Below are 288,358 nucleotides of genomic sequence, written 5' to 3' on the forward strand. Positions count from 1 at the left end.
TTCACAATTCTGCTAATCTTTCGTTCGCAATTCTGCTATGCTAAGATACACTCTCAGAGGGCGGCGACCTAGCATGTGCAATGCTACTAAAATCTGCTAGCAAGCGAACAACTCGGAATGAGGGCCAATATACTGTAACTAGAAGTTGCCAAGCAACCAAGAGGCAGTGCACTAGTTATCAATACAACATGTTACTAAGCAGGGTTGGATTTGGACTAAGCGCCTAATTCAAGGTTGATTGCAAAACATTTTCCTCTAATGGGCAAAACCATGTGCACTGCAGGGGGGGGGCAGATATAACATGTGCAGAGAGAGTAAGATTTGTGTGGGGTGTGTTCAAACTGAAATCTAAATTGAGGTGTAAAAATAAAGCAGCCAGTATTTACCCTGCACAAAAACAATATAACCCACCCAAATCAAACTCTCTCTGTACATGTTATATCTGCCACACCTGCAGTGCACATGGTTTTGCCCATTAGAGGAAAATATTGTTTGCAATCAACCTTGAATTAGGCCCTAAAAACAGTCCCTACCATATAAGGCACACAGGCCTGCCTTGAGTCAGCATCTGGCTCCTGGCATACACTCCTCCCTTTCTATTCATAACTCCTCCTACTTCTTACAAATATAAGTTAATATTAGAACATACAAGTGTGCATCATTCTCTGTATTAAAATACACACAACAAAGCTCATCCTGCAGGGGTACAAACGTGTCATAGTCAGACATTTGGTATTTGGTTGGATCTGTTAGGTAACGATGGCACTTCATTAGTGTAGGTCACCCACAAAGAAAAGGTAAGTAATTTTCCCAAATTACCAGCACTACAAATGTAATGCTGATTTAGAATACTTGGTGTGTGGTGTATATATATACAACAATAATATCCGGCACTCAGTATTGCAGAAATTCAATTGCTTGCCCCGTTGCACTCCACTGAGAACTGCATAGCTGTAACTGTATAAATATAGGTTTCTTCACCACATCAACGTTTCAATGCCTCAGTCCTGATGAAAATGCGAAGGCATTGAAACGTTGATGTGGTGAAGAAACCTGTCTTTGCTGCTTTATTTCCTGAGTGCCGCTGAATGGAATATTTATATATATGCAATCCTTCAACACAATGTGGATACAATCCTTTAAAAATGGTTAGCAATGAGGCATTAAGGCAGTAGAATTATTATGATATACAACAGCGACCTACATTTTTATATCTAGGGGTCACCTCAGTATCTCAGTGGGAATACATATGAAATCCCGGCAGACAGGATGCCGGCTGTCACTATACCGTCAACGGCATCCCGTCTGACGGAATTCTGTCAGCGAGTCCCCTAATGGGCTTGCTGTGCTCATGCTCACCACACATCGAGCTCAGTGGCACGCTTCGCTCACTACACGTTCTATTCCCACTTGGTTGTTGGCATGGACAACCGAGCCTTTGTCGGGATATATCACCGGCTGTCGGGATCTTGGCATCAGTCTACTGAATGCCGGGATCCCGGTGCCGGTATATTGAATGCATTCTACTCAGTGCTATCCAGTGTGGTTAAAGTAGTCTATAGTATCAGGTATGTACTGTATATATAGATGTAGCTATGCTCATTGTTAGCAACCGCGTGTGGAGACGTGCATGTCTAATACGCGCAAATGCCTTAGATGCACACTCACCCCATTTGCATAAATGGGGCAGCAACAGATGCAGCTTGGTGCGGACAGGCATGCCTAGCGACGTAGGGAGTGCCCGTTTTCTGCAGATGTAGCCACGATGAGCATGGCTACATCTGTATCTACGTACAGCTATCACATACATTTACTGCTATGTCTACTTTACAACATATAGCATTTTTCACTTACAAGTTTATAACATTAACATGATACATCTTCCGTTAATAGAGATCATATCCTTTGTAGGAGGAATTATCCTAAATTTCTATCAGGCCTGGATACATCAGTGGTAACATTAATTACCACGAGCCAAGCTCATTTTTAATTTGTAAGTTACTTATGTTTGGATTAGTTATTATCATACAGAATGAGTTTGGTTCTCAGATATGAACTTAGTAGATAATATATATGCATATACATTATTTGAATATTTAATGAGCACTCCACTCCCTTTCCTGACTGAAGTACAGTAGGTTCCGCCTTAGATGAACTGTAGTCATATTTCTCCTGATGTACAGTATTCCCAAGGGTTTGTCTTTGGAAATGAGATGTATCTAACCAAGTTGCTGTGCTGTCACGGTATATTGGAGAAACTTATTTAGCTCTATATAGAATCTTTGCTTCACTTCAGATGATAACTAGATCAGCTGTTTCTCCTTTATCATATTACTGTAAGGTGCAGCTCTGTCTCTGCCTAAATTTGCAGAGAATTTGGGGGTAAATGGGAATTGATCACAGCAGCAAATTTGTTAGCAGTTGGGCAAAACAATGTGCACTGCTGGGGAGCAGATATAACAAGTGCAGAGAGAGTTAGATTTGGGTGGGGTGTGATCAAACTGAAATCTAAATTTCAGTGTAAAATAAAGCAGACAGTATTTACTAGGGATGTGTGGCTGACAATTTTTTGTGTTTTGGTTCTAATTCCACTTTCGTGTTTTGGTTTTGGCTTGGTCTTGCCAAAACCACCCTTTTGTGTTTTGGTTTTGGATCTGGACGATTTTTGAAAAAACATAAAAACAGCTAAAATCACAGAATTTGGGCATAATTTTGCTCCTATGGTATTATTAACCTCAATAACTTTCATTTCCAATCATTTCCAGTCTATTCGGAACACCTCACACCTCACAATATTGTTTTTAGGACTTAAAGTTGCACCAAGGTTGCTGGATGACTAAGCTAAGCGACACAAGTGGACAGCACAAACACCTGGCCCATCTAGACATGGCACTGCAGTGTCAGACAGGAGGGCAGATATAAAAAAAAGCCCCAAACAGCACATCATGCAAAGAAGAAAAAGAATTGCAATGAGGTAGTTGTATGACTAAGCCAAGTGACACAAACAATTGGCCCATCTAGGCATGGCACTGCAGTGGCAGACAGGAGAGCAGATATAAAAAAAAGCCCCCAAACAGCACATCATGCAAAGAAGAAAAAGAATTGCAATGAGGTAGTTGTATGACTAAGCCAAGTGACACAAACACCTGGCCCATCTAGTAGTGTCACGCAGTGGCTGAATCTTGAAAGTGGGCTGCAATTGTTCGGTCCACTGACAGCATCTCCAGCATGCTCCAGTCACTTTTAAAAAATCTGCAATTGGTGGACTTATACGGCAGTACCCCAGGACTAATACAGCAGTACCCCTGGACTCATACGGCAGTGTCACACAGGATGGCACGTTTCAAAAACTAGGCCCCAAACAGCACCTCATGCAAAGATGTCGAAGAGGTGACTAAGCCAAGCGACACAAACAAATTCCATCTGGAATTATACGTCCAAATCACTGGAGTTATATGTCCAAATCACTGGAATTAAATGGCAATATCACTGGAATTATACGTCCAAATCACTGGAATTAATTGGCAAGATCACTGTAATTATACGTTCATATCACTGGAATTTATTGGCAAGATCATTGTAATTAATAATTATACATCCAAATCACTGGAATTAATTGGCAAGATCACCTGTAATTAATAATTATAAGTCCAAATCACTGGAATTAATTGACAAAATCACTGTAATTATACATCCAATTCACTGGAATTAATTGGCAAGATCACTGTAATTAATAATTATACAGTATGTCCAAATCACTTAAATTATTTGGCAAGATCACTGTAATTAATAATTATACGTCCAAATCACTGGAATTAATTGGCAAAATCACTGTAATTATACGTCCAAATTACTGGAATTAAATGGCAAGATCACTGTAATTAATAATTACACGTCCAAATCACTGGAATTAATTGGCAAGATCACTGTAATTAATAATTATACATCCAAATCACTGGAACTAATAATTATACGTCCAAATCACTGGAATTAATAGGCAAAATCACTGTAATTAAACATCCAAATCACTGGAATTAATTGGCAAAATCACTGGAATGAATAATTATACGTCCAAATCACTGGAATTAAATGGCAAAATCTCGGTATTGCCTGCCTAGTGAAGTGGAATCTAGAAGGGATTTGTTACCGGGGATACAATACCTCCGTCAATTGTCTAAATCCCACTGCAATAATGGCGGATACCGGACGCATGTCTAACACCAACATAAGTGTCAAGGCCTCAGTTAGGAGGGCTTCCATCGTCATGTGAAGCTGAACCACTAGTCATGAACATAGGCCAGGGCCTCAGCCGTTCCTTGCCACTCCGTGTCATAAATGGCATATTGGCAAGTTTACGTTTCTCCTCAGACCATTTAAATTTATTTTTTGGGGCCTTTTTACTGAACTTTGGCTTTTTGGATTTTACATGCCCTCTACTATCACAATGGGCATCGGCCTTGGCAGACGACGTTGATGGCATTTAATCGTCTATGTCATGGCTAGTGGCAGCAGCTTCAGCACTAGGAGGAAGTGGTTCTTGATCATTCCCTATTAACTCCTCCAAATGTTTGTTCTACATTATTTTTCTGGAGTTATATAACACAATATGCGGCACAAGAGAGCGTACCCCTACACCTCACAGGGCAAACCCTGTAAAAATTATTTGGATTAAATATTAATAACCCCTTTATTTGGAGTAAATAATATACAGCACCACTGAATTTATATGGCAGCACCACTGGACTGGATTTATACGGAATTATATGGATTTATATGGAATTATACGGCATGATAACTGGAATTATACACCAGTATCACGGGAATTATATGGCAGTATCACAGGAATTAAATGCCAGTATTCTGAGTTTTATACAGCAATGTCACAGGAATTATACGCCAGTATTCTGAGAATTATATGGCAATGTCACAGGAATTATACGACAGTATTCCGAGAATTATACGGCAATATCACAGGAATTATACGGCATTATCATAGGAATTATACGCCAGTATTCTGAGAATTATACGGCAATGTCATAGGAATTATACGCCAGTATTCCGAGAATTATACGGTAATGTCACAGGAATTATACGGCAGTATTCCGAGAATTATACGGCAATGTCACAGGAATTATACGCCAGTATTCTGAAAATTATATGGCAATGTCACAGTAATTATACGGCAATATCATAGGAATTATACGCAGGTAATCCGAGAATTATATGGCAATGTCACAGGAATTATATGCCAGAATTCCGAGAATTATACGGCAATATCATAGGAATTATACACCAGTATTCCGAGAATTATACGGCAATGTCACAGGAATTATAGGCCAGTATTCAGAGAATTATACGGCAATGTCACAGGAATTATACGACAGTATCACTGGAATTATATGGCAGTATCACGGGAATTATACGCCAATATCACGGGAATTATATGGCAGTAACACTGGATATATGGCAGCAGAGGAAACCACCACTGTAAAAAATAAAGAGTGGAGACTCCTATCACAAATGGCGCCTACAAGCTGCCCTGAACTGCGTCCCCCCTTAGAGTATCACCACACTCCCACACAAACGGTAAGTACAAGAAAGTAGAAGGGATGCAATCCTTAGCGCTATATTATAATACTTTAAATGTACATAGATCAACAAATGCACAATACGTCCCTTTTAGTAGATCCTCCAAATTTTTCTTCTTTTCTATTCTTCTTATAGTCATCCGATATTGTATTCCAGTGATGTGAATAATATATAAAAGACAAAAATGGTATATGTGTAGAACAGTCTATATTTCCATACACCACACTGTATAACAAGTCCTTTAAATGGATGATCAAAGACGTAGTCTAGGCGTACCCCAACTCACACTATGCAGCGTAAAATTGTATATATAAAGGTATCTTTATCTTTCATTCCTTCACCAAATCACCAATTTAACTGTGTTTCTGAATTAGCGTACCCCACTCACTAGGTTAATAGAATGAGGAAAGCACATAAAGGTATCTTTGTCTTCAGATGCGTACCCTACTTACAGGGTTTAAAGATGACCACAAGCGTATCAAGGTTTCTTTTCCCCTTTTGGTTTTCCACTGGTAGTAGCCTTATGCTTCTCCACAGTCTCTCTCGGTGTCAGGTATATGGGAGAAAAATTAAAAAGGACCAATGTGTAGACTGAACCAGTGAATTAGTGCAAAAAATATGTGCAAAAGGTTTTGATTAACAGATACCTGTATATAAAGGTATCTATATATAAATATATGTGTCTTAAAATATGATGATCCTTATACAAAAAGTACTCATTGCAGTGTATTTAGTTTTTTTTTTATTATAAAATACACCCTGGTGATATAAAGTGATGTAAATTTATAGTGAACGTACCCCACTTACACAAAGTGGGGGAAGTGATATATATATAACGGTTTCTTTGTATAGAAGAAGAAAAGAGGTTCTAGCGGGCGTACCCCACTCACAGTCTAGCTGATTCTTGTCATACACATCAGGGTTTCTTTTATATCCTCTCTCATACAGCTCTTCTGGAAATCTTCCAGCCAAATGCATGCAATTCCATAAATTTAAGAATCCACGTGAAGATAAAAAAAATTCTTATATTTTATTCCACACCACTCGCCACATGCAGGTCTTGATAAAGGTCCAAACACAGACCGAAACGCGTCGACAGGAGGAGTGTGGACAGCCATTTTTCCAGTTTTACCTTTAAAGACTCAGTAAGGTAAAGAATTGTTTTTAATTTTTAAATTTTTTCATGGTTTTCGATGTAGAAGAAAATTTCCACCTTTTTTCTGCCTCCATACCTTTGTATGTACTGTATTGTTCTGGACATTGTTGTTTTTACCTACCCGCATGTGGCGAGTGGTGTGGAATAAAATATAAGAATTTTTTTTATCTTCACGTGGATTCTTAAATTTATGGAATTGCATGCATTTGGCTGGAAGATTTCCAGAAGAGCTGTATGAGAGAGGATATAAAAGAAACCCTGATGTGTATGACAAGAATCAGCTAGACTGTGAGTGGGGTACGCCCGCTAGAACCTCTTTTCTTCTTCTATACAAAGAAACCGTTATATATATATCACTTCCCCCACTTTGTGTAAGTGGGGTACGTTCACTATAAATTTACATCACTTTATATCACCAGGGTGTATTTTATAATAAAAAAAAAAAAACTAAATACACTGGAATGAGGACTTTTTGTATAAGGATCATCATATTTTAAGACACATATTTATATATAGATACCTTTATATACAGGTATCTTTTAATCAAAACCTTTTGCACATATTTTTTGCACTAATTCACTGGTTCAGTCTACACATTGGTCCTTTTTAATTTTTCTCCCATATACCTGACACCGAGAGAGACTGTGGAGAAGCATAAGGCTACTACCAGTGGAAAACCAAAAGGGGAAAAGAAACCTTGATACGCTTGTGGTCATCTTTAAACCCTGCAAGTAGGGTACGCATCTGAAGACAAAGATACCTTTATGTGCTTTCCTCATTCTATTAACCTAGTGAGTGGGGTACGCTAATTCAGAAACACAGTTAAATTAGAGATGAGCGCCTGAAATTTTTCGGGTTTTGTGTTTTGGTTTTGGGTTCGGTTCCGCGGCCGTGTTTTGGGTTCGACCGCGTTTTGGCAAAACCTCACCGAATTTTTTTTGTCGGATTCGGGTGTGTTTTGGATTCGGGTGTTTTTTTCAAAAAACCCTAAAAAACAGCTTAAATCATAGAATTTGGGGGTAATTTTGATCCCAAAGTATTATTAACCTCAAAAAACATAATTTACACTCATTTTCAGCCTATTCTGAACACATCACACCTCACAATATTATTTTTAGTCCTAAAATTTGCACCGAGGTCGCTGTGTGAGTAAGATAAGCGACCCTAGTGGCCGACACAAACACCGGGCCCATCTAGGAGTGGCACTGCAGTGTCACGCAGGATGTCCCTTCCAAAAAACCCTCCCCAAACAGCACATGACGCAAAGAAAAAAAGAGGCGCAATGAGGTAGCTGACTGTGTGAGAAAGATAAGCGACCCTAGTGGCCGACACAAACACTGGGCCCATCTAGGAGTGGCACTGCAGTGTCACGCAGGATGTCCCTTCCAAAAAACCCTCCCCAATCAGCACATGATGCAAAGAAAAAGAAAAGAAAAAAGAGGTGCAAGATGGAATTATCCTTGGGCCCTCCCACCCACCCTTATGTTGTATAAACAAAACAGGACATGCACACTTTAACCAACCCATCATTTCAGTGACAGGGTCTGCCACACGACTGTGACTGATATGACGGGTTGGTTTGGACCCCCCCCAAAAAAGAAGCAATTAATCTCTCCTTGCACAAACTGGCTCTACAGAGGCAAGATGTCCACCTCATCTTCACCCTCCGATATATCACCGTGTACATCCCCCTCCTCACAGATTATCAATTCGTCCCCACTGGAATCCACCATCTCAGCTCCCTGTGTACTTTGTGGAGGCAATTGCTGCTGGTCAATGTCTCCGCGGAGGAATTGATTATAATTCATTTTAATGAACATCATCTTCTCCACATTTTCTGGATGTAACCTCGTACGCCGATTGCTGACAAGGTGAGCGGCGGCACTAAACACTCTTTCGGAGTACACACTTGTGGGAGGGCAACTTAGGTAGAATAAAGCCAGTTTGTGCAAGGGCCTCCAAATTGCCTCTTTTTCCTGCCAGTATAAGTACGGACTGTGTGACGTGCCTACTTGGATGCGGTCACTCATATAATCCTCCACCATTCTATCAATGTTGAGAGAATCATATGCAGTGACAGTAGACGACATGTCCGTAATCGTTGTCAGGTCCTTCAGTCCGGACCAGATGTCAGCATCAGCAGTCGCTCCAGACTGCCCTGCATCACCGCCAGCGGGTGGGCTCGGAATTCTGAGCCTTTTCCTCGCACCCCCAGTTGCGGGAGAATGTGAAGGAGGAGATGTTGACAGGTCGCGTTCCGCTTGACTTGACAATTTTGTCACCAGCAGGTCTTTCAACCCCAGCAGACCTGTGTCTGCCGGAAAGAGAGATCCAAGGTAGGCTTTAAATCTAGGATCGAGCACGGTGGCCAAAATGTAGTGCTCTGATTTCAACAGATTGACCACCCGTGAATCCTTGTTAAGCGAATTAAGGGCTGCATCCACAAGTCCCACATGCCTAGCGGAATCGCTCCGTGTTAGCTCCTTCTTCAATGCCTCCAGCTTCTTCTGCAAAAGCCTGATGAGGGGAATGACCTGACTCAGGCTGGCAGTGTCTGAACTGACTTCACGTGTGGCAAGTTCAAAGGGCATCAGAACCTTGCACAACGTTGAAATCATTCTCCACTGCACTTGAGACAGGTGCATTCCATCTCCTATATCGTGCTCAATTGTATAGGCTTGAATGGCCTTTTGCTGCTCCTCCAACCTCTGAAGCATATAGAGGGTTGAATTCCACCTCGTTACCACTTCTTGCTTCAGATGATGGCAGGGCAGGTTCAGTAGTTTTTGGTGGTGCTCCAGTCTTCTGTACGTGGTGCCTGTACGCCGAAAGTGTCCCGCAATTTTTCTGGCCACCGACAGCATCTCTTGCACGCCCCTGTCGTTTTTTAAAAAATTCTGCACCACCAAATTCAAGGTATGTGCAAAACATGGGACGTGCTGGAATTTGCCCATATTTAATGCACACACAATATTGCTGGCGTTGTCCGATGCCACAAATCCACAGGAGAGTCCAATTGGGGTAAGCCATTCCGCGATGATCTTCCTCAGTTGCCGTAAGAGGTTTTCAGCTGTGTGCGTATTCTGGAAAGCGGTGATACAAAGCGTAGCCTGCCTAGGAAAGAGTTGGCGTTTGCGAGATGCTGCTACTGGTGCCGCCGCTGCTGTTCTTGCGGCGGGAGTCCATACATCTACCCAGTGGGCTGTCACAGTCATATAGTCCTGACCCTGCCCTGCTCCACTTGTCCACATGTCCGTGGTTAAGTGGACATTGGGTACAACTGCATTTTTTAGGACACTGGTGAGTCTTTTTCTGACGTCCGTGTACATTCTCGGTATCGCCTGCCTAGAGAAGTGGAACCTAGATGGTATTTGGTAACGGGGGCACACTGCCTCAATAAATTGTCTAGTTCCCTGTGAACTAACGGCGGATACCGGACGCACGTCTAACACCAACATAGTTGTCAAGGACTCAGTTATCCGCTTTGCAGTAGGATGACTGCTGTGATATTTCATCTTCCTCGCAAAGGACTGTTGAACAGTCAATTGCTTACTGGAAGTAGTACAAGTGGGCTTACGACTTCCCCTCTGGGATGACCATCGACTCCCAGCGGCAACAACAGCAGCGCCAGCAGCAGTAGGCGTTACACGCAAGGATGCATCGGAGGAATCACAGGCAGGAGAGGACTCGTCAGACTTGCCAGTGACATGGCCTGCAGGACTATTAGCATTCCTGGGGAAGGAGGAAATTGACACTGAGGGAGTTGGTGGGGTGGTTTGCGTGAGCTTGGTTACAAGAGGAAGGGATTTACTGGTCAGTGGACTGCTTCCGCTGTCACCCAAAGTTTTTGAACTTGTCACTGACTTATTATGAATGCGCTGCAGGTGACGTATAAGGGAGGATGTTCCGAGGTGGTTAACGTCCTTACCCCTACTTATTACAGCTTGACAAAGGGAACACACGGCTTGACACCTGTTGTCCGCATTTCTGGTGAAATACCTCCACACCGAAGAGCTGATTTTTTTGGTATTTTCACCTGGCATGTCAACGGCCATATTCCTCCCACGGACAACAGGTGTCTCCCCGGGTGCCTGACTTAAACAAACCACCTCACCATCAGAATCCTCCTGGTCAATTTCCTCCCCAGCGCCAGCAACACCCATATCCTCCTCATCCTGGTGTACTTCAACACTGACATCTTCAATCTGACTATCAGGAACTGGACTGCGGGTGCTCCTTCCAGCACTTGCAGGGGGCATGAAAATAGTGGAAGGCGCATGCTCTTCACGTCCAGTGTTGGGAAGGTCAGGCATCGCAAACGACACAATTGGACTCTCCTTGTGGATTTGGGATTTCAAAGAACGCACAGTTCTTTGCGGTGCTTTTGCCAGCTTGAGTCTTTTCAGTTTTCTAGCGAGAGGCTGAGTGCTTCCATCCTCATGTGAAGCTGAACCACTAGCCATGAACATAGGCCAGGGCCTCAGCCGTTCCTTGCCACTCCGTGTGGTAAATGGCATATTGGCAAGTTTACGCTTCTCCTCCGACAATTTTATTTTAGGTTTTGGAGTCCTTTTTTTTCTGATATTTGGTGTTTTGGATTTGACATGCTCTGTACTATGACATTGGGCATCGGCCTTGGCAGACGACGTTGCTGGCATTTCATCGTCTCGGCCATGACTAGTGGCAGCAGCTTCAGCACGAGGTGGAAGTGGATCTTGATCTTTCCCTAATTTTGGAACCTCAACTTTTTTGTTCTCCATATTTTATAGGCAGAACTAAAAGGCACCTCAGGTAAACAATGGAGATGGATGGATTGGATACTAGTATACAATTATGGACGGACTGCCACGGTTAGGTGGTATAAAAAAACCACGGTTAGGTGGTATATATTATAATAATAATACAATTATGGATGGACGGACTGCCTGCCGACTGCCGACACAGAGGTAGCCACAGCCGTGAACTACCGCACTGTACACTGGTTGATAAAGAGATAGTAGTATACTCGTAACAACTAGTATGACACTATGACGACGGTATAAAGAATGAAAAAAAAACCACGGTTAGGTGGTATATATTATAATAATAATACAATTATGGATGGACGGACTGCCTGCCGAGTGCCGACACAGAGGTAGCCACAGCCGTGAACTACCGCACTGTACACTGGTTGATAAAGAGATAGTAGTATACTCGTAACAACTAGTATGACACTATGACGGTATAAAGAATGAAAAAAAAACCACGGTTAGGTGGTATATATTATAATAATAATACAATTATGGATGGACGGACTGCCTGCCGACTGCCGACACAGAGGTAGCCACAGCCGTGAACTACCGCACTGTACACTGGTTGATAAAGAGATAGTAGTATACTCGTAACAACTAGTATGACACTATGACGACGGTATAAAGAAAGAAAAAAAAATACCACAGTTAGGTGGTATATATTATAATAATAATACAATTATGGATGGACGGACTGCCTGCCGACTGCCGACACAGAGGTAGCCACAGCCGTGAACTACCGCACTGTACACTGGTTGATAAAGAGATAGTAGTATACTCGTAACAACTAGTATGACACTATGACGGTATAAAGAATGAAAAAAAAACCACGGTTAGGTGGTATATATTATAATAATAATACAATTATGGATGGACGGACTGCCTGCCGACTGCCGACACAGAGGTAGCCACAGCCGTGAACTACCGCACTGTACACTGGTTGATAAAGAGATAGTAGTATACTCGTAACAACTAGTATGACACTATGACGACGGTATAAAGAATGAAAAAAAAACCACGGTTAGGTGGTATATATTATAATAATAATACAATTATGGATGGACGGACTGCCTGCCGACTGCCGACACAGAGGTAGCCACAGCCGTGAACTACCGCACTGTACACTGGTTGATAAAGAGATAGTAGTATACTCGTAACAACTAGTATGACACTATGACGACGGTATAAAGAAAGAAAAAAAAATACCACAGTTAGGTGGTATATATTATAATAATAATACAATTATGGATGGACGGACTGCCTGCCGACTGCCGACACAGAGGTAGCCACAGCCGTGAACTACCGCACTGTACACTGGTTGATAAAGAGATAGTAGTATACTCGTAACAACTAGTATGACACTATGACGACGGTATAAAGAATGAAAAAAAAACCACGGTTAGGTGGTATATATTATAATAATAATACAATTATGGATGGACGGACTGCCTGCCGACTGCCGACACAGAGGTAGCCACAGCCGTGAACTACCGCACTGTACACTGGTTGATAAAGAGATAGTAGTATACTCGTAACAACTAGTATGACACTATGACGACGGTATAAAGAATGAAAAAAAAACCACGGTTAGGTGGTATATATTATAATAATAATACAATTATGGATGGACGGACTGCCTGCCGACTGCCGACACAGAGGTAGCCACAGCCGTGAACTACCGCACTGTACACTGGTTGATAAAGAGATAGTAGTATACTCGTAACAACTAGTATGACACTATGACGGTATAAAGAATGAAAAAAAAACCACGGTTAGGTGGTATATATTATAATAATAATACAATTATGGATGGACGGACTGCCTGCCGACTGCCGACACAGAGGTAGCCACAGCCGTGAACTACCGCACTGTACACTGGTTGATAAAGAGATAGTAGTATACTCGTAACAACTAGTATGACACTATGACGACGGTATAAAGAAAGAAAAAAAAATACCACGGTTAGGTGGTATATATTGTAATACAATTATGGATGGACGGACTGCCTGCCGAGTTCCGACTGCCGACACAGAGGTAGCCACAGCCGTGAACTACCGCACTGTACTGTGTCTGCTGCTAATATAGACTGGTTGATAAAGAGATAGTATACAATACATACAACAATATACTACTATACTGGTGGTCAGGCACTGGTCACCACTAGTCACACTGGCAGTGGCACTCCTGCAGCAAAAGTGTGCACTGTTTAATTTTAAATTAATATAATATTATGTACTCCTGGGGGCTCCTGCTATAACAACCTGCAGTGCTCCCCAGTCTCCCCCACAATTATTATAAGCTTTGCCTTTTATACATTGATGTGCAGCACACTGGGCTGAGCTGAGTGCACACAGACTGAGTCACACTGTGTGACTGGCTGCTGCTGTGTATCGTTTTTTTTCAGGCAGAGAACGGATATAGCAGAGAACGGATATATTATATTAAAATAAATAAAAGTTAACTAACAACAACTGCACTGGTCACTGTGGTAAACTCTGTCTGACTCTGCACAATCTCTCTCTCTCTTCTAATCTAATTTCTAATGGAGAGGACGCCAGCCACGTCCTCTCCCTATCAATCTCAATGCACGTGTGAAAATGGCGGCGACGCGCGGCTCCTTATATAGAATCCGAGTCTCGCGAGAATCCGACAGCGTCATGATGACGTTCGGGCGCGCTCGGGTTAACCGAGCAAGGCGGGAGGATCCGAGTCTGCTCGGACCCGTAAAAAAAACCATGAAGTTCGTGCGGGTTCGGTTTCAGAGAAACCGAACCCGCTCATCTCTACTAAATACTGTACATCCATAGCACTAGAGAGTAAAATACAGTCAGTACAGTTCTACAAGAGTTACATATGTTGCTATAAATCATGTATAGCACATGATAACATATTTCAGTGGGACAAAGAGACCAATGCACTTGTGCACACTTGCAGGATACTCTGCACTGCAGTCCTTTCCATTCCACATGTGGAGTGCAACTCTGTAATAATGACCTAACATGACTTTGCTTTGAGCTGTGAGTCTCAACTCCCATTTAGCATCCAGATCAACGCCAGCTTTTTCTATATGAGCTAGAAATGTGATTTCAATTTGAGTTTGGCCCTACATCTGACACAAAATGTGGGGAAGCCCAGAAGTATGTGGCTGAAGCATTTAATTCCAAAGATGTTTCCAGGCCAGCAATGGAAAGTTACCTGCAAATGTTTCTGGAAATAATGTAGATAAATAAGATTTATAACCCGTTGCTATTTAAACACTACAGTACCTCTGACATGCACTATTTCATAAAATGATGTTTGTAAATGAATACAATGTGAAAGTAGTGTATTTCATGAAGTAATTTACCAGTATATACTGTACATATGTTTGTGACACTTCAATTAGATGAGTATGTGAGGGTGATTCATTTCGGATAGACAGTAAGGGGTAAATTTATTAAAGCTTCTAAAATTAGAAAGTGGTGACGTTGCCCCTAGCAACCAATCAGAATCTGTCTATAATTTCTCTACTACATGCTAGAAAATAATAGCATCTATGCTATGGGCAACATCACCACTTTTCCATTTTAGAAGCTTTAGTAAATTTACCCCAAAGGGTGTAAGTCAGTGGGTTTCCCCGTGGCTGCCACTAGATGGCACCCAAAGGAGCAATTCAATTGTTGCTCCATTCAGGCTTGTATAGCCACAGAGGGACACATTTCAGCTTGCAGCATTCTGAGGTGGCAAGCTGGAATGTTCAATAAGTCGGCACTTTGGGCACCCATGTTAGGAAGTTGCCTAAAGCAACTGACTAACTTTTGGCTAGCAATTATATAGTACATTCTATGAAATAATAGGTAAAAGCTGATTGGTTGCTATGGGCAACTTGTCCACTTCAATGGATATAGTGACTAGCACATTGGGTAGAACAATTGTTCACCCTACCTGTGCTGTTTTAATGCAAAGAAGAAATGCTATAAAGAGTGGGTCTGATACTAAGGGGGACATGTAATAAGCAGTGATAAAAGTGGAGAAGTGAGTCAGTGGAGAAGTTGCCCATAGCAACCAATCAGCTGCTCTGTATAGTTTTATAGTATGCAAATTATAAATGTTACGTCAATGCTGATTGGTTGCCATGGGCAACTTCTCCACTGGCTCACTTCTCCACTTTTATCACTGCTTAGTACATCTCCCCCTTAGTCACATGTATGTCCAAATGTGGCTGCCTCTAGCTGTATTTTGCAAACTGGGCATGCAAATAGCTAACATGCACATCTTACAGCAGCTATAAGTGATTCTGAATTGAACGCATCCCAGTCGCTTCTCATTGATGACTGAATGGGTATTACTGGGTGGCAGCTGGGCAGCAACTGGACATTTGCAAGTATGAGAAGCGTCCCAGGTCATGGGTCCTGCATATAGATTGTGCACACAGGGGTGTACAGTCATCGTGGGCCCCCTCCCCTCCGGCAGCAGTTGACTCTGGCACAGGCGCAGGTCTCCGGGAACATGGTGCCCGCACCTTGTTTCCAGGGCCACCTTCATTGCACATATGCAAATCACACAGAAATGGCCCTGACAACCATTTTCCGAATGATTTGTGCCCGCACAGCAGGGCTGCCGTTGCGGGACTCCGAATCGGTAAGTATAATGTATGGGTGCAGTGTGTATGGTGTGGGCCCCCCTGGACCCAGGGGCCTGTGTGCACCGCACCCATTATAGAAACACCCATGTGTACACACCATTATCAAATGTATCTTCTGCACCTAGTATGGGGTAGGTGTAAGTGCTTTACTAAGTGTAACTGGAGCAATGGAGGTGATATGACAGATCATCACATAGGATGATCGCAGTAAGTGTCCACAATTGCATCTGCATTATATACAAGTCAGGCCTAGAGTTTTGAGATTTGTTGTCTTTTCTTTTAGCAATTACAGTGTGCATTGATCAAGTCTGTAGTAACAGTGCAAAATGCCTTAATATATGAGTCACGATGCTGCTCTTTTACCTATGAACCTATTCATGAGTTATAACTCGCATAAGTACATGTGAGTATCGTCACTGGGACCCAGTTGCTGAAGCTGCCACCCATACTGGTTAAGATCTCTTCAGTCTCCTCTCAGCACTACTATGCAACTCAGTGGTGACTAGTATGTTGTCCATGGCCAGCAGGGAGCTTGATCCCTGTTGAATGGCTTCTAACCCTGAAAAGTCTTAGGAGCACCAGAATGCCACACAAGCCTGTATTTTAGGGCTCCAAAATTAATTCTGCTCAGAGATCAAGTTTGATGACCCCTCCTGTTCTGAGCAGGAATTGCATAGTAGGAATTGCAGAGCATAGTAGCAGCAAGTAGGAGAAAGCCGACAGTCTGCCACTACTGTAAGTAAAAGTGCGAAGAGAGAAGGAGATGATGGGGAAATATAATGATATCAAAGACTGATGTGGGCATGGTGATATGGAGGATTCATGCTAGCCATAGTGGGTCGATGGGGACATGATATATAGAGATTAAAGGAAGAGAGGATATGAGGATTTATAAGGACATGATGATATAGGGGGTTGATAAAATAGACCATGATAATATACTTATGGTAACATTTTATATAGCAAATTGATACAGCCTTGATAAATAGGGAGTTTATGTAGATATATATAGAACATTTATAGGGGACATGGGCATATGAAATATTAATGCGGGACAAAATGATGTGTAACTGATGGAAAACATCTTTTGGGGGAATTATTAATGATAATGGGGGATTAATGATTATATAGGATTTAGATGAATAAGAATTATGAAGGACACTAGACAAATCCCTTTGTGGCCCTGCCTGGAAACATTGAAAAGCATTTGTCTATTTGTATCCCAAAATTTCTAGTTACTGTACACCCAATTAAATATTACATTTTTGAATAGGGTCTTATAATGATATTTATTCATATTGTAATTAATATATTATTTTTATGTAGTTTAAAAATAGTTAATAAAGTTAAAAAGTTAGAGCATTCAGGAAACCAGAAACTGATAGTTACGATTGTCCAACCCCAGCCCCCAAACAAAACCATTCACACTCCCTTTTCTACTCAAACATTCCTCATCCCCCTTATACTGTAGTTTGAGTACTGCCAACCATGTCCACATGACTGCTATTATCCTTCCTCCTTTTATTTGCACTATGTAGTGAGAGCTCTGTTTGTTACAAACTCACACCCATCCAGGACCTGTTCATTTTAACATCCCTCAACTTCTTCGCAAATACAAGATTCTGGCTTTCCTGGAGAAATTCTGGGTGGTAGAGTAAGCATCCTAACTTTTGTACACTGCACCTCCCAAGTCATACACCTTGAATACTCTATAGTCCATAACATCAGACTCCCATACTATGCTCTCATATTATATCAAACTGATCTCCCTTCATGATGTTGTCATTTATTGCCCTTTTTCAGGTACAGTACCTTAAATCCTTGATGATTTCGGTACCTAGATATTACCAAAAGCCTTTTTTTACTTCCTTCTCCTCTTTTGATCTTTCCCAACCACTCCAGATCAAAGCAGGAACTGAAGAAAACTACTTTTACCTAATTTCCTGTCTTGATCAGGTTGCCTCTTTCTAAAAATAACACTTAAGCCCCAGTGGCAAATTTCCAATTAGGCACATGAGGCATGTGCCTAGTGGCGGCACATCTTGGGGGGTGGCACTTTGGCTCACGTTTCATTACGGTTGTCAGGAATCGTCGTTCAGCAGCGTCTCACTTACCAGCGCACTGGTGTGCAGGCCTCCGGAGGTCATGTCCTCAGTCGCGGCTGCATGGATGCGCTGACCGCGAGCGCCACCTTCAGTGTCGCTAAGTACCCCTGAGTCAAGTTCCGTGTGTGCCTTGCTGTATGCCGGCGTCCGGCCTACATGGGCGCCGCCATGACACCTGCACTCAGCTGACCCAGGCATCCAATCCAGCACTGTGCTTACCCTCAGAGTTCAGTAACCAATCTCCGCAGAGCAAGGGGTATAATTTCCAGTCCGTGGCTCAGTCACATCGCCTCGGACAACGAGTCACATTGGTATGTCAAGTTCTCCTGGTTCCCGTGTTCCTGTCTCCAGTGGTTCCCTGTGATTCCTCTCATCGTTTCATTCATCGCTTTGCATTTCTCCCATTTTGCTACAGACTCCAGCCACAGCCTGCTGCAGCTCATCAACAGTAAAAGACTCTCCTCAGGTGTTTGTTTCATTGCTTAACCTGTGCACCTCGTTAAGAGTATACCAACTTGTGCAAGCTTGCTGTATTGGGACTGTCTCCTGCCTGGGCCTTGTGTGGTTATAAGAACTTGAGTTACAGTATACAGAGACTGTGTGCTTTTCAAGTAATACCGGAGTTCTGTTTACAAATCCATTTGCATCCAGTTACCAAGTTATTTCACGTTTGTGTTATCAGAGACTTTATTTTGCTTTAGACCATCTGCATTCAACCATCAAGTTATCTTCAATATTTATTTGTGTTGCCAGAGACTTTTTGATTATTACCTTGGATTCAGTTATCGTTTATTATTTCTTTTCTGCCACTACCGATGCTAAGAACTATCTGTTGCTATATCATTGCTCTGTGACCTCTGTGTATAATAAACATCAGTGCCTATGCGCAGGACTTTTATTCAGCCTCCACGTTTTATACATCGTACCAACACTGACCCACTAGTGCCCCCTCCGGGGACAGACATAATCAGAAACCTGACAACGGTCAGTCTCCCACCTCCTAGTAAGTTTCCTGTCTCTTCTTCTTCGCAGCTATTCTCTGGTCTAGCACACTGATTGAGCACTCAGATCCACACATACTGCAAACTTTGGGGGTAATTCAGAGTTGATCATAGATGTGCTAAATTTAGCACATCTATGGTCACTTTCACAGACATGCGGGGTGGACACCCATCACAGGGCTAGTCCGCCTTGCATGTCTGGCTCTGCCCCTCCGCACAGGTACAAAAGCATCACACGGCGGTGATGCTTTTGTACCTGATGAGTAGCTTCTCGCCGCATCCTGGGTCGCAGCGGCTGCATGTGATGTCACGCAGCTGCCGCGGCTCACCCCCCAACAGTCCGGACATGCCTGCGTTGTCCGGACCATTCCCCGCAAATGGCGTTCTAATGCTGTTTAGAAGAAAATGGAGTGACAATTCCTAGCGCTCTTTACAAACAAAAATATGGTGACAGCCTTCAAATGACAATAAAAAGAATACCACCGTTCTTTCAAATACAAACTTCCAAAGACATAATATGTCAATTTGAAAATGGCGCTCCTTTCTGTTCGTTTTGTTCCTCAAAAAGAAAGAAAGAAATACATCATAGTGTAGTATATTCTAGATAGACAATTCCACCTTTTATGGCAGAAAAATAAATTTTATATCGTGGTTTATATAAAACTTTTCCTCAAGCTAATTGACATCAGGGCACCTTCCAATCTCCAATAAATCCCTAAAACGGGGTTCGTGTAATATTGCCCAAAGTGATAAATAGATGGTAACAAATCCGTCACACCCGTGTTGGTCACCTTATGGTAATGTGATTACCTCTATATACCCCTCAAACAAATGAGGTCTATACATGTGGATATTTCACCCAGCAAAAACAGAACATGGGAATTGTCCGAAATAATGGATAGATAGTAACAAATCCGTCACACCCGCGTGGATCACCTTATGGTAATGTAATTACCTCTATATACCCCTCAAACCAATGAGGTCTATGCGTGTGGATATTTCACCCGGCAGAAACGGAACACGGGAATTCCTTAAAAGCAGATTCTTTTATTTCACTCCTCCAAATAAACTTGTAAAAAAAGAGGATACTCACATAGCATAATACTGTTTTTTTGGGAGTATCCACATACAAGACAGACAATTAAAATTACATTTAAAAAGGAGATCTCTAATGAGTCAAAACGCCTACCAGATGGCAAACACACAGTGCAGGGAAGCAAAAACTGAAAGTCCTCTTAGAGTCCCGGTTACTCCTTGTGGAAATCCAGTCCTGCTCACCGGATGGTAGGTTCACCTGAGTCTCAAAAGATGATCCCTGCCGTCAGCAACGCGTTTCGGTCTCCCTTCTTCAGGCTTCCGGTGTCTGTCCCATTTCAAGACTGTCCTTTTATAGGGCTCAATGATTGAAAGAAATCCAGCTGATCCAATGCAGGCGGCCGTGGAACGCACACTGCGCCCCACGGATTTCCGGAAAGATCTCGCTTACGTCATATCTGCAATGGTCCGTGGAATGCACCGCGCGCTCCACACGCTCGCCAGCGCCGTCTATTCCCTGTACCTCCTAATTAGCTCGAAATACAGTAAATAATCTTAACCCGCAAAGAGAACAAGATATGTCAAATACATATACATATAAGGAAACTATATAGGGTACTTAACTTACAGCTATAGAACATTATTATATCCGTCATTTCACTCAGAAACAAGAATTATGCTAATCTTCCAAAAAGCATTTTAATTCAAAGTCCGCATTCAATCCTTTTGGGAGTAGAGTTCCCAGATTGAATACCCACTTCATTTCTGTTTTTGATAGAACATTTTCTAAATCCCTGGACCTCCAATTATGGGTGATTTGTTCTATTGCCCAGAATGATAGAATATTTTGTTCATCACATCCATGTTTCTCCTTGAAGTGACTCGATAGAGAATGAGTTGCAAGACCCTTTCTTATATTGTAAATATGTTCTGATATACGTTTTTTTCAAAGGTCTTGAGGTCTTTCCTACGTATAAGAGACCACAGATACATTTGATAACATAAATGACGTTTTTTGAGTCACACGTCAGAAATTGTTTTATTTTATATTTCTTTTCATTGTGCTCAAAATCAGTCAATTTTCTATTGTTTTTATTTTTATAGGTCACTCTACAGGGCAAACAGTTTCCACATCTATGGAAACCCATATTTCTGGAACGGCCCATTTTGTCTTCATATATGGCACTTTTGACTACTTTGTCCCTCATTGAGGGTGCCTTTCTATAGATAAAGGATGGACGATCGGGGAGATGTTTCCCTAAGAATTTATCTTCTTTTAGAAGATGCCAATTTTTCTTAAATGCCTTTTCTATTTTACCATGGAAATGTCCATACCGAGTTATAAAGGCCCATTTATATCTGTCGTCCAGATTTGACCTCCTCCATTTCTCTTTTAAAAGATCCTCCTTATCTGTGTTCTTAATCTTATCTATAGCTGTATCAATAGGAATTTCCTTATACCCCTTTCTTTTAAACCTCTTTTTCATTTCGCATATTTGAGTTTCTAAAACTTCTGGTTGTGAGCAATTTCGTTTTAATCGCTTAAATTGTCCTAAAGGCACGTTGTTAAGCCAATTTTGTGATGCTCACTTTGTATCTCTATATACGAATTTGAATCAGTGTTTTTTCGATAGGTTTTTGTTTCTAGTTTCCCATTTTCCTTATATATACATAGATCTAGGAAATTGATTTCTTCCTGACTGATGGAAAAAACTAACTTGATGTTTAGATCATTTGCGTTTAACCTCTTACAAAAAGAGTCCAGACTATCCTGATTTCCCTTCCAAAGAAATATAATGTCGTCGATAAAGCGATACCAGCAGACCAGGTCCGCCCCCAGCTCACCATATTGAGGTGTGGCAAAATGGTGAGCTGGGGGCGGACCTGGTCTGCTGGTATCACTTTATCGACGACATTATATTTCTTTGGAAGGGAAATCAGGATAGTCTGGACTCTTTTTGTAAGAGGTTAAACGCTAATGATCTAAACATCAAGTAATATATATTATTGCTATTGTGGTCATAATTTGAGCCGCTGGCCAAGAGGAGGGGGTATTCCGAGCAATTTAAACACTCCACCCCCACCCCACGGTTTCTTATGTCTTGTACTCACTGATGGAAGCCTGAATTGCATCTTACAAATCAAAGACAACAATAATTCTTCATTATGCAGTGCCAACTGTAGCCAACATGTTATGCAGGGTTGGGTATCAAATCCTGGCATTCAGAATCCCAGTGGTCATGATGCTCACAGCGGCATTCTGACAATCAATAATCCCGATGGAGCACAGTAAGTATTTTAGCACTACCCTTATCCCTAACCCACCCCTCCTGCAGCTTAACCTTAACCATCGTCTCCCACAGCTTAACCCTAAATGCCCTTCCCACAGCCTAACCCTCCCCTAGTGCCAAACCCTAACTCCAACCTCCTGTACTTACCATTGGGAATGCCGGGATTCTGGCCACATCCTGCTAGCAGCAATTTACAGAGTATCAGTCCCTACTCCAGTAAATCTTAAAGCCTAGATTTCCTATCACACAAACAGACTAGAATCAATTTGTTGTTGTCTGGCTCAGAATGGAACTCGTGGTGCCACTTCTGCAAAACAGCAATGCCATCCACTCTGCCACAATGTCTGTAGTATTAATAATACAGAGCAGCATAAGACCTGAACACAAAATAGCTGACAATTATATGGGGAGGCACTCTATGTCCCAGCTGTCGGGATCCCAGCGCTCTGCATTCCGGCACCGGGATACCGACAACTATTCTCCCTATTGGGGTGTCCACGACACCCCTGGAGGGAGAATAAATAGCATGGCGCATGTAGCGTGCCACTGTGCCCGCAGCGTGGTGAGCGCATCGAGCCCTCAAGGGGCTCTTGAGCGTTTGGCCCGCTGCTAGCATTCCGGCGGTCAGGATCCCGGTGCCAGTACGCTGGGCGCTGGGATCCCAAGCGCTGGTATGTCGTAGTACACCCAGAAATATGTTTTGCTACAGACAGTGAATGAAACAGTTTGCAAGTTTTTATTTTGAAAAAAAGCTTATTTTTTAACTTCAACATGCCTGGACAATGCTCTGAATTATCTGCTGCTAACAGTTCATTAACTTGTTATAGAGAAATAAAGTCAATGAATTAACACTAACAAGAAATCTGAAATTGGAAACAGTTTGCAAAGCTATCCAATAATAACAGAAGTCAGGGGTAAACAAACCTTAGTAACAGGCTGGCTGGGAAACTGCTACATTTTTAGTAGTTACACTAATGTAAATAGAAAGTCTTTGTGAAATAAAATAAAATAAATATCCAATCTAGTCTGCAGGTAATGCAACTCATCAGCCAAGACAGTTTGACATAGTACTATTTGAAAAACGTTTTAGGTGGTCAGAATCTGGTGTCAGATCTACATGATCTTGCCAGCTGGAGATTCCAAATTGACTTTTTATAGCGGCAATCATTTACAAGGCAACATCACGCCTTGTAAATGTTTGCCCCTTTAAAAAAAAAATCCCTGTTCGGCCGGCATCCCACACCTCTGGAAAACTCCGACGACATTACATCCCGCCGATGTTAACTGCAAAACATGTAATTTAGGTAATATTTCTTATTCTGAATATGCTACAGTATCTCATAAGGTCAATAAGGATATTTTACTATTACTATATTAAGCAGGTAAAAGTGTAAGCTTTTAATGGTTGCAATTTTTGCTTTGAGCTGTGGTAACCACGTTGTCCTGTAGATTAGGCTGTCTAACTATATTAGTAAAGTAACACATTGGGACCATTTCATACAATACAAATGCAATCAAACAACTGTAAATATGACACAGCAACTGTAGAATAGCAATGAGGTAAAAAAATAATAATGTGCCTATGAATAGTATATTGTATACTGTATATTGGTAAAAAAAGAAACAAAGCAATCCCAGTCTAGTGAAAGCATAAATGTATTTCTGGACAATGAGGCCACCGTCAATCACATTCTCATCTCTTGTGCTTGAAGGTAAAAGGTATCATCAAATCTGAAATAGCTCAATCTCTTACCCAGTATAACTTCTATGCAGTCAAGAATAAAGACAAAATAGATGAATGAGAGTGTTGGATAAATGACAGCAAAAAAAAACAAAAAAAAAAACATTTTTTCACAAAGCTTTTCTTCTACATGGGGGATGGATGGATTACATTTTTATTGGTCCAATGTGTAAATGTATCAGGTTTCTAAAATCATTCAAGCATTCTACTACAATTTGTGGCAATAAAAGTCTCCAAAGTAGAATAATAGTTGGAGTGTTGCACCAGAACCCTAACGCTCTAACTAGACTCTTGCTTATATTAGGCAACAGGCAGGGCCGTCTTTTCGTATGGGCTCAATGGGCTCTTGCCCAAGGGCCCCAGGAGTTTAAGGGCCCTAGGCTGATAGATGAGGGTCCCCTCTTTCCAGGGGTACCAGATTTTTTAAAATCGGCCCTGGGGAACCGGAGATATCAGACTTGAAACCAGTGGTCCCTATCCAAGCCTGTTAATTGCTCTTCCCAGACAGATATCTCAGGTTTTGTCTGACTTACAGTTTTTCTGAGGGTATAATCCAAAAGCTGTGACTCTCCCCTTTCAGTGAACTCTAGCAGCTTGTCTCTACTATGCCCATAACTAGAGATATCAGCCTTCAAGCAGCTGGTCCCTGCTGCAGCTCCACACGCCTAATATGCAGTTTTAGATTTGCGTTGGTGAATTGCTCTGGCTCCTGAACTCTGAACCCCAAGTCCCCAGAACCATCTGAAAGGTGGGACTCTCTAGTTTTTTAATCCATTTAAAGCTAAGAAATATATTTTCAGGAACTTGAGATATCTGCAGTCAAGCAAGCTGCCCTCCCACCAAAAAATAATAAATATGAAGCCCACTCCACTATCCACCCCTTCCCTACATATTAAACACCCCATACCATCCTGGAAGTCATGTACCAGAGCCCCTTCACTCAGCCCAATGCCCCCTTCTACAGTTTAGCCCCATCTGTGCAGTAAAGGCGATATTAGCAGAAATTACTGATCCAGGTCCTACATGCTGAGCAGAAGATAGAGCACCCCCTACCTCCCGTGGGACATCAAAGCTGCCACTGATAGCACCCCCAACACCTACCTCTGAAGGATGGGTAGGGGGCCCAGCGCATTGCTGTGCCCAGGGGCCTACACTACTGTTAAGACGGCCCTGGCAACAGGTATAGGATACTGCAAGTGCGTGGGGTGTAAAGCAGGACCATAACTCTAGGACAAGAAAGAAGACTGATACCTCACTTGGTCTCATCTTTAATAAAAATTAACCTAACCTACAATATTGATTGTACCACCCCCTTCCGCTCTTCTCTCTTCAGCTTGTTCTTTGGTTGTTCCCCCTTTTGCACATCTTTAGTTAAGCCTTTGGTTTTCAGTATTAAAATCTGCAGTATCCTTCTCTGTTCTACCTTGCATTAGTAAATCTTGCACAATAGGGGAGATAATTCTTTGTCCATAATTAATAGAGCAGCATATACAGAATATACACATAAAATGAACCAGGTAAAATAAATGGTAGATTTTATAAATCAGAGGTAGCATCCTCTTAATCTTTCAAATTCAATAGAACTCTCTAAATATAATCAATGAGACTGTGATTCTTGTCCTCAGAAAAATACAGTAGGGTCTGTCAGATATGTATTTCTAAGAAACCACACTATATAAATCTTATCCACTGTAATTCAACAAAAAAATTTCAGAGCATGTGTTTAAAGGAAAATAAAAATCACAAAACAGCCTTATGTATTTTAAACTGATTTGCAGCATGTATAGCTTGAGATAATGTATCAGCCAATCTAATGTGTCTGTGGAGAGTTTAGGATACAAAATAACACTTGGTCATGATAAATGAATTGTGGCTGCTGACAGGAGTGTCTGCTTTTTGTTCAGGAAATTAATTAAAAATCTGATTTTTAAATACAGAGTAGGACTTTAGACTAATACGGGTTATATTGATCAAATCTTGTTGTGAGATAATGTGTAGAGAGATAAAGTACTAACCAATCAATCAGTTTTTAACTCATGCTACAGGATGTGTTTAAAAAATTTCACTTAAGAGCTGATTGATTGGTTGGTACTATATACATATATATTTTTACTTTATCTCTCTCCAAGCTTTGATACATATCTCCTTAAGTATGTGTCCCGAATGAGAGCACTATTAGTGGAAGGATGAGAATGTACCTGTAGATAATCAGCTGATTCATGTCTGGCCATGGATGAGAGGCCTACATGAGTCACATGATGCACTTTTTACCTGATCTTGGTCACATAGGAATTCACTGAAGTGCTTGAGATCTGGACATCTTATGTCATACAATGATCAATAGAAATGGAGGGTCCATTGATTGGCATGTGTTTTGTCCTGTAGACCTTTTGGGTCAGCCAGTCAGAGGAATAGTATATGAATGATAGATTCACTGACTAGTATCTCCCATCTGTTGTATAGTATGGGGGGCAGGTTGTCACTTTCAATGACTTTCCAGACTGATAGGTAGTAACCATCCCTGTGATTTTTAAGTCCTGTAAATAATCTGATCCTCTATATTTTTGTATGCGACCAAATCAATTGCAGCGTGTAACCCTGATTAAGGGTTTAAACAACACTTCTACTGAGGTAGTTAAAATAGGTTAATAAAATGGAGTATAAGTATATTTACATGGGGACAGGAACTTCCTTTTTTTCACTTGGAGGGCACCGGCAGTTATATATATACGATGAAGTGGTGTGGCGCCTGACATGCTGTGTATATATATATATATATATATATATATATATATATATATAAAAAAAAAATATATATATATATATATATTTATAAAAAATTAATGGATGTTTTTATAATCATGTTTTGAGGTAAATAATATAGTTTACATATGTCAATGTAGTGGTAAATACAATTAAGGCTTATTTTATGGTTCCACAGTGCATCTAAAGGGTTAATGTCCTTGTGCTCCTGTCAATCACCTAGTGGGGTGATTGCCAGTGGGGCAGGGCATCATCTCAGAGTGGGTCATGTGACTACTAGAGAGAGGTTGAGAGGTACGGTCAGTATAGCTTAGGGATAGCCATCGGTTAGTTGTCCATCGATGGTTGCCATTGACAATAATCATCAATGGTACACAAACCATCTATGGTGAATCATCGATGGTTTGCACCACTCGATGGCCACCAATGAAAGGTGCTGGCTGGTATGCGAACAAATGAAAAACCAGGGGCGGGCTTAGTGACTGTTGGGGGGTGGAGCTATGCTCCATGTCCCGGCACCACATAAAAAAATTAAAAAAAGTATTTGGTTATAACTTTCCACCGATGGAGGGAAACCATCTGGTTCTCCCCCATTGATGGCAAAAGTATTCTACATTGGCCATAAACCATCGATGATTTTGAATCATCGATGGTCGATGGCCAAACCTAGTATAGCTGACAGAGACTGGATATCCCTTGGTCAGAGCACATACCTCTTTGCTGCTCTGGCCGTCGCCCGCATTAGAGCTGAGCTTTATACATTGCGACAGCCAGAAGGGGCTTAGTGTGTGAAGCCAGAGCAGAGCTTCCTGACTGTAAAGGTGGTGACAGCGGCATTGAGACTCAGCATCAGGGATGGATTGGGGGCTTAAGCCGCAGGACGTTTCCTGGGAGGATGTCCAGTCTGAGGCCGCATGCCGCATTTGGCCCCGCCCCCAGTCACTCACCATTCTTGAGTGACAGGCACTGGCAGCCCTCCACCGCATGTAGGCAGCCTGCAGCATGAGGGACTCTGAGCTTATGAACTCAGGACAGCCTACTCTTGCGAGCCAAACTGACCCAAGGAAGCACAACTTAGCACAACTGCGGGACCAGAGAGCCTTGACATCATGCGGTCTGTCTCATTCCCATGGAGCGCAAGAGCAGATTCGAGCGGACCCATGCAAACACATGACCAGCAAAGATGCCTCCTGGAGTGACATCCAGTGAACAGCAGTGTGAAGCAAAGAGAAGCAGCCTGGATCTGCGAGGGTGACACCCGGAGCCAACAGAGTGAGTTTGTCAGGGAGGAGGGGGGGAGGGGCTATGGTATTATTAACCTCAATAACATTCACTTCCAGTCTATTCTGAACACTTCACAATATTGTTTTTAGGCCAAAAGATTGCACCGAGGTGGCTGTATGACTAAGCTAAGCAACACAAGTGTGAGGCACAAACCCGGGCCCATCTAGGAGTGGCACTGCGGCTACAGACAGGATGGCACTTAAAAAAAAACTAGTCCCCAAACAGCACATGATGCAAAGAAGAAAAAGAGGTGCAAGATAGAATTGTCCTTGGGCCCTCCCACCCACCCTTATGTTGTTTAAACAGGACATGCACACTTTAACAAACCCATCATTTCAGCGACAGGGTCTGCCACATGACTGTGGCTGAAATGACTGGTTTGTTTGGGCCCCCATCAAAAAAGAAGCAATCAATCTCTCCTTGCACAAACTGGCTCTACAGAGGCAAGATGTCGACCCCATCCTCATCCTCCGATTCCTCACCCCTTTCATTGTGTACATCCTCCTACTCACAGAGTATTAATTCGTCCCCATTGGAATCCACCATCACAGGTCCCTGTGTACTTTCTGGAGGCAATTGCTGGTAAAGGTCTTCCCAGAGAAATTTATCATTCATTTTGATGAACATCATCTTCTCCACATTTAGTGGAAGTAGCCTCCTACGCCGATCGCTGACAAGGTTACCGGATGCACTAAACACTCTTTCGGAGTGCGCATTGGAGGGGGGGGCAACTTAGGTAAAATAAAGCCAGTTTGTGCAAGGGCATCCAAATTGCCTCTTTTTCCTGCCAGTATACATACCTGCTGACATGCCTGCTTGGATGCTGTCACTCATATAATCCTCCACCATATTTGCAATGGTGACAGAATCATATGCAGTGATAGTAGACATGTCAGTAATAATTGGCAGGTCCTTCAGTCCGGACCAGATGTCAGCTTTCGCTGCTTACTGCCCTGCATCACCGCCAGCGGTGGGTTAGGAAATCTTATCCTTTTTCTTGCAGCCCCAATGGCAGGAGAGATTGAAGGAGGAGCTGTTGACGGGTCACGTTCCGCTTGAGTTGACAATTTACTCATCAGAAGGTCTTTGAACCTCGCAGATTTGTGTCTGCTGGAAATAGAGATACAACGTAGGCTTTAAACCTAGGATCGAGCACGGTGGCCAAAATGTAGTGCTCTGAGTTCAACAGAATGATCACCCTTGAATCCTTGCAAAGTGAATGAAGGGCTCCATCCACAAGTCTCACATACTTTGCGGAATCGCTCCATCTTACCTCCTCTAATTTCTCCAGCTGCTTCTGCAAAAACCTGATGAGGGGAATGACCTGACTCAAGCTGGCAGTTTCTGAACTGCCTTCATGTGTGGCAAGTTCGAAGGATTGGAGAACCTTGCACAAGACAGAAATCATTCTTCACTGTGCTTGAGTCAGGTGTAATCCCCCTCCTTTGCCTATATCGTAGGTGGATGTATAGGCTTGAATGGCCTTTTGCTGCTGCTCCATCCTCTGAAGCACGTAGAGCGTTAAATTCCACCTCGTTACCACCTTTTGCTTCAGTTGATGGCAGGGCAGGTTCAGGCATGTTTGCTGGCGCTCCAATCTTCGACACACGGTGGCTGAATGTCGAAAGTGGCCCGCAATTTTTCGGGTCACCGACAGCATCTCCTGCACACCCCTGTCATTTTTCAAAGAATTCTGCACCACCAAATTAATTGTATGTGCAAAACATAGGACATGCTGGAATATGCCCAGATGTAATGCACGCACAATATTGGTGGCGTTGTCAGATATCACAAATCCCCAGGAGAGTCTAATTGGGGTAAGCCATTCTGCAATGATGTTCCTCAGTTTCCGTAAGAGGTTGTCAGCTGTGTGTCTCTTACAGAAAGCGGTGATACATAACGTAGCCTGCCTAGGAATGAGTAGGCGTTTGCGAGATGCTGCTACTGGTGAGGCTGAGGTTGTTGCTGCGGGAGGCCATACAGCTACCCAGTGGGCTGTTACAGTCATATAGTCCTTAGTCTGCCCTGTTCCACTTGTCCACATGTCCGTTTTTAAGTGGACACTGGATACAACCGCATTTTGTAGGACACTGGTGACTCTTTTTCTGACGTCTGTGTACATTCGAAGTGGAACCTAGATGGGATTTGATACCGGGGACACAGTACCTCAAACAATTCTCTAAGTCCCACTGAACTAATGGCGGATACCGGACGCACGTCTAACACCAACATAGCTGTCAAGGCCTCAGTTATCCGCTTTGCAAAAGGATGACTGCTGTCATATTTCATCTTCCTCACAAAGGTCTGTTGAACAGTCAATTGTTTGCTGGAAGTAGTACAAGTGGTCTCCCGACTTCCCCTCTGAGATGACGAACGACTCCCAGCAGCAACAACAGCAGCGGCAGCAACAGCAGGCATACCACTCAAGGATCCTTTGGAGGAATCCCGGTTAGGAGAGGACTCCTCAGTCTTGCCAGTGACATGGCCTGCAGGACTACTGATGTTCCTGACTGAGGAGGAAGTTGACGTTGAGGGAGTTAGTGGTGTGGCTTGCAGGAGCTTGGGTACAAGAGGAAGAAGGGATTTAGGCGTCAGTGGACTGCTTACGCTCTTACCCAAAGTTTCACAACTTGACACTGACTTTGGATGAATGCGCTGCAGGTGACGTATAAGGGAGGATGTTTCTAGGTGGTTAACGTCCTTACCCCTACTTATTACAGATTGACAGATGCAACACACGGCTTGACACCTGTTGTCCGGATATGTGGAGAAATAATTCCACACCATAGAGGTGGCTTTTTTGGTAGTTTGTCCAGGCATTACAGTGGGCTTCTTCATTCCACGGCCAACAGGTGTCTCCCCAGGTGCCTCATTTAAACTTACCACATCACCATCAGAATCCTCATCGTCAACTTCCTCCTCAGCACCAGCAACACCCATATCCTCATCCTGGTGTACTTCAACAGTGACATCTTCAATTTCAATATCAGGAACTGGACTGTGGGTGCTCCTTCCAGCACTTGTAGGGGATGTGTAAATGTTGGAAGGAGCCACCTCTTCCCATCCAGTGTTGGGAAGGTCAGGCATCGCAACCGCCGACACACTTGGACTCTCCTTGGGGATTTGTGATACCATCTCAGAATGCACAGTTCTTTTCTGTGCTCTTTCCAACTTAACTCTTTTAATTTTTCTAGCGGGAGGATGAGGACTTCCTTCGTCATGTGAAGCTGAACCACTATTCATGAACATAGGCCAGGGCCTCTGCCGTTCCTTGCCACTCCGTGTCAACATCAAAGTAGCGGTCGCTCTCCTCCAGATATTGGTCTGGCTGGAAAAAGTAACAGTAGGCGGCAATACCAATGAGGGTTTGAAGCTTGTACAGGGGTCCAAAAGTGCTGCTTCTGACGCGTTTCGCTCCTCTCACGGGGGCTTTATCAAAGAACTGCTACTTTGATGTTTGCAAGCGGCACTTAGAGGTGTGGTCTCACAGAGCCTGGAAGTTGGGTGATATTCAACATAGCAGGTGCCGACGCAGGTGCCGGTTCCTGCAGCCAGAGACTGCCTCAATTGGTACTGATACTCCCCCGTGCTATCAGTGCTGGTAGGAGCTGCAGGTAAAGCTCCAGTGTGGAGTGGCCTTCATACAATAATTTGTTCCCTTGCTGAGTGGCAACATATTGAGGAACTAATACAAAGTAACTTTCAAGGATAAACATTTGCTTTGTGGGTTTGTACTACAGCTGGTATTTGCAATTTTTTTTTAAATTTAATATATGGACTGATTTTTATCCGTTTATGATATTATACTTATCTGTGCACAGAATACGCTTTGATCCACCTACTTAGGAATCTTATAATAGTGTATACGAATATTGATTATTAAGTATTTATTGACCGGTCAAGTTTCTTATTTTGAAATTTATTTATTTATTATTAAAACAAATAAAACTTATAAACAAGTTTTGATTTATTGGACTTTCAGCCATATCATATATATATATATATATATATATATATATATATTTTTTTTTTTTTTTTTATTGCGCAAGAGGTTATCTGTAAGAGTTTTGTGGTTACTGACACTGGTTTTTACAGTGCTGTTTTTTTTGACCTGATAATCCCAAGTCAAGCACTCTCCTGCAGCATATTGAATTTGTTATAGATTATTGTACACGATCACCAGAATATGGTGGTGATTGATTAGCGCATGGTTTTGGTTTGTTTTTACTGTTCTAGTAATACAACAATACAAGAGAAAAGCTACAACCAATGGATACATACGTTTGTTCGCCTGCGCCACCCGGATCCGGTCCTCAGTCAATCTTGAAAGATGACCTTCAGAGAATAGATTGAGGCCGGCCAGGAGGCTTGGTTTTTATACAATAGTCCAAAGCATGAAACAAAGGAAACTGTAATCTCTTCTTTCATAGGTCAAAGGGCTGGTCATTTACAGTACATGAGGGGTCATAGGTCGGTTTGAATAGGTGGGCAATGCCTGGTCCAGGTGCACTTGCAGGTGTCCTCCACGGGGTTCCTGCCGAATATCAGGAGTACAGTAAATACAGTGTGATATTAATATTGTATTTGCGCAGGAGCCTGCTACATTCTGCAAACTGCCATCGGAATATTGCCCTTGAAATACCGTACAGCTGGATACCAAACACCACCTCCTAACCTAATTCTGTCCCCTCATATCCTGTAAAGTTGAATCCCTCTGTTGCTATACTTCCAAAGTAAATGTAACTTGCTGGTGTGGTGCGTGTAGGCTATGTGTAAATTATGCACTATGTGGATTAAATATCAGATATGTCTTTGTGGCTTTGCCATACGAATGCGTATGCTACAGTATTTACTCATATCACACGTTAATACGCAGAACTTCGTGAGCCAATATACGCAACGTGCGGGTATGCGCATGCACAGCAGAACAAGTACACGCACGGAGGCCACTCTGTGTGGTGTTTGCACGTGATGCATGTAGGTATAATATTTTCGACTTCAACAGTCCACCCTTTGGCAGTAAACAATAACTGCCACACATAACTAATAATACTGAAAATATTACATATACATTATATGCAAAATTTTTGGGTTACAGGGGAAGAGTTGTAGGTGGGAAATATATAGCCTAGTGGGATAGGAAAAGGCATGTATGTATGAATTAATGTCTGAGGGACATGTATCATCGTGCCGTACATGTTCTAAGTAAGCTTCAAGGTACTGCGAAGTATACATTAAATCCTCATCCCGAATTAAGGGTCTGTACATGGACAAACAGACACTACCGAGCTCTTTTCAGGCAAGGGCCATTAGCCCTCACCTTTCTGGCTTCTTATACCAACATATGTGGAGCACATTTATCTGATGATACATGTGGGGGAGATGTATGTGTATGCTATTATGTGTGGATAACATTTAAAGACTGTGTGTGTTATTAACTGAAGATTGCAGAGATGAGGGTAAGACATTTAGAAAAAAATAAATTTAAATAAATTTGGATATACTGAAGTCTTTTCCGGTTGGATGTCTCTGGGTAGAGGGGAAAACAGAAAATAAATGGTGCAAGAAACAGGCTATGAAATTCATTTACAATCCTTATCACAACACTGTTTCTACGGATGGGTCATAAATCAAATCTGCCGCTCTTACAACGCCCTCGCTCCTTAGACTAATCAAATTTGTCCGATGTTTGCGCCGCGTTAAAATTCGAACACATCTGAATATCAGGCCAATAATTATGATGACACCCAGGATCAGAGGAGAAACTTTCCCACACTTGCAATTACATTTTGGGCCCACTCTCCTAACCCAGAGAACCATTTGAGTGGGTTCAACCATGAGGCCCAGCCAGTCAATTCATTACCCACAGCCGTAAGGTTGTACTTCCTTCTGAACTCCCACTTCAACTGCAAGATCTCGTCCATCTTTTGTTCGATGATCTCCGTTGGTCTTTGGTAATGTTCATAATATACGTACAGCACTTCACACCATATTGAGTTGCCAGAGTAACACAGTACCCACTTGTTACAGCCGTGACGTAATTCAAGATCATCCTATGCTGAACCAGCTCCTTCTTGTAGGCCTGTAACTCCCTACCCGCATACCTGAAGGTGTCATCATACATCTCAGTGATGTTATCTATCAAGTTTGCCAGCGCATGGATGTACCTATAATTTATAATTCCTCTGGCAGTATGGGTGATATCTAATGCGAGAAGAATTTGAATCCCGGTAGATTCATGGATCAAATCAGAGGCTGTGGGCTCTGTCCTATCTATGAGGTGTATCTTGACAATGTGTTCATAATGTGTATGAGTATAAGGAGTCTGAGCGTTGCGGTGAATATCTTTCATTCTGTCGTGTGCAATGGTCATAACCTCTGGTAATACTCTGACAATATAACACAACCCTTCAGAACTCGGAGTAAGCCACTTGTACATTTACCTTCCACATATGAAGTAGGCATCATCTGGAAGAACATAGGGGACAAAATGCAACAAAACCATATCACAGATTTTTCTTATAAAGATACCGGTCCCCAGTACTCCCATTTGCTCAGTACAAGTATCGGGCTGGATGATGTGGGCACAATACCCCTGTGATACTTTTCCAGCCCACATGGTTTTGATCCAACATGTATACCTATATCAAAAATACCTCCCACTTGTGGCTGTCTTACGTACAAGTTCGGAGTTGATGGGTACTTTATCAGCTCTATGTGAGAAGGTCATTGTCTGGTTATTCCATGTCACTTCCCAATTTCCTGGTTTCCGGAAATTGGACACGTTAAAGCACAACAGTGACCTATCTACGTGGTACTGGTGGAGCTTCAAGCTATGGGGCCTAGATATATTGAATTTCTTGTCCACCGGTCTCCCCCCCCCCCCGTAATTCGAGTACCTCATTTATCTCATTTATTGTTAAAGGGTATGGCACTAATCCCGACTTACTCTGTCCTTGAGGTACTTGTGAGCACACCCAGTATTCTGTTTGGTTTAAGATCATACCCACTAATGAGTGGTAATCACTCAAAGGATGCCCACTCGATATTATCATTTGACTGACATCTCTGGATGCACCCATCTTCAGCTAGGTTTTCGCAATACCTGCATATGCAGTATTCATCAGACAATGGGGGTCATTCCGAGTTGATCGCTAGCTGCTTTTGTTCACAGCACAGCGATCAAGCTAAAAATGCGGCATTTCTGCGCATGCGTATGGGCCACTGTGTACTTTCACACAAAACTATGCAGTTTTACACATGGTCGAGCGACTCATTTCAGTCGCACGGCTGATCGGGGAGTGATTGACAGGAAAGGGGCGTTTCAGGGAGGTAACTGACCGTTTTCCGGGAGTGTGCTAAAAAACGCAGGTGTGTCAGGTAAAAACGTAGGCGTGCCTGGGGAAATGGGGGAGTGGCTGGCCGAATGCAAGGCATGTATGTGACGTCAAAACAAGAACTAAACTGTCTGCAGTGATCGCAAGGTAGGAGTAGGTTTGGAGCTACCCAGAAACGGCATGAAAATTTTTTCGAGCAGTTCTGCTAATCTTTCGTTCGCACTTCTGCTAAGCTAAGATACACTTCCAGAGGGTGGTGGCCTAGCGTTTGATCTGCTGCTAAAAGCAGCTAGCAAGCAATCAACTCGGAATGAGGGCCAATAACCCGTAAACATTGCCTCCGAGCTCCGTGACTACCAGATCTCTTACTGATACCAGCTTTGACCAAAGTGATGCGCTGATCCTGGGGTCCTACGAATCCGTACTCTCCATCAGAACCCATACCAGATCCTTGCTTGACGTCTCGGGGGCCCTCACAAAAACAAACTGTCCTGATCAAAAACAGAGTCACAAGAAAAAGCCAGAACACAGTCTCTTGGTGTGGATCCATTTCATTAAGGAGAAAAATAGGAAGGGGAAAAAAAGAAAAATGCAGTGGGGGGTGAAAGAGAAAAATGTTACGACAACCATCCTTGATTTTGTTGTTCTCCACGCTCATGTGCCGTCCAACAGTCCTGCCTCTCAGCTTTCCCGGAATAGATTCTCTAGTGATACGAGGTTCTCTTCACCTTTCTCTTTGTCACAAGTTTTCTCCGGGTCAGCGACCTTCTTGCAGTGGGACAAGTGGACCCAAGTCTCTCTCTCAGCAACCTTTAGTGCTGTCGTGCTGGTCAACAAAACTTGATACGGTCCTTCCCACCTGTCAATGAGGCAACCTGAGCGTAGAAAATTTCGAAACATCACATAATCCACAGGTTCAATGTCATGACAATTACTGTTTGGTAGGTCAGGAATCACCAGTTTCAGATTCCTTGCTGGTTTCTCAGTTGATGGCTCACCCTAACCAAATATTGCACAGTCATCTCATTATTGCACTTCAAATCATCCTGGGGGTCTATCATTACATAGGGTTGTCGTCCAAAAAGAACTTCGAAGGGTGATAAGTTAAGCGGCGACCTGGGAGTGGTTCTGATGCTGTACAACACTAGTGGCAGTGCTTCTGGCCACAACAGTCCAGTTTCAGCCATCACTTTGCTCAGCTTGTTCTTAATAGTGCTATTCATTCTCTACACCTTTGCACTGGCCTGTGGCCTGTATGGAGTATGCAGCTTACTATTAATACCCATCAGATTGCACATGACTTGAAAGACTTCACCTGTAAAATGGGTACCCCTATCACTTTCAATCATTTTAGGGATACCATATCTACACGCAAATTCCTGCACAATTTTCTTTACAGTGAACACGGCAGTATTTGTGGCAGCGGGGAATGCTTCTACCCAGTTCGAAAAGACATCAGTACATACTAAAACATACTTTACATTTCTACAGGGTGGTAACTATATGAAGTCGATTTGTATTACCTGGAAAGGTCCGTCTGTAGGAGGGATATGGGATGGCTCCATTGGTATTGTCTTACCAATATTCTTCCTCAAGCAAGTAAGACATGTCATTGCTTTCTTACCTGCATGAGAAGAGAATCCAGGTGCACTCCAGTAGGCTCTTACCAACTTGCACATACCTTCCTTGCCCAGATGAGTCAGACCGTGTGCTGCCTCAGCTAGGCTTGGGAGATATGCCCTGGGGCCACTGGCTTACCGTGTCCATCTCTCCAAAGTCCTGAGGACTCCTGACCATATCCCTTCGCCTTCCATACTGCCTTCTCCTATAGGGAACACAAATTCTGCATTTCGATTAATTGTTGCATGTTTACTGTGTTGAATGTCATCAGTTGTGTTATGTTAGCTTGTATGATGGTGTTTGCTGCTGATTTTGCAGCTTCGTCCGCCCGGCTGTTACCAAGTGAAATTGGGTCTTGGTTGTAAGTGTGTGCTTTACACTTGATAACAGCCACTCTGTCCGGTTCCTGTATGGCGTTAGAAGCCTCTTGATGTATGACGCATGCGCTACAGGTGTGCCAACTGCCGTCATAAAATTTCTGAGGCGCCACAGGGCCCCAAAATCATGCACTACTCCAAAGGCGTACCTAGAGTCCGTGTATATATTAGCTGACTTACCCTTTGCCAACTCACATGCTCTGGTCAGTGCTACCAGCTCAGCGACTTGTGCTGAGTGAGGTGGGCCGAGGGGTTCAGCTTCTATAATACCTTCGTCATCTACAACTGTGTATCCGGTGCACAGGTCTCCCGAGTCTGTCTGTCTGTGGCAACTACCGTCAGTGCAGAACGTAAAGTCTACACCTTCCAGTGGATTGTCACTGATGTCAGGTCTCGCAGTGAAAGTCTGGTTCAGGTATTCCATACAATCATGCATATCAGTGCCTGCACTAAATCCTCGTTCACCATCATTCTCATCCTCCACCCTTTGTGCATGACCAGGCACACTTGGCAAGTAAGTTGCAGGATTAAGTGTGCTGCACCTCTTTATGGTGATGTTTACAAGGGCCATCAGTGATAGTTCCCTCTTTGTAAACCGAGTGGATGAGACATGTCTGGTTTGGGCGGAGTTTAGCAATGCTGATACGGCATGTGGTGTATGAATGGTCAGGTCGTGTCCTAACACTACGTCTTCGCTTTTACTTACCAACAAAGCTATGGATGCAACACTTCGTAGGCAAGTGGGGAGAGACCGTGCTACAGTGTCCAACTGTGCACTGTAGTAGGCTACCAGTCTGCTGGCATCATTATGTTTTTGTGTTAAGACCCCTGCCACGCACCCAGCACTTTCGGTACCGTACAATTCAAAGGACCTCTCGTAATCTGGCATCCCCAATGCTGGTGCTGGTGACTAACACTGTTTTAGTCTCTCGAACACCAGTTCGGACTCTTCTGTATGAGAGACCCATTCTGGTTTGTTTGAAGAGACCATTTCTTGCAAAGGTAGTGCCAGAATAGAGAACCCCGGAATTCCAATTCCGACAGTACCCACACATTCCTAGGAAAGTGCAGATCTGTTGCTGAGTTTGCGGAAGAGTCATGTCGTGGATGGCCTGTATTCTGTCAGTGGTCAGGTGTCTGAGTCCTTGTGTCAAGCAGTGTCCCAAGTATTTAACCTTAGTCCGGCACAACTGCAACTAATCCTTTGAAACCTTGTGTCCTGTCTGGGAGAGATGAAACAGGAGCTGTTTAGTGTCTGCCAGGGATGACTCGAATGAGTCAGAGCCCAACAACAAGTCATCAACATATTGTATTAGCACCGACCCACTCTCAAAAGAAAAGATTGCAAACATTCATGTAGGGCCTGGGAGAAAATACTTGGGCTGTCAATGAAACCTTGGGGGAGACAGGTCCAGGTGTACTGTACTCCCCTGTAGGTGAAAGCAAAGAGGTATTGGCTGTCAGGGTGAAAAGGGACAGAAAATAATGCAGAACAGAGGTCGATGACAGTGAAGTACTTGGAGGTGGAGGGAATCTGCATGAGGATGACCGCTGGATTGGGCACTACGGGGAATTGACTCTCAACTATCTTGTTTATCCCCCTTAGATCCTGCACTAGCCTGTAACCCCTCTCCCCACTCTTTTTCACAGGGAAGATGGGACTGTTGGCTGTGCTGAACATCCTGACTAGGATGCCCTGTTGTAGCAGCCGTTCTATGATGGGGTATACTCCTAATTCCACCTCTGGTTTCAGAGGGTACTGGGGGATTTTTGGAGCTATCCTGCCATCTTTTATTTGAACTACTACTGGGGCTACATTCGCCATCAATCCAATGTCCTGTCCATCTTTGGTCCAAAGGGAACCCGGTATTTGCGAGATCACTTCCTCTACCTGCGATAGACATGTGTCTATTATGGTTGAGTGTAACATTAGCCTTTGAGGGGTGTCTAATATATCTTGTACTTCCTCTGCATGGTTCTCAGGGATATCTAAGAACACACCCTCAGGGGTACAGTATATGACACACCGCATTTTACACAACAGATCTCTGCCAAGCAGATTAGTCGGAGCCGATGCAGCCAACAGGAAAGAATGTTTGGTATGCAAGGGCCCTATCGTAATCTCTGCAGGTCTACTCAAAGGGTACTGCTGCACCTTTCCGTTACTCCCATTGCCAAAATCATTTTACCCGTGGTCATTACACCTGTGGTGGAGTTTAGCACTGATATGGCCGCCCCTGTATCTACAAGAAAAGGTTGTGGTATGCCAGCTACATTGACCACGACCTCAGGTTCACTTCCAAGGCCAGCAATCAATTTCACTGGCTGCAGACTACAGGTATGACCTGACCTCTATTGTGCTGTGGGACCCTCCCGCAGAGCATTGGCAGCTACAATATGTGCTGGGGATAGCTGTGGGTTTTTGGGGTCTGCCAGTCCCTTCTCAGTGGGTACCTCCTTGCTTCCCCTCTATGCGGCTCATAATCTCTCCTATGTGTTCCCTGATCCCATCTATGTGTTTGGTACCGTGGTTCGTATTCTGGTCTAGGGGGTCTATATTTAGTATGTGTCCCATTACTCCTACAATCCTGAGCAAAGTGTCCTTCCTTTCTACAAATGTAACACAGTTTTGGTCTTACTAAACATCAGGGGTCTGGTGTTTAGGTTGGTTGGACATCCGTTCCAGCGCCTGTATACTTACCAGCATCAACCTATCCCCTTGCGACTCCCTGTGCTTAGTGATACTTCGGTCATGCTCTATTGCGGACTCTCTCAGTGCAGCTACCGTGATACCTCTCCAATTTGGCAGAGAGCTCTACACTCTGGTCCTCAGTGCCTCCTTTACTCCGTCCATTAGTACAGAGACAGCTACCTCCCTGTTGTTTGCACTTTCCTTTATATCCTCTATCCCAGTGTATCTAGCCATTTCCTGTAGTGCTCTATGGAAATATTCGGATGCCGTTTCACTTTCCTTCTCTCTTATGGAGAAAATTTTGTTCCACTTAACAACAGTAGGGAAATACAATCCTAATTGTATATTAATTTACCTTACATTCTCCTGGCTGTACTCATCAGTGAGAGGCACTTCTACATCTACTGTAGTTTGCAGTCAGCTATGAATTTTGTGATGTCAATATTAGAGGGTAGACTCGCTCTTAACACTATCCGCCAATATTTGTTTGTGGGCTCATGGGCATTGCCCAATTCTTTAATGAATTTCTGGCATCCAAATAGATCTTTTCTGGGTTCGGGGAATTCTGACATAATTGACCTCATTTCTGTTCGGGACCAAGGACAAATCATTGCAATGTTCCTGATAGGGGTTACTCCCTGATTATCAGTCTTCCCATTGAGGACTGCGATCACCCTGACTGGGTATAACTCAACCACTTAATTTCTGTTTGTCTCTATAATACGGGGAGCTATTGTCTCTGCATAATGGACGGTTCCATACTTACCAGTGGACATGACCTCACTCGCCACTCTACTGGGGGGCATCGCCACTGTTCTCACCGGTTGGGCCGTGCCCACCTGAGTGTCCTGCATGGTAGCTGCTAGAGTGCTGATATCATGCTAGGCTCGTTGTCTTCCTCACAACCTTGGGGCTACAATTTGCAGGGATTAGGGTTAATACACTGATTATGCATTTTGCTATAATTTCCCGATGTACCATTGGTTGTAGCCGGTTTCTCTCCATTGACATATGGCGGTGGTGGTGCGCTCGCAACCACATTCCTGTCAGGTTTGGAACTTGCTGTGCGAGCCAGCTCCCTTTGCACATCTCCCTCTTGTTGCCACATATTTAAACAGTAGTTATGTCTGATACTTTGTTTCCTAGACTTGATCAGACATATTCTATTCCTTACATTCTGCAGTAACTCTGGTTTAAAACTACCCATCCTAGGAAATGATGCCTTGTCCCCAGCAGTCATACATACCCATTCATCACAAAAAGCCTGTGCGTGTGGACCATACTTACCACACATTACTTACCTTGCAGACCCTCTTGGCCCTTCCTCTCCAGCCTGTACCCTGGCTGCCGAACGCCTCTTGCTTGTGCACTTGGCTCCCATTGTGTGCTTTTTTATACACAATCCCCAAATGCACAAAGAAAAATGGTGAAAGTTCTTAACGAGTGCTTTCACTCACTCCTGCCCCCGCTGGCCTGTACTACGACCCACTGTAAATAGTGGGATCGCGATGTACCCAACCTTGAACTCCTATCAGACCCAAAAACCACTAATTACAGGGAGGAGAACTCCCTTGTAATAAAAAAGAAGCGCTGCCCGCACCAATTAAAGGAGACAATTAATTGAATTTTTCAAAATATACTATAAAAGATTTATTATCACATGTGCTGCAGCATAAATTACACTCAATTAATACATGATAAACATAATACAATTCATACCATTATTCTAAAAGTCCATATGAGACTATCTAAAAACCCTACTAAGACTTCAGAGGCTGATCTTTATTTGGACTGTTGTTCACAGTGTCCACTGGACTGGATGTGGAATGGCATAAGACCACTTTTCAAACATTCATTATGTTCAGAAGTCCAGACTTATTACTGTTCTTATAGAAAATGTGTGCACACACTTGTTAGAAATAAGTGGGTAATTACCATGCATTTTTAGCCATTACGTCACCTCCAAAAAGATATGTTGTTTAAATAAATCCCATATCCTATCAGACCCTTCAGCACCGTAATTTCTTTCAGTGGAGGTTCTGTTGGAATATTTTCCTGGGAGAGTCAGCGAAAAATTCCTTTTCGGTATCTTTCCACTGGAATTTTTGTATGATGAGATTGATCACCCTTTCCAGTGAATGTCCACCAAGGAGATTTCCTGAAGAGCAAAAAACCCCTTTGTTTACACAATCACGTCTGCGTATGCTCTACAAAGCGCATATGACACACCTGCGCAAAATAACGTGCCGCGTATAACACACGGACGTCCGGTCCAATCGCACAGCCTATAGATACTTGTTAACTATAAGCCCTACGATCACTGGAGTCGAATTCAAGCTGCGCTCCTCAGCCGGAGCGTAACACAAAAACCTTAATCTTACTGATCACGCTCCTTTGTTTTAATCCACTTAAGACACCTAGACCACTTAGACCACCTAATCAATACGTAAGGTTGCGAACCTTTCACGTCGCGAGCCTCTGCTGACTCAGCATCTCTCACGGGATCCCGATTTTCCCGGTGTTCAATACGTCCACTCCTACTTTCAGCTCACACAAATACACAATGTTTTTCTGTACAGAAAAATATCACTCCCTTTGATTGATAGCCTATCCTAGAGGTAGTACAGTTTAGACAAAGTATTATAATAATCTGCTTATAAAATCGGATAGTTATTTGCTATTGTATGACTACAAATCCTTTACCCCGCCATAAACTTGAGCTACTATCGTGTGGTAAAAATGTGTGCTCACTGCTTCACATAACTGCGTATGCACGCAACGTGCGGTCACGCACCATGTGCGCGTTCCCGTACGCTAACCGCACACAGCATGTCACGTGTTCACTGTGCATTCACACTTAAATATACCACACTATATCACGATAAATGTGAGCAACAAAATACTACTGCTCACTAACACAACACACAATTGTTCCTTACACTCGCCGGAAGTCACCCACAAAGGTGATCCTCTTTTGAGTATACCTAAACGTTTAGGCCGGAACTGCGTTTCATGTTTTTATAATTACTCCCTTAACACACTAACTCATATATATAGCAAATAAATGTATCCAATTTTACACAGATCTATAATGACTATTATAACATATGACAACAATATGTGAGAATGTATGCAAAGTATTGGTAAGCTTTGTGTACGCTTTCGCGCCAAAAGTTATACACAAATAAACAGCTTTTTTCTGTTTGTCCCTCGGGTTACACCAGCACCTCTAAGACTATACAGAACAGACGTAGTCTAACAACACAAGATGGTTTTAAACACAATACAAAATTACTTAAGACGCGTTTCCACCCTTTGTTGATAGACTAAAGTCTGTTATGGCCTGCAAGTCCGTAAGTAAGTGGTGAACCAGGCGAGTCCCCAATTGTTAAGTTTGTTTAACTTACAGGAAGAAAAAGCAATAACTTAATACACAAGTGTTCAGGCCGCTGCGACCGCTAAGCGTGAGTATGATAAACCTCTATGAAATGCATACACGTTGCGTAAGCACGCCATCACGCTGTAAGCACAAAGTAGCTACACGTGCGGTGGAATACACTTTAAAACCCCTAACAGGAAAGGAATGCGACACCAGTTGTATATGTTATGTTGGGGTCCAACGCAGCAACAAATATTTACTTAAAAGGGGGTACAACAGTAATACAACAATACAAGAGAAAAGCTACATCCAATGGATACATACGTTTGTTCACCTGCGCCACCCGGATCCGTTCCTCAGTCAATCTGGAAAGGGGACCTGCAGAGAATAGACTGAGGTCGGCCAGGAGGCTTGGTATTTATACAATAGTCCAAAGCATGAAACAAAGGAAACTGTAATCTCTTCTTTCATAGGTCAAAGGGCTGGACATTTACAGTACATGAGGGGTCATAGGTCGGTTTGAATAGGTGGGCGATGCCTGGTCCAGGTGCACTTGCAGGTGTCCTCCACTGGGTTCCCGCCGAATATCAGGAGTACAGCAAATACAGTGTGATATTAATATTGTATTCCTGCGCATATCTATGCGCAGGAGCGTGCTACATTCTGCAAACTGCCATCGGAATATTGTCCTTGAAATACCATACAGCTGGATACCAAACACCACCTCCTAACCTAATTCTGTCCCATCACATCCTGTAAAGTTAAATCCCTCTGTTGCTATACTTCCAAAGTAAATGTAACTTGCTGGTGTGGTGCGTGTAGGCTATGTGTAAATTATGCACTATGTGGATTAAATATCAGCTATGTCTTTGTGGCTTTTCCATGCGAATGCATATGCTACCGTAATTACTCATACCACGCGTTAATACGCAGAACTTCGTGAGCCAATATACGCAACATGCGGGTATGCGCACGCACGGCAGAACAAGCACATGCACGGAGGCCACTCTGTGTGGTGTTTGCACGTGATGCATGTGGGTATAATATTTTTAACTTCAACACCATGAGCACCAGCGGTGCGGAGGAAAAGGCCCGGGTGGCAACGTTGCGAAGACCATGCGTGGCGGCGCTGTGGAGAGGAGTCCTTCGATGCGGCTCTGATGAGGTCCCTATAACCGCCGTGTGGCCGTTCCTGACTGGCTGCCGGTTCCAGAGCAGCAATGGGCGCTTGAACAGCGAGGAATTTGAAAGGCGGCGGCAGGGGTCTCCAGTGCTTGAAGTGCTGGTATGCCATACCGGTGCACACTGGGCCACTTTGCGGTCTGTATAAATATATATATATATATATATATATATATATATCCATTAAGTCCACACTCACTGCTGCAGTCCACAACATAGGCGGTGCTCCATAAAGGGTTCCCAAGAAGTCCAAAATATATCCAGAAAAAGTACAGGCACTCACCACTTCCTTGAAAATAGAGAAATTTATTGCCACTCACAGGTATGTCTCACATAGAGACGGTCAGCTGACATGCTGACCGTCTCTATGTGAGACATACCTGTGAGTGGCAATAAATTTCTCTATTTTCAAGGAAGTGGTGAGTGCCTGTACTTTTTCTGGATATATATATATATATAAAACAAATTTGGCAGTACTCGAAGACTTTTGAATGAAGTTTTATTAGTATTTATAAGCTCCACTGTATGCCCGGCGCTCCTGCAGCAGATTCTTTGTGTCCCTGGTGCCCTGATCCAAGTGTATGCATGTGTATAATTATATATATATATATATGGGTGTAGTATGGCCGACGCCGGGATCCCGGCGGGGAGGGGCGAGTGCAGCTCGCCACGCTGCGGGCTCGGTGGCGACCTGCGGTTGCCACGGGTTCTATTCCCACTCTATGGGTGTCGTGGACATCCACGAGTGGAAATAGTCCCTGTTGGTCGGCATGCCAATGTTAGGGTAATAAGCTTACACCTCTACTATCAACGCCTTAGTAGCCCTTCTGTCTTGGAGATTCAAAGTACTGGATACAGCCGGCCGGAGAGCAAGAAGTCACACTACACAGTTGTATATATAACACTGCTCTGTCCTGTGACAGAGAGAGCTTTTATTTATACCAAAAGAGAAGTGGGCTTTTACATGCCCTCCAATCACAGTGAAGTATAAAGTTAGCTAATCATATATATATTACAAGTTTCAGTGACATAGAAGGTAATATTCAGAAGGCACAGTCCCAAACTATTCCTGGAGTCTGTCTTGTCAAAGAATGAGGCTATTGCTGAAGATCTCTATTTCTGTCATTCTCTATCTCCTGGCTTTGCATTCTTATCTTGTAAAGTATTTTAAGGAAACCACCTGTTGTCTCACACATACAATACAAGCAACAATGACCTTATAATATATGTAAAGGGACATATATACAGTCTTTAGAATATAGTGAAACATTAATACAGCAAAAGCATATTAATCAATATTACTCTTACAAACCCCTCTTTTGATTAAAATCTTACTCTGATCCTGCCTTACACATATTGTAATCGTAATAACCTGAGCACTTATGATACCTTATATCACCTCATATGTTATCATAAGAACCACATATGGATGGATGTCAACCGATCATTCGGAACCCATACTCCGATTAAACTATGACAATACTATTCCTTCTTAAACCATTAGGGGATGTGAGCAATACATACATGTACTTCTATTTCCCATGTTAGGTCTTTTGCATTTGCTAAATGTTTCTTCCTTTGTGCTCACAACAAGCGCTTTTTACTGGGGTCATACTTCTAGTAATCATTTTTCTGAAACTATAGGATAGATAACAGTTCCAAAGGATTAAGCAGAATCAATACTACTATTATCCATATCACTGGATGTATCAGAATGTTATATGCTTTAGAGAATGATGGAAATTTACCTGTAAATATATCCCACCAATGATGCTGTACGTTTCCCTTTAATTTTGCTGCTATTTCTGCTAATTTTTCTGGTTCTATAATTGTTTACATCTGAACGTAACAAGCTGAACAGTTTACTCTCTCTAGATGTAGTACACATATTATTGTCTTGTTAATGGCATTGATAATACCTTGAACCTCTTTTGAGAACATCATTTACCCCCTGGTGTCACCTGTTCTGTAATATCTCTAAACTAAGTATTGTTATTAACATGTAAAAAGGATTCATGGTGAGTCGATCTTCACAGCCAGCTTTACGAGGTGTATTCAGGTCTCTTTTAGCTCAAGCTTGACTGCTGTAGGAGTAGTTAGCAGACCCTGGAATGGACCATCAAAGCATGGTTCTAGTGCTTTCTTGACATGCCGCTTAGTATAGACCCAATCTCCTGGTTGTAATGAACATCCTCCTACAATGGAGACAAGATCTGGAAGAGATGGAAACACTGTATTGTGTACATTAGTCATTTGTTTGCTTAATGAGGTAACATAAGTAGTCATATCTCCATGATTACAGCACATCTGCTGGGGGAAAACAACATCCTGTCGTAGGTGCTTTCTTGCATAACACTTCATATGGTGTCAGTTTGTGTTTCTTATTGGGTGTGTTCTGGGTATAGGGCTATAGGTGGACACTCTAACCATGTTTTCTTTGTTTCTGCCATTATTTCCTGTATCTTTTTTAATTGGTGGTTTCACTGGGGCTGCTATTCAGGTGTTCTACCCTGCCACTCGCTTCTGACCTGTGGAGGAGGTGTGTGAAATGCCTAACTGATACCCAAGGCCTACATTATGTGTTGCATTATTTCTCCTACAAAATGAGTTCCTCTGTCTGATCAATTGTTTCTGGAACCCCATATCTGCAGACCACATCTTCCATTAGTTTCTTAGCTGTTTGGTTTTCCACTATTATACATGCTGTTTAAAGTGCATTTAGTTCAGCTTCTTGCGCAGAAAAGTGTGGTTGGAGTTCTTGGACCAGGACTTCATCCATTGTTGTTACTGCATAAACTGTACATGGTGACCATTCATGATAATACCTGGATTCATCCATAAACAGGGGAAGATCTGCCATTGTCCAATACCAGTTCGATAACATTATCAAGAGGAGACATCTCTGATCTCATAAGTTCAAAACAAACATGATGAAAATGTTTTTTTTTTTGTGTATTTCCAGAGTTTGCTGTATCTTCTTCTGTCATCATATAGTTAATCAGATAATGTGTACTTTCTCCCCTCTTTTGAATCCTCTACTGGTAACAATGTAGCAGGATTCAATACCGTACAACGTGAATGGTGACATTCGTAGGACTCAACAGCACTACTTCGTATTTGGTTAATCTAGCTGCAGACAGATGCTTGGTTCTTGCTTGATTCAGAATTTCTGTAACTGCATGCGGTACCTGTATTGTTAAGGGTGGTTAAGCACAATGTCTGAAGTCTTGTCTTTAAGTTTCAGGTGGACAGGTTGTACTGTCAATAATCCAACATGTGTCTTTCCTTTGGACCAGAGTTTATGGTACCTGGTCTAGCCATTCTGGAAATTGATCACCTTGTGGCTTCTGTTCTTCCATCAACATTATAGCAGCTAGTTCAGCTTGTTGAAGCTTGTCGCTTGTTCTTGTGGATAATGTTATTTCTTCATTTGTATGCTGTACTGTGGCTTGAATGGCTGATAACACATTGGTTCCAAATAAATTGACTTGACAGTCTTCAGAGATGAGGAACTGCACAGGTACTGAAATGACTTCTTGTCCCACACTGATTTTGCAGGATTGCTTTTCTTTAGAGGGACTGTTGTACTTGCCATTCCTGTTCCCAATATAGTTTATTTTGCTTGCAGTTTTGTTGATACCTCCTGTTATCTTAATATAGTTCATCTTGCTCTGGTATCTATAATACAGTCCAATTGTTCCCCTCCCGGTAGGGTAAGTGTGGTTGTTACTTTGGGTCCAGGAGAGTCAATTACTTGGACCGAAAGGTACAGTTCTGGAGCGCCTGTTTCCTATGGGCTGGCTTCAGAGGCCGCCCTGTTCTGAGCCCATGTCTTGTATTTGGAACATTCCTTCCTCATAAGTCCTTGTTCATTGCTGAAGAAACACAAACCCTTCATCTTAGCTTCTTCTAAAGAGACTTTCCTTTGGGGCTTCTTTCCTGTGTTTCTGGACATCTGTTACTTGGATCTTGTTCCTGTTTCTTGCATTACATGGACAGTTATTCTGGGTACAGAGCTCTTTTCTTTCTGTTTTCTTTTCTTCTCTTCTTGTCTTTCTTCTATGGCCTCTAAAACTTGTAGGAGTGATTCCATGTTTAAGGTAGAGGCTTCTGGTCTAACCTGGAACAATTCTCCTCTCAGGGCTTCTGTGAGATCATTTAAGAAATGTGTTTTCAAAAGCCTTTCATGTTGGGCATTGGCCACATCAAATCCTCCATCTATATGTCCTTTATGCACCATATCATGGTTAGAGATGAGCGGGTTCGGTTCCTCGGAATCCGAACCCCCCCGAACTTCACGCTTTTTACACGGGTCCGAGGCAGACTCGTATCTTCCCGCCTTGCTCGGCTAACCCGAGCGCGCCCGAACGTCATCATCCCGCTGTCGGATTCTCGCGAGGCTCGTATTCTATCGCGAGACTCGGATTCTATATAAGGAGCAACGCGTCGCCGCCATTTTCACACGTGCATTGAGATTGATAGGGAGAGGACGTGGCTGGCGTCCTCTCCGTTTAGATAGAGAGTGAGACACTTGATTTACTGGAGCATTAGGAGTACTCAGAGAGTGCAGAGTTTTGCTGATAGTTATACTAGTGGTGACCAACAGTTTTATTTATTATTTAATATAATCCGTTCTCTGCCTGAAAAAAACCGATACACAGTCACATACCATATCTGTGCTCAGCCTCAGTGTGCTGCATAATAATATCATCTATGTATATCTGACTGTGCTGAGTAGTGCTCACTGCTCACACAGCTTAATTGTGGGGGAGACTGGGGAGCAGTTATAGCAGGAGTACATATTTAACAGTGCACACTTTTGCTGCCAGAGTGCCAGTGTGACTGACCAGCAGTGACCACCAGTATATTGTCTGCCTGAAAAAGTTAAACACTCGTGTGGTGTTTTTTTTTTTTATTCTATAAATGCATTCTGCTGATAGTGTCCAGCAGGTCCGTCATTCATTATATTTCTATCTTCTTCATACTAGTAGTTTAGGAGTCTGCAGTGCTGACAGTGTCCAGCAGGTCCGTCATTATACAATATATACCTGTCCTGCAGTAGTGATATATATATATTTTGTATATCATTATCATCCAGTCTATACTAGCAGACGCAGTACGGTAGTCCACGGCTGTAGCTACCTCTGTGTCGGCAGTCGCTCGTCCATAATTGTATACCTACCTGTGGTGGTTTTTTTTTTCTATCTTCTTCATACTAGTAGTTTAGGAGTCTGCAGTGCTGACAGTGTCCAGCAGGTCCATCATTATACAATATATACCTGTCCTGCAGTCAGGGCCGGCGACAGGGGGGGTCAAAGGGGACACCTGTACCGGCCCCAAGGATTAGAGGGGCCCCAAGTACATGCCACTTAGTGTCCAGCAGGGAATCATCATGGAGTTATTGGGGAGAGACAGACCGTGGTGTGTGTGGGGGAGGAAGGAGAGATATACATATTTATATCTCTGTATGCTGTAGATAAATAAAAATAGATATATTTATTTAATAACAGTTTATTATATAGCGCAGCAAATTCCGTTGCTCTGAGGGGGCCCCAGAGATATCACTGTACCGGACCCCAAGATGTCTGTTTCCGGCCCTGCCTTCAGTAGTGATATATATATATTTTTTATATCATTATCATCCAGTCTATACTAGCAGACGCAGTACGGTAGTCCACGGCTGTAGCTACCTCTGTGTCGGCAGTCGCTCATCCATAATTGTATACCTACCTGTGGTGGGTTTTTTTTTCTATCTTCTTCATACTAGTTGTTTAGGAGTCTGCAGTGCTGACAGTGTCCAGCAGGTCCGTCATTATACAATATATACCTGTCCTGCAGTAGTGATATATATATATTTTTTATATCATTATCATCCAGTCTATACTAGCAGACGCAGTACAGTAGTCCACGGCTGTAGCTACCTCTGTGTCGGCAGTCGCTCGTCCATAATTGTATACCTACCTGTGGTGGTTTTTTTTTTTTCTATCTTCTTCATACTAGTAGTTTAGGAGTCTGCAGTGCTGACAGTGTCCAGCAGGTCCGTCATTATATAATATATACCTGTCCTGCAGTAGTGATATATATATATTTTTTATATCATTATCATCCAGTCTATACTAGCAGACGCAGTACGGTAGTCCACGGCTGTAGCTACCTCTGTGTCGGCAGTCGCTCGTCCATAATTGTATACCTACCTGTGGTGGTTTTTTTTTTTTCTATCTTCTTCATACTAGTAGTTTAGGAGTCTGCAGTGCTGACAGTGTCCAGCAGGTCCGTCATTATATAATATATACCTGTCCTGCAGTAGTGATATATATATATTTTTTATATCATTATCATCCAGTCTATACTAGCAGACGCAGTACGGTAGTCCACGGCTGTAGCTACCTCTGTGTCGGCAGTCGCTCATCCATAATTGTATACCTACCTGTGGTGGTTTTTTTTTTCTATCTTCTTCATACTAGTTGTTTAGGAGTCTGCAGTGCTGACAGTGTCCAGCAGGTCCGTCATTATACAATATATACCTGTCCTGCAGTAGTGATATATATATATTTTTTATATCATTATCATCCAGTCTATACTAGCAGACGCAGTACAGTAGTCCACGGCTGTAGCTACCTCTGTGTCGGCAGTCGCTCGTCCATAATTGTATACCTACCTGTGGTGGGTTTTTTTTTTTCTATCTTCTTCATACTAGTAGTTTAGGAGTCTGCAGTGCTGACAGTGTCCAGCAGGTCCGTCATTATATAATATATACCTGTCCTGCAGTAGTGATATATATATATTTTTTATATCATTATCATCCAGTCTATACTAGCAGACGCAGTACGGTAGTCCACGGCTGTAGCTACCTCTGTGTCGGCAGTCGCTCGTCCATAATTGTATACCTACCTGTGGTGGGTTTTTTTTTTCTATCTTCTTCATACTAGTAGTTTAGGAGTCTGCAGTGCTGACAGTGTCCAGCAGGTCCGTCATTATACAATATATACCTGTCATGCAGTAGTGATATATATATATTTTTTATATCATTATCATCCAGTCTATACTAGCAGACGCAGTACGGTAGTCCACGGCTGTAGCTACCTCTGTGTCGGCAGTCGCTCTTCCATAATTGTATACCTACCTGTGGTGGGTTTTTTTTTTCTATCTTCTTCATACTAATAGTTTAGGAGTCTGCAGTGCTGACAGTGTCCAGCAGGTCCGTCATTATACAATATATACCCGTCCTGCAGTAGTGATATATATATATATTTTTTATATCATTATCATCCAGTCTATACTAGCAGACGCAGTACAGTAGTCCACGGCTGTAGCTACCTCTGTGTCGGCAGTCGCTCGTCATCCATAAGTATACTAGTATCCATCCATCTCCATTGTTTACCTGAGGTGCCTTTTAGTTGTGCCTATTAAAATATGGAGAACAAAAATGTTGAGGTTCCAAAAATAGGGAAAGATCAAGATCCACTTCCACCTCGTGCTGAAGCTGCTGCCACTAGTCATGGCCGAGACGATGAAATGCCATCAACGTCGTCTGCCAAGGCCTATGCCCAATGTCATAGTACAGAGCATGTAAAATCCAAAACACCAAATATCAGTAAAAAAAGGACTCAAAAAAATCTAAAATAAAATCGTCGGAGGAGAAGCGTAAACTTGCCAATATGCCATTTACCACACGGAGTGGCAAGGAACGGCTGAGGCCCTGGCCTATGTTCATGGCTAGTGGTTCAGCTTCACATGAGGATGGAAGCACTCAGCCTCTCGCTAGAAAAATGAAAAGACTTAAGCTGGCAAAAGCACAGCAAAGAACTGTGCGTTCTTCGAAATCACAAATCCACAAGGAGAGTCCAATTGTGTCGGTTGCGATGCCTGACCTTCCCAACACTGGACGTGAAGAGCATGCGCCTTCCACCATTTGCACGCCCCCTGCAAGTGCTGGAAGGAGCACCCGCAGTCCAGTTCCTGATAGTCAGATTGAAGATGTCAGTGTTGAAGTACACCAGGATGAGGAGGATATGGGTGTTGCTGGCGCTGGGGAGGAAATTGACCAGGAGGATTCTGATGGTGAGGTGGTTTGTTTAAGTCAGGCACCCGGGGAGACACCTGTTGTCCGTGGGAGGAATATGGCCATTGACATGCCTGGTGAAAATACCAAAAAAATCAGCTCTTCAGTGTGGAAGTATTTCAACAGAAATGCGGACAACATTTGTCAAGCCGTGTGTTGCCTTTGTCAAGCTGTAATAAGTAGGGGTAAGGACGTTAACCACCTCGGAACATCCTCCCTTATACGTCACCTGCAGCGCATTCATCATAAGTCAGTGACAAGTTCAAAAACTTTGGGCGACAGCGGAAGCAGTCCACTGACCAGTAAATCCCTTCCTTTTGTAACCAAGCTCACGCAAACCACCCCACCAACTCCCTCAGTGTCAATTTCCTCCTTCCCCAGGAATGCCAATAGTCCTGCAGGCCATGTCACTGGCAATTCTGACGAGTCCTCTCCTGCCTGGGATTGCTCCGATGCATCCTTGCGTGTAACGCCTACTGCTGCTGGCGCTGCTGTTGTTGCTGCTGGGAGTCGATGGTCATCCCAGAGGGGAAGTCGTAAGACCACTTTTACTACTTCCACCAAGCAATTGACTGTCCAACAGTCCTTTGCGAGGAAGATGAAATATCACAGCAGTCATCCTGCTGCAAAGTGGATAACTGAGGCCTTGGCATCCTGGGCGGTGAGAAAAGTGGTTCCGGTATCCATCATTACTGCAGAGCCAACTAGAGACTTGTTGGAGGTACTGTGTCCCCGGTACCAAATACCATCTAGGTTCCATTTCTCTAGGCAGGCGATACCGAAAATGTACACAGACCTCAGAAAAAGACTCACCAGTGTCCTAAAAAATGCAGTTGTACCCAATGTCCACTTAACCACGGACATGTGGACAAGTGGAGCAGGGCAGACTCAGGACTATATGACTGTGACAGCCCACTGGGTAGATGTATGGACTCCCGCCGCAAGAACAGCAGCGGCGGCACCAGTAGCAGCATCTCGCAAACGCCAACTCTTTCCTAGGCAGGCTACGCTTTGTATCACCGCTTTCCAGAATACGCACACAGCTAAAAACCTCTTACGGCAACTGAGGAAGATCATCGCAGAATGGCTTACCCCAATTGGACTCTCCTGTAGATTTGTGGCATCGGACAACGCCAGCAATATTGTGTGTGCATTAAATATGGGCAAATTCCAGCACGTCCCATGTTTTGCACATACCTTGAATTTGGTGGTGCAGAATTATTTAAAAAACGAGAGGGGCGTGCAAGAGATGCTGTCGGTGGCCAGAAGAATTGCGGGCCATTCAAGCCTATAAAACTGAGCACGATATAGGAGGTGGAATGCACCTGTCTCAAGCGCAGTGGAAAATGATTTCAACGTTGTGCAAGGTTCTGCAACCTTTTGAACTTGCCACACGTGAAGTCAGTTCAGACACTGCCAGCCTGAGTCAGGTCATTCCCTCATCAGGCTTTTGCAGAAGAAGCTGGAGACATTGAAGGAGGAGCTAAAACAGAGCGATTCCGCTAGGCATGTGGGACTTGTGGATGGAGCCCTTAATTCGCTTAACAAGGATTCACGGGTGGTCAATCTGTTGAAATCAGAGCACTACATTTTGGCCACCGTGCTCGATCCTAGATTTAAAACCTACCTTGGATCTCTCTTTCCGGCAGACACAAGTCTGCAGGGGTTCAAAGAACTGCTGGTGAGAAAATTGTCAAGTCAAGCGGAACGCGACCTGTCAACATCTCCTTCACATTCTCCCGCAACTGGGGGTGCGAGGAAAAGGCTCAGAATTCCGAGCCCACCCACTGGCGGCGATGCAGGGCAGTCTGGAGCGACTGCTGATGCTGACATCTGGTCCGGACTGAAGGACCTGCCAACGATTACGGACATGTCGTCTACTGTCACTGCATATGATTCTCTCCCCATTGAAAGAATGGTGGAGGATTATATGAGTGACCGCATCCAAGTAGGCACGTCAGACAGTCCGTACTTATACTGGCAGGAAAAAGAGGCAATTTGGAGGCCCTTGCACAAACTGGCTTTATTCTACCTAAGGTGCCCTCCCAACAAGTGTGTACTCCGAAAGAGTGTTTAGTGCCGCCGCTCACCTTGTCAGCAATCGGCGTACGAGGTTACTTCCAGAAAATGTGGAGAAGATGATGTTCATTAAAATTAATTATAATCAATTCCTCCATGGAGACATTCACCAGCAGCAATTGCCTCCACAAAGTACACAGGGAGCTGTGATGGTGGATTCTAGTGGGGACGAATTGATAATCTGTGAGGAGGGGGATGTACACGGTGATGAATCGGAAGATGATGATGAGGTGGACATCTTGCCTCTGTAGAGCCAGTTTGTGCAAGGAGAGATTAATTGCTTCTTTTTTGGTGGGGGTCCAAACCAACCCGTCATTTCAGTCACAGTCGTGTGGCAGACCCTGTCACTGAAATAATGGGTTGGTTAAAGTGTGCATGTCCTGTTTATACAACATAAGGGTGGGTGGGAGGGCCCAAGGACAATTCCATCTTGCACCTCTTTTTTCTTTCATTTTTCTTTGCGTCATGTGCTGTTTGGGGAGTGTTTTTTGGAAGGGCCAGCCTGCCTGACACTGCAGTGCCACTCCTAGATGGGCCAGGTGTTTGTGTTGGCCACTAGGGTCGCTGAGCTTACTCACACAGCTACCTCATTGCGCCTCTTTTTTTCTTTGCGTCATGTGCTGTTTGGGGAGTGTTTTTTGGAAGGGCCATCCTGCCTGACACTGCAGTGCCACTCCTAGATGGGCCAGGTGTTTGTGTCGGCCACTAGGGTCGCTGAGCTTAGTCACACAGCTACCTCATTGCGCCTCTTTTTTTCTTTGCGTCATGTGCTGTTTGGGGAGTGTTTTTTGGAAGGGCCATCCTGCCTGACACTGCAGTGCCACTCCTAGATGGGCCAGGTGTTTGTGTTGGCCACTTGGGTTGCTGAGCTTAGTCACACAGCTACCTCATTGCGCCTCTTTTTTTCTTTGCGTCATGTGCTGTTTGGGGAGTATTTTTTGGAAGGGCCATCCTGCCTGACACTGCAGTGCCACTCCTAGATGGGCCAGGTGTTTGTGTCGGCCACTTGGGTCGCTGAGCTTAGTCACACAGCTACCTCATTGCGCCTCTTTATTTCTTTGCGTCATGTGCTGTTTGGGGAGTGTTTTTTGGAAGGGCCATCCTGCGTGACACTGCAGTGCCACTCCTAGATGGGCCAGGTGTTTGTGTCGGCCACTTGGGTCGCTGAGCTTAGTCACACAGCTACCTCATTGCGCCTCTTTTTTTCTTTGCGTCATGTGCTGTTTGGGGAGTGTTTTTTGGAAGGGCCATCCTGCGTGACACTGCAGTGCCACTCCTAGATGGGCCAGGTGTTTGTGTCGGCCACTTGGGTCGCTGAGCTTAGTCATCCAGCGACCTCGGTGCAAATTTTAGGACTAAAAATAATATTGTGAGGTGTTCAGAATAGACTGAAAATGAGTGGAAATTATGGTTATTAAGGTTAATAATACTTTGGGATCAAAATGACCCCCAAATTCTATGATTTAAGCTGTTTTTCAGGGTTTTTTGAAAAAAAACACCTGAATCCAAAACACACCCGAATCCGACAAAAAAAATTCGGTGAGGTTTTGCCAAAACGCGTTCGAACCCAAAACACGGCCGCGGAACCGAACCCAAAACCAAAACACAAAACCCGAAAAATTTCCGGTGCACATCTCTAATCATGGTACTGTCTGACAGTCTGACCACTCTTCTGTTTAACATCTGGAAATGCAGGTACTCTGTCTCTTTGCTGGTTACACCAGTGTTCTAATCTGTGCATGTACTGTTCCCCGCTTATCTTTGTCCTCTGTGCATCTTCTGCTAGTGGAGCTACTATGTTTGCAGCTGCTCCTGCTGGATATCCTCTTACTTCAGCTTCAGCTGATGAACCCAATAACACTGAGTTTAGTTCTTGAAGATCTATCCAAGATCCTGTCCAAACAAGATTTATTCTCTTCATATAATTCAAATATGCAATTGGACACTTGCGTGGGTCTGGAGCTCTAGAAATTATGTCTCATGTCTGATGCAGCCCATGGTCTGTGGTGTTCCTGTTGTCTAACAAAATTTCCTGCTAGTCCCGCGGCATTAAGGTCTCTAGTGATTTGTACAGATACTGGGTATGCCGTGATAGTTTCTTCAGGATATGGTGGTGGCTGCATCTGATAAAACATCTGGACATGTGGTGCACAGGTATTACATGGACATGGTGTACTAAAGTCCCCTGATTGCATTTTCTTACACTGTTCTTTTCTATGTATTATCCTTGTCCCAATAGTCTTGGGACTATTTGCCAGAAACGGGTTGTTTTTAGAGATTATGGGTGTGTTCTGGCTATTGTCACAGTGTGGTTCATTGGGGGTACCCAATTGTCACAAAATGGGCAATGTTCATATCCTTCAGGTATACATTGGTGACATTGTGGACACTTTCTCTGTCTCAATTCCTTTTGCAGATCTGGATATATTGGATTGTATGGTTCTGAAGAAACTGTATACCACTTGCCATCTCTTTTCTTTAGTACCACATTAGGTTCTCTTCTCGTGAGTGTAAGGGTGCTGCAGGTGTAGTCAGGGTTGGTGCTGTGTTAGGTACTAATGGTGGTGGTACCTGAATCAATGGTGTCACTTGTGGTGGTGGTGGTGGTGGTGGTGGGTTTACTACTGGTGTTGGTACTGGTATCTGTATGTCCCATGCTATATCTTCTAAAAATTCAGGTTCCTCTTTGGGCAGATATTCTGTAGCTACTTTCTTCCACATTTCTACTTGATGTTTCTTTTCTTTCTTTTCTATCCAAACATTCTGTTCCCTTAAAAATATTTCCCATCTCTTGAAATCTAGAGTTCCCTGAGGGGGAAATCCTGCCCTTTTGAATACTTTTTGTATTCCCTTAATGGCTTCAGGACCTTCCTTTTGTCTATCTCAATGGGAGTCTTGGGCGCTAGGTCCGCCATACCCTTGCTCCCCTGTGCCCCCATATGGGTTACTGGTCACAGTTACCGTAGTGCCCCAGTATGAGTTCCCGGTCACAGATACTTTATGTATAGTCTGACCCTTTCAAGGTCCTTATATTCCCCTCTCTCTAGATTCAATTATCTTATATATATTGCAACTCCTATTACCTTCTGTATTATTTTGTAAAGACAAAAATATTTGCCCTGCTTTTGGTCCTGTACCTCTTTTATTCATGGGCAAATTTAACACCAGTGATACCCAAATAATGCCTTATTATTTCTTTAGATAATTGTGGTCTGATGCGTGTGTTCTCTGACTAATATGGTCAGTGCATGTTGTGACTTTTTTATGTGGTTCTCTAATGTACACCCCTGGAGTTGTTCCTAGAAGCAGGATCCCCCGTAAGTGTGGGTATGGGATCTCCCTCTGTTTGGAATACTAAAACTCCTGTACAATACACACAACTAAGATCACTAGACCCTTATTCCACCATTCAGTATTTTCCTAACACCTTGTACCCCCTGCCTAAGTTATCAAAGACAGTATAATATGACTAACAGCGCTTAGAGACACACTAAAGTAATTATCCCAATTTCTGTACCCTCATCCATCTAGAATCATTAAAAAAAAATGGGGAAATTGGAAACACTCTGCACCAGCTAACAATTCCTTTTATCATATCTATGAAAAGACCCTTGACTAATATCCATCAATAAGTTATGAATCTACTACTGGATATTCGGGGGTGCATACAAAGACAAAATTAGTTGAACAGTAGAAGAGAAAATAATGTCTCTTTGTTGGTGCACGTATAATAATTAAAAATTAACTTTTAATAAATTCATTAAAAAATGTCCGATAACGAAATAAAAAATAATATAACAAGAATATATTTATCATACATACTTTTCAGTGAATAAAGTGCTTAATAAAGTGAAATTTTAAAAAATCAAGGCTCGCTACCTATATCATGTATTTATTCATCAAATAGTTTGAATATATTACTGTAGATCAGAGTCCAAATATCAATCTCTGATTGAACCGTTATGTGTGGAGAAAGAGGGTATTAACAACCATCACCTAAGTGTTCCATAATCACACCAAGAAAAATTATTCAATGTTCACATATAATGTGTCAATATATATTGTAGTCTGCCTGGTGATTATTTACCTCCATTATACTGAGCTCATACATATATATAGATTGTTCATACTATATAGATCACATTCATGTTATCTCTAAGTGAGAGCCTGCTATGACAGTTATATCTTTATAGACTTCTTAAAGTACCATCTATTCAATAGTGTTTACAGTTGTCACAAATTAATACAAGTGTAATTATGCCATCTGTTCAGTAATAGCTGAAGTTGTTACAGATTGATACAAATACGACTATTTATCAGAATCACTGAGTACTCCCTCCAGTTACATTTTCATAAGCTCGCTAAGTTACTTATAAATTGAGTTTTGTATTCATTATCCAAACTTATATAATGCAAAAGAAAATTAAATTGTCACTGGTGGTTGAACCTTTATATGCTCCTTAATGTGTCATCCATTCAGTAGTGGTTATAACCTATGGATATAAATGTGATGTTGGAAGAGACATCTGAGTGTATTCACTACAGCTATATTACAATATATTCACTAAGCTGTTTATGAATTGTAATAAATTCCCATAACTTCAGTATATAATACCCCAGTAGATCTCATAATATGTCTGATAGTTTTATTATAAGGTATTCGACATCTTCCCTCATTAATATAGTGAGGAAACCTTTCAATAGTGCAGCCTTATAAGTTCTCTACTGAATTCATACACATAAGTCTTTCATGTTCAAAGAGTCTGTGCGTCTACTATTTCTGATACTCTGAACTTCAGGGTATCCTCTTAAAAAATAATGATTCCTACATACAGATGTATGTATATCTGATGTAACAGGTATATAGGGCTGGACCATAGGACACATACTATGTATCTATACAGAAATAAAACTTACTGGATAGTATGTGATCACCTTACACCAATCTTATCCTACAACTTGTGACAGATATTTTCTACTGAGATGTGTTCCTACAATGACCACTGTTTCCCCCATCACCCTGTTTTCCACCCAAATACAACCAACAGACCTATCTGCAATTCCTACAATTTTTGATGCTGCAAAGACTGAACATTTAAGCAAAAACAAACAAATGCAGTTCTAACATAAATCTGGCAATCTAGACATATAACACAAATGTCATACAAGACACCCTCCAAACGTGAAGGACCCTGACCTGGAATCGCGGGTACGTATCCGGACACCTTACATAAGAATGTCCACGTATCACTTCTTTCTCATGAGAGCCAAGGTCTATATGCAGAAAAGATCTTTGGACCCAGGGGCACCTATTCCCAAGAATGACAGGACAAGCCTTTAGGTTGCATTCAGGAAGGGGTAGTCTTTGGTCCTCTGATCAATTTCGCCAGCCTTTTATATACATCTCATGTATCACTCATACAACACACTCATATCATGCAGTCATACACTGATAACGAGACAACTTATACTTTAAAGACAGAAGGTTACTGGATTCTTGGATCCCGCTAACCCGTCCCCACTGAGCCCCACCATACCTCAGGAAGAGCTGAAAGAGAGTAAGAAGGTGCCAAAGCACTTGTCTTTGCTTACCCCACTGTACAGATTTATTTCAGCTGGTTCCTGGGCATCAGCGGTTGGTCTGGTCAGTGACGGCAGGAATGTAGGGGAATCCTGGACAAGACCCCCAGGAAATGTTAGGGTAATAAGCTTACACCTCTACTGTCAACGCCTCAGTAGCCCTTCTGTCTTGGAGATTCAAAGTACTGGATACAGCCGGCTGGAGAGCAAGAAGTCACACTACACAGTTGTATGTATAACACTGCTCTGTCCTGTGATAGAGAGAGCTTTTATTTATACCAAAAGAGAAGTGGGCTTATACATGCCCTCCAATCACAGTGAAGTATAAAGTTAGCTAATCATATATATATTACAAGTTTCAGTGACATAGAAGGTAATATTCAGAAGGCACAGTCCCAAACTATTCCTGGAGTCTGTCTTGTCAAAGAATGAGGCGATTGCTGAAGATCTCTATTTCTGTCATTCTCTATCTCCTGGCTTTGCATTCTTATCTTGTAAAGTATTTTAAGGAAACCACCTGTTGTCTCACACATACAATACAAGCAACGATGACCTTATAATATATGTAAAGGGACATATATACAGTCTTTAGAATATAGTGAAACATTAATACAGCAAAAGCATTTTAATCAATATTACTCTTACACCAACCATCGGGATACTGAGCCGGCGGGATGGTGGAGGAGGCCATGTGACTGTCGGTCAGCAGACAGGCGGTCACATGAATACCACCCATATATATAGGTCTTGATAAAGGGGCTAAATCCCCCAAAGCGTTGAAGCTACTTGCTGCTATTTGTATTGTGTTATCTGTCCCTGAGTGCCAGATACTATTTTGGGATATATATATATATATATATATAAAACACCAGATGCGACCGGCACTCCTACAGCAGATAATGAATACCAGGGTGCCTTCCCGTGGCACTACAAGGCCCAGTAAACAGAAACAATGTAAAGGGCGGCACTCCAATGGATTTTGAAAAATAAACAGCTCACCAAGCCAGCTTCGTTTCTTTCAACGTTTCAGGTGTCTTTATTTACACCTTTCGTCAGGATACAAAAATACAAAAGCACATACCTTATATAGCACCAGCGTGTACAGCACGCCACGCTCCCCCTGCTTCCGGCACCCGGTGCCGACGTCACAAACGCCGTCCGTTACTGTGACGTAGGGTATGGGCGGGATGGTAATCATGGCAACGGACCGGAGTTTAGACGCGTCGCGTCATGTTCCCGTAGGCCATGCTGACCACGCCTAATAGGCGCGGCTGTTACCATAGCGACTTGCTAAACAACCCGCCAGTGCGCCGGGCTATCAGAATAGGGAGCCCGTGGCAACCCCGTGTGAAAATACCGCTACATACAGCGGATCTCTCCCCGTACAGAGCAAGAAGGGCTGAGAGACATTACACTCAGTCCAAAAAGCTCTAATGAGGATATCAACGTGACAAACATAAACCCCCACCTAATGCCAGCACCAGAAGGGACAAACAAATATAAAGATAGCCTGTTTAGAGCAGAATTTTGTGTGGCTGTGTAGATAGTAATAAGACCATACCACATCATACAGATTATAGCATACATAGATGATTGCCTTAAGGATATAAATATAAAGATAGAAACTATAAAACTAAAATCAATACCATAAGAATAGAGCCAAAATATTATAGACTAATTAATGGCCCACAACAGGTCGTGTGTACATAGTCTCTAAAGACCATGGACCTGATCATGCAGGAAAAGGTACAACGACAATGAATACTTCAAATATCTAATCCAGAAGGCAAACTCCAGTAGCGGAAGGGTACACTGAGACAAAAAGATTGTAAAGAGACAAACGATGCAGGTCAGAATAAGCAAAAATGTCATAAGAAGCAAAGGAGGGAAAGATTTTCATTTAGTCCCAAAGGGGCAACAGTGTTGAGCTCGAAGATCCAGCGTGCCTCCAACTGTAATAATTTCCTGTTCCGATCACCTCCTCTAGACATCGGAGGGACATGATCGATGAGCTTGTATCGGAGTGCAGCCATCGTATGTCGTGCCTCCCTAAAATGTCTAGCGACAGGCTGCTCCATCTCCTTCCCTTCCAAAGCCTGCCTTATGGCTGATCTATGTTGCGCTGCCCGTTCTCTGAAAGTACAGGTGGTTTTGCCAATATAAGCAAGGCCGCAGGGACATTTGATGATGTAGATCACGAATTTGGACGTGCAGGTCAAAACATGCTTAATGGGAATTTTCTTCCCTGAGTGTGGGTGTAGTACTACTGGACCCACTTCTAAGTACCTGCAAGTAGTACAACCTAAACACCTGTATGAGCCAGGTTTCTTCGTTAAAAAGTGAGAGCGTAACTCCATTTTCTCAGCCGTAGTGTCATTGTGAACCAACCAGTCTTTCAAATTACGTCCCCTCCGATGACAGTTCAGCACCCTGTATTGATTAAGGGATGGTAAAGATTTATCAGTCTTAATGATTGGCCACAATTCTCTGACCTTTCTCCTCACTACTGTGCTTGCAGTATTGTAGGTGGTAATTAACGGTATTACCTTTTCTGGGGTTTTTTCTCTCCGCTGTAGACATTGTGTACGTGGAAGTGCCAAAGCTTTTCTTTTGGCACCCTCAAGGTCCTTCAACGGGTACCCTCTCTCTAGGTATTTCCCAATCATTCCATCCAATTCTAACTCACAATCATCCTGATTACTGATGATACGTCTGGCACGAAGAAATTGTGAGAAGGGTAAACCCTTTTTCATAGCCATGGGATGGAAACTTTTGGCATGTAATAACGTATTTTTGTCAGTAGGCTTATGATACACTGATGTCTGTAGATGGTTCTCATGCCTCGTAATCTGCACATCCAGATAATGAATAACGTCAGTGCTACATTCGAACGTGAATTTAATGTTGGCATCCAGATGGTTAATTGTCTGCATCCGGTCCTTGAATTCTTCTGGAGTGCCTGCCCAAATGAGTAGCAGATCATCAATGTAGCGTGTAAAGAGTGTGTCTCTCAGCCCTTCTTGCTCTGTACAGGGAGAGATCCGCTGTATGTAGCGGTATTTTCACACGGGGTTGCCACGGGCTCCCTATTCTGATAGCCCGGCGCACTGGCGGGTTGTTTAGCAAGTCGCTATGGTAACAGCCACGCCTATTAGGCGTGGTCAGCACGGCCTGCGGGAACATGACGCGCCGCGTCTAAACTCCGGTCCGTTGCCATGATTACCATCCCGCCCATACCCTACGTCACAGTAGGGGACGGCGTTTGTGACGTCGGCGCCGGGTGCCGGAAGCAGGGGGAGCGTGGCGTGCTGTACACGCTGGTGCTATATAAGGTATGTGCTTTTGTATTTTTGTATCCTGACGAAAGGTGTAAATAAAGACACCTGAAACGTTGAAAGAAATGAAGCTGGCTTGGTGAGCTGTTTATTTTTCAAAATCCATTGGAGTGCCGCCCTTTACATTGTTTCTGTTTACTGGGCCTTGTAGTGCCACGGGAAGGCACCCTGGTATTCATTATCTGCTGTAGGAGTGCCGGTCGCATCTGATGTTGTTTGAAGAGGACTTGGACATGCAAGTATCTTTCTGACATGGCAACCACGCTACATTGTATATGAATAACGTCAGTGCTGGGATTTGTGTGAGTGTGTTTCACTTTTAAATAGGTGTTTGTTCACCAGTTGGGACCTATTGAATGCACAGTTGTGCATAGGTTTATTTAATATGGAAGCAGGAGCTGGCATATCTAAAACCCTGGGTTTTCATGCTGGGAATTTACCCACAGGGGATTTGTTAAGTTTTTCAGAGTCAGAGGCCGAGGCACTGTTGGTAAAGGATACCTTCCAATCTACAGCAGGAGGCGATTCTGCAGAAGATATTTATTTTGCTTTACTGAAGTTACGTAAAAGGGAGATTGACTACCATTTACATGGTGTCACCATCTCTGATTATTACAGGGAACGTAAAATCCCTAGGGGATTTAGAATAAAAAATATTCCCACAATTGGAAGGACGAACCCTGAATTCTGCAGACGGTGGGCAGCGGTGTTGAATAAGTGCTCGCTGGACCTGATGATCTTGGTCGTGGAGGAATCCACTAGAATTCTGAATGAAACCACATCAAAAATTAATAAGATAGAACGTACCTCTAGACATCTTCTAGTAAATGATACCAGGGAAGATTGGTTGCAAAAATTACAGGCCAAACTTGACTCCCATAGGCAGGAGTTAATTAAATACAAGAAAACCAAGTTGGCAGCTGTCAACAAAGATTATGAGGAACAGACTGTATACCCATGGGCCACAGGGAAATTTCCAGCAAGAAATAAGAAATTTTTCCCTAGACGCAATACCAGAAGGTTCTTGACGGACACTGAGGGGTCAGCTGTGGACAGCTCGGCTACCGACTCTGATCAGGCGCCAACCTCCAACCCAGGTAAACCCCCTTTAGGGGCTACGACACGGGCAAAGGTTGCCCCAAGAAAAGATGCCGCGGCAAAACAAGGCGGAGCAGGCAGGGGGAGAGGCAGAGAAAAACGCTAAGGCCTGAAAGTGACCTCATTATTAACCTTTCATCCCATGTCTTAACTGCAGATGAATCTTCATTACTCAACAAGGGGTTAACCTTTGTCACAGTAACCAGGTTCAACCGATTTGATTGGAAAGTGGATTCCTGGAAGCACCAGAGGAATATTAAATTAAAAGAATTTTATGGGAAAAATACTGCCGTGGAAGAGGTTGTATCCAGCAAACACCCTATACGGCCTAAATCCATCTTTGAGCCGCAGACTCACAACGCAGCCATCAAGAGCTACGCTCGCATGTTGGAAGACGGTGTTGATCATGAAGCAGGCAAACTATCCGGAGTTTCTTCTAACTTATCAAAAGGGGAGTTTCAAGCATTGCAAGATCTAAGCAAAAATAGATGTGTAGTCATAAGGGCTGCCGACAAGGGTGGAGCAATAGTGTTACAAGATCTACCAGCATACAATGCAGAGATTTACCGTCAATTAAACGATCAGGCTGTATATTGCAAGTTGGGCGCAATTCCAACGGTCAGGTTCAAACAAGAGATCAATATGATCCTGATGCAAGCCCATCAAAATGCCATCATAGACAAGCAAACATTGAAGGCTTTGACGGTTGACTATCCTGTAACACCACTCTTGTACACGCTGCCAAAAGTCCATAAAAATCGGGACGCCCCCCCAGGACGCCCTATAATCTCGGCCCGGGGATCCCTTTACAGCAACATCTCTAAGTATTTGGATAGTTTTCTTCAGCCTGTTATTCAAGCAGAACCGACGGTTCTTTTGGACACCACCCAGCTACTTCTACTATTACAGAATCTCGCGCAGCTTCCGGAAATATGTACACTTGCAAGCGTTGACGTAGTGAGTTTATATACGAACTAGTGATGAGCGGGTTCGGTTTTACTCGGTTTTACTCGGTTTTACTCGGTTCTCAAAACGGCATCTTATTGGCTCACGGATGTCACGTGTTTTGGATAGCCAATAAGATGCCGTTTTGAGAACCGAGTAAAACCGAGTAAAACCGAACCTCGCTCATCACTAATACGAACATCCCTCATCAGGAGGGTATTGAGGCTGTGAGAACTCTATTGTCGGGCAATTCCATCTATAAAGGGCCAGACGTGGAATTTTTTCTTGCTTTACTGGAGAAGACACTCACACGTAACTTTTTTTACTTTGATGGACATTTTTACCTACAGCGGCTCGGTTGCGCCATGGGGAGCAATGTAGCTCCGGTTTTTGCAAATGCCTACATGCTGAATGTAGAGAAGCGTTTATTTCTACAAAATCCATCCTTAGCTGAGAGACTTATCCTCTTTACACGCTACATTGATGATCTGCTACTCATTTGGGCAGGCACTCCAGAAGAATTCAAGGACCGGATGCAGACAATTAACCATCTGGATGCCAACATTAAATTCACGTTCGAATGTAGCACTGACGTTATTCATTATCTGGATGTGCAGATTACGAGGCATGAGAACCATCTACAGACATCAATGTATCATAAACCTACTGACAAAAATACGTTATTACATGCCAAAAGTTTCCATCCCATGGCTATGAAAAAGGGTTTACCCTTCTCACAATTTCTTCGTGCCAGACGTATCATCAGTAATCAGGATGATTGTGAGTTAGAATTGGATGGAATGATTGGGAAATACCTAGAGAGAGGGTACCCGTTGAAGGACCTTGAGGGTGCCAAAAGAAAAGCTTTGGCACTTCCACGTACACAATGTCTACAGCGGAGAGAAAAAACCCCAGAAAAGGTAATACCGTTAATTACCACCTACAATACTGCAAGCACAGTAGTGAGGAGAAAGGTCAGAGAATTGTGGCCAATCATTAAGACTGATAAATCTTTACCATCCCTTAATCAATACAGGGTGCTGAACTGTCATCGGAGGGGACGTAATTTGAAAGACTGGTTGGTTCACAATGACACTACGGCTGAGAAAATGGAGTTACGCTCTCACTTTTTAACGAAGAAACCTGGCTCATACAGGTGTTTAGGTTGTACTACTTGCAGGTACTTAGAAGTGGGTCCAGTAGTACTACACCCACACTCAGGGAAGAAAATTCCCATTAAGCATGTTTTGACCTGCACGTCCAAATTCGTGATCTACATCATCAAATGTCCCTGCGGCCTTGCTTATATTGGCAAAACCACCTGTACTTTCAGAGAACGGGCAGCGCAACATAGATCAGCCATAAGGCAGGCTTTGGAAGGGAAGGAGATGGAGCAGCCTGTCGCTAGACATTTTAGGGAGGCACGACATACGATGGCTGCACTCCGATGCAAGCTCATCGATCATGTCCCTCCGATGTCTAGAGGAGGTGATCGGAACAGGAAATTATTACAGTTGGAGGCACGCTGGATCTTCGAGCTCAACACTGTTGCCCCTTTGGGACTAAATGAAAATCTTTCCCTCCTTTGCTTCTTATGACATTTTTGCTTATTCTGACCTGCATCGTTTGTCTCTTTACAATCTTTTTGTCTCAGTGTACCCTTCCGCTACTGGAGTTTGCCTTCTGGATTAGATATTTGAAGTATTCATTGTCGTTGTACCTTTTCCTGCATGATCAGGTCCATGGTCTTTAGAGACTATGTACACACGACCTGTTGTGGGCCATTAATTAGTCTATAATATTTTGGCTCTATTCTTATGGTATTGATTTTAGTTTTATAGTTTCTATCTTTATATTTATATCCTTAAGGCAATCATCTATGTATGCTATAATCTGTATGATGTGGTATGGTCTTATTACTATCTACACAGCCACACAAAATTCTGCTCTAAACAGGCTATCTTTATATTTGTTTGTCCCTTCTGGTGCTGGCATTAGGTGGGGGTTTATGTTTATCACATTGATATCCTCATTAGAGCTTTTTGGACTGAGTGTAATGTCTCTCAGCCCTTCTTGCTCTGTACGGGGAGAGATCCGCTGTATGTAGCGGTATTTTCACAAGGGGTTGCCACGGGCTCCCTATTCTGATAGCCCGGCGCACTGGCGGGTTGTTTAGCAAGTCGCTATGGTAACAGCCGCGCCTATTAGGCGTGGTCAGCACGGCCTGCGGGAACATGACGCGACGCGTCTAAACTCCGGTCCGTTGCCATGATTACCATCCCGCCCATACCCTACGTCACAGTAGGGGACGGCGTTTGTGACGTCGGCGCCGGGTGCCGGAAGCAGGGGGAGCGTGGCGTGCTGTACACGCTGGTGCTATATAAGGTATGTGCTTTTGTATTTTTGTATCCTGACGAAAGGTGTAAATAAAGACACCTGAAACGTTGAAAGAAATGAAGCTGGCTTGGTGAGCTGTTTATTTTTCAAAATCCATTGGAGTGCCGCCCTTTACATTGTTTCTATATATATATATATATATATATATATTTACACACACACACACACACACACACACACACACACACACACACACACACATATATATATACATTTATATATATATATATATATATATATAAATATATATATATACATACACACACACTGTATGTATATATATATATAGTTTTATTTTATGGGAGGGCATAGCACTCCCTCACCCCCCTTTCATCACAGTGGCATGCAGCATCTCTCCCCATTCCCCATATCAGACACAATGGCATTTCTCTATCATTTACCCTTCACCCATGTCTGTGCTACACAGAACACAGCACACCACCTCCCTGCACACACAGTAGTACCCTCGTGTACACTGCACACGGCATCCCCATCACTCTCCCACCTTGCAGCAAACACTGCACACTCAGCAATCAGTACCCCCTCTCACGGAGCAGCAGCCATCTTCTTCCCACCTCCAGAGCAGCGCAGCGGACAGACACCCACCATCGCTCCCGCCCTCTCTTCATCCCACCCAGCAGTGGCCAGTATTACACATGAACAGCCGGCGAGCAGCTGGTGCCGGTGGCCATCACCTCCCCACTAGCCAGCCGAGAAGGGAAATCAGCAGTGCTGCTCAGGCAGCACATGCACACATACCCGCGGCCAGCTGTCAGCACTCCCTCATGCAGCTGTCATCAGTACTCTCTCCCCCTCCATCCCCGCTGCACCCTACTACCCACACGTTTAAATATCCCCCCAAGTCTGGGGGGAGGAGCTGAGAGTAGAGGGAAGAACAGCTCCACCCCCCTCACGTCACTCAACACAGCAGCATCACTAATAGGCTGGGGGGGAAGGAGGCGCTCGAGAGGAGAAGGGAGAGCAGCTCCTCCTCACGCTTCCGTCGCAAGTCCGGGACTTGAATGTACACTTGTACATACAGGGGCACTGTGTGGCTGCAGGCGCTGTGCTTGTGGCGGCATATAATGAGTCAGTGTGAGTCATTGTAATGCCGACGTTTATGGGCCCCTTGACTGTGGCGGTCTGTGGGCCTATTACAAGGAGACACAACGATACATAGTGCTAATCCTTCACTGGAACTAATAGAATACTTAAAGATTTGTCACAGCTTACTAAACTTAGAATCTTCCTTAAAGGGCCCCAACGTAAGTGCACTGACGTTACTGCAGTACACAGTGAGACAAATTTGAATGCGGATTTCTATTTATGATTTTTGTTTTGTATTCCCCACATTTGTGTATTGCATGCATTGGATATTTGTATTTAGTAGGGCATATCTGTGTGTTCTAGAACTACATATGATGCAACTATTAGATAAATGTTAATGTTGGCAAATTATAATAACTATGTGCTTACATTAAAACCTATGTACTTGCTTGTTGAATAACATTCCAGTGTAATCCTCTTTGTGAAAGCAGAGAAAGAAGACAGGTATTCTTACCGTATATAGCAAAAATTGCAGGTGTAAATGTCATGGTATTGTTTAAAATAGTACAATTGCAATCTCACACGCCTACACGTAGGACACAGATTGCCTACCTATCAGGCTTACCCAAGCAAGCCAAATATAATATAGCTTGGGTGGAGGCACGTATGTATTAATTACCCCTGGGTGGTGAGAGAGGGGTTACAAGCGTATTAGGTGAGAGAGTAAATAACTCACTCCATTTCAAACTGAAAATACTGTATTGACTAGCATTGAGAAGTCAAAATTATATCCAGTGGTAAACATTCAAAATTGTATTACATAAGTCAAAGACACTTGGATAATTAAAATGTGGGAGGTGATGTTGTGTGAGAGGGTGGGAAGATGATCAGCTCAGTCTTCGACAGGTTAAGTTTAAAAAAGCACTGGGACATCCAAGAAGTGACAGCAGAGAGAGACAGTTGGAGGTACAAGTGAGGAGAGCAGGAGACAGGTCCGGGGAGGAAAGGTAGATTTGCGTATCATCAGCATAGAGATGATATTGGAAGTCAAAAGAACCAATGAGTTCACCTAAAGAGGACATATAGAGATTGAAAAGGAGAGGACCAAGAACAGAACCTTGGGGTTCTGAAGGCAGAAGGAACAGTCAGAGAGGTAGGAAGACAACCAAGAGAGGGCAGTATCACTCAGAACAATGGAGTGAAGGATTTGCAGAAGGAGAGGGTGGTCCACAGAGTCAAAAGCAGCAGAGAGGTCAAGAAGAATAAGCAGAGAGTAGTGGGTCTTAGATTTGACAGCATGGAGGTCATTGCATACTTTTGTGAGGGCAGTTTCAGTGGAGTGGAGAGGACGGAGGCCAGACTGGAATGGGTCAAGCAGTGAGTGAGGAAAGAAAGGAAGTAAAGCGGTTGTAGAAAAAACGCTCAAGGAGGTTGGAGGCGAAAGTATGCAAAGAAGCAGCGAAGCAAGGTGGCCAAAACAGTTAATGCATAGAGCAAATTGGATCCATATGCAAATATTCAGTACTGAATGAGTAACACCATGCCTTACTGAAATACTTTTGGATTACTACAGGACAAAACAAATCCTCTGAATTTAGGAGTGAAATAAAATGGGATTTGGTTGACTATTTGTGAGGGAGGGGACAGGCTAGCACATAGGAGAGACCCGCACTCCTGGTTTCCTCATTATTGTGTGGCCAGCCTGGCATAACCTGATGCTGCAGTAATTGCTGCTCCTGTGGCATGGAACCCCATGGGAACTGCCCATGGCACAGGTACTGTCATATTCAGTATGAAAAAAAAAATGTTTTCCAAAATCAGCTCAAATAAATACAAAATAAATAACAATTTAAGCAACTGAAAAATCGCTCTTGATTACCAGAAATTGTTGAAAAACCAACAACCTCCAATTATGTCGAATGGATGTGTAAAAGTTAACTATGTTAATACATGCCAACCAACAATCTGGTATACATGGCTCCAGCGTATACCAACATTGTGATGTTCATGGTAGAACAAGCATTATTTTTCTCAGATACTTCCATCACTTCTCATATTCACAGTGTTTTGTGGTTCATAGACAACTTATTTGTGATTTGGCAGGGTGACAAATCTTCTATCTAAATTGATTTAATCTCATAATAACTCAGATAATCCGATAAAGTTTATTTATACATTTAATAAGAATCCTACAAGTTTGCTAGATCTGATGATCTGATGATTCCAATTAAGAACCAATCTATCCAAACGTGTGTACACTAAACCGACAGATCGAAACACCCTGCTACAAAATCAGACTTGCCATCCCAAATCTTTAAAAAATGACCTCCTTTATTCCTAGATGTTAAGAATTACCTTATCAAAAGTGATGACTAACAGCGATAACGCAGATAGATTTGGTAATAGAGACATTTTTTTGCAGTGTGGTTACAACAGAAAAATGTTGGATATATGTAAGAGGAAGGTATTAACTATGGATAGGCCCTCCATTTTACAGGGATCTAAATGCATTGACAGTATAACCAAAAAAACTCCTGTGGGTTAACAAATTTAATATATTCTCGCCAATAGTTAATCAGTCGGCTAAAAATACTTTGGCTCATTATCAAGAGTGAAACTAGTCTAAATCTGGAAGATCATGAGTTAATGCCTTGTTACTCTCATGAACGTAATCTGAACGACATGCTTGTCAAAACAGTATCTAATCCAAATAAAACTGCCACCACTTTATTGAGTCACACTAAAGTGGGTCGTTTTAAACGTACCTGTGTGACTTGTCAGTTTTTGTTAACTAGTGACACATTTTTTCATCCGAATATGTGTAAACCATTTAAAATTAGACATTATCTAACATGTAACTCGTCTTTTGTCATATATCAGATACTTTGCCCTTGTGACAAATGTTACATAGGGAAAACTAAAAGTATATTTAAAGAACCAACCATCGGGTATCCATACGAGCAGCCACTTGGCTATAAACATCCCCTCACTAGTCTGAGGTATAGGATGATAGATACAATATTACCCAAAATAAGGTGTGGGATCGCTCAGTTGATTCATTAAGGTGGGAAGCCCAGTGATTCATAGTCTTAACACACTGCAGCCTAATGGTCTAAATGAGGGTATATCTTATGCAATTTTCGTTAAACACCTTGATAGGATTGACAAGCCTCACCTATTATATATTCATGTGAAATGTTTTTACCAGAGTTTATAACAATTTGACAGTATATCCAAGACATTGATATTTTGTACAGTAGAAGTGAGATCTAACTGCACTACAGTAGTGCCGCTGTTAGTTTTATACACCGAGTGACTGAGCCACATTAATTTAGGTTCTTGCAGAAATGTTTTTAACGTGAAACAGTTCACAATTAAAGTATTTTTGTACAATTTAGGTGTTTTAGCTTTATGAATCAGCTGTTAACCTTGGATTGATTACGTCAGCTGGCAGTGTGGCTAGAGGACAGGTGTTCAGTCCTGGACCGGACGCCGACATTTACTAAGGGGTGTTTACTTATAAATAAGGTATGTGTTTGTAAGTGTTTGTATCCTGATGACAATGTTAAAGTAAAGACATTGAAACGTTGACCGCAGCTCTGCCTCATTGTGATCATAGGATAAGCCTGAGTCAGCACCATTATACACTTACTATCTATTGCTGTGAACGCACTTGCGGGGAGTGCCAGACCCAAGACAACACACACACATATATATATATATATATATATATATATATTATTATGAACAAATTAGAGAGACACAGCACTCAATGTCATAGAGAGAGAGCAGTGCAGGGTCCATACTGAATAATATATCCCACTTACTTTTACCAAAAAGTAAAAAAAGACCAGCACTCACGTTTCAGTAGCAGAGATAATTAATTGAAATAAAATCCATACAGTCAGATAGAAATGACAGCAACAGTTGGTTTTCTTCTTTACTCATGGTGTAAAATGAACATCACTAAACCTTAGAGAATGTGCCATGAAAGCAGATATTGGATATACATCCAAACAGCAAGAATATGGTTACAGGAAAACATTAAAGTTAATTTTGCATGGGTGTGGTCCATGTCAAGTCTGAAAATCCATGAGGTTTGCAGTTGTAGCATATTTTCCCCTTGGTCACCTCCTCGCCCATCATCAGGAACTTTGTCGATGATGATGTGTCGTAGTGATGAAAGGTTCTGTCTGGCCAAGACAAAATGCCTGGCTACTGGCTGGTCAATATCTTTGTTTGCTAGAGCCCCTTTAATGGCAGACTGATGTAACACCATCCTGTCTTTAAAGCGTCTGAATGCCTTTCCTATATAATAAAGGCTGCAAGGGCATTTAATTATGTAAACAACGTAGGCGGTGAAACAGGTAAGGGGATAGAGTATACCATAACAAATGTCCCAAGTGTGGGTGATATAAATATTTAACTTGTATCATGGAGTGGCAGGTGGTGCATCCAAGGCACTTATAGCAACCTCCTGGTTTGCTTTGAGTAGTCGGAGGAATCAGTCAGGAGATATCAGTCTTGATGATCCAGTCCCTGATATTTTTGCACTATATATAACATGGCATGATGTTAGTACATTTATGATTTTTGAGTTCCTTATCATGTTGGATGATGGGCCATGAGGATTTAATGGACTTCAAGGTGGTAGCATGTGCAGTGTTATATTGATGGACCCAAGGGATCCATTTTATGTTCGTAGGGTGTGTATCTATCTTCTTTAAGGTTGAGCTGCATGGAATGTAATCTACTTATCTTCTCACAGCAGATAGAACATCTGCGCTATAGCCTCTCTGTTTGAATTTATGGATCATAGGGCGGTATTCAATTGATATATCACGCCCAATCTCCTTTCTAAAATGATCCCCGTTATCACGCATATCACTCCCATAATAATCAGGTTTACCTATGTAAAGGGTTGGGTACCTTGCTACCCCAGGGGTATCAAGCTGAAATGATTATACCACTCCCCCAAAGGAAGAAACAGAACAGATGAACAGATGTGGAAGGGGGTGAAAAGAATTGAATACCGCCCATAAAGTCAAGATGAACTTAAGCTTCCAATGCACAACTAGTGATCTGTTCAACTCTAAGTATTGAGAATACGGAAGACCATGGATGAGAGATAATGACTTTGTGCTAACAATAAGGTATTCCAAACAGTTTCCTTGCTATTATCAGAGGGGTTCAGATGATTATCCTGTTCAGAGATGGTAACATACAAAAAGTGTAACTCATTAAATGTAAAATTTTATAGGGCAATCTAGAGCAGGGTTGGCCAAACTGGTCCTCGAGATCTACCAATAGTTCATGTTTTCCAGGCCTCCTGGAGATCTGTAGAATTGTCAGTTAGGAATGAATGCAGCACATCTTAATTAGTAATGACTACACCTGTGCAACAGCTAGGTGGTCTGGAAAATCAGAAATGTTGGTAGATCTCGAGGACTGGTTTGGCCAGCACTTATCTAGAGCATTAATAGCATTAATATAATCAACGTGTTTAAAGAAGTCTTCAGAGCCTGTCCATAATAAAAATATATTGTCAATATACTGTGTGTAAAAAAGAACATATGGCTGCATCAGTAGAAAATAAGAGTTGGTCCTCACTCCAAACCATATGCATTACAAAACACCCGAATCCAAAACGCATCCGAATCCAACAAAAATTTGAAATGGTGGATTTGCCAAAACGCGTCCGAATCCAAAACCAAAACACAAAACCCGAAAAAGTGTCCGGTGCACATCTCTAGTGTCTCGGGAGATTAGTATACACCTATGTGAAAGTTGGGAATAGACTTCTAATTTGTAGTCTTCCAGATTAAGAATCAGGATTCCCCCCAGAGGCAGAACTCTGGGAGGCAATGGAGTCACCTGCCGCCGGGCTCCTGCTTTGAAGGGGGGCACCTCTCCTCCTGTTCCGTGTGTTCAGCGACATTAATCAATTAAGTTAATTGACAGCAGCCTTACACCATACAAATCACACCCTCTTTATTATAGATACACTGGAAGCAGACACCTTACTGATGAAGCTATTTGCTCCTAAAAAGGAAACAGGAGAATTCTAACTATATGAAGTTATTTCTCTGACAATTACAAGTAACTTCATATAGTTAGAATTCTCATGCTTCCTATGCAAGAGCAGATATCTCCATCAGTAAGGTGCATGCTACCAGTGTAAAAGGTTGTGGGTTCTAATCCTGGATATGACACTTGCAAATTAATTGTCGGAGAAATAATCAGCATTGTGAGTGACTGAGCAGATCTATGTAGTGTGTGGTTGGACCACTACATAGATCTGCATGGTTGCAACGGGTTTTGTAGTACCTTCATATAGTTAGAATTAGAGATGAGCGAATTAGATTAGTTAGAATTAGAGATGGTTTTACTCGGATCTCAAAATGGCATTTTATTGGTTTAAGGATGATATATGGGGGGTGGGGGGGCACCAATATTTTTCTTGCCTCCGGCCAACTGGGACAAACTTACGCCACTGATTCCCCCGCCTATGTCCGCAGGTAGAAAAACAGTATCCTGGTATAAAATTGTTTGAGATCCACCCACTCATTTTTGAAGAGATTAGAGAAAGGTTTCAATTTATTTGCTTCAGAGTTCTTCACTTGTATTTCAAGGGCTTTTCTATAGCTCAAGATAAATGTATTGCTTGAAGCAGGGTTGAAGTTTGATTTTTGTTTAAATTTAGCATACTTGGAATCTGAGGTTTTGCATGCAAAGTTCTCCTTAAAAAAAATCCCAAAGATGGAGTTGCCGATTAAGTCAGGTAATGTCAACCTGTCATCCTACCTCTTTAAAGCCAGTGGTGGGAACAAAAGAAAGTCCTTTATTAAGGATATTAATTTCATTGGGTGTGAGGTTTTTGTCATATATAAATTAAAAACGAAGTTTCCTTCTTGCATCCTCGTTTTGGGGCCATGCCGGCAATAGCCTACTTTTCTTGCGGGTTGCTTTCGCTGCTGTGTCCAACTTGGGTACAAACCCCTAAAAGGGGCTTGGAAGTGTGCGCACCTGTCTGATTGGTTGTATCTTTAGACTCATTGGCAGAAGAGAAGGAATTGCTGGTAGAATCATAATCCGTATCACGTCCTCTCTGGATTCTTGTATTAATATTGATTTATATCCAGATAGCCACAGGTAAAACGTTGTTCCATGTAATTTGTTTACTTGTTCCAATTTCTTCTTTTTGAATGCACTACTGTAGGTCATTTTTATAGTTGACCGTATTCAGTTCAAATTTCTTCATCCAATGGTTGAGTTTGTAGTCAGAGATTCATTATGCAGATTCTCAAATTGTTGTATTTGCAATTTCATTACTGCCAACTCACAGACAGATTCTTCAATAACTAAATTCATTAAATCAAAAGAACAGTTATTTAAAACATCCACCCATCTATGGCAAACTTCATGATTGAAGTGACCAATGTTGGGACTGTTTCTGACCCGGAAGTCTCTCAGAATTCCCTGTAGTATTCGGAGAGGGTGATGCCATGCATCAGAAAATTGGTTTCCTTTCTTTTTAATTTATAGAGTTGATTATAGAGGTCTTTCCTGGATGCTTGGACTGTTTCAACCAAGCATTCCTTGAAGATAAATTGTTTCTGTTTCACTTTCCGAGAAATGCAGGCATTCACCCATCAGGAACATAATTCTATTGCAGGCTCCCATATCAGAGATGGAGCTTGTAGGGTCAGTCATGGACCATGGTATAAAGTGCACAATGTGTTAAAATTCTACTGACACACCAAATGTCCCCTAAGCAGAGTAAGTGTCAATGGTATCAAACTTGTAGTATTGTTCCGCAGTGATGCAGATGTAAGTATATATAAAGAAATGAGGGTGCTCAAAATATACAGTCTCTCTCTCTCTCTCTCTCTCTCTCTCTCTCAATACATACATACATTAAATATTTTTATAACATCTATTAATCTTAATAATACATTACTTAAGGGGTGGCTAAATTGATAATGTGTTCTCTGGGACAGTCAGAGCAGGAACTACACAGTACAAGCCCATACTACTGCTGGTGAACAGACTTGTCAGGATGTTTGTACCATATACATCTGTAACACTTGCTCTACCAAACTAATCTTTCCATTTTCTTTTACCAACAAAAGAAACATTTTAGCATTGCAGGGAGGGTCTGTTGGAGATGTCAGGACATCCAGACACTAATTATAATTATCCAATAGCTTCCTTTGTTATCAGCAGATGGAGAGTAATGACAGTATTTAGGAGCCTGGACAGATTACAGCATTTAGCTTGTCTGCCTGAACAAGTCTCTATCAGCACAAAACTTAGTGCATTGTTAATTTGTCACCACAACTAAGCTGGAAAGGCACAGACCTGCTGACCACATGAAAGCACTTTTTTGATGCATGATAATGTATTGTCATATGAGAAATTATATATATATATATATATATATATCTATCCCAACGGACCAAGCACTCACTGTGGGGAAGTCTGATATATATCTGTGGTGCCCTCCATAGGCCACACAAGTGACCTAAATACAAACAGCAGACAAATGGCGGCACTCCACAGACTTACGAAGATAAAAACAGCTTTTTCTTTATTTGGTCCTACGATGCTTCGGGTATCAACCAGTCGTCAGGGACAAGCTTTTAATGACATAAAACATTGAAACACAATATATACCCCTCAGACAAACAATCATTACATAAACTCAGCTCACCTGTCCTGCGGCGCTGCTCACACCCAGCCAATGCTCCCACATCATAGATGGCGGGAATGAACGGTGTAGGACCAAATAAAGAAAAAGCTGTTTCTATCTTCGTAAGTCTGTGGAGTGCCGCCATTTGTCCGCTGTTTATATATATATATATATATATATATATATGCATACACGTGATAGTGGCACTCACTGTCCATTTAGCGACCACCGGGGTGCCCTCCTTCCAAGGTATAGCCAATTCAGGTTCTCTGGGGCGGATTGCTGCTCCACTCCTCCATGCAAAAAGAACCAGGCGGCACTCCACGGATTTTTATACCAGTAAAAATGTATTCAAATTGATTCAAGGTATTACATGCATAGTGGACATGCATGGTCCGCCCCAGAGAACCTGAATTGGCTATATATATATGCATATATATAATTTTTTTTTCTTCATTCATTGATATTTACTTTCAGAAACAGTGTATTAGAATTTATCTCAATGGAGTTACCCAGAAAGTCTTTATAAATCATACATACTCTTACTAGGGTATTCAATTATCCGCAAATTCGCGGCAATTTTTCACCCGAAAAGTTTTCACGGCAATCGGGCGAAAATTGCCGCGAAAATGCTCCGTTTTTCGACCTATTTAATTCCAAACAGGTTTCACGTGAAAATTCTTGCAGTGAAAAGTGCAGGTGAAAATGGGGAAATCAGCCTGTACCCCAAAAAATGCTAAACTAACATAGGAAAACCGAAGAGAAGTGTGTTAGAGATCACATTAGAGCGTTTTTGGGGACTTAAATTGTGTGAAATGGCTGTTATATGCATTTTTTTAAAAAAATGCAAAAAAATGATAGAAAGCAAGTTTTTTTGAGCAAAATAAATGCTCTCATTAAATTTGGGGCACATGAAAATGGGTATAAGTATATATTTGGGTCATTTTAGGGTACTTTAAAAAAAAGTGGAAACAGACCGATTACCCCTATCTGCAAGCCTAAAAACACCTGTCCCACTCATAAAGCACCCCAATATACCTGTCCCATACCTTGAACCCCAATTTCCATCACTTTGTACTTTTTCACCCCAAAAATGACGTCATTATTGGCCAATTAAAAATAATTAAAAACCTCAACGTGCCTAATTAGTCATTAAGGGGGGTGTCCCAGGAGTTCTGTACCATATCCAAAAAAATTTACGTTAAAATAGTGACTTTTCCCAACTTTTCACCTGCTTCAGAGTAGGTGAAGTGAAATTAGTGAAAAAATGATCACCGATAAATTTTCCAGGAAAATTGAATAGGCTGTAATTGCGTTTCACGGGAAAAGTCCGTTTTTTTGCGCGAAAACCGGACTTTTCATTTTCACGCGAAAAGTCCGTTATCGCTGCTATTTAAATATACCCCTTAAGGCCCGTACAAACTGGTCAATATATCGGCAGTTCTCTTGAACGGCCGATATATCGCGGGATCGTCGGCCAGTGTGTACCGGCGATACGTCTGTGAACTCCGTCGTTCACAGACGTATCGCGTCGGCTGCGCAGCACAGCCGACGGCCAATATATCTAACGATATATTGGCGCGTCGCTGTGTGTGTACGGGGCGGTCGTCCGACTGCCTGTACACATGCTGCGGCGGCCGGCGGTGAGTGACAGGTGAACTGGGCGGACGCCCGCCCACCCAGTTCATGACGCCAGTCCCCCGACGGATCGGTCAGTGTGTATGCACAGCACACTGCCCGATCTGTACATAGATATATCTGCAGATCAATTGATCTGCAGATATATCTACTGGTGTGTACCCACCTTTAGCCTTTGTCAGTGGTAAAGTAAAAAAGACAGAATATTGGGGTGGGGAGCTGGACTGCACACCCTAACTCTAAACATAATGAGAGGTGCTACAATGCTGAGACCTGTAGTGCCATATAGAAGAAAGGGAAAATGTAGGTACACACTAAGCATTAAGAACAATTATAATAAACTCTGCAATTTAGCATGGAGTAAAACTGAGGTTCTCAGCATACTTTCTGGCCAAGAGTATGGGCCCACCTGGTGACTTGGCTGTGGTAAGTGGGCTTATTTTTGCCCAATTCATGACAATTACCCACGATAAAACATTAAGTGCGAAAAACGTGCATTTTTTCCAATAATTTACAGGCTTTCCAATTATATCACCAGTAAAAAACAAACACATTTTCTTACGAAAAACACAGGTTCAGTGGCACCTGTATGCTTTTGCCGGGTGCAGCCCTGTTTTGCATGGAAACATGGCTGCTTTCATGGATTTGGTTCTGTCTGCCTGAAGCAAGTGAAACAAAATCCCTTATAAGCAGTGGCTCACGTCAGTTTATCGGGGCTAATCGGATAGCCCCAAGGAAAGCAATAACCCATGGTCAATGACAGTGGGTAATTGAATACCCCTCTTAATGGGCTGAAACTAACTGAATTCATTGGATCTTCACTGGATGAAAGCATACATAACTTACAATCCTAGAATGTATAGGAGATCACTGAATTTAGAAGAGTTCTCCTGTACTCCTGGGAGAGCAGTGCACCCAACTAGATCCTGGCCACTTACCTATTGAAGTGGTTAAAGCAGGGGTTTTATGGTGTCATTAGCAGTCCATCATGTCATTATTATAGATCCACCATGACATTAATCACCACATCGCCATGCACCCTACACTTGCAACTTGATCCTCACACTCTAGGATCTCCAGGAGGGTATTTCTAAAAAGTCAGGATGAACAAATGGATGATAGTGAAGGGACCTAGGGGGTTATTCGGAGTTGGTGGCAGATTTAGCTATTTTAGCAAAATCTGCAACAACTAAAATCACATGCTGGGGCCGCCCAGCACAGGGCTAGGCTGCCCAGCATGTGTGGCTCCGCCCTGTGATGCAATTGCAATTCAATGGTGATTACATTGCGTAAACCCCAAATAGAGGTTGACTCCTGCCTACGCAGCATGGCTGCATAGACAGTGGCATCGCTGTCATGTTCCCAATCACAGGAACTGCAGATGTTATTGGCTGGCCGCAAAAACAGCCATGACACACCTGTGTTTCCCGCATCACTCCCCCACAGTGTGTCTCCAGCCACTGATGTCCATCTTTGTCAATCACTATGAAATCACATCCTTATGGGAAGTGATCGCATAGTAAAGGGTCACACATGCCCATTCCAGCTGCAGCGCGTGTGTAGTTAACCGAAAATCGCCTACTAACAAGACATTATAAATCACTACTAATCCCCAACAAGAGAAAAAAAGAAAAAAAAACACCCCTGTAATTTTACAGCATACAAGTGTACATTTATTTTCACTGCACCCTAGAATAATTACTGCATACAGGACCAGTCTAGTTTTATTTTAACAGCACCCCTGTATTTCAAGCATACAGAACCAGTGTACTTTTATTTTAACAGCACCCCAGAATTTTTACAGTATACAAGACAGGGCCAGTGCACATTTATTTCTGCAGCGGGGTACACTGTTCCACAGGAAAACATTGGGGTGTAGAGTGGATCTTGATTCAGAGGCACGAACAGGCTAAATCAGGCTTGTCCAACCTGCGTCTCTCCAGCTGTTGTGAAACTACAATTCCCAGCATGCCCTGCCACAGTTTTGCCATCAGGAAATGCTAAAACTGTGGCAGGGCACGCTGGGTTGTGTAGTTTCACAACTGCTGGAGGGCCGCAGGTTGGACAGGCCTGGGCTAAAGCTTTAGGCTGTCCTAGGATACATTGGGGCCTCCTCGGTAACCCCGCCTCCAGGCACTGTGAGCTCAGTTTCGAGTAGGTGTCTGTAGCAGGTCACTTAACAGGAGGGCTGCACTGGGTAGCCCTGAAAAAGCTTTTTTCTGACAGAAAATTTCTTCAAAACTGGGCTCTCAGCGCTGTATGTCATGGTGACACTTCAGTCCTACAGCTCCAACACCTCCCATGCTGCATCGCATACTCCCGTGGCTCAGATCCCGGGTACTTGTGGCGGAGACGCTGCAGATTTAGGCACATGGACGCAGACCCTCTCCTGGTTCACGTGGCTGATGCGGGAAGGAGGTAAGGCGGTCCCCCAGGCGAGACCTGCTACTAAATTGCATTCCTGATCGAATTCTAGGGAGACAGACTGCGACGCTGGTGTGGACACCGTCACCGAGCAGGGACCCCACTATATCCACCAGCGCAGATGAGCACAGGTCAGGTGTCCTATTGATAAGGCTCCGTAGTACAGTCAGTGAGGCCCAGCATAGGGGAGTTGGCGCTTGACCTGTAGCCCCTTTTCGGCCCAGGGCGACATCTACTGCAGATTTTCCTACCCTTGAGCTGCCTCACACTCTCTCGCACTCCCTGACTGAGGCGCTGAGTGCCATCTTAGTTATAGCTGTGCCTACTGTAGTCTTTGGGACTGCAGAGCAAGGTCTCCCTTGTAAAGCCGCCTGTATACAGCGGTGTGACTTTACAAATACGAGTATTCTACAGGTCTCTATACAGACAGTGTTAGTTAAGAAAAAGTGTACCAAATACAGAACATATTGTATGAGTATTCTGATATTTACCTCCGGTCTAGGACCGCGCTGTGTTTATAATTAATAAAATATATATATATATATATATATATATATTGTTTATTGCAGTTTTATGGTCATGTTAATAATTATCTGCATTGCTAATGTGACTGTGTGTGCGCGCCTGTATCTGCTGTGAGGTTTTACTTTCAGTGCTTCCCAGAGATCTATCACTACATTCTGTACCCTAAGGGACTAGGTGCGTCAGGGTCATTTATATAGTGCGTCACAGTATTTACCTATTCAGTTTATTTTACTGTGTATTCCGTCACATAATACCGGATTTATTTGCAGGTGTTGTGTACTGGGGACTCAGTCACATACTATCAGATTTATTTGCAGGTATTATACTCAGTCTGGCTTCATCGTACTAAACTGCTCTATGTTGCATTTGTGTACAATATCTAACAGGAAGGGCATTAAATCTGTGGACGTTCCTGCATGATGCAGAGTATGCATAAAAGATTTACCACAGGGGGTAAATCTTTGGCGCATACTCTGGTGTGTACCATGTGTTATACACCCTCCAGTCAGTCCGCAACTCCTGTACCCAATCAGGAGCCACCCTGGGCCGCATTCTTAAGCCCACTGGGTACTCTAGTGGAAAGCCTAACACCCCCTGTGGGACCACCTGTACCATTACAGTCTCTAATAGTCCCTTTTGTTAATCCGCCCTGGGTGGAAAATTTGTCTAACTAGTTGCAGCAGTTGACTCATTCCTTGAGTCAGACAATAATCTACCTCTTGTCACTCTCGTATCGCTGGGTTATATAAGCATACTGCTTCTTCCTCACAATCCACAATTTTCCCAGTTTCATCTGAAGAGGGGGAGCATACTGTCCTGTCAGACACTGAATCAGTAGTTTCTGATGAGGATTCTACACTGCAAATTGACGTCCCTGCTCTAGTGGTTGCTATTAAGCAAATCCTACAAATTACTGATGAGGAAACCACTACTGTCACCAAGAAAACTGACATGTTTAAATGGCAGAAAGTGGCTAAAAATCTATTACCCCATTCTGACCATTTGGTTGACATCAGGCAGGAACCCTCGTCTAATCCAGGGAAGAAATTCCCACTCTAAACGGGCCTTAGCTCGATACCTCTCCCTGCAGAGTTATGTAACAAGTGGGAAAATTCACCACCGGTGGATTCTCATGTCACCCGCCTAGTGGTGTCATCAACTCTGCCTGTCACCACTGTCACTTCACTGAAAGACCTGACAGATATGCGTGTGGTGGGATGCCTGAAATCTATTTACTCCCTGACAGCTGCTGTACATAGACCCACTATTGCTGCCTCCTGGGCTGCTAAAGGTATTGCATCCATGGGTTGAGGCATTAGAGGAAGAGCTGCCCGAAGATATATCTGACAATGCCAGACAATACCTGTCTCACATCACCACCAATTATATTCAAGAGGTGTACCCTGAGGCGGGTGTGTTGGCGTCCAGGGCAACGACCACGTTTGTCCTGGTTCGCCGTATTCCGTGGTTGAGGTCATGGAAGGTGGACCTGGACTCCTTGGAGATACTCCCTTTTAAAAAAGGGAGGAGACATCTTGTTTGGGGAAGAAGTAAACACAATTGTGTTTGGATTGGCTGCTGCCTTTCTCCCAAATACTAATCTTTCTGCACAGAAGTCAAAAGGTACCACTTTTCGTTACTTTCTAGCTCAAGGGAAAGCAAAAGGTCAGGCATACCCAAGACATTCTCGTGCTTCCAAAACTAGTGATGTGCACCGGACATTTTTCGGGTTTTGTGTTTTGGTTTTGGATTCGGTTCCGCGGCCGTGTTTTGGATTCGGACGCGTTTTGGCAAAACCTCACCAAAAATTTTTTGTCGGATTTGGGTGTGTTTTGGATTCGGGTGTTTTTTTCAAAAAACCCTAAAAAACAGCTTAAATCATAGAATTTGGGGGTCATTTTGATCCCATAGTATTATTAACCTCAATAACCATAATTTCCACTCATTTCCAGTCTATTCTGAACACCTCACACCTCACAATATTATTTTTAGTCCTAAAATTTGCACCGAGGTCGCTGGATGGCTAAGCTAAGTGACACAAGTGGCCGACACAAACACCTGGCCCATCTAGGAGTGGCACTGCAGTGTCAGGCAGGATGGCACTTCAAAAAACTTGTCCCCAAACAGCACACGATGCAAAGAAAAAAAGAGGCGCACCAAGGTCGCTGTGTGACTAAGCTAAGCGACACAAGTGGCCGACACAAACACCTGGCCCATCTAGGAGTGGCACTGCAGTGTCAGGCAGGATGGCACTTCAAAAAAATTGTCCCCAAACAGGACATGATGCAAAGAAAAAAAGAGGCGCACCAAGGTCGCTGTGTGACTAAGCTAAGCGACACAAGTGGCCGACACAAACACCTGGCCCATCTAGGAGTGGCACTGCAGTGTCAGACAGGATGGCACTTCAAAAAAATTGTCCCCAAACAGCACGTGACATGATGCAAAGAAAAATTAAAGAAAAAAGAGGTGCAAGATGGAATTGTCCTTGGGCCCTCCCACCCACCCTTTTGTTGTATAAACAGGACATGCACACTTAAACGAACCCATCATTTCAGCGACAGGGTCTGCCACACGACTGTGACTGAAATGACTGGTTGGTTTGGGCCCCCACCAAAAAAAGAAGCAATCAATCTCTCCTTGCACAAACTGGCTCTACAGAGGCAAGATGTCCACCTCATCATCATCCTCCGATTCCTCACCCCTTTCACTGTGTACATCCCCCTCCTCACAGATTATTAATTCGTCCCCACTGGAATCCACCATCTCAGGTCCCTGTGTACTTTGTGAAGGCAATTGCTGCTGGTGAATGTCTCCACGGAGGAATTGATTATAATTCATTTTGATGAACATCATCTTCTCCACATTTTCTGGAAGTAACCTCGTTCGCCGATTGCTGACAAGGTGAGCGGCTGCACTAAACACTCTTTCGGAGTACACACTGGAGGGAGGGCAACTTAGGTAGAATAAAGCCAGTTTGTGCAAGGGCCTCCAAATTGCCTCTTTTTCCTGCCAGTATATGTACGGACTGTCTGACGTGCCTACTTGGATGCGGTCACTCATATAATCCTCCACCATTCTTTCAATGGTGAGAGAATCATATGAAGTGACAGTAGACGACATATCAGTAATCGTTGGCAGGTCCTTCAGTCCGGACCAGATGTCAGCACTCGCTCCAGACTGCCCTGCATCACCGCCAGCGGGTGGGCTCGGAATTCTTAGCCTTTTCCTCGCACCCCCAGTTGCGGGAGAATGTGAAGGAGGAGATGTTGACGGGTCACGTTCCGCTTGACTTGACAATTTTCTCACCAGCAGGTCTTTGAACCTCTGTAGACTTGTGTCTGCCGGAAAGAGAGATACAACGTAGGTTTTAAATATAGGATCGAGCACGGTGGCCAAAATGTAGTGCTCTGATTTCAACAGATTGACCACCCGTGAATCCTGGTTAAGCGAATTAGGGCTCCATCCACAAGTCCCACATGCCTAGCGGAATCGCTCTGTTTTAGCTCCTCCTTCAATGTCTCCAGCTTCTTCTGCAAAAGCCTGATGAGGGGAATGACCTGACTCAGGCTGGCAGTGTCTGAACTGACTTCACGTGTGGCAAGTTCAAAGAGTTGCAGAACCTTGCACAACGTTGAAATCATTCTCCACTGCGCTTGAGTCAGGTGCATTCCCCCTCCTTTGCCTATATCATGGCCAGATGTATAGGCTTGAATGGCCTTTTGCTGCTCCTCCATCCTCTGAAGCATAGAGGGTTGAATTCCACCTCGTTACCACCTCTTGCTTCAGATGATGGCAGGGCAGGTTCAGGAATGTTTGGTGGTGCTCCAGTCTTCTGTACGCGGTGGCTGAATGCTGAAAGTGGCCCGCAATTCTTCGGGCCACCGACAGCATCTCTTGCACGCCCCTGTCGTTTTTTAAATAATTCTGCACCACCAAATTCAATGTATGTGCAAAACATGGGACGTGCTGGAATTTGCCCAGATGTAATGCACGCACAATATTGCTGGCGTTGTCCGATGTCACAAATCCCAAGGAGAGTCCAATTGGGGTAAGCCATTCTGGGATGATCTTCCTCAGTTTCCGTAAGAGGTTGTCAGCTGTGTGCCTCTTCTGGAAAGCGGTGATACAAAGCGTAGCCTGCCTAGGAACGAGTTGGCGTTTGCAAGATGCTGCTACTGGTGCTGTGCTTGCTGCGGGAGGCAATACATCTACCCAGTGGGCTGTCACAGTCATATAGTCCTGAGTCTGCCCTGCTCCACTTGTCCACATGTCCGTGGTTAAGTGGACACTGGGTACAACTGCATTTTTTAGGACACTGGTGAGTCTTTTTCTGAGGTCTGTGTACATTTTCGGTATCGCCTGCCTAGAGAAATGGAACCTAGATGGTATTTGGTACCAGGGACACAGTACTTCAATCAAGTCTCTAGTTGCCTCTGAATTAACGGTGGATACTGGAACCACGTTTCTCACCGCCCAGGCTGCCAAGGCTTGAGTTATCGGCTATGCAGCAGGATGACTGCTGTGATATTTCATCTTCCTCGCAAAGGACTGTTGAACAGTCAATTGCTTACTGGAAGTAGTACAAGTGGTCTTCCGACTTCCCCTCTGGGATGACGATCGACTCCCAGCAGCTACAACAGCAGCGCCAGCAGCAGTAGGCCTTACACTCAAGGATGCATCGGAGGAATCCCAGGCAGGAGACGACTCGTCAGACTTGCCAGTGACATGGCCTGCAGGACTATTGGCTTTCCTGGGTAAGGAGGAAATGAGGGAGTTGGTGGTGTGGTTTGCAGGAGCTTGGTTACAAGAGGAAGGGATTTAGTTGTCAGTGGACTGCTTCCGCTGTCACCCAAAGTTTTTGAACTTGTCACTGACTTATGATGAATGCGCTGCAGGTGACGTATAAGGGAGGATGTTCCGAGGTGGTTAACGTCCTTACCCCTACTTATTACAGCTTGACAAAGGCAACACACGGCTTGACACCTGTTGTCCGCATTTGTGTTGAAATAATTCCACACCGAAGAGCTTATTGTTTTTGTATTTTGACCAGGCATGCCAATGGCCATATTCGTCCCACGGACAACTGGTGTCTCCCCGGGTGCCTGACTTAAACAAACCACCTCACCATCAGAATCCTTCTTGTCAATTTCCTCCCCAGCGCCAGCAACACCCATATCCTCATCCTGGTGTACTTCAACAGTGACATCTTCAATTTGATTATCAGGAACTAGACTGCGGGTGCTCCTTCCAGCACTTGCAGGGGGCGTGCAAATGGTGGAAGGCGCAAGCTCTTCCCGTCCAGTGTTGGGAAGGTCAGGCATCGCAACCGACACAATTGGACTCTTCTTGGGTATTTGTGATTTAGAAGAATGCACAGTTCTTTGCTGTGCTTTTGCCAGCTTAAGTCTTTTCATTTTTCTAGCGAGAGGATGAGTGCTTCCATCCTCATGTGAAGCTGAACCACTAGCCATGAACATAGGCCAGGGCCTCAGCCGTTCCTTGCCACTCCGTGTCGTAAATGGCATATTGGCTAGTTTACGCTTCTCCTCAGACGCTTTTGATTTTGATTTTTGGGTCATTTTACTGAACTTTTGTTTTTTTGATTTTACATGCACTCTACTATGACATTGGGCATCGGCCTTGGCAGACGACATTGATGGCATTTCATCGTCTCGGCCATGACTAGTGGCAGCAGCTTCAGCACGAGGTGGAAGTGGATCTTGATCTTTCCCTATTTTAACTTCCACATTTTTGTTCTCCATTTTTTAATGTGTGGAAATATATGCCAGTATCAATAGCAATGGCCTACTACTATATATACTGCGCACAACTAAAATGCACCACAGGTATAGAATGTAGATCGATAGTATACTTAATGACGACACAGAGGTAGGTACAGCATTGGCCTTCCGTACCGTACTGCTATATATAGTATACTGGTGGTCACTGTGTCAGCACACTGCAAAACTAAAATGCACCACAGGTATAGAATGTAGATGGATAGTATACTTAATGACGACACAGAGGTAGGTACAGCAGTGGCCTTCCGTACCGTACTGCTATATATAGTATACTGGTGGTCACTGTGTCAGCAAACTGCAAAACTAAAATGCACCACAGGTATAGAATGTAGATGGATAGTACACTTAATGACGACACAGAGGTAGGTATAGCAGTGGCCTTCCGTACCGTACTGCTATATATAGTATACTGGTGGTCACTGTGTCAGCAAACTGCAAAACTAAAATGCACCACAGGTATAGAATGTAGATGGATAGTACACTTAATGACGACACAGAGGTAGGTACAGCAGTGGCCTTCCATACCGTACTGCTATATATAGTATACTGGTGGTCACTGTGTCAGCAAACTGCAAAACTAAAATGCACCACAGGTATAGAATGTAGATGATAGTACACTTAATGACGACACAGAGGTAGGTACAGCAGTGGCCTTTCGTACCGTACTGCTATATATAGTATACTGGTGGTCACTGTGTCAGCAAACTGCAAAACTAAAATGCACCACAGGTATAGAATGTAGATGGATAGTACACTTAATGAAGACACAGAGGTAGGTACAGCAGTGGCCTTCTGTACCGTACTGCTATATATTATATACTGGTGGTCACTGGTCAGCAACACGCTGCACTGTACTCCTCCTATATAATATTAATTATACTGGTGGTCCCCAGTCCCCACAATAAAGCAGCACACTGAGCACAGATATGGAGTGTTTTTCAGGCACACAACGTATACTGGTGGTCACTGTCAGCAAAACTCTGCACTGTACTCCTGCTATATAATATACAGCTGCTCCCCAGTCCCCACAATTAAGCAGTGTGAGCACAGATATATATGCAGCACACTGAGCACAGATATGGAGCGTTATTTTTCAGGCAGACAACGTATACTGGTGGTCACTGTCAGCAAAACTCTGCACTGTACTCTTGCTATATAATACAGCTGCTCCCCAGTCCCCACAATTAAGCAGTGTGAGCACAGATATATGCAGCACACTGAGCACAGATATGGAGCGTTATTTTTCAGGCAGAGAACGGATAATTGGTGGTTACTGATCAGCAAAACTCTGCACTGTACTCCTCCTATATTATACAGCTGCTCCCCAGTCCTCCCCACAATTGAGCAATAATGCACAATCAAGTTCAACATAAACGGAGAGGACGCCAGCCACGTCCTCTCCCTAACATTTCCAATGCACGAGTGAAAATGGCGGCGACGCGCGGCTGCTTATATAGAATCTGAATCTCGCGAGAATCCGACAGCGGGATGACGACGTTCGGGCGCGCTCGGGTTACCCGAGCCATACGGGAGAATCAGAGTATGGCTCGGACCCGTGTAAAAAGGGTGAAGTACGGGGGGGTTCGGTTTCCGAGAAACCGAACCCGCTCATCACTATCCAAAACCACTAAGCCCAAGATGAAGCAGTCCTGGGTGGTCCGTGAACCTGCTTCTAAACAAGACAAGCCTGCCGCATGATGGGCAGGCCTCCCCCTGGGGGACCCCAGGGTGGGAGGCCAACTTCTGCAGTTGACCTAGGTCTGGTTGAAGACCACTTCAGACACATGGGTGCAAGAATTTGTCTCTCACGGGTACGCAGTCTCTTTCAGGAGACGTCTCCCTCACCAGTTTTGCACCACAGTCATCCCTTCGGATCCACTAAAGGCGCAAGCTCTGCAGCAGGTTCTCTCCTGGATACAGGAGTGGTAGTGCCGGTACCTCTATCCCAAAGGGGCAGTGGTTACTACTCAACCCCGTTTCTAGCCCCGAAACCCAATGGGTCCTTCCGGCCTATACTCAACCTCAAATCACTAAACAAGTTTGTGAGAGTGTCCAAGTTCCATATGGAGATGCTGCGCTCAATTGTACTGGCGATGGAACCCGGAGACTATATGGTATCCCTGGATATTCAGGATGTGTACGTGCATATACCTATTGCCAAGTCACATCAGCAGTATCTGCGGTTTGTTATTGGCAACCTACTCTATCAGTTCCAGGCTCTGCCATTTGGACTGGCTACGGCTCCTAGGATCTTCACCAAGGTCATGGCCGTAATGATGGAAGATCTCCTTCGCCAGGGAATCAGGATACTGCTGTATCTGGACAACTTGCTGATCTTGGAAAACTCCCACGATGTCCTCCTCAGTCATCTACAACTGACGGTAAGCTTGCTCAAAGCCCAAAAGTGGCTCAAGTTGAAAGAAATCCTCGCTGGTCCCAGCTCAGAGCATGATGCACCTGGCGGCGCTCCTGGACACACACAGTCAACGTCTGTTCCTGTCTCTGTAGAAAGTCCTGAAACTTCAGGATAGGATAAGATGCTTCCTTTGTCGCCCCAGAGTGTCGATACACTTGTCGATGTAAATACTTGGCCTGATGGATTCCCGCCCTCTGCAGAGGTTAATTAGTTCCAAGTGGAACGGCCTACCTCATTGGATCAAAGCTCACATGATTACTTTGACTCCAGAGGTTTGTCAGTCACTGACCTGGAGGCTACACAGGACCAGCCATTGAGCATAGGCCATCCCTTCTGGATCCCCGACTGGGTCCTGCTGACGGAGGCCAGTCTGCGAGGATAGGGTGCGGTGTTGGAGCAACACTCTATCCAGGGTCATTGGAACAAGGAGGAGTATTTCCTCCCAATAAACACTCTGGAGCTGCGGGCTATGTTCAATGTGTTTACTGCCTCTGTTACAGGACAGGCCTGTTCAAGTATGGTTTGACAACGCCACCACAGTGGCATACATCAATCATCAAGGCGGCACTCAAAGCCGCATGACAAGGTTGGAAGTGTCAAAAATCCTTAGAAAAGGGGAGGGGGGGACGCTATCTGTCAGCAATATCAGCAGTGTTAATTCCTGGTGTCCTAAACTGGGAAGCGGACTTCCTCAGTAGTCAGGACATACACGCTGGAGAGTCGAGTCTTCATCCAGAAGTCTTTCAACTCCTAGCGGACAAGTGGGGCCTACCAGATGTAGATCTGATGGCTTCTCGACACAGTCACAAAGTTCTGGTCTTCGGATCAAGGACCAGGGATCCTCAAGCAGCATTCGTGGATGCACTAGCCATTCCATGGAACTTTTGTCTGCCTTACGTGTTCCCTCCAGTGTCACTCCTGCCCAGGGTCCTGTGGAAGTTCAAGAAAGAAGGAGGAATACTACTGCTAGTCGCTCTGGCGTGGCCCAGTCGGCATTGGTTCTCAGACCTGCAGGGTCTATCGACAGAGCGTCCTCTTCTACTTCCTCAGTGACCCAACCTCCTTGTACAGGGCCCTTGTCTATATCCAGACCTGGCCAGATTGGCTTTGACGGCGTGGCTCTTGAAGCATCACTCCTGAGGGCCAAAGGATTCTCTGAGGTGGTCATTCAAACTATGTTGAAAGCCCAAAACCGGCATCTGCCCGAATCTATTACAGGGTTTGGAATTCTTACTTCACCTGGTGTGCTGATAAGAACTATGATGTTTACAGATTCAAAACATCCAGTATCCTGGCTTTCCTGCAACAAGGCCTGTACTTAGGCCTTCGTCTGGCCTCCCTCAAGGTTCACATATCTGCCATGTCAGCGTGGTTTCAGAGAAATATTGCGTCTCTACCCGACGTTCAAACATTCACTCAGGGTGTGTTAAGGATTCAGCCTCCCTATGTCCCTCCGGTGGCTCCATGGGATCTGTCCTAAATGCCCTGCAAGAGTCTTCATTTGAACCTCAGTGGACCTTAAATGGCTCCCAGCCAAGGTCTGTTTCTGTTGGCTATTGCTTCTGCTAGAAGGGTCTGGACTTAGGCGCTTTGTCCTGTCATCCCCTCTAATATTACATCATGACCGGGCCGTTCTTAGAACTTGCCGGATTATTTTCCTAAGGTGGTGTCATCATTTCACCTTAACCAAGAGATTGTGGTCTCGGCCTTTATCTCTTCGGATTTGTCCTCCAAAGAGCGGTCTTTGGATGTCGTAAGGGCTCTCCGTATATATGTGGAGAGGACTGCCTCTATCAGGAGGTCAGATACTCTTTTTGTACTGTTTGGGTTCTACAAATGTGACTGGCCTGTGATTAAGCAAACCTTGGCCAGATGGATTAGAATGGTGATTGCACAAGCTTATGCACAGGCTGGACTCCCAGCTCCTGCTGCTGTTAAAGCCCATTCTACTCTGTCTGTTGGACCTTCTTAGGCGGCCCACCGTGGCGCGTCCACAGAACTATTGTGTAAGGCGCCTATGTGGTCCTCAGTGAACACGTTTATTAGGTTCTATACCTTTGATACTTCCGTCTCCCAGGATGCTTCCTTTGGACACTGGGTTCTCATACCCGTTAAGGCGCATCCCCTCCCTTGGGGAACTGCTTTAGGACATCCCCGATGTTTTCCTGTGGAACACAGTATACCTTGCTGCAGAAAAGGAGAGTTATGGTAGACCTATCATTGTTAACGCTCTTTCTGCGAGGTACACTGGGTTCCACAGGGTGCCCACCCTGACGCAACTAGCTTCTATGGGTTTGCATGGCATTAGCTGCTTGTCCCTTCTCCTGATGTGAGAATGTGGTTCATTGTGACTAACATCTGTCTTCTCTCTTAGCTGCTCCTACAGTACATTGGACTGGTTAACGAAACGGAGCTCGCAGTGCCTGGAGGTGGGGTTACAGAGGAAGCCCCAATGCATCCTGGGACAGCCTAAAGCTTTAGCCTGTTGGTGCCTTTGGATCAAGATCCACTCTACACCCCAATGTTCTCCCTGTGGAAGCCAGTGTACCTCACAGAAAGAGTTATTATTAACAGTTTATGGTAGACTTACCATTGCTGGTAAGTCTACCATAACTCTCCTTTTTCACTGCACCTCAGAATTTTTACAGCCAGCACCCCAGTATTTTCACAGCATACAGGAGGGCAGTGCCCCTGTTTCCTGTGTAACACAGTGGCAGCAACTCCCATGCACATGAAACACAAGTGACAGCACCCCTACAGAGCACTCACTGACCCCACCTGATGCCACCACCCACAGAGAGACAGAGGTCTGTCTCCCTCACTCTCCCAGTCCAGAGTGAAAATGGCGGCGATGTGCGGTTGTTTATACGGAATCCACCCCGCAGTCGGATGCCCGCGTGCTTTGCTGATGTTATGCCTTGTTCTTGTTTCAGAATCTGGCGGGAAGTCCCGAGCCAGACTCGGATTCTGTCTCGGAACGTGATGTTCATTTTGAGAACCAATCCCGCTCATCTCTACTTAAAGCTATAGCATAATAAATTTTATATATATATATATATTTAAAATATAGCAAGATGACAGCACTCTATGTCCTATATCATAAATTGTTGATGCAAGGTCCTGATAATTAGTATATACACTCACTTTTTCCACAGCTGAAAAAAGAATTAGACCAGCACTCACGTTTTAGTTGGTGAAAGAAAAAAGGGGTTTTATTCCTGATAAGCCATCTAGGATGCACCCCACTGTTACAGTTCGCCCGACAGCCGTTTCAACACTTAATGGTCTTCATCAGGGGCAGCTGCCCCTGATGAAGACCATTAAGTGTTGAAACGGCTGTCGGGCGAACTGTAACAGTGGGGTGCATCCTAGATGGCTTATCAGGAATAAAACCCCTTTTTTCTTTCACCAACTAAAACGTGAGTGCTGGTCTAATTCTTTTTTCAGCTGTGGAAAAAGTGAGTGTATATATATATATTTATATATACTAGGTGATTCATCGCGCCCTACGGGCGCTCTTCACACCGTCGTTAGGGGCTACGCCCCGTTAACCTCTGCACGCCTTTTAACATACGCAGGGCGGTAGATAACAGAATCAGAAACGCAGGGCAGTATAGAGGGCATATAGAAATGGGTTCCGGTTGAGATAAGATAGAGAGGCGTAGGGGGAGAGAAAGGGAATGTACAGAAACGCTGTAAAGGATAGGGAGAGGCAGGGTGGTAGGGAGAGGATAAAGAGAGGGAAGGTGTTAGACAGAAAATACCGTTGCAAGGGGCTACGATCCATTATCCCCTGCACGGGCTTCAGCTGTGCTATAATTGTTATTATATGGAGTATTACCTGTTTTTTTTTTTATGGCAGTGGGTAAATATTGTGGGGGGGAGGGCGTGCGATTGTCAAGGGGGTGTAGGCCTTTGTGAGGGCGTGCAGAGTGGCCGCAGGGCACAATGAATAACATAGTGTAGAGTGTAGTATATATTGCTAGTGTCTGCATTATGAAGTACCAGATGAGTAACAGCAATGCACTGTAGATAAGATACGAAGGTGCTGTGGCCACAGGTAGCAGAGCCGCTTATACACACAATGGCCACAGGTAGCAGAGCCGTTTATACACTCAATACCCACAGGTAGCAGAACCGCTTATACACACAATGGCCACAGGTAGCAGAGCCGCTTATACACACAGTGGCCACAGGTAGCAGAGCCGCTTATACACACAATACCCACAGGGGGCAGAGGCGCTTATACACACAGTGCCCACAGATAGCAGAGCCGCTTATACACACAATACCCACAGGTAGCAGAACCGCTTATACACACAATACCCACAGGTAGCAGAACCGCTTATACACACACAATACCCACAGGGGCAGAGGCACTTATACACACAGTGCCCACAGGTAGCAGAGGGGCTTATACACACAATGGGCACAGGTAGCAGAGCCACATGTACACACATTACCCACAGGTAGCAGAACCGCTTATACACACAATACCCACAGGGGGCAGAGACGCTTATACACACAGTGCCCACAGCTAGCTGAGCCGCTTATACACACAATACCCCCAGGTAGCAGAGGCGCTTATACACAGTGCCCACAGGTAGCAGAGGTGCTTATACACACAATGGGCACAGGTAGCAGAGCCACGTGTACACACAATACCCACAGGTAGCAGAGCGGCGTATACACACAATACCCACAGGTAGCAAAGCCGCTTATACACACAGTGACCACAGGTAGCAGAGCCGCTTATACACACAGTGTGCACAGGTAGCAGCGCCACTTATACACAATGGGCACAGGTAGCAGTGTTGCTTATACACATAATTGTCACAGTTTTAGTGTTTCTAATTAATCCAATGTCCATTGGTAGCAACTATACTCACAAAAGTTTGGGGGGTTTGGAAAGGGGGTGGGTTCAGTGAGGTTCCTATCCGTGGGAATCACTTGTAGCGGCTGTGGATGGTGATTTGAGGTGCTACGTGTGGTGGAGGGTTGGTGTGGGAGGGGGTCCAGAGGTGTTGTGGGTGGCGGAGGGGTGGGTGCAGGGGCATGGATGGCGTAAAGGGTGCAGAGGTCCTGTGGGTGGGGGAGGTGTAGAGGGGGCGCGGATGGGGAGTGTAGTTGCTGTTGGTGGGGGAGGGGTGGGTGCGGGGGACTGTGGATGAAGGAGGGGGTATGGAGGTGATGTGTGTGTGGGAGGGGCGAAGTAGGGGTGTGCGTTTGGAGGTGCAGGGGGGGTGAGCTTAGGTGATGGGTTTCAGAAGTGCTGTGGGTGGGGGAGGTGTGGGATGGCACGGATGGGGGATGTGGATGGGGGAGGGGTGGATGCGGGGGAGCTGTGGATGGGGGAGGGAGTCCGGAGGTGGTTCGGGTGGTGGTCCAGAGGTGTTGCGGGTGGGGGAGGGGCAGGTGTGGGAGGTCCGCAGATGTGGAGGGTGCCTGTAGATAATGCGGGCGGGTAGGTGCTGTGGTTGTGGGAGTGGTGGGGGTGTTGCGGGTGGGGTACGTGATCTGGATGGGGTAGGTGATGTGGATGTGAGGTAGCTAGGGGAGGGGCGGGTGCGGGGATGGCACGGATGGGGGAGGGGGTCCGTGGGCGCTGTGGATGAGTGAGTGGTGGGTGTGGGGTTACGGCGGTTGTGGTGGGCCAGGTGTGCTGCTGCAGTGGGTGGGGGAGGGCGCCGGTGCAGGGATACCGCAGTTGGGGTAGGGCGGTTGGTGCAGCGGGTAGGGGAGGGGCAGGGGAGGGGGTGCGGCGGTGGGGAAGGGGCCGGTGTGAGGATGCTGCGGGTGGGAGGGGGGCGGGGGGGGTGTGTGGATGGGGTCTGTAGATGCTGGTGGTGGAGGGGCAGGTGCAGGAGGCTGTGGATGAAGGAGGGGGTCTGAAAGTGCTGTGTGTGGGGGAGGGGCGATGTAGGGTGAGGTGGGGTTGCAGAGGGGGAGGTTGGGTGATGGTTTGTAGAAGTGCTGGGGGTGGGGGAGGTGTCTGTAGATGATGGGGGTGGGGGAGGTGCTGTGGGTGGGGGAGTGGTGGCTGTGGGGGGTGTGGTGGTGGTCCGGATGTGCCACGGGCTGGGGAGAGGCGGGTGCGGGGATGGGATCAGAGGGCGCTGTGGGTGGGTGAGGGGCTGGTGCGGGGTTAACGCAGTTGGGGAGGGCCGGCTGTGGTGGTGTTGCGGGTGGTGGAGGGGCAGGTGCGTGGGTGTTGGGGAGGGGCGGGTGCAGGGGTGCTGTGGGTGGGGGCCATTTGGCGGGGTGGTGCGGTTGGGTGGGAGGTGGGTGTGAGGGTGCCACGGTTGCGGGGACGGGTGGTGCTGCAGGAAGGGGAGGGGTGTGGGGTGCGGGAGCAGGGGTCCTGTGCGTAGGGGAGGGGTGGGGTGCCATGGGTGGAGGGTTGGGAGCAGGGGTGATATGGGTGTGGGAGGGGTTGTGGGAGAAGCTGGTGTGGGAGTGCCGTGGGTGGGGGAGGGGGGGGCTGCGGGTGGGAGTGTGGTGCCATGGGTGTGGGGACAGGTGCGGGGGGCAGGGACGGGTGCAGTAGTGCTGCGTTTGGGGTGTGGGAAGCGGCTGTGGGGGTTTCCAAGGGTTGGCGCGGGTGGGGGAGGGGGTGCGGGAGCAGGGGTGTTGCGGATGGGGGAGCGGCGGGTGCAGGAGGGGCAGATGCGGTGGTGGTGCGGGTGGGGTGGTGGGGTGTAGCGGGGGAGAGGTGGGTATAGGGGTAGAGTGGTGGAGGGGCGGGGGTGCCGCGGGTGGGGGAGGGGGCAGTTTGCCGGGGTGGTGCGGTTGGGGGTGGGTGGGTGTGAGGGTGCTATGGTTGCAGGGGCGGGTGGGGGGGTGCTGCAGGTAGGGGAGGGGTGGGGGCGCAGGAGCAGGGGTGCTGTGCGTAGTGAAGGGTCGGGGTGCCATGGGTGGGGAGTTGGGAGCAGGGGTGATGTGGGTTTGGGAGGGTTGGGGGGGCTGTGGGAGAAGCTGGTGTGGGAGTGCCGTGGGTAGGGGAGGGAGGGGGGGTTCTGGGCGTGGGGGCGTTGTGCCATGGGTGGTGGACAGGTGTGGGGGGGCAGTGGCGGGTGCAGTGGTGGTGCGGATGGGGGGTGGAAGGCGGCTGCTGGGGTTCCGAGGGTTGGGGGTGTGGCGTGGGTGGGGGAGGGGGTGCAGGAGCAGGGGTGTTGCGTATGGGGGAGGGGTGGGTGCAGGAGGGGCAGATGCGGTGGTGGTGCGGGTGGAGTGGAGGATACAGGGGTGTAGCGGGGGGAGAGGTGGGTATGGGGGTGGAGTGGGGGGGTGTCATGGGTGGGGGAGGGGGCGGTTTGCCGGTGTGGTGCATTTGGGGGGGTGGTGGGTTTGAGGGTGCCACGGTTGCAGGGGCAGGTGCTACAGGTAGGGGAGGGGTGGGGGTGCGGGAGCAGGGGTGTTGTGCGTAGGAGTGGGGCGGGGGTGCCATGGGTGGGGGGGGTTGGGAGCAGGGGTGATGTGGGTGTGGGAGGGCTGTGGGAGAAGCTGGTGTGGGAGTGCCGTGGATGGGGGAGGGGGGGTGCTGGGGGTGGAGGGACAGGCGCGGAGGGGGGGCAGGGGCTGGAGCAGTGGTGGTGCAGTTGGGTGGTGGGAAGCAGCTGCTGGGGTTCCGAGGGTTGGGGCGGTGGTGCGGGTGGGGGAGGGGTGGGTGCAGGAGGGGTGGGTGCAGGATGGGGCAGTTGCGGTGGTGGTGCGGGTTGGGTGAAGGGTGCAGCAGGGGGGAGAGGTGGGTATGGGGGAGGGGCAGGGTTGCAGCGGGCGGGGGAGGGGCGGGGGGTGCTGCAGGTGTTGGAGCTACAGGTGGGGGCGTGAGTGCCGCGGGTGGGAGCGGATGAGGGGGATGCCTTGGGATTCCCGCAGGGGGGGCCAGCGGGTGTTGTTGCTGTGGGTGGGGGAGGGGGCAGAGTGCCACGGGTGTTGGTGCTGCGGGTGGGGGAGGGGGTGGAGTGCCACGGGTGGTGGGTGGATGCGGTGGGTGTCGCGGGTAGGTGGCGCGGGTGTTGGTGCTGCGGGTGGGAGTGCCGCGGGTGGGGGGCGAATGCGGTTGGTTGCCTCGGGTGTTGGTGCTACGGGTGGGGGAGGGGGCGGGAGTTCCGCGGGTGGGTGGCGCGGGTGTTTGTGCTCTGGGTGGGGGAGGGGACGGGAGTGCCGCTGGTGGTGGGTGGATGCGGCGGGTGTTTGTGCTACGGGTGGGGGCGGGAGCAGTGGCGCCACAACGTGGGGTGACACCAAAGTGCCGGCTCCTGTCACAGTCCAGAAGCCAGCACTGCAGATTCAGCAGTGTCCGGGTGAAGGCCGTATGCCCCGACCCACAATGTGCCGAAAACGGGGGTCGGGACGCGGAGCCACGCCCCTTCCGCTAAGCCACGCCCCCTTTTCACCCGCGACCGCGGGTAAGCGACGGGTGGATGCAGCGGGTGGGGGGCATATGCGGGTGGTTGCCGCGGGTGGGAGGTGGGGGCGAGTTGTGCCGAAAACGAGGGTCGGGACGTGAAGCCACGCCCCCTTCAGCGAAGCCACGCCCCCTTTTCACCCGCGACCGCGGGTAAGTGACGGGTGGTTGCCGCGGGTGGGAGAGGGAGCGAGAGCAGCTGCCAGTGCTCAGCATGTCCCCCTGAACTCTGCAGCAGCCGCTAGTCTGTGAGGCGGGTAGTGTGAGTTCCGCTCACAGTCAGCGGCTGCGGTGTCACCATAGAGAGTGTACGGGGAGAAGGGAGACAGGGGACTGGGCGGAGATGGGGAGGGGACTGGGCGGAGAGAGGGAGGGGACTGTTCCTGGCCAGATCTGTGCCTGTGACTCCGCCCAGCGTTACGGGCACAGAGTCACAGACTTGAGCAAATATATAGGAGATATATTTATTAGAGATGAGCGCCTGAAATTTTTCGGGTTTTGTGTTTTGGTTTTGGGTTCGGTTCCGCGGCCGTGTTTTGGGTTCGAACGCGTTTTGGCAAAACCTCACCGAATTTTTTTTGTCGGATTCGGGTGTGTTTTGGATTCGGGTGTTTTTTTCAAAAAACACTAAAAAACAGCTTAAATCATAGAATTTGGGGGTCATTTTGATCCCAAAGTATTATTAACCTCAAAAACCATAATTTACACTCATTTTCAGTCTATTCTGAATACCTCACACCTCACAATATTATTTTTAGTCCTAAAATTTGCACCGAGGTCGCTGTGTGAGTAAGATAAGCGACCCTAGTGGCCGACACAAACACCGGGCCCATCTAGGAGTGGCACTGCAGTGTCACGCAGGATGTCCCTTCCAAAAAACCCTCCCCAAACAGCACATGACGCAAAGAAAAAAAGAGGCGCAATGAGGTAGCTGTGTGAGTAAGATTAGCGACCCTAGTGGCCGACACAAACACCGGGCCCATCTAGGAGTGGCACTGCAGTGTCACGCAGGATGGCCCTTCCAAAAAACCCTCCCCAAACAGCACATGACGCAAAGAAAAAAAGAGGCGCAATGAGGTAGCTGTGTGAGTAAGATTAGCGACCCTAGTGGCCGACACAAACACCGGGCCCATCTAGGAGTGGCACTGCAGTGTCACGCAGGATGTCCCTTCCAAAAAACCCTCCCCAAACAGCACATGACGCAAAGAAAAAAAGAGGCGCAATGAGGTAGCTGTGTGAGTAAGATTAGCGACCCTAGTGGCCGACACAAACACTGGGCCCATCTAGGAGTGGCACTGCAGTGTCACGCAGGATGTCCCTTCCAAAAAACCCTCCCCAAACAGCACATGACGCAAAGAAAAAAAGAGGCGCAATGAGGTAGCTGACTGTGTGAGTAAGATTAGCGACCCTAGTGGCCGACACAAACACCGGGCCCATCTAGGAGTGGCACTGCAGTGTCACGCAGGATGTCCCTTCCAAAAAACCCTCCCCAATCAGCACATGATGCAAAGAAAAAGAAAAGAAAAAAGAGGTGCAAGATGGAATTGTCCTTGGGCCCTCCCACCCACCCTTATGTTGTATAAACAAAACAGGACATGCACACTTTAACCAACCCATCATTTCAGTGACAGGGTCTGCCACACGACTGTGACTGATATGACGGGTTGGTTTGGACCCCCCCCAAAAAAGAAGCAATTAATCTCTCCTTGCACAAACTGGCTCTACAGAGGCAAGATGTCCACCTCATCTTCACCCTCCGATATATCACCGTGTACATCCCCCTCCTCACAGATTATCAATTCGTCCCCACTGGAATCCACCATCTCAGCTCCCTGTGTACTTTGTGGAGGCAATTGATTATAATTCATTTTAATGAACATCATCTTCTCCACATTTTCTGGATGTAACCTCGTACGCCGATTGCTGACAAGGTGAGCGGCGGCACTAAACACTCTTTCGGAGTACACACTTGTGGGAGGGCAACTTAGGTAGAATAAAGCCAGTTTGTGCAAGGGCCTCCAAATTGCCTCTTTTTCCTGCCAGTATAAGTACGGACTGTGTGACGTGCCTACTTGGATGCGGTCACTCATATAATCCTCCACCATTCTATCAATGTTGAGAGAATCATATGCAGTGACAGTAGACGACATGTCCGTAATCGTTGTCAGGTCCTTCAGTCCGGACCAGATGTCAGCATCAGCAGTCGCTCCAGACTGCCCTGCATCACCGCCAGCGGGTGGGCTCGGAATTCTGAGCCTTTTCCTCGCACCCCCAGTTGCGGGAGAATGTGAAGGAGGAGATGTTGACAGGTCGCGTTCCGCTTGACTTGACAATTTTGTCACCAGCAGGTCTTTCAACCCCAGCAGACCTGTGTCTGCCGGAAAGACAGATCCAAGGTAGGCTTTAAATCTAGGATCGAGCACGGTGGCCAAAATGTAGTGCTCTGATTTCAACAGATTGACCACCCGTGAATCCTTGTTAAGCGAATTAAGGGCTGCATCCACAAGTCCCACATGCCTAGCGGAATCGCTCCCTTTTAGCTCCTTCTTCAATGCCTCCAGCTTCTTCTGCAAAAGCCTGATGAGGGGAATGACCTGACTCAGGCTGGCAGTGTCTGAACTGACTTCACGTGTGGCAAGTTCAAAGGGCATCAGAACCTTGCACAACGTTGAAATCATTCTCCACTGCACTTGAGACAGGTGCATTCCACCTACTATATCGTGCTCAATTGTATAGGCTTGAATGGCCTTTTGCTGCTCCTCCAACCTCTGAAGCATATAGAGGGTTGAATTCCACCTCGTTACCACTTCTTGCTTCAGATGATGGCAGGGCAGGTTCAGTAGTTTTTGGTGGTGCTCCAGTCTTCTGTACGTGGTGCCTGTACGCCGAAAGTGTCCCGCAATTTTTCTGGCCACCGACAGCATCTCTTGCACGCCCCTGTCGTTTTTTTAAAAATTCTGCACCACCAAATTCAAGGTATGTGCAAAACATGGGACGTGCTGGAATTTGCCCATATTTAATGCACACACAATATTGCTGGCGTTGTCCGATGCCACAAATCCACAGGAGAGTCCAATTGGGGTAAGCCATTCCGCGATGATCTTCCTCAGTTGCCGTAAGAGGTTTTCAGCTGTGTGCGTATTCTGGAAAGCGGTGATACAAAGCGTAGCCTGCCTAGGAAAGAGTTGGCGTTTGCGAGATGCTGCTACTGGTGCCGCCGCTGCTGTTCTTGCGGCGGGAGTCCATACATCTACCCAGTGGGCTGTCACAGTCATATAGTCCTGACCCTGCCCTGCTCCACTTGTCCACATGTCCGTGGTTAAGTGGACATTGGGTACAACTGCATTTTTTAGGACACTGGTGAGTCTTTTTCTGACGTCCGTGTACATTCTCGGTATCGCCTGCCTAGAGAAGTGGAACCTAGATGGTATTTGGTAACGGGGGCACACTGCCTCAATAAATTGTCTAGTTCCCTGTGAACTAACGGCGGATACCGGACGCACGTCTAACACCAACATAGTTGTCAAGGACTCAGTTATCCGCTTTGCAGTAGGATGACTGCTGTGATATTTCATCTTCCTCGCAAAGGACTGTTGAACAGTCAATTGCTTACTGGAAGTAGTACAAGTGGGCTTACGACTTCCCCTCTGGGATGACCATCGACTCCCAGCGGCAACAACAGCAGCGCCAGCAGCAGTAGGCGTTACACGCAAGGATGCATCGGAGGAATCCCAGGCAGGAGAGGACTCGTCAGAATTGCCAGTGACATGGCCTGCAGGACTATTGGCATTCCTGGGGAAGGAGGAAATTGACACTGAGGGAGTTGGTGGGGTGGTTTGCGTGAGCTTGGTTACAAGAGGAAGGGATTTACTGGTCAGTGGACTGCTTCCGCTGTCACCCAAAGTTTTTGAACTTGTCACTGACTTATTATGAATGCGCTGCAGGTGACGTATAAGGGAGGATGTTCCGAGGTGGTTAACGTCCTTACCCCTACTTATTACAGCTTGACAAAGGGAACACACGGCTTGACACCTGTTGTCCGCATTTCTGGTGAAATACCTCCACACCGAAGAGCTGATTTTTTTGGTATTTTCACCAGGCATGTCAACGGCCATATTCCTCCCACGGACAACAGGTGTCTCCCCGGGTGCCTGACTTAAACAAACCACCTCACCATCAGAATCCTCCTGGTCAATTTCCTCCCCAGCGCCAGCAACACCCATATCCTCCTCATCCTGGTGTACTTCAACACTGACATCTTCAATCTGACTATCAGGAACTGGACTGCGGGTGCTCCTTCCAGCACTTGCAGGGGGCGTGCAAATGGTGGAAGGCGCATGCTCTTCACGTCCAGTGTTGGGAAGGTCAGGCATCGCAACCGACACAATTGGACTCTCCTTGTGGATTTGGGATTTCAAAGAACGCACAGTTCTTTGCGGTGCTTTTGCCAGCTTGAGTCTTTTCAGTTTTCTAGCGAGAGGCTGAGTGCTTCCATCCTCATGTGAAGCTGAACCACTAGCCATGAACATAGGCCAGGGCCTCAGCCGTTCCTTGCCACTCCGTGTGGTAAATGGCATATTGGCAAGTTTACGCTTCTCCTCCGACAATTTTATTTTAGGTTTTGGAGTCCTTTTTTTACTGATATTTGGTGTTTTGGTTTTGACATGCTCTGTACTATGCCATTGGGCATCGGCCTTGGCAGACGACGTTGCTGGCATTTCATCGTCTCGGCCATGACTAGTGGCAGCAGCTTCAGCACGAGGTGGAAGTGGATCTTGATCTTTCCCTAATTTTGGAACCTCAACATTTTTGTTCTCCATATTTTAATAGGCACAACTAAAAGGCACCTCAGGTAAACAATGGAGATGGATGGATTGGATACTAGTATACAATTATGGACGGGCTGCCGAGTGCCGACACAGAGGTAGCCACAGCCGTGAACTACCGCACTGTACTGTGTCTGCTGCTAATATATAGACTGGTTGATAAAGAGATAGTATACTCGTAACTAGTATGTATGTATAAAGAAAGAAAAAAAAACCACGGTTAGGTGGTATATACAATTATGGACGGGCTGCCGAGTGCCGACACAGAGGTAGCCACAGCCATGAACTACCGCACTGTACTGTGTCTGCTGCTAATATATAGACTGGTTGATAAAGAGATAGTATACTCGTAACTAGTATGTATGTATAAAGAAAGAAAAAAAAACCACGGTTAGGTGGTATATACAATTATGGACGGGCTGCCGAGTGCCGACACAGAGGTAGCCACAGCCGTGAACTACCGCACTGTACTGTGTCTGCTGCTAATATATAGACTGGTTGATAAAGAGATAGTATACTCGTAACTAGTATGTATGTATAAAGAAAGAAAAAAAAAACACGGTTAGGTGGTATATACAATTATGGACGGGCTGCCGAGTGCCGACACAGAGGTAGCCACAGCCGTGAACTTCCGCACTGTACTGTGTCTGCTGCTAATATATAGACTGGTTGATAAAGAGATAGTATACTCGTAACTAGTATGTATGTATAAAGAAAGAAAAAAAAAACACGGTTAGGTGGTATATACAATTATGGACGGGCTGCCGAGTGCCGACACAGAGGTAGCCACAGCCGTGAACTACCGCACTGTACTGTGTCTGCTGCTAATATATAGACTGGTTGATAAAGAGATAGTATACTCGTAACTAGTATGTATGTATAAAGAAAGAAAAAAAAACCACGGTTAGGTGGTATATACAATTATGGACGGGCTGCCGAGTGCCGACACAGAGGTAGCCACAGCCGTGAACTACCGCACTGTACTGTGTCTGCTGCTAATATATAGACTGGTTGATAAAGAGATAGTATACTCGTAACTAGTATGTATGTATAAAGAAAGAAAAAAAAACCACGGTTAGGTGGTATATACAATTATGGACGGGCTGCCGAGTGCCGACACAGAGGTAGCCACAGCCGTGAACTACCGCACTGTACTGTGTCTGCTGCTAATATATAGACTGGTTGATAAAGAGATAGTATACTCGTAACTAGAGATGAGCGGGTTCGGTTTCTTTGAATCCGAACCCGCACGAACTTCACTTTTTTTTTCACGGGTCCGAGCGACTCGGATCTTCCCGCCTTGCTCGGTTAACCCGAGCGCGCCCGAACGTCATCATGACGCTGTCGGATTCTCGCGAGACTCGGATTCTATATAAGGAGCCGCGCGTCGCCGCCATTTTCACACGTGCATTGAGATTGATAGGGAGAGGACGTAGCTGGCGTCCTCTCCATTAGAATAGATTAGAAGAGAGAGAGAGAGATTGTGCAGACAGAGTTTACCACAGTGACCAGTGCAGTTGTTGTTAAGTTAACTTTTATTTAATATATCCGTTCTCTGCTATATCCGTTCTCTGCCTGAAAAAAACGATACACAGCAGTCACACAGTGTGACTCAGTCTGTGTGCACTCAGCTCAGCCCAGTGTGCTGCACATCAATGTATAAAAGCTTATAATAATTGTGGGGGAGACTGGGGAGCACTGCAGGTTGTTATAGCAGGAGCCAGGAGTACATAATATTATATTAATTTAAAATTAAACAGTGCACACTTTTGCTGCAGGAGTGCCACTGCCAGTGTGACTAGTGGTGACCAGTGCCTGACCACCAGTATAGTAGTATATTGTTGTATACTATCTCTTTATCAACCAGTCTATATTAGCAGCAGACACAGTACAGTGCGGTAGTTCACGGCTGTGGCTACCTCTGTGTCGGCAGTCGGCACTCGGCAGGCAGTCCGTCCATCCATAATTGTATAATTATATACCACCTAACCGTGGTATTTTTTTTTCTTTCTTTATACCGTCGTCATAGTCATACTAGTTGTTACGAGTATACTACTATCTCTTTATCAACCAGTGTACAGTGCGGTAGTTCACGGCTGTGGCTACCTCTGTGTCGGCAGTCGGCAGGCAGTCCGTCCATCCATAATTGTATTATTATAATATATACCACCTAACCGTGGTTTTTTTTTCATTCTTTATACCGTCATAGTGTCATACTAGTTGTTACGAGTATACTACTATCTCTTTATCAACCAGTGTACAGTGCGGTAGTTCACGGCTGTGGCTACCTCTGTGTCGGCAGTCGGCAGGCAGTCCGTCCATCCATAATTGTATTATAATATATACCACCTAACCGTGGTTTTTTTTTCATTCTTTATACCGTCATAGTGTCATACTAGTTGTTACGAGTATACTACTATCTCTTTATCAACCAGTGTACAGTGCGGTAGTTCACGGCTGTGGCTACCTCTGTGTCGGCAGTCAGCAGGCAGTCCGTCCATCCATAATTGTATTATAATATATACCACCTAACCGTGGTTTTTTTTTCATTCTTTATACCGTCATAGTCAGTCATACTAGTTGTTACGAGTATACTACTATCTCTTTATCAACCAGTGTACAGTGCGGTAGTTCACGGCTGTGGCTACCTCTGTGTCGGCAGTTGGCAGGCAGTCCGTCCATCCATAATTGTATTATAATATATACCACCTAACCGTGGTTTTTTTTTCATTCTTTATACCGTCATAGTCAGTCATACTAGTTGTTACGAGTATACTACTATCTCTTTATCAACTAGTGTACAGTGCGGTAGTTCACGGCTGTGGCTACCTCTGTGTCGGCAGTCGGCAGGCAGTCCGTCCATCCATAATTGTATTATTATAATATATACCACCTAACCGTGGTTTTTTTTTCATTCTTTATACCGTCATAGTGTCATACTAGTTGTTACGAGTATACTACTATCTCTTTATCAACCAGTGTACAGTGCGGTAGTTCACGGCTGTGGCTACCTCTGTGTCGGCAGTCGGCAGGCAGTCCGTCCATCCATAATTGTATTATAATATATACCACCTAACCGTGGTTTTTTTTTCATTCTTTATACCGTCATAGTCAGTCATACTAGTTGTTACGAGTATACTACTATCTCTTTATCAACCAGTGTACAGTGCGGTAGTTCACGGCTGTGGCTACCTCTGTGTCGGCAGTCGGCAGGCAGTCCGTCCATCCATAATTGTATTATAATATATACCACCTAACCGTGGTTTTTTTTTCATTCTTTATACCGTCATAGTCAGTCATACTAGTTGTTACGAGTATACTACTATCTCTTTATCAACCAGTGTACAGTGCGGTAGTTCACGGCTGTGGCTACCTCTGTGTCGGCAGTCGGCAGGCAGTCCGTCCATCCATAATTGTATTATTATAATATATACCACCTAACCGTGGTTTTTTTTTCATTCTTTATACCGTCATAGTGTCATACTAGTTGTTACGAGTATACTACTATCTCTTTATCAACCAGTGTACAGTGCGGTAGTTCACGGCTGTGGCTACCTCTGTGTCGGCAGTCGGCAGGCAGTCCGTCCATCCATAATTGTATTATAATATATACCACCTAACCGTGGTTTTTTTTTCATTCTTTATACCGTCATAGTCAGTCATACTAGTTGTTACGAGTATACTACTATCTCTTTATCAACCAGTGTACAGTGCGGTAGTTCACGGCTGTGGCTACCTCTGTGTCGGCAGTCGGCAGGCAGTCCGTCCATCCATAATTGTATTATAATATATACCACCTAACCGTGGTTTTTTTTTCATTCTTTATACCGTCATAGTCAGTCATACTAGTTGTTACGAGTATACTACTATCTCTTTATCAACCAGTGTACAGTGCGGTAGTTCACGGCTGTGGCTACCTCTGTGTCGGCACTCGGCAGGCAGTCCGTCCATCCATAATTGTATTATAATATATACCACCTAACCGTGGTTTTTTTTTCATTCTTTATACCGTCATAGTGTCATACTAGTTGTTACGAGTATACTACTATCTCTTTATCAACCAGTGTACAGTGCGGTAGTTCACGGCTGTGGCTACCTCTGTGTCGGCAGTCGGCAGGCAGTCCGTCCATCCATAATTGTATTATAATATATACCACCTAACCGTGGTTTTTTTTTCATTCTTTATACCGTCATAGTGTCATACTAGTTGTTACGAGTATACTACTATCTCTTTATCAACCAGTGTACAGTGCGGTAGTTCACGGCTGTGGCTACCTCTGTGTCGGCACTCGGCAGGCAGTCCGTCCATCCATAATTGTATTACAATATATACCACCTAACCGTGGTTTTTTTATACCACCTAACCGTGGCAGTCCGTCCATAATTGTATACTAGTATCCAATCCATCCATCTCCATTGTTTACCTGAGGTGCCTTTTAGTTCTGCCTATAAAATATGGAGAACAAAAAAGTTGAGGTTCCAAAATTAGGGAAAGATCAAGATCCACTTCCACCTCGTGCTGAAGCTGCTGCCACTAGTCATGGCCGAGACGATGAAATGCCAGCAACGTCGTCTGCCAAGGCCGATGCCCAATGTCATAGTACAGAGCATGTCAAATCCAAAACACCAAATATCAGAAAAAAAAGGACTCCAAAACCTAAAATAAAATTGTCGGAGGAGAAGCGTAAACTTGCCAATATGCCATTTACCACACGGAGTGGCAAGGAACGGCTGAGGCCCTGGCCTATGTTCATGGCTAGTGGTTCAGCTTCACATGAGGATGGAAGCACTCAGCCTCTCGCTAGAAAAATGAAACGACTCAAGCTGGCAAAAGCACAGCAAAGAACTGTGCGTTCTTCGAAATCCCAAATCCACAAGGAGAGTCCAATTGTGTCGGTTGCGATGCCTGACCTTCCCAACACTGGATGTGAAGAGCATGCGCCTTCCACCATTTGCACGCCCCCTGCAAGTGCTGGAAGGAGCACCCGCAGTCCAGTTCCTGATAGTGAGATTGAAGATGTCAGTGTTGAAGTCCACCAGGATGCGGAGGATATGGGTGTTGCTGGCGCTGGGGAGGAAATTGACCAGGAGGATTCTGATGGTGAGGTGGTTTGTTTAAGTCAGGCACCCGGGGAGACACCTGTTGTCCGTGGGAGGAATATGGCCGTTGACATGCCAGGTGAAAATACCAAAAAAATCAGCTCTTCGGTGTGGAGGTATTTCACCAGAAATGCGGACAACAGGTGTCAAGCCGTGTGTTCCCTTTGTCAAGCTGTAATAAGTAGGGGTAAGGACGTTAACCACCTCGGAACATCCTCCCTTATACGTCACCTGCAGCGCATTCATAATAAGTCAGTGACAAGTTCAAAAACTTTGGGTGACAGCGGAAGCACTCCACTGACCAGTAAATCCCTTCCTCTTGTAACCAAGCTCACGCAAACCACCCCACCAACTCCCTCAGTGTCAATTTCCTCCTTCCCCAGGAATTCCAATAGTCCTGCAGGCCATGTCACTGGCAATTCTGACGATTCCTCTCCTGCCTGGGATTCCTCCGATGCATCCTTGCGTGTAACGCCTACTGCTGCTGGCGCTGCTGTTGTTGCTGCTGGGAGTCGATGGTCATCCCAGAGGGGAAGTCGTAAGACCACTTTTACTACTTCCACCAAGCAATTGACTGTCCAACAGTCATTTGCGAGGAAGATTAAATATCACAGCAGTCATCCTACTGCAAAGCGGATAACTGAGGCCTTGACATCCTGGGTGGTGAGAAACGTGGTTCCGGTATCCATCATTACTGCAGAGCCAACTAGAGACTTGTTGGAGGTACTGTGTCCCCGGTACCAAATACCATCTAGGTTCCATTTCTCTAGGCAGGCGATACCGAAAATGTACACAGACCTCAGAAAAAGAGTCACCAGTGTCCTAAAAAATGCAGCTGTACCCAATGTCCACTTAACCACGGACATGTGGACAAGTGGAGCAGGGCAGGGTCAGGACTATATGACTGTGACAGCCCACTGGGTAGATGTATGGACTCCCGCCGCAAGAACAGCAGCGGCGGCACCAGTAGCAGCATCTCGCAAACGCCAACTCGTTCCTAGGCAGGCTACGCTTTGTATCACCGGTTTCCAGAATACGCACACAGCTGAAAACCTCTTACGGCAACTGAGGAAGATCATTGCGGAATGGCTTACCCCAATTGGACTCTCCTGTGGATTTGTGGCATCGGACAACGCCAGCAATATTGTGCGTGCATTACATCTGGGCAAATTCCAGCACGTCCCATGTTTTGCACATACCTTGAATTTGGTGGTGCAGAATTTTTTAAAAAACGACAGGGGCGTGCAAGAGATGCTGGCGGTGGCCAGAAAAATTGCGGGACACTTTCGGCGTACAGGCAGCACGTACAGAAGACTGGAGCACCACCAAAAACGCCTGAACCTGCCCTGCCATCATCTGAAGCAGGAGGTGGTAACGAGGTGGAATTCAACCCTCTATATGCTTCAGAGGTTGGAGGAGCAGCAAAAGGCCATTCAAGCCTATACAACTGACCACGATATAGGAGGTGGAATGCACCTGTCTCAAGCGCAGTGGAGAATGATTTCAACGTTGTGCAAGGTTCTGCAACCTTTTGAACTTGCCACACGTGAAGTCAGTTCAGACACTGCCAGCCTGAGTCAGGTCATTCCCCTCATCAGGCTTTTGCAGAAGAAGCTGGAGACATTGAAGGAGGAGCTAAGACAGAGCGATTCCGCTAGGCATGTGGGACTTGTGGATGGAGCCCTTAATTCGCTTAACAAGGATTCACGGGTGGTCAATCTGTTGAAATCAGAGCACTACATTTTGGCCACCGTGCTCGATCCTAGATTTAAAACCTACCTTGGATCTCTCTTTCCGGCGCACACAAGTCTGCTGGGTTTCAAAGACCTGCTGGTGAGAAAATTGTCAAGTCAAGCGGAACGCGACCTGTCAACATCTCCTCCTTCACATTCTCCCGCAACTGGGGGTGCGAGGAAAAGGCTCAGAATTCCGAGCCCACCCGCTGGCGGTGATGCAGGGCAGTCTGGAGCGACTGCTGATGCTGACATCTGGTCCGGACTGAAGGACCTGACAACCATTACGGACATGTCGTCTACTGTCACTGCATATGATTCTATCACCATTGATAGAATGGTGGAGGATTATATGAGTGACCGCATCCAAGTAGGCACGTCACACAGTCCGTACTTATACTGGCAGGAAAAAGAGGCAATTTGGAGGCCCTTGCACAAACTGGCTTTATTCTACCTAAGTTGCCCTCCCACAAGTGTGTACTCCGAAAGAGTGTTTAGTGCCGCCGCTCACCTTGTCAGCAATCGGCGTACGAGGTTACATCCAGAAAATGTGGAGAAGATGATGTTCATTAAAATGAATTATAATCAATTCCTCCGCGGAGACATTGACCAGCAGCAATTGCCTCCACAAAGTACACAGGGAGCTGACATGGTGGATTCCAGTGGGGACGAATTGATAATCTGTGAGGAGGGGGATGTACACGGTGATATATCGGAGGATGATGATGAGGTGGACATCTTGCCTCTGTAGAGCCAGTTTGTGCAAGGAGAGATTAATTGCTTCTTTTTTGGTGGGGGTCCAAACCAACCCGTCATTTCAGTCACAGTCGTGTGGCAGACCCTGTCACTGAAATGATGGGTTGGTTAAAGTGTGCATGTCCTGTTTTGTTTATACAACATAAGGGTGGGTGGGAAGGGCCCAAGGACAATTCCATCTTGCACCTCTTTTTTCTTTTATTTTTCTTTGCGTCATGTGCTGTTTGGGGAGGGTTTTTTGGAAGGGACATCCTGCGTGACACTGCAGTGCCACTCCTAGATGGGCCCGGTGTTTGTGTCGGCCACTAGGGTCGCTTATCTTTCTCACACAGTCAGCTACCTCATTGCGCCTCTTTTTTTCTTTGCGTCATGTGCTGTTTGGGGAGGGTTTTTTGGAAGGGACATCCTGCGTGACACTGCAGTGCCACTCCTAGATGGGCCCGGTGTTTGTGTCGGCCACTAGGGTCGCTTATCTTTCTCACACAGTCAGCTACCTCATTGCGCCTCTTTTTTTCTTTGCGTCATGTGCTGTTTGGGGAGGGTTTTTTGGAAGTGACATCCTGCGTGACACTGCAGTGCCACTCCTAGATGGGCCAGGTGTTTGTGTCGGCCACTAGGGTCGCTAATCTTACTCACACAGCTACCTCATTGCGCCTCTTTTTTTCTTTGCGTCATGTGCTGTTTGGGGAGGGTTTTTTGGAAGGGACATCCTGCGTGACACTGCAGTGCCACTCCTAGATGGGCCCGGTGTTTGTGTCGGCCACTAGGGTCGCTTATCTTTCTCACACAGTCAGCTACCTCATTGCGCCTCTTTTTTTCTTTGCGTCATGTGCTGTTTGGGGAGGGTTTTTTGGAAGGGACATCCTGCGTGACACTGCAGTGCCACTCCTAGATGGGCCAGGTGTTTGTGTCGGCCACTAGGGTCGCTAATCTTACTCACACAGCTACCTCATTGCGCCTCTTTTTTTCTTTGCGTCATGTGCTGTTTGGGGAGGGTTTTTTGGAAGGGACATCCTGCGTGACACTGCAGTGCCACTCCTAGATGGGCCCGGTGTTTGTGTCGGCCACTAGGGTCGCTTATCTTTCTCACACAGTCAGCTACCTCATTGCGCCTCTTTTTTTCTTTGCGTCATGTGCTGTTTGGGGAGGGTTTTTTGGAAGGGACATCCTGCGTGACACTGCAGTGCCACTCCTAGATGGGCCAGGTGTTTGTGTCGGCCACTAGGGTCGCTAATCTTACTCACACAGCTACCTCATTGCGCCTCTTTTTTTCTTTGCGTCATGTGCTGTTTGGGGAGGGTTTTTTGGAAGGGACATCCTGCGTGACACTGCAGTGCCACTCCTAGATGGGCCCGGTGTTTGTGTCGGCCACTAGGGTCGCTAATCTTGTCATGTGCTGTTTGGGGAGGGTTTTTTGGAAGGGACATCCTGCGTGACACTGCAGTGCCACTCCTAGATGGGCCCGGTGTATGTGTCGGCCACTAGGGTCGCTTATCTTTCTCACACAGTCAGCTACCTCATTGCGCCTCTTTTTTTCTTTGCGTCATGTGCTGTTTGGGGAGGGTTTTTTGGAAGGGACATCCTGCGTGACACTGCAGTGCCACTCCTAGATGGGCCCGGTGTTTGTGTCGGCCACTAGGGTCGCTTATCTTTCTCACACAGTCAGCTACCTCATTGCGCCTCTTTTTTTCTTTGCGTCATGTGCTGTTTGGGGAGGGTTTTTTGGAAGGGACATCCTGCGTGACACTGCAGTGCCACTCCTAGATGGGCCCGGTGTTTGTGTCGGCCACTAGGGTCGCTTATCTTTCTCACACAGTCAGCTACCTCATTGCGCCTCTTTTTTTCTTTGCGTCATGTGCTGTTTGGGGAGGGTTTTTTGGGAGGGACATCCTGCGTGACACTGCAGTGCCACTCCTAGATGGGCCCGGTGTTTGTGTCGGCCACTAGGGTCGCTAATCTTACTCACACAGCTACCTCATTGCGCCTCTTTTTTTCTTTGCGTCATGTGCTGTTTGGGGAGGGTTTTTTGGAAGGGACATCCTGCGTGACACTGCAGTGCCACTCCTAGATGGGCCAGGTGTTTGTGTCGGCCACTAGGGTCGCTGAGCTTAGTCATCCAGCGACCTCGGTGCAAATTTTAGGACTAAAAATAATATTGTGAGGTGTAAGGTGTTCAGAATAGACTGAAAATGAGTGTTAATTATGGTTATTGAGGTTAATAATACTATGGGATCAAAATGACCCCCAAATTCAATGTTTTAAGCTGTTTTTTAGGGTTTTTTGAAAAAACCAACCGAATCCAAAACACACCCGAATCCGACAAAAAAAATTCGGTGAGCTTTTGCCAAAACGCGGTCGAACCCAAAACACGGCCGCGGAACCGAACCCAAAACCAAAACACAAAACCCGAAAAATTTCAGGCGCTCATCTCTACTCGTAACTAGTATGTATGTATAAAGAAAGAAAAAAAAACCACGGTTAGGTGGTATATACAATTATGGACGGGCTGCCGAGTGCCGACACAGAGGTAGCCACAGCCGTGAACTACCGCACTGTACTGTGTCTGCTGCTAATATAGACTGGTTGATAAAGAGATAGTATACTCGTAACTAGTATGTATGTATAAAGAAAGAAAAAAAAAACACGGTTAGGTGGTATATACAATTATGGACGGGCTGCCGAGTGCCGACACAGAGGTAGCCACAGCCGTGAACTACCGCACTGTACTGTGTCTGCTGCTAATATAGACTGGTTGATAAAGAGATAGTATACTACTAATATTATATATACTGGTGGTCAGGTCACTGGTCACTAGTCACACAGGCAGTGGCACTCCTGCAGCAAAAGTGTGCACTGTTTTAATATAATATTATGTACTCCTGGCTCCTGCTATAACCTATAACTGGCACTGCCGTAGTGCTCCCCAGTCTCCCCCACAATTATAAGCTGTGTGAGCTGAGCAGTCAGACAGATATATAATATATATAGATGATGCAGCACACTGGCCTGAGCCTGAGCAGTGCACACAGATATGGTATGTGACTGACTGAGTCACTGTGTGTATCGCTTTTTTCAGGCAGAGAACGGATATATTAAATAAACTGCACTGTGTGTCTGGTGGTCACTCACTATATAATATATTATGTACTCCTGGCTCCTGCTATAACCTATAACTGGCACTGCAGTAGTGCTCCCCAGTCTCCCCCACAATTATAAGCTGTGTGAGCTGAGCAGTCAGACAGATAATCAGATATATATAATATTATATATAGATAATAGATGATGCAGCACACTGGCCTGAGCCTGAGCAGTGCACACAGATATGGTATGTGACTGAGTCACTGTGTGCTGTGTATCGCTTTTTTCAGTCAGAGAACGGATTATAAATAAAACTGGTGGTCACTATCAGCAAAACTCTGCACTGTACTGAGTACTCCTAATGCTCCCCAAAATTAGTAAATCAAGTGTCTCTCTAATCTATTCTAAACGGAGAGGACGCCAGCCACGTCCTCTCCCTATCAATCTCAATGCACGTGTGAAAATGGCGGCGACGCGCGGCTCCTTATATAGAATCCGAGTCTCGCGATAGAATCCGAGCCTCGCGAGAATCCGACAGCGTCATGATGACGTTCGGGCGCGCTCGGGTTAACCGAGCAAGGCGGGAAGATCCGAGTCGCTCGGACCCGTGAAAAAAAACATGAAGTTCGTGCGGGTTCGGATTCAGAGAAACCGAACCCGCTCATCTCTAATATTTATGTATATTAGTAATAAAACAACCTTTATATTGTCACACACTATCTAGTATTTATCTCCTATATATTAGCCCAGATCTGTGACTTTGTAACTCATTTGCTAACGCTGGGCGGAGTCACATCGCTGGGCGGAGTCAAGTCACAGATCTGCCCTAATATATAGGAGAGATATAGGAGAATACATGGGCGAACAGGCTATATAGATAGAGTTACTGATGATAAAAGTACCGCAGGATGTAATTATTGAGACCAGTACAGACCGCTGGATTGTGTGCGGAGACATCAGCAGCTGCACCAGGTTAAGGCTCCGTCCACGTCCCGCCCTCCGACGCCAGCCATTGGACAGATGGCGGAAGCCCGCGCTGTCATTGGCCGCTGCGGCTAGCTGCTAGCAGTGCTAGGCTTCACTCCTGCTGGCTCTCACGCATGGCGCCGCTGCCGGACACTGGGATGCCACGCCGTCCCCTCATACTGCGCCCCTCCCGCTACCCGGACTCATCCCCCGTCCCCGCTGTATGGAGGGAGCTGGGGATGCTCTGGAGCACGCACACCAAACTGCTCCTCTCCCCCTGCGTGCTCCAGAGCGGTATCAGGCACAAGCTCTTCCTACTCGCCCTGACCTACAGCAGCAAATACATACCCAGCCGCTACATGTGGACACCGGAGCGGGGCCAGCAGCAGTAGCAGGCGGATGGAGCCTGAGGACAAGGGGGACACCCAGCGCATAGATCCAGAGGCTGGAGTGGCTGCAGAGCTGCATAACCCGTCACATTCTGGGTAACCCACCTCCCCACTATCTCAAACTGTATATGCACTACTGTATTCTGCCTATGTATAACAAATATACTATACCTACCTCCATCCCACCCACAGCACACTCACACCCACCCCTACATCACCCGCAGTGCCTCTGAAACCCATCCACCATCCACCGCACCCCCAGCCCCTCTCCTACCCACGTAACCCCAGCCCCTCACCGGCCTGCCATCCCACCGGACCCCCAACACCACCCGCAGCACACCCGCCCCTACCACACCCGCAACACCTCTCCGTAGCTTCCCCCTAACACACTGCATCGCACGGGTGCAAAGCAGATCTCTGCCATGGGTTTGAGCCAAGAATACATTTGCACGATACTCAGGTTACAGGGGCGCAGCCCCTTCCGACGGTGTGAAGAGCGCGATGAATCACGAGTTATGTATTATTTACACTAAAGTTGGCCAACCAGATATCATTTTGATTTGTTACCAAGGTATTGCATGTCTGCATAATTATATATATATATATATATATATATATTTATATACCAAACTCCAACAGCCGGCACTCCGTGGAAAATTATAAATTACCTGCCAGGGTGCACTCACGGGGCCTGCCAACCCCCTCAATACTCTCCAAGAAACAGAGGCACTCCTGGACTATGAACTTAGTGAAAAATCATGTAAAATAAACCACCATGATTTTTCACTAAGTTCATAGTCCAGGAGTGCCTCTATTTCTTGGAGAGTATATATATATATATATATATATATACATACACACACACACATGTTATTATCTATATATCACTGTTCAACCTATTTTTGGTCTGATCTTATGTCAAAAAAACAAGTGATAGCATTGCATACACATTATAGATTTAATATGAGAAATAGACATTTGCAGTGAATGCATAATGGGGCTACTTCAGATTTGATCGCTGCTGTGCGTTTTCGCAAAGCGGGTATTCGGGTCTGAACTGCCATGCACAGGCGCGACAGGCCACAGCGATGGCACGGTGCAAAAAAAAGCGATCGCATGGGTGATCACAAGGTGACTGACAGGAAGAGGCCGTTTGTGGGTGAAAAACGCAGGAGGGACCAGGCGTTTGGAGTGAGGGTTTCTGACGTCAGCTGAGGCCCCGATCATCGCACTGGAAGAGTAAGGCCTGGGCTGTGCAGAGACTGTACAAACTCCTGTTTGTGCAGCTCTCCTGCACATGTGATCGCACCCCTACACCAAGATTTTCCCCTCCCCTTGTAGGCGCAGACTACCTGATCGCTGGGATGCAAAAAATGCATCCTAGCGATCAGGTCTGAATTAGGCCCAATGTGCGTAGGACGGTTGTAGGATCATTGGATATTAAACACACAAATATAATATAATAGCCGTTCTTGGCACGGGAGTTTCTGATTTTCACGGTTGTACATATAAATGAGTGTTAAAAATGTGGTAAATCAGATCTATAGAGAGTACACTTGAGACATCTTCATGTAAGTAAATATTAAACCATGGTTCTTGGCGTTACCTGTGGAGCAGCAGTAGCAGATATGGTAAAAAGTGACAGGTCTATTTTTGTAGTTTATTAAATTCTACCCATCGTAGATGCAATCAAAATTTTGATCTGATTGTCCATTTGGGCACTATGGCTCACACAACGCAAGCCATGCATTGGTAATGATGTTGCTATGTCAACCCCCTTTTTATCCCCTTAGAAGATACTTATTAAAATTCTGATTATGTAGTTTTCCTATTTCCCACCTGGAGAATACCTATGTTAAATTTCAGCTTCCTAACATATCAGAAAGTTAGAATTAGTGATGAGTCAGCCAGTGAGTGAGGGCAAATTAAATATATATATAGACTGGAAGGTGTAAGCGGCACTCAAAGTCTTACACATTCAATCAAAATGAAAAAGCCATGTGCATTTATTGACGTTTCGGAGGGCGAACCTCCTTCCTCAGAACACTGCAAACAAGTGATGACAAACAATAAAACAACTTAAATACCTGCTTCTCCTGGTCCCCGTCATCTCCCGCCACGTCTGCGTTGTACGATACACCGGGAAGGCGCCTCCGGTCATGTGGGACGCCCGACTGCCGGAAGTCGCGTAATCCCGCGATACCTGTAGACAAAGGGGAGCAGGTTACCATGGAGACGGTACACAGTCTGCTAAAAGCGCCGTGTGTCGTCTCTTTCCCTAGATCGTACTGAATTATTATTGACCTCCAAACCAAGATCTACCAGAGAGAAGGTTACCTGGGTCAATGAGTACAATACAGCCAGTGATAGAACAAGTAAACATATTAAACAAATCTGGCCAATAGTTACCACTGACCCTCACTTATCTTCTCTCAAACAGAGTAAAATTATGTATTGCTATACCCACAGCTCTAATATTAAGGATTTGGTGGTCAAAAATGACGTCACTGGCTTTAAAACTTCACCAGCGGTGTCACATTTTCTGAGCCGTAAACCAGGATGTTTCAAATGCCTGGGATGCACGACCTGTAGCTACATGCTTACGGGGGATTCAATCACGCATCCGCATACAGGCAAAAAAATCAACATAGCATGGCCACTGACGTGTAGTTCTTCATTTGTCATATACGTTCTAATTTGTCCATGCAGCTTATATTATATAGGCAAGACGCAGTGTCTTTTTAAAGAAAGAATGGCCCAACATCGGTCAGCAATTAGGGCAGCATTACAGACGGGCAAAAGCGACCAACCTGTCGCCAGACACTTTGCCCAGATGAAACATAGTCTAGCATCAGTAAGATACAAGATTGTGGATCATATCCCAGATGCTCCTCGGGGGGGGGCAATAGGGCCACCAAGCTATTACAACTAGAAGCCAGGTGGATTTTTAGACTCGATACCATCCACCCCAGAGGTCTAAATGATCAGTTAAATTTAAATTGCTTCTTATAATTATTATTTGAAAGTATAGTCTATTCATATAAAAAATAGGCATTCCACGAAAATTTATTCTACTGTTAATTCCATTTATTGTTTTTACATAGAACCATCAATGATGGCACTATATATGTACACAGGATGTAGTGATTGTTTAATTCAGTCGATTATATAGTTTATTATGCTTTTTTAAGTTTTTTTACTGTATGTATTTGATATTCTATTTATCAATTTTGTTCACACTTATCACTAGTTCACTCATCATGTTGACTTTTCACACTGCCGGTCAGTGTGTCTTATGATCACACATGCACAACAAGATGTTTATGTTTTTTATATGCAGCAGACACTAGGTGTTGGTTTTATTCACACATTTATGTTTGGTTTTTAATGAGACGACATACGGCGCTTTTAGCAGACTGTGTACCGTCTCCATGGTAACCTGCTCCCCTTTGTCTACAGCCGCGTCAGAAGTGAGTTCGTATCGCGGGATTACGCGACTTCCGGCAGTCGGGCGTCCCACGTGACCGGAGGCGCGTTCCCGGTGTATCGTACAACGCAGACGTGGCGGGAGATGACGGGGACCAGGAGAAGCAGGTATTTAAGTTGTTTTATTGTTTGTCATCACTTGTTTGCAGTGTTCTGAGGAAGGAGGTTCGCCCTCCGAAACGTCAATAAATGCACATGGCTTTTTCATTTTGATTGAATGTGTAAGACTTTGAGTGCCGCCTACACCTTCCAGTCTATATTGGGGTTATCTCACCCCTAGGAAGGCACCGGAGCATTTATCCCCTGCGGGGGACAGCGGAGTGCCGGGCTACCTGCATGGATTATATATATATATATATATATATATATATATATACTGTATATATATATATATATATATATATATATGTGTATATATATTATCTTTTTTTTATTGAACACAACTCTTGCCCTTATATTGCACTTTTCAATCAGCAGCACCTTCAATATAATCCTCCTGTTAGAAAGGATTCCATACACATATAGCCACCAAAAAAAAAAATCGGATGGCGCTTAAATACACTTAACATTTAAACCAGCAGTTCATACAAATGACCAAAAACATTTTTTATGCTTAACAGATATAGGGGCAAACCCTTTACATATACACAACAAAAAAACTTTGACAAAGAATTTCTGTCGTGGTTATCAATAGGGTATTGCTTTCCTCAACACTGATGCATTTCATCCTGAAAAGACTTCAGAGGGGTGGTCCGTACAGCTATATACTCATCCCGAGAGCAATCATTCGATTATAATAACCGATTAAAATGGTTAGTGGCACAACTTTAAAAATTTCTTTTATATGATCACAAATTTGACGATGACAACATCCCTTCAACTTGGAAAAAGATCCTACCATTTTGGGTGAACTTCAAAGTGAAGTTAGAAGAAAATATTATATTCTCCTGTGTTCAACTCCCAAAATGCAAGAAATTCATTGTCAATTTTTTTGATGTATATACAGTATGTAAAGTGTTTGCCTCTATATCTGTTAAGCATAAAATATGTTTTAAATAAATGGTGTATAAATACAGTTGGTCATTCAAATGAAATGCTGGATTAAATGTTAAAATATTTTAGCACCCTCTGATTTTTTTGAGATAGAGTACCCTGTCACTCTTGTGAGGCCTTTAACAATTTTATTTAAAAAAATGCTAATATAAACAAAACTATCAGGTTGTATCATGTTTATTAACCATTGTTTTTTGCAATCTAGTCATTTTCTCTCCCCAGGGGCGTTTTAAGAAAGTAGAGGTCCTGTATGCAGGCTCCATGTGGGACCCCTCCTATCTGGCTGTAAAGTAGACTCTTCCTTTGAGCCGGAGTCTACCGTGCATGTGTATGTCTCCAGGTACATCGTGCCAGTGCCATGTTCCTGAAGACTTCTCTATCGCACATGCATAAAACCAGGGCCGTAACTAGGTGTGTGCCGATGGTGCCTTGCCCACAGCGCAAATGCACTGAGGGCGCACCATCTGCCAGTACACCCGCTGGTACACTGACACTTTCGCTGGCCACCTCTCTGCAAGGAAACTCTGCTGCTACGCCGTCACCAGCTTCTGAGAGTATGCCTTCTGGCCTGCGGCCAGAACAGAGACTTTTTGCCAGCATGAGAGGAGGAGGAGTGGGAATCCTCTCCTCCCCGCCCCTCCCGAGACCTGCAGCAGCCGCCGGGAACGAGAGATCTCGGTGTCAGATACCCGGCGGGGAGCAGGCTGTGACATCAACTCTGAGCCAAGCTCCCCGCCGGGGATCTGATACCACAATCTCTCATCCCCAGCAGCTGCTGCAGGTCTCAGGAGGAGCCAAGGGTGGGGAGGAGAGAATCCCCCCCTCCTCCTCTCATGCTGACAAAATGTCTCTGCTCTGGCCGCAGGCCAAGAAGCATACTTTCTGAAGCTGGCGGCAACCCAGCAAAAACAGGTAGTTGGGCTGGCAGATGGGGGGGGGGGTGGAGGGGGTTGAGGAGGAATAGGATCTGACTGGGGGATCCAATTGCTATTGGTCTGCCAATGCATTTTTTATTTGATGGCGCCAGGTCACAAGTATAACACATACTTTCACACATTCTCTCTCTAAACTCCCCTCCCCCTTCCCCATGGGCTCTGATGTCGCAACGTGTAAAAAGGGGGCTCTACCTGCAGTAATGTGTGACAGGGGCTCTACCTAGCGTAATGTGTAAAAGGGGCTCTACTTGGTGTAATGTGTGTAAGTGGCACTACTGTGCGGCGTAATTTAAATAATCGAGAATACTGTGCTGCGTAATAGGAATTGGTATTATTTTGTGGCCTTGCCCGTTCCCCGTGAAGCCACTCCTATATTTTTGACACACACCGATGGCGTGCACTGGCCCTGTTTTAAATATAAGGGGGCGCCGATGTTGCTTCTTGTACACAGATCTAAAATGTCTAGTTACAGCATTGCATAAAACATTGGGAAAATGGCTGCTGCAACATTTCCCCAGTGATTTCTTCTGTTATGGCCAACATGGGACTATAGAGAGGTAAGTATAATTATGGATGCAGTGTGTGGAGTGTGGGTCCCTCTGGACCCAGGGGCCAATGTGCACCACATACCCTATAGATCTTCCAGTGCCTCTCCCTACATACTTCATCCTCTCACATTGCAGTATCTTACATGCCGGAAGTTTTCTGATGCATGTAAGTGCAGACAAGGAAACGGTCACAACTGAGGGCTGAGGCTGACCTGGGGAAGCCTCAGACGTAGGGGCTGGTGTGTATGTGAACCATGGAGGTAGAATAGGGTTCTTGGACATGCAGGAGGTTAAGCACCATTTGCCCGAAGGCGCGACCACAACAACGGAGTATATAAAACAAAGTCCCTGCAAGACCCGGAGTTGGAAAGTCCGTAGGCCACAGCTAATCACTGTAACAGGGAACTAGCTGGTACTTCCCAGCAGATGACACACTGGAAGCTGGATTGGCACAAGTGCACAGAGGTAGAAGAGAATTGCAGGGGATGCCGGATGGAACCGGTGCAGACAGACGGTGTATTGACCTCACTACTGAAGAGTCTGATGGTGAGTATCGATGGTGAACTGTGATTTGATGTTGTGTGGTGGATGATGAACGGATCGATGCTGGAACACCGCTGGAGATGGAGAGAGATACTGGGAGTGATACAGAACACCGCTGAGAGTTGGTAGTGACACTGGAACACCGCTGGAAGCGTGACTGGAGCAACACCGGAAGCCGGTGATGGAGTCACTGTGGAGCTGGTAGTGACACAGGAACACCACTGGAAGCGAGACTGGAGCAACGCTGGAAGCCAGTGATGAAGTCATTGTGGATCACAGAGAGCGATGTTGGTAGGCAGTGAGAGCTAGGAGTGATGCTGGAACACCGCTGGAAGCGATTCTGGAACAACGCTAAAAGCAGGAAGCCAGTGATGGATTACTGCAGGACACAGGATGCAATATAGGAACACTGCTGGAGTCAGGCAGCACCGCAAGATGGTAACTGGTGCGGGGTCTCTAAGTGGAGCAAGGTCACAGGAGCTGGAATACCTGGAAGCACAAGCTGGAACATCCACAGACAGGAGAGACATGTGTCACTAGGATAGACAACCAAAGCTCTGACGATTAGGCAGCCTTGATGCAGGATATTTATACCAGCTTGGAAGCAGGTATTGGCTGAGCAATCAGACAGAGACCAGAGTGCAGCGGATAGGCTGTAGAATGACGTGATGAAATCAAACATGGCTGCGCCTGTGTTTGAATCTTGAGGGAAAGTCTGTTTGAACTTTAGCATGAGGATGATGGCGGCGGAGGCCGCGCAGGACAGGAGACACCATTCACTATGACAGAAGGGATTAATTGTATAGTTGCCATGACAGTGCTGCCGGGATCACGGAGAGGAGACTGGGGCAAAGTAGTACAGCGCGCTGCGCGCAGACTGCGCAGGTGGAATCCATGCTTGGAGCGCTGGCCCAGTCTCCGGAGACACTTAGAAGGTAAGAAATGGTGACTAACTACCCGAATTGTGACATAAACTTCCAAGCTGTGTTAAATTAGGTGTTGCTTGGGACTTGGAATATTAAGTACGATAGTGTGAATTATCTAATCAGTTTACCTTTCACTCCCCTTATTCTCTATTTTAATCTATACTTCTACTTTGCAGATATGAGGGGCTGCCCAGTGATGAGGATGAAGATGGAGTCCCTCACCTGAACACTGTCTACCTCCCAGAAGTCACACAGAAACATGGTGTTGACCTGAACAAACTTTAATCTGCCATGATTCAAGCTCATCCAATGGGGCCACAAAAGCTTGAGCCAATCTTGGCTCATAGACTGGCAGCCAATCATAGCTCTGCACACATGCAGTGTCTTATATTAGATTCCGCAAAGTGAGAGCACTCAATCTGAAGGCGGAAGCAAGCAGTAAGGATAAGTTGCAAGAAATAAGAGCTCCAGCGGCCTGGAAAGATACCAGAAGATGCTGGGATCAACAGGAGAAGATAAAGACCTGATGGCACAGCCTTAAGGATTGTGGCAGATGGCAGTGGGTGGAGCAACAACTGAGTACTGGATAGAACTGCAGTGGTCAATTCCAAGAGAGCTATTAGAAACTCTCCATTACATCCTCTTCCTACAGTATGTATTTGCAGCTTTGGGCCATCACACCGATCACCCTGTTTATTTAGGAAGCATAAGGCCTGAGCTGCTTGAATAAAGTGACCATGGGTATTAGGCCCAGGTTACTGTAGAATAGGCAGTCAACAGGCCTGAGCGAACCCCATAAAAATTAGACTCTGGTGCTGAGTGGCCTGGGCCTAATGCCCAATTAGGCTAGTGCCCTATTTAGTAATATAGAACCAGCTTATTTAGATAAAAAAGCCAGTATTTAGGAATTGGGGGTTAGACAGGCACACAACCTGCTGCTACAGTTAATATAACTATTTCCACATTTACTTCTCCCAAGACTGCTGTATCACACCTGAACCAGACTCTAGAAATAGCCCTTGACCAAGTGGCTCCAGCTACCCATCACACTCCACGTAGGCCTAAATGTCAACAGTGGCACTCTAAATTAACAAGACACCTACAAAAACTCTCATGGAAAGTTGAAGGTCAGTGGCGGAAGTCTCTTCCAAGCAACTTCCTCACATATAAGACTGTCTACTACTCTTATCGTAATGCCCTGGACACTGCCAAAGAAACATATTTCCAAACTCATCTCTGCTCAAACATTTAACCCCAAACAACTTTTTAATACATTTAAATTACTTCTGAACCCTCCCTTACCCAACCCAACCCACCAGCCACTATCAAGGTGCTTCCTACTTCAAAGACAAGATTGATAGGCTGTGAAATGAAATGCTCTTCCTCAGACAGTGACCTGCTCAATTCTCTACCTGAACCCTCTGGAACTCTCTCTTCATTTGATCCCACAAATGAAGATGAAGTGTGAACACTCTTCTCATCCTGCTACTCTACTACCTCTCCTCTTCAGCCTATACCCTCACAAGTACATCTCTGTCTCATGTGCTTATCCCAACCTTAACTAATATCTGTAATCTCTCTCTACTGGTATCTTTCCTTCACTGTTCAAGCATGCAGTGATTACTCCCATTCTGAAAAAAAACTAAATTCTGACCCTAACCATCTCTCAAACTACGTTCCCATCTCTCAGTTCCCATGCCTCTCCAAGCTACTTGAGAGACTTACCTACACTCGTCTCACACACTTTCTTAATTTACACAATTTATTGGACCCACTTCAGTCAGGCTTTTGTTTTTAACACTCCACAGAAACAACACTGACTAAAGTAGTGAATGATCTAGTAACTGCAAAGTCCAAAGGCCATTACTCACTTATTCTTCTAGATCTCTCTGCTGCTTTTGACACTGTTGATCATTCTCTTCTCATACAATACAAACACTACAATCCCTAGGTCTTTAAGACACAGCCTTCGTGGTTCTTATCCTACCTATCTAATCACTCCTTCAGTGTCTGCTTCTCTGAATCCACCTCTTCTTCGCTACCGCTTTCAGTTAGAGTACTGCAAGACTCGGTCTTAGGTCCTCTGCTTTTTTCAATCTACACCTCATCTCTTGGTAAACTAATAAGCTCTTTTGGATTTCATTATCATCTATACACAGATGATGCTCAAATCTACCTAATCTCCATCTGTATTTGTCAGTGTCACTGAATGCCTTACTGCCGTTTCATCTTAGATGTCATCTCGCCATCTCAAACTTAATATTTCCAAAACAGCGTTAATTATACTGTACTTCCACCAGCCAATAGTAGTACCAACCTGATATTGCTATCACTGTTGAGAACTCAACAATCAATCCTACCCCACAAGCTCGCTGACTAGGTGTCTTACTTGACTCAGAACTGTCCTCTGTTCCCCACATTCAATCTGTCTCAAAATGATGTTACATGCATCTAAAAACATATCCAAAATATAACCATACCTTACACAAGACACTGCAGAATCTCTAATCCATGCTTTCATTATCTCCTGCATTGATTATTGCAATAGTCTTCTCACTGGTCTTACCAAAATGAGACTCTCACCACTATAATCCATTTTGAATGCAGCTGTGAGGCCAATCTTCCTCGCTAGATGTTTATTGGCTGCAGATCCACTCCATCAGTCCCTCCATTGGTATCCTGTATTCTACCGTATTCAATATAACATAATTTTACTCACACATGGCAATTAACCAAACTACACCAATGTACATCTCTTCACTTATCTCAAAATATCCCCCAACCACGACCTTTCTGATCTTCACAAGATCTACTTCTCTCATCCACACTCATTACTCGCTCCCATGCACAACTGCAGGACATTCTTCGGGCTGCACCCACTCGGTGGAATGCCATAACACACACACACACACACACACACACACACACACACACACACAAAATAAGACTCTCTCCTAGTCTCCAAACCTTCAAGCATTCCCTGAAAACTCACCTCTTCGGGCTAGCTTATCACATTCCAGAACCGCTCACTCAACCTTCATAAGCTTTGCTATCCAATTACTGTATATCCCCATTGTACAGTCCACACATGTTTTCACTTTGCCTTCCTTCGGACTCCGGTTCATCATAGCTGTGATGTGGTATCATGCAGCCCACATAGAGCTTTGCAATCCAGTGGACAACTATGCAATAGATAGCACCTATCCTTGTGTATCAATGCCTATTTCCCTATAGATTGTGATCAAGGCCTTACTACCTCTATGACTGTTTGTAATTATCCAGTTTTGTATTATCATTGAGTCCAATTGCAAAGTGCAATGGAATTTTCTGCACTTTACAACAAGAAATATATATATATATATATATATATATATATATTAGTGATGAGCGGGTTCGGTTTCTCGGAAACCGAACCCCCCCGAACTTCACCCTTTTTACACGGGTCCGAGGCAGGTTCGAACCTTCCCGCCTTGCTCGGCTAACCCGAGCGCGCCCGAACGTCATCATCTGTCGGATTCTCGCGAGATTCGGATTCTATATAAGCAGCCGCGCGTCGCCGCCATTTTCACTCGTGCATTGCAAATGTTAGGGAGAGGACGTGGCTGGCGTCCTCTCCGTTATTGTTGAATTTGATTGTGCATTATTGCTTAATTCATTGTGGGGAGGACTGGACTGGGGAGCAGCTGTATAATATAGGAGGAGTACAGTGCAGAGTTTTGCTGATCAGTGACCACCAGTTATCCGTTCTCTGCCTGAAAAAAATGCTACATATCTGTGCTCAGTGTGCTGCATATATATCTGTGCTCACACTGCTTAATTGTGGGGACTGGGGAGCAGCTGTATTATATAGCAGGAGTACAGTGCAGAGTTTTGCTGACAGTGACCACCAGTATACGTTGTCTGCCTGAAAAACACTCCATATCTGTGCTCAGTGTGCTGCTTTATTGTGGGGACTGGGGACCACCAGTATAATTAATATTATATAGGAGGAGTACAGTGCAGAGTTTTGCTGACAGTGACCACCATTATACGTTGTCTGCCTGAAAAATACTTCATATCTGTGCTCAGTGTGCTGCTTTATTGTGGGGACTGGGGACCACCAGTATAATTAATATTATATAGGAGGAGTACAGTGCAGAGTTTTGCTGACAGTGACCACCATTATACGTTGTCTGCCTGAAAAACACTCCATATCTGTGCTCAGTGTGCTGCTTTATTGTGGGGACTGGGGAGTCGGGACCACCAGTATAATATTATATAGGAGGAGTACAGTGCAGAGTTTTGCTGACACAGTGACCACCAGTATACTATATATAGCAGTACGGTACGGAAGGCCACTGCTGTACCTACCTCTGTGTCGTCATTAAGTATACTATCCATCTACATTCTATACCTGTGGTGCATTTTAGTTGTGCGCAGTATATATAGTAGTAGGCCATTGCTATTGATACTGGCATATAATTCCACACATTAAAATATGGAGAACAAAAATGTGGAGGTTAAAATAGGGAAAGATCAAGATCCACTTCCACCTCGTGCTGAAGCTGCTGCCACTAGTCATGGCCGAGACGATGAAATGCCATCCACGTCGTCTGCCAAGGCCGATGCCCAATGTCATAGTAGAGAGCATGTAAAATCCAAAAAACAAAAGTTCAGTAAAATGACTTTTGAAAATCAAAATCAAAAGTCACTGAGGAGAAGCGTAAACTTGCCAATATGCCATTTACGACACGGAGTGGCAAGGAACGGCTGAGGCCCTGGCCTATGTTCATGGCTAGTGGTTCAGCTTCACATGAGGATGGAAGCACTCATCCTCTCGCTAGAAAAATGAAAAGACTTAAGCTGGCAAAAGCACAGCAAAGAACTGTGCATTCTTCTAAATCTCAAATACCCAAGGAGAGTCCAATTGTGTCGGTTGCGATGCCTGACTTTCTCAACACTGGACGGGAAGAGCTTGCGCCTTCCACCATTTGCACGCCCCCTGCAAGTGCTGGAAGGAGCACCCGCAGTCCAGTTCCTGATAGTCAAATTGAAGATGTCACTGTTGAAGTACACCAGGATGAGGATATGGGTGTTGCTGGCGCTGGGGAGGAAATTGACAAGGAGGATTCTGATGGTGAGGTGGTTTGTTTAAGTCAGGCACCCGGGGAGACACCTGTTGTCCGTGGGACGAATATGGCCATTGACATGCCTGGTTAAAATACAAAAAAAAAAATCAGCTCTTCGGTGTGGAATTATTTCAACACAAATGCGGACAACAGGTATCAAGCCGTGTGTTGCCTTTGTCAAGCTGTAATAAGTAGGGGTAAGGACGTTAACCACCTAGGAACATCCTCCCTTATACGTCACCTGCAGCGCATTCATCATAAGTCAGTGACAAGTTCAAAAACTTTGGGTGACAGCGGAAGCAGTCCACTGACCACTAAATCCCTTCCTCTTGTAACCAAGCTCCTGCAAACCACACCACCAACTCCCTTAGTGTCAATTTCCTCCTTACCCAGGAAAGCCAATAGTCCTGCAGGCCATGTCACTGGCAAGTCTGACGAGTCCTCTCCTGCCTGGGGTTCCTCCGATGCATCCTTGAGTGAAACGCCTACTGCTGCTGGCGCTGCTGTTGTTGCTGCTGGGAGTCGATCGTCATCCCAGAGGGGAAGTCGGAAGACCACTTGTACTACTTCCAGTAAGCAATTGACTGTGCAACAGTCCTTTGCGAGGAAGATGAAATATCACAGCAGTCATCCTGCTGCAAAGCAGATAACTCAGGCCTTGGCAGCCTGGGCGGTGAGAAACGTGGTTCCGGTATCCACCGTTAATTCAGACGCAACTAGAGACTTGATTGAGGTACTGTGTCCCCGGTACCAAATACCATCTAGGTTCCATTTCTCTAGGTAGGCGATACCGAAAATGTACACAGACCTCAGAAAAAGAGTCACCAGTGTCCTGAAAAATGCAGTTGTACCCAGTGTCCACTTAACCACGGACATGTGGACAAGTGGAGCAGGGCAGACTCAGGACTATATAACTGTGACAGCCCACTGGGTAGATGTATTGCCTCCCGCACAAAGAACAGCAGCTGCGGCATCAGTAGCAGCATCTCTCAAACGCCAACTCGTTCCTAGGCAGGCTACGCTTTGTATCACCGCTTTCCAGAAGAGGCACACAGCTGACAACCTCTTACGGAAACTGAGGAAGATCATCGCAGAATGGCTTACCTCAATTGGACTCTCCTGGGGATTTGTGACATCGGACAACGCCAGCAATATTGTGCGTGCATTACATCTGGGCAAATTCCAGCACGTCCCATGTTTTGCACATACATTGAATTTGGTGGTGCAGAATTATTTATAAAACGACAGGGGCGTGCAAGAGATGCTGTCGGTGGCCCGAAGAATTGCGGGCCACTTTCAGCATTCAGCCACCGCGTACAGAAGACTGGAGCACCACCAAACATTCCTGAACCTGCCCTGCCATCATCTGAAGCAAGAGGTGGTAACGAGGTGGAATTCAACCCTGTATATGCTTCAGAGGATGGAGGAGCAGCAAAAGGCCATTCAAGCCTATACATCTGGCCATGATATAGGCAAAGGAGGGGGAATGCACCTGACTCAAGCGCAGTGGAGAATGATTTCAACGTTGTGCAAGGTTCTGCAACCCTTTGAACTTGCCACACGTGAAGTCAGTCCAGACACTGCTAGCCTGAGTCAGGTCATTCCCCTCATCAGGCTTTTGCAGAAGAAGCTGGAGACATTGAAGGAGGAGCTAAAACAGAGCGATTCCGCTAGGCATGTGGGACTTGTGGATGGAGCCCTTAATTCGCTTAACCAGGATTCACGGGTGGTCAATCTGTTGAAATCAGAGCACTACATTTTGGCCACCGTGCTCGATCCTAGATTTAAAACCTACGTTGTATCTCTCTTTCCGGCAGACACAAGTCTACAGAGGTTCAAAGACCTGCTTGTGAGAAAATTGTCAAGTCAAGCGGAACGTGACCCGTCAACATCTCCTCCTTCACATTCTCCCGCAACTGGGGGTGCGAGGAAAAGGCTAAGAATTCCGAGCCCACCCGCTGGCGGTGATGCAGGGCAGTCTGGAGCGAGTGCTGACATCTGGTCCGGACTGAAGGACCTGCCAACGATTACTGACATGTCGTCTACTGTCACTGCATATGTTTCTCTCACCATAGAAAGAATGGTGGAGGATTATATGAGTGACCGCATCCAAGTAGGCACGTCAGACAGGCCGTACGTATACTGGCAGGAAAAAGAGGCAATTTGGAGGCCCTTGCACAAACTGGCTTTATTCTACCTAAGTTGCCCTCCCTCCGGTGTGTACTTCGAAAGAGTGTTTAGTGCAGCCGCTCACCTTGTCAGCAATCGGCGTACGAGGTTACTTCCAGAAAATGTGGAGAAGATGATGTTCATCAAAATGAATTATAATCAATTCCTCGGTGGAGACATTCACCAGCAGCAATTGCCTCCACAAAGTACACAGGGACCTGAGATGGTGGATTCCAGTGGGGACGAAATTAATAATCTGTGAGGAGGGGGATGTACACAGTGAAAGGGGTGAGGAATCGGAGGATGATGATGAGGTGGACATCTTGCCTCTGTAGAGCCAGTTTGTGCAAGGAGAGATTGATTGCTTCTTTTTTTGGTGGGGGCCTAAACCAACCAGTCATTTCAGTCACAGTCGTGTGGCAGACCCTGTCGCTGAAATGATGGGTTCGTTAAAGTGTGCATGTCCTGTTTATACAACATAAGGATGGGTGGGAGGGCCCAAGGACAATTCCATCTTGCACCTCTTTTTTCTTTAATTTTTCTTTGCATCATGTCACGTGCTGTTTGGGGACAATTTTTTGAAGTTCCATCCTGCCTGACACTGCTGTGCCACTCCTAGATGGGCCAGGTGTTTGTGTCGGCCACTTGTGTCACTTAGCTTAGTCACACAGCGACCTTGGTGCGCCTCTTTTTTTCTTTGCATCATGTGCTGTTTGGGGACAATTTTTTTGAAGTGCCATCCTGCCTGACACTGCAGTGCCACTCCTAGATGGGCCAGGTGTTTGTGTCGGCCACTTGTGTCGCTTAGCTTAGCCATCCAGCGACCTCGGTGCAAATTTTAGGACTAAAAATAATATTGTGAGGTGTGAGGTGTTCAGAATAGACTGGAAATGAGTGGAAATTATGGTTATTGAGGTTAATAATACTATGGGATCAAAATGACCCCCAAATTCTATGATTTAAGCTGTTTTTTAGGGTTTTTTGAAAAAAAACACCCGAATCCAAAACACACCCGAATCCGACAAAAAAATTTCGGTGAGGTTTTGCCAAAACGCGTCCGAATCCAAAAACACGGCCGCGGAACCGAATCCAAAACCAAAACACAAAACCCGAAAAATGTCCGGTGCACATCACTTATATATATATATATATATATATATATATATAACAAATGTCCAACCTGGCACTCCTGCAGGGCAGCAACAACCCCCACTTGTATAGCTTGCTTGTGTGCCCTCCTGGAGTATGGCAACCCCAAATACAACAGAAAAAAAGACAGGAGGCACTACAAGGCTTTTAAGTAGATGAACTTTTAGTGCACTAAATCAGTGCATATTGTCAACGTTTCGGGGCATGACACCCCATCATCAGGATAACACAAGTGTAAAACAATGAATACATTTATACTTACAAACTCCCGCCTGCACCTGCCCGCTGCCGCACACCGTTCCTGGACTCCGCCGCACTTCCGGTGACGTCTGATGGAAGTGACGTCGTCCTCAGGACAGTACCGCCAACCGCCGCCAGGCCATGCCAATCTTCCTGTCACGTGTACCGGGTGCGGCGTCATCCACGGGGATGACGCCGCACCCGGTACACCTGACAGGAAGATTGGCACGGCGGCGGTTGGCGGTACTGTCCTGAGGACGACGTCACTTCCATCAGACGTCACCGGAAGTGCGGCAGAGTCCAGGAACGGCGTGCGGCAGCGGGCAGGTGCAGGCGGGAGTTTGTAAGTATAAATGTATTCACTGTTTTACACTTGTGTTATCCTGATGATGGGGTGTCATGGCCTGAAACGTTGACAATATGCACTGATTTTGTGCACTAAAAGTTCATCTACTTAAAAGCCTTGTAGTGCCGCCTGTCTTTTTTTCGGTTATATATATATATATATATATATATATATTTATATATATATATATATATATATATATTTATATATAGATATATACACTGCTCAAAAAATAAAGGGAACACTAAAATAACACATCCTAGATCTGAATGAATTTAATATTCTTATTAAATACTTTGTTCTTTACATAGTTGAATGTGCTGACAACAAAATCACACAAAAATTATCAATGGAAATCAAATTTATTAACCCATGGAGGTCTGGATTTGGAGTCGCACTCAAAATGAAAGTGGAAAAACACATTACAGGCTGATCCAACTGAGCCAAAATGAGGCTCAGTAGTGTGTGTGGCCTCCGCGTGCCTGTTTGACCTCCCTACAACCCACACAAGTGGCTCAGGTAGTGCAGCTCATCCAGGATGGCACATCAATGCGAGCTGTGGCAAGAAGGTTTGCTGTGTCTGTCAGCGTAGTGTCCAGAGCATGCAGACACTACCAGGAGACAGGCCAGTACATCAGGAGATGTAGAGGAGGCCGTAGGAGGGCAACAAACCAGCAGCAGGACCGCTACCTCTGCTTTGTGCAAGGAGGAACAGGAGGAGCACTGCCAGGGCCCTGGAAAATGACCTCCAGCAAGCCACAAATGTGCATATGTCAAACGATCAGAAACAGATTGCATGAGGGTGGTATGGGGGCCCAACATCCACAGGTAGGGGTTGTGCTTACAGCCCAACACCGTGCAGGACATTTGGCATTTGCCAGAGAACACCAAGATTGGCTAATTTGCCACTGGCGCCCTGTGCTCTTCACAGATGAAAGCAGGTTCTCATTGAGCACATGTGACAGACGTGACAGAGTCTGGAGACGCCAAGGAGAATGTTCTGCTGCCTGCAACATCCTCCAGCATGACCGCTTTGGCAGTGGGTCAGTAATGGTGTGGGGTGGCATTTCTTTGGGGGGCTGCACAGCCCTCCATGTGCTCGCCAAAGGTAGCCTGACTGACATTAGGTACCGAGATGAGATCCTCAGAACCCTTGTGAGACCATATGCTGGTGCGGTTGGCCCTGGGTTCCTCCTAATGCAAGACAATGCTAGACCTCATGTGTCAGCAGTTCCTGCAAGACAAAGGTATTGATGCTATGGACTGGCCCGCCCATTCCCCAGACCTGAATCCAATTGAGCACATCTGGGACATCATGTCTCGCTCCATCCACCAACAGATGTTGCACCACAGACTGTCCAGGAGTTGGCGGATGCTTTAATCCAGGTCTGGGAGGAGATCCCTCAGGAGACCATCCGCCACCTCATCGGGAGCATGACCAGGCATTATTGGGAGGTCATACAGGCACATGGAGGCCACACACACTACTGAGCTTCATTTTGACTTGTTTTAAGGACATTACATCAAAGTTGGATCAGCCTGTAGTGTGTTTTCCCCTTTAATTTTGAGTGTGACTCCAAATCCAGACCTCCATGGGTTAATAAATTTGATTTCCATTGATAATTTTTGTGTGATTTTGTTGTCAGCACATTCAACTATGTAAAGAACAAAGTATTTAATAAGAATATTTCATTCATTCAGATCTAGGATGTGTAATTTTAGTGTTCCCTTTATTTTTTTTGAGCAGTGTATATATATATATATATATATATATATATCTATATCACTCATCACTAATTCTCTTACTTCCCGATATTTTAGGAGGATGAAATATGACAAAGGTATTCTGCAGGTGGGAAATAGAAAAACAACATAATTAGAATTTGAATAAACCTCCGCTTAGGGGATGAAAAAGGGGTTGATATAAATACATCATTACCAATGCATGGCTTGCGCTGCATGAACAATAACGCCCAGACAATCGGATCAAAATTTGGATTGCACCTCCAGTGTTTAGAATTTAATAAACTACAAAAATGGTACTGTCATTTTTTTACCGTATCTGCTACAGGTGCTCCTCGGGTAACGGCAAGCACCATGGATTAATATTTATTTACATTAAGACGTTTTAAATTTGCAGCTCTATAGATTTACCAAATTTTGAACACTCATTTATATTTACAACCATGAAAATCAGAAACTCCCGTGCGAAGAACAGGTAGACAGCTAATAAATAAATAAAACTTGGCATCAAAGCCACTCATTTGAATAAGCTTCTGTCTCTATGGCTGTAAGCCTGTGGTCATTGAAACTCTGCATAAGAATTGGGTAGTTACGTGAAGCCTTACATCCCTCCATTTCCCGATTAAAAGCAATACCTTATAAACAGTGGCATAGAAAGAACTTTGTAGACACCATCGCAACACTTTGAAGGGGCCCATGTCCCAATGCTTCTCCGCAGCAGTTCTTAATTTATGCCGCATAATAGCGCCCTAGTTCATTTTCTGAACCATAGTAGTGCTGTAGTAAAAATTATCCCCTACACTAGCACTGTATTTTATTTTATAAACCATAGTAGTGCCCTAGTTCAAATTTTTATCACATTATAGCGCTGGCATCACACATCATGCATCACCGTAGTCCCAATAACACACAATTTTGCCAAGGAAAGTGGGCCCCTCTCAGCTCTTGGCCCCATAGCAGCTGCACTCCCTGCACCTATGGTAGCTACGCCCTTGCTTATAACAGGTCATAAACTACCTGACAAGTTACAAGATAAGGGCTGGCTGGCCATAAATAAGAGAAGGGTAGCAACTACACTGGCATACCTCCCAACATGACCCTCTCCAGGATGGACAACATGCTCTGCTTCTGGACTCTTCTCTTACTTTAAAATTGCAGTCACCTGTGTTGAACAGGTTACTGAATAAGAGAGGTGTTTCACCACAGATGATGGCAATCATAAACTAAGAGAAAAGTCCAGGAGCAGAGCATTCTGTCCCTCCTGGAGAGGGTTATGTTGGGAGTTATGCAATGGTTTGATACAGTATCGCTGCATGCTCACTGTGCTTGTATATTTTTTCCATCTTGCTTGTTGTCTTAACTGTTAGCACTGTGTTTACAAAGATATAGTGCAGCATAAGTTTTATTGTCTTGAGATTGTTTACTTTTACATACCTCCCAACATGACCCTCTCCAGGAGGTACAGAATGCTCTGATCCTGGACTTCCCTCTTAATTTATGATTGCCATCACCTGCGCTGAAACACCTTTCTTTATTCATTTACCTGTTCAAAACAGGTGCTGGCAATCACAAATTATGAAAAAAGTCCAGAAGCAGAGCATTGTGTCCCTCCTGGAGAGAGTCATGTTGGGAGTTATGCTTTTATTCCTTGAGTTAGTTGTAATTTAGGACATGTATTGATTGCATACTTGCCTACCTGCCCCTCTCCATGAGGGAGAAAATGCTCTGTTCCTGGACTTTCCTGGTAATGTATGATTGCCATCACCTGTGGTGAAACACCTTTCTTATCAATAAACTAGCTCACCACAGGTGATGGCAATCATACATTACCAGGAAAGTCCAGGAACAGAGCATTTTCTCCCTCATGGAGAGGGACAGGTAGGCAAGTATGATTGATTGTCTGCCTGTTATACCCTGCTTGTGGTGCTTGTATTCCCTGAGTTGCCTGGGTATTGCAAAAGCAACAGGCCCCATATCTAATCAAAATCCCTAGTCCAGGGGGCAAAACGATTAATATCCCCTAGTGGCTACAGTTTATTTTCCCGCTTTTACACAGGGACAAATTACTAACTCTGCCATTACAGTTCATGTTTTAAGGATATCCATACTTAAGCACAGGTGATTTAATTATACCTCAGTCAATTTGATTTAACCATCTGGGCTCAAGAATAGATAACCTTAAAACCTGGACTGCAATGGTGGAGTTTGGGAACCTCTGCTATAATCAATATTTTGTAGTATCATTTATAATCTTCTGTTACAATGAATTCACCTACCTCTAATGTTCGGCAGGTGAATTACCAGAAGAGGATTAAATACTGGAGGTGCAGGCAGATGCAGAGTAGCACAGATATGGTTAACCAGACTTGACTATGGAATACTGTAGTGACTTGAGCGAGGTGTAGCAGAATGTAATGTTTAGCATACTATGGACTCTCCCTTTAAGACAGGAATGTACAGCACCATACTTTAAACACTGGTGATGAACAGTAGATGAGTAGTTACACAGCTATGAGCCAGAGCTCGAATAAAGGACCAGATGGTATCACAATCACTGTTGCAGGTAATGAATGTCCACAGCTGTGAGCATATCTTCCAACACAACCCTCTCCAGGAGGGACAAGATGCTCTGCTTCTGGAATTTTCTCTTAATTCATGATTAGCGGCACCTGTTTTGAACTGATTACGAGATAAGAAAGGTGTTTCACCACAGGTGAGCTCAATAATAAATTAAGAGGGAAGTTCAAAAGCAGAGCAAGTACTTTATTAAAGCAGTGGTAGGATAATGTATGGCAGAGGAATCACAATAACAATCCAAAGTACAACATGAGCAGAGAGCAACTGGTTATCCAGAATGAGACTTGCAGCAGAGTAATGAAATAGCTGAACAGGAATCCAGAGTTATAATCCACAGAACGCAGATTGCAGGACTTGCACAATAAATCAGAAATGCATGCAGGCATAGAGGAAGTCCACAATAATATGTAGACGCAAGTAATGAATGCTTAGAGCAGGCATGTCCAAACTGCGGCCCTCCAGCTGTTGAGAAACTACACATCCCAGCATGCCCTGACACAGCTTTAGCATTCTCTGACAGCAAAACTGTGTCAGGGCATGCTGGGATATGTAGTTTCACAACAGCTGGAGAGCCGCAGTTTGGACATGCGTGGCTTAGAGAATCCACAGGGAACAGTAAAAGTCCATAACACTTACAGTAACTAAGGTAGTCCTGGAACACAAACTGGCAAAAACAGGAGTTGCTGGATAACATGAACAGACCAGGCTTCTCAGCATGAACAGGAGCTAGGACTAAGACACCAGGCAATGCAGATAGTTCAGGCAGGAAAATAATATAATATCACCTGCATGGAAGATCTCAGCTAGCTGGTATATAACAGCCACACTATTTCCAATGATTGGCGACTGGGACAGTTCTTATTTTCAACTGATGAGGAACAAGACTTCCGAATACTTCATAAACATTGTCAAGAACTTACTGTACATGATGATTCCATCATTCTCAGAGGTGACAAAATTGTTATTCCAGCTGTTTTGAGAAAGAGGGTAATTGATATTGCCCATGCCAGTCATTTAGGAATCGTAAAGACCAAACAACTTTTACGTGAAAAGGTATGGTTTCCCTCCATGGAGCAACTTGTTGAACCAGAAATCCGTAACTGTATGACATGTACCCTTCTTTCTACGCAAACTAGCAGTGAACCATTGCGGAAGACTGATCTACCTGACAATGTCTGGGAAAATGTCGATGTTGATTTCTATGGGCCATTATACAATGGTAAATACGTACTAGTGGCTGTGGATGAATATTCAAGGTATCCTGTTCTTGAAATAATATCTTCAACGTCTGCCACATCTGTCTTACCAGCGTTGGATAGAATATTTACTACTTATGGAATTCCAGGAACAATAAAGACTGATAATGGTCCGCCATTTCAAGGTGATGATTTCAGCAAATTTATGAAACATTTTGGAATTCGACATAAAAAAATCACTCCCCTGTGACCACAGGCTAATGATCTTGTTGAACATTTCATGCGTAATCTGGGAAAGTGAATAAAGATTTGTAAAGTATCTCAAATTCCAGTTCAACAATCTCTAAATCAATTTCTCAGACAATATCGCTCAGTGCCTCATTCCACAACAAATGTCCCTCCTCAGACATTAATGTTTCAAAGAAAAGTAATCAGATCCACTCTTCCAGAAATCCATTTGACTCCTTCATCTAGAGATCATCAGGTTAGACATAAGGACTCTGCCAATAAACAAAAGTCTAAACAATATGCAGACCGGAAAAGGAGAGCTATTGTTTCGTACTTACAAGAAGGAGATCGTGTACTGGTGAAACAAAAAGAAGTACGTAAGGACATGACTGCTTTTCATCCAAGTCCACTGACTGTAGTGGAAAGGAAAGGAACAATGGTTGTTGCAGGAAATGACCATCACACTGTGACAAGGAATGTGTCCCATTTCAAGAAGATATTCCCATCCTTATCTTCTGATGCACCAAGTCAAGATGATGTCAACACAACACCTATAACATCCTCAGTACCAAGTGATTCGATTGTGTCTGTTGCTTTGAGTGAAGGATCGTATACTCAGACGAAAACAGGCAGAGTCATTAAACCTCCTATAAGGCTTATTGAGCAGATATGACTTTCATCTTATAGTTCATAATTTGTTGTGCAAAAATCTTTTCCAGTTTAATGTGTATTGTATATTGTGGGTTAATGTTCATGCTCAAATTCAGTCAGCATATTGTTATATGTTTAATTGATTGAACGTAAAATCAATTTTATGTGTTTCAAAGAAATATAATAATTTACATATATAAAAAGAAGGGGGAGATGTAGTATCTATGAAGATAGTTTATGTGCATTAGCTAGATGAGGTAGTGTACCTTTAAGAATCTGGCTGCACAGATGAACATGTGATCAGGAAGTAGAAGGAGAGAAGGAGAACAGCATGTGGATTTGATGTCTATCTATAACCATGCAAGGATTACTTACCAATAAGAAATAAAATACATACTATTCATACTGCATGATTCACTGAAATAAAGAGATATACATCAGGATATAACACTAACCAATGAGCAAAGCCAGGCTGGGAGTGTTAACTCTAATTATAACCCTGTGCACCTGCAGAGCTGCATGTACACAGAGCCTAAGGAACAGAAAACACACTGATGGATTGTTGATGTTAGCTGACTCCAGGTGCATACTGAATAGTTAGTCAGCTGACCCCTGGTGCATTCAGAACAGAATCATAACATCTTCTAATTTATTATTTAAACTGGGCATACACTATAGTTATTTGGAGGATTATCTGCCAAATCTGGCTGGCTGGAATGAAAATTTAGTAATGGATAAGAGCAAATGACAGTCGACCATTGCTCCCAAAAACTGGTGAGTGGACAAAACATTCAGTCAAATTGGTTACTGTAAATGAGTGATTAAACCAATTTGTATGAACAACAGTTTTTGACCATCTTCCAGTGTTTGGGAGCAAATGGTTTATTGTCATTTGTTTTCATCCATTACCAGATTTTAATTCCAACCAGCCAGATCTGGTAGATGACCTGCCAGATAATTGTATAGGGTATGCCTATCTTAACATTTATCTATATAACACCATTATATTACATAGCATTTCACAATTGATTTGAATGCATTTTGCATAATGTTTTCCCAAGTGAGGTACAGTATTTATTCATATAATTTATGGCATGCATGAAGACGACATCTGGGTATTATATCCCCTGAATGATGTGACTACTGGCCATAGTCATAATGTCATTTTGTTGTTTTTTTGTATTTAAATAATTACTTTCAATACATTTTTAATATAAAGTCTGCACAGCATACATATTCATAAGAGATGGAAATTACACAATGAAAGTTATAATGTGCAGATGTGCAAATGGAAAGGGGACCACAATGTCAATTACAGCCACACAAAGACAATCCCCTCCTGACGCTACTATATTTTATCCCACCAGCTAATTCTAAAGGATATAAAGGGGAGAACTGTCTCCAAAACATGACTGATACATAGGAGCATAGGTATAGGGAAAAATAGGCTGAAATCTGGGATCCATAGAAAGCAATATTTTTATCTCATGTCACAAAAATATTCCAATGTTTCAGAAGGCCTAGCGTTCTTCTTTCTGTGTGCAAAGAATTCCTACCTTAAATAAGGGAACACCACAGACAAACTGCTCCACGCCCAGTCGTGTAGGTGGCCTACACGACTGGGCGTGGAGCAGTTTGTCTGTGGCGTTTCCCTTATTTAAAGTGAGATGCACCGGTGTCTGCATCTTTACAAATTACTGTAATATTTTGGAACCAACATTCCCTGAATTTAAATTAAATATAGCTTGGAGTGTAATTGGGTAAGTGCAGAACATGCATGATTTTTTTATTTAAATTATATGTTCACAAACAGTACCTCAGGCTACTCAGATGGTTGAGTACTGTGGATTATAGCATATTGTTTACATAACATTTTGTGGTCACACTTTCTCTTGCACCCCATTTTCCCAAATGTAAGTCAATTGTTGGGAGCGAATGTTAGGGTCTCCTGCTCTGTGCTGCCACGTCGTCATGGCAACCGGGAGACAAGTGCTAGCGGAGTAACCTGAGCGTAGCTGATACTCCGGTTCGGGTCTTTTGCTGTGCAGTGGTTACAGGCTCTGTGCACGGCAGGGGATCCGGTGCTGGTTTTTGTGCTCACAGTCTGTGAGGTCTGAGTGGGGCGTGGACAGCACCTGCTATATAAACCCTCTTCTCAGGTTAGGCAGATGCTGCTGAATCTTTGTTGGTTAGTCAGTTCCTGAAAGCTAGCTAGTACTGTGTAAACTTTGTATTTGTTTGTTGCTTACTGCAAATAGGCCTTGGGATTTGGTATTACACTCTGCCAATCCAGACCTAGCAGTAAGACTGGAGTCAGTCGTTTAACCTTCTGGGGTTCTTTTGCTACTCTGTGAACCTAGCAAGTTTGCGGCTGTATTCTCAGACTTGCCTGCCAAAATCCTTTCTCACTGTGCAAGGTGTTCAGGTGTCAGTTTAGTGGCAGTATGCTGAACCAGTGCACTGCAAGTGAGGACTAGGATTGTGGAGACTCTCCTTGTGTCTATTATTCCATCTCTGACCAAGGAGTTTACTGCCACACCCGTTGGTAACCCTTTAGGGTTTTGCTGTTGCCCTTAGCAACAGCATTTCGGGTTCTCTACGTATTAAATCACTACATCTCGCTTCTTTCCATCTGAGCATTCCTAATACTAGGGAGAAACCCAGTTTCTTAGCCTTTGGGCTTCTCTGTTCACTTTGTGTTTATTTTGTTGCCCTATCACCTTCTGTGTATGTAATGTCATATTCCCCAGTCTGTCTGTGAGTTCATTTGTTTTGCATCCCTCACCGTTCAGACACCAGTACATTCCTGCTGGCACTGGTGTGCATAAAAGCGAATTCCTTAGGTGGTCATTAATTGCAGATGCTTGGGTGAGGTTCTGTCTCTTTAAGACATTGCACCAGCAGACGTAAACCCATGAAAAAAGCATAATTTCTGTATAAAACCTTGTAGCAAATGATGCAGAGTCAGTACAGGGATTGGCCAGAAGGGAAGACCTTGACATTAGTTGGCCAGCTTGACAAATGATTGCAATATTTTGGAACCAACATTCCCAGTTTGGAATGTAATTGGTTTAATGCATGTATGATATATTACACATGTGCACAGCTGTAATGGGTGCATGGCGTGCCATGACTATGGGGTCCAGAGGCCTATGGGGCCCCGGACCCAGGTCATATATTTATCTACTGAGATCAGCTCACAGTTTCCCAAACTCTTCCAACACAGGCCCTCATTCCGAGTTGATCGCTCGCTAGCTGCTTTTAGCAGCAGTGCAAATGCTAAGCCGCCGCCCTCTGGGAGTGTATCTTAGCTTAGCAGAAGTGCGACCAAAAGATTAGCAGAACTGCTCAGAAAAAATTTCATGCCGTTTCAGAGTAGCTCCAGACATACTCCTTCCTTGCGATCACTTCAGTCAGTTTAGTTCCTGCTTTGACGTCACAAACACACCCTGCTCTCGGCCAGCCACTCCCCCGTTTCCCCAGGCACGCCTGCGTTTTTTTACCTGACATGCCTGCGTTTTTTTAGCACACTCCCCGAAAACGGTCAGTTACCTCCCAGAAACGCCCCTTTCCTGTCAATCACTCACCGATCAACACAGCGACTGAAAAGCGTCACTATACCTTGTGTAAAACTGCATTGGCATTTGTGAAATTACTTTGCGCGTGCGCACTGTGTACCATGCTCATGCGCAGAAATGCCGATTTTTAGCCTGATTGCTATGCTGCGAACAACGGCAGTTAGCGATCAACTCGGAATGACCACCACAGTCCAAATTTTAAGGATATCCATGCCTGAACACAAGTGATTTAGGGGCTAATTCAGACCTGATCACTAGGCTGTGTTTTCACACAGCCTGCGATCAGGTCCAAACTGCACATGTTTGTGCATGCAATGCGCATGCGCGTCGCACGGGTACAAAATGGATCGCCGCTCAGCAATGGGTTGGTCCAAAGGATCTGTTTGCACGGGCGATAGCAAGGAGATTGACAGGAAAAAGGCGTTTCTGGGTGGCAACTGACCGTTTTCAGGGAGGAGTCGGAAAAACGCAGATGTGTCCAAGCGTTTGCAGGGAGGGATCCTGACGTCATTTCCGGTCCCGGACTTGCTGAAATGATCGCAGTGGCTGAGTAAGTCCTGGGCTGCACAGAGACTGCACAAAATCAGTTTATGCAGCTCGGCTGCACATGCGTTTGCACACTTGCACAGCTAAAATACACTCCCCCTGTAGGTGGCGACTATCTGATTGCAGCAGTGCAAAAATCGCTTGCTAGCAATAAGGTCTGAATTACCCCCTTAGTTACCATCTGGACTCAAGCATAGATATCCTTAAAACCTAGACTGGAGTGTTGGCGTTTGGGAAACTTTATACAATGCAATTGAGTCCAGTCTTTTGCCAGGCCTGACAACAGGGACATATCAGTTCTCATATAGGTGGCAGTCTCTGCCTCTGCCTGTCAGTAATGCACTGTACTTATATGATCCATTTCCAGCACTCCCGTTACATCCCCATAGTCACAGCTGACTAGGTGAGCTCATCACATAGGTGCTATGACCCTAGCGAAGTGTGATTTGGAAATAAAAAAGGTTATTTTTAGTGAAACAAACACACAAGAGCCGGATGTACTAAGCAGAAAATGCGGTAAACCCCCTGTTTACCGCATTTTCCTGATGTACTAAGCCTCGTACGGCAGGTCAGCGCCGCGGCGGGGTTCGCCAGCTTTAGCTGGCGATAGTCCATAGAATCTTATGGGCTTCTCTCCGCAGTGCTGTGTGAGGGATCCGATCGGATCCCTCCCAGCATGCCCTGTGGCCGCCCCCCGTCACCCCGCGCATGCGCAGACTGACTCCTGGGGCCGAATCCCAGAAGTCAGGCTGCCGCTGCGCATCGCGGAGGACAGCTCTTATCGGAAGAGCTGTCCTCCGCAATGCTGATCACATATGTTAGTACATATGCGATCAGCATCGTGGCGCAGGACGGCGATAGGCGGTGATGTACATTAGTACACCCCGCCCACAAGTGTGAAAATTGATTGTCATGAATTGGTTAATTAATTAAGCTTGGAGACTTCTTTGCGACAGAAGTCATTGAGAAAGAAGTGGTTGTGCTAACGGTTGGGTATGAAATGCCAGCAGGCAGCAACCCGATGGTCAGAATCCCGAAAGTCAGACTGAAGACGGATCCTGGTCAGTATTCTAATCTTAAATCTAGTTATAACCCTAACCCACCCCTCCCACAGGCTAACCATAACTGTCCCCTCCCACAGCCTATCCCTAGCTGTATCCTCCCACAGACTAACCATAACTGTCCCCTCCCACAGCCTATCCCTAGCTGTATCCTCCCACAGGCTAACCATAACTGTCCCCTCCCACAGCCTATCCCTAGCTGTATCCTCCCACAGACTAACCATAACTGTCCCCTCCCACAGCCTATCCCTAGCTGTATCCTCCCACAAACTAACCATAACTGTCCCCTCCCACAGCCTATCCCTATCTGTACCCTCCCACAGACTAACCATAACTGTCCCCTCCCACAGCCTATCCCTAGCTGTATCCTCCCACAAACTAACCATAACTGTCCTCTCCCACAGCCTATCCCTAGCTGTATCCTTCCACAGACTAACCATAACTGTCCCCTCCCACAGCCTATCCCTAGCTGTACCCTCCCACAGACTAACCATAACTGTCCCCGCCCACAGCCTATCCCTAGCTGTATCCTCCCACAGACTAACCATAACTGTCCCCGCTCACAGCCTATCCCTAGCTGTACCCTCCCACAGCCTAACCATAACTGTCCCCTCCCACAGCCTATCCCTAGCTTTACCCTCCCACAGCCTAACCTTAACCATCTCCCTAGAACCTAACCATAACCCCGAAGCTAACCCTAATACTCACCTTTGGGATCCATCGGCATTGTGACTGTTATTATTCTGCTGTCGGGGGTTTTGACCACTGAGATCCTGACTACATTCCAAGCCAACAAGATCCAAAATATTTAATTTCTATCACTTTGTCTCTGACTTTATCACAACATATATAATACATATATTAATTTTATTAAAATAATTAAAAGTCTTGTTGGGGATGATAGAGGCATGGTAGTACAAACTGAATATGCTAGTTTTATAGGACAAACTGTCATGTACAATAAATTAAGATAAAGTAAATTACTGTAAATACTTTTTAACTTACCCAGAGAAGGATAATGCAGAGTGCATGCGTCTCTTCAGTTCAAAATAGGTCACCTTGTGTCATTGGGTGTTATGTAACAACCAGTGTGATGCAGGCATGGACACAATTCCAGTTAGTTAGTATTTTTAAAGGGACAACATTTTGAAACATATTAAATGATTGACGCTTTAAAAATATGGGCTAACTTGACTGAATCACGTCTATGCATGAGCCCCACAGGCGTTTTTTCATAAGGCCACTTACCTCTTTTTGAAAAACACATTGAAAAGGACACCATATCTATATACTGTAATGCAAAACTCTCTGAATATGAATAGGTTAAAGGTAAAGAATGAAAAGAATAAAAGCAAAAAAGGTGAAGATAAAAATCAGATATAGTGGTTTAATGATATGTTTGTACTATATTTTATAAACTCTTCCCTTCTCTTTTATTGATGTTTCCATAATAACAATACTGAAATTAAAATTGAGAGGAAATAAAACCATATTTTATATTATTATTTGCAATACTGTATAATAATTTTTATTCTGTGTACAGTATTATTTTTATATATGTGCATTAATATAATGCAGATGCAGTTTAAGGGGTAAATTTACTAACGCTTATGTTGCCAATAGCAACCAATGAGATTCTTTCTATCATTTCTCTTTTGCATCCTAGAAAATGATAGACAGAATCTGTTTGGCTGCTATGGGTAACATCACCATTTTTCAATTTTAGAAACTTTAGTAAATATACCCCTAAAAGTCTATTTTGGCAGTTTTTGTCTGACAACAGTAAAAGGAATATTCTCCCAACAAATCTCCTGCATTGTCACTATAAACACAAATAACGTAATAGAAAAGAGGCTTACAAGAAGTATATTACAGGTAAGAAAACTACAGACAAGGTAAACAAAAATGGTTTTGGTGTGTCATATGGCATATTTAGGATAGAAAGGTTCCTAAAATATTGCTTTTTTTGTACTAAATGTAGAAAGTTCCACTGTGTTCTGTCTATATATGCTAACTAAGCTCTTTGGAGATTTAAATGCTATTTTTGAAAAGTATAGCTTAGACTTAAGTAAACATAGGTTTTAGAACATTATAAAGAGTGTAGTAAAAATATGTGCAAGATAAAAATAGAGAAGAAAGACTTATCAGGCTAACCCCAAAATGATTATGAAACGTGACATCAAGCAGTGTCAGATTAATCTCTTACCCTCAAGCATCTCATGTAGAGGTTGGTGGGTATGAGGGTGCCCAGCTGCCTCTTTTATTTAAGTAATCATTTAGGAGAGCTGTTGGCAAATCCTCGCAAGTATCCAGCTGCTGCCATAGTTTCTTTCTGTATTTTTTACTAATGCAAAATGTGGTAACTACCGACTGCTGACAATGCAAAGCCTTTGAAAGATGATGGTTACCAGGGGCTGAAGATGCATCACATGAGATACCTACAGTATGATGTCATGCAGCCACAGTGTCCCAGTTGCTAAGTGGTTATTGCAGATATATTTAAAAAACAGTAAGTAATATACCTAAAAATGAGGTGAGGTATAGTAGTAGTAGTAGTAGTAGTATTTCATGCTATAATGTTGGTCTTCCTGCTGTAGTTTGGAGCTGCATACTGTGCTTTGCAAGGGATGCATTCAGCATCCCGGATGATTAGATGCCGGTGGTCATGTGACCAATGACAGAAACCTGACACCACTCAGGAGATCGGAACGCCGACATCCCAAAGGTACAGTAAGTATCAGGGTTTTGGTTAGGGACTGGGGGGCCTGGCAGTTAGGGTTAGGCACTAGGCAGAGGCATCATTGAGTGTGGTGACACCTGGTGCGTACTCTGCATTACTCCCAGTCTGGCCACCCTAAAAGGAGGGTGGCCTAATAAATTGGGCATGGTTCTCACAGGGTTCTCATTTCTGTCACTCCGGGGGCATTCCAGCATGAAGACCGAGCTGTGTGTAGTATCGGCTCTTTATCTCTGACAGGAGCTGAGTGCTGCAGGAGAACATCACACTGCTGCACCCGGCTCCTGACACTGCAGAAGAGCTAGCACTTTGGTGCCACCCCTTTTGCTAGTGATACCACTGCCTTTATGGGGTTTAGGGTTAGGCACGGGGGGGGGGGGGGAATTACACCTAGCCACAACCCTCCGAGGGTTAGCCCTAGCCGCAACCCCTGGGGGTTAGCCCTAGCCACCACCCCCAGAGGATTAGGGTTAGGGTAGGTGACAGGAATGGGTAAAATACATACAACCTTCAAGGTAAGGATCTTCAGTGTTGGGATGACGCTGTTGGTCATGAGACCACAGGGATATCATACCGAACCCGTAATATTAGGAGAATATTATTTATTTAAAAGTTCATGTATATTTACAATATTTAAAGTAACACATATAATTACATTTAATCTATATGTTTTAGATATGTGACAATCATACTGCTTGAAAGGTATTACACCTGAATTTGGTATCGATATCAACAGGATTGGGGACTCCTTGCATATTGACATATTAAATTGCAAAGGCAGAGTCCAGGAGCTAAATGTACGAGTTTAGTGTAAATCTCGCACATTTTTCAGAACTTAAATGCGAGAATATGCAAACTCGCATGTTTCTTGCAAAACCCCAACTCGTAATAGACAAACTCGCATCCAGATGTTTTTCCATTTTCAACATACAAAAACTCACCTAAAAATAGACCAGCTTTTGATAGGCGAGTTCAATGTGACACTTTACTGAAATAAAAAAAAAATCACTGTAAAAGCCTATTTAAACTAATTAAGAATATCTAAATACATTAAAAATGTTTTTAATTTATGTACCCCCTAATTCATGTTCCCACATGTACATTAAAAACACCCATTACCAATAATGTAGCCTCTATATAGCGTACCCACATGTACCTTAAAAAAAACCATTACCAATAATGTACCCCCATATGTAAAAAAAAAAAAGAAAATGACCCAAAATATAAGCCTAATTACACAAATAACTTTAAAAATAAATATGGAAACACATCTTTTTAAACACTCTATTGTACAGAGAAAAAAAATACTGAAATCTAAATGGAAAAACAAAAAAATATATATTTCTTAAAGACAGAACTGCCTATGCCCCTCTCTGCCCCTTTAGGTGCACCACCTAATGTGTGTACACTGCACCTAGGGGGAGTGGCCGGTGACACAGTTTGTAGGCTTGTGGTTTGGGAGCTAACAGTTGACACTGACAGAGCATCCCTTATGGCCCTTTGTCCCACCATCTCCCTTTGGAGGCTGATTAGGGCCTGTGTTTGCTTTCAGATGGCCTGATTCATCTCAAACATCCATAAGTTCATTCAGGGTGCGGGTTCCCTGGGCCACTGTGGTGACCAGATTGAGCTTGCGGAGCTGTCATGTGATGGCATCCAATTGGTGGCTTTGCCTGTCCATAAATGCCATCTGGGCAAGTCTTAAGGTGTGGGGGGACTGTGAGGTTTCTTTGACACTTGGGATGGTGGGTTGAGGGAAGTCCTGTGTTAGTGACTGCTGCTGGGTCAGTGTGCTGGGGGGCTGGTGGAACCTTGAAAGTCAGGTGTGTCATCCTCATCCAAATATGCCTCCAGGCCAACAGGTCTGGCTGGGACCACAGGCGCTGGTGGTTGGGCAAGCGGTGGAGGTAGCTGAACATGAGAAGGACCTAAAAAGAGTAAAGTAATTGTAAGTAAACATACTTGTACTGTACAAAAACCACTGTTAGTAGTTCAAAGCATGTGTTACAGATATTCATGCTTCAACACAGGTGCATTCAGTAGGGACTCCATTAATTGATTCAAAACACCACAAATCAAGCATGGTTTTTAAAGGACTTTTGGATGGGATTTTTTTCTCAAATTTTTTTTTTTTGGGCCACATGTATATTTGTACTTTTAAATAAAATGAATGGCTATTTTTAAATGTATTACTTTTTTACTTTGAAACTCGATTTATTACAAAATTGCTGATTATACTCAATATTAAAATCTATTTAAAGAAATCAGTTAAAATTAAAACTAAAAAGAATATCTCTAACATATTAATTTGTCCCTGAAGAGGTTAAAAAGGAACAGTTGACATTGATTTAGGTTGGTACAGTTAAAGTTAAAAGGGGGACATTTGTTTGTTTACTCACCAGGATACTGTATGGATGGTGGACGGTCCGTTTCCTTGCTGTCAGGAGCTCACCGCATTCACAGCATCCGTAACACTCTGGCACATGGCTTTCTTATGGGCTGCAGTGGACTTGTGAAAATGTTGATCCAGGAGCCATGGAAACATCTGCACCATCATGTGGACAAATGCACAATTTTCATCATAAGAAAATTGCACATTCCTCCATAAGACAAGGTTGGACGAGCTATAGCAGTCTGTTACACCAGCTACAAGTAGGAGCTCAAGCAGGTGAAATTCTGCCAGGCACTCACATCAAAGACACGGACTGCCACCAGCAGCTGGATCCTCCTCCTTCTGGCTCCCCTCCTCCTGTGTCTCCTCACTGCTCTCCTCCTCAATGTAACCCTGGATTAGAATCACCATCTCCTCCTCCTCCTGGCTTTTTTCACTGCTGGTACACAGTCCAAAAGACATGTCTGCACAAAACAAAAGCTGAAAAACTCTCTCTCTCTCTCTCTCTCCTTCCCAAACACCTGCTCAAACCTATCAAAGCTCAAACTGGCCGAGTTGGGACTTATATAGGGCGTGTGAGGTACAATTCAGGTGACGTCTGGGTGCAACTGGGTGACATTCTTTAAAACTGTGCAGCTCTCATTAGGAGATGCACCAAGCAATGACAAGAGCGGAGAAGTGAGCCATGGCAACCAATCAGCTGCGCTGTATAATTTCATAAAATGCAAATGATAAATGTTACTTCAGTGCTGATTGGTTGCCATGGCCAACTTCTCCACTGGCTCACTTTTCCACACTTTTCACTGCTTGGTACACTTTGAAACTTATATTTCTATTGGTCACAATCTTGCATGCTTCCTAGTTTGAATTCTCACGTGAAGTCATATGTGAGTTACGTTGGACCCGGAAATCTTGTACCCTATTACATTTGGAGAGAACGCACTATACAAACATGACTAAATAATAATAATACAATTAGCAATATACGGCTTTTTGCATAACAATAATAACCAGTGGAGTTTTAGTTCACATATTGATCAATGCATTTAAGCCTGCAGCCCCCGTCACGGCACTCCACTATACTGCACGTCCCTAACAATCTCGGGGTTCAAATGTAAGTCATGGAACACCCCCCAAAAAGATGTTACATACCTAAAAACAAACAATAACGTGTTGGAGAGTGCTAAGGTAGGTATAACATTGATGCCCTGGAGCAGCCAAGCCAAAGCCATTCCCTATACCCTATTACATTTGAAAGTTGCGGGACAAACTTGCACTTTTAAAATTTGTCAGAAGGTGCAAGTTTGAACTTGCAAAATAACTTGCACCCTATTACATTTAGCCACATGTTTTTAAATATGGCCAGGTGACAAAAACTTGACATTACACTCTCTGGGAAAAAAGGATGCATGTTTATCAGTAAAGCCATTGTAGTCTTCACCATTGGTAGTCACCTGTGATGGGCATAATAGGAAGCTAGTGGTCAACTTCCAATCCTTCATTGTTATACTGCAGTGACATCCCCAATTGGGTTAGGCTCCAGAATGTCTGGGGAACCAGGTTCTCATGGCCAACTCCAATGGTCACTCACAAACACCTTTATTCAAAGGACCCAATCGTTACCAAGAATTTTGACTATTTACACCCAGCAGATATCAACATGTGTATGGGGGATAAAAGGGGAATTGGGGGAGCTGGTTGTTGTTGACCTGGCTGGTGTTGATGTTTCAGCTTCTGCCAATGGATATACAGGTTGAGTATCCCTTATCCAAAATGCTTGGGACCAGAGGTATTTTGGATATCGGATTTTTCCGTATTTTGGAATAATTGCATACCATAATGAGATATCATAAGGATAGGACCCAAGTCTATGAACAGAATGCATGCATGTTTCATATAAACCATATACACACAGCCTGAAGGTCATTTAATATAATATTTTTTATAACTTTGTGCATTAAACAAAGTGTGTCTACATTCACACAATTCATTTATGTTTCATATACACCTTCTGTCATGCCTTCAGCATTTGCTTTGTGTAGATCTGATTACTTTTACTACAGAAAGTTGTATTATTGCCCCATCTGGTGGTCAGTCCCATCAATTAATTTGACCCTCATAGCCTCTTGTAGCCAGTCTTGCAATGCATTCTGGGATGAAGAAGCTGGGATCAGCCTTTCTACTTCCCTCATGGTCCCAGACAGTCATGCTTTACATGGGTCCAACTCTCATATAGCATTCGATGGTGAGTTTGTATATTATTTATTTATTTATTTATTAGCAGTTTCTTATATAGCGCAGCATATTCCGTTGCGCTTTACAATTAGAACAACAATTATAGAACAAAACTGGGCAAAGACAGACAGACAGACAGAGGTAGGAAGGCCCTGCTCGCAAGCTTACAATCTATAGGGAAATAGGCATTGATACACAAGGATAGATGCTACCTGTCACATTATGGTTCCCCAGGTTGCTAGGTTCTTATATGATATGATCACCCAGCAATGTTGGAAGACAAAATGTGAGTTTATGTGGACTGTACAGAGGGGATGTAACTTGATAGGGAAGCTGTGAAGGTTATGTGTGTGGGTCTGAAATTTGGTAGGCTTGTCTGAAGAGATGAGTTTTCAGAGAACGTTTAAAGGTTTGGGTATATTAAATGTCTCATCTCAACCTGTTTAGCCAGTGAGTAATGTTAGCTGCACTGTAGTTTATACTTGCACATGTAATCACATGTTTGCACAGCCCATGTTATATGTACTTGTGTATATCCATTTTGCTTTTCACATGCATATCATAATTGCATATTCTTGTTTCATTAACAGTTTTACCTCATTATCACATATCATCATATCGTATTGTACATCAAATCAACGCATCATATCTGTGATCCCTTTACTGAATAATAAAACACCGTTCTACAAACACCTCTTCTGAACAGATTATTGAAAAGTAAAGGTGGTTATACTGTAGGCTTCAAATTTGCCAGAAAGGGCTTAGTGAGAGGCTGAACAGTAAAACATCGAATGCTACAAGCAGATGGACTCTCTTACACTGACTCCGTCAGTAAATCATTGCCTGTCAGCAGTGGGGACATATACTGACTTACAGAGCCGTTACACTGCCAGCCACAGCTATCTGCATATGACAGCCACACAGTTTCTATACAGTCTACCAACTATGGCAGCTCAGCAATAGGAGTACCGCCATTTGACTACACAGAAACCTGTACAAGTCAGTGCAGCCACGCTTATAAGGCAACACAACAGTCTCTTCACAGTCAAGCAGCTTCATAACAGTTCAAAGATACTGACTCCTCAGAGATCTGCGACACAGTCTGAACAGTTACTTGCAGACAGCATTACAGCAGTCTCTACACAATCAAACATCTCTACCAGATCACCATGTCACAGAAAACGATATCCTCATACAAAACAAGGTCCCAAGTCTCTGGTTCCTCCAAATCCTTGTCTGTCAGTAATGCAGCCATCATGGCACGTGCAAAAGCGGAAGCCGCAAAAGTAAGGGCTAACTTTGCCGAGCAGGAGATGCAATTAAAAATCGAGAGCAAACGCTTAGAAGCAATCGGCGAGAAGCTCGCTGCAGAGAAGGAGGCAGCGGCTGCCATAGCTGAAGCAGAAATCTTGGAGACTGCAGAACTCCCTGATATAAGAAGAACCAATGTACTTGACACAGAGAATGGATCTCAGGATTCACTGCAACGCACATCAGAATACGTACGTCAAGTCTCAAAAAGGAGTAGCAACCCTCCATCTTTACAAGGTACGCATTCAGACTTCATGCAAACAAATCAAGTACACTCTACAGCGCCACCACCAGTGGACAACAGACCACACATTTGCAAGCAAGAGAATCCTAGACACTGTGAACCTATGAGGGACAACTCTTCCCCACCTCAGATGTCTGAATCTGCAAACTCCAAGAAAGACACAGCCTACTTCACACAGAAGCGGTGTGATACCAAGCGTCGGGAACCAGACAACACTAACAGGTATGACTACACACCATATACCTACCGTGTTAATGTACCGACATCTCCAAGAGCCAATCAGGACACATTAGACTTTGCTAAATTTCTCACCCGCCGTGAATTAGTCACGATTAGTATTTCAAAGTTCAATGATCGCCCTGAGAACTTCAGAGCCTGGCAGTCCTCTTTTCAAAATGCTATCAGAGGAATAGACCTTTCACATAGTGAAGAGATAGACCTCTTAATTAAATGGCTTGGGAATGAATCTGCAGAACATGCTAGAAGGATAAGAGTGATTAACATTAACCACCCTGAGAATGGACTTAGGATGATCTGGGATAGACTTAATGAGTGCTATGGCTCACCAGAGATAATAGAGAGTGCTCTGTTCAAAAGAATAGACGATTTCCCCAGGTTACCCAACAAAGGCTATCAGAGACTCAGAGAACTAAGTGACTTACTAAAAGAACTTCAAGTAGCTAAATGTGAGGGAGATTTACCAGGACTTGCCTTCCTTGACACAGCCAGAGGCGTTAATCCTATAGTGCAGAAACTACCGTATAATCTGCAGGAACAATGGATCAACCATGGCTCCAAATATAAGCGGCAGAACAAAGTGCAATTTCCACCATTCTCAGTTTTCGTGGACTTTGTACACCAGCAAGCTATGACCAGGAATGATCCTAGTTTTGCCTTTACCTTGACAAATACTGCACCTATGGTACCTAACCCCCGCAAAACATCAGTTGCAGTTCACAAGACTAATGTGCATTATTCAGATTCTTTCCGCAGGTCTACCAGCTTTAATCGCCAAGAGACCACAGACAAAGATCCAGCCAAGCAATGTCCTCTGCATCACAAACCGCATCCTCTCCTGAAATGCAGAACCTTCAGAGAAAAGTCCCTGGAGAACCGCAAAGCCTTCTTAAAGGAGAATAGGATCTGCTACAAGTGCTGTTCCTCCACATCACACCTCGCCAAGGACTGCAAGGTTAGTGCTAACTGCACAGAATGCCACAGCACAGACCACAATACCGCTCTACACCCTGGTCCTCCCCCATGGGCTTTGCAACACAGTTATACCGATACAGAGCATGGCGGGGAGCACAGTGTAGAACAAAAAGACACTGTTGCAGTCACACCAGAAATAACTTCACAATGTACCGAAGTCTGCAAAGATGCCATTAGCGGTAGATCCTGCTCCAAAATATGTTTAGTCAAAGTTTACCCCAAAGGCCATCCAGACAAAGCCGTTAAACTTTATGCAATCCTAGATGACCAAAGTAACAGGTCTCTAGCCAGATCAATCTTCTTTGAGACCTTTAATGTTAAAGGACCCAGCACTCCTTACTCCTTAAGATCCTGCGCAGGGAGTTTTGAGACAACAGGAAGGAGAGCAACTGGCTATCAAATTGAGTCCTTGGATGGGAAGACATGTCTCTCTTTACCAACTATCACAGAGTGTGACGAGATTCCAGACAATAGGAGTGAGATTCCTACACCAGATGTAGCTAAACACCATACACATTTGAAACGCATAGCACATCTGATACCAGAACTGGATCCACATGCCCAAATAAATCTACTCATTGGGAGGGATATCCTACAAGTCCACAAAGCCAGAAGTCAGATTAATGGTCCACATAACGCACCTTACGCTCAAAGACTGGATCTGGGATGGGTAATAATAGGAGAAGTATGTCTTGGAGATGTGCATAAACCAGATTCTGTCAACAGCATGCTTACCTGTACTTTAGAAAATGGACGCCCTTCTCTATTCCAGCCATGTCATAACCATTTCCTCATAAAGGAATTACCACACTGTACCTTCATAGACTCAACTAGTGACAACCATATCTGTGACAACTATCAAGATCATCTGGGACACGCAGTCTTCCAGAGAACAAAGAAGGATGACCAGGTGACAATGTCCATAGAGGACAAACTATTCTTGGAAATAATGGAGGAAGGACTAGTCAAGGATGATGCCAACAGCTGGGTTGCTCCTCTACCCTTTAGAACACCCAGACAACGCCTTCCTAATGACAGAGAACAAGTACTCAAACGCTTCTCTTCACTTAAACATAACTTTCACAGGAAACCAGAGATGAAAGATCATTTCTTCTCCTTTATGGCTAAAATATTTGAGAATGGTCACGCCGAGATAGCTCCCATTCTTAAAGACACAGAAGAATGCTGGTACCTGCCAATGTTCGGAGTATATCACCCGAAGAAACCAGGTCAGATAAGAGTGGTGTTCGATTCCAGTGCCCAGTTTGAAGGTGTTTCTTTAAATGACGTACTCCTGACAGGACCAGACCTTAACAACAAACTCCTAGGAGTACTCATCCGTTTCCGAAAAGACTCTATTGCCTTCACAGCTGACATTCAACAAATGTTTCATTGCTTTCTTGTGAGAGAAAAAGACAGGAATTTCCTAAGATTCTTCTGGTTCAGAGACAATGACCCCTCAAAAGACATCACGGAGTATCGCATGAAGGTACACATCTTTGGTAACAGCCCTTCACCTGCAGTTGCCATCTATGGACTCAGACGTTCAGCTCAAGAGGGTGAGCTAGAGTATGGTTCTGATGTTAGACAACTTGTAGATAAAGACTTCTACGTGGATGACTGCCTAAAATCTATGCCAACAGCCGAGACAGCAATCAGCCTCCTCAAAAGAGCTCAGGAAATGCTTGCTTGTTCAAACCTGAGGCTTCACAAAATAGCTTCCAACAGCAAAGTAGTGATGGAAGCCTTCCCTTCCCAAGATCATACCAGCGATTTAAGAGACTTGGATTTAGGAACCGATTCCCCACCAGCTCAACGTAGCCTTGGACTCTTGTGGGACTTAAAATCTGACACCTTTACCTTCCAAGTAAACAGCGAAGAAAGACCCTTCACTCGCAGAGGTGTTCTCTCTACTCTAAACAGCTTGTACGACCCCTTAGGATTTGCAGCTCCTGTCACTATCCAAGGTAAAGCTTTGCTCAGAGACCTAACCTGTGAGTCAATTGACTGGGATGCCCCACTGCCTCCCCAGAAAAGAAACTTGTGGCAAGAGTGGAAAGATTCTCTATCTACCTTAACCAACCTCCGCATTACACGTCCATATGCCCCCGTGCCTTCTACAGCAGTACAAAACCAGAGACTATGTGTATTCTCTGATGCCTCAACCCAAGCAATTGCTGCAGTTGCATATCTTAAGACCATGGACATCAAGGGACAATGTCATATTGGATTTGTCATGGGCAAAGCAAAGTTAGCTCCACGTCCAGAACACACAGTGCCCAGACTTGAACTTTGTGCTGCAGTACTAGCTGTAGAATTAGCTGAGCTCATTTCATCTGAGTTACCAATTGGACTCTCTGAAGCAGATTTCTACACAGACAGTAAGGTAGTATTAGGCTACATATGCAACGAGACCAGACGGTTCCATGTTTATGTCAGCAATCGTGTGCTAAGAATCAGAAGATCCACCAATCCAAAACAGTGGCACTATGTATCTACTGCTCACAATCCAGCAGATCACGCTACAAGAGCTGTCCCAGCCAGTATCCTCAAAGACACTACATGGCTCAGAGGACCTGAATTCCTGTACAAGGCAGATTCGAACAATCCTGAAAGTAGCATATTCAAGCTAGTAGACGCAGACTCAGATGTTGAAATTCGTCCACAAATAACTACAATCCATACCGTAACTTCAGATTGTCAACTTCAGCCTCACAGATTCCAAAGATTTTCAACTTGGAAATCACTTGTCAGAGCCATTACCTGCTTAACTCACATAGTCCATTCATTTAAACGCAACGCATCTGTAAGTGTGAATGGATGTAAAGGTTGGCACCACTGTCAAAATGTTTACGCACCAGAAGAAACACAACGATCCAAGAACCTTATCATCCGTGTTGTGCAGCACCAAATCTTTTCCGGAGAGATCGACTGCATTAACAGTGGAAATCCTATTCCCAAAGACAGCACCTTAAAAAAGCTAGACCCTTTTCTTGATGAAAATCATTTATTGAGAGTAGGAGGCCGTCTTCAAGAAGCAAACTTGGAGACAAATGAGAAAAATCCTTTAATCATTCCTGGGAGTCACCACATAGCTTCTTTAATTGTGCAACACTATCACAACGAAGTCAAACACCAAGGACGATTGTTTACCGAAGGAGCTCTACGATCAGCTGGGTTCTGGATTATTGGAGAGAAAAGGTGTGTAAGCAGCACAATCTTCAAATGTATCATTTGCCGTAGACTTCGTGGTACTTCCCAAACTCAGAAGATGGCTAATCTTCCAACAGACAGACTTAGTACAGACCCTCCTTTCTCCAATGTTGGTCTTGATGTATTTGGTCCATGGACTGTCATCACACGACATACTAGAGGTGCGAATGCGAACAGCAAGCGCTGGGCGGTTGTATTCACTTGTATGAGCATCAGAGCTGTTCACATCGAAGTTATAGAATCAATGGACACTTCAAGCTTCATCAATGCCTTTAGACGCTTCATTGCTATCCGTGGCCCAGTAAAACACATCCGGTCCGACAGAGGTACCAACTTCATTGGAGCAGCCAAAGAATTACAAATTAATTCGAACATTGACACTAAAAGCATAGAGAGATATCTCAGTGAGCAAGGTTGTACATGGACCTTCAACCCGCCTCATTCTTCTCATATGGGAGGTGCCTGGGAAAGGATGATCGGCATGATACGCAGAATCCTTGATTCCATATTCTTGCAAGTGGGAACTGCAAGACTTACTCACGAGAGCTTAACAACCTTCATGGCTGAAGTCTCAGCTATTGTCAACGGAAGACCATTGACTTCAGTGTCTAATGACCCAGAAGACCCACTTCTACTTACTCCGGCTACTCTTCTTACACAGAAGACCGGGATTACCTATGCTCCTCCTGGAGAATTCAATACCAAAGACCTGTTCAAACGTCAATGGAGACAAGTTCAAAGCCTTGCAAACACCTTTTGGGACAGATGGAAAAGACAATACCTTTCTACCCTGCAGTCAAGGAGCAAGTGGCAAGTTGCCAAACCCAACTTAAAACCAGGTGACATTGTGCTCGTCAGAGATTGCCAGTCACAACGCAACGAATGGCCTTTAAGTCTTGTCACCAAGACGTTCCCAAGCAAGGATGGGAAGGTTCGTAAGGTTGAGGTCAAGATCTGTAAGCGAGGAGAGACTAAGTTGTTCCTCAGACCAGTGACTGAACTATTCTTATTGTTATCTGTTTAGAGTTTAAAATATGGTACCAGTGATACCAGACGGGGAGTGTCATGCCTTCAGCATTTGCTTTGTGTAGATCTGATTACTTTTACTACAGAAAGTTGTATTATTGCCCCATCTGGTGGTCAGTCCCATCAATTAATTTGACCCTCATAGCCTCTTGTAGCCAGTCTTGCAATGCATTCTGGGATGAAGAAGCTGGGATCAGCCTTTCTACTTCCCTCATGGTCCCAGACAGTCATGCTTTACATGGGTCCAACTCTCATATAGCATTCGATGGTGAGTTTGTATATTAAATGTCTCATCTCAACCTGTTTAGCCAGTGAGTAATGTTAGCTGCACTGTAGTTTATACTTGCACATGTAATCACATGTTTGCACAGCCCATGTTATATGTACTTGTGTATATCCATTTTGCTTTTCACATGCATATCATAATTGCATATTCTTGTTTCATTATCAGTTTTACCTCATTATCACATATCATCATATCGTATTGTACATCAAATCAACGCATCATATCTGTGATCCCTTTACTGAATAATAAAACACCGTTCTACAAACACCTCTTCTGAACAGATTATTGAAAAGTAAAGGTGGTTATACTGTAGGCTTCAAATTTGCCAGAAAGGGCTTAGTGAGAGGCTGAACACCTTCTACACACAGCCTGAAGGTCATTTAATACAATATTTTTAATAACTTTGTGTATTAAACAAAGTTTGTGTACATTGAGTCATCAGAAAACAAAGGTTTCACTATCTCACTCTCACTCAAAAACGTCCGTATTTCGGAATATTTGGATATGGAATACTCAACCTGTATCACTCAGTGATTTCTGCATTTCAACTTGGAGAGAGATTTTCTCTATACTCACCGCTGCTACCCCAATTGCAGTTACTCCATTCAGGGTCATCCACAGCATCTGATATAATGTACCTGCAGGAGTGGGATGACCATCAGGTGAGCTTTCATAAATGCATAAGAAAGAAGTGGAGGATTCGGCGCTTAGTAATCATACATGTTTGGGAAGTGAATAATGTGGAAAAACTACCTTACTTAGATGAACAGAATTTTAATGACCATAAAGTGCAAATGCATATCACACTTAATTAACAAGACACACATGAATAAAAACATAAAAAAGCAAAGTGCTGTCCATAGTAGGTCTGTGCAGGTGCCAGATGTAATTTTATCTCACCAGAAAGGTAGGCTGCGGTGGGCTAAGCCTGATGGCAAAGCAAAGGTCCCGTGCTAATAGCACAGCACAACTGCAGCTCGCATGTAAGCCCCTCGTGGGTTGGTTTTTACTGCACAGCTTCCTCCTGGATATCAGCATAAACGTCCGAACAACGCGTTTCGGTAGAATTACCTTCTCAAGAACGGATATCCTGCACAGACCTACTATGGACAGCACTTTGCTTTTTTAATTTTTTGTTTTTATTCATGTGTGTCTTGTTAATTAAGTGTGATATACATTTGCACTTTATGGTCATTAAAATTCTGTTCATCTAAGGAAGGTGGTTTTTCCACATTATTCACTTCCCAAACATGTATGATTACTAAGCGCCGGATCCTCCACTTCTTTCTTATGCATTTATGAATATTGGGAGATTGGTGTCTTTCTCCTAAAAGTGTAGGTGGCTGCTAATAATCATTTCATTTGCGCAACTGGGAATACACTTTCTAGGTACCATCAGGTGAGCTTTACCATGCTGGTAAAGGACACAGCGGCTAAGCAGTCGGAAAATGTAAGATCAGTTATGAGCCCTGTACACCAGTAGTTTAGAAACAAGAGTGCTCTCAGCAAACTCTCTCTCAGCATCAATACCTTGAACAACAACACTGTGCGCGGCCTTCCTGGCTTTCTGAGGGACCAGACCAGCCCACCTGCCAATCGGCCCTTCTGGCATATGCCAGAAGTGCCAGATGGGCAATCTGGCCCTGTTTTCCAGAGCTTAGTGCAACAGGTAATCACTAAGACTAGGGTTTTCCAAACACGAACCTCAAGGCCAGGGCTGGATTAAGGGCCTCATGGGCCTAGTCCTGAAAATGTTCAAGGGCCTATTATGAGGAGCAGAGGGGGTGTGACCAGTGCTGTGTGGACGTGGTCAGTGCCATGTAGATCCCACACACTATCAGACTTAATGTCTGCCTAAATAAGTATAAAAATTCCACCATTTTGTGTGGAAAATAGAAATACAATTTAATGGTTATGATTTATGGCCGACCGTGTAGCCAGCTGGTGGCTGGTCATCCTCATGCTATCAAGATGATGGGCCTATTTTTATGTGGAGGCCTGAATCTGTAGCTCCATTTGCCCCATTGTTAATCTGGCCCTGGTCAAGGCACCTAACCATTCAGGTTTTAAGGTCTCCATGCTTGAATACAGATGGTTAAATAAAATAAAATAAAATGAAGCACTAATTAAGTCACCTGTGCTTAAGCATGGATAGCTTTAAAACCTGGACTTGTAGGGTGACTTGACGACTGAGTTTGGAAAACACTTACCTAGACATCAAGCAAAAGGTTAATACTCGTACCCCAGTCAGGTAACATGATGTCACTCTCCTAAGCCCGCCCCCAGGTTCTCATTGGCTAGTTTCAAAGGAGTCTGTGGGCTTATTTAGGATAGTGACGCCTAATGCCAAGTCACACATTCTGCGTCGTGGCTGTGCTACACAGCACCGCTGCCGATCACAGATCCACTGCCAGCACATATATTACATACATCTTCACATGTATGTTTATATGTGCTTAGTGAAAGTCCATTTTTGGTGATGACTAGCGCTTACATGTATAGCATGAGGAAGCCTATTTAGCATGGACAGCAACACAAGAGGATGGCATTAGGCGAAAGTATCCACAGGAAAAAATATTATTATTAAACAATGCAATCATTCATTTTTTTTTTATAATTTTTTTAATACTTTTTTAAAAATATTGTTATATCTGGAACTGGAATACCAAAGACGGTATTCAATTACGTCCGTTTTTTTTTTTTTTTTTTGCCTAGGTGAAAAAACTGGACTTTTCGCTATTTTTAGGGCAAATGGTGATTCAGGGCCACTTTTTTTGCTAGGCAAAAGATTAATCAGGGGCGAAAAACATGTGGATTGGCAAATCCACATGTTTTCTCACCTGCGCCGGCAAAAACGCAGGCCATTTTTGCTGATTTTGTGGCATTTTTCACCAGTGCCTTTTCACTAAAAAAATAAGTTGAAAAGGCATTAGCGAATTTGAATATAAGTTCATTGCTACAAAACTAGAAATGCTTTAGAGAGATCACAATCAATCATATAAATTGAGGCTACGTCTTGTCTGTAAGTAGTTTAGGTACAATAAATATGTTAGCTCATAAGTACAAAGTTTGCAAAACCAGTTGTGATAAAGCAACTGGTGTGTTTATATTCGTTGAAGCATAGCATATATTCCATGACCATATTACTCTCAATCCTATAAGGAGATACCCACCTACTGTGGCACCTAGACCATCGGGGTACTGTTTCGGTAGGTGGGATCAGTGTCGGACTGGGGCATGAAGGGCCCACTGAGGAAATAAAAAGTGGGGCCCATGTTTAGGGGTGTGGCTAGTCTCCAGAGAGTGTATGGCCAACCACCACAGATGCTTAGCTAACCATTAAAAAGTGCATAATCTGGGTCCCTTGATAACCATATATAGTAAATACTGCTAATGCATGCATGATAATGTACCAGATTAATAACAGCAATTCCCTGTAGAAAATACACCATAGTCTTATGCAGTATATTGTAACATATGTTTGATGTATAATTCAACTGCGCAGTCTGGAACCTGATCTCTAGGGTAGGAGGCAGTGGGGCCACCGGTGCGGGGTTATTCTGTACCCCTGTTGGCCATGCCACCCTGGGTGGGATCCCCAAAATGATGAATCAAGGCTACCCCCCTCCACCCAAGGTACCACCTCCTCCACCTGAGGTCCCGCCCATTTTTTGGACACACCAGGTCCCGCATATTTAGTTTCTAAAGTAGGCTGGTATGCCTATGACTTAATTTAATAAAAGGAGCAGACTAGATGGGTCAAGTGGTTCTTATCTGCTCTCATTTACTATGTAACACTTCCCAATTCCTACCATCTTTGCCAATTTCAGCTACTGGATTTAAAGGGGCAATAATATTTAATACAAAACCAAGCCTGTTTTAGTATTTATTATTTCCCCTTTAAATGTAGCGGCCATTACTACCAAAGACACAGTGGCTTTGAAAAACACTGCATAGTTAATTTACCACTTACTGTATAATCCTCACCCAGTGTCAAGGGCCCACCACGGGAATCCCGTGGTAGGGTACCATGTTTAGGGGTGTGACCAGTCTATAGAGGTGGTGTGGTCAGCTGCCACAGAGGTTTGGTCTGGGCCCCTTGATAAATGTATATATATATATATATATATATATATATATATCACAATTATCTCCACAATACGGAAATGATAGCACTCTCCAGACTACGGTGTCAACATAAATCAAAAATTGTTCATATTTAATGTCAAAGACAATCTCACAGTTCCAGAAGGTATCCAGTGGATACCTTCTGGAACTGTGAGATTGTCTGACATTAAATATGAACAATTTTTGATTTATGTTGACACCTTAGTCTGGAGAGTGCTATCATTTCCGTATTGTGGAGATAATTGTGTTGTACTATGGGTCCCATCTTATGTAAGGTTGGACTTTGATTGTAACCCCAGCTGCTGGCTGTGACATGTGAGAGTGCAGGGATCTCTACCTATATATATATATATATATATATATATATATATATATATATATATCTATCTATCTATCTATCTATCTATATATATATATATATATATATATATATATAGTAATTACTGCTAGTGCATGCATGATACTGTACCAGATTAATAACGGCAATGCATTGTAGAAAATACAACTAAATCCTGTGCAGTATAATGTAACATAATGTATGTATAATGTATAATTCAAGTGCATAGTCTGGAACCTAATCCCTAGAGGAGGATATGGGCCCCCAGGCAGTGGGGCCCACCAAGGTTTCCCCTATTCCCCTGTGGGCCAGTCCAACCCTGTCCCCAACGTAACACAGGTCAAATCTAGCATTACAGGAAATATGTAGTTATAAAGAGGACACTGTTTAATGTAATTAATGCATTTTAATGTACTTAGGTGCAGAGAACATATGTTGCAGTAAGGTGAGCACTGTACATACTGTGTAACTGGTGTTCAATCATGCTGTTCTTTTAAGTTAATTGTGCATCATCTGTATATGGAAATTACTTACAGAAAAAATAATAATTCTATGACTTCTATAGATTTCTGTTGCTGATTAAATATACGTATGTGACGCAAGACAGGCTATATTATTATATACATAGACATGCATCTCTATAAATATATATCTATTTATCAATGTGGTTTAATAATTCACACCCAGACACTAGCTTGAGATTTTATCTTCAATAACGGCTGGGTGTGATGTCTCATTAGCTAGAGGCTGAAAGCCTGTCATTGAACTGGAAGTGGTGAAATGGTAACCAACCGTTAAACTGGTGGTTTAGAAAGCTGATCTCCTGAGGGTTTGATAAAAATAAAAAGTACGTTGGAAGAACTAAACCAGGAAACTGAAAGTAAACTGAAAGCACTGTCTCCCCCAGGTGCGGAATACGAGATGGAAGAATACAGAACAAAGGGGCAGATTTATTAAGCCTGGTGAAGTGATAAAGTTGAAGGTGATAAAGCACCAGCCAGTCAGCCCCTAACTGTCATTTTTCAAACCCAGCCGGTGACATGGTAGTTAGGAGGTGATTGGCTGGTGCTTTATCACTGTGCAATGTATCACTTCACCAGGCTTAATAAATCTGCCCCAAAGTAACTTCAGAATCCATACTGGCTTGTTATACTTCAGATTCTCTTTAATTCAACTGTTAAGATTTTTCACATAACCTTTAACGTTATTGAGAGTAAAAGAGTCTTAAAGATTAATACAAATATGACAGCAGTGTAATACCGTTCCTCTTTTCTTAAACATGTTTTAAACACTTAGGAACAACTTGAATTAAAACACAATTGTTTATGTATGAAGTGCAAATTGGCTGTTTAGCTGCATGCCATGATTTAAGCAAATATGCAGAGATTTCAAATAGGGCACTTTTCTGAATCAAGATGGCCACCTTTGCGAAGGTGCAGGGCTCTGAAGAAGCCGAAAGGGAAATCTGGTCAGAGTGAAGATGTTCCTAGTAAAGTATTGAGTAGAAAGATAGGTGCACCTTGTTTCCGGAGCAGTGACGAGATTTCTTTTTGCAGAGCTATATTTGGTAGTAATATAAAAAGGTAAGGAGAGTTCTTTTTCAGGGGCTGTCCTGCCATTATTGTTCATTATGTTTTTCTATAATAAAAGTATGTATCTTTATTTTTCTGTATTGTCTTGAGATAATATCTTTGCACAGAAGTACCGCAAACATAAACTCCAGCTTTTCTAACATTAATACAGTGCGCACTGCACTCACTCTGTGTATATCTCTATGACACCCTGTGCCTGCTCCCTATATGTGTGTGTCTGCTCCTTTCTTTCTACGTCATTTTGGGGTTGATACTGAGTCACAGGCAAAATGGCCGCAGCTGCGTAGCCTGATTTATTGACATATGCTATTTCAAGAATCGGTTGGATTTACGCAGGGGTTTATGCATCTCCAAGCAAAAAGCTGCGCTGCCCATTGATATTTATGCAACTGTCATCATTGGTATTGTCACTTTTCACCAGCCCCATGCTAGGGGAAAGCAGTGCTGGAGCAGGGCAGGAAAATGCCCCCAGATCCACCTCCAAACATGTGACATCATGATGTCACACCAAGGAGGTTGGGCTGCTGTTACTTAGAAAATGAGCAGTGCTCAGAGCATCCTAAGGCCGGCTCTACTGGCTGCAGTGTGCCTTCCTGACATGTCCAATGAATGCTGTTGGTCTGCCTTCAGCAGATGTACATCCTTACTTATAGCCAATATCTGGTTGATAGATCTGCAGTAAAAAGATAGACAGTCAATAGTTCAACTCTAAATTCTCAACATGCAATGAGGCATAATATGAACTGAGGGCACTGTAAAGTGACAAAATATGAACTGTGCATACTGTGTGTCATTATGTGAATTGGGGGTACTATGTTGCATAATGTGCTGTGGCAGCCCTACAATAAAACATACTGTACCTAATGATGCTCTACTGGGAGGAAACTGTATATAAGCAGCCACCAAGGAAATAGGTATGCCAGCCTCTAAACAGACACAAAGAAATAGTAAACCCAAGTGGAACTTAATACAGGTTGAGTATCCCATATCCAAATATTCCGAAATACGGAATATTCCGAAATACGGACTTTTTTGAGGGAGAGTGAGATAGTGAAACCTTTGTTTTTTGAGGACTCAATGTACACAAACTTTGTTTAATACACAAAGTTATTAAAAATATTGTATTAAATGACCTTCAGGCTGTATGTATAGGGTGTATATGAAACATGAATGAATTGTGTGAATGTAGACACACTTTGTTTAATGTACAAAGTTATAAAAAAATATTGGCTAAAATGACCTTCAGGCTGTGTGTGTATAAGGTGTATATGTAACATAAATGCATTCTGTGCTTAGATTTAGGTCCTATCGCCATGATATCTCATTATGGTATGCAATTATTCCAAAGTACGGAAAAATCCCATATCCAAAATACCTCTGGTCCCAAGCATTTTGGATAAGGGATACTCAACCTGTAGTACATACATGAACCAATCTATATAATGCATATGTAAAAAATAGTTCTTTTATTAAAACAATAAGTAGATTTATACCTTCCGGGGATAAAAATAAATATATAAAAAAATACACATATTGGTATACATAATAACAATTATATAGACTAATTATACTATAATACAGATTAGTGATCCACTTATATACAGTGGTGGCCAAAATTGCGGACACTTTTTGAAATTTTAATGTTTTTCAACTTCGAATGCTTATAAAAACTGTTACACTTCATGCAGTGCAATGATTCATATATCAAATGAAAGGAAATTTAATGCAGGATTCGACACAATAAACAGAGGTCAAATATTTGTGCAAAAGGTGATTGTCGGGTACTCCAAAAACTGCGCAAAAACACTCAGGCAGCCCTATGAACCATATACACCAAATGGGTGACTCTCCACAACACCCCAAAGTTTATAGCAATACAAGAATATGGAGTATTGTGTATAAATATCACTAGGCGCCTATCACCACAGTAACGTGATAGTATATGACAGTATACAATACGTCCTTTATGGTCGTTTCCTCCTCAGATGATTTCACACCAATATGCATTAATCAGCACATGAGGAGAAGAACAAAAAACATATCATGTGTAGAAACATATATGAAATATAATACCACATGATGCACATCACAAAGATGTCTAGAATATACAATGTAAAACAGAGAATATAAATAAATAAAAAAAGATCATGGGACCCCTTTGTCCTGTAAGTACTAAAGTGCAGAACAATTACCAGAGCTATTGAGAACCGGCCTAAGTCAGTTCTTAATAAGATTTTAGTGTCACCAGTTTCCCTCCTGGGCAGGTAGTCAAGCCTGTGGCTTAACAATTAGAATTACTCAACTCCGTGACGTCATCCAAATCATGTTATTTCTCTTACGTCCTAGAGGATACTGGGGTCCACATTAGTACCATGGGGTATAGACCAGGGACGTGCAGTCAGGGGAGGCAGGGGAGGCAGTGCCTCCCCTGATATTAATGATTAAAATAATACAAAGAAGATTCTTATGACACATATTCTGTGTCATAAGTAAATGCTTTGGCCTTTATATTATTTTAATCATTGTTAAATTTTCAAAAACGCACTTTAAAAGTGTTTCGGAGGCACCGCTCTCGGTGCCTCCAGCTGTCAGTGTGAAGGGGCCGGAAGCGGGGGGCGGGGCCAGGCATTGGGCAGCAAAAACCCATTGATAAAATCCCTATAAGCGGCACCTAGCTGAAGTGCCGCTTTGACAGGGGCGTGCTTTCAGCTCATATGGAAAGCACGCCCCTGTCACTGAGGAAGCTATAATTGGGCAGTGGTCGATTTGGGGAGGGGGCACCAGAGAACGTACCCGCCTGTCATCTAGTAAGTTTTTTATACTTAATTTACATTACTATCTGCGGCCGTCCCCGTCCGCCTGTTCCCCAGCCCATCCCGTAGCCTGTCTCCCTGCACCGTGTCAGCCCCAGCAGAGGGGGCCAGGGGCATATCTATTTGGTGGTGCTGCTACTCGTGGATCTACGGGCCGGACTGGTACGCAGGGACTTCAGGTCGGTCCCTGTTTGGCCCGTCCTGACTCCCCCTCCATGGCCATCACTCACTCCTTTGCCTGGCTGGTTGCCGCGATCAGGGCTCAGCTCCGATCGCGCAACGTTGGGAAATAGCTTCTGCGCATGCGCAGAAGCTGAATTGTCTCAGTTGCTCTGCTTTCCCTCCATCTCTCCTCACGGGACCGGGGTCCCCACCGCTGCCGTCTGCCGCTACCTCTGTTTCCTAAGACTGGGCTGCGTCGCACACTACACAAGGGAGAGTAGTGCAGCCAGTGCCTGCAGGTGCCTGTCTGAGCGCACCCACCATGCTGAACCAGTGGCGGTTCTTGCCACGGGCAAGCAGGACTTTTGCCCGGGGCGCCGCCTTCCGGAGGGCGCTGGCGCCATCCGGAGGGCGCCGCACCGTGGCAAGATCCGCCACTGCTGCCCGCTATGTCCCCCGTCCGCCTCCGCTGCCCGCTGCCGTCCCCGTCCTCGGCGCCTCCTGTGAAGGGAACTAGACGCTATGCGTCTAGTTTCCCTTCGTGGAGAGTAACTGCTGAGCGGTGCGCGATGACGTCATCGCGCACAGCAAAGGTCCTCTCCACGAAGGGAACTAGACGCATAGCGTCTAGTTTCTCTTCGTGGAGAGGACCTTTTGCTGTGCGGTGCGCGATGACGTCATCGCGCACCGCTCAGCATTCAAGCGGCGCTTTCAATGTACAGGGGGCGTGACTCACCACGCCCCCTGTATTAGGCCACGCCCCTTTCCTGCCCGGGGCGCTCTGCGCCCTTGAACCGGCCCTGTGCTGAACATGCTCATGGCCTCAGCTGTTCCCGACTCCTTCCATCTTCTTCTCCCTGTCGGCTCTGCCTCCTGCACTTTTGTTGGCCCTGGAGAAATAACTTTCAGAAGGATGTGGAACCTGCCAACCTGGAAGAACTGCCCCCAGCCACAGCCAACCAAAGGTAAATAAAAGCAGTGTGTGGCAGCATATAAAATGTATAAGTAGCAGAGCCATATTAAGACCCCACAGGAAATATACCGCCTCGGGGCCCCATATTACTGTATGATATAAATACTTACACACACCTCTGTCCTGTCACACAGACCGACCCCCCCCCCCATAGATCCACGAGTAACACCACCACCAGTTAGGTATGCCCCTGCCCCCCTCTGCCGGGGCTGACACGGTGCAGGGAAACAGGCTGCGGGATGGGCTGGGGAACAGGCGGACGGGGACCGCGCAAATAGTATAATGTAAATTTGGTATAAAAAAAAACTTACTAGAGGACAGGCGGGCACGTTCTGTGGTGTCCCCTCCCCAAATCGACCACTGCCCAATTATAGCATCCTCAGTGACAGGGGCGTGCTTTCCATATGAGCTGAAAGCACGCCCCTGTCAAAGCTGCACTTCAGCTAGGTGCCGCTTATAGGGATTTTATCAATGGGTTTTTGCTGCCCAATGCCTGGCCCGCCCCCCGCTTCCGGCCCCTTCACACTGACAGCTGGAGGCACAGAGAGCGTTGCCTCCGAAACACTTTTAAAGTGCGTGTATATAAATATATATATATATATATATATATACACACACAATTCCAAATGGTGGAAATCAGGCACTCCAGAGGCTAATTGAAAAAGAAAGCTTGTATTGACATAGAAGCGACGTTTCGGGGCTGTGCCCCTTCCTCAAGGCATACCAATATTGGTATGCCTTGAGGAAGGGGCACAGCCCCGAAACGTCGCTTCTATGTCAATACAAGCTTTCTTTTTCAATTAGCCTCTGGAGTGCCTGATTTCCACCATTTGGAATTGTGTATGCTTAGTATGGTTATGGCACCGAGGCATGTTGCTTATCTGATTTGAGTGCCGGCTGAATTGTTTATCTCTCTCTCTATATATATATATATATATATATATATATATATATATATATATATATGGTGCAAAACGACCCGGCACTCAGCAGTCCCTTGAAATATAGTGCTCACGGTGCCCTCCCACAAGGCCACAGCCCAGCAATAGAAGCAACAAAACGGGCGGCACTCGGAGTCTTACTCTTAATAATCAAAGTGCAGTGACTTTATTGTCAACATGGACTTCTTCAACGTTTCGGGGTCGCAGCCCCGTCGTCAGGATAAGTGACATACATGTGATACAATGTTTAAATACCTTAAGGTGTAGGATGACTCCTCCCGTCAGTGTGAAACACGCTGCTCGGATCCCGGCCGCGTCGCCCGGTCCCTCCGGAACTGACACAGCGCCGGTCCGCCCAGTTCGGCGCGTTGACACTGTAAACAGGGTTGCCATAGTTACTCACAACATAGAAAAAGAGGAAGTGTTTAAAACTTCCATACATAGTTAAAAATGACATAATATGAAAATGATATACTGTAAAGTGCAACCGTGCCTACAAATAATAAATACTGTGCAATAAAAGGTGAACTCAAAACACACAAATAGAAAAACGTAATCATTTAAAAAAGTGTTGTAGATTGAGATACTTTATAGTAGAGATGAGCGCCGGAAATTTTTCGGGTTTTGTGTTTTGGTTTTGGGTTCGGTTCCGCGGCCGTGTTTTGGGTTCGACCGCGTTTTGGAAAACCTCACCGAATTTTTTTTGTCGGATTCGGGTGTGTTTTGGATTCGGGTGTTTTTTTCCAAAAAACCTAACAAACAGCTTAAATCATAGAATTTGGCGGTCATTTTGATCCCAAAGTATTATTAACCTCAAAAACCATAATTTCCACTCATTTTCAGTCTATTCTGAATACCTCACACCTCACAATATTATTTTTAGTCCTAAAATTTGCACCGAGGTCGCTGTGTGAGTAAGATAAGCGACCCTAGTGGCCGACACAAACACCGGGCCCATCTAGGAGTGGCACTGCAGTGTCACGCAGGATGGCCCTTCCAAAAAACCCTCCCCAAACAGCACATGACGCAAAGAAAAAAAGAGGCGCAATGAGGTAGCTGTGTGAGTAAGATTAGCGACCCTAGTGGCCGACACAAACACCGGGCCCATCTAGGAGTGGCACTGCAGTGTCACGCAGGATGTCCCTTCCAAAAAACCCTCCCCAAACAGCACATGACGCAAAGAAAAAAAGAGGCGCAATGAGGTAGCTGTGTGAGTAAGATAAGCGACCCTAGTGGCCGACACAAACACCGGGCCCATCTAGGAGTGTCACTGCAGTGTCACGCAGGATGTCCCTTCCAAAAAACCCTCCCCAAACAGCACATGACGCAAAGAAAAAAAGAGGCGCAATGAGGTAGCTGTGTGAGTAAGATAAGCGACCCTAGTGGCCGACACAAACACCGGGCCCATCTAGGAGTGGCACTGCAGTGTCACGCAGGATGTCCCTTCCAAAAAACCCTCCCCAAACAGCACATGACGCAAAGAAAAAGAAAAGAAAAAAGAGGTGCAAGATGGAATTGTCCTTGGGCCCTCCCACCCACCCTTATGTTGTATAAACAAAACAGGACATGCACACTTTAACCAACCCATCATTTCAGTGACAGGGTCTGCCACACGACTGTGACTGATATGACGGGTTGGTTTGGACCCCCCCCAAAAAAGAAGCAATTAATCTCTCCTTGCACAAACTGGCTCTACAGAGGCAAGATGTCCACCTCATCATCACCCTCCGATATATCACCGTGTACATCCCCCTCCTCACAGATTATCAATTCGTCCCCACTGGAATCCACCATCTCAGCTCCCTGTGTACTTTGTGGAGGCAATTGCTGCTGGTCAATGTCTCCGCGGAGGAATTGATTATAATTCATTTTAATGAACATCATCTTCTCCACATTTTCTGGATGTAACCTCGTACGCCGATTGCTGACAAGGTGAGCGGCGGCACTAAACACTCTTTCGGAGTACACACTTGTGGGAGGGCAACTTAGGTAGAATAAAGCCAGTTTGTGCAAGGGCCTCCAAATTGCCTCTTTTTCCTGCCAGTATAAGTACGGACTGTGTGACGTGCCTACTTGGATGCGGTCACTCATATAATCCTCCACCATTCTATCAATGTTTAGAGAATCATATGCAGTGACAGTAGACGACATGTCCGTAATCGTTGTCAGGTCCTTCAGTCCGGACCAGATGTCAGCATCAGCAGTCGCTCCAGACTGCCCTGCATCACCGCCAGCGGGTGGGCTCGGAATTCTGAGCCTTTTCCTCGCACCCCCAGTTGCGGGAGAATGTGAAGGAGGAGATGTTGACAGGTCGCGTTCCGCTTGACTTGACAATTTTGTCACCAGCAGGTCTTTCAACCCCAGCAGACTTGTGTCTGCCGGAAAGAGAGATCCAAGGTAGGCTTTAAATCTAGGATCGAGCACGGTGGCCAAAATGTAGTGCTCTGATTTCAACAGATTGACCACCCGTGAATCCTTGTTAAGCGAATTAAGGGCTCCATCCACAAGTCCCACATGCCTAGCGGAATCGCTCCGTGTTAGCTCCTCCTTCAATGTCTCCAGCTTCTTCTGCAAAAGCCTGATGAGGGGAATGACCTGACTCAGGCTGGCAGTGTCTGAACTGACTTCACGTGTTGCAAGTTCAAAGGGCATCAGAACCTTGCACAACGTTGAAATCATTCTCCACTGCGCTTGAGACAGGTGCATTCCACCTACTATATCGTGCTCAATTGTATAGGCTTGAATGGCCTTTTGCTGCTCCTCCAACCTCTGAAGCATATAGAGGGTTGAATTCCACCTCGTTACCACTTCTTGCTTCAGATGATGGCAGGGCAGGTTCAGTAGTTTTTGGTGGTGCTCCAGTCTTCTGTACGTGGTGCCTGTACGCCGAAAGTGTCCCGCAATTCTTCTGGCCACCGACAGCATCTCTTGCACGCCCCTCTCGTTTTTTAAAAAATTCTGCACCACCAAATTCAAGGTATGTGCAAAACATGGGACGTGCTGGAATTTGCCCATATTTAATGCACACACAATATTGCTGGCGTTGTCCGATGCCACAAATCCACAGGAGAGTCCAATTGGGGTAAGCCATTCCGCGATGATCTTCCTCAGTTGCCGTAAGAGGTTTTCAGCTGTGTGCGTATTCTGGAAAGCGGTGATACAAAGCGTAGCCTGCCTAGGAGAGAGTTGGCGTTTGCGAGATGCTGCTACTGGTGCCGCCGCTGCTGTTCTTGCGGCGGGAGTCCATACATCTACCCAGTGGGCTGTCACAGTCATATAGTCCTGACCCTGCCCTGCTCCACTTGTCCACATGTCCGTGGTTAAGTGGACATTGGGTACAACTGCATTTTTTAGGACACTGGTGAGTCTTTTTCTGACGTCCGTGTACATTCTCGGTATCGCCTGCCTAGAGAAGTGGAACCTAGATGGTATTTGGTAACGGGGGCACACTGCCTCAATAAATTGTCTAGTTCCCTGTGAACTAACGGCGGATACCGGACGCACGTCTAACACCAACATAGTTGTCAAGGCCTCAGTTATCCGCTTTGCAGCAGGATGACTGCTGTGATATTTCATCTTCCTCGCAAAGGACTGTTGAACAGTCAATTGCTTACTGGAAGTAGTACAAGTGGGCTTACGACTTCCCCTCTGGGATGACCATCGACTCCCAGCAGCAACAACAGCAGCGCCAGCAGCAGTAGGCGTTACACGCAAGGATGCATCGGAGGAATCCCAGGCAGGAGAGGACTCGTCAGAATTGCCAGTGACATTGCCTGCAGGACTATTGGCATTCCTGGGGAAGGAGGAAATTGACACTGAGGGAGTTGGTGGGGTGGTTTGCGTGAGCTTGGTTACAAGAGGAAGGGATTTACTGGTCAGTGGACTGCTTCCGCTGTCACCCAAAGTTTTTGAACTTGTCACTGACTTATTATGAATGCGCTGCAGGTGACGTATAAGGGAGGATGTTCCGAGGTGGTTAACGTCCTTACCCCTACTTATTACAGCTTGACAAAGGGAACACACGGCTTGACACCTGTTGTCCGCATTTCTGGTGAAATACTTCCACACCGAAGAGCTGATTTTTTTGGTATTTTCACCAGGCATGTCAACGGCCATATTCCTACCACGGACAACAGGTGTCTCCCCGGGTGCCTGACTTAAACAAACCACCTCACCATCAGAATCCTCCTGGTCAATTTCCTCCCCAGCGCCAGCAACACCCATATCCTCCTCATCCTGGTGTACTTCAACACTGACATCTTCAATCTGACTATCAGGAACTGGACTGCGGGTGCTCCTTCCATCACTTGCAGGGGGCGTGCAAATGGTGGAAGGCGCATGCTCTTCAAGTCCAGTGTTGGGAAGGTCAGGCATCGAAACCGACACAATTGGAGTCGGACTCTCCTTGTGGATTTGGGATTTCGAAGAACGCACAGTTCTTTGCGGTGCTACTGCTTTTGCCAGCTTTAGTCTTTTCATTTTTCTAGCGAGAGGCTGAGTGCTTCCATCCTCATGTGAAGCTGAACCACTAGCCATGAACATAGGCCAGGGCCTCAGCCGTTCCTTGCCACTCCGTGTGGTAAATGGCATATTGGCAAGTTTACGCTTCTCCTCCGACAATTTTATTTTAGGTTTTGGAGTCCTTTTTTTAATGATATTTGGTGTTTTGGATTTGACATGCTCTGTACTATGACATTGGGCATCGGCCTTGGCAGACGACGTTGCTGGCATTTCATCGTCTCGGCCATGACTAGTGGCAGCAGCTTCAGCACGAGGTGGAAGTGGATCTTGATCTTTCCCTAATTTTGGAACCTCAACATTTTTGTTCTCCATATTTTAATAGGCACAACTAAAAGGCACCTCAGGTAAACAATGGAGATGGATGGATTGGATACTAGTATACAATTATGGACGGGCTGCCGAGTGCCGACACAGAGGTAGCCACAGCCGTGAACTACCGCACTGTACTGTGTCTGCTGCTAATATATAGACTGGTTGATAAAGAGATAGTATACTCGTAACTAGTATGTATGTATGTATAAAGAAAGAAAAAAAAACCACGGTTAGGTGGTATATACAATTATGGACGGGCTGCCGAGTGCCGACACAGAGGTAGCCACAGCCGTGAACTACCGCACTGTACTGTGTCTGCTGCTAATATATAGACTGGTTGATAAAGAGATAGTATACTCGTAACTAGTATGTATGTATAAAGAAAGAAAAAAAACCACGGTTAGGTGGTATATACAATTATGGACGGGCTGCCGAGTGCCGACACAGAGGTAGCCACAGCCGTGAACTACCGCACTGTACTGTGTCTGCTGCTAATATAGACTGGTTGATAAAGAGATAGTATACTCGTAACTAGTATGTATGTATAAAGAAAGAAAAAAAAACCACGGTTAGGTGGTATATACAATTATGGACGGGCTGCCGAGTGCCGACACAGAGGTAGCCACAGCCGTGAACTACCGCACTGTACTGTGTCTGCTGCTAATATATAGACTGGTTGATAAAGAGATAGTATACTCGTAACTAGTATGTATGTATAAAGAAAGAAAAAAAAACCACGGTTAGGTGGTATATACAATTATGGACGGGCTGCCGAGTGCCGACACAGAGGTAGCCACAGCCGTGAACTACCGCACTGTACTGTGTCTGCTGCTAATATAGACTGGTTGATAAAGAGATAGTATACTCGTAACTAGTATGTATGTATAAAGAAAGAAAAAAAAACCACGGTTAGGTGGTATATACAATTATGGACGGGCTGCCGAGTGCCGACACAGAGGTAGCCACAGCCGTGAACTACCGCACTGTACTGTGTCTGCTGCTAATATAGACTGGTTGATAAAGAGATAGTATACTCGTAACTAGTATGACTATAAAGAAAGAAAAAAAAACCACGGTTAGGTGGTATATACAATTATGGACGGGCTGCCGAGTGCCGACACAGAGGTAGCCACAGCCGTGAACTACCGCACTGTACTGTGTCTGCTGCTAATATATAGACTGGTTGATAAAGAGATAGTATACTCGTAACTAGTATGTATGTATAAAGAAAGAAAAAAAAACCACGGTTAGGTGGTATATACAATTATGGACGGGCTGCCGAGTGCCGACACAGAGGTAGCCACAGCCGTGAACTACCGCACTGTACTGTGTCTGCTGCTAATATATAGACTGGTTGATAAAGAGATAGTATACTCGTAACTAGTATGTATGTATAAAGAAAGAAAAAAAAACCACGGTTAGGTGGTATATACAATTATGGACGGGCTGCCGAGTGCCGACACAGAGGTAGCCACAGCCGTGAACTACCGCACTGTACTGTGTCTGCTGCTAATATAGACTGGTTGATAAAGAGATAGTATACTACTAATATTATATATACTGGTGGTCAGGTCACTGGTCACTAGTCACACTGGCAGTGGCACTCCTGCAGCAAAAGTGTGCACTGTTTAATTTTAATATAATATTATGTACTCCTGGCTCCTGCTATAACCTATAACTGGCACTGCAGTGCTCCCCAGTCTCCCCCACAATTATAAGCTGTGTGAGCTGAGCACAGTCAGATATATATATATACACATTGATGCAGCACACTGGGCTGAGCAGTGCACACAGATATGGTATGTGACTGAGTCACTGTGTGTATCGTTTTTTTCAGGCAGAGAACGGATATATTAAATAAAACAAACAACTGCACTGTCTGGTGGTCACTGTGGTCGTCAGTCACTAAACTCTGCACTCTCTTCTACAGTATCACAGCCTCAGGTCAATCTCTCTCTCTCTCTCTCAACCCTAATCTAAATGGAGAGGACGCCAGCCACGTCCTCTCCCTATCAATCTCAATGCACGTGTGAAAATGGCGGCGACGCGCGGCTCCTTATATAGAATCCGAGTCTCGCGAGAATCCGACAGCGTCATGATGACGTTCGGGCGCGCTCGGGTTAACCGAGCAAGGCGGGAGGATCCGAGTCTGCTCGGACCCGTGAAAAAAACATGAAGTTCGTGCGGGTTCGGATTCAGAGAAACCGAACCCGCTCATCTCTACTTTATAGCAAAACTCGTTACCCAGCTTCCTTCATAAAATTCATATATACTATCCATGAAATCATGATAACCTAATAAAACACAAGGACTGTGTGGTGCTACTAAAAAACACCTCCTATTTGTATGGTCAACTCTGTAAAATGTATGAGAAGAAGTGTTGTTCTGGCGGTGTTAAAATCATAGCTAGATTCATCATAGGAAGCAACGTAAATTCAGGGACTCATTAAGACCTTTAGGGTGAACAGTATTTAGTCTATGGATCCATCTGGATTCTAATTGCAGCAACTTCCTAGATCTGTCCCCCCCTCTTAGAGACTTGGGAACATGATGAATAATTTTATATCTTAACGTGGCCATGCTGTGCTTGGCATTTGCAAAATGCCTGGCCACGGGTTGCTCACTGTCCCCTTTCTTAATTGCTTCTCGTATGGCATATCTGTGCTGTGCCATTCGTGTCTTGAAGGCACAGTCTGTTTTGCCCACATACGCTAATCCACACGGACAGGTTAAAAGGTATATCACAAATTTCGAGTCACACGATAATGGATGTAAGATTGTGTATGTTTTGCCAGTATGCGGATGTCTAAAATTGTCACCTTGTATAAGATAGCTGCATGTCGTGCAGCCACTACAATGGTAACAACCTTGCTTCCTACTTAGGAAATGTGTTTTTGGTTTCTCAAAATCAGAGATGTCGGTTTTAACTACATAATCTCTGATACTCTTGTTTCTAGTATGATTTACTAATAGTTTAGAATTATGGACCTCGCCAAGATCTTTGTCGGAAGACACTATCGGCCATAATTGTTTTACTCTTTTAGATAGGTGTGTACTACTAGAATTATATTGTGTGACCCACGGGAATCTGCCCTCCAGGGTTTTTTTCTCTTTGGGTTTAAGTAATTCTTCCCGAGATAATCTGAGGGCTCTATCTTGCGCTTTCTTGAGATCCCCTAGCAGGTAGCCCCTATCTAGAAATTTTTGTGTAATTTTGGTCAGCTCCAAATCCCTACCTACCGGGTCATTGTTTATACGGCAAACCCGTAGGAATTGGGAATAAGAAAGACTAGAGATGGTGGCTCTGGGGTGAAAGCTGTTGTGTTTAAGCAGATTGTTTCTATCTGTTGGCTTGACAAACAAAGAAGTATTAACCAATCCTGCCTGGATAGAAATTCTTACATCCAAGAAGTTGATGGTGGCAGTATCAATAGTAGCTGTAAACTTCACAGGGCTATCTGACTAGTTGTGTGTTTCTATTAGATACTCCAATTGTGTCTGTGCCCCAGTCCAAAAAATCAGTATGTCATCTATATACCTAAGATATAGGCCTAAATGGCAAACCGTGTTAGTATCCTGTAGAAATAGATCCTTCTCAATTTCCCACATATAGGCGTTCGCGAATGATGGGGCCACCGCAGACCCCATCGCACAACCTGTGCGTTGTAAATAATATTTCCTATCATAAAGAAAAAAATTATGTGTCAGTGTGAACTGTAAAATCTCCAAAAAGAAATCTATTTGTGGACCCTTGTATAACGGGTTATTGGTGATAAGACGCCTAACCGCCGCCAGTCCCGCTGTATGCGGGATGCATGTATATAGGCTAGTAACGTCTATTGATGCCAGTATGGTATGAGTGGGTAATATCCCCAATGAACCTAATTTATTAAGAAGGGTTGAGGTGTCCTTCAAATGAGTACTAGTGTGCTGGATACATGGCTGCAGAAATGTGTCACAGTAAACAGCCAAAGGCTCACACAATGGCCACGTTAAGCATGGCCACGTTAAGATATAAAATTATTGATCATGTTCCCAAGTCTCTAAGAGGGGGGGGACAGATCTAGGAAGTTGCTGCAATTAGAATCAAGATGGATCCATAGACTAAATACTGTTCACCCTAAAGGTCTTAATGAGTCCCTGAATTTACGTTGCTTCCAATGATGAATCTAGCTATGATTTTAACACCGCCAGAACAACACTTCTTCTCATACATTTTACAGAGTTGACCATACAAATAGGAGGTGTTTTTTAGTAGCACCACACAGTCCTTGTGTTTTATTAGGTTATCATGATTTCATGGATAGTATAAGTATATATGAATTTTATGAAGGAAGCTGGGCAACAAGTTTTGCTATAAAGTATCTTAATCTACAACACTTTTTTAAATGATTACGTTTTTCTATTTGTGTGTTTTGAGTTCACCTTTTATTGCACAGTATTTATTATTTGTAGGCACGGTTGCACTTTACAGTATATCATTTTCATATTATGTCATTTTTAACTATGTATGGAAGTTTTAAACACTTCCTCTTTTTCTATGTTGTGAGTAACTATGGCAACCCTGTTTACAGTGTCAATGCGCCGAGCTGGGCGGACCGGCGCTGTGTCATTGAGGGACCGGGCGACGCGGCCGGGATCCGAGCAGCGTGTTTCACACTGACGGGAGGAGTCATCCTACACCTTAAGGTATTTAAACATTGTATCACATGTATGTCACTTATCCTGACGACAGGGCTGCGACCCCGAAACGTTGAAGAAGTCCATGTTGACAATAAGGTCACTGCACTTTGATTATTAAGAGTAAGACTCCGAGTGCCGCCCATTTTGTTGCATATTGCATATATATATATACAGGTTGAGTATCCCATATCCATATATTCCGAAATACGGAATATTCCGAAATACGGACTTTTTTGAGTGAGAGTGAGATAGAGAAACCTTTGTTTTCTGATGGCTCAATGTACACAAACTTGTTTAATACACAAAGTTATTACAAATATTGTATTAAATGACCTTTATGTTGTGTGTATAAGGTGTATATGAAACATAAATGAATTGTGTGAATGTAGACACACTTTGTTTAATGCACAAAGTTATAAAAAAATATTGTCTAAAATCACCTTCAGGCTGTATGTATAAGGTGTATATGAAACATAAATGCATTCTGTGCTTAGACTTGGGTCCCATCACCATGATATCTCATTATAGTATGCAATTATTCCAAAATACGGAAAAATCCGATATCCAAAATACCTCTTGTCCCAAGCATTTTGGATAAGGGATACTCAACCTGTATATATAAAAAAAATCTGCTTCGGCCTACGGTGCGAGTGCGGGACTCTGGAGGACTATCTCTCTATAATATATATATATATATATATATATATATATATATACATATATATACATACACATACATACTTACAGATGTAGCCACACTCATGGCTATATCTGCGGTGGGTGGGCACACACACATACTGTATATTACACACACATCTGTTATATGGCACTCACTGATATTTTATGTATATATACATTTTGATTGTTTATCATTCTCTTTTTTCCCATCTGCCTGATTTCCCCCGTTTTCCTCTGGTCTCCGCCTTTTGTTCCCCCTATGTTCATCTCATCCCCCTGTGGTCTCCTCATGTTTTTCCCCGTTCCAGACGGATATTATAGATATTTTTTCATGTGACACTTACACCCTTTTCAGATAGAAATCCCGGTAATTACCCGGCATTTTAGTGCCGGGTTGATTTGCCGGGCTCTGTCTGACCTCCCCCCCTTTCACACAGAAGAGCAAATGCCGGGATCAAGAATTTCCCCGGTAATTGCAGACCAAAATGGGTATTTTGTCTGTGTGAAATGGTCAACCTGGGTCGAAATTCCAGTGTCTCCGACCCTGGTGAACTCCTGGGTCCAAGTCCCGGTAATTTCAACCTGGGTCGGGGTCGTCGGCAGGACTTGGCGGACATTATGGCTGCAGTGCCTCACAAGCCACTGACCTCACCGCACGCCACTGGTATAGACGGGTCCACTAGTAGCCATGGGCACTTTAAGAAATTGATAGTGTGGGCTGGCTTCTCCCTCTATGCCCCTCCTACCAGACTCAGTTTAGAAAATGTGCTCGGAGGAGCCGGTTATGCTTGGGAAGCTCCTGAAGAGTTTTCTGCATTTATTTTCTATTTTATTGTTTTCAGGCAGGTCTGGCTGGCACCAGACTGCCTGCTTCGTGGGACTTGGTGGTGGTGGGGGTGGGAAAACGGCCCAACCTCCCTAGGGTTAATTGTCCCGTTCCCCGCTGACAGGACACTGAGCTCCTGAGGGTCCTATTTGCAAGCCCCGCCACGGCAAGCGAACAGACCCAAAGCATGCCGCCACCTCTAACAGAGCCAGCATATTGAAGAGTGGTGAGTAGGTGGCCAGCGTCCCGGTTATCGGGTCGCCGGCTGTAATGGCGGCACAAGGGGTAGGAATGCAGCGCTAACAAGCAGGCTGCGGCTCCAGGCTTCAGAGGCATATAAAGGGTGCTGTGTGTTCCGCTGTGAGGGGCGAACTGAAGCCAGAACAAACATATACCCTCACTGGCAGCAATTCAACAGGGGTTTTAACCCACTGTAGAACAGAAATTACCTCTGCCAGTATAATAAAAACAGGAAGACAGCGCGACATTAAGGGGGCGGAGCTTCACTATGAGCGGATCCAGCAGCTCACCAGTGCCATTTTCCCTCTGCAGCTTTATACAGGCAGACTGGCAGGGAAACGCAGCTCCTCCACAAGGACTCCAGAGCACCTCAGCGGTACCAGGGGGTCATAGCAAAGTGGGGAGCACTATTTTGGGCACTAAACCCTATTAAGGGTACTTGGTTTGCGACCCAACTAAACTTGTACTTTAGCTATAGGGGCGCTGTGTGGCTGGCTCCATTATACTCTGTGTCTCCCTAGAGGGCTCTGTGTGGGTTCACTGTGTTTTACCCTATTTTCCTGTGTGTGTGTGTGTGTGTGTGTGTGTGTGTGTGTGTGTGTGTGTGTGTGTTTTCTTTCACATTTACTATGCCAAAGAAGTGTGTATTATGCATAGCAGAGTGTTTTTCTCAATCTGAGGGATCAGTGTCATGTACTCAGGATAGTACACATTCTCAGGCTAGTGGATCTGAACCAGTTAGATTCATTAAAAGGGATGATTTCAAATATTTCAAATAAATTATCCCAAAATGAGGAGACGCAATACTTAAGGCAATCTGTTGATGACCTGATGAATAGAGATTCAGTGGTAATTCCAGCATCTCAGACCCCTGCCATTTGTCCACAGAAGCGTACTCTGGCCCAAATCATGCAGGCTGATACCAATGATGATGATGTATCAGACCCAGAGGAGGGTGAGGTGGACTGGGGAGGGGGGCATGGCATGCAACTTTGTCACAGGGAATACAGGCCCTGATAGAAGCTATTAGAGATGTCCTGCACATCCCTAACAAAGTGACAGAGGAAGATGAGGAATCTTATTTTAATGTAAAAAAGAAATCCTCAGCTTCTTTCCATGCATCAAAGGAATTAAATTCCCTATTTGAAGCAACTTGGGTGAATCCTGACAAGAAGTTTCAGATCCCAACTCACATCCTTCCCGTTTCCTCAGGATGATAAGAAAAAATGGGAAAACCCACCGATAGTTGACGCATCGGTTTCTAGGCTGTCACGTAAGAAAGTTTTACCTGTTCCTGGGGCAGCTTCCTTGAAGGATGCTGCAGACCGCAAGATTGAGACCACTCTAAAATCTCTGTACACAGCTGCGGGGGTGGCCCAGAGACCCACTGTAGCTTGTGCATGGATCTTTAGGGCCATTGCACAATGGTCAGGCAATCTAAATGACGGGTTAGATTCCTTATCCAGGTGGGAGATCATTTTACTCATTCATCATATACAGATTTCTGCTAACCTTATGGTGGAGGCCATAAAGGAAATTGGTTTACTCAACGCACGCACCACTGCCATGGCAGTGTCAGCACACAGGGGCTTGTGGCTATGCCAGTGGACTGCGGACGCGGATTCCAGGAAAGGCGTGGAAAGCCTACCTTTCACAGGTGAAGCCCTTTTTGGAGATTAACTGGATACGTGGATATCCAAGGCTACAGCGAGTAAGTCTACATACCTTCCTTCCGCAGCTCCTCCGGCTAGAAAATCCTACACTGCTCCAACTCTGCACTCCTTTCGGATAGCGAAATTTAAAACCAAAACCAAAGGTTCTTCTACGGCCTTCAAAGGCAATAGAGGTAGACCAGCAACTGCAGGTTCACAGGAAGAGAACTCCGGTTCTGCTTCCTCTAAGCCTTTAGCATGATGGTGGGCCGCACTGCCTTGAAGACAGGCAGGTGGTAGCCCATTTAAGATTCTTCAGTCACATATTGGCAACGTCATGCCAGGATCCCTGGGTAAAAGATCTTATAGCCCAGGACTACAGACTGGAGTTTCAGGAACTCCCGCCTCACAGATTCTTTAAATCAGGCTTACCAGCTGGTACAGACTCAGGTCATTGTTCTAGTTCCACTTCAGCTGCAAAACCAGGGTTATTATTCCAACCTGTTTATAGTTCCGAAAGCAGACGGTTCGGTAAGGTCCATTTTAAACCTCAAGTCGTTGAACCCGTACTTGCTGGTGTTCAAGTTCAAGATGGATTCTCTGAGAGCGGTGATCTCAGGTCTGGAGGAGGGGGAAATCATTGTTGTCTCTGGATATCAAGGATGCATACCTTCACATTCCAAATTGGCCGCCTCATCAGGCTTATCTAAGGTTTACATTACAGGACTGTCACTACCAGTTCCAGGCACTGCCATTTGGCCTCTCCACGGCACCGAGGGTGTTCAGTTCACCAAGGTAATGGCAGAGATTATGTTTTTCCTCCGCAAACAGGGAGTGAACATAATACCGTACCTGGACGATCTGCTGATAAAAGCACCATCCAGGGAGAGGTTGTTAGTCCAGTGTTGGGAAGGACAGGCATCGCAGCCGACACAATTGGACTCTCCTTGGGGATTTGTGATTTAGAAGAACGCACAGCTCTTTGCTGTGCTTTTGCCAGCTTAAGTCTTTTCATTTTTCTTGCGAGAGGATGAGTGCTTCCATCCTCATGTAAATCTGAACCACTAGCCATGAACATAGGCCAGGGCCTCAGCCGTTCCTTGCCACTCCGTGTCGTAAATGGCATATTGGCAAGTTTACGCTTCTCCTCAGACGCTTTTAATTTTGATTTTTGTGTCATTTTACTGAACTTTTGTGTTTTAGATTTTACATGCTCTCTACTATGATATTGGGCATCGACCTTGGCAGACGACGTTGATGGCATTTCATCGTCTCGGCCATGACTAGTGGCAGCAGCTTCAGCACGAGGTGGAAGTGGATCTTGATCTTTCCCTATTTTACCCTCCACATTTTTGTTCTCCATTTTTTAATGTGTGGAATTATATGCCAGTATCAATAGCAATGGCCCACTACTATATATACTGCGCACAACTGAAATGCACCACAGGTATGGATGGATAGTATACTTGACGACACAGAGGTAGGTAGAGCAGTGGCCTACTGTACCGTACTGCTATATATTATATACTGGTGGTCAGCAAACTGTGCAAAACTGAAATGCACCACAGGTATGGATGGATAGTATACTTGACGACACAGAGGTAGGTAGAGCAGTGGCCTACTGTACCGTACTGCTATATATTATATACTGGTGGTCAGCAAACTGTGCAAAACTGAAATACACCACAGGTATGGATGGATAGTATACTTGATGACACAGAGGTAGGTAGAGCAGTGGCCTACTGTACCGTACTGCTATATATTATATACTGGTGGTCAGCAAACTGTGCAAAACTGAAATGCACCACAGGTATGGATGGATAGTATACTTGACGACATAGAGGTAGGTAGAGCAGTGGCCTACTGTACCGTACTGCTATATATTATATACTGGTGGTCAGCAAACTGTGCAAAACTGAAATGCACCACAGGTATGGATGGATAGTATACTTGACGACACAGAGGTAGGTAGAGCAGTGGCCTACTGTACCGTACTGCTATATATTATATACTGGTGGTCAGCAAAATTATGCACTGTACTCCTACTATATACTACAATGCAGCACAGATATGGAGCGTTTTTCAGGCAGAGAACGTATAATACTGGTGGTCACTGGTCAGAAAAACTCTGCACTGTACTCTTCCTATATAATACTGCTGGTCCCCAGTCCCCACAATAAAGCAGTGTGAGCACAGATATATGCAGCACACTGAGCACAGATATGGAGCGTTTTTCAGGCAGAGAACGTATAATACTGGTGGTCACTGGTCAGCAAAACTCTGCACTGTACTCCTCCTATAATACTGCTGGTCCCCAGAATAAAGATATTTGCAGCCCCCTGAAAGTTCTGAAACTAAGTAAGAGGATACCAGCCACGTCCTCTCACTATCATTTCCAATGCACGAGTGAAAAATGGCGGCGACGCGCGGCTCCTTATATAGAATCCGAATCTCGTGAGAATCCGACAGCGGGATGATGACGTTCGGGCGCGCTCGGGTTAACCAAGCAATACTGGAGTATCCGAGTATGCCTCGGACCCGTGTAAAATGGGTGAAGTTCGGGGGGGTTCGGATTCCGAGGAACCGAACCGAACCCGCTCATCACTAGTGTGAGCAGCGCTACTACTGCCGGCATTATATGTGCACGTGGCACTACTACTGCGAGCATTACGTGTTCGAGCAGCGCTACTGCTGTGGGATTACATGTGAGCGGCACTACTACCGTGGGCATTACGCGTGTGAGCGGTGCTTCTACTGTGGGCATTTTGTGCGAGAGTGGCGCTACTACTGCGGGTATTACGTGTGAGAGCGGCACTACTACTGCGGGCATTACGTGTTTGAGTGGCACTACAACTGCAGGCATTATGTGTGTGAGCGGCTCCACTACTGGGTGCATTATGTGTGTAAGTGGCGCTTCTACTGCAGGCATTATGTGTGAGAGTGGCGCTACTACTGCGGGCATTACATGTGTGAGTTTTGCTAATACTGCGGACATTACGTGAGAGAGCAGTCCTACTACTGCAGGCATTACGTGTGTGAGTGGCACTACTACTGTGGGAATTATGTGTGTGAGCGGCGCTACCATTACATATGTGAGCTGCGCTACTACTGCGGGAATTATGTTTGTGAGTGGTGCTACTACTGCAGGCATTAGGTGTGTGAGCGGCGCTACTACTGCGTGCATTACGTGTGCACGCTGCACTACTCCTGCGGGCATTACGTGTTCCAGCAGCGCTACTGCAGTGGGCATTACATGTGAGCGGCACTACTACTGTGGGCATTACATGTGTGAGCAGTGCTATTACTGTTGGCATTTTGTGTGAGAGCGGCGCTACTACTGCGGGCATTACGTGTGAGAGCGGCACTACTACTGCGGGCATTACGTGTGTGAGCGGCGCTACTACTACAGGCATTACGTGTTTGAGCAGCACTACTACTACTACAGGCTTTACGTGTGTGAGCAGCACTACAACAGCAGGCATTATGTGTGTGAGCGGCTCCAATACTGGCTGCATTATGTGTGTGATTGGCGCTTCTACTGCGGGCATTATGTGCGAGACTGGCGATACTACTGCGGGCATAACGTGTATGAGCGGCGCTACTACTGCGGGCATTATGTGTGTGAGCAGCACTACCTTACATGTGTGAGCTGCACTACTGCTGCGGGCATTATGTGTGTGATTGGCGCTACTACTGCGGGAATTACGTGTGTGAGCGGCGCTACTACTGCGGCGCTACTACTGTGGGCATTATGGCCCTCATTCCGAGTTGATAGCTCGCTAGCTGCTTTTAGCAGCAGTGCAAACGCTAAGCCGCCGCCCTCTGGGAGTGTATCTTAGCTTAGCAGAAATGCGACCGAAAGGTTAGCAGAATAGTGCTGAAATATTTCCAAGCAGTTTCTGAGTAGCTTCAGACCTACTCCTTCCTTGTGATCACTTCAGTCTGTTTAGTTCCTCATTTGACGTCACAAACACGCCCTGCGTTCTGCCAGCCACTCCCCTGTTTCCACAGGCACGCCTGCGTTTTTTCCTGACACACCTGCGTTTTTTAGTACACTCCCGGAAAACGGTCAGTTAACTCCCAGAAAGTGAAACACCCCTTTCCTGTCAATCACTCACCGATCAGCAGTGCGACTGAAAAGCGTTGCTCGACCTTGTGTGAAACTGCATAGTTTTGTGTGAAAGTACGTTGCGCGTGCGCACTGCGGACCATACACATGCACAGAAATGCAGATTTTTTTGCCTGATCGCTGCGCTGCGAACAATGGCAGCTAGCGATCAATCCCGGAATGACCCCCTATGTGTGAGAGCAGCGCTAATACTGCGTGCATTATGTGTGAGAGCGGCACTTCTACTGCGGACATTATGTGTGTGAGCGGCGCTACAGCTGGGGGCATTATGTGAGTGGAGTTACTACTGCGGGCATTATGTGTGAGGGCAGCGCTACTACTGCGGGCATTATGTGTGAGAGTGGCGCTTCTACTGCAGGCATTATGGGGGTCATTCCGAGTTGATCGTAGCTGTGCTAAATTTAGCACAGCTACGATCATCTTCTCTGACATGCGGGGGGACGCCCAGCACAGGGCTAGTCCGCCCCGCATGTCAGTCCAACCACCCCCCGCACAAATACAAAAGCATCGCACAGCGGCGATGCTTTTGTATTTGTGGAGTAACTCCCGGCCAGCGCAGCTCCTGCGGTTGGCCGGGAGTTGATTGTCACTGCCAATGGCCGCAGCGGCTGTGTGAGACGTCACGCAGCCGCCGCGGCCCATCCCCCCCAACGGTCCGGCCAATCCTGCGTTGGTCAGACCGCGCCCTGTAAACGGCGGCTTATCGCCGCCATCCAGCCCCCTCCTGCCCTGTGACCGCCTCTGCCTGTCAATCAGGCAGAGGCAATCGCTACTGAATGATGGCCTTCGGCCATCCAGCATGCGCCGGCGCACTGCGGTGCTGGTGCATGCACAATTCCGACCCGATCGCTCGCTGCAGTTTATCGATGACCCCCTATGTGTGAGAGCGGCGCTACTACTGCGGGCATTATGTGTTTAAGCGGTGCTACTACTGTTGCCATTATTTGTGAGAGCAGCGCTACTATTGCGGGCATTATGTGTGTGAGCGCCGCTACTACTGCGGGCATTATGTGTGTGAGCGACGCTACTACTGCTGGCATTGGGCCTAATTCAAAGTTGATCGCAGCAGCAAATTTGTTTGTAGTTGGGCAAAACCATGTGCACTGCAGGGGCAGATATAACATTTGTTAAGAGAGTTAGATTTGGGTGGGGTGTGTTCATACTGAAATCTACATTGCAGTGTAAAAATACAGCAGCCAGTATTTACCCTGCACAGAAACAAAATAACCCACCCAAATTTAGCTCTCTCTTCAAATGTTATATCTGCCACACCTGCAGTGCACATGGTTTTGCACAACTGCTAACAAATTTGCTGCTGCGATCAACTCTGAATTGCCCCCATTATGTGTGTGAGCGGAGCTACTACAAATAATGCCCGCAGCAGTAGCGCCGCTCACACACATAATGCACACCCTCTGTGTAGGCCCCACAGCACTGGTGACACCCCCACATCACTCTGCCGCAGCTCTTGTCAAACACCCTGCACTGGCACGCAACAAGCCTTTCATAAATTTCAGCTCCAGGCCCATGAGGACATTAATCTGGCACTGTCTGCGCTTCCTTCCTCCTCCCAGCCTATCGGACCTTATAGTTTACAGAGCCAACTTCCTCTACCACCTTATAGGGCCCCTGCCAATGGGTGAATAGCTTGCTTTCTTTGGTCGGTACTAGAAACAAAACCTTATACCCAAGACAGAAGGCCCGGGTTATTGAACTAGTTTTATAATTTTTCTTCTGTCAACCTTGCACTTCTTCTACATGTTGGCACACCAACGGTCGCTGAACTTGGGTATTATTACATCCTGCCCATTGACTTGATATATTTTTAGTGTAGATCTATTGAACCACACCCATACAAGTGAACCAGCTCCCTAGTTAGACTTTATATTTCATAAGGGTATTGCCTCAGGATAGCATGTTGCGTAGTCTAGCACCACCAAAACATACTGGTGGCAATGAACCAACTTCTCTAGTGGCCCAACCAAGTTCATGGTGATTTGTTCAAAGGGCACCTGTATCAATGGTAGTGGAACAAGAGGAGCCCAGTATGAGGGTTTAGGTCAGGTTCTCTGACACATGGGGCAAGCCTGGCAATACTTTTTCATGGCCAATAAAACCTAAGCAGGACTCTCTCCCAGGTTGTCCTTAACTAGGAGTCCCCCCAAAAAAACAACAAACATAGGTATGTGCAGCTTTTAGTACCAGATGGACATGTGCTGTGGCACTACTAGCTGTTCCAAAACCCACTCCTTTACAGTTCTCACTCTATACAGGCAATCATTTTTAATCACAAAGTAGGGCTACTCAGGGCATTACATTTACCTACCTACCTAAAAGGCTTGTTCCAGGGTAGCGTCATTAACTTGGCCCCGGACATCATTAACTTGGTCCCAGGCATAGTCCATAGACTCAGCAATGGTGACCAATCTGTGTCTTCATTGGGCCCTGGAGCAGGTTCATCTGCAGTTTTCCTCAGGAAGACCACGAATGGTGAGCCTGTGACCTTCATCCAGTGCAATTTCCATGTAACCTTGCCTGCGAGTGCTATAACAGCTTCCTGCAACAACCATTTAATTCTGTCCCAAGCTGTAGATCTTGCTCTCCATTGGGCTTATCCTTTAAGACAGAAGACCCGGTCAGTGAATATGCTGCCGGAATATCCGTTCAGATATGCTCTAAGATCACCTCCTGCAAAAAAGTAACGTCATGTCCCAAAATGTCATGTCCCAGCTTAGGAGCTATCGCCACCAAGATCCACACGGTCTGGCCTCCGAGGGCAAATGTGTATTCAGATGTTCCATGAATCACAGGAATTTCAGCCTCAAGTTCATCTCTTTATCCAAAGGGTGTTTAGTTTTCACCATCAGGCACGTACATTCCCAGATAACCCCGGTTTTTGTCTTGGCATAGGTTTTGGCACAAAGATAGGGGTTTGACCATTTGCCACAATGTGCCAAATCTCTCCACTAGTGTGGTGCGTTCCTTGGGGGTTTGGGGGTCTGCCTGCATCACTCACTTCTGCAGAGCCTAGTCCATGTATGGATGTAGTGGTCAATTTCCAGCAACTCCACCATTTGATGGTGTGAGTTTCCTCCAGTTTCTACCACTTCCTCAGTATTTTTTATCGAGGTGGCCAAGTTCTGACCTATGATGCCAGGTTCTCCACCCAAACTTCCAGTGGCCATTTCACCATATTTGCTGTTCTCTCGAAGGTGGCAAGGCAGGATTCTATGTCATAGCCAGCTGACATTTTATGAAGCTTTGTTTCCTCCTTAGGACCCGGCTGCTTGTGTATCTGTATCAGATGCTGCTAAAATTGCTGCTGCTGGTGACTCTGCTGCTGCCCTCTCACAAGCATTTTCAGTATTTAATCTATTTTGTCATCTTTGTGGGTTGGGAAGCGGAAACTAGATTAGCTTAGCATCCCATGCACTGACACCACTTGTGACAAAGAAGCTGTATTGTGGAAGCACACAATGACTCAGTACTTGCCCACTACGGTTTATTTCATCGGGCTGACTGCAGACCAGTAACCAACACAGTAAATGTTCACAGCCCTATCACTAACAGATCTGCTTCCTAGTTACCAGCTAACTTTCCCATTGTCGGTCTTACAGATAAACGGCCCAACAGTATTTTGTTTCTTAGACTCCACCTCCCCAGTGGCGTAACTATAAATTTTGAACCCCACCTGCCAAAAAAGCTTCTGCCCCCTCATGGCAAACTCAAAAGGACCAAAAAATTATTGTGATAAACAAAATTAAATACGATTTGCAGAATAAAATTTTAATCATACATTTATATTATATATTTATATCATACATTGATTTTATATATATATATATATATATATATATATATATATAATCAATTAAATTATGATATGCTTGGATGAGCCCCAGACCGTGGACTATAATTAAGTTTACCACGTGGACTCATACCCCACAAAGGCGTTTACAGGCGATAGTCAGAGGGCGTCCCAGGGCCACTGCAACTGCTCTCCCAGCTACACACCATGTTACCTCACACACAGAAAGGAGCTGGGAGACTCCGCCCTCACCTCTTGCTGATTGGGCACCACTTGTGGCTGCCGCTTGCTATAGGTGGAAGCATCAGGCAGACCAAGCACCTATAGGTGGAAGCACCAGCACCCTTGAGCATCCACGGGGTCTGTAAGGACTATTGCTATGCCAATGCTCCTCCCCCTCTTTAGACTGTCAGGCAAGTGACACACCCAACCTACCTTCATAAGGGAGATATTCACAGTTGCTCTGGTTGATCACTGACATGCTTTCAGATGCACCAGACCGCAGGGGAGAAGTACACTGCAGGTAAGAAACACATTCTTTATCCTCCAAATACATGACTTCCCTGAGTTTACCAGCTAATATTCCTGGTTTCTCTGTAGCACACTGCTCCTATGGCCACTATATATACACACACACATATATATATATATATATATATATATATATATATATAGAGAGAGAGAGAGAGAGAGTTAGAGTTATATTTTTTTTCACATGGATGGGATTAACCTTGGCCCACTTTGCAACAGGAATCATGAAATATAGGGCTGATGCAGACTTAAATGTAAGCTGGCAGCAATTATACCCATGTTCCATGCATAGGTATATTTGTACCTTTGTCCATAACCACAATTGTTTGCATGTATTTCACTGAGCAGAACCTGTCCAGATGCTTGGTTTCATGATCGCATACCACCCAACTGTCTTGATTTTGGTGGGACAAACCCATTTTTCAGGCAATACCCACTGTCCGACCCACAGGCTGCAGTGTCCCATGATGGGGGGGGGGCTCAGTTGGTAAGCATGCGCACAGCATAAAAGAGGGACTAGGGACATGCCCACAGAGCGCTGGGTATGCCTCTACAGCAGGGGTGGCATTTGCTCCGGCCCACCTGCTTGTGTCAGTGAGACACGCTGCCATTCAGTACGGCGGCAGTGTGTCTCAGATGTCAGGACAGGGAGGAGAGCGCGGCTATGTCGGGCGGCGGCAGCGTGTAGGACTTAAAACCAGCCGTCGGTTCATGAGCCAATCAGAGCTCGCGGACTGGCAGCCAATCAGGAGCCGCGGCTGCCGGTCCGCAGGCTCTGATTGGCTTTCGAACCGGCGGCTGGTTTGAAGTCCTAGACGCCGCCACCCGACATAGCCGCGGTCTCCTCCATGTCCTGACACACGAGAAATGCCGCCAGATGGAGCAGCAAGCAGCAGCGGTTGTCAGAATCCGTTTGGATCTCCCATTGTGAGAACATGTTAGCAGGGACTGATGTTCATGGTATAATAGCAAGTTTATTAAGCACTGTACAACTGTAAACAATAAATACAAACCAGGAGTAACTAGAGAACTCAAAAAGAAAGGGAAAACTGAGGGGACATAGGATACCAGGAGACTGTGAATACACGGGATGCCAGGATTGCACTGTGGTAGTTGGATCACAGGATAGCAACAAGCTGAGGAAATACAGGTTACATGAGTACTGAGAGAATGCAGGCCAGCTACTCAGTTCCTTAACAATGGGCTGAGAGAATACAGGTTACCTGAGTACTGGGAGAATGCAGGCCAGCTACTAAGTTCTTTTACCATAGGCTGAGAGAATACAGATTACCTGAGTACTGGGAGAATGCAGGCCAGATACTCAGTTCTTAAACCATAGGCTGAGAGAATACAGATTACCTGAGTACTGGGAGAATGCAGGCCAGCTACTCCGTTCTTTAACCATAGGCTGAGAGAATACAGATTACCTGAGTACTGGGAGAATGCAGGCCAGCTACTCAGTTCTTTAACCATAGGCTGAGAGAATACAGTTTACCTGAGTACTGGGAGAATGCAGGCCAGCTACTCAGTTCTTTAACCATAGGCTGAGAGAATACAGATTACCTGAGTACTGGAAGAATGCAGGCCAGCTACTCAGTTCTTTAACCATAGCCTGAGAGAATACAGATTACATGAGTACTAGGAGAATGCAGGCCAGCTACTCAGTTCTTTAACAACAAGCTGAGGGAATACAGGTTACCTGAGTACTGGGAGAATGCAGGCCAGCTACTCAGTTCTTTAACAACAAGCTGAGGGAATACAGGTTACCTGAGTACTGGGAGAATGCAGGCCAGCTACTCAGTTCTTTAACAACAAGCTGAGGGAATACAGGTTACCTGAGTACTGGGAGAATGCAGGCCAGCTACTCAGTTCTTTAACAACAAGCTGAGGGAATACACGTTACCTGAGTACTGGAAGAATGCCGGTCAGCTGCTCAGTAATCCATTAACAATGAGCTGTGATATTGCAGCCTCAAAGATAGACTTAATGAACTGGCACAGGAGTGCTTGTGAACAGAGGATAAATAGCAGCTTCCCAAGTGCAAACCACAGCTGCACATAACTAAATAATCAATGCTCCCAGGTCACAGAGTGGGAACTGCTAGACAGACCAGGAGGCAGAGAGTGACACCTAGAGGCAGAAAGGATATATGGCACGGATCATGACAGCGGTAAGCAGCACAGTGGGGTGGGGTGGGGAGGCACTGTGGGGGCATTTGTGGATCTGGCAGTGTGGGGGCATCTGTATACCTGGCACTGTGGGGGGCATTTGTATACCTGGCACTGTGCAGGGCAATTGTATACCTGGCACTATGAGGGGCATTTGTATACCTGGCACTATGGGGGGCATTTGTATACCTGGCACTGTGGGGGGCATTTGTATACCTGGCACTGTGGGGGCATTTGTATACCTGGCACTGTGGGGGCATTTGTATACCTGGCACTGTGAGGGGCATTTGTATAACTGGCACTGTGAGGGGCATTTGTATACCTGGCACTGTGAGGGGCATTTGTATACCTGGCACTGTGGGAGGCATTTGTATACCTGGCACTGTGGGAGGCATTTGTATACCTGGCACTGTGAGGGGCATTTGTATACCTGGCACTGTGGGGACATTTGTGGATCTGGCACTGTGGGGACATTTGTATATCTGGCACTGTGAGTGGCATTTGTATACCTGGCACTGTGGGGGGCATTTGTGGATCTGGCACTGTGGGGGCATTTGTATACCTGGCACTGTTGGGGCATTTGTATACCTGGCACTGTGGGGGCATTTGTATACCTGGCACTGTGGGGGCAATTGTGGATCTGGCACTGCACTATTGGGGGCATCTGTGTATCACGTCCCATTTTAATTGGCTACACCCATTTTTTTGGCGCGCACACAGTACCTCTAAGGGGCAGATCTACTGGGGGGCAGGGTCATTTTTTAATTTGAGAATTTTTGTATTGCCCCCGAAGGATTTTATAAATATCCAAATGGCCCTCGGTAGAAAAAAGGTTCCCCACCCCTGCTCTACAGTGATGAAATTGGGTGTGGCTTGCAATCATGACACTTCCCGCAATTGCATACACCCTAGCCATGAGGCTATTTCCCCTAAGGCGTGCACAGCTGTCCCCCTCCCCCCGCTCAACATTGGGAGGTATGTGATATAAGCACACTTTTCACAGTTCTTCCTGCAGAAGGTCCATCTGAAAACAGGACTGTCCTCGCACATAAATCTGCATAAATCTGCCTATGCGCAAACACCCCATCATCCAGTTAAACCCTTTCAGTAGATCCCTGTGGACGCTCGGCTCCTGAGCATGCGAATTGTATGATTTGTCCACAAAACTGACTTGTGTACTCTGCATTGTGTACTGTTTTTTTTTTTCTTTTCTAAATAGACATGTTTTTCAGTATATAATGTATATTTAACTGTAGTGTGGAAGAGAGAATCCTTTTGTTTTATACAATCTGCATCTTCTGTGTTCATCCTCACAAATCATTGCAGGCATCATGTCAGCGTGGAATAAGGCCCTCCATCTGGCTGTGATCTTACGGAGTTACTGTACATGTATATCCCCCAGGCAGATATAAACAGAAAATGTTCTTTCATTGTGAATTAAAATCTCTGCTATGTCCACATTAGATAAAAGGAAAGCACTACCAAATGATAACATACTTAATGATAGTCTCCAAGGAAACTAAGTTTTCTCTAATAAACAAGAGAAAAAAAGGAGAATTTATCACAAAATGATGAAGATGAAAGGCAAGAGAATGTAAATCGGGGCATTACATTGTACTGAGCGGCTGAGCTTGAGAAATCAGCAGACATGTCTAACCCTGCAGTGCTGAAAATCTATGCCTGTCTTTACCAGTGTCTTCTAAATAAAAACAATTTAAATATCCACAATTTATCTTATATCACTCTGATCCTAAATTACTTGTTAAAGTTGTTAGTCATGTGCCAAACACATTGTATAAATATCTGCCAAGTATACACATCTCACAAATTATTCTTAAATCTACTGATACTGTATCCTGGTTGATGTATGAGATGTCTGCAATTCATCACACAAACCCTGGGGTAGAGCAAACTTGTGACTCTCCAGCTGTCGCTTAACTACAACACCCAGCATGTCTTATCAGCCAACAGCTGCAGAGCCTCAGGTTTTCTCCAGACACATTAAGCAGAGACAAAATGACATAAGGGTGAAAAGGGCACAACTAAAGTGTCAGGATAACCAATATTTCTTGACTGGCGAGCTTGAATTTAGTAGAAAAAATTAATTGTTTAATACAATGATTCAAGAGATTTGGACCTTTATCTGGCAAATGTTACTGTAAAAGATGCAATGACTATGGAGCAGAAATTATTGCTCTCAGCCATAAATACAGGTGCAAAGATTCAAAGTTGTTTCCTTTATCTTTCCTTTGCGAATCATTTGAAAGATACTGATTGAAAATCAGCATGTGCTTTAATGAAAACATGAAACAGGTGCATATGTAGTGAGGATATTATCCATTTGTAGTTTATTCTGGAGAGAATACATGCTAACTAGCTACTCCAAACCCATGCTTGCCTACTCTCCCGGACGCTGCGGGAGGCTCCCATTTTTTGGGGGTAGCCCCCCGGACCCCCTGGAAGAGTAGGCAAGTTTCCCACATCCTGCTCGCATCCTAGTGATGCGGGCAGGATGGAGAGATACTCTCCTGAGTTTGCAGGTCCGTGGAGTTGGGAAGGGGTTAAAAGGATGCAAATCGCGTCATTTTAGCCCCACCCCCTTCCCGCGGACCCACAAATCATTGCATTTTCTGGAAGTGTGGGTGGGGCTTGATGATGTCACAGCCCGCCCCCTGAATTCTCCTACAGCCAAGACTTTGTACTTTGGGGGTAATTCCAAGTTGATCGCAGCAGGAAATATTTTAGCAGTTGGGCAAAACCATGTGCACTGCAGGGGGGGCAGATATAACATTTGCATAGAGAGTTAGATTTGGGTGGGTTATTTTGTTTCTGTGTAGGGTAAATACTGACTGCTTTATTTTTACACTGCAAGTTAGATTGCAGATTGAACTCACCACACCCAAATCTATCTCTCTCTGCACATGTTATATCTGCCCCCCTGCAGTGCACATGGTTTTGCCCAACTGTTAAAAAAATTCCTGCTGCGATCAACTTGGAATTACCCCCCGTGTGCGCACAAAAAGGGTGCGTGGTCATGACTCATGGGGGTGTGGAGTGAATAGGGGGGACAGGCCTTGTGGCACACACCAGTGTCTATGTGAGCCAAGTAGAGCGCCGGGAGGCAGAGCTGCTTGGCCAGCCCCTGTCTATGTGAGCTGGGCAGCAGCACAGAGTACTTGGCCAGCCCTTGTCTCTCTGGGTTACCGGTTCAGTCCATTAGGCCTTCTGGCATTTGACAGAAGTGCCAGATGTGTAGTCCAGCCCTGTATCAATATAATTATTGGACCAATCATTTTAGGCTAAAGAGAATATTTATGGTTTTGATTAGCAAATAAGATAAATGTAAGGTGACGTTATTTACTTTGCATATAAAGAAATGAAAGTGTACATTTGCCTGTATGCTGATCTCTGTGGCAGTACAGGGTGCATTCAGCATACCATCTGATGGGATGCTGGCGGTCATGTGACTGACGCCTGAATCCCACCACTACTAAGGATACTGAAAGCAGATATCCCAAAGGTAAGTGTCGGGGCTCAGGGTTAGTGATAGGGAGGGGTGAGGGTTAGTTACTAGGGGAGGGATAGGGTTAGGCACTAAGGGGGTTGGTTAGCCTTAGCCAACACCACCTGAGGGTTAGGTTTAGGGTAGGGGACAAGGGAAGGTAGAAATACTTACCCTCTCCGATGTCGGGATCTTCAGTGCTGCGATGCCATGGTCGTTCATGTGACCACCGGCATCCTGACTGCTTGCATTTAGTATGTATTCTGGCTGTACGACCCCTGTGTGTATGCTTTGTATTACAGCCATCATCAATATTAGTGCACGCTTGCACCAACCTTATCCATAGGGGGCATCCAATTAGCCATGATAATGCCATTCACGATCGCTGCAAAATTTATCGCACCTGATTCCTGAAAAATCAGTTTATCGCATCCTGTATGCTCCCGTTTTTCACAACTATCCTATTCCAAAATGGCGAAAATGGGATTCACGCAATAACTCTAGCCGGCAAAAGCGGAGATAAGTATAGGAGAAAATGGGGAAATCAGCCTGTACCCCACAAGAAACAAACTAATATAGGAAAACATTATAGATGTCTATTAGTGGCCATAATAAAACTATTTGGTGTAATTAAATGGCTATTATATGCATCTTTTTACAAATGTGAAAAAATAATAGAAAGCAATTTTTTTCTGCAAAATAAGTGTTCCCATTAAATTTGGGGTACATAAAATGGGTATATAAGCTGACCCTAGTCAATTTGATGCCCTAGGCAAGATTATTGCCTGGTGCCCCCTAGCACTGCTGCTAGTTCTGCATGTGACCCAGTATCCCTCAGGCAGTGGGGCCCATCGGGGGTTTACCCTGTGCCCCTGTGGACTAATCCAACCCTGCATAATGCCACACAGTAATGCACCTTACACATATGCCCCACATTAATAATGCCCAGAATACACAAATCCACACAATATTGCACCATACACATATGCCTCACATTAGTAATGCCCTTAATACACAATTCCACACAATATTGCACCTTACACATATGCCTCACATTAGTAATGCCTAGAATACACAATTCCACACAATATTGCACCTTACACATATGCCTCACATTAGTAATGCCTAGAATACACAATTCCACACAATATTGCACCTTACACATATGCCTCACATTAGTAATGCTAATAGCTTTTTTTTAATAAAACTTATTTTTACTTGCTGGCAGTCAGTGTGTCTGCCCCTGCAGCTCCCTGAATCCCTTACTGCGCTCTGCGAGGTGGGGGTGACAGGCTGGATGGCGCCGTGGCTGAAGGGAGACAGGCCCATGGGAGGAAGAGTTGCTGCTGCTGGTCACGTGCAGCAGCCTTCCTCCGAAAGCCATTTTTGATGCTCCCCACTGCCCTCACTGACTGTTCCAGGTCCATCATCTCCCGCTGCTGAGAGCTATGATTGCAGTAGCCAGCCCAAAACAGGACCTCTGCCCAGGGGCAGATCTTGAAGAAAATTACAGGGGGCATCATGACAGGAGGAAGGGTGAGTGGGCAGCTTGTGTATCACGGCTAGAGATGAGCGGGTTCGGTTCTTCGGAATCCGAACCCCCCCGAACTTCAGCCTTTTTACATGGGTCCGAGGCAGACTCGGATCTTCCCGCCTTGCTCGGTTAACCCGAGCGCGCCCGAACGTCATCATCCCGCTGTCGGATTCTCGCGAGGCTCGGATTCTATCGCGAGACTCGGATTCTATATAAGAAGCCGCGCGTCGCCGCCATTTTCACAGGTGCATTGAGATTGATAGGGAGAGGACGTGGCTGGCGTCCTCTCCGTATAGAATAGATTAGAGAGACACTTGATTTACTACTTGGGGAGCATTAGGAGTACTCAGTACAGTGCAGAGTTTTGCTGATAGTGACCAGTGACCACCAGTTTTATTTATAATCCGTTCTCTGCCTGAAAAAAAACGATACACAGTCACATACCATATCTGTGCTCAGCCTCAGTGTGCTGCATGATAATATCATCTATATATATCTGACTGTGCTGAGTGCTCACTGCTCACACAGCTGAATTGTGGGGGAGACTGGGGTGCAGTTAATAGCAGGAGTACAGTGCACACTTTTGCTGCCAGTGTGACTGACCAGTGACCACCAGTATATTGTCTGCCTGAAAAAGTTAAACAAACACTCCTGTGGTGTTTTTTTTTTTTTATTCTATAAACGCATTATGCTGACAGTGTCCAGCAGGTCAGTCATTCATTATATTATATAAATATTTACCTGCAGTAGTGTTATATTTTTTTTGTTCATCTCTATCATCTTTATCATCTCTATATTAGCAGACGCAGTACGGTAGTCCACGGCTGTGGCTACCTCTGTGTCGTCAGTGCTCGTCCATAATTGTATACCTACCTGTGGTGGGTTTTTTTTTTCTATCTTCTTCATACTAGTAGTTTAGGAGTCTGCTGACAGTGTCCAGCAGGTCCGTCATTATATTATATATACCTGCAGTAGTGATATATATATATTTTTTATATCATTATCATCTCTATACTAGCAGACGCAGTACGGTAGTCCAAGGCTGTAGCTACCTCTGTGTCGTCAGTGCTCGTCCATAATTGTATACCTACCTGTGGTGGGGTTTTTTTTTCTATCTTCTTCATACTAGTAGTTTAGGAGTCTGCTGACAGTGTCCAGCAGGTCCGTCATTATATTATATATACCTGCAGTAGTGATATATATATATTTTTTATATCATTATCATCTCTATACTAGCAGACGCAGTACGGTAGTCCAAGGCTGTAGCTACCTCTGTGTCGTCAGTGCTCGTCCATAATTGTATACCTACCTGTGGTGAGGTTTTTTTTTCTATCTTCTTCATACTAGTAGTTTAGGAGTCTGCTGACAGTGTCCAGCAGGTCCGTCATTATATTATATATACCTGCAGTAGTGATATATATATATATTTTTTATATCATTATCATCTCTATACTAGCAGACGCAGTACGGTAGTCCACGGCTGTAGCTACATCTGTGTCGTCAGTGCTCGTCCATAATTGTATACCTACCTGTGGTGGGTTTTTTTTTTCTATCTTCTTCATACTAGTAGTTTAGGAGTCTGCTGACAGTGTCCAGCAGGTCCGTCATTATATTATATATACCTGCAGTAGTGATATATATATATTTTTTATATCATTATCATCTCTATACTAGCAGACGCAGTACGGTAGTCCACGGCTGTAGCTACCTCTGTATCGTCAGTGCTCGTCCATAATTGTATACCTACCTGTGATGGTTTTTTTTTTTCTATCTTCTTCATACTAGTAGTTTAGGAGTCTGCTGACAGTGTCCAGTAGGTCCGTCATTATATTATATATACCTGCAGTAGTGATATATATATATATTTTATATCATTATCATCTCTATACTAGCAGACGCAGTACGGTAGTCCACGGCTGTAGCTACCGCTGTGTCGTCAGTGCTCGTCCATAATTGTATACCTACCTGTGGTGGGTTTTTTTTTTCTATCTTCTTCATACTAGTAGTTTAGGAGTCTGCTGACAGTGTCCAGCAGGTCCGTCATTATATTATATATACCTGCAGTAGTGATATATATATATTTTTATATCATTATCATCTCTATACTAGCAGACGCAGTACGGTAGTCCACGGCTGTAGCTACCTCTGTGTCGTCAGTGCTCGTCCATAATTGTATACCTACCTGTGGTGGGTTTTTTTTTTCTATCTTCTTCATACTAGTAGTTTAGGAGTCTGCTGACAGTGTCCAGCAGGTCCATCATTATATTATATATATCTGAAGTAGTGATATATATATATTTTTTATATCATTATCATCTCTATACTAGCAGACGCAGTACGGTAGTCCACGGCTGTAGCTACCTCTGTGTCGTCAGTGCTCGTCCATAATTGTATACCTACCTGTGGTGGTTTTTTTTTTTCTATCTTCTTCATACTAGTAGTTTAGGAGTCTGCTGACAGTGTCCAGCAGGTCCGTCATTATATTATATATACCTGCAGTAGTGATATATATATATTTTTTATATCATTATCATCTCTATACTAGCAGACGCAGTACGGTAGTCCACGGCTGTAGCTACCTCTGTGTCGTCAGTGCTCGTCCATAATTGTATACCTACCTGTGGTGGGTTTTTTTTTTCTATCTTCTTCATACTAGTAGTTTAGGAGTCTGCTGACAGTGTCCAGCAGGTCCGTCATTATATTATATATACCTGCAGTAGTGATATATATATATTTTTTATATCATTATCATCTCTATACTAGAAGACGCAGTACGGTAGTCCACGGCTGTAGCTACCTCTTGTTAGGCGGCGGGGTCCGCTCGTAGGTGCGGCCTGGCGCCTAGCAACCAGGGACGCCGTACGTGGACAGCCGCCGGCTCCCTGGCAACGCTGGACGCCGGGCGCACTGAGCCGCACGGACCCTAGCAACGGGGACGCCACTGACGGACCGCGTTCCCCGTTGCTGGGTCCAGGGTTTAATGAGTCTACACCTGTTTCCTGGCCGTGCAGCAAGGCAGCTGCACGGCATGTAGGTAATTAGCCCTGTCAGCACCGGATTGGAGGACTCCTGTTCATATGCACTCTCAGGACTTCTCACAGACGCCGGTTCTAGCTTCCTGCATGCTGTCTCTGTTTGCTGAGAGTCTGTTTCCAGTCTTGCTGTATCCGGTCATTCCAGTATTCGGAAGTCCTGAACTCTGAAGTTGTCATCTTATTTCTGGAGTCCTGACTAATCACCGTATAACATCCAGTGGTGTTCGTGAGTCGCGGCTTTGCCGTGTGTTGCGGCTTGTCCGCTTTATTATTTATTATTTGTGTTTTGGAGCATTTCGCGGAGGGTTCCGCTTCCACAGGTCCACTCTGGTATCCAGCGGTGCTGGGTAGGAGTATTGGACAAGTGGATTTTGGTTGTCCTTTTCCCTGGCGGGTTTCCGCACATACTTCAAGTTTTGTTAGTTAGCTTGTTGCCCCTGGCCTGTTGTCAGTCAGAGGTCCTCTTGTTATCATCCTGCCTCGGATTTCCCTTTGTCTCTCACTAAGACCGGGGGGCACCGGAGTTGGGCAGACATAATCCGCCCTTCAAACGTGGCTGCCAGGGGCTCAAGAAACCATAGTCTCGCAGGGGATTTCCGATAGCACGGGTGAGACAATAGAGTTAGGGCGCCAGGGGCAACTAGTCTTTCCTGCTCCCGTTACCTGCATTCCATTCCAGCGCTCTGGTCCTTGTCATAAAATCTCCTTTGGTCAGGAGTGCTGGAATCATAACACCTCTGTGTCGTCAGTGCTCGTCCATAATTGTATACCTACCTGTGGTGGTTTTTTTTTTTCTATCTTCTTCATACTAGTAGTTTAGGAGTCTGCTGACAGTGTCAAGCAGGTCCGTCATTATATTATATATACCTGCAGTAGTGATATATATATATTTTTTATATAATTATCATCTCTATACTAGCAGACGCAGTACGGTAGTCCACGGCTGTAGCTACCTCTGTGTCGTCAGTGCTCGTCCATAATTGTATACCTACCTGTGGTGGGTTTTTTTTTCTATCTTCTTCATACTAGTAGTTTAGGAGTCTGCTGACAGTGTCCAGCAGGTCCGTCATTATATTATATATACCTGCAGTAGTGATATATATATATATTTTTTATATCATTATCATCTCTATACTAGCAGACGCAGTACGGTAGTCCACGGCTGTAGCTACCTCTGTGTCGTCAGTGCTCGTCCATAATTGTATACCTACCTGTGGTGGGGTTTTTTTTTCTATCTTCTTCATACTAGTAGTTTAGGAGTCTGCTGACAGTGTCCAGCAGGTCCGTCATTATATTATATATACCTGCAGTAGTGATATATATATATTTTTTATATCATTATCATCTCTATACTAGCAGACGCAGTACGGTAGTCCACGGCTGTAGCTACCTCTGTGTCGTCAGTGCTCGTCCATAATTGTATACCTACCTGTGGTGGGGTTTTTTTTCTATCTTCTTCATACTAGTAGTTTAGGAGTCTGCTGACAGTGTCCAGCAGGTCCGTCATTATATTATATATACCTGCAGTAGTGATATATATATATTTTTTATATCATTATCATCTCTATACTAGCAGACGCAGTACGGTAGTCCACGGCTGTAGCTACCTCTGTGTCGTCAGTGCTCGTCCATAATTGTATACCTACCTGTGGTGGGGTTTATTTTTCTATCTTCTTCATACTAGTAGTTTAGGAGTCTGCTGACAGTGTCCAGCAGGTCCGTCATTATATTATATATACCTGCAGTAGTGATATATATATATTTTTTATATCATTATCATCTCTATACTAGCAGACGCAGTACGGTAGTCCACGGCTGTAGCTACCTCTGTGTCGTCAGTGCTCGTCCATAATTGTATACCTACCTGTGGTGGGTTTTTTTTTTCTATCTTCTTCATACTAGTAGTTTAGGAGTCTGCTGACAGTGTCCAGCAGGTCCGTCATTATATTATATATACCTGCAGTAGTGATATATATATATTTTTTATATCATTATCATCTCTATACTAGCAGACGCAGTACGGTAGTCCACGGCTGTAGCTACCTCTGTGTCGTCAGTGCTCGTCCATAATTGTATACCTACCTGTGGTGGTTTTTTTTTTTCTATCTTCTTCATACTAGTAGTTTAGGAGTCTGCTGACAGTGTCCAGCAGGTCCGTCATTATATTATATATACCTGCAGTAGTGATATATATTTTTTTTTATATCATTATCATCTCTATACTAGCAGACGCAGTACGGTAGTCCACGGCTGTAGCTACCTCTGTGTCATCAGTGCTCGTCCATAATTGTATACCTACCTGTGGTGGGTTTTTTTTTTCTATCTTCTTCATACTAGTAGTTTAGGAGTCTGCTGACAGTGTCCAGCAGGTCCGTCATTATATTATATATACCTGCAGTAGTGATATATATATATTTTTTATATCATTATCATCTCTATACTAGCAGACGCAGTACGGTAGTCCACGGCTGTAGCTACCTCTGTGTCGTCAGTGCTCGTCCATAATTGTTTACCTACCTGTGGTGGGTTTTTTTTTCTATCTTCTTCATACTAGTAGTTTAGGAGTCTGCTGACAGTGTCCAGCAGGTATGTCATTATATTATATATACCTGCAGTAGTGCTATATATATATTTTTTATATCATTATCATCTCTATACTAGCAGATGCAGTACGGTAGTCCACGGCTGTAGCTACCTCTGTGTCGTCAGTGCTCGTCCATAATTGTATACCTACCTGTGGTGGGGTTTTTTTTTCTATCTTCTTCAAACTAGTAGTTTAGGAGTCTGCTGACAGTATCCAGCAGGTCCGTCATTATATTATATATACCTGTAGTAGTGATATATATATATTTTTTATATCATTATCATCTCTATACTAGCAGACGCAGTACGGTAGTCCATGGCTGTAGCTACCTCTGTGTCGTCAGTGCTCGTCCATAATTGTATACCTACCTGTGGTGGGTTTTTTTTTCTATCTTCTTCATACTAGTAGTTTAGGAGTCTGCTGACAGTGTCCAGCAGGTCCGTCATTATATTATATATACCTGCAGTAGTGATATATATATATTTTTTATATCATTATCATCTCTATACTAGCAGACGCAGTACGGTAGTCCACAGCTGTAGCTACCTCTGTGTCGTCAGTGCTGGTCCATAATTGTATACCTACCTGTGGTGGTTTTTTTTTTCCTATCTTCTTCATACTAGTAGTTTAGGAGTCTGCTGACAGTGTCCAGCAAGTCCGTCATTATATTATATATACCTGCAGTAGTGATATATATATTTTTTTTATATCATTATCATCTCTATACTAGCAGACGCAGTACGGTAGTCCACGGCTGTAGCTACCTCTGTGTCGTCAGTGCTCATCCATAATTGTATACCTAACTGTGGTGGGTTTTTTTTTTCTATCTTCTTCATACTAGTAGTTTAGGAGTCTGCTGACAGTGTCCAGCAGGTCCGTCATTATATTATATATACCTGCAGTAGTGATATATATATATTTTTTATATCATTATCATCTCTATACTAGCAGACACAGTACGGTAGTCCACGGCTGTAGCTACCTCTGTGTCGTCAGTGCTCGTCCATAATTGTATACCTACCTGTGGTGGGGTTTTTTTTCTATCTTCTTCATACTAGTAGTTTAGGAGTCTGCTGACAGTGTCCAGCAGGTCCGTCATTATATTATATATACCTGCAGTAGTGATATATATATATTTTTTATATAATTATCATCTCTATACTAGCAGACGCAGTACGGTAGTCCACGGCTGTAGCTACCTCTGTGTCGTCAGTGCTCGTCCATAATTGTATACCTACCTGTGGTGGGTTTTTTTTTCTATCTTCTTCATACTAGTAGTTTAGGAGTCTGCTGACAGTGTCCAGCAGGTCCGTCATTATATTATATATACCTGCAGTAGTGATATATATATATATTTTTTATATCATTATCATCTCTATACTAGCAGACGCAGTACGGTAGTCCACGGCTGTAGCTACCTCTGTGTCGTCAGTGCTCGTCCATAATTGTATACCTACCTGTGGTGGGGTTTTTTTTTCTATCTTCTTCATACTAGTAGTTTAGGAGTCTGCTGACAGTGTCCAGCAGGTCCGTCATTATATTATATATACCTGCAGTAGTGATATATATATATTTTTTATATCATTATCATCTCTATACTAGCAGACGCAGTACGGTAGTCCACGGCTGTAGCTACCTCTGTGTCGTCAGTGCTCGTCCATAATTGTATACCTACCTGTGGTGGGGTTTTTTTTCTATCTTCTTCATACTAGTAGTTTAGGAGTCTGCTGACAGTGTCCAGCAGGTCCGTCATTATATTATATATACCTGCAGTAGTGATATATATATATTTTTTATATCATTATCATCTCTATACTAGCAGACGCAGTACGGTAGTCCACGGCTGTAGCTACCTCTGTGTCGTCAGTGCTCGTCCATAATTGTATACCTACCTGTGGTGGGGTTTATTTTTCTATCTTCTTCATACTAGTAGTTTAGGAGTCTGCTGACAGTGTCCAGCAGGTCCGTCATTATATTATATATACCTGCAGTAGTGATATATATATATTTTTTATATCATTATCATCTCTATACTAGCAGACGCAGTACGGTAGTCCACGGCTGTAGCTACCTCTGTGTCGTCAGTGCTCGTCCATAATTGTATACCTACCTGTGGTGGGTTTTTTTTTTCTATCTTCTTCATACTAGTAGTTTAGGAGTCTGCTGACAGTGTCCAGCAGGTCCGTCATTATATTATATATACCTGCAGTAGTGATATATATATATTTTTTATATCATTATCATCTCTATACTAGCAGACGCAGTACGGTAGTCCACGGCTGTAGCTACCTCTGTGTCGTCAGTGCTCGTCCATAATTGTATACCTACCTGTGGTGGGTTTTTTTTTTCTATCTTCTTCATACTAGTAGTTTAGGAGTCTGCTGACAGTGTCCAGCAGGTCCGTCATTATATTATATATACCTGCAGTAGTGATATATATTTTTTTTTATATCATTATCATCTCTATACTAGCAGACGCAGTACGGTAGTCCACGGCTGTAGCTACCTCTGTGTCATCAGTGCTCGTCCATAATTGTATACCTACCTGTGGTGGGTTTTTTTTTTCTATCTTCTTCATACTAGTAGTTTAGGAGTCTGCTGACAGTGTCCAGCAGGTCCGTCATTATATTATATATACCTGCAGTAGTGATATATATATATTTTTTATATCATTATCATCTCTATACTAGCAGACGCAGTACGGTAGTCCACGGCTGTAGCTACCTCTGTGTCGTCAGTGCTCGTCCATAATTGTTTACCTACCTGTGGTGGGTTTTTTTTTCTATCTTCTTCATACTAGTAGTTTAGGAGTCTGCTGACAGTGTCCAGCAGGTATGTCATTATATTATATATACCTGCAGTAGTGCTATATATATATTTTTTATATCATTATCATCTCTATACTAGCAGATGCAGTACGGTAGTCCACGGCTGTAGCTACCTCTGTGTCGTCAGTGCTCGTCCATAATTGTATACCTACCTGTGGTGGGTTTTTTTTTTCTATCTTCTTCAAACTAGTAGTTTAGGAGTCTGCTGACAGTATCCAGCAGGTCCGTCATTATATTATATATACCTGTAGTAGTGATATATATATATTTTTTATATCATTATCATCTCTATACTAGCAGACGCAGTACGGTAGTCCATGGCTGTAGCTACCTCTGTGTCGTCAGTGCTCGTCCATAATTGTATACCTACCTGTGGTGGGTTTTTTTTTCTATCTTCTTCATACTAGTAGTTTAGGAGTCTGCTGACAGTGTCCAGCAGGTCCGTCATTATATTATATATACCTGCAGTAGTGATATATATATATTTTTTATATCATTATCTTCTCTATACTAGCAGACGCAGTACGGTAGTCCACAGCTGTAGCTACCTCTGTGTCGTCAGTGCTGGTCCATAATTGTATACCTACCTGTGGTGGTTTTTTTTTCCTATCTTCTTCATACTAGTAGTTTAGGAGTCTGCTGACAGTGTCCAGCAAGTCCGTCATTATATTATATATACCTGCAGTAGTGATATATATATTTTTTTTATATCATTATCATCTCTATACTAGCAGACGCAGTACGGTAGTCCACGGCTGTAGCTACCTCTGTGTCGTCAGTGCTCATCCATAATTGTATACCTAACTGTGGTGGGTTTTTTTTTTCTATCTTCTTCATACTAGTAGTTTAGGAGTCTGCTGACAGTGTCCAGCAGGTCCGTCATTATATTATATATACCTGCAGTAGTGATATATATATATTTTTTATATCATTATCATCTCTATACTAGCAGACACAGTACGGTAGTCCACGGCTGTAGCTACCTCTGTGTCGTCAGTGCTCGTCCATAATTGTATACCTACCTGTGGTGGGGGGTTTTTTCTATCTTCTTCATACTAGTAGTTTAGGAGTCTGCTGACAGTGTCCAGCAGGTCCGTCATTATATTATATATACCTGCAGTAGTGATATATATATATTTTTTATATCATTATCATCTCTATACTAGCAGACGCAGTACGGTAGTCCATGGCTGTAGCTACCTCTGTGTCGTCAGTGCTCGTCCATAATTGTATACCTACCTGTGGTGGGTTTTTTTTTCTATCTTCTTCATACTAGTAGTTTAGGAGTCTGCTGACAGTGTCCAGCAGGTCCGTCATTATATTATATATACCTGAAGTAGTGATATATATATATTTTTTATATCATTATCATCTCTATACTAGCAGACGCAGTACGGTAGTCCACGGCTGTAGCTACCTCTGTGTCGTCAGTGCTCGTCCATAATTGTATACCTACCTGTGGTGGGTTTTTTTTTCTATCTTCTTCATACTAGTAGTTTAGGAGTCTGCTGACAGTGTCCAGCAGGTCCGTCATTATATTATATATACCTGCAGTAGTGATATATATTTATTTTTTATATCATTATCATCTCTATACTAGCAGACGCAGTACGGTAGTCCACGGCTGTAGCTACCTCTGTGTCGTCAGTGCTCGTCCATAATTGTATACTTACCTGTGGTGGGGTTTATTTTTCTATCTTCTTCATACTAGTAGTATAGGAGTCTGCTGACAGTGTCCAGCAGGTCCGTCATTATATTATATATACCTGAAGTAGTGATATATATATATTTTTTATATCATTATCATCTCTATACTAGCAGACGCAGTACGGTAGTCCACGGCTGTAGCTACCTCTGTGTCGTCAGTGCTCGTCCATAATTGTATACCTACCTGTGGTGGGTTTTTTTTTCTATCTTCTTCATACTAGTAGTTTAGGAGTCTGCTGACAGTGTCCAGCAGGTCCGTCATTATATTATATATACCTGCAGTAGTGATATATATATATATTTTTTATATCATTATCATCTCTATACTAGCAGACGCAGTACGGTAGTCCACGGCTGTAGCTACCTCTGTGTCGTCAGTGCTCGTCCATAATTGTATACCTACCTGTGGTGGGGTTTTTTTTTCTATCTTCTTCATACTAGTAGTTTAGGAGTCTGCTGACAGTGTCCAGCAGGTCCGTCATTATATTATATATACCTGCAGTAGTGATATATATATATTTTTTATATCATTATCATCTCTATACTAGCAGACGCAGTACGGTAGTCCACGGCTGTAGCTACCTCTGTGTCGTCAGTGCTCGTCCATAATTGTATACCTACCTGTGGTGGGGTTTTTTTTCTATCTTCTTCATACTAGTAGTTTAGGAGTCTGCTGACAGTGTCCAGCAGGTCCGTCATTATATTATATATACCTGCAGTAGTGATATATATATATTTTTTATATCATTATCATCTCTATACTAGCAGACGCAGTACGGTAGTCCACGGCTGTAGCTACCTCTGTGTCGTCAGTGCTCGTCCATAATTGTATACCTACCTGTGGTGGGGTTTATTTTTCTATCTTCTTCATACTAGTAGTTTAGGAGTCTGCTGACAGTGTCCAGCAGGTCCGTCATTATATTATATATACCTGCAGTAGTGATATATATATATTTTTTATATCATTATCATCTCTATACTAGCAGACGCAGTACGGTAGTCCACGGCTGTAGCTACCTCTGTGTCGTCAGTGCTCGTCCATAATTGTATACCTACCTGTGGTGGGTTTTTTTTTTCTATCTTCTTCATACTAGTAGTTTAGGAGTCTGCTGACAGTGTCCAGCAGGTCCGTCATTATATTATATATACCTGCAGTAGTGATATATATATATTTTTTATATCATTATCATCTCTATACTAGCAGACGCAGTACGGTAGTCCACGGCTGTAGCTACCTCTGTGTCGTCAGTGCTCGTCCATAATTGTATACCTACCTGTGGTGGGTTTTTTTTTCTATCTTCTTCATACTAGTAGTTTAGGAGTCTGCTGACAGTGTCCAGCAGGTCCGTCATTATATTATATATACCTGCAGTAGTGATATATATTTTTTTTTATATCATTATCATCTCTATACTAGCAGACGCAGTACGGTAGTCCACGGCTGTAGCTACCTCTGTGTCATCAGTGCTCGTCCATAATTGTATACCTACCTGTGGTGGGTTTTTTTTTTCTATCTTCTTCATACTAGTAGTTTAGGAGTCTGCTGACAGTGTCCAGCAGGTCCGTCATTATATTATATATACCTGCAGTAGTGATATATATATATTTTTTATATCATTATCATCTCTATACTAGCAGACGCAGTACGGTAGTCCACGGCTGTAGCTACCTCTGTGTCGTCAGTGCTCGTCCATAATTGTTTACCTACCTGTGGTGGGTTTTTTTTTCTATCTTCTTCATACTAGTAGTTTAGGAGTCTGCTGACAGTGTCCAGCAGGTATGTCATTATATTATATATACCTGCAGTAGTGCTATATATATATTTTTTATATCATTATCATCTCTATACTAGCAGATGCAGTACGGTAGTCCACGGCTGTAGCTACCTCTGTGTCGTCAGTGCTCGTCCATAATTGTATACCTACCTGTGGTGGGGTTTTTTTTTCTATCTTCTTCAAACTAGTAGTTTAGGAGTCTGCTGACAGTATCCAGCAGGTCCGTCATTATATTATATATACCTGTAGTAGTGATATATATATATTTTTTATATCATTATCATCTCTATACTAGCAGACGCAGTACGGTAGTCCATGGCTGTAGCTACCTCTGTGTCGTCAGTGCTCGTCCATAATTGTATACCTACCTGTGGTGGGTTTTTTTTTCTATCTTCTTCATACTAGTAGTTTAGGAGTCTGCTGACAGTGTCCAGCAGGTCCGTCATTATATTATATATACCTGCAGTAGTGATATATATATATTTTTTATATCATTATCATCTCTATACTAGCAGACGCAGTACGGTAGTCCACAGCTGTAGCTACCTCTGTGTCGTCAGTGCTGGTCCATAATTGTATACCTACCTGTGGTGGTTTTTTTTTTCCTATCTTCTTCATACTAGTAGTTTAGGAGTCTGCTGACAGTGTCCAGCAAGTCCGTCATTATATTATATATACCTGCAGTAGTGATATATATATTTTTTTTATATCATTATCATCTCTATACTAGCAGACGCAGTACGGTAGTCCACGGCTGTAGCTACCTCTGTGTCGTCAGTGCTCATCCATAATTGTATACCTAACTGTGGTGGGTTTTTTTTTTCTATCTTCTTCATACTAGTAGTTTAGGAGTCTGCTGACAGTGTCCAGCAGGTCCGTCATTATATTATATATACCTGCAGTAGTGATATATATATATTTTTTATATCATTATCATCTCTATACTAGCAGACACAGTACGGTAGTCCACGGTTGTAGCTACCTCTGTGTCGTCAGTGCTCGTCCATAATTGTATACCTACCTGTGGTGGGGGGTTTTTTCTATCTTCTTCATACTAGTAGTTTAGGAGTCTGCTGACAGTGTCCAGCAGGTCCGTCATTATATTATATATACCTGCAGTAGTGATATATATATATTTTTAATATAATTATCATCTCTATACTAGCAGACGCAGTACGGTAGTCCACGGCTGTAGCTACCTCTGTGTCGTCAGTGCTCGTCCATAATTGTATACCTACCTGTGGTGGGTTTTTTTTTCTATCTTCTTCATACTAGTAGTTTAGGAGTCTGCTGACAGTGTCCAGCAGGTCCGTCATTATATTATATATACCTGCAGTAGTGATATATATATATATTTTTTATATCATTATCATCTCTATACTAGCAGACGCAGTACGGTAGTCCACGGCTGTAGCTACCTCTGTGTCGTCAGTGCTCGTCCATAATTGTATACCTACCTGTGGTGGGGTTTTTTTTTCTATCTTCTTCATACTAGTAGTTTAGGAGTCTGCTGACAGTGTCCAGCAGGTCCGTCATTATATTATATATACCTGCAGTAGTGATATATATATATTTTTTATATCATTATCATCTCTATACTAGCAGACGCAGTACGGTAGTCCACGGCTGTAGCTACCTCTGTGTCGTCAGTGCTCGTCCATAATTGTATACCTACCTGTGGTGGGGTTTTTTTTCTATCTTCTTCATACTAGTAGTTTAGGAGTCTGCTGACAGTGTCCAGCAGGTCCGTCATTATATTATATATACCTGCAGTAGTGATATATATATATTTTTTATATCATTATCATCTCTATACTAGCAGACGCAGTACGGTAGTCCACGGCTGTAGCTACCTCTGTGTCGTCAGTGCTCGTCCATAATTGTATACCTACCTGTGGTGGGGTTTATTTTTCTATCTTCTTCATACTAGTAGTTTAGGAGTCTGCTGACAGTGTCCAGCAGGTCCGTCATTATATTATATATACCTGCAGTAGTGATATATATATATTTTTTATATCATTATCATCTCTATACTAGCAGACGCAGTACGGTAGTCCACGGCTGTAGCTACCTCTGTGTCGTCAGTGCTCGTCCATAATTGTATACCTACCTGTGGTGGGTTTTTTTTTTCTATCTTCTTCATACTAGTAGTTTAGGAGTCTGCTGACAGTGTCCAGCAGGTCCGTCATTATATTATATATACCTGCAGTAGTGATATATATATATTTTTTATATCATTATCATCTCTATACTAGCAGACGCAGTACGGTAGTCCACGGCTGTAGCTACCTCTGTGTCGTCAGTGCTCGTCCATAATTGTATACCTACCTGTGGTGGGTTTTTTTTTTCTATCTTCTTCATACTAGTAGTTTAGGAGTCTGCTGACAGTGTCCAGCAGGTCCGTCATTATATTATATATACCTGCAGTAGTGATATATATTTTTTTTTATATCATTATCATCTCTATACTAGCAGACGCAGTACGGTAGTCCACGGCTGTAGCTACCTCTGTGTCGTCAGTGCTCGTCCATAATTGTATACCTACCTGTGGTGGGTTTTTTTTTTCTATCTTCTTCATACTAGTAGTTTAGGAGTCTGCTGACAGTGTCCAGCAGGTCCGTCATTATATTATATATACCTGCAGTAGTGATATATATATATTTTTTATATCATTATCATCTCTATACTAGCAGACGCAGTACGGTAGTCCACGGCTGTAGCTACCTCTGTGTCGTCAGTGCTCGTCCATAATTGTTTACCTACCTGTGGTGGGTTTTTTTTTCTATCTTCTTCATACTAGTAGTTTAGGAGTCTGCTGACAGTGTCCAGCAGGTATGTCATTATATTATATATACCTGCAGTAGTGCTATATATATATTTTTTATATCATTATCATCTCTATACTAGCAGATGCAGTACGGTAGTCCACGGCTGTAGCTACCTCTGTGTCGTCAGTGCTCGTCCATAATTGTATACCTACCTGTGGTGGGGTTTTTTTTTCTATCTTCTTCAAACTAGTAGTTTAGGAGTCTGCTGACAGTATCCAGCAGGTCCGTCATTATATTATATATACCTGTAGTAGTGATATATATATATTTTTTATATCATTATCATCTCTATACTAGCAGACGCAGTACGGTAGTCCATGGCTGTAGCTACCTCTGTGTCGTCAGTGCTCGTCCATAATTGTATACCTACCTGTGGTGGGTTTTTTTTTCTATCTTCTTCATACTAGTAGTTTAGGAGTCTGCTGACAGTGTCCAGCAGGTCCGTCATTATATTATATATACCTGCAGTAGTGATATATATATATTTTTTATATCATTATCATCTCTATACTAGCAGACGCAGTACGGTAGTCCACAGCTGTAGCTACCTCTGTGTCGTCAGTGCTGGTCCATAATTGTATACCTACCTGTGGTGGTTTTTTTTTTCCTATCTTCTTCATACTAGTAGTTTAGGAGTCTGCTGACAGTGTCCAGCAAGTCCGTCATTATATTATATATACCTGCAGTAGTGATATATATATTTTTTTTATATCATTATCATCTCTATACTAGCAGACGCAGTACGGTAGTCCACGGCTGTAGCTACCTCTGTGTCGTCAGTGCTCATCCATAATTGTATACCTAACTGTGGTGGGTTTTTTTTTTCTATCTTCTTCATACTAGTAGTTTAGGAGTCTGCTGACAGTGTCCAGCAGGTCCGTCATTATATTATATATACCTGCAGTAGTGATATATATATATTTTTTATATCATTATCATCTCTATACTAGCAGACACAGTACGGTAGTCCACGGCTGTAGCTACCTCTGTGTCGTCAGTGCTCGTCCATAATTGTATACCTACCTGTGGTGGGGGTTTTTTTCTATCTTCTTCATACTAGTAGTTTAGGAGTCTGCTGACAGTGTCCAGCAGGTCCGTCATTATATTATATATACCTGCAGTAGTGATATATATATATTTTTTATATCATTATCATCTCTATACTAGCAGACGCAGTACGGTAGTCCATGGCTGTAGCTACCTCTGTGTCGTCAGTGCTCGTCCATAATTGTATACCTACCTGTGGTGGGTTTTTTTTTCTATCTTCTTCATACTAGTAGTTTAGGAGTCTGCTGACAGTGTCCAGCAGGTCCGTCATTATATTATATATACCTGAAGTAGTGATATATATATATTTTTATATCATTATCATCTCTATACTAGCAGACGCAGTACGGTAGTCCACGGCTGTAGCTACCTCTGTGTCGTCAGTGCTCGTCCATAATTGTATACCTACCTGTGGTGGGTTTTTTTTTCTATCTTCTTCATACTAGTAGTTTAGGAGTCTGCTGACAGTGTCCAGCAGGTCCGTCATTATATTATATATACCTGCAGTAGTGATATATATTTATTTTTTATATCATTATCATCTCTATACTAGCAGACGCAGTACGGTAGTCCACGGCTGTAGCTACCTCTGTGTCGTCAGTGCTCGTCCATAATTGTATACTTACCTGTGGTGGGGTTTATTTTTCTATCTTCTTCATACTAGTAGTATAGGAGTCTGCTGACAGTGTCCAGCAGGTCCGTCATTATATTATATATACCTGAAGTAGTGATATATATATATTTTTTATATCATTATCATCTCTATACTAGCAGACGCAGTACGGTAGTCCACGGCTGTAGCTACCTCTGTGTCGTCAGTGCTCGTCCATAATTGTATACCTACCTGTGGTGGGTTTTTTTTTCTATCTTCTTCATACTAGTAGTTTAGAAGTCTGCTGACAGAGTCCAGCAGGTCCGTCATTATATTATATATACCTGCAGTAGTGATATATATATATTTTTTATATCATTATCATCTCTATACTAGCAGACGCAGTACGGTAGTCCACGGCTGTAGCTACCTCTATGTCGTCAGTGCTCGTCCATAATTGTATACCTACCTGTGGTGGGTTTTTTTTTTCTATCTTCTTCATACTAGTAGTTTAGGAGTCTGCTGACAGTGTCCAGCAGGTCCGTCTTTATATTATATATACCTGCAGTAGTGATATATATATATTTTTTATATCATTATCATCTCTATACTAGCAGACGCAGTACGGTAGTCCACGGCTGTAGCTACCTCTGTGTCGTCAGTGCTCGTCCATAATTGTATACCTACCTGTGGTGGGTTTTTTTTTTCTATCTTCTTCATACTAGTAGTTTAGGAGTCTGCTGACAGTGTCCAGCAGGTCCGTCATTATATTATATATACCTGCAGTAGTGATATATATATGTATTTTTTATATCATTATCATCTCTATACTAGCAGACGCAGTACGGTAGTCCACGGCTGTAGCTACCTCTGTGTCGTCAGTGCTTGTCCATAATTGTATACCTACCTGTGGTGAGTTTTTTTTTTCTATCTTCTTCATACTAGTAGTTTAGGAGTCTGCTGACAGTGTCCAGCAGGTCCGTCATCATATTATATATACCTGCAGTAGTGATATATATATATATTTTATATCATTATCATCTCTATACTAACAGACGCAGTACGGTAGTCCACGGCTGTAGCTACCTCTGTGTCGTCAGTCACTCGTCATCCATAAGTATACTAGTATCCATCCATCTCCATTGTTTACCTGAGGTGCCTTTTAGTTGTGCCTATTAAAATATGGAGAACAAAAATGTTGAGGTTCCAAAAATAGGGAAAGATCAAGGTCCACTTCCACCTCGTGCTGAAGCTGCTGCCACTAGTCATGGCCGAGACGAAGAAATTCCATCAACGTCTTCTGCCAAGGCCGATGCCCAATGTCATAGTACAGAGCATGTAAAATCCAAAACACAAAATATCAGTAAAAAAAGGACTCAAAAATCTAAAATAAAATCGTCGGAGGAGAAGCGTAAACTTGCCAATATGCCATTTACCACACGGAGTGGCAAGGAACGGCTGAGGCCCTGGCCTATGTTCATGGCTAGTGGTTCAGCTTCACATGAGGATGGAAGCACTCAGCCTCTCGCTAGAAAAATTAAAAGACTTAAGCTGGCAAAAGCACAGCAAAGAACTGTGCGTTTTTCGAAATCACAAATCCACAAGGAGAGTCCAATTGTGTCGGTTGCGATGCCTTGACCTTCCCAACACTGGACGTGAAGAGCATGCGCCTTCCACCATTTGCACGCCCCCTGCAAGTGCTGGAAGGAGCACCCGCAGTCCAGTTCCTGATAGTCAGATTGAAGATGTCAGTGTTGAAGTACACCAGGATGAGGAGGATATGGGTGTTGCTGGCGCTGGGGAGGAAATTGACAAGGAGGATTCTGATGGTGAGGTGGTTTGTTTAAGTCAGGCACCCGGGGAGACACCTGTTGTCCATGGGAGGAATATGGCCATTGACATGCCTGGTGAAAATACCAAAAAAATCAGCTCTTCGGTGTGGAAGTATTTCAACAGAAATGCGGACAACAGGTGTCAAGCCATGTGTTGCCTTTGTCAAGCTGTAATAAGTAGGGGTTAGGACGTTAACCACCTCGGAACATCCTCCCTTATACGTCACCTGCAGCGCATTCATCATAAGTCAGTGACAAGTTCAAAAACTTTCGGCGACAGCGGAAGCAGTCCACTGACCAGTAAATCCCTTCCTCTTGTAACCAAGCTCACGCAAACCACCCCACCAACTCCCTCAGTGTCAATTTCCTCCTTCCCCAGGAATGCCAATAGTCCTGCAGGACATGTCACTGGCAATTCTGACGAGTCCTCTCCTGCATGGGATTCCTCCGATGCATCCTTGCGTGTAACGCCTACTGCTGCTGGCGCTGCTGTTGTTGCTGCTGGGAGTCGATGGTCATCCCAGAGGGGAAGTCGTAAGACGACTTTTACTACTTCCACCAAGCAATTGACTGTCCAACAGTCCTTTGCGAGGAAGATGAAATATCACAGCAGTCATCCTGCTGCAAAGCGGATAACTGAGGCCTTGGCATCCTGGGCGGTGAGAAACGTGGTTCCGGTATCCATCATTACTGCAGAGCCAACTATAGACTTGATTGAGGTACTGTGTCCCCGGTACCAAATACCATCTAGGTTCCATTTCTCTAGGCAGGCGATACCGAAAATGTACACAGACCTCAGAAAAAGACTCACCAGTGTCCTAAAAAATGCAGTTGTACCCAATGTCCACTTAACCACGGACATGTGGACAAGTGGAGCAGGGCAGACTCAGGACTATATGACTGTGACAGCCCACTGGGTAGATGTATTGACTCCCGCCGCAAGAACAGCAGCGGCGGCACCAGTAGCAGCATCTCGCAAATGCCAACTCTTTCCTAGGCAGGCTATCACCGCCTTCCAGAATACGCACACAGCTGAAAACCTCTTACGGCAACTGAGGAAGATCATCACAGAATGGCTTACCCCAATTGGACTCTCCTGTGGATTTGTGGCATCGGACAACGCCAGCAATATTGTGTGTGCATTAACTATGGGCAAATTCCAGCACGTCCCATGTTTTGCACATACCTTGAATTTGGTGGTGCAGAATTATTTAAAAAACGAGAGGGGCGTGCAAGAGATGCTGTCGGTGGCCAGAAGAATTGCGGGACACTTTCAGCGTACAGGCACCACGTACAGAAGACTGGAGCAACACCAAAAACGCCTGAACCTGCCCTGCCATCATCTGAAGAAAGAAGTGGTAATGAGGTGGAATTCAACCCTCTATATGCTTCAGAGGTTGGAGGAGCAGCAAAAGGCCATTCAAGCTTATACAACTGACCCCGATATTGGAGGTGGAATGCACCTGTCTCAAGCGCAGTGGAGAATGATTTCAACGTTGTGCAAGGTTCTGCAACCTTTTGAACTTGCCACACGTGAAGTCAGTTCAGACACTGCCAGCCTGAGTCAGGTCATTCCCCTCATCAGGCTTTTGCAGAAGAAGCTGGAGACATTGAAGGAGGAGCTAACACTGAGCGATTCCGCTAGGCATGTGGGACTTGTGGATGGAGCCCTTAATTCGCTTAACAAGGATTCACGGGTGGTCAATCTGTTGAAATCAGAGCACTACATTTTGGCCACCGTGCTCGATCCTAGATTTAAAACCTACGTTGTATCTCTCTTTCGGCAGACACAAGTCTGCAGGGGTTCAAAGAACTGCTGGTGAGAAAATTGTCAAGTCAAGCGGAACGCGACCTGTCAACATCTCCTCCTTCACATTCTCCCGCAACTGGGGGTGCGAGGAAAAGGCTCAGAATTCCGAGCCCACCCACTGGCGGTGATGCAGGGCAGTCTGGAGCGACTGCTGATGCTGACATCTGGTCCGGACTGAAGGACCTGACAACGATTACGGACATGTCGTCTACTGTCACTGCATATAATTCTCTCACCATTGAAAGAATGGTGGAGGATTATATGAGTGACCGCATCCAAGTAGGCACGTCAGACAGTCCGTACGTATACTGGCAGGAAAAAGAGGCAATTTGGAGGCCCTTGCACAAACTGGCTTTATTCTACCTAAGTTGCCCTCCCACAAGTGTGTACTCCGAAAGAGTGTTTAGTGCCGCCGCTCACCTTGTCAGCAATCAGCGTACGAGGTTACTTCCAGAAAATGTGGAGAAGATGATGTCCATTAAAATGAATTATAATCAATTCCTCCATGGAGACATTCACCAGCAGCAATTGCCTCCACAAAGTACACAGGGAGATGTGATGGTGGATTCCAGTGGGGACGAATTGATAATCTGTGAGGAGGGGGATGTACACGGTGATGAACCGGAGGATGATGATGAGGTGGACATCTTGCCTCTGTAGAGCCAGTTTGTGCAAGGAGAGATTAATTGCTTCTTTTTTGGTGGGGGTCCAAACCAACCCGTCATTTCAGTCACAGTCGTGTGGCAGACCCTGTCACTGAAATGATGGGTTGGTTAAAGTGTGCATGTCCTGTTTATACAACATAAGGGTGGGTGGGAGGGCCCAAGGACAATTCCATCTTGCACCTCTTTTTTCTTTCATTTTTCTTTGCGTCATGTGCTGTTTGGGGAGTGTTTTTTGGAAGGGCCATCCTGCGTGACACTGCAGTGCCACTCCTAGATGGGCCCGGTGTTTGTGTCGGCCACTAGGGTCGCTAATCTTACTCACACAGTCAGCTACCTCATTGCGCCTCTTTTTTTTCTTCTTTGCGTCATGTGCTGTTTGGGGAGTATTTTTTGGAAGGGCCATCCTGCGTGACACTGCAGTGCCACTCCTAGATGGGCCAGGTGTTTGTTTCGGCCACTAGGGTCACTTATCTTAGTCACACAGCTACCTCATTGCGCCTCTTTTTTTTCTTCTTTGCGTCATGTGCTGTTTGGGGAGTATTTTTTGGAAGGGCCATCCGGCCTGACACTGCAGTGCCACTCCTAGATGGGCCAGGTGTTTGTGTCGGCCACTAGGGTCGCTTAGCTTACTCACACAGCTACCTCATTGCGCCTCTTTTTTTCTTTGCGTCATGTGCTGTTTGGGGAGTGTTTTTTGGAAGGGCCATCCTGCGTGACACTGCAGTGCCACTCCTAGATGGGCCAGGTGTTTGTGTCGGCCACTAGGGTCACTTATCTTAGTCACACAGCTACCTCATTGCGCCTCTTTTTTTTCTTCTTTGCGTCATGTGCTGTTTGGGGAGTATTTTTTGGAAGGGCCATCCGGCCTGACACTGCAGTGCCACTCCTAGATGGGCCAGGTGTTTGTGTCGGCCACTAGGGTCGCTTAGCTTACTCACACAGCTACCTCATTGCGCCTCTTTTTTTCTTTAAGTCATGTGCTGTTTGGGGAGTGTTTTTTGGAAGGGCCATCCTGCGTGACACTGCAGTGCCACTCCTAGATGGGCCAGGTGTTTGTGTCGGCCACTTGGGTCGCTGAGCTTAGTCACACAGCTACCTCATTGCGCCTCTTTTCTTCTTTGCATCATGTGCTGTTTGGGGAGTGTTTTTTGGAAGGGCCATCCTGCGTGACACTGCAGTGCCACTCCTAGATGGGCCAGGTGTTTGTGTCGGCCACTTGGGTCTCTGAGCTTAGTTATCCAGCGACCTCGGTGCAAATTTTAGGACTAAAAATAATATTGTGAGGTGTGAGGTGTTCAGAATAGACTGAAAATTAGTGGAAATTATGGTTATTGAGGTTAATAATACTTTGGGATCAAAATGACCCCCAAATTCTATGATTTAAGCTGTTTTTTAGGGTTTTTTGAAAAAAACACCCGAATCCAAAACACACCCGAATCCGACAAAAAAAATTCGGTGAGGTTTTGCCAAAACGCGTTCGAACCCAAAACACGGCCACGGAATCGAACCCAAAACCAAAACACAAAACCCGAAAAATTTCCGGTGCACATCTCTAATCACGGCATGCAACTCCAGGTAATTCACAGGGTGGGAGCATGCTTGCTAAAGGGGCTTGTCCTGGCTACAAGGGATGTAGCCTCACAGGATATGCTGTCCTTTGCAAGTCTTACCCATTATTTTTGCTTTTGGGATAAAAATACATTTGCCCAGATACTGTGTACTTGCTTGTTGGGCAGAGGTAGCCAGCCCAACTTGTTGGTTGAACACAGATGGCAGCAATGTCCAGATACTGCCATACTTACAGTGCAACACAACTTATTTACCATGTCACAGTGCTGAGGGCAGGGGAATTCTGCGCCGTGGACTGACTGAGAAATATAACGTGGGAAGAACACTGCCCATGTTACGTCCCTGCAAACTAAGCGGTATGCCTAAATACACATGCGGTATCGCCGGGCATGTGCATTCTCTGTCTATCAGGGACGTGTAGTCAGGGGAGGCAGGGGAGGCAGTGCCTCCCCTGTCATTCATTAATGATTAAAATAATACAAAAAGATACATATGACACATATTCTGTGTCATATGTATCCTGTTTATATTATTCTAATAATTTTACTGTATTAAACTAGATTGGGAGGCACTGATATCAAGTGCCTCCCGAGACAGTGTGTAGACAGTGGGAACGGGGGATAATGCCGGGGGCAGGGCCAAGCGCTGGGCTGAAATAGCCTATTGCAAATTACAATGAAAGCGGCACTTATGTAAGTGCCTCGCTGGCAGGGAAAGCACGCCCCTGCTAGCGAGGCACATTTGATTGGACAGCGGATCCAGTGCTGTATCCGCTGGCCAAATCATCAATACGCAGTGGCAGGACAAGGAAGGGACTCAGAGCTCCCCTCTCTTCCTCTCCCGCCAGCACCCGCCATCACCTCCCCGCACCCGGTGATTTAGAGGTCGAAGAACCGGGGAGGGGGCAGAGCCAAGTGTCGCCCTGCAGCAGCAGCTAATCTGCACGGCGGCGGCGGTATGCTCAGACCCAGGGAGGAAATTGTGCGGTGGCTGGCGCTCTCCTCCCCCGCTCTCTCACAGGCAGAAACCCCAATGCCTGCTGCAATCTCCTGGCGGTGGTTTCTGCACGGTTCCCAGCGCTGCCTGCTCCAGCCCAGACTGCTCTTCCATGTGATCTCTGGGGAGAGCCCACCGCCACAGATCAGGTACTTCCATTTGTCGATACCCGGATCCCCAGACTTCATATTTGCAGCCTTATCTGGGTGTCAGAGATGCCGGAGAGAGGATGGGGGGTGCTAAAAAGTGAGCTGCTCCTGCGCTCTGAACAGCCTGGGTCTGCCTGTGGTACCGCTCATCATGTCATATATTACTGCCGTAATGTGTAACAAGGGGGACGCTATCTGCCGTAATGTGTAACAAGGGGGACGCTGTCTGCCGTAATGTGTAACAAGGGGGGCGCTGTCTGCCGTAATGTGTAACAAGGGGGGCGCTGTCTGCCGTAATGTGTAACAAGGGGGACGCTATCTGCCGTAATGTGTAACAAGGGGGACGCTGTCTGCCGTAATGTGTAACAAGGGGGACGCTGTCTGCCGTAATGTGCAACAAGGGGGACGCTGTCTGCCGTAATGTGTAACAAGGGGACGCTGTCTGCCGTAATGTGTAAAAAGGGGACGCTCTCTGCTGTAATGTGTAAAAAGGGGGACTGGCTGCCGTAATGTGTAAAAAGGGGGACTGGCTGCCGTAATGTGTAAAAATGGGGACTGTCTGCCGTAATGTGTAAAAAGGGGGACGCTGTCTGCCGTAATGTGTAAAAAGGGGACGCTGTCTGCCGTAATGTGTAAAAATGGGATGCCGTCTGCCGTAATGTATAAAAAGGGGGACTGTCTGCCGTAATGTGTAAAAGGGGCTCTACCTGGTGTAGTGGCGCTACTGTGCAGCGTAATTTGAATAATGGAGACTACTGTGCACCGTAGTATGAATTGGTATTATTTTGTGGCCATGCCCCTTCCCCATGAAGCCACGCCCCTATACATTTTTCACACGCCTACGGCGCGCACTGCCCCTATCTTGCATGGGAAGGGGGGGCGCCAATTCCGTTTCTTGCACACAGAGCTAAAATGCCTAGTTACAGCACTGATGGAACGCAGCTACTACACCTATGCCCTGAGCACAGCACTGGCTTTCAAGAGCCCGTGAGCTCTGGGCTCTGCAGGGACCATGGAGAAGCAGCAGGTAGGGAGGGCTGGGGGCCCCAAATTGGTGGTGGGAGATTAGAAGAGATTGTACAGTATAGCATTTAGCTTTTTTTGTTTGGTCCACTTGTAGTGAGGGATTCAGTATGAGATGCCAGCGCTTGGGATCCCAGCGATCAGAAGACAGACGCTGGGATCCTGAAGTTTACAAAGCAGAGAGGGGTGAGTTGAGGGTGTTCTCCCCTAACCTTCCCTTCCCACAGCCTAACCCTAACCTCCCCCTATAGTTCCTAACCTCCCTGTGGCGTTACCTAAACATAACCCTCCCAACCAGCAGCCTAACCCTAACCTCCCTGCACACTAACCTCCCTGTGACGGTACCTAACTCTCCCTCTCCGCAGCCTAACGCTAACATCCCTGCGGCGGTACCTAAACCTAACCCTCCCTCTCCGCAGCCTAATCCTTTCCGTTGATGCCTAACCCTAACCTCCCCAGGGGTCTGCTAAAGTACTATGTGTAAGACTGTAGGAGGTGATGATTATACGGTATATATATTTAAAATTTGATAATATATAATTACGAGGCTAGTCCCACTTTCCAAGGAGTGCGCGCGCCTTCATTGCGCACATTGGGGGGATAGGGGGTGCTTCAACAGATCTCGCTCAGAATGCCAGTAGTTTTGGACCCAGGCCTGGCTGCTCTCTGGGTTCTTTGCAATCTGTCCTGTAATCACAGTACTGTACATTAGAGATGAGCGGGTTCGGTTTCTCTGAATCCGAACCCGCCCGAACTTCATGGTTTTTTTCACGGGTCCGAGCAGACTCGGATCCTCCCGCCTTGCTCGGTTAACCCGAGCGCGCCCGAACGTCATCATGACGCTGTCGGATTCTCGCGAGATTCTGATTCTATATAAGGAGCCGCGCGTCGCCGCCATTTTCACACGTGCATTGAGATTGATAGGGAGAGGACGTGGCTGGCGTCCTCTCCATTTAGATTATAAGAGAGAGAGATTTACTGGAGCTTAGGACTAGGAGGAGTACTGTAGAAGTGTAGAGAGTGCAGAGAGTTTACTAGTGAGTGACCACCAGACAGTGCAGTTTATTTAATATATCCGTTCTCTGCCTGAAAAAAGCGATACACACAGTGACTCAGTCACATACCATATCTGTGTGCACTGCTCAGGCTCAGCCCAGTGTGCTGCATCATCTATATATATTATATATCTGTCTGACTGCTCAGCTCACACAGCTTATAATTGTGGGGGAGACTGGGGAGCACTGCAGTGCCAGTTATAGGTTATAGCAGCAGCCAGGAGTACATAATATTATATAGTGAGTGACCACCAGACAGTGCAGTTTATTTAATATATCCGTTCTCTGCCTGAAAAAAGCGATACACACAGTGACTCAGTCACATACCATATCTGTGTGCACTGCTCAGGCTCAGCCCAGTGTGCTGCATCATCTATATATATTATATATCTGTCTGACTGCTCAGCTCACACAGCTTATAATTGTGGGGGAGACTGGGGAGCACTGCAGTGCCAGTTATAGGTTATAGCAGGAGCCAGGAGTACATAATATTATATTAAAATTAAACAGTGCACACTTTTGCTGCAGGAGTGCCACTGCCAGTGTGACTGACCAGTGACCTGACCACACTGACCACCAGTATAGTTAGTAGTATACTTATATTGTGATTGCCTGAAAAAGTTAAACACTCGTCGTGTGACTTCACTTGTGTGTTGTTGTTTTTTTTATTCTATAAAAATAAAACTCATTCTGCTGACAGACAGTGTCCAGCAGGTCCGTCATTATATAATATATAATATATACCTGTCCGGCTGCAGTAGTGATATATATATATTTTTTATATCATTTATCATCCAGTCGCAGCAGACACAGTACGGTAGTTCACGGCTGTGGCTACCTCTGTGTCTGCACTCGGCAGGCAGTCCGTCCATAATTGTATACCACCTAACCGTGGTTTTTTTTTCTTCTTTATACATACATACTACTACGACATCTCTTTATCAACCAGTCTATATTAGCAGCAGACACAGTACAGTACGGTAGTTCACGGCTGTGGCTACCTCTGTGTCTGCACTCGGCAGGCAGTCCGTCCATAATTGTATACCACCTAACCGTGGTTTTTTTTTCTTTCTTCTTTATACATACATAGTTACATAGACATCTCTTTATCAACCAGTCTATATTAGCAGCAGACACAGTACAGTACGGTAGTTCACGGCTGTGGCTACCTCTGTGTCTGCACTCGGCAGGCAGTCCGTCCATAATTGTATACCACCTAACCGTGGTTTTTTTTTCTTTCTTCTTTATACATACATAGTTACATAGACATCTCTTTATCAACCAGTCTATATTAGCAGCAGACACAGTACAGTACGGTAGTTCACGGCTGTGGCTACCTCTGTGTCTGCACTCGGCAGGCAGTCCGTCCATAATTGTATACCACCTAACCGTGGTTTTTTTTTCTTTCTTCTTTATACATACATAGTTACATAGACATCTCTTTATCAACCAGTCTATATTAGCAGCAGACACAGTACAGTACGGTAGTTCACGGCTGTGGCTACCTCTGTGTCTGCACTCGGCAGGCAGTCCGTCCATAATTGTATACCACCTAACCGTGGTTTTTTTTTCTTTCTTCTTTATACATACATAGTTACATAGACATCTCTTTATCAACCAGTCTATATTAGCAGCAGACACAGTACAGTACGGTAGTTCACGGCTGTGGCTACCTCTGTGTCTGCACTCGGCAGGCAGTCCGTCCATAATTGTATACCACCTAACCGTGGTTTTTTTTTCTTTCTTCTTTATACATACATACTACTACGACATCTCTTTATCAACCAGTCTATATTATTAGCAGCAGACACAGTACAGTACGGTAGTTCACGGCTGTGGCTACCTCTGTGTCTGCACTCGGCAGGCAGTCCGTCCATAATTGTATACCACCTAACCGTGGTTTTTTTTTCTTTCTTCTTTATACATACATAGTTACATAGACATCTCTTTATCAACCAGTCTATATTAGCAGCAGACACAGTACAGTACGGTAGTTCACGGCTGTGGCTACCTCTGTGTCTGCACTCGGCAGGCAGTCCATAATTGTATACTAGTATCCATCTCCATTGTTTACCTGAGGTGCCTTTTAGTTGTGCCTATTAAAATATGGAGAACAAAAATGTTGAGGTTCCAAAATTAGGGAAAGATCAAGATCCACTTCCACCTCGTGCTGAAGCTGCTGCCACTAGTCATGGCCGAGACGATGAAATGCCAGCAACGTCGTCTGCCAAGGCCGATGCCCAATGTCATAGTACAGAGCATGTCAAATCCAAAACACCAAATATCAGAAAAAAAAGGACTCCAAAACCTAAAATAAAATTGTCGGAGGAGAAGCGTAAACTTGCCAATATGCCATTTACGACACGGAGTGGCAAGGAACGGCTGAGGCCCTGGCCTATGTTCATGGCTAGTGGTTCAGCTTCACATGAGGATGGAAGCACTCAGCCTCTCGCTAGAAAAATGAAAAGACTCAAGCTGGCAAAAGCAGCACAGCAAAGAACTGTGCATTCTTCGAAATCCCAAATCCACAAGGAGAGTCCAATTGTGTCGGTTGCGATGCCTGACCTTCCCAACACTGGACGTGAAGAGCATGCGCCTTCCACCATTTGCACGCCCCCTGCAAGTGCTGGAAGGAGCACCCGCAGTCCAGTTCCTGATAGTCAGATTGAAGATGTCAGTGTTGAAGTACACCAGGATGAGGAGGATATGGGTGTTGCTGGCGCTGGGGAGGAAATTGACCAGGAGGATTCTGATGGTGAGGTGGTTTGTTTAAGTCAGGCACCCGGGGAGACACCTGTTGTCCGTGGGAGGAATATGGCCGTTGACATGCCAGGTGAAAATACCAAAAAAATCAGCTCTTCGGTGTGGAGGTATTTCAACAGAAATGCGGACAACAGGTGTCAAGCCGTGTGTTCCCTTTGTCAAGCTGTAATAAGTAGGGGTAAGGACGTTAACCACCTCGGAACATCCTCCCTTATACGTCACCTGCAGCGCATTCATAATAAGTCAGTGACAAGTTCAAAAACTTTGGGTGACAGCGGAAGCAGTCCACTGACTAGTAAATCCCTTCCTCTTGTAACCAAGCTCACGCAAACCACCCCATCAACTCCCTCAGTGTCAATTTCCTCCTTCCCCAGGAATGCCAATAGTCCTGCAGGCCATGTCACTGGCAATTCTGACGATTCCTCTCCTGCCTGGGATTCCTCCGATGCATCCTTGTGTGTAACGCCTACTGCTGCTGGCGTTGCTGTTGTTGCTGCTGGGAGTCGATGGTCATCCCAGAGGGGAAGTCGTAAGCCCACTTGTACTACTTCCAGTAAGCAATTGACTGTTCAACAGTCCTTTGCGAGGAAGATGAAATATCACAGCAGTCATCCTGCTGCAAAGCGGATAACTGAGGCCTTGACAACTATGTTGGTGTTAGACGTGCGTCCGGTATCCGCCGTTAGTTCACAGGGAACTAGACAATTTATTGAGGCAGTGTGCCCCCGTTACCAAATACCATCTAGGTTCCACTTCTCTAGGCAGGCGATACCGAGAATGTACACGGACGTCAGAAAAAGACTCACCAGTGTCCTAAAAAATGCAGTTGTACCCAATGTCCACTTAACCACGGACATGTGGACAAGTGGAGCAGGGCAGGGTCAGGACTATATGACTATGACAGCCCACTGGGTAGATGTATGGACTCCCACCGCAAGAACAGCAGCGGCGGCACCAGTAGCAGCATCTCGCAAACGCCAACTCTTTCCTAGGCAGGCTACGCTTTGTATCACCGCTTTCCAGAATACGCACACAGCTGAAAACCTCTTACGGCAACTGAGGAAGATCATCGCGGAATGGCTTACCCCAATTGGACTCTCCTGTGGATTTGTGGCATCGGACAACGCCAGCAATATTGTGTGTGCATTAAATATGGGCAAATTCCAGCACGTCCCATGTTTTGCACATACCTTGAATTTGGTGGTGCAGAATTTTTTTAAAAACGACAGGGGCGTGCAAGAGATGCTGTCGGTGGCCAGAAGAATTGCGGGACACTTTCGGCGTACAGGCACCACGTACAGAAGACTGGAGCACCACCAAAAACTACTGAACCTGCCCTGCCATCATCTGAAGCAAGAAGTGGTAACGAGGTGGAATTCAACCCTCTATATGCTTCAGAGGTTGGAGGAGCAGCAAAAGGCCATTCAAGCCTATACAATTGAGCACGATATAGTAGGTGGAATGCACCTGTCTCAAGCGCAGTGGAGAATGATTTCAACGTTGTGCAAGGTTCTGATGCCCTTTGAACTTGCAACACGTGAAGTCAGTTCAGACACTGCCAGCCTGAGTCAGGTCATTCCCCTCATCAGGCTTTTGCAGAAGAAGCTGGAGACATTGAAGGAGGAGCTAACACGGAGCGATTCCGCTAGGCATGTGGGACTTGTGGATGGAGCCCTTAATTCGCTTAACAAGGATTCACGGGTGGTCAATCTGTTGAAATCAGAGCACTACATTTTGGCCACCGTGCTCGATCCTAGATTTAAAGCCTACCTTGGATCTCTCTTTCCGGCAGACACAAGTCTGCTGGGGTTGAAAGACCTGCTGGTGACAAAATTGTCAAGTCAAGCGGAACGCGACCTGTCAACATCTCCTCCTTCACATTCTCCCGCAACTGGGGGTGCGAGGAAAAGGCTCAGTCAGAATTCCGAGCCCACACGCTGGCGGTGATGCAGGGCAGTCTGGAGCGACTGCTGATGCTGACATCTGGTCCGGACTGAAGGACCTGACAACGATTACGGACATGTCGTCTACTGTCACTGCATATGATTCTCTCAACATTGATAGAATGGTGGAGGATTATATGAGTGACCGCATCCAAGTAGGCACGTCACACAGTCCGTACTTATACTGGCAGGAAAAAGAGGCAATTTGGAGGCCCTTGCACAAACTGGCTTTATTCTACCTAAGTTGCCCTCCCACAAGTGTGTACTCCGAAAGAGTGTTTAGTGCCGCCGCTCACCTTGTCAGCAATCGGCGTACGAGGTTACATCCAGAAAATGTGGAGAAGATGATGTTCATTAAAATGAATTATAATCAATTCCTCCGCGGAGACATTGACCAGCAGCAATTGCCTCCACAAAGTACACAGGGAGCTGAGATGGTGGATTCCAGTGGGGACGAATTGATAATCTGTGAGGAGGGGGATGTACACGGTGATATATCGGAGGGTGATGATGAGGTGGACATCTTGCCTCTGTAGAGCCAGTTTGTGCAAGGAGAGATTAATTGCTTCTTTTTTGGGGGGGGTCCAAACCAACCCGTCATATCAGTCACAGTCGTGTGGCAGACCCTGTCACTGAAATGATGGGTTGGTTAAAGTGTGCATGTCCTGTTTTGTTTATACAACATTAGGGTGGGTGGGAGGGCCCAAGGACAATTCCATCTTGCACCTCTTTTTTCTTTTCTTTTTCTTTGCATCATGTGCTGATTGGGGAGGGTTTTTTGGAAGGGACATCCTGCGTGACACTGCAGTGCCACTCCTAAATGGGCCCGGTGTTTGTGTCGGCCACTAGGGTCACTAATCTTACTCACACAGTCAGCTACCTCATTGCGCCTCTTTTTTTCTTTGCGTCATGTGCTGTTTGGGGAGGGTTTTTTGGAAGGGACATCCTGCGTGACACTGCAGTGCCACTCCTAGATGGGCCCGGTGTTTGTGTCGGCCACTAGGGTCGCTAATCTTACTCACACAGCTACCTCATTGCGCCTCTTTTTTTCTTTGCGTCATGTGCTGTTTGGGGAGGGTTTTTTGGAAGGGACATCCTGCGTGACACTGCAGTGCCACTCCTAGATGGGCCCGGTGTTTGTGTCGGCCACTAGGGTCGCTAATCTTACTCACACAGCTACCTCATTGCGCCTCTTTTTTTCTTTGCGTCATGTGCTGTTTGGGGAGGGTTTTTTGGAAGGGCCATCCTGCGTGACACTGCAGTGCCACTCCTAGATGGGCCCGGTGTTTGTGTCGGCCACTAGGGTCGCTAATCTTACTCACACAGCTACCTCATTGCGCCTCTTTTTTTCTTTGCGTCATGTGCTGTTTGGGGAGGGTTTTTTGGAAGGGACATCCTGCGTGACACTGCAGTGCCACTCCTAGATGGGCCCGGTGTTTGTGTCGGCCACTAGGGTCGCTTATCTTACTCACACAGCGACCTCGGTGCAAATTTTAGGACTAAAAATAATATTGTGAGGTGTGAGGTATTCAGAATAGACTGAAAATGAGTGTAAATTATGGTTTTTGAGGTTAATAATACTTTGGGATCAAAATGACCCCCAAATTCTATGATTTAAGCTGTTTTTTAGTGTTTTTGAAAAAAACACCCGAATCCAAAACACACCCGAATCCGACAAAAAAAATTCGGTGAGGTTTTGCCAAAACGCGTTCGAACCCAAAACACTGGCCGCGGAACCGAACCCAAAACCAAAGCACAAAACCCGAAAAATTTCAGGCGCTCATCTCTACTGTACATACACATTTCCTGCAGTACCAGACCCCCCCCCCCCCCCCCCCCCGTGCATTCTAATGTATTTGTTTTCCCTAAAAAGTGAGCTGAGGTTTGTGTTCTTGTGCGACTGGGGATGTACTTGAGAAGCCAGTGCCTCCCCAGCCATTGACCTCACCGCACGTCACTGCTGTCTATCACAAGTCACTCACACTGAAAGGTCTGCAATCTACTTGCCAAGCCTAATCAACAGTGTATACAAGTGTAAGCAACAGTGTTGGTAAAGTAGAAATAGTTTGCAGACTGTGCCTTGCTCCCTCCCAGAATGAGATACTGCAGACAGGCTTGAATGCCCCTAGGCATTCCAAATGCCCTAGGCAAATGCTTAGCTTGCCTATAGCTAAGGTCGACTCTAAGTATATATTTGGGTCATTTTAGGAGACTGTAAAAACACTTGTCTCACTCAAAAAGCACCCCAGTATACCTGTCCAATACCTTGTACCTCAATTTCCATCACTTTGCTTTTTTCTCCAAACAAATTACATGTCATTATTGGCCATTTAAAAATAATAAAAAAACTTCTAAGTGCCTTATTAGTCATTGGGGAGGGGAGGGGGGCGGCTGTCCGAGGGGTTCTGACCAAAATCCCAACAGTTTTACTTTAAAATCAGAAGGTGACACTATTTGTCACCTGCTCAGAGATAGTGAAAATAAATTTGCGATAAACCCTGTGGAGACTTATCGACAAAAACTTTTTGCCACTAATTGGATACCGAATTATTGCGAATGCGATAATTTATTGTGAAATTGCGTTCTCGCAGCTAATTGGATGCCCCCCATTGTGCTAAAGATCCATCAGAAAACAGGTGTACTTTTGAATATGTAAAACTTTGCAATGCCATTGATACGCCCTAACTGAACTAAGCCTATTAGAGAATGCAATTTCAAACAAGTTACGCTCTGCATTTTGTTTATATAGGACTAGTAGCATGAGCAAAGTAAAAACACAAAAGTTACTTTTTCCTGGATCTCCAAGTTCCAGGTGTCATTAACAACCAGAACTAGTGTTATGAGTTTGATAATAAATGTAAATGAATTCCTAGTGAATATATAAAGAAAAAGTAAAAAAATGAACATTTTGAGTTTGTAAATTCTGATAGTAATAAGTCTGTGAATCAGAAGAAGTTTTCCCTCCGGGATTATCAGAACTAGTAGCCCTGATACAGATGTAAACATTAGTTTCAATGGTGGGAACTTTGCGGGTAGCGGTGGGGTTACCCGCGGTCAGCCGCTGACCGCGGGTGACCTCACCGCTGACGCAAAGTTCCCACCATTGAAACTAATGGAGAGGCTTTGCGATGCGCTATCTGACAGCAGATGTGCATACAGCCAATCAGGTGAGTGCCACGAAGTAGCGCTACCTGATTGGCTGAAGGGACCTTCTGTGACAGCAGTCACGTGGGGTCCCGGCATTCGTGGAAAGGGGTCCCATGTGTAAACATGGGACCCCTTTCAGTCCGTTTGGTCCGGGTGTTTGTTTGTTTGTTTTTTTTGCCAAGTACGTGGATTATAACCTGGACACTGGATTGAGGTAAGTATAATTTTATTCACAGGTACCCCGGATTCTACTTGGACAAGTGGACCGAACGTCGTGTCAACATAGGTAAGTATGTGTGTGTCGGCAGGTGTGAAATAAAGTTGTACTTTCAAGGTGTGCGTGTCCTGTTTTTATTTGGGTATTTTTTTTCCAGTAGAACTACACGTACCAGCGGGCCTGTTTTTCTCCCGCATGCTGGTACTTGTGGTTCTCCAAGTACCAGCTTGCGGGGGAGGCTTACTGGGACTTGTAGTACTACTGGAAAAAACAATATTCTTTCCTTTTTCCAAAGGCTATCAGCCCCCCATCCGCAGCCCTTGGATGGGGGGGACAGCCTCGGGCTTCACCCCTGGCCCTTGGGTGGCTGGGGGGGGACCCCTTGATTGAAGGGGTCCCCACTCCCCCAGGGTACCCCGGCCAGGGGTGACTAGTTGGGTATTTAATGCCACGGCCGCAGGGCGCTGTATAAAAGTAACCCCCGGCTGTGGCATTATCTGTCCAGCTAGTGGAGCCCGATGCTGGTGTAAAAAATATGGGGGACCCCTACTCTTTTTGTCCCCCGTATTTTTTGCACCAGCACCAGGCGCAGAGCCCGGTGCTGGTTTTAAAAATACGATGGATCCCATTACATTTTTCCCCCCGGATTTTTAGAACCAGGACCGGCTCGAAGAGCCCGAGGCTGGTTATGCTTTGGAGGGGGGACCCCACGACATTTTTTTTCGGGTTTTTTCCCGTTTTTTAAAAATCGGAACAAAATCGTCAGCGGGACTGTCGAATCCGTTTTTTATTGAATATGGTCAATTTTGGCACCCACTTGCCGAAATTAGACGGTCGAATTGTGTCGAATTAAAAAACGGCCGAAAAATTGACGCGATTCGCCGCTAATTGGATATACCCCTTTGTGCCTTGCACCTTCTTTCTACCAATCCCCAAGTTGTTTAAAAGAACAATGTAAAATATATTTAAATTTATACAGTACACCAGACATGTCCAAACTGCGGCCCTCCAGCTGTTTTGAAGCTACACATCCCAGCATGCCCTGACACAGCTTTAGCATTCTCTGACAGCAAAACTGTGTCAGGGCATGCTGGGATATGTAGTTTCACAACAGCTGGAGGGCCGCAGTTTGGACATGCCTGCAGTACACAAACATAGACACACAATAACATTGATAAAACAAAAACTTTGGGTCCCGCTTTTATTCTTGACCCTGAGTGTTCACCAGACTCTCCTGTATTAGAATCAACAGACGGTAGGTGTACAGAAGGAGAATGGGCAGTGGGATTATTTCAAAATGTCTAATTTTCTCAATTATCTCTTACAAGTACTCTGATGTTATGCAGGAGGGGGACAGTTCAAAGGCAGGAAAAACATTTGGATTGTGAGTAGGTGAAATAATAAGATTTTAAACCTACCGGTAAATCTATTTCTCCTAGTCCGTAGAGGATGCTGGGGACTCCGTAAGGACCATGGGGTATAGACGGGCTCCGCAGGAGATAGGGCACCTAAAAAGAACTTTGACTATGGGTGTGCACTGGCTCCTCCCTCTATGCCCCTCCTCCAGACCTCAGTTAGAGAACTGTGCCCAGAGGAGATGGACAATACAAGGCAGGATTTAGCAATCCAAGGGCAAGATTCATACCAGCCCACACCAATCATACCATGTAACTTGGAACATACATAACCAGTTAACAGTATGAACAAACGACAGTAACGGTCCAAGACCGATGCCAACTGTAACATAACCCTTATGTAAGCAACAACTATATACAAGTCTTGCAGAGTTTCCGCACTGGGACGGGCGCCCAGCATCCTCTACGGACTAGGAGAAATAGATTTACCGGTAGGTTTAAAATCTTATTTTCTCTTATGTCCTAGAGGATGCTGGGGACTCCGTAAGGACCATGGGGTTTATACCAAAGCATCCAATCGGGCGGGAGAGTGCGTATGACTCTGCAGCACCGACTGAGCAAACGCTAGGTCCTCATCAGCCAGGGTATCAAACTTGGAGAATTTAGCAAAAGTGTTTGACCCCGACCACGTCGCCGCTCGGAAAAGTTGTAAAGCCGAGACGCCTCGGGCAGCCGCCCAAAAAGAGCCCACCTTCCTAGTGGAATGGGCCTTAACCGAATTTGGTACCGGCAATCCAGCCGTAGAGTGAGCCTGCTGAATCGTATTACAGATCCAGCGAGCAATAGTCTGCTTTGAAGCAAGAGCGCCAATCTTATTGGCCGCATACAGGACAAACAGAGCCTCTGTTTTCCTAATTTTAGTCGTCCTGGCTACATAAATTTTTAAGGCCCTGACTACGTCCAGGGATCTGGAATCCTCCAGGTCACCAGTAGCCACAGGCACCACAATAGGTTGATTCATATGGAACACGAAACCACTTTAGGCAAAAATTGCGGACGTGTCCTGAATTCAGCTCGATCCACATGAAAAATCAAGTATGGTCTCTTGTGTGATAGAGCCGCCAATTCTGACACTCGCCTTGCTGATGCTAAGGCCAACAACATTACCACCTTCCAGGTAAGAAATTTCAATTCAACCTTGTTAAGCGGTTCAAACCAGTGTGATTTTAGGAACTGCAACACCACGTTCAGGTCCCATGGTGCCACTGGAGGCACAAAAGGGGGCTGGATGTGCAGCACTCCCTTTACAAACGTCTGGACTTCTGGAAGAGAAGCCAATTCCTTCTGAAAGAAAATCGAGAGGGCCGAAATCTGTACCTTAACCGAGCCTAATTTCAGGCCCATATCCACTCCTGTCTGTAGGAAGTGGAGAAGACGACCCAAATGAAAATCTTCCGTAGGTGCATTCTTGGTCTCACACCAAGACACATACTTTCGCCAGATACGGTGATAATGTTTTATCGTCACCTCCTTCCTAGCCTTTATTAAAGTAGGGATGACCTCTTCCGGAATCCCCTTTTTTTCTAGAATTCGGCGTTCAACCGCCATGCCGTCAAACGTAACCGCGGTAAGTCTTGAAATACACAGGGCCCCTGCTGCCACAGGTCTTCCCTTAGGGGAAGAGGCCAGGGGTCTCCTGTGAGCATCTCTTGTAGATCCGAGTACCAAGCCCTTCGAGGCCAGTCTGGGACAACGAGTATCGTCTGTACTCTTCTTCGTCTTATGATCCTCAACACTTTCGTGATGAGAGGAAGAGGAGGGAACACGTAGACCGAGTCGAACACCCACGGTGTTACCATTGCGTCTACTGCTACTGCCTGAGGGTCCCGAGACCTGGCGCAATACCTCCGAAGTTTTTTGTTGAAGCGTGACGCCATCATGTCTATTTGAGGAGTTCCCCAAAGACGTGTGACGTCTGCAAAGACTTTTTTATGAAGTCCCCACTCTCCTGGATGGAGATCATGTCTGCTGAGGAAGTCTGCTTCCCAGTTGTCCACTCCCGGAATAAGGACAGCCGACAGAGCGCTTACATGATTTTCCACCCAGCGAAGGATCCTTGTGGCTTCCGCCATTGCGACTCTGCTTCTTGTCCCGCCTTGGCGGTTCACATGAGCCACTGCTGTGACATTGTCTGATTGAATCAGAACTGGAAGGTTTCGAAGAATACTCTCCGCTTGTCGAAGGCCTTTGTAAATGGCCCTGAGTTCCAACACATTGATGTGTAGACAGGACTCCTGGTCTGACCAAAGACCCTGAAAAGTCTTTCCCTGTGTGACCGCTCCCCATCCTCGGAGGCTCGCGTCCGTGGTAACCAGGATCCAGTCCTGAATCCCGAACCGGCGACCCTCCAGCAGGTGAGCACTCTGCAACCACCACAGGAGTGTCACTCTGGTTCCTGGGGACAGAGTTATTTTCCAATGTAAATGCAGATGGGACCCGGACCACTTGTCCAGAAGGTCCCATTGAAAAGTCCTTGCATGGAACCTTCCGAAGGGAATGGCCTCGTAGGCCGCCACCATTTTCCCCAGAACTCGAGTGCATTGGTGAACTGACACCCTTTTCGGTTTTAGCAGGTCTCTGACCATGTTCTGGATGTCTTGGGCTTTCTCTATTGGGAGGAAGACCTTCATTTGTTCCGTATCCAGTATCATACCTAGGAACGGTAGACGAGTTGTCGGAATCAACTGTGACTTCGGTAGATTTAGAATCCAACCGTGTTGCTGGAGCACTCTCAGAGAGAACGCCACACTGCTCAGTAATTTCTCTCTTGATCTCGCTTTTATCAGGAGATCATCCAAGTATGGGATAATTGTGACTCCATGCTTGCGCAAGACCACCATCATTTCCGCCATTATCTTGGTGAAAATCCTCGGGGCCGTGGAAAGTCCAAACGGCAACGTCTGAAATTGGTAATGACAATCCTGTACAGCGAATCTCAGGTATTCCTGATGGGGGGCATATATGGGGACATGAAGGTACGCATCCTTTATGTCCAGAGACACCATTAACTCCCCCTCCTCCATGTTGGCTATTATCGCTCTGAGAGATTCCATTTTGAATTTGAATCTTTTTATGTACAGGTTTAGGGATTTCAGATTCAAAATAGGTCTGACCGAACCGTCCGGTTTCGGGACCACAAATAGGGTTTAGTAGTAACCTCTTCCCTGCTGGTGCAGGGGAACCTTGATTATCACTTGATGTATACACAGCGTTTGAATTGCAGCTAACACTACATCCCTCTCCGATGTGGAAGCTGGTAGGGCCGACTTGAAAAATCGGCGCGGGGCACCTCCTCGAATTCCAATTTGTAACCCTGTGAAACTATTTCCAACACCCAGGGATTCAGGTCCGATCTCACCCAGGCCTGACTGAAAAGTCGAAGACGTGCCCCCACCGGTGCGGACTCCCTCAGGGGAGCCCCAGCGTCATGCTGTGGGTTTTGGAGAAGCCGGGGAGGACTTTTGTTCCTGGGCACCTGCCGAAGCAGGTGCTCTCTTGCCTCTGCCCTTACCTCTGGCGAGGAAAGAGGATCCCCGACCTCTTTTGGACTTGTGCGACCGAATGGACTGCATCTGATAAGGTGTTGCTTTCTTTTGCTGTTGGGGAATATATGGTAAAAAATTTGATTTACCTGCTGTAGCTGTGGAAACCAGGTCCGTCAGCCCATCCCCAAACAATACATCACCCTTATAGGGTAGTACTTCCATATGTTTTTTGGAATCCGCATCACCCGTCCATTGGCGAGTCCATAAGGATCTTCTCGCGGAGATAGACATGGCATTGGCCCTAGAAGCTAGCAATCCAATGTCCCTTTGAGCATCCCTCATAAATAAGACTGCGTCTTTTATATGGGCTATAGTTAGGAATATAGTATCCTTATCCATAGTATCAAATTGATCTGTCAGCTCATCTGTCCAAGCTGCAATTGCGCTACACACCCATGCCGACGCAATCGTCGGTCTTAGCACAGCACCCGTATGAGAATAAATACCCTTTACAGTAGTTTCTTGCCTGCGATCTGCAAGGTCCTTAAGGGCCGCTGTGTCAGGAGACGGTAGCGCCACTTTCTTGGACAAGCGCGTCAGGGCCTTGTCCACAGTGGGTGGTAATTCCCAAATCTCCCTGTCCTGCTTAGGGAAAGGGTATGCCATAAAAATTCTTTTGGGGATCTGCGGTCTCTTATCTGGAGTCTCCCAAGCTTTTCCAAAGAACTCATTTAATTCATGAGATGTGGGAAAATTAATAATCTGTTTCTTTTCCTTAAACATGTGTACCCTTGTGTCGGGGACCGAGGGTTCATCCACAATATGCAACACATCCCTTATTGCCACAATCATACACTGAATAGTTTTAGTCACCCTAGGGTGCAATTTTACTTCGTCATAGTCGACACTGGAATCAGAATCCGTGTCGGTAGTAGTGTCTTGTGTTAAGGGACGCTTTTAAGACCCCGACGGGCCCTGTGAGTCGGTCCAATCTGAGGATTGACCGCCTGATGTCCCCCCTAAACCAGCCTTATCAAGCCTTTTATGTAAAGATGCCACACTTGCATGCAACGTATGCCACATGTCCATCCAATTTGGAGTCGGCACAACCGACGGGGGGACACCACTCATTTGCTCCACCTCCTCCTTGGAGAAAACTTCCGCCTCAGACATGTCGACACACACGTACCGACACCCCACACACACAGGGAGTTACCTATAAGGGGACAAAACCCCAACCAGGCCCTTAGGAGAGACAGAGAGATAGAGTATGACAGCACACACCCAGCGCTTAAAAACACTGGAATATATGACCAGATAGCGCTGTTATATGTTTATAATTGTAATCTCCACTCACTGCGTCGCCAAAGTGCCCCCCTCCTCCTTTTTCCAACCTGTGAAGCTCAGCAGGGGAGATAACAGGGAGCCAGCGTTTTCTCATGCAGCCTCTGTGGAGAAAATGGCTCTGGTTAGTGCTGAGGATCAAGCCCCGCCCTCCCGACGGCTGGCTTCGGTCCCATCATCATATACTAATACAATGGCGGGGGTCCGCGGATTTACTGTCCCACAGCCTAATCCATCGTATTTATGGCCAAATAGAGGTTTATTGCTGCCCAGGGCGCCCCCCCCTGTGCCCTGCACCCTTCAGTGCCTGCTTGTGTGTGTGTGACTGGGAGCAATGGCGTGCAGCTTACCGCTGCACACTTACCTCATGAAGATCTGATGTCTTCTGCCGCCTGAAGTCTTTTCCTCAATACTCACCCGGCTTCTATCTTCGGCATCTGTGAGGAGGACGGCGGCGCGGCTCCGGGACGAACCCCAGGTGAGACCTGTGTTCCGACTCCCTCTGGAGCTAATGGTGTCCAGTAGCCTAGTAACAGTGCCCAACTTTACAAGCCAGCTCTGCTTCTCTCTCCTCGGTCCCACGATGCAGGGAGCCTGTTGCCAACAGGACTCCCTGAAAATAAAAAACCTAACAAAATTATTTTTCCACAGAAAACTCTGGAGAGCTCTCTGCAGTGCATCCATTCTCCTCTGGGCACAAGATCCAACTGAGGTCTGGAGGAGGGGCATAGAGGGAGGAGCCAGTGCACACCCATAGTCAAAGTTCTTTTTAGGTGCCCTATCTCCTGCGGAGCCCGTCTATACCCCATGGTCCTTACGGAGTCCCTAGCATCCTCTAGGACGTAAGAGAAATAATAGGGCTGATTTACAAAAAGGAAGAGCATCTTCAATGTCTTTTTAAACAGGTTTGTAGTGTATGAACTCCTCCAATGTCATTCATTATTTCTCTGACGTCCTAGTGGATGCTGGGAACTCCGAAAGGACCATGGGGAATAGCGGCTCCGCAGGAGACTGGGCACAACTAAAGAAAGCTTTTAGGTCACCTGGTGTGCACTGGCTCCTCCCACTATGACCCTCCTCCAAGCCTCAGTTAGATTTTGTGCCCGGCCGAGGTTGGATGCACACTAGGGGCTCTCCTGAGCTTCTAGAAAGAAAGTATATAATTAGGTTTTTTATTTTACAGTGAGACCTGCTGGCAACAGGCTCACTGCAGCGAGGGACTAAGGGGAGAAGAAGCGAACCTACCTGCTTGCAGCTAGCTTGGGCTTCTTAGGCTACTGGACACCATTAGCTCCGGAGGGATCGACCGCATGGAACTGGCCTTGGTGTTCGGTCCCGGAGCCGCGCCGCCGTCCCCCTTACAGAGCCAGAAGCAAGAAGAGGTCCGGAAAATCGGCGGCAGAAGACATCAGTCTTCACCAAGGTAGCGCACAGCACTGCAGCTGTGCGCCATTGCTCCTCATGCACACTTCACACTCCGGTCACTGAGGGTGCAGGGCGCTGGGGGGGGGGGGGGGGCCCTGAGCAGCAATAAAAACACCTTGGCTGGCATATATATCACAATATATAGCCCCAGAGGCTATATATGTGATAAATACCCCTGCCAGAATCCATAAAAAAGCGGGAGAAAAGTCAGCGAAAAAGGGGCGGAGCTATCTCTCTCAGCACACTGGCGCCATTTTCTCTTCACAGTGCAACTGGAAGACAGCTCCCCAGGCTCTCCCCTGTAGTTTTCAGGCTCAAAGGGTTAAAAAGAGAGGGGGGGGGCACTAAATTTAGGCGCAATATTGTATATACAAGCAGCTATTGGGAAAAATTCACTCAATATAGTGTTAATCCCTAAATTATATAGCGCTCTGGTGTGTGCTGGCATACTCTCTCTCTGTCTCCCCAAAGGGCTTTGTGGGGTCCTGTCCTCAGTCAGAGCATTCCCTGTGTGTGTGCGGTGTGTCGGTACGGCTGTGTCGACACGTTTGATGAGGAGGCTTATGTGAGGCAGAGCAGATGCCGATAAATGTGATGTCGCCCCCTGTGGGGCCGACACCAGAGTGGATGGATAGGTGGAAGGTATAAACCGACAGTGTCAACTCCTTACATAAAAGGCTGGATGACGTAACAGCTATGGGACAGCCGGCTTCTCAGCCCGCGCCTGCCCAGGCGTCTCAAAGGCCATCAGGGGCTCAAAAACGCCCGCTCCCTCAAATGGCAGACACAGATGTCGACACGGAGTCTGACTCCAGTGTCGACGAGGTTGAGACATATACACAATCCACTAGGAACATCTGTTACATGATCCCGGCAATAAAAAATGTGTTACACATTTCTGACATTAACCCAAGTACCACTAAAAAAAGGGTTTGTGTGGGGAGAAAAAGCAGGCAGTGTTTTGTTCCCCCATCAAATGAGTGAATGAAGTGTGAAAAAGCGTGGGTTCCCCCGATAAGAAACTGGTAATTTCTAAAAAGTTACTGATGGCGTACCCTTTCCCGCCAGAGGATAAGTTACGCTGGGAGATATCCCCTAGGGTGGATAAGGCGCTCACACGCTTGTCAAAAAAGGTGGCACTGCCGTCTTAGGATACGGCCACTTTGAAGGTACCTGCTGATAAAAAGCAGGAGGCTATCCTGAAGTCTGTATTTACACACTCAGGTACTAGACTGAGACCTGCAGATAGTGCTGCTGCAGCGTGGTCTGTAACCCTGTCAAACAGGGATACTATTTTGCGAACATAAGACGTCGTCTTATATATGAGGGATGCACAGAGGGATATTTTGCCGGCTGGCATCCAGAATTAATGCAATGTCCATTCGGTCAGGAGGTTATTAGAGACCCGACACTGGACAGGTGATGCTGACTTTAAAAGGCACATAGAGCCTTATAAGGGTGAGGAATTGTTTGGGGATGGTCTCTGGGACCTCGTATCCACAGCAACAGCTGGGAAGAAATTTTTTTTTTACCTCAGGTTTCCTCACAGCCTCAGAAAGCACTGTATTATCAGGTACAGTCCTTTCGGCTTCAGAAATGCAAGCGTGTAAAACGAGGGAAGAGGGAAAAGCTGCACCAGTCAGCCAGTTCCCAGAATCAAAATTCTTCCCCCGCTTCCTCTGAGTCCACCGCATGACGGGGGGGCGCCACAGGCGTAGCCAGGTACGGTGGGGGGCCGCCTCGAAAATTTCAGCGATCAGTGGGCTCGCTCACAGGTGGATCCCTAGATCCTTCAAGTAGTATTTCAGGGGTACAAGCTGGAATTCGAGGCGTCTCCCCCCCGCCGTTTCCTCAAATCTGCCTTGCCGACAACTCCCTCAGGCAGGGAGACTGTGCTAGAGGCAATTCCCATCTGTATTCCCAGCAGGTGATAGTCAAGGTGCCCCTACTTCAACAAGGACGGGGTTACTATTCCACACTGTTTGTGGTACCGAAACCGGACGGTTCGGTGAGACCCATTTTAAATTTGAAATCCTTGAACACATACATAAAAAAATTCAAGTTCAAGATGGAATCGCTCAGGGCGATTATTACAAGCCTGGAGGAGGGGGATTACATGGTATCCCTGGACATCAAGGAGGCTTACCTACATGTCCCCATTTACCATCCTCACCAGGAGTACCTCAGATTTGTGGTACAGGATTGCCATTACCAATTCCAAACACTGCCGTTTGGACTGTCCACGGCACCGAGGGTCTTTACCAGGGTAATGGCAGAAATGATTATACTCCTTCGAGAAAGGAAGTTTTAATTATCCCGTACTTGGACGATCTCCTTATAAAGGCGAGGTCCAAGGAGCAGTTGTTGGTCGGAGTAGCACTATCTCGGGAAGTGCTACAACAGCACGGATGGATTCTATACATTCCAAAGTCACAGCTGGTTCCTACCACACGCCTACTGTTCCTGGGGATGGTTCTGGACACAGAACAGAAAAAAGTGTTTCTCCCGCAGGAGAAAGCCAAGGAGCTGTCATCTCTAGTCAGAGACCTCCTGAAACCAAAACAGGTATCGGTGCATCACTGCACACGAGTCCTGGGAAAAATGGTAGCTTCTTACGAAGCAAAATTCCATTCGGCAGGTTCCATGCAAGAACCTTTCAGTGGGACCTCTTGGACAAGTGGTCGGGATCGCATCTTCAGATGCATCGGCTGATAACCCTGTCTCCAAGGACCAGGGTATCTCTACTGTGGTGGCTGCAGAGTGCTCATCTTCAAGAGGGCCGCAGATTCGGCATACAGGACTGGGTCCTGGTAACCACGGATGCCAGCCTTCGAGGCTGGGGGGCAGTCACACAGGGAAGAAATTTCCAAGGACTTTGGTCAAGTCAGGAGTCGTCCCTACACATAAATATTCTGGAACTGAGGGCCATTTACAATGCCCTAAGTCTGGCAAAGCCTCTGCTTCAAAACCAGCCGGTACTAATCCAATCAGACAACATCACGGCAGTCGCCCATGTAAACCGACAGGGCGGCACAAGAAGCAGGATGGTGATGGCAGAAGCCACAAGGATTCTCCGATGGGCGGAAAATCACGTCTTAGCACTGTCAGCAGTGTTCATTCCGGGAGTGGACAACTGGGAAGCAGACTTCCTCAGCGGACACGACCTACACCCGGGAGAGTGGGGACTTCATCCAGAAGTCTTCCAACTGTTGGTAAACCGTTGGGAAAGGCCACAGGTGGACATGATGGCGTCCCGCCTAAACAAAAAACTAGAGAGATATTGCGCCAGGTCAAGGGACCCTCAGGCGATAGCTGTGGACGCTCTAGTGACACCGTGGGTGTACCAGTCAGTTTATGTGTTCCCTCCTCTGCCTCTCATACCAAGGGTACTGAGAATAATAAGAAAACGAGGAGTAAGAACAATACTCGTGGTTCCGGATTGGCCAAGACGAGCGTGGTACCCGGAACTTCAAGAGATGATCTCAGAGGACCCATGGCCTCTGCCGCTCAGACAGGACCTGCTGCAGCAGGGGCCCTGTCTGTTCCAAGACTTACCACGGCTGCGTTTGACGGCATGGCGGTTGAACGCCGGATCCTGAAGGAAAAGGGCATTCCGGAGGAAGTCATTCCTACGCTGATTAAAGCCAGGAAAGATGTAACTGCAAAGCATTATCACCGCATATGGCGGATGTATGTTGCTTGGTGTGAGGCCAAAAAGGCCCCAACAGAGGAATTTCAACTGGGTCGATTTCTGCATTTCCTACAAGCAGGAGTGACTATGGGCCTGAAATTAGGCTCCATTAAGGTACAGATCTCGGCTCTGTCGATTTTCTTCCAGAAAGAACTAGCTTCACTACCTGAAGTTCAGACGTTTGTTAAGGGAGTGCTGCATATTCAGCCCCCTTTTGTGCCTCCAGTGGCACCTTGGGATCTCAACGTGGTGTTGAGTTTCTTAAAATCACATTGGTTTGAGCCACTTAAAACCGTGGATCTAAAATATCAATATCTGATTTTCCATATGGATAGGGCAGAATTGAGGACTCGTCCCCAGTTTCTCCCTAAGGTGGTATCAGCTTTTCACTTGAACCAACCTATTGTGGTGCCTGCGGCTACTAGGGACTTGGTGGATTCCAAGTTGCTGGACGTAGTCAGGGCCTTGAAAATTTATGTTTCCAGGACGGCTAGAGTCAGGAAAACTGACTCGCTATTTATCCTGTATGCACCCAACAAGCTGGGTGCTCCTGCTTCTAAGCAGACTATTGCTCGCTGGATTTGTAGCACAATTCAGCTGGCGCATTCTGCGGCTGGACTGCCGCATCCTAAATCAGTAAAAGCCCGTTCCATAAGGAAGGTGGGCTCATCTTGGGCGGCTGCCCAAGGGGTCTCGGCTTTACAACTTTGCCGAGCTGCTACTTGGTCAGGGGCAAACACGTTTGCAAAATTCTACAAATTTGATAACCTGGCTGAGGAGGACCTTGAGTTCTCTCATTCGGTGCTACAGAGTCATCCGCACTCTCCCGCCGTTTGGGAGCTTTGGTATAATCCCCATGGTCCTTTCGGAGTTCCCAGCATCCACTAGGACGTCAGAGAAAATAAGATTTTACTCACCGGTAAATCTATTTCTCGTAGTCCGTAGTGGATGCTGGACGCCCGTCCCAAGTGCGGATTGTCTGCAATACTTGTACATAGTTATTGTTAACTAAAGGGTTATTGTTGAGCCATCTGTTGAGAGGCTCAGTTGTTTTCATACTGTTAAACTGGGTATGTTATCATGAGTTATACGGCGTGATTGGTGTGGCTGGTAAGAGTCTTACCCGGGATTCAAAATCCTTCCTTATTATGTCAGCTCGTCCGGGCACAGTGTCCTAACTGAGGCTTGGAGGAGGGTTATAGTGGGAGGAGCCAGTGCACACCAGGTGACCTAAAAGCTTTCTTTAGTTGTGCCCAGTCTCCTGCGGAGCCGCTATTCTCCATGGTCCTTTCGGAGTTCCCAGCATCCACTACGGACTACGAGAAATAGATTTACCGGTGAGTAAAATCTTATTTTTTGTGTTTTGTGTGCTAAGGTTGCAAATTAGTGCATCATGAAATAACTTCTGTAAAAGGGACTATTGTCTCCAGTGCTGGATCGATTGTGTCTCTGTAGTATATGGCAGCACAACCAGAGAAGAGCTTGTAGAATAGAGAGATATTGCAGATGTATAGTGTAATGATTTCTGTGTAAGTGTGTAGCGGCGTAGCCTGTTGTACTAGAGAAGATGCAGGAAGGAAGAGGAGTGTTAGGGATAATTGACTGCAATTAATCAGTGGAAAAGGGGTGTTTAAAGATGGTTTCAGAACAGAGGCAAATAAATGCTAGATGAAGGGTATGACCATCCTGATGATTAGTAGCTGTGGGTCATTAGATGAGGCCACAGAAGGATGTGAGGGAAAGCATCTTGGTAGCTGCAGACTTGTTGCTATCAGCCTTGATAGTAATGATGATTATACTAGGGATGTGCGCCAGGCCATTTGCTGGATTTGTATTTGGGTCTGATTCTTTGGTCAGCTTTGGACTTGGATATTCTAAACCGTAGTGACTGAAAAATGTACAAAAAAAGCTAAAGTCACTTAATTTGGGCCTTTTTTTTGTTCCTAGTGTATTACTAACCTCAATAACATTAATTTACAGTAATTTCCACTAGAGATGAGCGCCTGAAATTTTTCGGGTTTTGTGTTTTGGTTTTGGGTTCGGTTCCGCGGCCGTGTTTTGGGTTCGAACGCGTTTTGGCAAAACCTCACCGAATTTTTTTTGTCGGATTCGGGTGTGTTTTGGATTCGGGTGTTTTTTTCAAAAAACACTAAAAAACAGCTTAAATCATAGAATTTGGGGGTCATTTTGATCCCAAAGTATTATTAACCTCAAAAACCATAATTTACACTCATTTTCAGTCTATTCTGAATACCTCACACCTCACAATATTATTTTTAGTCCTAAAATTTGCACCGAGGTCGCTGTGTGAGTAAGATAAGCGACCCTAGTGGCCGACACAAACACCGGGCCCATCTAGGAGTGGCACTGCAGTGTCACGCAGGATGTCCCTTCCAAAAAACCCTCCCCAAACAGCACATGACGCAAAGAAAAAAAGAGGCGCAATGAGGTAGCTGTGTGAGTAAGATTAGCGACCCTAGTGGCCGACACAAACACCGGGCCCATCTAGGAGTGGCACTGCAGTGTCACGCAGGATGGCCCTTCCAAAAAACCCTCCCCAAACAGCACATGACGCAAAGAAAAAAAGAGGCGCAATGAGGTAGCTGTGTGAGTAAGATTAGCGACCCTAGTGGCCGACACAAACACCGGGCCCATCTAGGAGTGGCACTGCAGTGTCACGCAGGATGTCCCTTCCAAAAATCCCTCCCCAAACAGCACATGACGCAAAGAAAAAAAGAGGCGCAATGAGGTAGCTGTGTGAGTAAGATTAGCGACCCTAGTGGCCGACACAAAAAACGGGCCCATCTAGGAGTGGCACTGCAGTGTCACGCAGGATGTCCCTTCCAAAAAACCCTCCCCAAACAGCACATGACGCAAAGAAAAAAAGAGGCGCAATGAGGTAGCTGACTGTGTGAGTAAGATTAGCGACCCTAGTGGCCGACACAAACACCGGGCCCATTTAGGAGTGGCACTGCAGTGTCACGCAGGATGTCCCTTCCAAAAAACCCTCCCCAATCAGCACATGATGCAAAGAAAAAGAAAAGAAAAAAGAGGTGCAAGATGGAATTGTCCTTGGGCCCTCCCACCCACCCTTATGTTGTATAAACAAAACAGGACATGCACACTTTAACCAACCCATCATTTCAGTGACAGGGTCTGCCACACGACTGTGACTGATATGACGGGTTGGTTTGGACCCCCCCCAAAAAAGAAGCAATTAATCTCTCCTTGCACAAACTGGCTCTACAGAGGCAAGATGTCCACCTCATCATCACCCTCCGATATATCACCGTGTACATCCCCCTCCTCACAGATTATCAATTCGTCCCCACTGGAATCCACCATCTCAGCTCCCTGTGTACTTTGTGGAGGCAATTGCTGCTGGTCAATGTCTCCGCGGAGGAATTGATTATAATTCATTTTAATGAACATCATCTTCTCCACATTTTCTGGATGTAACCTCGTACGCCGATTGCTGACAAGGTGAGCGGCGGCACTAAACACTCTTTCGGAGTACACACTTGTGGGAGGGCAACTTAGGTAGAATAAAGCCAGTTTGTGCAAGGGCCTCCAAATTGCCTCTTTTTCCTGCCAGTATAAGTACGGACTGTGTGACGTGCCTACTTGGATGCGGTCACTCATATAATCCTCCACCATTCTATCAATGTTGAGAGAATCATATGCAGTGACAGTAGACGACATGTCCGTAATCGTTGTCAGGTCCTTCAGTCCGGACCAGATGTCAGCATCAGCAGTCGCTCCAGACTGCCCTGCATCACCGCCAGCGGGTGGGCTCGGAATTCTGAGCCTTTTCCTCGCACCCAAAGTTGCGGGAGAATGTGAAGGAGGAGATGTTGACAGGTCGCGTTCCGCTTGACTTGACAATTTTGTCACCAGCAGGTCTTTCAACCCCAGCAGACTTGTGTCTGCCGGAAAGAGAGATCCAAGGTAGGCTTTAAATCTAGGATCGAGCACGGTGGCCAAAATGTAGTGCTCTGATTTCAACAGATTGACCACCCGTGAATCCTTGTTAAGCGAATTAAGGGCTCCATCCACAAGTCCCACATGCCTAGCGGAATCGCTCCGTGTTAGCTCCTCCTTCAATGTCTCCAGCTTCTTCTGCAAAAGCCTGATGAGGGGAATGACCTGACTCAGGCTGGCAGTGTCTGAACTGACTTCACGTGTGGCAAGTTCAAAGGGCATCAGAACCTTGCACAACGTTGAAATCATTCTCCACTGCGCCTGAGACAGGTGCATTCCACCTACTATATCGTGCTCAATTGTATAGGCTTGAATGGCCTTTTGCTGCTCCTCCAACCTCTGAAGCATATAGAGGGTTGAATTCCACCTCGTTACCACTTCTTGCTTCAGATGATGGCAGGGCAGGTTCAGTAGTTTTTGGTGGTGCTCCAGTCTTCTGTACGTGGTGCCTGTACGCCGAAAGTGTCCCGCAATTCTTCTGGCCACCGACAGCATCTCTTGCACGCCCCTGTCGTTTTTAAAAAAATTCTGCACCACCAAATTCAAGGTATGTGCAAAACATGGGACGTGCTGGAATTTGCCCATATTTAATGCACACACAATATTGCTGGCGTTGTCCGATGCCACAAATCCACAGGAGAGTCCAATTGGGGTAAACCATTCCGCGATGATCTTCCTCAGTTGCCGTAAGAGGTTTTCAGCTGTGTGCGTATTCTGGAAACCGGTGATACAAAGCGTAGCCTGCCTAGGAAAGAGTTGGCGTTTGCGAGATGCTGCTACTGGTGCCGCCGCTGCTGTTCTTGCGGCGGGAGTCCATACATCTACCCAGTGGGCTGTCACAGTCATATAGTCCTGACCCTGCCCTGCTCCACTTGTCCACATGTCCGTGGTTAAGTGGACATTGGGTACAACTGCATTTTTTAGGACACTGGTGAGTCTTTTTCTGACGTCCGTGTACATTCTCGGTATCGCCTGCCTAGAGAAGTGGAACCTAGATGGTATTTGGTAACGGGGGCACACTGCCTCAATAAATTGTCTAGTTCCCTGTGAACTAACGGCGGATACCGGATGCACGTCTAACACCAACATAGTTGTCAAGGCCTCAGTTATCCGCTTTGCAGCAGGATGACTGCTGTGATATTTCATCTTCCTCGCAAAGGACTGTTGAACAGTCAATTGCTTACTGGAAGTAGTACAAGTGGGCTTACGACTTCCCCTCTGGGATGACCATCGACTCCCAGCAGCAACAACAGCAGCGCCAGCAGCAGTAGGCGTTACACGCAAGGATGCATCGGAGGAATCCCAGGCAGGAGAGGAATCGTCAGAATTGCCAGTGACATGGCCTGCAGGACTATTGGCATTCCTGGGGAAGGAGGAAATTGACACTGAGGGAGTTGGTGGGGTGGTTTGCGTGAGCTTGGTTACAAGAGGAAGGGATTTACTGGTCAGTGGACTGCTTCCGCTGTCACCCAAAGTTTTTGAACTTGTCACTGACTTATTATGAATGCGCTGCAGGTGACGTATAAGGGAGGATGTTCCGAGGTGGTTAACGTCCTTACCCCTACTTATTACAGCTTGACAAAGGGAACACACGGCTTGACACCTGTTGTCCGCATTTCTGGTGAAATACCTCCACACCGAAGAGCTGATTTTTTTGGTATTTTCACCTGGCATGTCAACGGCCATATTCCTCCCACGGACAACAGGTGTCTCCCCGGGTGCCTGACTTAAACAAACCACCTCACCATCAGAATCCTCCTGGTCAATTTCCTCCCCAGCGCCAGCAACACCCATATCCTCCTCATCCTGGTGTACTTCAACACTGACATCTTCAATCTGACTATCAGGAACTGGACTGCGGGTGCTCCTTCCAGCACTTGCAGGGGGCGTGCAAATGGTGGAAGGCGCATGCTCTTCACGTCCAGTGTTGGGAAGGTCAGGCATCGCAACAGACACAATTGGACTCTCCTTGTGGATTTGGGATTTCGAAGAATGCACAGTTCTTTGCTGTGCTGCTTTTGCCAGCTTGAGTCTTTTCATTTTTCTAGCGAGAGGCTGAGTGCTTCCATCCTCATGTGAAGCTGAACCACTAGCCATGAACATAGGCCAGGGCCTCAGCCGTTCCTTGCCACTCCGTGTCGTAAATGGCATATTGGCAAGTTTACGCTTCTCCTCCGACAATTTTATTTTAGGTTTTGGAGTCCTTTTTTTTCTGATATTTGGTGTTTTGGATTTGACATGCTCTGTACTATGACATTGGGCATCGGCCTTGGCAGACGACGTTGCTGGCATTTCATCGTCTCGGCCATGACTAGTGGCAGCAGCTTCAGCACGAGGTGGAAGTGGATCTTGATCTTTCCCTAATTTTGGAACCTCAACATTTTTGTTCTCCATATTTTAATAGGCACAACTAAAAGGCACCTCAGGTAAACAATGGAGATGGATACTAGTATACAATTATGGACTGCCTGCCGAGTGCAGACACAGAGGTAGCCACAGCCGTGAACTACCGCACTGTACTGTGTCTGCTGCTAATATAGACTGGTTGATAAAGAGATAGTATACTCGTAACTAGTATGACTATAAAGAAAGAAAAAAAAACCACGGTTAGGTGGTATATACAATTATGGACGGGCTGCCGAGTGCTGACACAGAGGTAGCCACAGCCGTGAACTACCGCACTGTACTGTGTCTGCTGCTAATATATAGACTGGTTGATAAAGAGATAGTATACTCGTAACTAGTATGTATGTATAAAGAAAGAAAAAAAAACCACGGTTAGGTGGTATATACAATTATGGACGGGCTGCCGAGTGCCGACACAGAGGTAGCCACAGCCGTGAACTACCGCACTGTACTGTGTCTGCTGCTAATATAGACTGGTTGATAAAGAGATAGTATACTCGTAACTAGTATGTATGTATAAAGAAAGAAAAAAAAACCACGGTTAGGTGGTATATACAATTATGGACGGGCTGCCGAGTGCCGACACAGAGGTAGCCACAGCCGTGAACTACCGCACTGTACTGTGTCTGCTGCTAATATAGACTGGTTGATAAAGAGATAGTATACTCGTAACTAGTATGACTATAAAGAAAGAAAAAAAAACCACGGTTAGGAGTAATATACAATTATGGACGGGCTGCCGAGTGCCGACACAGAGGTAGCCACAGCCGTGAACTACCGCACTGTACTGTGTCTGCTGCTAATATATAGACTGGTTGATAAAGAGATAGTATACTCGTAACTAGTATGTATGTATAAAGAAAGAAAAAAAAACCACGGTTAGGTGGTATATACAATTATGGACGGGCTGCCGAGTGCCGACACAGAGGTAGCCACAGCCGTGAACTACCGCACTGTACTGTGTCTGCTGCTAATATAGACTGGTTGATAAAGAGATAGTATACTCGTAACTAGTATGTATGTATAAAGAAAGAAAAAAAAACCACGGTTAGGTGGTATATACAATTATGGACGGGCTGCCGAGTGCCGACACAGAGGTAGCCACAGCCGTGAACTACCGCACTGTACTGTGTCTGCTGCTAATATATAGACTGGTTGATAAAGAGATAGTATACTCGTAACTAGTATGTATGTATAAAGAAAGAAAAAAAACCCACGGTTAGGTGGTATATACAATTATGGACGGGCTGCCGAGTGCCGACACAGAGGTAGCCACAGCCGTGAACTACCGCACTGTACTGTGTCTGCTGCTAATATATAGACTGGTTGATAAAGAGATAGTATACTCGTAACTAGTATGTATGTATAAAGAAAGAAAAAAAAACCACGGTTAGGTGGTATATACAATTATGGACGGGCTGCCGAGTGCCGACACAGAGGTAGCCACAGCCGTGAACTACCGCACTGTACTGTGTCTGCTGCTAATATAGACTGGTTGATAAAGAGATAGTATACTCGTAACTAGTATGTATGTATAAAGAAAGAAAAAAAAACCACGGTTAGGTGGTATATACAATTATGGACGGGCTGCCGAGTGCCGACACAGAGGTAGCCACAGCCGTGAACTACCGCACTGTACTGTGTCTGCTGCTAATATAGACTGGTTGATAAAGAGATAGTATACTACTAATATTATATACTGGTGGTCAGGTCACTGGTCACTAGTCACACTGGCAGTGGCACTCCTGCAGCAAAAGTGTGCACTGTTTAATTTTAATATAATATTATGTACTCCTGGCTCCTGCTATAACCTATAACTGGCACTGCAGTGCTCCCCAGTCTCCCCCACAATTATAAGCTGTGTGAGCTGAGCACAGTCAGATATATATATACATTGATGCAGCACACTGGGCTGAGCAGTGCACACAGATATGGTATGTGACTGAGTCACTGTGTGTATCGTTTTTTTCAGGCAGAGAACGGATATATTAAATAAAACAAACAACTGCACTGTCTGGTGGTCACTGTGGTCGTCAGTCACTAAACTCTGCACTCTCTTCTACAGTATCACAGCCTCAGGTCAATCTCTCTCTCTCTCTCTCTCAACCCTAATCTAAATGGAGAGGACGCCAGCCACGTCCTCTCCCTATCAATCTCAATGCACGTGTGAAAATGGCGGCGACGCGCGGCTCCTTATATAGAATCCGAGTCTCGCGATAGAATCCGAGCCTCGCGAGAATCCGACAGCGGGATGATGACGTTCGGGCGCGCTCGGGTTAACCGAGCAAGGCGGGAGGATCCGAGTCTGCTCAGACCCGTGAAAAAAACATGAAGTTCGTGCGGGTTCGGATTCAGAGAAACCGAACCCGCTCATCTCTAATTTCCACTCAATTTTGACCACCTCACAGCTCACAATATTGTTTTCTCCATTATTGACCAAAGGCTGGCTGGCTAAACTGCGGTATACAGTGTGGGTTGCATACAGTGCGGGATACAGGACAGGTTGGATACAGTGCTGGTTGGATACTGTGTGGGTTGGATAAATGCGGGATACAGTGTGGGTTGGATACAGTGCGGGTTGGATACAGTGAGGGATTAGAGATGAGCGGGTTCGGTTTCTCTGAATCCGAACCCGCACGAACTTCATGTTTTTTTTCACGGGTCCGAGCGACTCGGATCTTCCCGCCTTGCTCGGTTAACCCGAGCGCGCCCGAACGTCATCATGACGCTGTCGGATTCTCGCGAGACTCGGATTCTATATAAGGAGCCGCGCGTCGCCGCCATTTTCACACGTGCATTGAGATTGATAGGGAGAGGACGTGGCTGGCGTCCTCTCCATTTAGATTAGGAGAGAGAGAGAGAGATTGACCTGAGGCTGATACTGTAGAAGAGAGTGCAGAGTTTAGTGACTGACCACAGTGACCACCAGCAGTGCAGTTGTTTTATTTAATATATCCATTCTCTGCCTGAAAAAAACGGTACACACAGTGACTCAGTCACATACCATATCTGTGTGCACTGCTCAGCCCAGTGTGCTGCATGCCTGCATCATCTATGTATATATTATATATCTGACTGTGCTCAGCTCACACAGCTTATAATTGTGGGGGAGACTGGGGAGCACTGCAGTGCCAGTTATAGGTTATAGCAGGAGCCAGGAGTACAAGACAGTCACATACCATATCTGTGTGCACTGCTCAGCCCAGTGTGCTGCATCATCTATGTATATATTATATATCTGACTGTGCTCAGCTCACACAGCTTATAATTGTGGGGGAGACTGGGGAGCACTGCAGTGCCAGTTATAGGTTATAGCAGGAGCCAGGAGTACATATTATATTAAAATTAAACAGTGCACACTTTTGCTGCAGGAGTGCCACTGCCAGTGTGACTGACCAGTGACCTGACCACACTGACCACCAGTATAGTTAGTAGTATACTATATTGTGATTGCCTGAAAAAGTTAAACACTCGTCGTGTGACTTCACTTGTGTGGTGTTTTTTTTTTTATTCTATAAAAAACTCATTCTGCTGACAGACAGTGTCCAGCAGGTCCGTCATTATATAATATATATACCTATCCGGCTGCAGTAGTGATATATATATATTTTTTATATCATTATTTATCATCCAGTCGCAGCAGACACAGTACGGTAGTTCACAGCTGTAGCTACCTCTGTGTCGGCACTCGGCAGTCCATCCATAATTGTATACCACCTACCCGTGGTTTTTTTTTCTTTCTTCTTTATACATACATACTACTACATCTCTTTATCAACCAGTCTATATTAGCAGCAGACATAGTACAGTACGGTAGTTCACGGCTGTGGCTACCTCTGTGTCGGCACTCAGCAGTCCGTCCATAATTGTATACCACCTAACCGTGGTTTTTTTTTCTTTCTTCTTTATACATACATACTACGACATCTCTTTATCAACCAGTCTATATTAGCAGCAGACACAGTACAGTACGGTAGTTCACGGCTGTGGCTACCTCTGTGTCGGCACTCGGCAGTCCGTCCATAATTGTATACCACCTAACCGTGTTTTTTTTTTCTTTCTTCTTCATACATACATACTACGACATCTCTTTATCAACCAGTCTATATTAGCAGCAGACACAGTACAGTACGGTAGTTCACGGCTGTGGCTACCTCTGTGTCGGCACTCGGCAGTCCGTCCATAATTGTATACCACCTAACCGTGGTTTTTTTTTCTTTCTTCTTTATACATACATACTACGACATCTCTTTATCAACCAGTCTATATTAGCAGCAGACACAGTACAGTACGGTAGTTCACGGCTGTGGCTACCTCTGTGTCGGCACTCGGCAGTCCGTCCATAATTGTATACCACCTAACCGTGTTTTTTTTTTCTTTCTTCTTCATACATACATACTACGACATCTCTTTATCAACCAGTCTATATTAGCAGCAGACACAGTACGGTAGTTCACGGCTGTAGCTACCTCTGTGTCGGCACTCGGCAGTCCGTCCATAATTGTATACTAGTATCCATCCATCTCCATTGTTTACCTGAGGTGCCTTTTAGTTGTGCCTATTAAAATATGGAGAACAAAAATGTTGAGGTTCCAAAATTAGGGAAAGATCAAGATCCACTTCCACCTCGTGCTGAAGCTGCTGCCACTAGTCATGGCCGAGACGATGAAATGCCAGCAACGTCGTCTGCCAAGGCCGATGCCCAATGTCATAGTACAGAGCATGTCAAATCCAAAACACCAAATATCAGTAAAAAAAGGACTCCAAAACCTAAAATAAAATTGTCGGAGGAGAAGCGTAAACTTGCCAATATGCCATTTACCACACGGAGTGGCAAGGAACGGCTGAGGCCCTGGCCTATGTTCATGGCTAGTGGTTCAGCTTCACATGAGGATGGAGGCACTCAGCCTCTCGCTAGAAAAATGAAAAGACTCAAGCTGGCAAAAGCAGTAGCACCGCAAAGAACTGTGCGTTCTTCGAAATCCCAAATCCACAAGGAGAGTCCAATTGTGTCGGTTGCGATGCCTGACCTTCCCAACACTGGACGTGAAGAGCATGCGCCTTCCACCATTTGCACGCCCCCTGCAAGTGCTGGAAGGAGCACCCGCAGTCCAGTTCCTGATAGTCAGATTGAAGATGTCAGTGTTGAAGTACACCAGGATGAGGAGGATATGGGTGTTGCTGGCGCTGGGGAGGAAATTGACCAGGAGGATTCTGATGGTGAGGTGGTTTTTTTAAGTCAGGCACCCGGGGAGACACCTGTTGTCCGTGGGAGGAATATGGCCGTTGACATGCCTGGTGAAAATACCAAAAAAATCAGCTCTTCGGTGTGGAACTATTTCACCAGAAATGCGGACAACAGGTGTCAAGCCGTGTGTTCCCTTTGTCAAGCTGTAATAAGTAGGGGTAAGGACGTTAACCACCTCGGAACATCCTCCCTTATACGTCACCTGCAGCGCATTCATAATAAGTCAGTGACAAGTTCAAAAACTTTGGGTGACAGCGGAAGCAGTCCACTGACCAGTAAATCCCTTCCTCTTGTAACCAAGCTCACGCAAACCACCCCACCAACTCCCTCAGTGTCAATTTCCTCCTTCCCCAGGAATGCCAATAGTCCTGCAGGCAATGTCACTGGCAATTCTGACGAGTCCTCTCCTGCCTGGGATCCTCCGATGCATCCTTGCGTGTAACGCCTACTGCTGCTGGCGCTGCTGTTGTTGCTGCTGGGAGTCGATGGTCATCCCAGAGGGGAAGTCGTAAGCCCACTTGTACTACTTCCAGTAAGCAATTGACTGTTCAACAGTCCTTTGCGAGGAAGATGAAATATCACAGCAGTCATCCTGTTGCAAAGCGGATAACTGAGGCCTTGACAACTATGTTGGTGTTAGACGTGCGTCCGGTATCCGCCGTTAGTTCACAGGGAACTAGACAATTTATTGAGGCAGTGTGCCCCCGTTACCAAATACCATCTAGGTTCCACTTCTCTAGGCAGGCGATACCGAGAATGTACACGGACGTCAGAAAAAGACTCACCAGTGTCCTAAAAAATGCAGTTGTAACCAATGTCCACTTAACCACGGACATGTGGACAAGTGGAGCAGGGCAGGGTCAGGACTATATGACTGTGACAGCCCACTGGGTAGATGTATGGACTCCTGCCGCAAGAACAGCAGCGGCGGCACCAGTAGCAGCATCTCGCAAACGCCAACTCTTTCCTAGGCAGGCTACGCTTTGTATCACCGCTTTCCAGAATACGCACACAGCTGAAAACCTCTTACGGCAACTGAGGAAGATCATCGCGGAATGGCTTACCCCAATTGGACTCTCCTGTGGATTTGTGGCATCGGACAACGCCAGCAATATTGTGTGTGCATTAAATATGGGCAAATTCCAGCACGTCCCATGTTTTGCACATACCTTGAATTTGGTGGTGCAGAATTATTTAAAAAACGACAGGGGCGTGCAAGAGATGCTGTCGGTGGCCAGAAAAATTGCGGGACACTTTCGGCGTACAGGCACCACGTACAGAAGACTGGAGCACCACCAAAAACTACTGAACCTGCCCTGCCATCACCTGAAGCAATAAGTGGTAACGAGGTGGAATTCAACCCTCTATATGCTTCAGAGGTTGGAGGAGCAGCAAAAGGCCATTCAAGCCTATACAATTGAGCACGATATAGGAGGTGGAATGCACCTGTCTCAAGCGCAGTGGAGAATGATTTCAACGTTGTGCAAGGTTCTGATGCCCTTTGAACTTGCCACACGTGAAGTCAGTTCAGACACTGCCAGCCTGAGTCAGGTCATTCCCCTCATCAGGCTTTTGCAGAAGAAGCTGGAGACATTGAAGGAGGAGCTAACACGGAGCGATTCCGCTAGGCATGTGGGACTTGTGGATGGAGCCCTTAATTCGCTTAACAAGGATTCACGGGTGGTCAATCTGTTGAAATCAGAGCACTACATTTTGGCCACCGTGCTCGATCCTAGATTTAAAGCCTACCTTGGATCTCTCTTTCCGGCAGACACAAGTCTGCTGGGGTTGAAAGACCTGCTGGTGAGAAAATTGTCAAGTCAAGCGGAACGCGACCTGTCAACATCTCCTCCTTCACATTCTCCCGCAACTGGGGGTGCGAGGAAAAGGCTCAGAATTCCGAGCCCACCCGCTGGCGGTGATGCAGGGCAGTCTGGAGCGACTGCTGATGCTGACATCTGGTCCGGACTGAAGGACCTGACAACGATTACGGACATGTCGTCTACTGTCACTGCATATGATTCTCTCACCATTGAAAGAATGGTGGAGGATTATACGAGTGACCGCATCCAAGTAGGCACGTCACACAGTCCATACTTATACTGGCAGGAAAAAGAGGCAATTTGGAGGCCATTGCACAAACTGGCTTTATTCTACCTAAGTTGCCCTCCCACAAGTGTGTACTCCGAAAGAGTGTTTAGTGCCGCCGCTCACCTTGTCAGCAATCGGCGTACGAGGTTACATCCAGAAAATGTGGAGAAGATGATGTTCATTAAAATGAATTATAATCAATTCCTCCGCGGAGACATTGACCAGCAGCAATTGCCTCCACAAAGTACACAGGGAGCTGAGATGGTGGATTCCAGTGGGGACGAATTGATAATCTGTGAGGAGGGGGATGTACACGGTGATATATCGGAGGGTGATGATGAGGTGGACATCTTGCCTCTGTAGAGCCAGTTTGTGCAAGGAGAGATTAATTGCTTCTTTTTTGGGGGTGTTCCAAACCAACCCGTCATATCAGTCACAGTCGTGTGGCAGACCCTGTCACTGAAATGATGGGTTGGTTAAAGTGTGCATGTCCTGTTTTGTTTATACAACATAAGGGTGGGTGGGAGGGCCCAAGGACAATTCCATCTTGCACCTCTTTTTTCTTTTCTTTTTCTTTGCGTCATGTGCTGTTTGGGGAGGGTTTTTTGGAAGGGACATCCTGCGTGACACTGCAGTGCCACTCCTAAATGGGCCCGGTGTTTGTGTCGGCCACTAGGGTCGCTAATCTTACTCACACAGTCAGCTACCTCATTGCGCCTCTTTTTTTCTTTGCGTCATGTGCTGATTGGGGAGGGTTTTTTGGAAGGGACATCCTGCGTGACACTGCAGTGCCACTCCTAAATGGGCCCGGTGTTTGTGTCGGCCACTAGGGTCGCTAATCTTACTCACACAGTCAGCTACCTCATTGCGCCTCTTTTTTTCTTTGCGTCATGTGCTGATTGGGGAGGGTTTTTTGGAAGGGACATCCTGCGTGACACTGCAGTGCCACTCCTAAATGGGCCCGGTGTTTGTGTCGGCCACTAGGGTCGCTAATCTTACTCACACAGTCAGCTACCTCATTGCGCCTCTTTTTTTCTTTGCGTCATGTGCTGATTGGGGAGGGTTTTTTGGAAGGGACATCCTGCGTGACACTGCAGTGCCACTCCTAAATGGGCCCGGTGTTTGTGTCGGCCACTAGGGTCGCTAATCTTACTCACACAGTCAGCTACCTCATTGCGCCTCTTTTTTTCTTTGCGTCATGTGCTGATTGGGGAGGGTTTTTTGGAAGGGACATCCTGCGTGACACTGCAGTGCCACTCCTAAATGGGCCCGGTGTTTGTGTCGGCCACTAGGGTCGCTAATCTTACTCACACAGTCAGCTACCTCATTGCGCCTCTTTTTTTCTTTGCGTCATGTGCTGATTGGGGAGGGTTTTTTGGAAGGGACATCCTGCGTGACACTGCAGTGCCACTCCTAAATGGGCCCGGTGTTTGTGTCGGCCACTAGGGTCGCTAATCTTACTCACACAGTCAGCTACCTCATTGCGCCTCTTTTTTTCTTTGCGTCATGTGCTGATTGGGGAGGGTTTTTTGGAAGGGACATCCTGCGTGACACTGCAGTGCCACTCCTAAATGGGCCCGGTGTTTGTGTCGGCCACTAGGGTCGCTAATCTTACTCACACAGTCAGCTACCTCATTGCGCCTCTTTTTTTCTTTGCGTCATGTGCTGATTGGGGAGGGTTTTTTGGAAGGGACATCCTGCGTGACACTGCAGTGCCACTCCTAAATGGGCCCGGTGTTTGTGTCGGCCACTAGGGTCGCTAATCTTACTCACACAGTCAGCTACCTCATTGCGCCTCTTTTTTTCTTTGCGTCATGTGCTGATTGGGGAGGGTTTTTTGGAAGGGACATCCTGCGTGACACTGCAGTGCCACTCCTAAATGGGCCCGGTGTTTGTGTCGGCCACTAGGGTCGCTAATCTTACTCACACAGTCAGCTACCTCATTGCGCCTCTTTTTTTCTTTGCGTCATGTGCTGATTGGGGAGGGTTTTTTGGAAGGGACATCCTGCGTGACACTGCAGTGCCACTCCTAAATGGGCCCGGTGTTTGTGTCGGCCACTAGGGTCGCTTATCTTACTCACACAGTCAGCTACCTCATTGCGCCTCTTTTTTTCTTTGCGTCATGTGCTGATTGGGGAGGGTTTTTTGGAAGGGACATCCTGCGTGACACTGCAGTGCCACTCCTAGATGGGCCAGGTGTTTGTGTCGGCCACTAGTGTCGCTTAGCTTAGTCATCCAGCGACCTTGGTGCAAATTTTAGGACTAAAAATAATATTGTGAGGTGTGAGGTATTCAGAATAGACTGAAAATGAGTGGAAATTATGGTTTTTGCGGTTAATAATAATATGGGATCAAAATGACCCCCAAATTCTATGATTTAAGCTGTTTTTTAGTGTTTTTTAAAAAAACACCCGAATCCAAAACACACCCGAATCCGACAAAAAAAATTCGGTGAGGTTTTGCCAAAACGCGGTCGAACCCAAAACACGGCCGCGGAACCGAACCCAAAACCAAAACACAAAACCCGAAAAATTTCAGGCGCTCATCTCTATGAGGGATACAATGCAGGTTGGATATAGGCCCTCATTCCGAGTTGTTCGCTCGTTCTTTTTCATCGCATCGCAGTGAAAATCCGCTTAGTACGCATGCGCAAAGTTCGCACTGCGACTGCGCCAAGTAACTTTACTATGAAGAAAGTATTTTTACTCACGGCTTTTTCTTCGCTCCGGCGATCGTAATGTGATTGACAGGAAATGGGTGTTACTGGGCGGAAACACGGCGTTTCAGGGGCGTGTGGCTGAAAACGCTACCGTTTCCGGAAAAAACGCAGGAGTGGCCGGGGAAACGGTGGGAGTGCCTGGGCGAACGCTGGGTGTGTTTGTGACGTCAACCAGGAACGACAAGCACTGAAATGATCGCACAGGCAGAGTAAGTCTGGAGCTACTCAGAAACTGCTAAGTAGTTAGTAATCGCAATATTGCGAATACATCGGTCGCAATTTTAAGAAGCTAAGATTCACTCCCAGTAGGCGGCGGCTTAGCGTGTGTAACTCTGCTAAATTCGCCTTGCGACCGATCAACTCGGAATGAGGGCCATAGTGCGGAATACACTGTAGGTCGAATACAGTGTGGTTTGGATACTGTGTGGGTCGAATACAGTTTAGGTTGGATACAGTGCGGGATACAGTTTGGGTCGCATACAGTGCTGGATACATTGCTGGATGGATACAGTGCAGGTCAGATACAGTGCAGGATACGTTGTTGGTTGGATACAGTGTGGGTTGGATACAGCCTGGGATGCAGTGTGGGTTGGATACAGTGCGGGATACAGTTTGGGTCGCATACAGTGCTGGATACATTGCTGGATGGATACAGTGCAGGTCAGATACAGTGCAGGATACGTTGTTGGTTGGATACAGTGTGGGTTGGATACAGCCTGGGATGCAGTGTGGGTTGGATACAGTGCGGGATACAGTTTGGGTCGCATACAGTGCTGGATACATTGCTGGATGGATACAGTGCAGGTCAGATACAGTGCAGGATACGTTGTTGGTTGGATACAGTGCAGGATGCAGTGTGGGTTGGATACAGTGTGGGATGGATATAGGTGGTCATTCCGAGTTGATCGCTAGCTGCATTCGTTCGCTGTGCAGCGATGAGGAAAAAAAGCGGCACTTCTGTGCATGTGTATGCGGCGCAATGCGCAAGCGCGTCGTACTTTTACAACGGCCGATGTATTTTAACACAGGGTCTAGCAGAGCTTTTCAGACGCACTGCTGGCTGCAGAGTGATTGACATGAAGTGGGCGTTTCTGGGTGTCAACTGACCATTTTCAGGGAGTGTTCAAAAAAACGCATGCGTGCCTGGAAAAACACAGGCGTGGCTGCCAGGAACTGAACAGTCTGAAGTGATCGCAAGCGCTGAGTAGGTATTGAGCTACTCTGAAACTACACAAAAGTTCTTTGCCGCTGCTGTGCGATCCTTTCGTTCGCACTTCTGCTAAGCTAAAATACACTCCCAGTGGGAGGCGTCATAGCGTTTGCATGGCTGTAAAAAACTGCTAGCGAGCGAACAACTCGGAATGACCACCATAGTGCGGTATACAGTGTGGGTCAGATACAATGCAGGATACAGTGCAGGGCGGATACACCAATAGTGCACCAGTGTTGTTCTCATTGCGGGAGTGTTGGCAGTGCAGGGGTGCTGGCAGAGTCCTCAGTGTGGGGTTGCCGGCAGTGTCGCTACTGCTGGAGTGCTGGTGGTGCCAGCAATGATGGTGGTGTCCTAAGTGCAGAGTTGCTGGTGGTGTTGGAGCTGCTGGCTGTGTCAGCATGGTAAGGGTTCCAGGGGTGTCCTCACTGCAGGGGTGCTGGCAGTGTTGGCAGTGCTGGCAGTATCCTCAGTGTGGGGTTGCTGGTGATGTCTGTACTGCTGGGGTGCTGGCGGTGTCAGCAATGATGGTGGTGTGCTCAGTGCAGGGTGTCGGTAGTGTCCTCGGCGCGTAGTTGCTGGCGGAGTCGGTACTGCTGGATGCGCCGGCAGTGTGGGGGTGCTAGGGGTGTCCTTACTGCATGGGTGTCAGCAGTGTTGGGAGTGCTGGCAGTGTCCTCAGTGCTGGGTTGCCGGTGGTGTCAGTACCGCTGGTGTACTGGCGGTGTAGGCAACATTGGAGTGCCAGCTGGGTTGTGTTTCTTAAAATCCAAACCGCTCATCTCTAGATTATATATGGAGATAATACTGAAGAAGCGTTTTATATTTTTTTTAAAGAATATCATCTACAGAATTTCCCAAATAGTTATCTCCCCATTATAAACATTTTCCTCATTAATATCATAGGGCCGGATTCAGATGTGCACATAGCTCATGTGTGTCTGCTATTACTCACGGATTCTCAAGTGTGAACATATGCAAATCCCAGTGTATGCATTCTCCTTGTTTACAGTACCTCCGTGTGATGTACTGACCGAGCGCTGCCATGCCCACTTTTCTTATCTGTGCATTACTCAGGTGTGTGGTGGATCTGATCTCTCCACCATCGGTCACAATATTGATTCCTCGAGCAGCCTTTTGCCTGGTGCAGAATCTAAGAAGAACAAGACAAAGATTTATGTCATGTGCACCACATGATACAAATCTGTGTCTTGTTTTTCTTAAATTAGTTTGTTTGTTTAGTGCAGGGGTGGGGAACCTCTGACCCGCGGGCCGTATAAGGCCCGCAAAGCCATTTGTTCCGGCCCACCTGCTGCTGGTGTGTTTCAGCGAGGCATGCCGCCGCTCAGTCTGGCGTCGACATGTCTCAGCTGTCAGGGTAGGGAGGAGAGTGCAGCAACAGCTATGTCTGGCCGCAGCAGCGGGTAGGATCTCAAACCAGCCGACGGTTCATGAACCAATCAGAGCTTGCGTACCGGCAGCCAATCAGGAGCCGCCACTGCCAGTCCGCGAGCTCTAATTGGCTCATGAACCGGCGGCTGGTTTGAGGTCATAAACGCCACCACCCACTACTTCCTGCCCTGATCCCTGACAGCTGAGACACGCCGCATCCGCGGACGGAGCACTAAGGGGCAGGAGAGGTGCACGCTGCGCTCTCCTCCCCTTCTCTCCCCTGTCACACAGCAGCAGCAGCGGTGAGCAGCACTGTGGGGTGGGGGGCATTTGTGTATCTAGCACTGTGGGGGCATTTGTGTATCTGACACTCTGGGGGCATTTGTGTATCTGGCACTCTGGGGGCATTTGTGTATCTGGCACTGCACTGGCATATGTGTATCTGGCACTATGGGGACATTTGTGTATCTGGCACAGTGGGGGCATTTGTGTATCTGGCACAGTGGGGGCATATGTGTATCTGGCACTGCACTGGCATATGTGTATCTGGCACTACACTGGCATATGTGTATCTGGCACTACACTATTGGGGGCATATGTGTATCACGTCCCATTTTAATTGGTCACACCCTTTTTTTGGCGCACATGCACTCAGTACCACTTTGGGATATAACTACTTGGGGGCAGGGTAATTTTTAAGTTGATCATTTTTGTATGGCCCCCGAAGCATTTTATAAATATCCAAATGGCCCTTGGTAGAAAAAAGGTTCCCCGCCCCTGGTTTAGTGGATAGTAGATATTCTGGTATATACAAGAATCTTCCAATATGGCAATAGAGGTTGTGTAATCTTTATAATATAATCTATTTCTAGTATGGTTAGTCTTTTTCTCTGGTGCAGAATCTCCCTTCCAACTTTCATAAGATATTGCCACTGTGGCTGTAGTGCTGTGTACCAGATTGCAGCCGCATGCTGATACACACCCATGACACTCCCAGAACACACCCATGACACCTCCTCTTTTTGCAAAGACTTTAGGTCACTGCACATAGATCACAAAAGCTGCCTCAAGTAATAGGGATGTCCTAGGCAAATGTATATGCCATCGCACTGTTTTCTTCTGGGCTATGCATGTGCAGTTTACATATGATACTGTAGACGATATTGTGGATGATGTGCCTGATTCTGACACATCGTTCACAATATCGTCTAGTGTGTATGCACTATGCCGCTGACGATGCGCACTCCATCGCTTCATCAGCGACATCTGTCGTCGGACCTACATGCATGGCTAACAGGCGATATCACCAGTAACTGCAGCATTAGGGCAAATTAAACAAGGTGCCTCACCCCCTGCAGTGGCTCTTATGCTACCTCATGATTAGCGCCGGTCTCTCCCCAATGCTCCAGGACGGGGAGAAAGGATCTAGTTTTGGGGTTGTTTAAGGGAAGGCAGCCGGCATCTACTGTTACTATCAGGTACATAACAGCCACCAGGGTCCTCTTGCGTCTTTACACCAGGGTGCTGCAGCTGGTAAGGAAGGAGGGGGGAAGGGGGTGTCCTCAGCATTGCCCACATCCTCCATGACTCCAAGCAGGTGTCCACTCTGGGTCTTTGTGCTGGCTTAACACAGCTGTAGATCTGGGATCAGTATGAGATCCGGTCGCATGGGATCCCGGCGTTCGAAATACAGACGCCGGGATCCCGATTTTGAAGAAGCCGACAAGGGTGAGTAAGGGGTGATCTCCCCTCTCCTCAACCCCCTAACCCTCCCTACCCACAGTCTAACCCTAACTTTCCCCTTAGTGCCTAAGCCTAACCTCCCCCGGAGGACCCTAAACCTAACACCGTGTCCCCGCTGCCTAAACCTAACCCTCCCATGCAGCCTAACTGTAAGCCTCTGATGGGGGTGCTTAATCCTAACCTTCCTCCCCGCTGCCTAATCGTAACCCCCCGGGAGGCAGCCTAACCCTAACCCTACCTGCCGCTGTCTAAACCTAACCTCCACCCCCCCCCCCCTTTCCCCACGGCTTACTTGTGGTGTGCCGCAGTCTGACCTCATTTGGGATCCCAGCTGTTGGTATTCTGGTGCCGGAATGGTGCACCCATTCTGGATGCCGCTGTCGGCATACAGAATAGTGATGGTATTCCGACTGCCAGGATACCGACAGCCGGGATCCTGAATGCTTCCCGTAGATCCTATCACTGTAGCAGCTCTCTCTGGACTGGTGCTGCAGTACTGACTTCAGACTCCTGCCATATCCATCCTGCTGGCTGCTTATCACCCACTACTCCTGCTATACATCTCTGCCTTACTGTTGGCTACATTACTGCAGTCCTCACAGGTTTGTTCCCATCTGTGTCTCTCCTTTTTCCCTCCTTGACTGCTCCTTTTATCCCTCTTGCTGCTGCTTGGTCCGCCTCTACACTCAGGACCCTGATATCTCACTGGTGCCAGCTCCTCAGCTCCCGGATTCCTCTGCCTTGTGACCTGGGCCTTTAATCAGTTGGGGAGGACTTCTGTTGCTGGCCAGCTCAGATCCCCTGCCAGAAGTTCCTCCTCACTTTCAGTAGTGGCCAGGAGGAAAGCATCACATAAAGTTCATCCATCAGCCTGAAAGGAGTGAATGGGACAGCACTAAACTAAAGTAGATAGAAAAAAGGGGGACCATAGGACTGTGATATGGACAAAGTACCTTACTTTAAGGGGTACCTCATTTATGGGGTACTACACACACACTGCTCACTGACAATTCACCCTGCTTACACATACACATTGCTCAGCGACACCACACCCAGCTCACACATACTGCTCATAGACACTACACCCTGCTCACACACACTCCTCACTGACACTACACCCTGCTCTCTCACACACACAAACATACTGCTCGCTGACACTACAGCCCGGGGGGGGGGGGGGGGGGAGAGGAGAAGGAATGAGATGTAGGGGCTCTGCTTAGTATAATGTATTTAAGGGGCTCTACTGTGGCGTATCTTGTATAAGGGGCTTTACTGTGATGTAATGTGCATAAGGGGCTCTACTGTGTGGTGTAAAGAGTATAAGGGGTACTACCGTGTGTGTAATGTAATGGCGACAGTAGTGCCATCTAATATTGTAATGAACTGTATATTTTATAATGTACACATTGATCACAAGCTTTATATTTAAACAATATTACAGTTTCTCCTTCAGGGAATAATACAAAAAAATGTTTAAGGCTACTAACCCGTGAGAAAGCCACGTAAAGCTGCTCATAGGAGAAGCAGCTGGTCCTGATACCTATGCCTGCCACCCTTAGCATCTACCATGTGACTTGTTGCTCATCATAGCAAAGCAGACGCTTACATGAAACTTTAGGCCCTTGAATTGAAGGGAAAATTGTTGGGGATAAGCGGTATACGCGGTATAAACACGGGGCATGATTCAGAGGTGATCGCTGCCAAGGCAATGATCACACTCTGAAGGCTTTTGTGGAGTGTGCTCGTGCAGTGGGTGCACTGTGCGCGCACACCCAGTAAGTCCCAGTGAGATGCAGAGGCGGTCGCGGGGCGGGAGGGCGTCGCCCAGACAATGCATGCATGTCTGGACCGTTGCGGGCTGCAGTGGCTGCGTGATATCACACGCAGCTGCTGCGACCCAGAATGTGGCGGGTAGCCGTCTGCCAGGCCGGATAGTTACTAGAGATGTGCACTTGAAATTTTTCGGGTTTTGTGTTTTGGTTTTGGGTTCGGTTCCGCGGCCGTGTTTTGGGTTCGACCGCGTTTTGGCAAAACCTCACCGAATTTTTTTTGTCGGATTCGGGTGTGTTTTGGATTCGGGTGTTTTTTTCAAAAAACACTAAAAAACAGCTTAAATCATAGAATTTGGGGGTCATTTTGATCCCAAAGTATTATTAACCTCAAAAACCATAATTTCCACTCATTTTCAGTCTATTCTGAATACCTCACACCTCACAATATTATTTTTAGTCCTAAAATTTGCACCGAGGTCGCTGGATGACTAAGCTAAGCGTCCCTAGTGGCCGACACAAACACCTGGCCCATCTAGGAGTGGCACTGCAGTGTCACGCAGGATGGCCCTTCCAAAAAACACTCCCCAAACAGCACATGACGCAAAGAAAAAAAGAGGCGCAATGAGGTAGCTGTGTGAGTAAGATAAGCGACCCTAGTGGCCGACACAAACACCTGGCCCATCTAGGAGTGGCACTGCAGTGTCACGCAGGATGGCCCTTCCAAAAAACACTCCCCAAACAGCACATGACGCAAAGAAAAAAAGAGGCGCAATGAGGTAGCTGTGTGAGTAAGATAAGCGACCCTAGTGGCCGACACAAACACCTGGCCCATCTAGGAGTGGCACTGCAGTGTCACGCAGGATGGCCCTTCCAAAAAACACTCCCCAAACAGCACATGACGCAAAGAAAAAAAGAGGCGCAATGAGGTAGCTGTGTGAGTAAGATAAGCGACCCTAGTGGCCGACACAAACACCTGGCCCATCTAGGAGTGGCACTGCAGTGTCACGCAGGATGGCCCTTCCAAAAAACACTCCCCAAACAGCACATGACGCAAAGAAAAAAAGAGGCGCAATGAGGTAGCTGTGTGAGTAAGCTAAGCGACCCTAGTGGCCGACACAAACACCTGGCCCATCTAGGAGTGGCACTGCAGTGTCACGCAGGATGGCCCTTCCAAAAAACACTCCCCAAACAGCACATGACGCAAAGAAGAAAAAAAGAGGCGCAATGAGGTAGCTGTGTGAGTAAGCTAAGCGACCCTAGTGGCCGACACAAACACCTGGCCCATCTAGGAGTGGCACTGCAGTGTCACGCAGGATGGCCCTTCCAAAAAACACTCCCCAAACAGCACATGACGCAAAGAAGAAAAAAAGAGGCGCAATGAGGTAGCTGTGTGAGTAAGCTAAGCGACCCTAGTGGCCGACACAAACACCTGGCCCATCTAGGAGTGGCACTGCAGTGTCACGCAGGATGGCCCTTCCAAAAAACACTCCCCAAACAGCACATGACGCAAATAAAAATGAAAGAAAAAAGAGGTGCAAGATGGAATTGTCCTTGGGCCCTCCCACCCACCCTTATGTTGTATAAACAGGACATGCACACTTTAACCAACCCATCATTTCAGTGACAGGGTCTGCCACACGACTGTGACTGAAATGACGGGTTGGTTTGGACCCCCACCGAAAAAGAAGCAATTAATCTCTCCTTGCACAAACTGGCTCTACAGAGGCAAGATGTCCACTTCATCATCATCCTCCGATATATCACCGTGTACATCCCGCTCCTCACAGATTATCAATTCGTCCCCACTGGAATCCACCATCTCAGCTCCCTGTGTACTTTGTGGAGGCAATTGCTGCTGGTCAATGTCTCCACGGAGGAATTGATTATAATTAATTTTAATGAACATCATCTTCTCCACATTTTCTGGAAGTAACCTCGTACGCCAATTGCTGACAAGGTGAGCGGCGGCACTAAACACTCTTTCGGAGTACACACTTGTGGGAGGGCAACTTAGGTAGAATAAAGCCAGTTTGTGCAAGGGCCTCCAAATTGCCTCTTTTTCCTGCCAGTATAAGTACGGACTGTCTGACGTGCCTACTTGGATGTGGTCACTCATATAATCCTCCACCATTCTTTCAATGGTGACAGAATCATACGCAGTGACAGTAGACGACATGTCCGTAATCGTTGTCAGGTCCTTCAGTCCGGACCAGATGTCAGCATCAGCAGTCGCTCCAGACTGCCCTGCATCACCGCCAGCGGGTGGGCTCGGAATTCTGAGCCTTTTCCTCGCACCCCCAGTTGCGGGAGAATGTGAAGGAGGAGATGTTGACAGGTCGCGTTCCGCTTGACTTGACAATTTTGTCACCAGCAGGTCTTTCAACCCCAGCAGACTTGTGTCTGCCGGAAAGAGAGATCCAAGGTAGGTTTTAAATCTAGGATCGAGCACGGTGGCCAAAATGTAGTGCTCTGATTTCAACAGATTGACCACCCGTGAATCCTTGTTAAGCGAATTAAGGGCTCCATCCACAAGTCCCACATGCCTAGCGGAATCGCTCCCTTTTAGCTCCTCCTTCAATGCCTCCAGCTTCTTCTGCAAAAGCCTGATGAGGGGAATGACCTGACTCAGGCTGGCAGTGTCTGAACTGACTTCACGTGTGGCAAGTTCAAAAGGTTGCAGAACCTTGCACAACGTTGAAATCATTCTCCACTGCGCTTGAGACAGGTACATTCCACCTCCTATATCGTGCTCAATTGTATAGGCTTGAATGGCCTTTTGCTGCTCCTCCAACCTCTGAAGCATATATAGGGTTGAATTCCACCTCGTTACCACTTCTTGCTTCAGATGATGGCAGGGCATGTTCAGGCGTTTTTGGTGGTGCTCCAGTCTTCTGTACGTGGTGCCTGTACGCCGAAAGTGTCCCGCAATTCTTCTGGCCACCGACAGCATCTCTTGCACGCCCCTGTCGTTTTTTAAAAAATTCTGCACCACCAAATTCAAGGTATGTGCAAAACATGGGACGTGCTGGAATTTGCCCATATTTAATGCACACACAATATTGCTGGCGTTGTCCGATGCCACAAATCCACAGGAGAGTCCAATTGGGGTAAGCCATTCCGTGATGATCTTCCTCAGTTGCCGTAAGAGGTTTTCAGCTGTGTGCGTATTCTGGAAACCGGTGATACAAAGCGTAGCCTGCCTAGGAAAGAGTTGGCGTTTGCGAGATGCTGCTACTGGTGCCGCCGCTGCTGTTCTTGCGGCGGGAGTCCATACATCTACCCAGTGGGCTGTCACAGTCATATAGTCCTGACCCTGCCCTGCTCCACTTGTCCACATGTCCGTGGTTAAGTGGACATTGGGTACAACTGCATTTTTTAGGACACTGGTGAGTCTTTTTCTGACGTCCGTGAACATTCTCGGTATCGCCTGCCTAGAGAAGTGGAACCTAGATGGTATTTGGTAACGGGGGCACACTACCTCAAGAAATTGTCTAGTTCCCTGTGAACTAACGGCGGATACCGGACGCACGTCTAACACCAACATAGTTGTCAAGGCCTCAGTTATCCGCTTTGCAACAGGATGACTGCTGTGATATTTCATCTTCCTCGCAAAGGACTGTTGGACAGTCAATTGCTTGGTGGAAGTAGTAAAAGTGGGCTTACGACTTCCCCTCTGGGATGACCATCGACTCCCAGCAGCAACAACAGCAGCGCCAGCAGCAGTAGGCGTTACACGCAAGGATGCATCGGAGGAATCCCAGGCAGGAGAGGACTCGTCAGAATTGCCAGTGACATGGCCTGCAGGACTATTGGCATTCCTGGGGAAGGAGGAAATTGACACTGAGGGAGTTGGTGGGGTGGTTTGCGTGAGCTTGGTTACAAGAGGAAGGGATTTACTGGTCAGTGGACTGCTTCCGCTGTCGCCCAAAGTTTTTGAACTTGTCACTGACTTATTATGAATGCGCTGCAGGTGACGTATAAGGGAGGATGTTCCGAGGTGGTTAACGTCCTTACCCCTACTTATTACAGCTTGACAAAGGCAACACACGGCTTGACAAATGTTGTCCGCATTTCTGTTGAAATACTTCCACACCGAAGAGCTGATTTTTTTGGTATTTTCACCAGGCATGTCAACGGCCCTATTCCTCCCACGGACAACAGGTGTCTCCCCGGGTGCCTGACTTAAACAAACCACCTCACCATCAGAATCCTCCTTGTCAATTTCCTCCCCAGCGCCAGCAACACCCATATCCTCCTCATCCTGGTGTACTTCAACACTGACATCTTCAATCTGACTATCAGGAACTGGACTGCGGGTGCTCCTTCCAGCACTTGCAGGGGGCATGCAAATGGTGGAAGGCACATGCTCTTCACGTCCAGTGTTGGGAAGGTCAGGCATCGCAACCGACACAATTGGACTCTCCTTGTGGATTTGGGATTTGGAAGAATGCACAGTTCTTTGCGGTGCTTTTGCCAGCTTGAGTCTTTTCATTTTTCTAGCGAGAGGCTGAGTGCTTCCATCCTCATGTGAAGCTGAACCACTAGCCATGAACATAGGCCAGGGCCTCAGCCGTTCCTTGCCACTCCGTGTGGTAAATGGCATATTGGCAAGTTTACGCTTCTCCTCCGACAATTTTATTTTAGATTTTGGAGTCCTTTTTTTACTGATATTTGGTGTTTTGGATTTTACATGCTCTGTACTATGACATTGGGCATCGGCCTTGGCAGACGACGTTGCTGGCATTTCATCGTCTCGGCCATGACTAGTGGCAGCAGCTTCAGCACGAGGTGGAAGTGGATCTTGATCTTTCCCTAATTTTGGAACCTCAACATTTTTGTTCTCCATATTTTAATAGGCACAACTAAAAGGCACCTCAGGTAAACAATGGAGATGGATGGATACTAGTATACTTATGGATGGACGAGCGACTGCCGACACAGAGGTAGCTACAGCCGTGGACTACCGTACTGTGTCTGCTGCTAATATAGACTGGATGATAATGAGATGAAATTAATATATATATATAATATCACTAGTACTGCAGCCGGACAGGTATATATATTTATTATGTAATGACTGATGACGGACCTGCTGGACACTGTCAGCTCAGCAGCACCGCAGACTGCTACAGTAAGCTACTATAGTAGTATGTATCAAGAAGAAAGAAAAAAAAAAACCACGGGTAGGTGGTATACAATTATGGATGGACGAGCGACTGCCGACACAGAGGTAGCTACAGCCGTGGACTACCGTACTGTGTCTGCTGCTAATATAGACTGGATGATAATGAGATGAAATTAATATATATATATATATATATAATATCACTAGTACTGCAGCCGGACAGGTATATATATTTATTATGTAATGACTGATGACGGACCTGCTGGACACTGTCAGCTCAGCAGCACCGCAGACTGCTACAGTAAGCTACTATAGTAGTATGTATCAAGAAGAAAGAAAAAGAAAAACCACGGGTAGGTGGTATACAATTATGGATGGACGAGCGACTGCCGACACAGAGGTAGCTACAGCCGTGGACTACCGTACTGTGTCTGCTGCTAATATAGACTGGATGATAATGAGATGAAATTAATATATATATATATAATATCACTAGTACTGCAGCCGGACAGGTATATATATTTATTATGTAATGACTGATGACGGACCTGCTAGACACTGTCAGCTCAGCAGCACCGCAGACTGCTACAGTAAGCTACTATAGTAGTATGTATCAAGAAGAAAGAAAAAAAAAAAACCACGGGTAGGTGGTATACAATTATGGATGGACGAGCGACTGCCGACACAGAGGTAGCTACAGCCGTGGACTACCGTACTGTGTCTGCTGCTAATATAGACTGGATGATAATGAGATTAAATTAATATATATATATATATAATATCACTAGTACTGCAGCCGGACAGGTATATATATTTATTATGTAATGACTGATGACGGACCTGCTGGACACTGTCAGCTCAGCAGCACCGCAGACTGCTACAGTAAGCTACTATAGTAGTATGTATCAAGAAGAAAGAAAAAAAAAAACCACGGGTAGGTGGTATACAATTATGGATGGACGAGTGACTGCCGACACAGAGGTAGCTACAGCCGTGGACTACCGTACTGTGTCTGCTGCTAATATAGACTGGATGATAATGAGATGAAATTAATATATATATATATATATATATATAATATCACTAGTACTGCAGCCGGACAGGTATATATATATTTATTATGTAATGACTGATGACGGACCTGATGGACACTGTCAGCTCAGCAGCACCGCAGACTGCTACAGTAAGCTACTATAGTAGTATGTATCAAGAAGAAAGAAAAAAAAAAACCACGGGTAGGTGGTATACAATTATGGATGGACGAGCGACTGCCGACACAGAGGTAGCTACAGCCGTGGACTACCGTACTGTGTCTGCTGCTAATATAGACTGGATGATAATGAGATGAAATTAATATATATATATATATAATATCACTAGTACTGCAGCCGGACAGGTATATATATTTATTATGTAATGACTGATGACGGACCTGCTGGACACTGTCAGCTCAGCAGCACCGCAGACTGCTACAGTAAGCTACTATAGTAGTATGTATCAAGAAGAAAGAAAAAAAAAAACCACGGGTAGGTGGTATACAATTATGGATGGACGAGCGACTGCCGACACAGAGGTAGCTACAGCCGTGGACTACCGTACTGTGTCTGCTGCTAATATAGACTGGATGATAATGAGATGAAATTTATATATATATATATATATATATATAATATCACTAGTACTGCAGCCGGACAGGTATATATATTTATTATGTAATGACTGATGACGGACCTGCTGGACACTGTCAGCTCAGCAGCACCGCAGACTGCTACAGTAAGCTACTATAGTAGTATGTATCAAGAAGAAAGAAAAAAAAAAACCACGGGTAGGTGGTATACAATTATGGATGGACGAGCGACTGCCGACACAGAGGTAGCTACAGCCGTGGACTACCGTACTGTGTCTGCTGCTAATATAGACTGGATGATAATGAGATGAAATTAATATATATATATATAATATCACTAGTACTGCAGCCGGACAGGTATATATATTTATTATGTAATGACTGATGACGGACCTGCTGGACACTGTCAGCTCAGCAGCACCGCAGACTGCTACAGTAAGCTACTATAGTAGTATGTATCAAGAAGAAAGAAAAAAAAAACACGGGTAGGTGGTATACAATTATATATATATTATATACAATTATATATATATATATATATATATATATATATATATATTAAACTGGTGGTGATTAAATAAACTGGTGGTCAGGTCACTGGTCACACTATCAGCAACTTGCAAGTAGTACTCCTAAGCAGACAATCACAATATATACTGGTGGTCAGTGTGGTCACAATGGCAGTGTGGCACTCTGGCAGCAAAAGTGTGCACTGTACGTTAAAATATGTACTTCTGCTCTCAGACTCTAACTGCTCCCCACTGTCTCCCCCACAAGTCAGATATACAGTCACACTATCACTTCAGCAAGTAGTAGTACTCCTTCTAATGCTCCCCAAAATTACTAAAGTAAATACTGTGTCTCTCTCTACTCTAGTCTCACTCTCTTCTCTATAAACGGAGAGGACGCCAGCCACGTCCTCTCCCTATCAATCTCAATGCACGTGTGAAAATGGCGGCGACGCGCGGCTCCTTATATAGAATCCGAGTCTCGCGATAGAATCCGAGCCTCGCGAGAATCCGACAGCGGGATGATGACGTTCGGGCGCGCTCGGGTTAACCGAGCAAGGCGGGAAGATCCGAGTCGCTCGGACCCGTGTAAAAAACCCTGAAGTTCGGGCGGGTTCGGATTCTGAGGAACCGAACCCGCTCATCTCTAATAGTTACTTGGCGGGTGCAAAAGTATCAATGACATACAATGGTTTTGCACCCATGCGGGTGAGGTGGGGGGCAGGGCCTGACATGCGGGGCGGACTAGCATATTAGAGAAACTGATCGTAGATGTGCTAAATTTAGCATATCTACGATCAGCTCTAAATCACACCCACAGTCTCATCTGAACCACATCCTGTTAACATCTCTGCCTCAATTAGGGTCCTCTGCAGAGCACTCACATTAAATTGAGTTCCGTTACATAACTTAAGCGGAGTTAAGTTACACAGAAGCATGATCGGAGCACCAACTTTCATTGCAACGCTGTGTGCTGGAAATTAAGTTTTCGTTTTTTCCTTTATTGCTCCTCTCCCTGATGTCACATTGAGATCACACATACCTCAGTTTCTTTCTAGGTCACTAAGCTATACAATAGTGAAAAATTATCCAACTTCGGGGGTAATACCAAGTTGATCGCAGCAGGAATTCTGTTAGCAATTGGGCAAAACCATGTGCACTGCAGGGGAGGCAGATATAACATGTGCAGAGAGAGTTAGATTTGGGTGTGGTGTGTTCAATCTGCAATCTAATTTGCAGTGTAAAAATAAAGCAGCCAGTATTTACCCTGCACAGAAATAAAATAACCCACCCAAATCTAACTCTCTCTGCAAATGTTATATCTGCCACACCTGCAGTGCACATGGGCCCTCATTCCGAGTTGTTCGCTCGCAAGCGGATTTTAGCAGATTTGCTCATGCTAAGCCGCCGCCTACTGGGAGTGAATCTTAGCATCTTAAAATTGCGAACGATGTATTCGCAATATTGCGATTACACACCTCGTAGCAGTTTCTGAGTAGCTTCAGACTTACTCGGCATCTGCGATCAGTTCAGTGCTTGTCGTTCCTGGTTTGACGTCACAAACACACCCAGCGTTCGCCCAGACACTCCCCCGTTTCTCCGGCCACTCCCGCGTTTTTTCCGGAAACGGTAGCGTTTTTTCCCACACGCCCATAAAACGGCCTGTTTCCGCCCAGTAACACCCATTTCCTGTCAATCACATTACGATCGCCAGAACGATGAAAAAGCCGTGAGTAAAATTCCTAACTGCATAGCAAATTTACTTGGCGCAGTCGCAGTGCGAACATTGCGCATGCGCATTAAGCGGAAAATCGCTGCGATGCGAAGATTTTTACCGAGCGAACAACTCGGAATGAGGGCCATGGTTTTGCCCAACTGCTAAAAAATTTCCTGCTGCGATCAACTTGGAATTACCCCCTTCATCCAGTAGTTTTTGCATAATGCCGAATGAACAGACAAAATTCTTATTTTTTTTTCCATCTCCATAATCCATCAGCAGTCCCTAGAAGTATATTTCCCAAAGAAAATTGCTATGTAAAACCCTTAAAGTTTTATTATATGTACAGTTTATAATATATACATTTTTTATATGAAAAAATATATAACTCAAGCTTGTGATGACACTATGGCCCTCATTCCGAGTTGTTCGCTCGTTATTTTTCCTTGCATCGGTGCGCTTAGTCGCAAACTGCGCATGCGCAACATTCGCAGTGCGCCTGCGCCAAGTAAATTTGCTAAAAAGTTTGGTATTTTACTCACGGCTTAACGAAGAAATTTCTTTGTTCTGGTGATCGGAGTGTGATTGACAGGAAGTGGGTGTTTCTGGGCGGAAACTGGCCGTTTTATGGGTGTGTGCGAAAAAACGCAGCCGTTTCTGGGAAAAACGCGGGAGTGTCTGAAGAAACGGGGGAGTGTTTGGGTGAACGCTGGGTGTGTTTGTGACGTCAAACCAGGAACGAAACTGACTGAACTGATCGCAGTGGCAGAGTAAGTCTCGAGCTACTCAGAAACTGCTAAGAAATTTCTACTCGCAATTCTGCTAATCTTTCGTTCGCAATTCTGCTATGCTAAGATTCACTCCCAGTAGGCGGCGGCTTAGCATGTGCAATGCTGCTAAAAGCAGTTAGCGAGCGAACAACTCGGAATGAGGGCCTATGCTTCTAGAGATCAGACTGTAATTACAAATTTTAGCATAGCTACTTGCTAGACCAGTGGTTCTCAAACTATTTGCCGTGGAACCCTTTGGTGCCTCAGGCACTTGCAGGGGTGCCTCAGATTGGTGGTCCAGGATCTATTCAAATTATATATGGTCAATATAATATGCAAACCTAACCTGCCAATCATAAAATATGTGGACAAACAGAAGCAAATCTTGTCGTTCAACACACAATTGAACTTAAGGATGATGTGGGTGAGAACTGACAGACAATGAGTTCACGGCAGTGTTAACATAGTGCTAGAAGAGTGGGGGGGGGGGGTCAGTATGCGATCCTGGAGGACTGGATGCCAGCAGTCATAATACTGACACCAGCATTCCGAAGGTCATGATCCAGATAGGGGTGAGGTAAGTACTGTACCTACCCCCCTAGCCCCAACACTTCATTACTGCAGCCTAACCTTAACCTCCACCCTAATCTCACTCTTAGTGCCTTAACCTATCCCTCCTCTCTGCAGCCTAACCCTAACCCTCCCCCTATGGTGCCTACAACTAACCCCCTCCTCCCCCCCAGTGGTGCCTAACCCTAACTCCCCCCTCCCTGCAGCCTAATGCTAACTCCCCCCTCCCCACAGACTAACATTAAGCCCCCCCAGGTGGCGCCTAAACCGAATCCCATCCCCCATTTCTCTCACATTGTTTATTACTCATCTTAGGTGGAAGTGTCTATACTCCCAGTGGCGTAACTCCCACCCTCGCAGCCACTGTGGAGGCTTGGAGTCGCAGGGCTGCGGGGGCGCCACCACTGATTGCTGCTGTGAGTTCAGGAAAGAGCTGGAGGGCACAGTGCGTGCCTCTCCTGTGTACCTCCTGAGTCTCCAGCGGCGGCGTGTCTGTCAAATGAAGTGCCGGTTCTTTAGCCAATCAGAGCTCACGGAACGGCATCCAATCAGGAGCCGCAGCTGCCGGTCTGTGAGCTATGATTGGCACATGAACCGGCACTTCATTTGACAGACACGCCGCCAAATACACAGGAGAGGCTGGCGCTGTGCCCTCCGGCACCTTCCCGGACAGCACAGCAGTGGGGGGAGGGTGTGTAGCGGGCACTGGGGGGGCATATTTGGCACTGGGGCATATGTGTAGCTGGCACAGGAGGGCATATGGGGCACTGGGGGCATATGTGTATCTGGCACTGGGGGGCATATTTGGCACTGGGGGCATATGTGTTTCTGGCACTATGGGGGCATATTTTTATCTGGCACTGTGGGGGAATATTTGGAACTGGGGGCATATGTGGCACTGGGGGCACAGCCCTAGCAACAAGCATTACCCGCTGGTAACAAGCACGGCACCCAGCTCATGAAATACCTGGCAAAAAGCATTACCCCGTAGCAACGAACATGACACCCAGTGCATGAAACCCCTGGCAATGAATATTACCACCTGGCAACAAGCTTGACACCCAGCACATGATACCCTTGGCATCAAGCATAACACCTAGTGCATGAAACCCCTGGCACCGTGCATGGAACCAAGAGCATGAAAACCCCTGGCACCGTGCATGGAACCAAGAGCATGAAACCCCTGGCAACGAGCAGGTAATTTAAAAGTAATTAGAAGCCTTACTGTAGGGCTTAATGTGTAATGGGCATTGCTGTGTGTGGCATAGTGTATCACGGACATAGCGGTGTGTGTCATAATGTGTCACAGGCATTATGGTGTGTGGTATACTATATCACGGGCATTGTGGTATGTGGTATAATGTCTCAGGGGCATTGCAGTATTTGGCATAATGTATAACGGGCATTGCAGTGTGTGGCACAAGGTATAACGGGCATTGCGGTATATGTCACAAGTATTACGGTGTGTGGTATACTATATCACAGGCATTGTGGTATGTGGTATAATTTCTCAGGGGTATTGCAGTGTGTGGCATAATGTATAACGGGCATTGCAGTGTATGTCATAATGTGACACAGGCATGACGGTGTGTGGTGTTCTGTATCACAGGCATTTTATGTGCTATATTGTCTCGGGGCATTGCAATGTGTAGCATAATGTATAACGGGCATTGCGATGCATGGCATAATGTGTCACAGGCATTATGTTGTGTGGCATAATGTGTCAGGGGCATTACGGTGTGTGGCATATTGTGTAATGGGCATTGTTGTGTGTGGCATAATGTCTAAGGGCCATTGCAGTATGTGGCATAATGTATACTGGGCATTACTATAAAGAGGAAAAATGACAAATAATGTAAGGGGCATAAATCAGGATTATTTTTTTCCTGTGGTTGCCAGCGTCTGGCCATGCAGGTTGCAAAACTGGGGTATTAGGTAGTCTTTACCTGCAATGCCATTCCCCTTTAAGCAAAGTCACACCCATGTCAGCAAGGCCACGCCCATTTTACAGCAGGCGCCTGTGGCACGCAGATTCATTACTTTACTAGTAGCAATTATGAGGGGGGGGGGGGGGGTTGGGGGGGGGGGGGTTGCGCCAGAGAATGTTTTGGCTTGGGGGAGATACATTTCTAGTTACGCCACTGTATACTCCCTATCCATATTCTGTGTGTACTTTCAACAGGTTCAAAAGGGTTAAATTGTGCTGTGCATATACTGTATATCAGTAACAATTTACTCAGTATCATGAAAACTGACTTTCTATTACCATGAACAAGTCACTCTGATTAGCATTGTCTGCTAACAAGCTCATTCCAGCAGCCCACAGATGCAATGTCTGTGGGTTATTTATACAGTATTTAAACAGCTCCCTTCTCACTCATTAGTATTCTGTGAAGTCAAAGACAGAACTGCAAAAAAATATATTGAATACTTCTAATATCAGGCTTACATTAACAAGGTCACCAGTCTGTGGAACACAATATTATCAAATGCCAACTGGTATCATCATTTTAAATACATTGCTAAAAGGGAAAGTAATGGAGAAATGAAGTACAAAAAGGATAGAAAGTCAGTTGCGCAACCGTGGCTGCCACTTTCAGTGAAAGAAATGAAGTTCCATCAAACCTTCACAAGTATACACAGAAAAGAAAAGAACCTCCACACAAGTGGCGCACACAAATGAATACTTAAGTGAACTGGATCAATCTCCACACTTTTCAATGAGCTTTATAACCTCAAAGTAAAAAATAAATCACAATAGTATATTATCAATATCGCCTTATCAATCTATTTAATTAACTTTTGGGGGGACTCGTACCCGTTGAGATGTCTATCAGGTTAATGATAGACTAAATGCGCATATCAGAAAGCAGCTCCTTGGGTCGAGTCCTTCTCTCGTCTCCTCTGTCCACACGCTCTCCAATTTTACATGTGGATATAAAAAAACACCACCATAGCGTAAAACCATAACACATTTATTGGATATACATAGAATAAAAATTGGCTCCCACCCTAGTGGATGGTCTACTATACAAAAAGTAGACAAACACAGCTTTTTAATTAGGCCAAGATGTTAACAGCAAACATGAAGACTCCTACCAGATGGAATGGTCTACCATAAATGTAGACAATAGCGCAGGATATAGGAAAAACCTCAGGCGTCACTGGAAAAAAGTCCTTCTGTCCTGGGTGGAGATCCTTTGTCCGCAAAGCCCCTCCTCGCCAACGCGTTTCGATACACACCGGTATCTTTGTCAAGGCATGAGGAGGAAATTATCTCTTAGGGTTTTTATACCCTTATTCAATCATCCTAAAATATCCCTAAAACTAGACATAGACCTACTGAACTGTCCCTAATCCTATGTCTGTAATGGGCAAGTCCACTCCTTTTAGGATCCGTTTCTGCTTTCATGCGGGTTTGTATTTTCCCGCTCTGCGTCACTATGTTGTTTACCAGAAGTGACGTTCCGCAACCTCTCGCGACGTCACATCCTGTCCGGAGATTCCGTGTACGGCGGAGAAACCCTTCCCCGTATGTCCCAATCACTACAGTTCCTTATCTTTAAGCCAGTTGTTATTCCGGATATGTCAGCCGTTGTTTGAATGAGTCGGACACCTTACAAACGGCAAAGTAGTATCTTGAAAATGGATATTCTCATCCACCGTCTTAATTGTATTTGTAGTGCGTGGAGAAATGTCACAGTGAATTTAATGGTCAAATTGGTTGTTTTAGGCAAAATTGGACACAAATTATGTATCCGTCCAAATCAATCAACAATCCTGATAAATTAACACCCCGGGCTCCCAATATGTAATTTGGGTCTGATTCAGATGTGGTTACTATATCAGTCATAGGGGGTCATTCCGAGTTGATCGCTCGCTAGCTACTTTTTACAGCCGTGCGAACGCATAGTCGCCGCCCACTGAGGAGTATATTTTAGCTTTGCAAGTGTGCGAACGCCTGTGCAGTTTCTGAGTAGGTCTGAACTTACTCAGCCGCTGCAATAACTTCAGCCTGTCCGGTCCCGGAATTGACGTCAGACACCCGCCCTGCAAACGCTTGGACACGCCTGCATTTTTCCAACCACTCACTGAAAACGGTCAGTTGACACCCATAAATGCCATCTTCCTGTCAATCTTCTTGCGATCGGCTGTGCGAATGGATTCTTCGTTAAATCTATCGCCCAGCAACGATCCGCTTTGTACCCGTACAATGCGCCTGCGCATTACGGTGCATACGCATGCGCAGTAGTGACCTGATCGCTGTGCTGCAAAAAACGTCAGCGTTCGATCAGGTCGGAATGACCCCCATAGTGTGCTGTAAGGCGATGCAGCAGGAGGTGTCTATTACAAGCAGATACTGAATATTTTATCAATGGTAGCAACCAACACTGCCACTCCCAGCACTATTACAAGTTTCTATAAAAGGTATTTGTAAAAATATAGATAATAATCACACTATTATAAGTGCTATATTCAACCATAGCTGCACATAATTAGGAGTTTGGTTAGAATTCCTATTTGGCAAACATATATAGAAAATAACTACGAAATGACTGCACTGGTGGATTCCTGTTTCTATAGTGTATCCAACATTTCTTTAATATAACTGGTGGTCCTCAAAAATGAATGAATAGTAGGAGTCTCGTACTTAGGGGGTAATTCAGACCCAATCGCTGCTGTGCATTTTCGTACAGCGGGTGATAGGGTCTGAACAGTGCATGCATATGCACCGCAGTGACGGGGAGCGTTGAGCAGCGACAAGATGGTGCGAACAAAGTGATCGCACGGGCGATCGCAAGGTGACTGACAGGAGGAGGCCATTTGTGGGTGGCAACTGACCATTTTAAAGTAGTGTCCGGGAAAACGCAGGAGGGTCCAGGTGTTTGGAAGGAGGGTTTCTTACGTCAGCTCTGGCCCCGATCATAGCGGCTGAGTAAGTCCTGGGCTGTGCAGAGACTGCACAAACTTTTGTTTGTGCAGCTCTCTGCACATGCAATTACACAGCTGTACAGCGAATACCCCCTCCCCCTGTAGGCGGTGACTACCTGATCACAGGGATGTAAAAAATGCACCCTAGCGATCAGGTCTGAATTACCCCCTTAGTATTATAACATTTAATAAAATATCACATTTGTACATATTCAGTATATTATTATTATTATCCTTTATTTATATTGCGCCACAAGGGTTCCGCAGCGCCCAATTACAGAGTACATATGCACATGATCAAAACAGGAAAACAGTGACTTACAGTTGAAGACAATATAGGACAAGTACAGGGTAACTAAGTATAACTACACCAGTAAATGACAGAGATAAGTTCCAGGTGGCCAAAAAACTGCGCGATTTGGGCAGTTGGGGATTATTAAAGTAAGAAAAGGATAAGCACATGAGGGAAGAGGGCCCTACTCGTGAGAGCTTACATTCTAAGGGGAGGGGTAGACAGACAGGGGTAAGACAGATGGGGTACATAGTGAGCGTGGAACAGAGGGTTAGGATGAGATTTAACTGGGTTTGGTAAAGAAATTGGTCTTAAGAGCCCATTTGAAGTTTTGTAGAGAGGTGGAGAGTCTGAGGGGGAGAGGTAAAGAATTCCAGAGGAAGGGAGCAGCACGTGAAAAATCTTGGAGATAGGAGTGGGAGGAAGTAATCAGAAGACAGGAGAGTCGGCGTGCATTAGCAGAGCGAAGAGGACGGGTGGGAGAGTAAAGGGAGATAAGGTCAGAGATGTAAATGGGAGAGGAGTGGGTGAGGGCTTTGTAAGTGAGTGTGAGAAGTTTGAATTGGATTCTTAAAGGGAAGGGGAACCAGTGAAGGGCTTGTAGGAGAGGAGAGGTGGACGTAGTGCGTTTGGTGAGGAAGATAAGCCGGGCAGCAGCATTGAGCATAGATTGGAGTGGAGAGAGGAAATTGTCAGGGAGGCCAGTTAGGAGGAGATTACAGTAGTCCAGTCTGGAAATAATCAGTGAGTGAATAATGATCTTAGTGGCATCCTGGGTGAGAAAAGGTCTGATCCTGGAAATGTTTTTGAGATGAAATGACAGGCTTGTAAGAGGTGCTGAATGTGTGGTTTGAAGGAGAGGGAGGAGTCAAGGATTACACCAAGACAGCGTACTTGGGGGCTAGAGGAGATAGTCGTGCCATCAATGGATAACGAGATTGTGGGAGGTGAGGTTGTGTGGGAGGGTGGGAAGATGATCAGCTCAGTCTTGGACATGTTGAGTTTAAGAAAGCGCTGGGACATCCAGGAAGAGATAGCAGAAAGACAGCTGGAGGTACGAGTGAGGAGAGCCGTGGAGAGATCAGGGGAGGAGAGGTAGATTTGAGTGTCATCAGCATAAAGGTGATACTGGAAGTTAAAAGAACTAATGAGTTCACCTAAAGAGGATGTATAGAGAGAGAAAAGGAGAGGACCAAGAACAGAGCCTTGGGGGACACCAACAGTTAGTGGAAGTGGGGGCGAGGTAGCATCATGAGAGGAGACAGAGAAGGAACGATCAGAGAGGTAGGAGGACAGCCAGGAGAGGGCAGTATTGCGTAGACCAAGAGAGTGAAGGATTTGCAGAAGGAGAGGGTGGTCCACAGTGTCAAAAGCAGCAGAGAGGTCAAGAAGATTAAGCAGAGAGTAGTGGCCCTTAGATTTGGCTGCATGGAGGTCATTGGAGACTTTTGTGAGGGCAGTTTCAGTGGAGTGGAGAGAGCGGAAACCAGACTGGAAAGGGTCAAGCAGTGAGTGAGAGGAAAGAAAGGCAGTGAGGTGATTATAGACAATACGCTCAAGAAGTTTGGAGGCAAAGGGGAGGAGAGAGATGGGTCGATAGTTGGAGAGAGTGTTAGGATCAAGGGTAGGTTTTTTAAGAATAGGGGAGACAAGAGCATGCTTGAAGGCAGAGGGGAACAGTGCCTGATGAGAGGGAGAGATTGAGAAGGTGGGCAAGATGGGAACAGGCAGAAGGAGAGAGATAGCGGTGGAGGTGGGAGGGGATAGGGTCGAGTGGGAAGGTTGTGAGGGGGGAGGAATGTATATCAAAAACAACAATAAAAAAAGTGAATAAAAAAAATCTCAAGAAAGGAATTAGCAGAGATCTTTGGGGTTAATTCAGAGTTTATCGCAGTAGTAAATTTGTTAGCACTTGGGCAAAATCATATGCACTGCAGGTGTGGCAGATATAACATTTGCAGAGAGAGTTAGATTTGGGTGGGTTATATTGTTTCTGTGCAGGGTAAATACTGGATGCTTTATTTTTACACTGCAATTTAGATTTCAGTTTGAAGACACCATACCCAAATCTAACTCTCTCTGCACGTTATATCTGCAGATGCCAGGAAATCTCCGTCCTACCACGGAGATCCCTGCCTTCTTCCCTCCCCTGAAAGAGCGCTGACAACCTTTGTTTTCACAAACAAAGTCCATCACCACCCCCTCCCTGCCCCCCAGATGGCAGCAGATTGTTAATCACTGGGCAGAATGGGTCCCGCGCATCCAGGACATTGAGCATCCCGTAGCAGTTGCTTTGGCCAGCATATTATTTGACTTTGTTTGGTCAACATATTATTTACCATAGGATTAACCCATTTAGTCTGTAAACCAATTAGGTAGTTCTGTCCAACTTGGCTGAACAGTTATGCGGGCAAAATGAGTATAGATACAAATGCACAGTGCCCTCATTCAGATGTGGATGAAGTAGCTATCGCATGCAGGTCCCCCAAGCAGCAGCAGCAGCAGCCATTTGGGAGCAGTACAGGGTGGCAACGGGGACCATTTTGTATGTGTGCAGAGGTCAGGGTCTGTGTCTTTTGATGCAAATTTTCTGGCCATGGGAAAAGGCGATCCAGGCGTATTACTGACTAAGCTTAGGTTTACTCATATGGCCAATGGCTGTGACCAATGGTCACAATGGTTATCCAATGCTGTTTCTTCAGACACAGCATTTAAATCTGTGATGCCAGCAGGAGGCATTTCTTCAAATGTCTTCTGTGGCATTAGCATAATGTAGCAGTAGCGGCAGCAGCAACCACTGTAGCTGCTACTACACTGCGCCCGTCTCCGATTCACCCCCATATTACACAGCATAGTAGCCGTATATTTACATTACCAGCCACACACTCCCTCCCTCCTGCTGCATTGTATTGCCTGCAGTAAACGCTGGACTCCAGCAGCAGTAAGTCCGCCTCAGTGTAATTAGCCTGTCGGGTTGAGATCAATAGACTCAGTGGAACCAAGAGCGGGTAAGGTTGAGCAAGCGCTAGGCTGCCTGCTTCTATACTAACAATCTGCAACATGGCTGTGGATGTTTGATGTCCCTAATAATACTGTGCCTTGACTGCAAAATACCAGCATTTTAAATGGTGTCCTGTGGAAGATATCCTATAAGCAACCCAATATTTCATCAACACTGTTGAATAGTGGATACATTCTATCATCTGGAATTCAAAAATTATTTATGAAATATCAATCCATGTGGAAATTGATATATATATATATATATATATATCTATCAAACAAATACTCTCCCTCAGCGCTAATTAGTTAAGACTTTCACCTTAAATAAAACACAAATTTGGTACAGACAGCCTAATTCAGCTAAGTCCCCTGTTAGAAGGAACTAGAAAGATAGGGATATACAACAGTAAAAGAATTGGCACCAAGGGGTCGTATCAACTCCCAATTTTTAACCCTTAAATGGTTAACACTTTTTAAAATAAGGTAATAGCATGTTCCATCATAAAACATTTATTAAAAACATATTCAAATTAATACAGAGGAGATGTATTATTCCACACTTTAAGCTGTATGACTTTTAGGGTTGAATACGAATGCGGATGGATCACAACAATCTCCTCCTTCTCCTTAAAGTTGGTTCGGAGATTACATCACAACACAGACAACCATACGCGTTTCGTCTTATTCAAAAGACTTCATCAGTGTTTACATCTATAATTGTAGAAGATCTTATCAGAGCTAAATACAATAAAAATTATTTTAATAAAGAAACATTTTTTTAGAATGATATAATCTATTAAAACATATGAGGAACATATCATTACAAAAAACTTGAATATATCCGAGCAGACAGAGAAAAAAAGGGAAGAAAGGAACATTATAATTGCATCTTGGATCATACCTCGAATGACTGGAACGTATAGTTGTTTATACAAAAAGTATAATACGAAAAGACTTGTTCATACGTGCATGGTGGAAATTCCTATATATCACCGAGGCTTTCTGATAAACAACCAGTGCGGCCTAATTGAGAAATATTGATCTCATCACATATACTGGATAATATTACTATACATATAGTGGAAAAATAATGAAATGTCCCCTCACATACCTTATGGTGAGATAACTTGTACAAGAAAAATTCGGAAACCTAGGTACTGAAAGGTCGCTTAGATAGGAAACCTAATAAATTCATATTAGGGCAAATTAATGAATGCTTATCATTAAACATTTAATTGATCAATGATATCAATTCTTACAATAGATGATTAGTACATCTTATAATGGGGTCTCGCCTGATAAAAAGCCCTCCCCTATTGAACAGGACCTATATCAGAGGAATTAAGACAAGGAACTATGTTGCTGGTTTTAAATACCATTAACCCATAGCTTTTAAAAACTCTAATGAGTCAAACTGTATCATTAATTGTCATAGAAAAAATTAAAGTGCAGATCTATAAATCCAGACACTGAAAGCGCTGGAATAAATTGTCATAGACAGACATTTAGGTACATGAACTCCACACTATCACAGTTTAAAAAACAATTATAAATCAGTGCATCCAGATTTTAAAAGCACTACAATACAATGTTGCAAACGAACATGAATAGAATATACATAGTAGCATTTACACATTTAAACAGAACTTTGTTCAGAGTAGTGCCATATTACCTCACCTTCCATGAATCTGCAGTGGAAGCTCAGTACCTGTGCAATGAAGCACTGACCTGGGTGCTACCCCTTATAAAGGGAAGGGGTAATGATGTCATCAATTACCCTAATTTGATTGGTGCATAGATAAAGACTTATAACTACTTGGTTATTAGTGGTACACACTTACCAACCCATAGACTTAACTACCTCTTTATGTGAATTAATTTGTTTTAATAATTAATAACCACTCTTATATCAACCCAAAGTGAGAAAAACTTTTATTATTATATTACCCACAATGCATTGCAATAATTATCCCAGCCTGAATCTGCCTTTGTTATAACTGACAGTCTGAGTGTCCAATCCTTGTGTAATAAGGGCAGGTACTTCGGCTTGTGGTACCAGAATGAGCATATATACATATCATCAGATATTATGGAATCGTGCTGTGGGGAATATGCTTCCTGCCAGTACCACCAGCAACCTCCAATCGTTAGAACGAACGGACCTGAGGGCTATGTGCGCCCGCTGCAGCGGGACCTTATGCGTTCCAGCGCCATCTTTGTTGTGCGTTCCACCTAGCCCGTCTGGCGCTTCCCATCACCTGACCAGGTCACGTGTTAAGGAGCGCCAAAGGGGAGGCTCTCCTTAGATTAAGGGAGCCAGAAAGCCGAACGTCTAGATACTAAGTGGCCACTTGTATACAATTTAACACACACTCGGATCAATCACGAGCAGCGCATCAACCAATCAATATACATTTGTGTATCTGGCCCCAGAGTGCCAGATACACAAATGCCTCCACAGTGTCAGATAAATAAATGCTCCCTCAGTGCCAGATACACATTGCCCCACAGTGACAGATACACAAATGCCCCCCATAGTGTCAGACATACATTGCCCCCACAGTGCCAGATACACAAATGCCCCCACAGTGCCAGATACACAAATGCCTCCACAGTGTCAGATAAATAAATGCTCCCACAGTGCCAGATACACATTGCCCCACAGTGACAGATACACAAATGCCCCCCATAGTGTCAGACATACATTGCCCCCACAGTGCCAGATACACAAATGCCCCCCCCCCAGTGCCAGATACACAAATCCCCCCACAGTGTCAGATATACATTGCCCCCACAATGTCAGATATACATTGCCCCTACAGTGCTAGATACACAAATGCCCCCACAGTGTCAGATATACATTGCCCCACAATGTCAGATACACAAATGCCCCCATAGTGCCAGATATACAGTGCCCCAGAGTGCCCCCCCCTTACTCACCGCTGCTTCTGTTTGTGCTGTGTGAGGGGAGGAGAGTGCAGTGCAGCGCCTCTCCTGCCCCTCAATGCTCGTGAAGTCCGGTCTCCGCAGCTCCGGCAGTGGGCATCGCAAATGATGCGCTGGTTCGTTAGCCAATCAGAGCTCGCGGCCCAGCAGCCAATCAGGAGCCGTGGCTGCCGGTCAGCGAGCTCTGATTGGCTAGAAAACCGGTGCCTAATTGAGATCACCCCCCGCCGCCGCAGCCGCCGGAGCGTAGAGCGGACATCACAGAGAATTGAGGGGTAGGAGAGGTGCTGCGCTCTCCTCCCCTCACATAGCAGCCAGTGGGATGCAGGTATGGTGGACGACATGGCGGTTTGGCATACCGGCTGGGAATTTCTTACAGGTACGCCATACAGCTGCATACCACAATACTTGCAGCGTTGATATACAGGTATATATATATATTGTTACAAGCTATATCTATATTTTGTTTTTAAGGTTTTTTATATACTGATATTGAATTATTGATTAAACATATGGCCTAATTCAGCATGGATTGCTAATGTGAGAAATCGCAAATCTGTAATGCCCAGCTGCGCTGGGTTTAAGCTCCACCCGTGTTTCTAAGCCCCACCTTTGGCACTGCCGCAATTAAGCCTCAGCCTCCCAGTGACATCACCCATCACTCACCAGGATTGCAGGGAGCAGCTGGCTGCACAAGGGGTGTGTGGCCTCGTGGGACATAAAAGGGGTGTGGCCTAGTGGTGCATCCCGTCTGCAGCTTCAGCCCCTGACATTGGGACCTGAGTCTATAAAGGCTCAGGTACCCGGCGTCCACGTTTTAGCTGGGGTATTAGGGGTTGTGTGGCACT

This window comes from Pseudophryne corroboree, chromosome 9 (genome assembly GCF_028390025.1).
Source record: "Pseudophryne corroboree isolate aPseCor3 chromosome 9, aPseCor3.hap2, whole genome shotgun sequence".
NCBI lineage: Eukaryota > Metazoa > Chordata > Amphibia > Anura > Myobatrachidae > Pseudophryne > Pseudophryne corroboree.